This window comes from Neofelis nebulosa, chromosome 8, assembly GCF_028018385.1.
Source record: "Neofelis nebulosa isolate mNeoNeb1 chromosome 8, mNeoNeb1.pri, whole genome shotgun sequence".
NCBI classification, from domain to species: Eukaryota; Metazoa; Chordata; class Mammalia; order Carnivora; family Felidae; genus Neofelis; species Neofelis nebulosa.
Genome location: NC_080789.1, coordinates 136,297,197 through 136,585,554, shown reverse-complemented (window position 1 = coordinate 136,585,554; position 288,358 = coordinate 136,297,197). Strand labels below are relative to the sequence as shown.

Sequence of the window (288,358 nt, the reverse complement as noted above, 5' to 3'; positions counted from 1 at the left end):
GTCACAAGAGGCTTGGGAAATCTAATTTGGCCACTTGTTTGCAAGAATATTGCATGACCGATATCAGAACTCTTCTAGGCCAGGCCAGTGACAGATTGCAAAATTGCAATCCATTCCCTCTGTACGTGAATTCCCTTTGGATTTCCAGCTATACGAAGTGATCTTCGTTCTCAATCCCCAGACTGTATCCTGATACTGCTACACAGCTATGTAAGTGTATATCAGGTCTGGTCACATTGTGAGGTACACGGCACCATTGGTCCCAGTGACCGTGAGAGTGGAGGCTGGTCCATAAATGGGTCTTCTCTAGTGATGCCAGTCAAGGCCAGAGGAATGTCGGGGAGGTTTCCTCAAGCTCTACATAGAAAGACAGAGAAGGGGAGAGTGCATTCATCTGCCTGTTGACTTGTCACATATAAAGGCTCCTATGGTGAAAATCAGACAGCAAATCCAGATCCTTAACAGAATCCCCAGAATAGATTATTACATGCATTTCAGAGATAAGAGCCCATACAGCTTCTACTCGGTAGACCCAGGGTCCCTTCTGTTTCTGTCTGCATTAGAAAGGGTAGCTTTTGGTTTTCCAAACCCAACATGCTAGCTCATGTTCCCAGCAACTTAAATACTGCCTCTAAGGAGGGAAATAAATGGCTGGCTTCTTCCATGTTGCCAAGATCCTCTTACCAATCATACTTCCCAGTTGTCATGGGCTGCCCGTGTTCCAGCAAATCTCCGTGCAGCCAACCCCCACCCCCATGGAAGATAAGACCTAATGTATACTTTGGAAAGAAACAGTCTGACCAAAGTCAATAAGCCAAGTGAATAAAAATATCCTTCCAACACTCTGATTTCCTGGGATGGTAAATTTTATGTCCACTTGGCCAGGCCACAATGCCAAGATTTTTGGGAAAACATCATTTTCTTGGTATGAAACTTATTGTCAAATTGGTTTCCATACAACACCCAGTGCTCATCCCAACAGGTGCCCTCCTCTATACCTATCGCCCCCCCCAACCCCCCATCAACCCTCAGCTTCTTCTCCATTTTTAAGAGTCTCTTATGGTTCAGCTCTCTCCCTCTCTAACTGTTTTTTTCCTTCCCCTCCGCCATGGTCTTAAGTTTCTCAGGATCCACCTAAGAGTGAAAACATATGGCATCTGTCTCTCTCTGTATGGCTTATTTCACTTAGCATCACACTCTCCAGTTCCATCCACGTTGCTACAAAAGGCCAGATTTCATTCTTTCTCATTGCCATGTAGTACTCCATTGTGTATATAAACCACAACTTCTAGGACTTTGCCCAAGGGATACAGGAGTGCTGATGCACAGGGGCACTTGTACCCTGTTTATAGCAGCACTTTCAACAATAGCCAAATTGCAGAAAGAGCCTAAATGTCCATCAACTGATGAACGGATCAAGAAAACATCATTTTGAATGCCTTTATGAGTGTGTTTTTGGGTGAGATTTACATTAACACTGGTGGGCTCTCAGTAAAGCAGATTGCCTTTCCTGATGTGGGTGGGCCTCGTCTAACCAGTTGAAGGCCCCAGTAGAACAAAGACTGACCTTTCCTGAGCAAGAAGGAAGTCTCCAGCTCAAGGCCTTTGGACTTTATCTGCAGCAACAGCTCTTCCTGGAGCTGAAGAATATATATTAGGACTACTGCATTAATTAATTAATTATATGAAAAATAGACAAATATTTTCAATTTAACAATGATTCCATTCTTTCCCCCTCCTAATGGTACTGCTTACATAAAGTTCAAGGTCTACTCTCGGACCCTCTGTGATGTTGTAGAAAGCCAGTTTCAAGTTTACTGGACCAAGTACTTGGAAACCTCCCCCGCTTTTTTTTTTTTTTTAATGGCTTGAGGCTTTTTTTTTCTAGTTTTATTGAAGTATAACTGAAAAGAAAATTGTAAGAGGTAAGTGTGCAACATGACAGTTTGCTACGTATACATGGTCAAAGGACTCCCCCCCGACCCCCCCACCCCCCCCACCCTTCCCCACACCCCCACCCCCCCACCCCCGGCCCCTTGGGTTAATTAACAGGCTCATCACCTCACATCCTGCCCTCCCTTTTATTTCTGGTGAAAACATTTAAGTTCTACTCTCTCAGCAAATTTCAGTTATACACCACAGTGTTATCAACTATGCAAGACTGTTTTAAACGTTAGGGGATTGAAGTATTCAAATAATTGTTTTCAGGAAATCGTTAGGATGACAGGTTAACTTCCACGTTGGCCTGGGGTGAGGGAAGCTTGGGCTTTGCCTTCCCCGGGACTGAGGCTGGAGTCGGCCCCCAGTAGGAACTGACACATTTTCCCTTCCCTTACTCAGAAAGGTTATTGGTCTCAGCCTCGGAAGGGACGGTTCTGTGTTCGTTGGGCCTGAGTGTTGTTACCCCGGGAACTTTTCAGGCACAGATGCTCAGTCCCTTCCCAGTCCTAAGCAACCAGATCCACGGACCAGGGGGTGCCCAGGCCGCGCCTTTGCTGGGAGGTGGGCTGGTAACTGGGGGATTTGGCCTCCTCCCCCACCCTTATACCTTCTCCTCTGTCTCTTTCTCCTCCTACACCCTCCTAGTCCCTCGTGTTCTCAGGGTTTCCTCTGCTCCAGGGCTGTGACAGTTAATTGTATGCATCTCAACTTGACCCATTCGAGGGGATCCCCATAGGGCTGATAAAGCATTATTTCTGGGTGTGGCTTCCAGAAGACATTATCCTTCGAATCTGTAATCTGAATAAAGATCGTGCTCCCCAGTGTGGGTGGGCCCCACCTAATCCATTGAGAGCCTGAATAGGACAAAAAAATGGAGGGAGGGCGATTTGTCCCCTCTGCTGGAGCCTGAACATCCACCTGCTGGCCCCGGACATCACTGCCCCTGGTTCTTGAGCCTTGGGACTTGGACCAAGTGACAGCTTTCCCGGGTCTCCAGCTTGCAGGCGGCAGAGTGCCGTGTGGCTGCTTCTAAGATCCTAAAACAGCAAGAGGAAGGAGACGGGTTCTGCCCACAGGCTAACTCCCGCCCCTCGTATTTCCCTCTGTGTCTGGCCCTTTGCATCTACGCGTAAGCCCACCTCAGAGAGCAAATGCAAAGTCAGCAAATACCCAAATCCCCTTTTCTTTCTAACCGTCAGGCCAGCTTCTTCCAATCCAGTGGGTTGTTTTTTTTTTTCTTCTACCTTTTCTCTCTCTTCCACCATCAAAACCTGTGCGCGGCAAAGCAGCAGAGCTCAGTGCTTGCAACAGCTTGATGGGAATTAACTCATCCAAATAGTAACAGAGAGACTCCATCCTTGCTCTTCGGGAGGGATTCTGGATGTATTTTGTAGCCAGCTGTCATAATAAAGTTGCAGACGCAGAAAGGCCCAAATGAGGCCAGGTTCCAGAGAAGTTAGATAACGAACATGAAGAAATAGCCCATCTCAAGCTCTCACACATCAACGAAGGCTCTGATTCCCCTGGAATTTCCCATTAAAAAGTAAACAGCATTTTTACCGTAAAGACTGATGTCCAGGTGAAGGCTGTACTTATACAGAATGATACTCATTCAAGAGGCTTCCCATCCCTGTGTTTGCTAATTCCCACGGTGCTGTGACATTTAAGTGTGTGGATACATTACCCTTCCTTCCTTTTCATCAGCGAGGTAATAGCATCAGGCAGGGGGGAGGAAATGCCGCACTAGAGATTTTCCAGTCTCCATACGGGACCTGAAAACGGTCTTGTCACAATTCATCAAGACCCTAAGGAATATCCAGGGGACGTCCAGCTGCAGGTGGGTCCTAGGAAAATTCTAGTCGGCACTCGCAGTCCAAAAAAGTGTGAAATGCTCTGGAAAAGGAGGTCACTCTTTTTTTGCTTCGCAAGTCATTGACCTTCACTCTGTGGGTATGGAGATTAAATGCAATTAAGTGGTCCAGTTTTCAGAGGCTTCTGGCCTGACTTCATCACCCGCTTCTCAAAAGGACACAAACAGAACCGGGTCTTGGATACATTTCTCAGGGTGCCAGGAGATTCCACTTAAAGAAGGTTCATCTGGATGCACTTGAAAAAATGGGGAAATAAGGAGAAACATCGTGCGTTGCTTCCAATGTCTTGTCTTTTTTTTCTCGGTTTCTCCCCGCTCTCTGAGTTTTTTGACCAGGTTTTTTGTGTTTCACGGAGCTGACCTAAAGCCAGCCCCCCTGGGATTGCTGGTCACTGCACTCCAGGGGGCAGGCCACTTACGGGCTGTTCTGACTTTGAACTTGAGGAATGAGTCTTGGGGAATCTCTCCAATGAGTGCTGCTTTCCACTGCCACAGAGTGCCTCTGAAGGCCACCGTGGGGTCGCGGGATGCTGAGCAGTGGGGAAGCTCGGCCACCTTCTCTTCCCACCAAGGCCACGCCGAGCTTCACGCAGAAGTGTAAAACGGTCACGCGTATTGGGGTTTCTGATACCTTTTCCTCTGAGTCTAAACGACTTCGAGTCTAAACTCTGAGTCCAAGCAGAGTTTGAACACCACTAGACTACCATCCCTCATCACTGTTCCTCTTGCCACGAGTGCGCATTCACATACTGTTATATTCCGCTTCCGGCTTGTTCCGATGCCATTATCTGGGGTGAACTGGAGGAGAGACTCAAAGGCAGAACTGGCCGATGCTGCGGTTGCATTGCGTCCCCTAAAAAAAAGATGTCGGAGTCGAAGTGAATGAGACCTTGTTTGGAAATAGGGTCTTCACAGAGGTAACCAAGTTAAAATGAAGTCACCTGTTGGGCCCTAATGCCACGTGACTGGTGTCCTCAGGCAAAGGGGACATTTGGACGCAGAGCTGAACACCGGGAGAAATGCCCTGCAAGCGTGAAGGCAGAGGTGATGTATCTCCAAGCCCCAGGACGCCCAAGGTTGCCAGCAAAGCACCAGAAGCAGGAGAGACGCCTGGGGCCGCCCTGCCCGCACGTCTCCGACGTCCAGCCTCCACAGCTATGAGGCAGCAGGTCTCTGCTGTTGAGGACGCCCACGGCATGGGGTTTTGTGATCGCGGCCCTTAGAAAACAGGGACAATGGTCTGAAATATAACGGCATCTACTTATCACAGTGGCACCTCCTGAGCTGGGCTGTGAGGGAAGTAATGCCAACCAAAATGTTGACTTTGAGTATTTCTCTAAAAAAAAAAATTCCTCAAGTGCGATCGGTTTTGCGTCTCTATCACAGCTCCAGATAGTGCGGCCAAGTCCCCAAGAGGCCGGACCGGTGCAGTTCACTTCCGGGCCCGTATCAGGAGACCACTGGGCGGTCACAGCACGTGACATCAGCTTCTTCTTCATCTTCAGACATCAGCTTCTTCTGTCCTAAAAGAGTAATCCAGTCTTCCCCGCTCACGAACTTGAAAAGATTTCCCTCTCCTTAGCCCGTGGCATTAAGGAAACTTTAGGTGGGGACACCGACCTCCTTCTCCCGCTCTTCTTCTCTTCTTTCCATCTGCACCCTACAGGCTTGGGTGCCATTTCCTGTCCGACTCCTTGGCCTTTATACAGGCTGCTCCTCTCTCTGCCAGAGCACCGTTTACACCCTCCCTGCCCCCATCTTGCTAAGCACCGCTTGCCATTCTCCTCTCCAGTAGCCACCCTCTTCTCCAGGGAGCCCCCTCTGACCACCCAAGACTCCGATCTCCCTCCCACCTCCAGCCTGTGCGTGGTTCCAAAGAGCTTCTCAACTCAGGGTATTGAAGGCATCTCTCTCCCCCACTGGACTGTCAGCGCCTTCGTGTAGGACATGAGTGTTGCTCCCCACAGGTCCCCAGTGCTTGGCGCTCGCCCAGCACAGAGAAGCCTCCCTGTGCATTTTGTTGCGCAAGTAAAGAAACGTCATCTGTAGAGTAGGCTATTCCTGCTCTGGCTAGACAGTAATTAGGGTATGAAATAAGATACTGGCGGAGATAATAGCCAGGGATCGATCTGAGGCATGTTTAGGATACAGAATTGTCAATATTGAGTGACAGGATATATGGAAGAATGGAGAACGGAGTTGGCTTTCTGGGTTTTCTGACTCGGGTTAACTTGTGGATAATAAAATACGAATGAATGCGTGAAAAAATGACTGACTGAATGAATGAGTCCTCCTAGTAAGGCGACGTGGTGGGGTAGAGATGTTGGGGGTGGTTAAGCAAGGCTTAGATGTTAGAACATCTACACTCTTAGACCTCTCTCTGACATATACAGGACTTCTGGCCATGGGCAACTCAAGCCTTGGCCCAGTTTCTTTATTTGGGAAACACTGAGGTTTTTGAGTTGATGATATTCCTTTGAGTTTCAGCATCCTGCCTCTGTCTTCCTTGCAGAGGGATTTCAGGTCTCAGTGACCTTCAGTACAATGGAAGAAAAAGCTCTCCTCTAGGTACCTGGGAGTCTCTCAGGATACAGGCATTCTCAGACGTAGTTTGGGGGTCCCATAAATGCATAGGCTGACCTCCACTCTCACAACAAGATACTTTGAGAAACGTGCATCTAAAAGGCAGAGCTGCATTGAGACCCCTCGCCCAGCAACGCAAATCTCCACCTCGGGCTTCCGAAGGAAAAGAGTCAGCCACCACGAATGCTGACAACACAAACCCTGAGTAGTAATTTGTGTTCTCATCTGCTCGTCCTGAAGGGACCTGAGATGTGGGCTCAGGAGATGACACCACACATAGCCAGCATGACCTTTTCTTAGGAGCTGCACAGCTGTAGCACGTTGGGGAAGAAAATTCCACACAGGGTTTGCTGTGAGGGTCTTTTTCAGAGCACGTTCCCACAGAAACCCCTCCTAATGGGCAAAACACGGAGACACGAGCAACAGGCAGGAGGCTCTAGTAGGTGTTAGTGGGCTACAAGGCAAGGCAAGATGGTAGTTTCTAGAAGGAAAAAGATCTAATTTGCAGGGGATGGGAAAAGAGTCTCTTCAATTCAGGAATTGAAAATAAGAGATGTGAAGCCATCCCAGTTCTTGTAGAAATGCAGTTTGGTGAAGTGGATAAGATCAAGGGTTGAGATACTCAAACGAGGTTCAGCCACCATTTAGCTGGGTGACCTTGGACGAGGGACTTAACATCTCCCGACTGCATTTTCTCATCTGTAAAGCGGGGGAAGTAACAATGCCAGTCTCACGGGGATGTCATAGGATCACATGAGATAAAGGTGGTCAAAGTGCTTAGTACAATTATCGACAGCCATAAATCCTCAATCAATGGAAAGGGATTATACTTTATATAATCAGTCCAAGGGTCTAAGCAGGTACAGCATCATCCTTAACCTGAGTCCCTTTTTTAATGAAAAACTATATATACTTTTTTTGGCTTTTGACTGTTGCTCCTGGATCTGCAGAACCCAATATCAAGAAGAATGCTTTCTGAAGTTCAGAGCACTTTGGGGGACAATGGAGCAGAGCATTTTTAAAAATTCAGAACATATGGTGCCATAATGTTTATTCTTGTTGAACTGTCCCTGTAAAGAACATTGAGCACTAAGGATTGAAGAGTAAATGAATTATTCACAATCACATGAAAATCTATAGACCGAGAAACTGTCTTCCGTTGAACACCATCGATGCCTTAAATTTAACCAGCAGGGTCAACCGCTTCTGAACAGACACATTTGCATTTTATTTGTGTTGCCTGTTCGATATTGGGGCAAAGATCCCAGGTACGTAACGTGAGCCACGGATTTATTCTGAAGAAAACAATAACAAAATTACTCCAGAGAGCATGACCCACCATGAGGCAATTCCCAGAACTCAAGGCCACGGCTATCGTTTGGAGAAGAGGCAGACCCTGGCTGCAGCCTGAAGACAGTAAATGCCCCCACCCCCCCGCTTCTGAAGAGAGCCGGCTGTGATTCTCATTCAACGGTTCGTCAAGGGAAAAAAGAAAAATCCATGCTGTACGAATTCATAGACAGTTTTCACTGAGGTCAATATTATTCTAAAACCATCTCAAGGTTTTGTTAAATGTGTGTTTGGGCAGAGTTCCTCTCACTGATGAGTGGGGAGGCTGAGCCCCATGGCCACGTCCGGGGGGGAAGAGAAGGAAAAGGACACTTTGCGGATTTCTGAACACAATAGTACACTGTCAGGTTCTAAATAAATACGGAAACCAATTTCCTGGTTACTTAAGTAAACCAGGATGGGGAAGGAGGTGAGAGGGCCCCATTTCCCAACTTGAGCACGACGCATACAAATCCTCGGGCTTGCCACATGAATGTCCGTGTGGACTGTGTGGCTGGGTTGTTAGCATAGAGAAGACACAACGAGCTATTTCCAAAGAACAGGTACAGCCCCTGTAGCCCAAATCAAGTGGGGAAAAAACCGGGATAGAAAGCAACCTTAGTCGATAATGAGGACCGGCCACTGAAGGCTTCCTCCAGGACAGCCACGTGGCACACAGGAGGAAATCGGGAACATTTTTTGTCATACTTTATCCTGTAGATGGAGTTTCATTCACCAGCTGTGGAATTCTATCAAAAACTAGAGCAGGTCATAGAATTGTTAGCAGAGCACAGGAGCCTCAGGGTTCTAGAACTCGGTGCTTCGGTCTCTTCCTTTGGAAAAGGACCATGCCTTCTTAGCCCCCACCTCGCAGGACTCTGTTGGGATTCGATGCACTCACAACGGTGCCCGGCACACAGCAGGGGCTCTCTGGTCTGCCAGCAGCTGTTCGGGTGATCGCGGCTCCGGACCCCATCCTGGGGTTGGGTCTCAGCCCCTCCAAAGAGCTCACCAGAGCCACGGCCACGGGTCCCCGGACTTCACAATGTCATCAGAGCATAGCAGTTTCCACGTGCAATACTGTCATAGGGTTGCCTGCTTCCTATTTTGGTCAAGTGAAGAATTATGAACAAAACCCCATCATCTCATAGGAGAGAAGCACTTAACCAGGGAGTAAAGAGGAATTTCTTAAACTGAGGGAATGGAGCTTCTTGATAAACTCCTACTTCCCTTCCTTGTTTGGCTGCACACAGTGCAAATCTGGCGTGAGCTTCAAGAGACCCACAGCCCCACACTTCGGATTTATGGGACAGGATCCCACACAAACAGGTTCGGGAAGACACAGGTCATGCGGGTTCTCGGACATGCCCAGATTAAGCCTACGTTTGCCTGTTTGTATTTCATCCTGAGACATGTTTCACATCACACAGGAATCTTATATTCTAGGTTCCCAAAGGGTCATTCACCTCAGAACCCAAGAAAACCAAGAAAGGATGCCCAAAGCAATTAGAAAGGGCAGCTATAAGCACCAAGAATTAACAAGCAGCACATCATCCAAACCTTCTCTGGGTTTGCGTTTGTCTCTTACCTACTTATTTGGACTCTTTGGTTGTTCTTGTGCTGAAGTGAGCCCAGGGTTATAGGGCTTCCGGGGAACATCCTCGGGCCACATCACCCATGCACCTGCTAGGTCCTCTGCCCTATTCCAGGCACGCACAGCCCATGAGGGTCCCGTGCCCAAAGCAAAGCCAACACAACTAACATGAAAGAAAATATGCAAGGGGCAAAAACCCAAAAAGAATGGAAAGAAACAGACCAAGAGGTGGCTGATAGGCACCGGGATGGAGAGTGATTTTTCTTGTACTTTTTTTTAATTTCAAAATTGTTTTCAATGCACAAGGCAGTCTGTACACGTACATGGAAGGAAGCATGTGGGTTTTGTAGTAAGACAGACGGGGGTTGTCACTCGGAGCTCTCCAACCTCGAAGAGATGATTCAGGCTTTTTGAGTCTCCCGTTTCCTTATGCAGAAACTCGAGAACATTAATAATTCCTAGGCTGCCGGGTCTAGAAGGGATTTGGACCAGCATCTGGGCACCTGGCAGCTATCGAATAAATCACACGCCTCTCATAGAAAACACAGTTTAATTCTGTAAAATGGCTACGTTTCTTTTCTTTCTTCAAGGCCAACTTGATGCTGACTCGACTAGCAAGTTTAAGGAAATTAAAAACCACACAGGAAAATTAAGGGTAGATACTTGGTCATAAATTACCAGGTGGTATGGGGGTGCCTCGTATGAGCTCCCGTCACCCACGGGATGTATCCACCATGCACAGGCTGGTAAGGAAAGCTAGCAGTTATCAGGGGAGTCAGGCAGCTTTAGTTAGGCATCCACGTTGGGTCAGATGGACACTGACCAGGGAGCCTCCCACAATGGCTGTGAAATGCTCCTTGCTTTACCCCTCCAATCTCTGCCGTGAAAATCACTGCTCCCCACCATTATTTGTAACACCCGGATGGTCAGCTACTACCATTTCTGAAAATGGGCCCATATTTATCTCGGTTGAGTTGGAAATTTTCTGGATGAGAACCTTATCAGAATTGTCACCAGTTCACCTTATTGCCCTGGAGCAAATCGGGAGACTGAAAGCTCGGGTGGGGTAGGTTCCCAGGAGTCCTGAGAGCAGAGTGTCGGGGGAGGCCGGCCAGCAGGACTGGCCACGCTCTCACCACACACCTTGTCGCAGGGAGCCAGCCATGGTGAGATGGCCCATGGCGGACCTCAATCGCTTCTGTCTGCGCTGAGAGAAACACTTCCACTCGGTGCTGCGATGAATCCTGAATTCAACTCAGGCGATGCCTACTTTCTGTCTTTCCCAACTGTGGATCTGCCTTTGCAATAGAGCAAGAACTTCCTGTGTCCGCCAACTTCCCACATGCAAATAGGGCCAATCGGGCCTTGCCACGGAGACCTCAAGAAAATACAGCAGTGGTACCACTCGAAACCACTCTTCTGGAATCATCTGACATTGACTGTTCAACTGCCTGTCCTGAGAACACTACTGAGGCTGTGAACAAACAAACAAACAAGAAGAATCCTTTTTTTTTTTTTTGGCGGGGGGTGGGGGGTCTCTGAAACTCCTGAGGTGGATGAACCCGACGTGGATCCACTCAGCTGAAAACACGTCACAATTTGTACAATTACAGTTTCCTCTTCTTGGGCTGTGAAGGTGTCCCTAGCTAAGCCACTTCCCCTGACGATAGTTGTAGAGATTCATAAAATCCTCCCCGGTCACAGAGGCGTTGCTGGAAACTCAGTACGGGTCTTAGTGGAGGTGAGGCACAGAGAAAGAATGACCAATCTCCCTTTCTACTCCAGGCATCAGCACCTTGAGAAAAGAGCTCACTAGGAAGACGAGAAGAAAATCCAATTTCCAACTCTCGGTCTTTCAGCCACAAACATGGACAGCGATTTCGGTCATTAGCTTCTTTCAGCAATGCTGGAACCATTACTGTAACAGAGTGGCCAAGGGGGCATCCGGATCTCCCCAGAAGGCGCTGCGGAAGTAGGACTGCTTGCCTTTCAGAACAATTACGGGAGCAGCCGCATTGGCCATGAGAGAAGATGCTGTCTACGAAACATGGTCTTGAACCTGCACCGGGGAAGAGTCTGGTTCTAGTGTTACTTTTTTTTTTTTTTTTCTGTTAGGATGAAAGAATATGGTTCTTCCTGGCTTCTATAACATAAACTCCCCGCTCGATTGTAGGTAAATTATTTGCTCACAAAGAGCGAGAGCGGGGTTGGAGCCAACGACGTTTTGTTTTTCATTTTTGGTTGGCAGTGTCTTCCAGCAGATTTTGCGAGCACCGGAGTGTGCCCGGGAGAGCTGGTACGATGCGGTGATTAAGATGGGGGTTTCGGAGCATCAGTCAGCCCCAGGCGTGTGAGCCCAGGCCTCGCCTCCTAGGAGCTGCCTCTCCCTGGGCAAGTGCTTTAACTCCTCTCCACCTCCCTTCAAGCAACTGTGCGATTAGTGCGGAAGATCCCCATCCCTGCCGCTGTCGGCAAGAGTCCATGAGTTATCCGGGGCCCCTGACGCATGTCAAGCACTCAATAAAGAGCAGCTTTTATTACCGTTATAGTTACAATAGCTTGCGTGTGCATGGTGCAACAGCGGTCTCGCAGCATTCCAGCCCTTGGCAGCCTTCTGCGGTGGGTCTTCTCAGCCAACACCTCTAGAGGGCAGTGATGTGCAGTGCCCTGTGCAGAGGGAAACTGACCATCGAGGATGCTCTTCGAGGAAGCCCTTCCCTGGGAACGCTTCTGGGAGCTTTGATTTGTTCTGTCCGAGGGGTCTAGAGGAACACAGGTTGGCGACACGATTCGTGTCGAATCCTTGGGGAAACAGGTGGTGTTTCAACGAAAAAATGTTCACATTAACAATAATCATAATTGGAGCTACTGTAACTGAAGGCCTTCTCTGCCACAGGGTCTTCCCTACAACAGGTACTGTACCTATGCTGTCGCTAATCCCCACCATAATCTTGCAACGTCGATAACGCTTGTCTTCATTCCACAAGTGTGGAAACAGATCTCTAGAGGTTAAGGAGTTCTCTTTTTTAAGGATGTTGTGGATGCAAATAAGGTTTGAATGCAAGTCTGTCTAAGTTTTTTTTTAATGTTTTCATTTTTATTTTTGAGAGAGTGTGGGCAGGGGAGCAGAGGGGGGCTGGGGACGGAGGATCCAAAGCCGGCTCGGCGCCGACAGCAGGGAGCCCGACGTGGGGCTCGAACGCACGATCCGTGAGATCGTGACTCAAGGCAAAGTCGGACGCCCAAGAGGCGGAGTCCCCCGGGTGTCCTATGTCTGTCTAATTTTAAAGCCACATTCTTTCTGTTCTAAGACATTGGTGGAGGATGTATTACACTGCAGCAGCAATACTCTGTCTCAACGGCTTGCAATCACAAAGGCTTACTCCTCACTCGTGTCATGGTTCTTATGATGGTTCTCAAAGCTTCTGCTCTCCTATGCTCACATGTCATTAGCCAAAGCAAGTCACGTGGCCAACCCTGATATCAACGGACGAGAGAAATGTTAAGGAAGGTCTTGTGGGGATGGGTCTGATGGCGAGAGCAGTAAGTGCTTTAAACAAACAATACAGAGCTGACCCTCCAACAATGCAGGGCTGCACACCCCTATTCCGTGGGAAATCTCCATGCAACTTTGGTTCCCCCAAACTTAATTACTAATAGCCTACTGTTGACCAGAAGCCTTGCCGGTAACATGAGCAGCTAATTAACACATATTCTAAAAATACAATTTATTGTCAGATTGACTAACATACAGTGTGTGCAGTGTGCTCTTGGTTCTGGGGGTAGATTCCCATGATTCATCACTTACATATAACACCCAGTGCTTTTGTATGTTACATGTATTTATACGGTATTCTTATAAGAAAATAGGCTAGAGAAAAGAAAATGTTATTACGAAAATCATAAGGAAAAGAAAATACATTTCCACTACTGTACTATCTTTATAAATATCTGTAAGTACATAGACCCACCCGTTCAAACCCGTGTTGCTCAAGGGGCAACCTTAGTCTACCACAAAGCATCTTCCAGAAGGAAAGATCTGTGTACTCGACTTAAGGGTGATGCAGGTTTTAGGAAGAGTGAGTTCAGTCCAATCTGTCAGGTTTCAAAGGTATATTCTGGAGCTAGAAAAAGTTTGAGAAGGTTTGCTAAACTTGTATTGTAACGAGCTCCAAATGCTTAGCCAAGGAGGGTGCACTTCACTCACCAGGCAACGAGGAACAGCCACGCAGGGGCTTAAAACACCGGGTGCCTCCTGCTTACGATGGCACAGCAAGGTCCCATTGGACACGGTTCCACTCTTCCAAGTGCTGACAAGTAAAATAGAAACACTGCAAATTAAAAAAGGCATAGGGGCACCCGGGTGGCTCAGTCAGTTGAGCGTCCGACTCTGGCTCAAGTCATGATCTCATGGTTCATGAGTTCGAGCCCCGTGTCAGGCTCTGTGCTGACAGCTCAGAGCCTAGAGCCTGCTTCGGATTCTGTGTTTCCCTCTCTCTCTCTCTCTCTCTCTCTGCCCCTCCCCTGCTCATGCCATCTGTGTCTCTCTCAGAAATAAATAAACATTAAAAAAATTTTTTTTAATTTAAAAAGGCATAAATAGGCTTAGAAAAACCTGAATTTCTCTGTGAATTAGAAAAGAAATGGAAACATTAAGCAGTGGGCAGGACATAAGCCGAGGGTTCTTATGGCCCAGGACCCAAGCGGGCACCTCTGCTCCGTCAGAGGGAGGGGTGCCAAACGACACCCTGCTTGACTTGGAGGGAAAAACCACAGCCCCAAGAACCACCTGCAGCTCAAAGCTTAGGAGAAGCTGTCCTCATTTTACGAAAGGAGGAAACTCCCCACCTCAGGAGCTGACGAGCCAACTATTGTCCTGCTACCTTCAGCAATGGCTTGACCGGAATGGAGGGAACAGGAAGATAAAGACACCTTCTCGGGCAAGAAAGTGCTACCCCTGTCCCCTTTGCGATGGGACCTGAAATATCTCTAATATCAATGTCCTTACATAGCATCATAAAATGTAGTTTCTCACCGAGACAATGGCAGACATAGGGAGGAAACCACCAATCTGAAAAACTATGTAATTGCCAGGCAGACACAGATCGAAGCAAAGCAAACCGCTTCTTACAATGAGCACGCAAACCCAAATTCTATCAAAAATTAAGAAGTTCCGTGCGAAAGCATAACGTCCAACAGAAACTGACACTCACCATATATTTTTTCTCCAGATGGATTTAATTTTGTGGAAAATTAAAGTAAGCATGTTTAGGAGGAAATACTATCCTCTAAATAATAATAAGAAGAAGAAGACAAAAACAAGCAGAAATGAAATATAATTAAGCAACCATGGAAAAAAGTAGAAATTTTGTAAATAAAATACACGATTGATTTTTTTTTTTAGAAAAGATATGTATGAGATAAATTCTAGCATGGATACAAAGAGAAAATTATAATTTGGGAGCTAACAACTAAATCAATCACTCAAAAAACAATATAAAAATTTGGAAAATTCAGCTAAAACACGAGAAAGATCAATTGACAGACTCCAATATATATCAAGGAGGTATTCCAAGAGAACAAAATTGAAGAGCAAAGAAAAATGTTTGAAGAGATGATTACGGACCATTTGCCAGAATGGAAGAAGGACAAGATTACAAAAATAAATAATATATTCTATGTACAAAGAATACATTGTAGTAAAAAAAGCACATCAGTGATGAAAAGAACATCTTAAAATCTACTGAGAAAAAAGTGAGGTTACTAACAAAAGCAGTGAAATTAGACTCTATAGCACAGATGACTAGCTAGCCACAAAAATTCATCTCTAACTTTTTATACTGGAGTTGGTGGTGGTGATGATTGATGATGACGTGTGTGTGTCCAGGTGATTATTTCTCACTGATAGAATAAAAAGGATCATTAGGGATCCCATGAATATTAAGACTTCTAAGGAGTAGCTAGGGTTTGTCCAAATGCTTTTTCACCTCAGTAACCTGAATGCAGATTTTGATTCTTAGTTGGAAACAAAAGGTGGAAAGAACCAAGGCCCCTAAATTATTGTATAGAGGAAAATAGCCACCAAATAGCTATGAATCTATGTTGGACTAGGACCAAGAATTAAACATCTATTGTGTTACCACTATCCTGAATAATTCAGATTTCTCATGTGCAGAAATACAAGCTAGAAGCCTTTACGGGAGCTGAGAGAAAATAGTTCAATTTAGAAAATTTGCTCAACTGTCATCTAAAAATGAGGGAAAAGTTCCACTTTCAGTGATGTCCATGCATGAAACCATCACCATCAAGGCCATAGACATATTTGTCTCAAGTTTCCTCCTGCCCTTTTTGAAATATGTTTTTTTAGTTTTTATTTATTTACTTTGAGAGAAAGAGAGATAGACAGCAGAGGAGGAGCAGAGAGAGAGAGAAGGAGAGAGAGAGAATCCCCAGCATGCCCTGCACTATTAACGTGGAGCCAGAACCGGGGCTTGATCTCACAAACCACAAGATCATGACCTGAGCTGAAACCAAGATTTGGACACTTAGCCAAATGAGCCACACAGGCGCCCCTGAGATATTTTTTAAAGTAATTTGTGATTCTATTTTCAGCCAAGATGGATTCATTGGAATTGCCTTCCCATCACCCCAGCACCAAAACCATTTTTAAAAGGTCAAAATATATGAAACAATAGTCTCAACCCAGTGTCTTTCAGGCAGTTAAGGAGAGTAGTTCCTGAAAGACAGGAAACAGAGTGGGTCTCATGACTGCTTCAGCTTTTGACCATGACAGAGCCTCCAAGCCATGGTCATCAAACTCTCTGGGATGAAGAGATGGGGCTGAGAATCCAGGGAGACCGATGCAGCCGGAGTTCAAACTTTGATGAAAATTATATGCCTACAGATCTAAGAAGCAAAAGTAATTCCAAGCCAGAAAGAGAAAGAGTACTGGAGAAGAGAGAGAGCTGCAATGAGGGAGAATTTTGGAGATCTACAGACGGGCTCCTTGAATATTCAGCAGGTCCAAATCAGCACACATATGGCTGGCAGACTTCTAAAGATTGCCCCCTGCATGATACCCATCTCCTGGATATTCAGCAAAACATTAATTTAGGTACTGCTATAAAGGGTTTTTTTTGCAAATGTAATTAAAGTTTCAAAGCAGTTGACCCTTAGATATGAAGAATACCTTTAGGTGGGCCTGATCTAGTCACATGAGGCAATTGTAGTCAGAGAAGTTTCTCCAGCTGGTAGAAGAAGAGGAAGTCAAAGAGGTGTGCTCCTTCTGGCCTCAAAGAAGAAAGTAAATGCTGTGCTGTAAACTGACAGGAGAGATGGGGGTCTGGAGCACTTCCAAATGACCCCTAGTGGAGAGACAGCTAGAAATCAGGAATCCTGGCCTTACGGCCACAAAGAAATGAATTTTACCGACAATCTGTGTGCTTGAAAGAGAATCCAAAATTCAGATGAGGATTATAGCCCCAGCTGACACACTGATTTATATCCGGACTCCTGACATATAGAAATTTTGAGATAATAAATGTGTGCTGTTTTAAGCTTCTACATTTATGGTAATTTGTTATAGCACACTAGAAAAGTAATACAGCATGAATGTGAGGAAATTTCCAAAGAAAGAACCATGTAGAAAGTCAGGAGAGAACAGTGTCTGGTGCTCAGACAGTGCTGGGAATAAAACCTGTAACCACTGGCCAGACTGGAGAAATTCATAATTGGGAAGAGTATTCAGAAGAGTTGCATGTCAATAGAAGAGGATCATTAGCCATAGATGAAACACTGCTCTGATCCTAGCTGACAAATCTTAAAAATCAAGATGAAGAAACTATTTCCTAGTAGCTTCATTGTATCCCAGAACAAAACTCAAGAATATTATTAAATATAAAAATATCCAGCACTCAACAAAGTAAAACTGACAATGACTGGCATCTAAACAAAAATTGCCAGACATGAAAGAACGGAAGACAATACAACCCATATGAAAGAAGTGGGAATAAATAAATGAAAACGAATCCAGAAACGACACAAAAATTAGAATCAGAAGACAACAGCATTAAAACAATTATATAATTGTATTTTATTTGTTCAAAAATGTAACTAAGGATATGCAAGATATCAAAAAGACTCAAATGAAACCACAAGAGATTAAAGCTGTATATCTGAGATGAATGCTAATCTAAATGGGAATTAATATCGGATTAGATATTCCAAAAGAAAAGGTCAATGAACTCAAAGACATAGCAGTAAAAATTATCTAAAATGAAACTCAGAAAGAAATAAGAAAAAAATAAATAAAAGGAGCTTCAGGGAGTTGTAAGACAATTTCAAGTAGAAACTATACATATAATTGGAATTCCCAAAGGGGAGAAGAGAAAGAGAGAATAGGAAAAAAGTATTTGAAGGAATAATTTTTTTCCAAATTTGATGAAAATTATAAATACACAAATCCAAGAAGCTCAAAGAATCCTAAGGGGGAGAGGGGAACATGAAGAAAACTAGATTAAGATACATCACAATCAACTTAATCAAAGCCAGTGATAAACAGAAAAATCTTAAAGTACCAGAGAGAAAAGATAAATTACATTCAAAGGGGAAAAAAGATAAGACAGCATAAATAAAGTTAAAAAGACAAACAATGTACTGTTATTTTGCAAGAAAATACCTGCAAAATAAATAATTGGAAAGGATTAGCATCAAGAATATGTAATGAACTACACAGATCGATAAATAAAAGGACTAATAAGTATTTCAGACCCTCACTAGAAGAAATACAAATGTAGGTATTATTCATGATAGCGATAAAACATATGTTTTAACCCATTCACAGTCTCTCTATTTGATCCTCCTACATATGCACAGGGTTCTGTGGCAGATTAGATTGCTTTCAATCCCTCACTTCCTCCCTGTTATAAAATTATATATTATGGCTTTTTTCATGTGACTCTGTAGCAACTTCCATTGTGGGAGGTGTGTACTTCCCTCCTTTTTGATGTTGGCCTTGGCTCTGGGACTTGCTGTGACTGATACAATGTGGGCATAAAGGACTCTGTGCCACTGCTTTTTTTCATAGTTCATAAACAGTGTTCATTGTTAATTATCAGACAAAGTGGACCTCAAAATCAATTAATCACATTCATAATTATTTTCTGACATGAGCTAAGATTTTCAGTTGACCGAACGTAACTGCTTGTCAAGTCACCAATGACCTCCATGTTGCTGAACCCACTGGTTCCTTATCTTATGTGGCCTGTCAGTAGCATATGACACAGCTGTCACTCCCTCCCCCAAGAAAGGCTTTCTTCACCTGGCTTCCAGGACACCATACTGCCTGGGTTTTACTCCTACCTCACCAGCTGCTCCTTCTGAGTCCTTTGCTGATTGACTTTTCTTCCTTAACTCTCTTCAGTCCTTCCAGACCTCTTCATTGTGACAGGTGGGACTGCACAGGATATGAGCCTCACTGCTACACATTGCTGCCTCTACTTAGCCACTGCTTCCTTTGGACAACCTTGGATCCCCCCCTAGGCCATACTGGCTGTTTCTCCTTGGGGCTCATCTGAATCCGGTACTTGCTCCCCATGTACATGGTCATGACTGTGCCATTTCCAAGCTGAGGTCATAGGAGCAGTGATACTTCTTCTGCTCTCCTATAATCCTATTGTCCATCGAGAGGAAAGCATGATGAGTATCTCCTGCCCCTCAACCAAGGTTCCAATATGTGACACCTGGAAAAGGTCTGGACTCAACATGCAGCCCCAAGCCAAGCCCAGCAGAGATCCCCCTAACTTTAGCCAACCCATAGACCCATAAGGAGGAAAAATATTTGCTTGGGGACTGTTTGTTACATAGCATTATTGCACCAATAGCTATTTAACAAAGCACTGCTTTATAAATGGAGAAAAGCAAATACAGAGGAGAGAACTGTGCACCTAGCTAAAAAAGCTCAGCATCCAAACCTAGGTCTTCTTGCCTCAAGACTACGTTCTTCTCAGTAGACCAATGTAGTCTCAGTTCGGTGGATGGGAAGTTGTTTGAAGGTATGAGATGCCTTATTCGTGAAGTACGAGCGTCCCAAAGATTTTAGTGAAAGACAAATGACATTGGCTTTGGAAGAAGATGCAAGGCTGATCTGGATGAGGAGGAACAAAAGCCACAAACACAATGATGGAGGTGTCATCCTGAACCACAATTATTTTTTTTTTAATTTTTTTAATGTTTATTTATTTCTGAGACAGAGACAGAGCATGAGAGGGGGAGGGGCAGAGACAGAGAGGGAGACACAGAATCGGAAGCAAACTCCAGGCTCTGAGCCATCAGCACAGAGCCTGATGCAGGGCTTGAACCTACGGACTGTGAGGTCATGAACCGAGTCGAAGTCAGTCGCTCACCTGACTGAGCCACCCAGGCGCCCCATGAACCACAATTATTAATAATAAATAGGCATTTGAGGGTCAGGAGGCAATCAGGTTCCAACAAGGGAAGTTGTTTCCAATGTCTTTGTGCCCAAATTATTTGTTCATGGGATCATCTACATCTCTTTAATCCATTGTACTTGGTTTCCTTGGAAAAACGTGTGCTTGGCCAGGTCACATTTATTTTTGCTTCATTCATTCACTGATTCATTCATTCATTCATTCATTCATTTCAACAAATATTTATTAAGCAATTACATGGACTAATCACAAGCTGTCCTCTCATATAACATAGTCTAGTGCAAATAATCGAGTTGCTAAGCCAATCAAGTTGCTGAGCCAACCTGGAAAAGTGCCCTTTGAGCTAAGATCAGAAGGAAGCATAGAGACCAACTATGTAAACAGAGCTAAGAGAGTGAATGTTCCAGACAGAATGGTATGTGCAAAGTCTCTGTGGCAGGAACGTAGTACACTCAAGGAAGTCGTAACAAAGCCAGTATGGCCAGAGTAAAATAAACACACAGGAAATGGGGTGGGGGAAGCCTCACTGGCCGAGACTCTCCATCTCTTCCTACATATATGGGAAGCTATTGAAAGATTTTAAGCAGGGCAGGAAGTCACTTACCAATATTTGATTTTCCAGATGGAGAAAAGTATCATCCACTAAGGCAGCCAAACTTGTAAGAAGTAGTAGGTTATTATTAAAAGCGGGCTGTTACGATGATGCCTGATGGAGACATTTATTCAGGTAGTACTGATATTTTCTCAACACAGGCATCATGAGGTAGTAACCTGTTGAGGTAAGCCTCTATTCCTCACATAGCTTTACAAACAGGCAAGGATTTAACCTTTTTGAGGGGCGCCTGGGTGGCTCAGTTGGTTAAGCGTCTGACACTTGGTCTCAGCTCAGGTCATGATCTCACAGTTCTTGAGATCAATCCCCGCATTAGGCTCTGTGCTGACAGCATAGAGCCTGCTTGGGATTCTCTCTCTCTCTCTCTCTCTCTCTCTCTCTCTCTCTCTCTCTCCTTTCCCCACCCCCCCTCTAAAAATAAGTAAATAAAGTTAAATAAATGAAAGACCTTTTTCAATGGGATTGCAACTTTCATCAGTCACCCGATGGAACACTCCAATCCTTTCCTTTTGCAGCTGGATCACACTGTATATAAAACAACATCCCCGTGAGGGGGTAATGTTTGTAATGGAATCACACACCTGCTGTTCTTTCTAGACAAGCATTTGGCTCCATGAGAAGAGAGAAGAAAAAGATATCTGCTACCAGTTTGATATTGGAAATTCTGCGAAGTATACATGTAAATGTAGGCTTCAAATTCTGCCGCCCTCTAAACACACCCCCGCTATGATCCGTGATTCGATCTGACAAAGATTAGAAAGTTATACAGGAAGATAATTTCATTCTTTCTTCCAAATACCAAGAATGGGACCCTTCCATGAATGGATTGCTTTGTAGGTAAGGTCATCGCTTTCCTCTATCTTTAAAATTAGTCATTCCAGAACATTAATTGCTCTGTCATTGATATGTCTCAAAATGGTACCATTTGACATCAACACACACTTATATTTATTCACTGGGTTAGATTTTTTTTTTAATTTTAATGTTTATTTTTGAGAGAGAGAGACAGAGTGTGAGCAGAGGAGTGGCAGAGAGAGAGGGAGACACAGAATCCGAAGCAGGCTCCAGGCTCCGAGCTGTCAGCCTGGAGTCCAACATGGGGCTGGAACCCATGAACCGTGAGATCATGACCTGAGCCGAAATCGGACGCTCAACCGACTGGGCCACCCAGGCGCCCCTCACTGAGTCAGATTTTATTCCACTTGATACTACCTTGCCACAGGCTCCTCCCCTCTCCATCAGGTGTTTCTTATGCACGAGTGCTAGCCTTTAAGAGCACAGTGGCATCATTACCAACCCCATCTCCATCCGCGCATTATCCTCATCTTGTAGAGAAGACCAAGGATGTGACGGTAACTTAGTCTCTGCTCCAAGCTCCAGTCTCCTCACCATCAACAGCTAAGCAAACGCACATACACACATAGTATCTTGAAAATCAATAACGGAACGACTAATAATCGCATGCGTAAGTTTGCAATCAAGACTCGCTTCCTGCTCAAGCCACCACGTCTTCACTCGGCTCTGCTGGCCGATGACAGAGCAATGTTGAGGGTTTTATGCTATTAGCTGCCAGTATCCCTAGACAGATTCCACAGCCATCTCAAGTTTCCAAATAAACTGGCAGACCCTTCTCTAAATGGATTTTTCATGTTTATTTCTTTCTTTGGATTTGGAACAAGAATGACTTTTCCATGACTTGCTTGGAGAGCTGGTTCAAATTAGACCTCCTCGGGGCTACAGACATTCACTCCTATCAAGTGCATCACCCCTAAAACTTCAGTCGGAGGGCTGAGGGGACTGGAAAACAGATTTTGCTGACTAAGAAAGAAAATGTAGATCTGTATCAGGTTACAGATGGCATCACCACGTCTGAACCTCTGCTCTCGGATCACTTGTCTGAGAGTGACATACATACAAAAGTAGGTGGCAGTTACGAACACTTCACGGGGGTTCAGTGAACATCGAGCTCAGTACTCAAGCAGGAAGCTGAGTACTATGTCGGAAATCCCACACCACGGAGCAATGCTAGAATTGTAATCTGGGAGTTTGGGCACCTAATTCATTCCTCCATGATGATCTTCTCTGAGACTTAGTTTCTTCATCTCTGAAATAAAAGCAGTAACACTGAACCTAATAGTGACTTCACAAGAAATACTGATGTGATTCAATAGAAGCCCCCAGGACAGCGTCTCGTAGGCAATGAATACATGTTAACCCCCCTCCCAGGAGTTAAAAAAACACAAACACACAATACCACCCATCTCTCAGAAGTCAAATTGCGAGATTTCAAGGGGGAAACATTTTTAAAGAGCACCATGTACTTTTGGGACCCCTTGACCAGGTGTTGGTGGGATTAGCTGGTCCAAGTTAGGAAATAAGAACATATTTCAAACGCATTTGATTTCACCACCAATGCCACCGAACCACATTGAAAGGGGAACAGGTATAAATGGGGAGTGCTGGGGTGAGGGCGTGACGAGTCAAACCTTATGAAAGGAATTTCCTGCTCTGGGTATTTATAAATGTACAGAGTATCACAACTAGAACTTACAGAGTTCGGCGGGCTGACTCCAGAGACTGCGTGATTTCCTGGAATCCTAAGTAAAAATATACACACATTCATACCTGCATTTTTCTAGGGACACAACCCATATATTTCACCAGATTCTCAGAGGGACAAAAGACACCCCCAAGTTCAGAATCACTGATTCAGACCCATCTTAACCTTTAGCCCACACCTCTTTGCGATCAGTAACACACATATCACTCTCTTCCCAGCGTCCGATATGCTCTGAAGCCTGAGAGAACTTTTGGGGTCCCACTCTTCATTCTTCTGGTCCTTCTGGAATGTTCCTGACACTGAGAACCCAAGGCAGTGGGAAGAAGAAAGTAAACTAAAGAAATGTCAACGTGGTGGCATTTTACTCTGAAGACCTTTGAGATGAGAGTTAATTGACATAGTAAGTTTGCATGCAGATTTCATAGCCCTTCTCTGACCCTTGGAGGGAATGTTGTTATAAGAAATTAGTCATCAGGAGTTATCATGAAAACGAACACAAAATCCCCAAAGAGCTCACAGGTGGGGCTCAGCAGGGGCTCCCCCAGCACTCATCCCCTTATTCCCTCTTTTCCTCACCTACATGGTTAAATGATGGGTTAGGGGGTCTCTAGTGTGCCCCCTAATGGCCACCGTGGGTTACTGAGGGTCTGTTTTGCCATTCACCAGGCGATCAACATACCCAACCCCATTTCCCCGACCTCAAAGAAATCCCACCAGGTAGTATGGCTCTCCTTCCAAGGCAGCTCCAACCTGAACAACGCAGACCCTCGACTAGGACTCGGATCTCCTGACTTTGTCATCAATATTATTTTCTCTGTACCCATGGTCTCTAAACGTAGGGAAAAAATGTGTCTTATACATGTATATAAAATACATATTTTATATGTATATACATATACATATTTTACTTTTAAATCATATCTACACACATATACAAGTTACTCATAAAATATATGCATATACATGCAGGACTATGTTCATATATATATATATATTACATGTATATTGTCCCATGTAAATACATGTATTGACATGTAAATATCCCATGTTACAAAATACGTACAGATAAGAATTCGAAAGAGGAATTAAAATGTTAATAAGGGGTTATTCGTTGAAGGCACAAAATTGTGTTCCTACTACGAGCAATTATTACTAGTATCTTTGGAAGCCTAATATGATTGAATATATGACACTATTTCTGACGACTTGGGTTAAGCACTTCATGATTTAGCCATTTACAGGTCTGCATCCAAATTCAGCCAATTTCTCAATGGGGTTTGAATGGCCGTTGTAATCCATGTGGAGGAAGTCACTGGCTGTGCCCAGAATCTTTGGTTTTCAGTTCCTTCGAGCACCCAAATGCTGGTTGAAATGCGGCTAATAAACACCTCTCTTTCCAGATGTTTTCCTTTATTAATCAGAATGTGCTGCATTTTTTATATTTTTAACATATGGGTTCAAAGTGCCCTGAAACTCTTTCATTTAAAATTTTTGAGCTGGCTAGAAAATTGTTCCCAAGTTTTTTAAGTATGAAATATGAAAGTCTCTGTAAGCGATTCCTTTAAACTACTTTCCTCGAAAAAGTCACATAATGATAGAAACATTTCCAAGATCCATTTTCAAAATGCTCTCTCCATAGCATTTTGGATTCTTTCAAAAAACCGCTATTTCTCCCCCCACTGCTAAGTTACATTTACCACAAAAGGACAGATTAAGTGCATTTATTACTGCTAGGTGGTACACTTACAGCCACTTTTCATCAAAGGAAGGTCAACAGTTTGAAGCTCTTGTCTTTTTGCAAAAGGGAAAAAAAATGCGCAAGTCACCTTTCTGTTCACAACTGTTTTAACACTTTGCCACAAAGAAGCGATCCTCTGGGTGGTGTAAGAAGTATGCATGGTCCCTCCTTACCTTCTCACAAACGATGTTAAACACGCTACTATTTAAAATGATGAAATCCATTAAAGCCCTTCCCCTTCCCCGGGCACAGATCAGTTGATTATTCCCCAATATGCAAAAAGCAAGCCAAGGTGGGATTGGTGCCTCAGCTGAGCCCGTTTGAAATTCAGCCGCGATGACTCAAGAGACTGTCATGCCATGTGACCGACCACCTGACTTGCACACCAAGTGTAAACTTGTATTACACAGTCCCTTAAGATGAATTTCTTTCCTATCATTTTGGGATAACAGCATTAAACATCTTTATTTCCATACTCTAGTGACTCTCATCCACGTTCCCTCTGTATTGCCCACGGCCTTGGGAGAGACTTCCTCCTCACCTGTCTGTTGGGCCAGCAGCTTGAGTCCCGGGGTCACCCGCTGCCCATCTATGAAATTCCAGGTGCACGTCTATGTTGAAGACCCTAAAGAAGTGGCATGTAGGGGCGCCTGGGTGGCGCAGTTGGCTTGATCTCAGCTCAGGTCATGACCTCACAGTGGGTGGGTTCGAGCCCTGCATTGGGCTCTGTGCTGATGGCTCAGAGTCTGCTTGGGATTCTGTCTCTGTTTCTCTCTGCCCCTCCCCGCTTGTGCTCTTTCTCTCTCACTCTCTCAAAATAAACAAATAAACTTAAAAAACAAAAAAGAAGTGGCATGTAAAGGTGTCATTTAGACAGGAAGGCTTTGAGGACCGCTGGTCCCTGGCTAAGCCAGCATGCCCACGGGACATTAGTGCTGCTGTGTTAACCTCTCCATGTTTTGTTCCTTCCTTACCCAGGCTTCGATGCCACTGAAAGTCCCCCTGACCCCCAGGACCCCAGTCAACATGGATCTCGCCCTTCCTCTGGGCATCACATCTGTACCCTACACTTTGGCATTTGATGATATTATTCTTTCTGTGACAGCCTGAGACCTCTCTAGAATCCAAGGATCATTATTCCTATAGTTAAAATTAGAGCCACAGATGTTCTATGTAGGAGGGGTCTCACTCAGGCTTGTCACCCCCTCTTGCACCGTCCTGTGGAGTAAACACCCTCTGGGTCCTTTCTGCTGGCTTCCCTTGCCTGGCGTGATGCCATCACAGAGGATTTTACTGTCTTTTCTCTTCAAGGTATCGTGTGTGCAGTGTTTATTTATAGCAAATCTCCTTTTAGGGTGTGCATATCTACATATTATAATGAGAACCACTTGATAAATCAAGAAGCAAAAACAGGGTAATAGCTTTTCAGAGACTGTCCAATAAACTTTCGAAATGTCGGTCCCGTTTTCAAAAGGTCAGAGTGTAATTTAAAAGAATGGAAATGTTCCAATAAAGTAGCAGCTGTGTAGAATGAACCCCTTTTTCTACACCTCCCGAACTGGATTCATATAAAAGCAAAGGTCTCTTCGACTAATGAATGGCTGTTAAAGTTAAAGATCTGTGCAGAGGATAATTTGTAGGTGCAGTTCAGAGAGTTCTGGAATTATAGCTACACTATAATTGAGCTCGGGGCTTACAAAAAGAGCTTTTAAGACCGATTATCTCTGTTTACTCTAGAACAATAAAAGTTGGTAAAGACCTATTTCCAATCACTCAGTTTTCCCACTAAAACTAAAATTCCTTCCAATAAATAGCCTAGGATGTGCAGCTCAGAGCACATGTACTCACAGAGCGATGAACCCAGCTTCGACGAGGGGTTTTATGTTTTCAGGGCTAAAGATCGGATTAGAGAGTCAGAAATCCTAACCCCTCCCCCACCCCATTAATCCACTTTGTAGGAAAACGCAAGTCCTTTTTTCATCTGTTTGCTCATCTATGAAACGTAAGTGTACCGTTGCCCTTCGTTTTCACTGCTCAGTCCTTTGATATTGACAAATAAATCTCTGTGCTTCCTGCTGATGGTGCCTGCTCACTCAGTGATTTCCAATCTGTGGTCACCAATATGTTCAAACACGTAGAAGGTAGACCAAATCACGGTGTGCTTTACGCCATTCACTTTCTAACGGATTGCCAAGAACACAGAGCCCCGCGGAAACCAGAACGATTTGCATCTCGATAGTATTTTTGCTAACACTGGTTCTGAAAGTAATGAGAGTGGGGAAAAAAAAAAAAAAGGTAAGGAGTACTGGTTCCAGTGCCCTAGAGACGGTACTTCCTGAAAATCCCCCACCGAAGATTTTCCTCAGGGTAGAGATTGTTCGGTGCACGAGTGCATCCGTGTCTCTAAAGCCACAAAGAATGTAGCACAGTGAGCGTCTGGCCCACCGTATTCAACGTCCAGTCTCCTTCCTCATTTCTTCATCTATCGGATTGCACGTAAATACATCTAGGGAAGAGATCTCGCTTCCTAAAACTACAGTTAAAAGTCAGTAACTTGTAGGCACCTGGGTGGCTCAGTTGGTTAAGCATCTGACTCTTGGGTCGCGATCTCAGCGTTCCTGAGTTTGAGCCCTGCATCAGGCTCTACGCGGACAGTACAGAGCCTGCTTGGGATTCTCTCTCTCTCCCTCTCTTTCTGCCCTCTGCTGTTCATGCTCTCTTTCTTTCTCAAAGTAAATAAATAAGCTTAAAAAACAAGACATATTTTTTTTTAAAAAGCCAGTAACTTACTATTTACTGACCGCCTACACTTCTGTAATACATAGTTAGAGGGTAAAACCCACATACTCTATAGTAGTGTTACAAACACTATTATAAAGAGACATCATACTGAAGGATTTTAGAGCCAGAAGGAGATCATCCGGTTTAAAATCCTCATTCTGGAGAGGGGAGAACTCATACAGAGGGGTGATGAGTCATTCCCAAGGTCAGCCAGTAACGACGGCACCAGGCAGGGGCCCCACCACCTGACTGTACTTGCGCCCTGATCCTCTTGCCACCGCTTCTGGTAGGCTATAAACACACACTCACGTGGTCTCAGTGACTTCCCTGAGGCTTTCTGTCACAAAGTGAGTTCCTACAAAAAAAACATACATATACCAAGGCCTTAGAAAAACTATTCTGTCAAACACGCACACACATACACACACACACACACACACACACACAGAGTATAGAAAGCAAATATCATTCCTGCTATTTATACTCAAGAGTTTGCTCTTATATTTCACAATCTCACAGCACAATTTCTGGCTCCTGGCACCTTTGACATAAATCCTGGAGCATGTGAATGAGAGTGTGCTACAGGGATCAGAGAACTCGGGGGGATAACGGACAACCAGCCCACTAAGGGCCATGTGACTCATACATTTAATCTGCTGAGGAGGCTTAGAGTGGTCCGTTCTGTTAAATCAATTTCTTCTCCTCTTTCAAAGCCCCTTGCGGTGACGGTCCTTCTTGGCAGTGACTTTTCCAACCACATTATTATCTCACTGGGATCCATTTCGTGTCACGTTAACATAACCGGGGGGTGGGAATGGGTCTTTCTTAGTCGCACCCAAATTCTCCTTATTTGTATCTTCTGGGAAGATAGGATATTTCAGGTCACCAGCTACCTACCCACAAGTTCTACACGGTAAAGTGATTTGCGTGTTTTCTGACAGGTGTATCTCTGCGATGCCAGAAAGCTGATGCAGAATGATGGCACGTGATATTCGATCAATAATAAAAGAGCTCCCATGACTGGGGTATCTATCTGTCAGGAAATAATCGTTAAGCACCTACTCGTGCTAGGTTGTGAGGCCACAGCATCGTACACGGTCTCTAGAATTCACTCTCCGTGGGGAGGGAAGCGGAATAAAGTTTCATGCCAGGAGGGAGATGATGAGGTAGGTGTCTGCGGCCAGCTGGGGAAGTCAGTGAAGTCTTCCCCAGGGAAAGCCGATGTTTGAGCTGTTAACCAAAGGCCAGGCAGACAGAAAGCCATGGCAACAACTTGCAGGAAGATACGGAGGGAGCTCTGACCCCGGGGAACTACGATCGGCCGGAGGCTGACACAGGGGCTGCGGATTCCCGGGAAATGAGACACGGCAGGTAAAACGGGGTGAATATTCCTTTTTCCACCAGGCTAGCTCCCAAATCCCAGAGACGACTGCATATGTTTAGTCTGATTGATGAAAGGAGATTTCAGAATTTCTAGACCTCTTCGAAATTCAGCTCACGCTCACGTGGGAAGTTGTACACCCCTCCTAAAGGACACTGGGCAATCTGTGGCTGGTTTCCCGAATACTGCCCTCAGGCTCAAAGCTGCTGAATTCTTAAAGCACAACCAACGAGCACAGGAGGGAACATGAGAGCCATCCTTTCCCCATTAAATGAAGAACTTTGGGGGGTATCATCCAACTCTTCTTAAAGGAAAGCGATTTTCTATTTATTTTTTTAAATTTTTTTAAATGTTTATTTTTGAGACAGAGCATGAATGGGGGAGGAGCAGAGAGAGAGAGGGACACACAGAATCCGAAGCTGGCTCCAGGCTCTGAGCTGTCAGCACAGAGCCGGACGTGGGGCTCGAACTCATGGACCGCGAGATCATGACCTGAGCCGAAGTCGGACGCTTAACCGAGTGAGCCACCCAGGCGCCCTATGATTTCCTATTTCAAAGAAAGGGAAAGAGAGAAAAGCTTTATCTTTTGAGCTGTTCTTTCTTTTTTTTTTTTTTTAAGTTTTTTTTTTTTTTAAGTTTTTGTTTAAATTCCAGTTAGTTAACATCCTGTGTAATGTTTGTTTCCGGTGTACAACATAATGATCCAACGACTCTGTACATCACCCAGTGCCCGTCACAAGTGCCCTCCTTCATCCCCATCACCTTTTGGGCCGCCCCTCCCCCCACCTCCCCTCTGGTTCCCAGCAGTTGGTTCCCTATAGTTAAGAGTCTGTTTCTTGATTTGCCTCTTTCTCTTTTTTCCCCTTTGCTCTTTTGTCTTGTTTCTTAAATTCCACGCAGGAGTGAAATCATATGGCATTTGTCTTCCTCTGGCCGAGTTATTTCACTTAGCTTAACCCTCTAGTGTAGCTGTACCCACCTCATTGCAAATGACACGATTTCATTCTTTCTTACGGCTGCGAAATATTCTACCAGACGACCGTATCTATACACACATCCACACCCCACCTCTCCTTTGCCCGTGCATCCGTCGACGGGCACTTTGGCTGTTTCCGTTATTTATAGCAGCATTCTCTACAGCAGCCAAATTATTAAATTGTTATTTCTTAAGACGGCTAGCAAGGTAACATTATTCATGGGTTTATGTGTTTTGTTTGGGGATTCACCTAAAAATGTAGCGTCTTTTCAACAGTTAAATGGGAGGAGGGGGAGGAGTGCGTGGTCTATGGAATTAAAACTATGTGAACATTCTTCTAATACTACTGGAATTTTTATATCTTGGCCAGGCGCTGTTTAGAAAGAATAGAAAATTCCAGTTTGTTTGTCTTTTTTTTTTTTTTTTTTTTTAGGAGTAAGTCAAAGTCTTACAGTATCTTCTGTATAGTACACTTCCGCTGGATTCAAAGAGGTCAGGTCTCTTTGTGTGGACAATACAGGCCATAGAAAGAATGGATCATATTAGCCATAGAAAGAGCAACGGATGATTTAGATTGGTGTCTTTATAGGACACACAAGAAAGAATGCCACCAACATCATCCTACAAGCCTTTTGTTTGCTATGCAATTATGTCCTTTCTTCCCTCCTCGGCTCGGTACGGCTCAGTGCCTGACTCTGCCTTAAATTTTAAAGGCAGTAATTAAGCCCTAGAAACTTCTGGTGCCAAAGCTGTTCCGTAGTGCTGCTAGTGTGCTGTAAATCACCACGTTCTCCCCTTGGGGCTCCTTCCCAGAAGCTGTCAGAGGCAACTCCATGTTTATGGGAGAGTCTCTCGACGCTTTATACTCATTGAGATAAAATTAAGTCAAAGAGCATTCAGTTAAAATGGCAGGGTAATTAAATGAGCGGTACTGGGTCCCTCTATTTAAACTGTATCAAAGACTTCGAACTACAGGAGCCAGGATGTCAGAGCCGTGTTCTTGTTGAGCAATGCTGGGGTCCTGCAGGCACAGGCTTGCGGTCACGGGAGACTAGAGACTTGCTACCTCTTCTGTGCTGTTCGAAAAATGCGTGAGCGTTTAGAGACTCCCACATCATCCGCAGACTGGACAGGGAGGCTGGCACACCAGGGTGGTTACGCACAGCTCTGACGCCTGGTCCGAGATGCTGAGAGGAGAGAGCAGACCTGGTCTGCGGCCTCTGGGAGTTCACGGGTCAGTAGGGAAACCAATTCAACAAACAAGGGTACGCCGAACAAAAGGGACACATAGGAACGATGCTGGATGCTTGGCCACGAATGGCATTCATTAGGGAAAATTTGCAACAGTGACACTTTGATAGGCAAGAGAGAGACCACAGAGACTGTCAGTCCTGGCTTCGAGGCTTGTCTCAGGCTGTTAGGACTTTCCAATCATGTTCCCCGCCACAGTGGCCGGGAGAAGTGAATATAGGTGGTAGTGGATAGCCATTCCCATGTTACACGGAAACTGTTTTGTTTGTAATCGATCAGTTCCCACTGTCGGCCAAATTGCACCCCCATGCAGCAACACGTACACCATGTGGGGATTTCATTGACGTACTTAGCTGGTAGTGTTACTCTGGGAGTTCACACATCCTCCACTAGTCCTACGAGATGGGCTGGCCTGCAACCCTGAGTCCCCCCCCCATCCTTCACATTCCAACCTCCCACCGGGCTCTGCCTCCTCCAAAGGACCTTCCCTGGCCAGCAGCCTCCCATACACCCCAAAGTGGGTCATCTCCAGCTCTCTTAACCTGGGTCGGTAGTTCTGTTTATCCACTGGCTTTGTCATTAGAACATGCTGGTCTTTGAGAATCGGCATCTTTCACTTTTCATCCAGCGTACAACGGGAGAGTAGATGTTTACCGTGTTGAATTCAAACAAGGAGTCCCTGATAAATGATTTCTGAATTACATTCTCTAGCACCTTTCAGAAGTGCATGCTTTATTCTATTTCAGTTTATTCCCTCTACCCAGTTGCATAAATTTAATTCTGCATAATCCACCAAAAACTTAGCAAAGACTCCCCATCCAGTTAATTGAGCATTCACTTTTATACACCTTGCGTCCACTTGAAGGCACCTGCCCGTTCTCATGCATTTTAAGCATTACAAAGATTGAGAAGAGACGACCTCTATGAAATATCCCGACAGAATTTGCCCTAAGTGAGCTGTTCCTACAAAACTCTGTCATTCTGCTGCCCATTAGTCTTTGCCCATTAGTCTAGCTGGCTCTGCCTGAGTCAGAAGGCACACGACATCTCCTCGGTTGTAAGTCAAGTACTGATGGCATATCCGGGGTCTCTCTGATTCTGGTGCCTTTGTAACTGGGGCTCACACTACTTTTGAAGGATCACTCCTACCTTAGGCACATTTACCTTCCTCCTGGGGAATTAAAGACTTGTTTGCCTACAAGGACAGGGCCACTTGGCTCACCCGGGTCTTTAAGCATCGTTGCCCCCGGTATATAGCACGTCAGTCCCAGTGTCTCGCCTGCCTCCACACTTCAGAAACTTCCCTTGGCCTGACATTTCCATCTCTATAAATATTCTGTGATCCCTTCTCATTAGAAAATGGGTAGCTGAGCAGCAAAAAGTTCCAACTTCAGCTGGAGAGAAGTTAAGACTTACACCAGGCTTTGCAGGAAACAGTAATACGATGGCTTCGGAAGTTGCAAGACAAAAAGAAACGAAGAAAGCTTGTGAGCACCAAATACCCAGTAAACCCGAGACGCACACGCTTGCTCTGAACATGGCGACTCCAGGTTGCTCATGAAGGAAGAGCCTAGAAAGTCATCCACACCCACACGATTCAGACACTTTCCTACAGATCTCTGGTCAGATTTCTCACATCCCTATTGGTGTGAGTCTTCCCTTCTTTGTGTCCTTTCCCTATGACAGAAATTGATGAACAGTGAAATTCATGAGGCCAGGTCTTAGGAGGTGGGAAGATGAGGAAACTTTTTGAATAGTCAGGAGTTGACTAAGGACACTGATCTTACAGCAAGTGTTTGAAGAACGAGAACCAGACGAATGTTCAAAACTCTGATTCTGGCTGCTCCTTAAACAAGCGTCAACCCCCGAAAGGCCGATCTGAGCGCTGGGCTTACTATGTCCCTCACAACACCGAGCTTCCGGTCCTCTAGGTAGAGGGCACTCACCAGAGTGTTGGTGAATAAAACGAAGTAATATTATCGTCACCACCGGGATTGGATTTCCGTATCGTATTCCACAGATAAAACACAAGGAGACACAATCTTATTAAGATAACAACAAGATTGTAAAAATACTTGTGGTAAAGCTACATTTTTTCTATTTCTTTAGGACCAAAGATTAGGCACCTTAATAGGCTGATGACCGATGAGAAAATTTCCCTGACATAAACAAGAGCTGGCATTACCGTACCAAAAAAAAAAAAAAAAAAAAAAAAAAAAAGCCAACAACAACAAAAAAACAGGGTTCAGTAAAGTGCACAAACATTTCAAAAGATTTATGCCACTGGCTGCCAGAGCGTTTTGATATTTCCTGATGGCGCTTTATGTAAAACCTGAACTTTAAAAGTTTTTATAATTCGTTTTAAACCTAATTCTGCGCATTCATTATTAACTGAGAAGTACGCAACTGTGATAAAATAGCCTGCTAACAGCAGCTACCGAGGGATTACACAAACTCTATTGTATTAGGCAGTTAGTCTTTTGCATATTTCATTTACTCAAAGGGAAAATATTATAATTCGTAATTTCCATATTGCCAGATTATTGTGCACTCTCCAATGATTACTCTCTCTATTTGTTTGGAATCTGTCAATTTCTGCACAATTTAATAAGACAATTTGACTTCCCAAACACCAGAAGGATCTCAGAGGGCCGCATTTCAATTGAAAATTGAAAAGACCACAGTCTCTTCCCAGGAACACAAGCTCGGCATTAGCATTTGTTAAACCCCTTCCCGGTCCATTTCTCTCCCCTCCCCTGAAGCTTAACTGTTTGATTTCATCTTGCGACAGTACGGTTTCCAAGAATATAATCTTCAATATTATTTTCATGCCGAAGTAAGAAATGTAGGAGACCGAGTTATTATAAGGTCGTGTTAAGTTGCAATTGCATTACCAATGCACATAGATGGATGTGGAGATTAAAGGCAGGAACTCTCTTGCAAAGGCTCAAAAACAATTTCCCGGGCATTTAATACACCAACTGTCTAAACTGTTTCCGAAATTACGAAGTGGCAGAAATTCCCTTTGGCTTCCCGCCGGCACACTGTCCACACTGAACGATGTTCTCCTCGGCTGCCTTTCAGCCCAGAAACCAAGATGTTCTCAAACCATGGTAGTGCTCTCACATCGGCCCAGTAAATTTTGCTTTCTTCCTCAAGTGGTTCTCCAGATAGGTTTTGCAATTAGTTCCCATGTGGCGTCAGTCGTGACAATCTGTTTCATTCCACCCAGTCAGCAAGGATTTATTGAATGCCTACCTGGAGCTGGGAGCCGAAAATACTCTTTTCTTACAACATGCTGCGCTGTTGGCTTGCTGGACCTTTAAGGATTCTTTCCGGCTTCTTCTTTAGAGTCTCTGTTCTTCCAACCAGAGAACACAGATCGATAGGGCTTTGGTTAACTGCAGTCTTGGCTTTTTTTTTTTTAATTAATCCCAATTTAATTCCAATATCACACAAAAACATTGCTTCTATATGGAGGCAGTGTCCTTTGTGCTGTTATTGTCAAACAAATTACATGTTTATGCCCTGTGTTCCCATTAACAAAGATGTATAATTATTGCTTTAAGCAGTATCTTTTAAATGAGATGCGGGAAACTATTACAAACACAAAACACATTTATACCGCGTTTTGTATCTGCCGATGTAGTTGGATTTACCAGTGCTCTTTATTTCTTCATATGGATTCAAGGTGCTGTTGAATGTTCTCTCCCTTCAGCCTATGTGGACTCCCCTGAATATTTCTCCTTTTTTCAAAATTTATTTATTTAGGAGCGCCTGGGTGGCTCAGTCGGTTACGTGTCCTACTTTGGCTCAGGTCGTGGTCTCACAGTTTGTGAGTTCGAGCTCCGCATCGGGCTCTGTGTGCACAGCTCGGAGCCCAGAGCCCGGAACCCGCTTTGAGTTGTGTGTCCCTCTCTCACTGCCCTTCGCCCGTTCACACTCTGCCTCTCTCTCTCTCTCTCTCTCTCTCTGCCCCTCCCCTGCTCACACCCTGTCTCTCTCTCCCTTAAAAATAAATATTAATAAAATAAAAAAAAAGAATATTTATTTAAATTCAAGTTAGCTCACAGACGGTGTAGCATTGGTTTCCTGAGTAGAACCCAGTGATGCATCCCTTACACAGGCCACCCAGTGCTCATCCCAACAAGCACCCTCCTTAATGCCCATCAGCCACTTAGCCCATCCCCCCACCCACCTCCCCTCCAGCAGCCCTCAGTTTATTCTCTGTATTTAAGAGTCTCTTATGGTTTGCCTCCCTGTCTGTTTTCACCTTATTTTTCCTTCCCTTCCCCTACGTTCATCTGTTTTGTTTCTCAAATTCCACGAGTGAAAGCATGTTACTTGTCTTTCTCTGACTGACTTCTTTCGCTTAGCATAATACCCTCTAATTCCATCCACATTGTTGCAAATGGCAAGATTTCATTCTTTGTGATTGCCGAGTAATACTCCATTGTGTGTGTGTGTATACACCACATCTTCTTTATCCATTCATCTGTCGATGGCCATGTGGGCTCTTTCTCTAATTTGGCTTTTGTTGATAGCGCTGTTATCAACGTTGGAGTGTATGTGCCCCCTTCGGATCAGCATTTTTGTATCCTTTGGATAAATTCTTAGTAGTGCAATTGCTGGGTCATAGGGTAGTTCTAGTTCTAATTTTTCCAGTGGCCTCCACATGGTTCTCCAGAGTGGCCGCCCCAGTTTGCCAGGGAGTTCCCCTTTCTCTACGTCCTCGCCAACATCTGTTGTTGCCTGAGTTGTTAACGTTAGCCGTTCTGACAGCTGTGAAGTGGTATCTCATTGTGGTTTTGACGGTCATTTCCCTGATGATGAGTGATGTTGCCAGCTTCAGTTTTTGTACCCAGTGGAGGTGTGACTGAACCATTTGCATGTGTTCAACACAATGCCAGACCGTGCACCCATGCAGCCTGTGACACAACATATATAAATACACACAAATTTAGAAGCAATTCACCGGATAGAATTTATATGCCAGTAGCATGATTTACTGAAATCCAGTGTATTTTTTTGTTGTTGTTTCTCTGGGGGGGGGGGGGGTTGTTTTGTTTTGTTTTGAAATCCAGTGACTTAAGAGGTAATCTGCATCACAGAGGTCAAGTGTAAGAACATGAACACTCGACTCCGGTCCCTGATCTCCCAGTCCCAGCTGATGGCCGTAAACTAGTTTCTCTAATTTCTGCATGGCTTTGTTTGCTCATCTGTAAAATGAAAATAGTAACAGAGAACATCTCATAAGGCCGTTGGAGGATTAAATGAAATAATCCCTCTAATCCACGGAGGTGATGGCAAATCTGGACGTCCTGGAGGCCTATTTGGATACTTAGCCAGAGGGCTGGCTCGGGGGGTCAGTCAGCTCAGCAGAAGGAGAGCTGATTTAGTTGTTTACCTCTGAAGGCTCCCCTTTCTACAAAAAGGCCATTCCCCCAATCCAGGAAGCATCTACTGTCACACAGTTGCATAGATCTGCTGGATCCCGGAACTATAAACGTGTGGATCCCAATCCAGGAAGTGTCCACCCTCACACAGTCTCCTAGATCTGCTGGATCCCGGAACTCTAAACATGTGGATCATGTTCAGGTAGAGCTTCCTTAAGCATTGACCAGACTAGAGTTGTCCATTTATGCCTGGTCCATATTGTAGGTTAAGAAGTCAAGAGATGGCATGAGCTCTGCTTCCTCTTGGCTTATAGGTCACCCCCTCCCCATGACTCTATTTTATATCTGCACCTCAGCGTGCCAGTGCTGCGTGTCCATCACCTGTGAGCCAACAAGACGTCAGCACAGAGCCTGGTCCGCTGTAAAGGCTGAAGAGACGTTTTGATGATGTCGTTGACGATGGTGACAATAACGTTGTTTGAACGCTGGGTACGGACATCTTAGTTCTGAGCTAGGGGGCTGAGCTGCCATCTATAAGATATATGAAATTCAAACACAGTGAAAATGTAAGCATATTCAATTTTGCTGGAGTTGGCATGAAGGAAGTTAAAATTATTTAAAAAAAACCAAATGATCAGTACTGATCTTTGCAAAGGGAAGATCGTGTCCCATGTTTTTATTGCAATTACATTGGACTAGAAATTTGGAGAATTCTAGTCTCAGATATCCCTCTATCTGATTTTTCTGTGAGAATGTACATGCCTTGAGGTCAAGGATTATGCTAGTTAATGTTTATGCCCAAGAGAGTTTACAATACGTTGTAAGCATTTATAATATACTGAACAAATGAATAAAGAAATGAATCTTCCCATGACTAATCTCAACCCACCACGATCTTTCCATTCTTTGAAGTCTGCTTCTCAGACATTGTATACTGCAAAATCAAGCACTTGACTACAAACTATCTTAGGTTATTTTCCAGTTCTTTCATGTATGTGATGCTCTCATTTCTTAAATTTTTAAACCCTCAAGGTTATCTGAACTCCACTTTCCAAACTGGACAGTCCACCGTAATTCATTCATTTTGTTTTTTTACAGCATTGCTTTTGTGCCAGGAGCTACACTAGCTTCTGGAGATTCGTCTGACAAGGAACAAGATACAATAATTCCGGCCTCCAAGAAATCCCAGCATGGTGAGGAAGACGAGTCAGGAGCCAGGATTTCAAACACTGTGCATAAAGATAAGCCCAGGGTTCTGTGTGAACACAGAGGAGGGAAACGGACCTCAGATTGTGTGTTTCCCAGCGTCATTGTCTGGACTGGACGAAATAATAAATACAAAGCAGCTGGCACATGGTACCCACTCCACAAATGTCAATCCACATAGTGTTCACCTTCCTTTCCACCACTCCTCAGTGCAAATAACTCTATTACTATCACATAAATTAAGCTGCTTTCTTTAAAGATGCTGATTTTCAGAGCGCTAGTGGATGTGACCATTGCAATGTGCTTAGCCTAGAAAGAATCCGTGTTGTGTGAACTTCACTATATGCCTCTCAACACGATGTGATCATTCTGAAAATGGCGTGCAACCATCTCTCTACGAAAGGGTCTGCTTCTTGATTCTGACATAGGCTCTTGTTCCTCTAGCCCAGGACTCCTGAAGGAGTGGATAAGAACATTCCGGACTTGGAGAGACTCAAGTTCTAATCCTGACACTGACACTTCACCTTTCTGGTTGTGGTCAAATTCCTTCCTCAAATGTTCCTCAGCTGTAAGTGGTGGAGGGGGGAAACAATACCACTTCAAGAATTGCTGTGATGATTCAACAGGATAATTCTTATCATACAGAGATCTCAGACCACCTATTTATTCAACAGGTATGAACTGAGCACCGACCGTGTGCCAGATTCTAAAGACACAGAGGAAGAGAAAAAGCAATCAAATTCACCTGCCTTCATGGAGCCACCATCTCAGTGGGGGAGACAGAAGATGGCTAGACTCAGCAAAAACAACGTGGAATGTGCTGGAAAGGGGTAAGAACCAGGAAGGACAAGGAAACAAAGCAGGAAGAAGACTATGAGGGCAGAGGAAGGGGGCTGAGTCCTGAAACCAATACTACTCTTTACTCGAGACTACAAAATGATGACAATCATTTGTCATCTGAAAAGAGGACAATTACATTTCTATTTTGAGAAGACACCCAAGGAACTTGTTAATTCTTCACACACACACACACACACACACACACACACACCCTGGGTAATAATTTCACATATTACCAGTGCTATGCCAGGGCTGACCAGAGTATGGAACCCTAGGAGTGAGTCATCCATGTTGGAATCACTGATGTCATTATTCTCTGGCCACTGGTTACACGTGTTTCCTGTCATGAGTGTTAGCCCCCCCCCCTCGCATCCCGCTCTCTCTGGCCATAAGAGAAGCCTTTGGGGAACTGGTTGTTGGTGTCACCGAGTCCTTCCTGAGCTCACAAAATCCCCCATCGCAGAATCTTATATACCTTCAGGTCAGAAGTCCTCACTCCTGTCTCACGGCCGGACCACGTGGCACTCAGAACACACCCGAGACCGCGTACCTGACCTCCCCACACCAGCCGGCATTGGAGGAACCACGTTGGGGACGTTGAGCGGTCATTGACTAAAGCTGGCAGGGACGTGAACACAAACTTGGGCAGCATTTCTTTAAAATGGAGAAAAGGAGGCAAGAGGAAAGATTAGATCCAATTCGTCCCTGCCTTAGGAACGCCAGGATTTTGTTCAGCTGGACGAGGTGGAAGAGAATCCTTCTTCTTCTCGTCTCCTCGGCCCCCAGGGACACCGGTCTCAACCGAGCCCCAGCCCCCAGATCGCGGGGCAGTGTTACTTCAGCCACCAAATATGCTGACGCTGAGTATTCCTACCTGGACTCTGTTGTCATCCAGAATGCCACCTTCCACCGGCCAGGCCAACAGTCTCTCTTTAAAGCAAGCTGTGCAAATCCCGCATTTGAGCAAGGGGCCCCCGTGCTCCGCTTTGAACGCTACAGCCTCTTGCGTTGGTTGGCATCTGATGAGAAGCACCTGGGGAAACATGGCAGTCCTCTCACAGGACAGGTGCTCATGGAAGGTGCAGAAGCAGATGCTTTCCTGGGTCCTCTGCTGCCAAGATGGCCCCGGGGTGGGGGGTGCTTGTACTACAGAAAGAACCTTGGGCGTGGATGACCGGATCTGCACGAGGAGAGAGGCAGGGAGAAAACCCACCAGCGGCCACTAGCACGGTCACTAATCAGTGTGAATGACGAACAGGTGTGACCACTCCAAGTCTCCATGTCAAGTAGCTTTTCTCCAAGACGCCATGGCCACAGTGGTCTCCAATGTCTTTTTCCTTGGGGAGTTCATACATTTATTTCTTAGGAACTATGCGATTATTGATCATATGAACCTTTTGTTGTAATTCTACAAACATTTTCCCAAAGCTTTCCTTATTGTGTCTTCCAAAGTCACACTTGTTATTTTATTCTCTATTTGGTGTTGTGTAAAGACAACCTGTCACGACAATATGCTTCAATCTTAATATCTATCGGTATAAGTGAAGTGTTCGAAGTATGAAAGTGGATATGGTATCTTGGTAGGTATTTATGGGTGGCTCAGTCAGTTGAGCGTCCAACTCTTGCTATCGGCTCAGGTCACGATCTCACGGTCCTGAGATCAAGAGCCAGGTTGGACTCTGCACTGAGCCTGGAACCGGCTTAGGATTCTCTTTTCCTCTCTCTCTGCCCCTCTCGTTTCTCACGCTTTCTGTCTCAAAATAAATAAATAAACGGCTAAAAAGATTTTAAAACGTAAGCATTTATATATAACATTTTGTGATTTTCAAACATCTGTACATATTATCTCTTAATCCTCACAATGGTTTGATTTAGTTCTGTATCTTCATTTGTAGAAGAAAAAGAAATGAGACTCATAATGGAAAAAAAAAAAAAAGATGAATTTCCCCTTCCAGCCAGGAAGGAGGAAGAGGATGTTGACTCAGGCTCCTGCTGTAAGCAATTAGAAGACAGCACATAGGAAAGGATTAGTTTCAGAAGTAGGAATCACAGAAAACAAGCCATCCTTGTGATCACACACACTTTCTATTGGAGGCATTTGCAGACTGACTTCAGGTGACCAGCCGTCCTGGTTTTCAGCACCTCAAAGTCCTGTGTCCCCAGATGTCCCTCCATCCCTGGAAAACTGGAAAGGTTGGTCCCTCCACCGGAAATGGAACTCAAACTTAAACAATGACCTAAGGGGAGAGTCCAGAGGTCGGAGGTTAGGGAAACTTAGAAGGCTAGGATTTACGGAGCAGAGTAATGGAGAGGTGGGAGCTTTGCAGAGAAGCTTCCAGAAATCTGCAGAGAATCCCCTGGAGTCTTTGACTGATTCCAGTCTCTGCCTGTGTGTAGATCTGTTCAAGTTTCTAGCATCTAGAGTGGAGAGGCATCTTTGCAAATAGGCAGCATTCAGCAGAGACCTCAGAAGTGAGGCCAAGGTGGTCAGAGTCCTCACTCACCTTGCCAGAACTCCCAAACCAGCCTCACAAGCACAAAGAAGGAAAGCACCCAGCAGTCATGAGACCCCTGCTCTGGCTTCCAGAAGTCTGTGTCACTTCCAATCTTTAACCTGGGTGTACCCACAGCCACCCCCCGTAACTTCCCTATGTCCTCGCTCTTCTCTCCACCTTGGGAAGGCTGGTCCCTCATTCCCACAGGCGGATGCTGACACCCGGCCCATCCAAGTGCCTAGAAACCTCCCCAGCCACCCTAGGCTACGTCATTCTTCCTGTCTGGGTAACTCCGACCCCTTCCCCATCGACAGACACAAATTTTATGGCATCAATTCCCTCACTTTTCTCGATAGTTTTGTGCTTAATTATGTATCCGTACAAATATCTGGTTTAATTTTCATGATGGTGCCTGTTTTTGAATTTTGATAGAAGCAGAATCATGAAGCATCTATGTTGTTGACTGTGGCTTGTTTAACTTGATATTGTTCTTTTAAATATTCATTCATGCTTTTGGATACAGCTGTAGATGATCCATTTTCATTGTTCTGCAGTCAGCTGATTCACCCAGCTTACTAATGATGGGTGTTGGGGTGTTGGGGACTATTACGAACAACGCTTCTACGAACATTCGGTATATATACTGATGTTCACCATGATGCGTTTCTGAGGGTGTATTTCTAATAGTCCCATGTACTAATATTTCCATTTACTCTTAACATCCAAATGATCTAGATGCTATTATCCCAAGTTTGCACATGACGAAGGAAAGGCAGACAGATGTTAAGTTACTCACCCAAAGTACAGAATAAGGACTCACATCTGGACAGCTGGACTTCAGAGACCACACTCTTAACCACTGCTCTCTAGCGCCACTGCCCCCCTGCCCCACCCCGTGTTCATCTCCCACTAGACGGAGTCTCTGAAGAGTGACTGTATTGTAGGAATCTTGCTACTTATGTCCCTGCCAGAGTGCCTGGCTCACAGCAACATATTTAACATATGCTAATTGAATGACTGAATGCTGTTCTACACAGGTATAAGAGAATGTAGTAAAAACTTTTTCTTGTCGTTTGGCCTTAAAGAAAATGTATTCCCACCCCCAAAGAAAAAGTATTCTTTGGAATAGAAGCCATTCAGAACTACATTGTTTGCTCTTGTAAGACTTAGAACCACAACAATGCCATGTTTTTACAACTTATTACCAGATACTGTGGTCCAGGCTGCCCTATCATTAGAAAAAAGGTTAACATTTTAATTTTTTTAATGTTTATTTATTACTGAGAGACAGAGAGAGACACAGCGTGAGCAGGGGAAGGGCAGAGAGAGCAGGAGACACAGATTCTGAAGCAGCTCCAGGCTTCCAGCTGTCAGCACAGAGCCCGACACGGGGCTCGAACTCACAAACCATGAGATCATGACCTGAGCCGAAGTCGGACGCTTAACCGACTGAGCCACCCAGGTGCCCCAAAAGGTTAACATTTTAAAATACAAGGAAAACCTTCAGGAGATAAGAGAACAAACAGCTTATGCAAAGCACACTGCCCAAGGAATGCTGGAGCCTTAGAGATTATATCTGAATTCTCCAAGGGTCTGACACAAAGCAAGGATCTCTAAAACTCATTATGTACTCAGAGTCCCTCTAGTTGATTGTCAGTCCCTTGAACACAAGAACACGAGACCCGAGTATTATTCTGTTCTATTTTTCGCAATGCACCTGACACACGGCGGATGGTCCACCAATAAGTGAATCCCATCTCCAGCTTATGGCCGTGTTCCTGTGTTGGTCCCTTTGGAGAAGCTGGTCCATGATCCGATTTGAGTTTGAAAAGCACCTTGGGTTTTGTTCCAGGTGAATTCACATTCACTTTGTGGAGGTTTCAAATCCCAAATCTGTCCTCCAAAAGTGAACGATTTAATATTTGAGCCTCAGCCCTCTCATTTATACAACGGTATCTAATAATGCCTGTAGTCTTCATTGAACTGTAAGGCATAAGTCGGGTAATTTGTGTAGCTCCCAGCACAGAGCTTAGCACACCATAGGTGTGAACCATCACGGCATGTTCATGCCCATTGTACAGATGAAGAAATGGAAAAGTAAAGGGGCTCATCTACCTGACTCAGGTCATACCACTGGAGCACAGCAAGCCTGCAGTTTGGACCTCTTGATAACCAGCCTCTTCTTTCTCCTGGATTGAAATGGAGAAAGCAAGCTAGCACCTGAACCAGGCCCCTGCTCCCAAAGCAAAACCATGCACAAACATAGCCATCCCTACACAGTCAGATAATGCCGTGAGGCCTTTCATTCTCACTTTGGAGAGTTATGAGTAAGCCTTCAATTGAGTAAGAATGAACTCTGATGTTTTAACTACTGTCAGAGTAGATAACAATTTGAGTGCCTTGGGAAAGGTGATTAAAAAAAAAAATCTCCCAGCGAAGTGTCTTCTATTTACTATTGAATGTAGTTCCTAGGTGGCTTCTGTGGTAAGGACCTTGCAGGCTTGAGCAAGGCAGAGCTCCTGACCTGGTGGCTTGGCATCTGGCTGTAGACATCTTCCTCCAGATATCATCATCCTTAAAACGTCTGAACTTCTTGCTGGCATCGAACAATTTGGAAATTTCACAGAAATATCTGGATTTCTGGTCGCCCTTAGAAAATGAGAAGACAAGGCAACCGTTGGCCTCACTGTCCAGGAGGCGTCCGAGTTTTCGATACTGCTGACCAGTAACCTGGGACCTTGTAGAGGGATCTGAGAAGCAATGGAAATGTCACGTCCCTCTTGAGTCCCAGCCTGAACCCCCTCGTACACACATCAGCTCTGTTTTCCTCGGCAGCGATTTCTGTGAATGGTCTGCCTCCTTTCCACATGGCCTTCCGCCCTCTGATGAGCAGCTAGGACAGTGCTGTTTTTCTCCCTAATGGACTCAGCACCGTGCATCGGCTTAATAGGCATGAATCGTTTTTGTCAGATGCCATCAGTGTTCTCTTGGGTTTCTTACCAGAATGATTAGCTGCATGTAAGCTGGAGTGTCTCATAAAACGTTTCCATTTCAGCTCATTTATAGGGATTGTTGGGACAGCACCGATCAGGTCACTTGCATGTTAAGGATGCCCTATTTCAGCTGGGTCAGTTGGTCGGTGACATATAGCACAGGTGTTTGTATTACAACAGGGTCAACAGTCTGTGCCAACAGAGGGGAGAGCATGGGCCACTTTGTTCAAAATGTCGTAGGTCAGCGTGATCAGTGTGAGGCGTAGAACCAAAGAGACTGTTCCCACCTTCCTACCACTCTAACTTCACACCTCTCAGCTACAGGGATTTATGACAAGTCAGAAGGGGTAGCATGCAAAGCAGTTTTTTCAAACCGTTTGCAGAAAAACTGAGGTTTTTTACTAAGACTTAAACTATGCAGAAGAGACATTTAGAAATGTCAACTAACCAAGCGTTTTGGGAATGGAAACTTCGATGAACCCCGTGTTAATATGAATTTTCACATGGGCTAAAAAATCACATTTCTAAATAGCCCGAATAATGCAAAATGTAGTTTTGTCCTCAGAACATGCTCTCATACCACCTGCTATTTGGAATGTTTTGTGTGTTTTTTTAAAGGTAATAATGAAGAGAATTTTAGGCAAAATGACTTTCATGGAGACTGACATCATTACCTTACTGAAGAATTTATTAAAAAAAAAACATGAGTAAGTAAATAATTGCACCATTTTCTGGACAGAAAGGTTCAAAAGGAGGAAAGAGGTCAATGATTTCCAAATGTTCCCATAAATTTAATAGAATTCCAATCAATATCACAACAGAGTATTCTCTGGAGTTCAACAAGTTGAGTCCAAAATTCACGATGAAGAATAAAACTACGAATAGCCGAGACAGCTTTGAGTCAGCATAAGATGGGCAGATTTCCCTTTCTGAGTATCAAGAATTATCATAAAGCCCTAATACTTAGTGTGGCAATGACATTGGGATGGACAAACAGACGAATGAAACACAATATGGGGCCAGACACAGACCCACACGTATACGTAAACGCTAAAAGTGACACAGATCGGAATGGCAGGTCTGTGGGAAAAGGAGAAAATCCTCAGCAGATAGAACAGGGTCATTTGATGGTCTGACTCCTTCCCTGACTGTACCGTTCCCACACTCCTCGGACCGGCAATAACCACAAAGTCTGCCAAGCCCTGGTGAGGACTTGGTGCAGGTGTGATGCTCGTATGGCAGGACTGTGAACTGGTATCACCTCTCTGGATGATACAGGAAACACCAAGATCCACCCCCACCCCAAAATATTCTGGAGGGGCTGGAAACAGTCAAACTTTTAAAAGAAAATAAAAGAGACCATCTGGATGTCTTCCAAGTAGCAACGGGTTCTTCAACAAGAGAATAAGAGCAAGAACCCTAACGGAAAAGAATGCTATATTGAAGTATATTAAAATAAACACCTCTCTGAACGACAAAGGACAAAGTCAAGTGACGAGAGGAAGACAAAGTGGAGAAATTTACAGTGCAGACAACTGATAGGGGATTAACCTCAAGGAGTCATTTTATGAAACGCTTATAAATCAGCAAGAGGAAGAAGCAGGGGAGGGAGAGAGAATGAGAATGTGTGGTTATGAGCAGACGATTCGCAAGAAAGACAGGAATGGCCAAAGACGCTCGAGGTCACTAGTCATTACAGAAGCGCAAATGGAAACTCTCTGGAGTTATCACGTCTATGCTCGTCAGATTAGCAATGACTAGGAGCTCGGCCAAGGACGGGCAGGGGTGTGGGGCCAGGGTGGCTCCCACATCCCCGGCAGGACTGCAGACTGGGATCCCCCTGTGATGCCACTGGTGATATCCAGCAAAGCGGAGAAGAGGCACAGCCCATGACCCACAAGTCCACCTTTAGAGACATCCCAGAGACACTGAAGCACGTGTACATAATAAAAACTGTACAAGAATGTTTGGTACAGCAGAAACACTGAGGTCCAAGAGTAGGAGGATGGAGAAGGAAACTGTCTTACATTCAGTGGAATTTATGCAACAGTGAAAAGAAATGAATCAGAGATACAGTAATATGCGTAACTCTCACAAAGAGGATATTGAGCAAAAACAGCAAACTGCACTCTGATGCGTGCAGCCTGATAACACTCGCTAAAATAGTGAGATCCCATCAAACAGAAGCACGGGTCATTACGATTACATACAAATGCAGTCAGAATATAGAAATACCACCTACAACTGGAGCACGCCAAAGTCAGAACTGTGGTCACCTCTGGGATGCGAGGGAGGGAAACAGAACCAGGGAGGAGATAAAAGGGGTTTCGACTCTACCTATAAGATTTTATAAAATACATAAATCTGAAGCAAATATGGCAAAACAGTCATATTTGTCAAAGCTGAGTGAGTGGCACACAAACATTTGTTATGATGAATCACCTCAATATTTATTGAAGCTTTCTTTTTTAAAATTTTTTTAATGTTTTTATTTTTACTTTTAAGACAGAGAGAGACAGAGCATGAGCGGGGAAGGGGCAGAGAGAGAGAGAGAGACAGAATCTGAAGCGGGCTCCAGGCTCCCGGCTGTCAGCACAGAGCCCGACGCGGGGCTTGAACTCATGAACCGTGAGATCATGACCTGAGCCGAAGCCGGACACTTAACCAATTGAGCCACCCAGGTGCCCTGTACATGTATTGAAGCTTTAGAAAATATTAGAGACATAAAAATATTAACTCCACCCCAGAGAGCATGATTACAAAATAAACTGACGAGCAATTTTTAAGTGACATAAACTTGATTTCAATATTGTGTTATAAATATATATGTGGAAGTGCGGTAACGTGGTAACTAGATGTAGTGAGAGAATAGACTTAACGGCTGCCCTCTACTTTCAATTTTTTCTAAGTTTATTTATTTCAAGAGAGAGAAGAGAGCATGAGCTGGGGTAAGGGGTAGAGAGGGGGCGGGGGGTAGAGAGGGAATCCCAAGCAGGTTCTGCACTGTCAGCACAGAGCCCAACGTAGCGTTCAAACTCACGAACCGTGAGATCATGACCTGGGCCGATATCAAGAGTTGGACGCTTAACTGACTGAGCCACCCATGCATCCCACCTTTCCAAATTTTCTGTAACACACACATATTACTTTAATAACCAGAAAGAACATTTTTAATTTGAACCTCCAACCCATGTCTTAAAGCAATCCAAGAAGGGTTCATGTTACGATGAGCGTTCTCAATGGCACAAGGCTTGTACGTTTCCCCGGCTCCAGATGATGGCCGGATTACACCAGAATATTTCACCACTATTATTTGTAGAGTGCATATACAAATATAATAATAACTGCCTCCTGCCTCCGGCTAGTTACCTGGAAAATAGATAAGTTTATAAGCTGAAGCTTTACTGGTGGACTCCCAGGCTGAGGGGAGGAAGGCACGGAAGGGTGAACGCATCGTAGTGCACTGTGTTGCTGGCCAGGATTTCACGACAAGGCACGAGTGGTTGTTCAGACGTGTGGGAGGTCTCTGGGCAGATGTCCAGACCACCCTACTGGGGAAAGTCCATCTGGGGGAGGACGGCAGAGGAATTTACCTGCTGGTCACCTCCTGTCTCTCATTGATTAACGTTTGCCCATGGGACACGAACCCCTGGCACTTCCAGGATCAGGTTCCGGATTCCAGTTCTGCCACTGGGGAGAAGCCACCTCCACACAGCCCAGTGCTTCGCCTGGGTGCAGAGACGGAAGGCGTGGAAGTCTGGATGGGTCTGCTACAATGGGCTCTGGGAGCCACAGTGCACGCGGCTGCCTGCGTGGCGGTGTGGGCCGGGCCTCAAGGGGCAGAGGAGCAGACGTGACTGCACGTGATGTTGGGGGGGAAGTACTGGCCGCAGAGTCCGGGGCTGTGCATCAAGGAGGCACAGGTCCGGGAGTCAGTGGGGTGCCGAGCCGCCAACCCGTGGTGCCCCTTGTATACTCTCTCCCATGACGACCAACTCTCGCGTGCTCAGAACAAGATGCCCCACTGTCTTTCCAAGACAGAAAGTGCAAGTTCCATGTGCCTGAAAGCTCTATTCTAAAAAAAGCAGGAGCATCCGCCTATCCCTGTTTTACAGAGTGGATCCATCATCTGGCCAGCCTTCTGACTTCTTCCTCAATACTGCAAAGAGAATGCTCTGGCATTTCCATCGTGTTTACTATAGGCCAGCCTCTGGGAACCATCTCACGTTAGCATTAGACTGGCTCCAAGCTGTCCTTACGAGAATGCTAAATCCCAAGTCCCAGGTAAATGCCCAACATCCAGTCTCTTAGCCAGTGTTTGGTCTAGCTTCCTCATCTACTTCTGGCTAAGCACCCCCAGCTTCTGCCGGTACATTAGGCACTTCCCGCAATTCCTGCGGTGCGGGGACAGATCCTTCCAGGATCAGCGTTTGTAATGCCCAGCGTGGGCTGTCCTGAGCCCCATCCGGTTATCATGGAAGTAATGACTCGCAGGGAGATTGTGATACCCATCTCGAGAATACAGTAAAACTTTGGATTGTAACCTGTTCTGCGAGTATCCCACAAGACGAGCAAACACTTCCAATAAATTTTAACTTGTTAAACGAGTGACATCTTGCAATACGAGCAGTACGTGCTGCCAAACATCACTCTATCACAACTGAGCCAACGGTTCTTGAAATTCGCTTTGATATACGAGCACTTTGGATTAGAAGCATGGTTCTGGATCGAATTATGTCCTCAAACCAAGGTTGTACGGTCATTTTGCATTCTGTCCTCAGGCAAGGGGAAGGCCTGCTAGCTAAGAGGCGTCAGGACAACATAGGGTTCAGGATTCTTGGCTTATGTACTCCGTGACCCTATCCCAGCTTTCAGAAGCTCTCTCGTAGACGATCAGAAAAAGTCACCATCTGATTTTGCAGAAGGAAGGCTGTCAAGGTTGCACACTTCATACCCTTGGCAGCAATGCTATCCTTATAATCAGATCCCGGGCCTGATTTTTCGGTAGGTCTTCCCCGTGTCTGTGTCAGATGAGAGTTGTCTCCGAAAGCTGCCTTGGATGCACCCAAGCTGAAAAAATTGCTTTCCTAAGCCTTCCTCTCACTTTCCTTTCCAAGGCCACCACGGCCAAGCGCACTCCACCCCCTCTGTAGTCTTCACTGATATCATTGCCCCTGCCCATAGCCTTGCCTTCCACCTGCGGTTCATCCTCGTCAATAACAGGCCGGAGCTTGAGTGATGTTGAGGCCACTGCTGGGATCTGTTATCCCAGAGGTGTTCCTATTGGCAAAAGGGTTCCTATTGGTTTCAGATGGGTAGCAATCCTATTCTAAATCCCATCTGGAGGGTCTATTTTCTAGAAGATCTGGTCTTTCTAGAAGACTCTGGTCTTTCTAGAAGACCAACTGTCGAATTTGGGCTTCCAAACAGAGTCTGAGGCAAAGCTTCTATGCTAGTGTGTGGTTGTGGGATTAAATAACCCAGCAACAGAAAGGAGGGAAAATGGAAATTAAAGCAGGGGAGGAAGGAGAGAAAATACAAGGTGATGTGCTGAGTTGGCCTCTGCTTAAGAAAGCAACGGTGGTAGGGGGCACCTGGGGGGCTCGGTCGGTTAAGGGTCCAGCTTCGGCTCAGGTCAAGATCTCACGGTTCATGAGTTCGAGCCCCGCGTCGGGCTCTGTGCTGACAGCTCAGAGCCTGGAGCCCGCTTCGGATTCTGTGTCTCCCTCTCTCTGCCCCTGCTCCGCTCACGCTCTGTCTCTCTGTCTCAAAAATAAAGAAACATCTAAAAAAAAAAAAAAGAATAACACAAGAAGACTTTTCTGTGAGTCCACTGAATAGGACACTTCCAGACGGCAAATGAGCTAGTCCAGGGTGGGGCTGACGTCACAAAATGTCCTGAAAAAATTAGTCTCTAGTCAGTCACTGTGGCCCATCTACTATTCTGATGTAGTATTTTCAGCTCGCTGATTAAACAAACGTCCGGTCTTCCCACTGGAGCCACCCAAGGTCACGTCCATGCAAGCAGCTTTTTTTTTTTTTTTTTTTTTTTTTTAATGTGGTCTTTGAACCTCCGGTAAGCATGACGCTGCCCCACAGCCTTGAAATGAAATGGTGGCAGTCCAAATGCCGGAAGGATGGGGAGTAGCTTCTAGGAACGGAAGGTTGTGAACAGCCCTGCCAGAGAACGGAAACATTAAAAATAGAATTGGTTTTTGGTGGCAAGATGGAGAGAAATGTAAGGGTTTTTTTTTTTCCCCTCTTTTTGCCTTAATTCATTCCATTGAGAAGTCCGGAAACGTGTTCAGCTTCCACTTTATCCTGTTATATATTCAGTCTTTACGTGTCTTTGCCATCAAAGATCTTCAGGCACAAATAGAAATGCAATGATCGTATTTACTCAGCCACATAACCTTTGACTTCTTTGCGTCTAGTGTATTTTGAGAAAGTGAACAAAAGCTTCCCACTTTTGTCTGCCACCTTAGGCTTTGTTTTTGGTAGTGGAGAAAAGCTGAGAGAAAACGCTCCCGTGATTCAAAACAGAACACCCATTTTTTTTAATGTTTATTTATTTTTGAGAGAGAGACAGAGCATGGGCAGGAGTGGGGTGGAGAGAGAGGGAGACAGAATCCAAAGCAGGCTCCAGGCTCCCTGCTGTCAGCACAGAGCCCCACGAGGGGCTCGAACTCTCGAGCAGTGAGATCACGACCTGAGCTGAAGTTGGACGCTTAACCGACTGAGCCACCCTGGCACCCCAAAACACACCTTTCTATATACAGAACCTGACTGTCAGTAGGGGCAAAATAGTGCATTTGAAGAGAAGCTGGCTGGTTCAGATGGGCTGGGGTTGGAAGAAAGGGAAGTTGTGTAGGGTTCCTTCACCACCTTCCCCTAAATGCCCTTGTCCCCTTCGCCTGAGCTCTGCCCCTCAGTAATGCTTACTGGCGTGGGCAGTGGCAGAAGGATAGGTTCGTGCTCCACCGGTGACACAGACCGCTCACAGGGCAGGGGCGCAAGGGTACCTCTTTTGTTCCAATGGAGATGCCAGACACACTGGTGACACGTTCACGGGACGGCCACACGTGTAAACACGGTCAAGTACTATTCTCCCAGACACAGTCCTCCCCGTCCTCCTCCGAACGCACCAGATCACGGAGGAACCGCAAAAACTGAAAACGGAAAGACTGCACGTGACTGTGTAGGACGTATTGTAGTATTTTAATAAAAAGGATAAGCACAAGCACGTTGAACAGAAAGTTCCAAAGCTAGCAGGTGAGTCTGAAAGCGATCACGTGGGACTTTCAGAGCCACAGTTATTAAAACCCTATAAACGTATGCTTTCGTGCCAAGCTGGAAAAAAGAAAAAAAAAAAACCCAGAACAAAATGCAAACCCTAAAACTAACATTCAGTAACCTTAAATACAAAGACACCAACACCACTGTAGAACTTATTTGTACTTTATTAACAATGTGGCTTACAATTTTTATTCAAGTAAAAAGGGTCTTTTTTTCATTTAGAATAAAAATTAAAATATAACTCTGATATAGATTTTCATTTATTTACATGAAAACATATATACAGAATTCAATCTTACAGCAAACCAAACAACATGCCCTTTGTCCTGCAAATTTCCAAAGTGAAAACACGAATTTTTCCTTGGGACACACCAGAACGGCACACGAGATATGAATCGAATTTCAGTACAAACTTCTCAAACTGGAATGTAAAACAGCAAAAGAACTTTGGACTTTCACGACTAGGAACAGTTTATGCTTCTAGATAGCATGCTACTTCCCATTCTAAACAACAAATGAGATGATTTTGTTCTCTTCTGTCGTTTCAAAAAAAAAATCGTCTCCAATTCCCCCATCGCGAGCAGATTTTTTGGCAAACGTTGGTCCCAGGACTCTCCTTTTCCTCCGGGGTAGCCCTTAGGTCCACCTGCAGCACTGCCCTGGCTTCCGGGCTGGTTTACAAGAGACCTACGTGCTCGCCGGCGCACTGAGAACAGATCAGTAAGATGGAAAGACTACCCGCCCGGGAAACTGCTTGGGTTCTTTTTATCACCTGAACCACAGGTGGCTTTTAAACGAACACCCAAGCAGCGTCACGTGTCAGCAATGACAATGTCTTGGGTAAATTCTGTGGGTCAGAAATAGCACGATTCGATTCTATCGCATCCATGTGTGGGGATACCTGTAAACCAATTCTAGGGATAAAAGCCAGGAGAACCAGATTAAATATTCAACCGAGTTGGAAGGGGATAAAGCAATTTCCAGAAGACTTTGAAACGGAAAAGAACGGTAGACGATTAAGAGAATCATGACAACATTGGGCTGCAAACAGAACTTTTCCTGGCGATTAGTTATTGCACCAAAAGACACGGGCCGTTATGTACACGTCTTCAACGACTTCTTCCTTAAAAACTACAGACACTTTAATTTATTACGCTTCCCTTCAAATCATTGCACACTCGATCACAGCGTTCTAAAGACAGTAGAGTACGTGGACCCTCGGGTCGCCACCTTCACCAAAAAATGACAATGATGCTCAAACCACAGCAAAGGTTTCAACGCTACTGTTTTTATAGTTCTATGTACAGCAAAGAAACAGAAATGGGCGTTCTACAAAAGAAGTATGCAAACCCCCAGTGCTTGCAAAACGAAAGGAGAACGGCTCTTTAGAAAGGTGTTTGGTGTAAGATAAAAGGCAGATCTCAGAACTTGCCTGATAACAACACTCAAAATTCTGAGAGACAAGTTAGGGCACTCAGACCAAGCTTCAAAGACAGAGCCAAATCAAGTCTCCAGAGATCACAGGAAGGGTCAGAGGGGGCGGCGGCAAAGGCTGGGGTCATCTGAATTTACCGAGGAACCAATCAAAGCAAACACAGGAAACGTTCTTTCAGATACGATCAAATAAGGAAAAGCAACCGTAGTAGCCGTGCAGCTCAAACACTGCGTGCGAGTCAAACTTTGATCAGAGGAACTTACTTTTAAAAGTGACGGGTGAGTTCTCTGTACTATGCAACTTCGTGGTGAAGGAAACTGGTTTCCGGTTTTTTTTTGTTGTTGTTGTTTTTTGGTGGTTTTAATTTTTTTTTTTTTTTTTTTTTTTTGAAAAGCAAAGAGGTTCGTCCACTGCGCCAGCCTGCTCTTTTCAGGTTTATATTGTTGTGGGGGGTGGATAGCTTCCCAACACAGTCCAAATGCAGTCGGCAAGGCGGGGGGGCTGAGCAAACTCCATTCGTCTTTGGATGGGACCGCGTGGTGCCTCTCGCCACGGAAGATGAGGTGGCATCTCTGCTTCTCAAGTGACACACACTGTGCAGACTGCAAAGTGTCCGTGTGGCCGGGAGGGGAACACGCTTCTCGGCCAGCTCCAGGAGGTAATGCAGGACCCCGGTACACAGAGGGCAGGACTTTGGTCCCAAAGTATTACCAAAGAGACAGAGCATCAACTGTAGCATCTGGGGAGGGAGGCGTATCGCCTGTTGGGTGTTTCAACCAAGAAACATTAGGCTTGGGGCTGTGGCAGCACGTGGGGAAGAGGTGTAAAATCAGTATTTCCTGCCGTAAGAGGCACAGTAACGACACGGTATAAAATGTTCCTTGCAAATTGGCCCGAGGTATGAGACGGAAGCTGGTGTGGGTAAATCCTACAGAGAAACGGACGCCTTAGCATTCCGGAGCCAAACCGCTACTGATGTGGGCCACACCCGCTACTGGCAATCCCCAGAGCAGCCAAGTTCAGGAGCACGTGGGTAACGCTCCCGGCAAAAGCATCTTCATGGTCCTAAAATGTTTCCTGGCTCTCGATGGGCCAGCGGGTGGCCCGGACACGACCTTCGTGAAGGTTCCCCCAGGGCTGGGTCTTCTGCCTCTGGCTCCAGCCCCGACATCCTTACGGCTCACTCGCAAAACCGTGGTGGGTGAAGCGACTGATCGCCACACAGAGACTGAGGACGAGGAGCGTGCTGGGCATCTGGCCCCTCGGTGGGGAGCAGGAGGCCCCCCAGCAATGGTGGCCGTGACCTGCCGGGCCACCAGCGGAAGGACCTTCCAGCTCTGGCGGGGGCGGGGAGGAGGCTCCAGAGACGCCCGGAAGGAGCTGCTTGTTCCCATGTCGCCTTTACTTGAAAGGGCACGAGAAGGTCACATTCGTCCGGAAAGTACAAAGACACGTTGCAGCCACTACATGCCTTCGTGGTTCCAAGCGCAATGGGAACAGCTCGGCGTGAAAAGGCCACGGTGAAGGGTCCTAAACGAGTCAGCGCGGCGAAAATGCCAAACCCCTCGCAACGGACACCCTTTCCAGCGGGCGCCCCAGGTTGAGCCACGGTTAAGGCCGCAAGCATGTGGCTGAGAAGGCAGGGGCGGGGGACCGAGAGGAGGGGCACGCTTCAGCTCAGGAGAGAGAAGCCTGGCTGCAGGCCGAGCAACGGTCAGCGCGGACGCTTCCGTCCCGACAACACCGCCAGCAGCACCGGGTTGGGACGCGGGGGGCCCTTCCGTCCCAGGGCCCCGGGCAGAGCCACTTGCCAAATGTTTAAAACTTGGTGGCAAAAATCAGCTACGGGGAGACAGTAAAGAGTCACCTGCAAAATATGTTTCCCATCTGCATCGGTAGCCAGGACAGAATGTTCATAACAAAGGTCGGCATCAGTCGCCACACTCTGCGAAATCCGACAGAAAATCATGCCTTAAAAACGTAGCTGACACATGACGGCTGAGAAGCCCACCGCATGGTGTCACCCCCGCTGCTGAGACTCTCATCAAGGAGAAAAGATGGAGGGTGGACGGTAAAAAGGAGTAACCGAAGGGCGGGCAGCCTCTGCTTTCGGTGTCGGCCTCCGGACACATCTAAAGGTTTAGTTTTCCTCGCGCACGTTCCGAAAGGCATCTGGACACCTGCTGCAGCGTGTGGGGGTGGGGGGGGGAGGGCAGGGGGGAGCAGTCCATTTGGGTTTGAGTGACCATACCGGGTCCCTCACAGGCACACACACAGAGGGGGTGCTGGTCACCAAAACCCAGCCAATTCTCAGAGCCAGAGATCTCTCTTCCAGGGACTGAACCGATTTAACGGAAACTGCCCCAGAAATCAGCAGCCTCCCAGCCAGGGCGGGCTGCAGGGAACACTCCACGTTGTGGAGACCACGCTTCTTTTTCACCTACTGTGTGTGTCTCGTGCTGGCGGATCGGGACTCTCAGCAGGAGCAGGATGGGGACAAGGGGTCCCAGAGTGATCCGGTCATTCTCCAAGATCGCAGTTGGTGGCCAGCCGTGCCAGCAGGAAGAAGAGCGGGGCTGGGCCGGGTCACTGCCGGGCTTCCTGTCGGGAACGCCCGCCTCCTGGGACGTCCCAGGGCCGGGCGCATTGGAGGAGCACTCGAAGCCAGTCTCATCAAGAGATTCAGGACAGGATCCTTCTGAGGGGATGGTTTATTCAAAGCCTCCAGAAGCTTCTTCCCGTTCCTGCCATTAAGCTCTGCCTTCAGTCCACAGCTCAGCATTTCCCAACAGACTAAAGGAGTCACCCCCCAATCTGGTTGCAATTAAATCAGAACGTTAGCAGTACGTGAAGTTCTACAAAAGGCTGCAAACGGAACCCTCTACAGGCTCTGGATGTCCGTCGCTCAGGAAGAACCACTTCATCGCCTCTCCTCCTAAAAGGCACCTCTGCTGGGCGAGGACGGTCTAGCCCATCCTTCTGTAACCACATCCTGAAACAGCGCCTGCAAGTGCGTCTGAGAAATGAGCCGCCACCAAGATCAGACCGCGGTGACATTCATGCCGCGAAAGCCACATGTGCATTGCCGTGGAAGAAGCATCCGTAATGACTGCAGAAAACCTCCCAGCCAGGCGCCCTCCTCGGGCACATCCAAAAAAGACATCAGCTGCGCCTTGGTTTTCAAAGCAAAGCGGGGCCGTGGTTTAGGAAATGCGTCTGCAGGGAGCTGCCTGGACTCGGGCGGGAGAAACGGGAGACGCGGACGTACCAAGAAGCTCTTCGGTGCCCTCCGGCGCCTGACGCTGTCCAGAAGCCACCGCTGTGGTAGCGGGCGGGCCTGAAATCGCGGCAACGTCAAACAGGCTGGGGGGTGAAGAGCTCCGCCACGCTCCTGGCTTTTCGGCCCTGTCTTGTATACGCACCATCGCACGTCGCCCAGCAAAGTAAAGCTTCAGTCTCGAAACCTTCCCAGGACGCCGCATCCCAAGAGAACGGGTCACCTCCCAAGAGGGCAGCGTCAGTTGGCATACTGGGCGTAGAAGGCCACTTTAACTCTCTCGATCTGGTGGCACAGCTTGATGGCGGGCCCCAGCTTCAACTCCATGCATTCTTGCACCGTGGGAAGAGTCAGCAACAGGAGCGCTTGACCGTCGATGTCCTGCCAGGAAACAAAGCCACGTTAGAGCCGAGACACCGGGCGCCAAGGGAAGGTATCTGCCATGGCGGGCTTGGTCCTGGGGGCCAAAGGGCGTGAGGGGTGGCTGGTGGGGGTGAAGAGGCGGAAGAGGGAAACCACTGCAGGATCTCGTCCTTCTCAAGGAGATGGCCCCCTGCTGGGAGAGCACCCCCCCCCCCCCCTGCCCCGGGCCCTCCCGTGTTCTGCCATGACTTGACGTGAGCACTACAAAAGAGCTCTCTCCGAAAAGAAGCAGCTCTCTCTTTCTTACCCAGGTCTGAACTTTCACCATCGGGATGGGCAAGAAGACGCCGTAGAGGTGAGCGGCCCCCCAGAACAGTTTTCCCTTGAGGAAAACTCAGGTACGTAGATGCACACCATGGCACACATCTCCGTCTGCACGCCCACATCCCCCAGAGTGAGGCGTACAAGGCCCCCCTCCCAGCTTTGCGTTAGTTAGCTCTTTACAGCCATACACGGGGTCTACACGAGGAAGGTGTTCATTAGAGTCTGTGAAGTCGCATTCACCGCGGGAGGAGGGGACCGAGGCTCGCCCCAACACTTCACGATCACCCTGACGGACATCTCTGCCCCTACTGTCACAACTGGGTTTATTTATGGAGACGTCGTCTGACTGGGGTACTGAGTTGAAGTGCAGTCCCTTCTTCCTATCCGCCAAGGCAGTCTTCGTGTTCCAGAAGAAGTAAGAGGCTTCTCATGTTCCAGGGGAAGTAAGGCAAGGTAACGACACAGGCCCATGGTAGGAGGAGAGCATAAAATGAACTCAGCGCCAAGACTTCTGCCGTCTGGAGAAGCAAGGAACCCAAGGCGCCACAAGCCGCAGAGACTTAACAGTCATGCGACCGCACACGCGCTTGTGAGGTCTCGGACAGCGTGGATCGTGAGCTACACAGAAGCTTATTTTCTTAAAATGGCGGTGTCTTCAGCGGTCTTAAAAATATCAAAAGCAAAGAAACAGAAAGCGTTGACCTTGGGAAGACCAACATGATCAGTTTCAAAAGCCACCTCCGTGTGCCACTAATCCCTGCTGAGTGTGGAGGCCGTAAAAATTAAGCGTTAATTTTACAAGTATCAATGCGAGTGCAGCTTCCGATGTCTCAATTACACGAGCCTCATCTCAACCAAGACTCAAACTGGACCTTACCGAACCCCGAAGTAAACCTATCAGTCTTGAATTTACGCTGAAAGTAGGAGATGAAGGAAAGTGTCCGTGAGTTTTCGGTGCCCCATTTATACCACTTTCCCCTTTTTCTATCGTCCTCTTGTATGTTACTTTGTCTCTTCGGATGCTACTCTGACCGGAGCGAGAGCAAACTCAAAGTACCAGGAAACAGCGTCTTGCTCAAGGTCATGAACTAAATAAACAGTGGTAGCCGCTGACCTGGGACCGGCATAGCCAACTCCGTTTTCAGAGGCAAAGCCACATATATTCCATCAAAACTCAACAGAGAGGGCGTAGGCCTCGGGATACAAAGTCTCGTGAGTATCACGGGCCTCATAAAAACACACTGTGAGGAGGAACCAGGATGATGTTGCAAAACCACGTGAGGTGGCGTCACCATTACGTTCAATGAAGAACAGAACAGAAACTTGTTTCAGGAGATGGGAAGTTTTTTTAGGTGGAAATTAACGCCAAAAAAGCTGGCTGATCTACCTAAGACCACATTGTTAGAGACCAAATTGGAACTGGGACCCGTGGTTTTCTGATATTAAATTCTGGAGGGAAAACTGTGCTCTAAACACACCCACTTAGTATAATGGCCATCGTTGGACGTACGGATTCAATTATAATTGAAAGTCAGCCCTAAAATGCTTCTGGAACTCTCTACAGACCAAGTCGGTGAAGGTGGCTGCCATATGCACGCACACATTTGAGTGGAGGATGTCACTTATCTATGGACTCAACAAGCAAGTGTTTCCTGAACACCTACTCAGGGCCAGGCACTCTGACGACCTCTGAGATCACCGCATAAACAAAACAAAGACTCCCTTCCAGGAGAGTAGGAATCTCAAGGGAGGCCATTACATTGAACAGACCACCACAATACAGAGAGATTAAAGCGTGGACACAACTATACGCACTAACGGACGGGAACGTGACCAGCCTTATAGGAGTCAGGACATGTTTCAGGGATCAGCGATGCCTGAACTTATACCAAAGGGGCCGAGGAGACGCATGAAAAGGAGGAGGGACCCAAGGAAGACCAGTAGTTCGGGAAAGCATGTATTCAGGGAAGGCGCAGAGACGCGGAAGGTAAAGCTGAGATGGGCCCAGAGAAGAAACTGGGACTTCCTCTAAGGTGTGCGACCAGAAGTCGCCAAAGGGCGTTAGGCAGAGAGGTCACATTGTAGGATTCGAACACCTGCCCGCTGATTTTGGCCACAACGTATTGGCATGGATTAGCAGGTAGGGAAGTTACGAGGGGCTGAAAGGGAGGCCCCACCTCCTAACACCATCAACTTGGAAGACAGGATTTCAACACATGCGTTTGGTGGCGGGGGTGGGGGGTGGGGGGGGAGGGGTTTCAACGTTCAGGCTAAAGCACAGGTGCTGTGAACAGAGCCATGTGGCTCCCATCCCGAGCGACGTGCCGTCCGCCGGGTGAGCCGGGACGCACACTTCCAGCATTTCTGGACGTGCCTCCACCAGGCTGTCCTCAGCTCCCCAAAGACTCCGCATTCTTTTGTGGAGACCTCACGTGGGAAGAAGTAAGGAAGGTGAGGGTCAACTGCATTGAGCCGCAAATATCCTCAAAACGAAAACTCACAGCTAGCGGGGAGGGCGAGCTGAGGTCTGCAATCCCCAAATAGAAACCTCACGATGGCCCCTCACTTCGCCTGTTCTAAACCTAGCAGGGCTTCTGCCGACGGAGGGCGGACCCCAGGAGTGAATGCAGTGCTTACATTAGAGGCCACACTCCAGATTCCTTCCGATACGGCCGAAGCGTTTATCCTGGAGGAGCTACAGTGCCTTTCACCCGCCAGTTCCGTTCTGGAGAGTCGCATCCGCCTCAATAAACTATTTCTCGAACACCACCCACCTGCCTGTTGGGATAACCGTGCTCGATCCTGAGATCCTAGAATGAACTGTGCCACCACCGTCAGGGTGATCGCCACCGGTCAAACTCGAAGGTCACTGGAAGGATGAACAAGGACACAAGGCGTCTGCTACAGCATTCAGCACGCGATCCACACGCGAATATTTCCTGCGCGAACAGGCGTCACAGAATATGCCTGACGTGAAGGTCAGGCCTGGAGATTAGGGCTGACCCTGCCCAATTATTTTACAGAGCTGGACAGAGGACGTGGTCTCTTTCCTGGGACATCTCGTGGGAAAATCTGCCGGTGGTATCATTTACCAGCCACCAGGCACGCCCACGCCTGCTCTCTCGGGCCCCCATGAGACCCCCGCACCCACCAGCTGCTACAGGGCCGCGGCCCGAACCGTGTCGCTCCCTGTCCTGCCCTTGTGAGTGCTCTTCTTTGGCTGAACAAACCTCAGGAGCACCCTGTATACATCCCCCGTCTCCTTCCGGAGACGTCGGATCACCTGGTGCTGTGCAATCCCTCCCCCAGCCTCCCTGCTCTGACCACACCAGTCCCTGCTCTTACTGCTGCTGACGACTGCTGATGAGCCCATCGGCCCCAGGAGACTGGAAGCCTCCAGAATCGGGGGCCGTATCGCCTGTTCTCCTGCCCCGGCCGGCAGGCCTCCGGGGCCCATGCAGCAAGGGGAAGTTGCACAGAGCTGCTCCGGCAGAAAAAAACCAAACGAGAATGATGGGCAAGTTCATAATGATGGCCTCTGGACCTTCATCAGAGCCCGGCCCCTTCCACCCTCACCCCAACACACATTCACTCGTCCCGCCGATGGGCAGAGCCCATGGGAGAGTGCTTTGCAGGCCCTCATTCCTTCTGCCCCGTGTCGTGCCTGAGGAGAAGGAGGAGTTGGTTTGGAGCACCTGGGTGGCTCAGCTGGTTCAGCATCCGGCTCCTGATTTCAGCTGAGTCATCATCTCACGGTTTGTGAGATCGAGCCCCGAGGGGGGCTCTGTGCTGACAGCGTGGAGCCTGCCTGGGATTCTGTCTCACTCTCTCTCTCCCTCTGCTCCTCCCCTGCTCGCACTTTCACTCTCCCTCAAGTTAAATGAATTAAACTTAAAAAAAGTAATAAATAAAGAGATCTCAGCTTTGAGGCCGCAGTTGAGGGGTGGAGAGTTCACACTCTGAGTGTGAGCTTCGTAAGCGTGGGCAGCTGGACTGGACGGACCCTCCTACAGGCCGGTGCGCTTGACTCGTGTTCTCTGGTGCCCCGCGCACAGCCCCGGTGCACTGGGCACCGCGGAGCGAGGAGAAACACCCGGCCGAATGCGTCTGCACACACGTGAGTGTGCAGGAGGACCAACGTCGCGGGAGGGCTGGGGTGAGGCGGTCTGACTGATCGCAGAGACCTTGCGCCCTGAGTGTCACCTGGAAGCCGGCTGGTATCTCCGGCAGGGCGGGCGTTCTGTGCAGCCTGTTTGCTCCGAGCCGCCTCGGGGCCTCTGGCTGTCGTCCTCGGTTCTCGTTTTCCATCCTCCCTGACGCTGTGCGACCCATCTCCTGCCCTGCATGTTCTCATCTTCAGACGGATGCGTGACCAAGCATTAAAAGGCGCCCCGGCTTTCTGAACACCAAAGCGACCGGCTGCAAGGGGCTGGATTTAGCCACCCGACCATCAGCCGGTCGCGGGGTGGGGGGGGGGGGAGGGGAAGAGGCCGCAGTGGCGGCTCAGGGGCGTCGAAGCTGCGGGTGCCCCCCCTCCCGACGCTCTCCCGTGCGCAGATGGCCCCACGGCTCGGGGGACAGCGGGGGGACGGAAGCCAGCCCGGGCCCGAGGCTCACCGACCTGGTGTGAGCTCCGGGGAAGGAAGCCCACCCCGCATCCCGAGGGCGGCTTCCTGTGTTTTCGTTTGAAAGAAGTGAGCTCTTCCTCGCTGATCGTGTAGTTACAGACCCCGCCGCGGATTTCATTTTTATAGCTCTGCTCTTGCATACTTCCGGGCTGCAGGCAAATCACTCGTATGTGAAACACGGAAAAGGACCCTAAACAGACTATTGATTTTTGACAAAGGAGCCCTGGTAAAACACTCAACGGGAAAGAGAAGACCCAGCACACACAAAATTAAATTTATTAGGGTACGGAGCAGGTCCTCAGCAGGGACATTCATTCAGGTCTACGGACCCAGAGAGCAGACAGCACAGTCCATAAGCTGTCAACGACCCCGAGTTTCTTTCATCAAAGTGAATCACTCGTTGGGGGAGTCTGCTTATTATAGGTGTCTCTGCTTCATAAGAGGTGTATAAAGAGGCAATATTTTATTTAAGAGTTTTGTGGGGGGTTTTTTTCTCTCAGTTATAGACGTGTGGAGTTTTACTGTGTAATGTACATGTTCGCGGCACGAAATTACAGAGCGTAGATGTTTTAAGCTGTTGCCGTAACATTTCAGAATTAAAGGTGGGCCTTCCAGTAATGGGAAGTTTATACTTTGTGTCAGCGGGTTGTGACGGCTTCTGAATGTAGCGATCACCATTCCGCCCTGTGATTTTTCTCCCACGCTGCTGAAGAGCCGCCTGCTGGCTCCTTGGGGCCGCCTAAAAGCTCGTGGATGGCCACGAGGCCTTGGCTGGCCTGACCCACTGGAGGCCTCACCGAATCATGACCATGGCACTTGGGCTCAAAGATGATAGAACAAACACACAAAAATTCGTAATTACGGGCCTGATCGAATGGAAAAGGACTCGAATCCCACACACTTCAGATAGCACAAAGGGCAACAGCGTAATATGGTGATGGGGGTGGGGGTGGAAGGCCTAATGAGAAATTTGAAATAAGAGCAAGGCTATTATCAATTAAAAGCTTACCTATTTTTCTGCCTATAAGAGTTAAATAAGTAGGTACGTACGACCAAGCTTTTAACCAACATAAGAAGAGAAATGGGAGACAGGCCCCTGCCCACTGCCTGGTTCTAGAAGTGCTAACATACCAGACATGCTTCATTTCTTAGACATGCTAGCTTGGGAAGACTGGAAACTTCCTGAGATAACCGTAATAAGCTGGGCTCAGAAGGACAATTAAGGATAACTCAGCTTCTGTACTATTTGAGCCTTTTCCCCAAGTCAGCTTTGTTTTCACTTTCTTGCTTAGTATTAGAAAGCTGTAGGGATGCCTGGGTGGCTCAGTCGGGTAAGCGTCTGACTCTTGGTTTCAGCTCAGGTCATGATCCAACGGTTCGCGAGATCGAGCCCTGTATCAGGCTCTTCACGGACAATGTGGAACCTGCTTGGGATTCTCTCTCTCTCTCTCTCTCTCTCTCTGCCCCTCCTCTGCTTGTTCCCTGTCTTAAAACAAAAACTTAAAAAAAAAAAGAAACCTGTAAAAACAATCCCACTCGAGCCTGGTGGCCTCTCACAGTGCTGCTCAGCCATAACTGAGCAGGGGAGCTCTGTGCTCTGTTCTGCCCAGAGCCCAGGGGAAAAGCGTTTCTCAGTCAAAACTGGGCATTTGGGTCTACAGATGAAATAAAGCAAACAAAACAAAACAAAACAGAAAACACAACTGCAGATAATCTAGAATACCACCTTCTACGCCTACCTTTTGAATATCTTAAAACCCATAAACAGATGCCCTGTCAATGTACATGGGATGAACACACGAGCAAAGAGATCCACACGTTAAACTTTGGGTCATCAGCACGCGGCACGCACTCGAATGCAATGCCTTGTTCGCGGTGTCACTACGGGCCAACACCAGCCTGGGAAAACGCTGCATTAGGCAACGCTCTTAGCCGGGGTTCAACCCACTGCTCTATTCTTGTTTTCAGGACTGAGATGCTCCAAATCGTGCCAGCCCTCATGGTGGCTGTAACTGTCCCCCCGTTTGTGTGTTTTGAACCAAGGGACACACTCATGGCCCAGTTCTCTACATGCGATGCAGCTTTTCCCTCTTTTCTGCTTTTCTGGTCCCTCAGAGAGGAAGTGCTGATAATGTCACACAGCAAGGTGACCCTCCCCTGTGGCCGCCGCTCGCTCCTTCACATGCACTTGCTGGGTGTCTACAAGGAGACTCTGGTGGTCGACCGGTCGGCAACCTTTGAATGTTTGAAGTGCTACCCTCTCCCAGGAGGAGCTGGGAACCACATTAATTTGCTTTTTACACAGCGGGCCTGGAAGAAAATCTGGGGGATACACTGGGTGCAGGCCTTTCTTTTCTCTTCCTGATTTCATGCCTGAGTTACTTTCTTTCCAGAGTATCGGTCTGCATAATCTAAAAAAGCACTGGATAGACACATCTTTAATTGATTAGATGGCAAACAGCTATTTTTTTTTTTTTAATGCCAGGTCCTGAAAGACGGATATTTATACATGGCGAGACAACGTGAGACATGGAGGGAACACGGCGGCACAAGTCACGGGCTCCGCCTGGCGCTTCCGTGGGAGGCCAGGGGGCAGCCTGGTGGCACAGGTCCAGAGGGGCAACCTGTTTCCATACCCATTTAAGGAGCAATGGAACCCAATCCCTCTTTTCCCGCGGCTCATAGCATGTCTTATGTTTCGGCTAATTACGATCATCTCACCTGCAGAGTCAAAACACCATTAAAGGATAGATGTTATCCGGGGCGCCTGGGTGGCTCAGTTGGTTTAGCATCCAATTTCGGCTCAGGTCATGATCTCGCGGGTCATGAGTTCGAGCCCTGTGTGAAGCTCTGTGCTGACAGCTCAGAGTCTAGAGCCTGCTTCAGATTCTGTGTCTCCTTCTCTCTCTGTCCCCTCCCCCTCGCCCCGCTCATGTCCTCTCTCTCTCTCTCTCTCTCTCTCTCTCTCTCTCTCAAAAATAAACATTAAAAAAATTAAAACTAAAAAAAAGGATTGATGCTATCCATCGTCTTGCAATCATCCATCATCCTTTGGCACAGCACCTAACATACCCTGGGTTGTTGACATTTTTACAAATGCAAGAGTGAAAAAAACATGAAAACATCACGCGAAACACAGCAGGACAAGGGCTCCCACCTCTGGGAAGATGAGCACACATCCTTTCCCTGTTTCTCCTACTAAATGTAACAAAAGCCCTGAATGTTATGAATCAAACGCATGGCAGAGAGAAGGTGGCAGACCGGCAAGGACCTGGGGACCTGAGTTGGGGCACAGTGGGGCGTGCCCTCGTTGTGCGTCTGCCTTCTGCAGCCAAGACCGATTGCTAAAGAAGCTTGCAACCCACGAAATGCCAATGTGCAGGAGGAAAAGGGGCCCCACGGAAGCCTGCTCTTTTCAGCCAAAGGACTGAGGAAAAGGGAGCCTCGGCAGACAGAAACCTTTTAGACAAGAATGGCCTTCCTGGAGGACAGAGAACCCCCGCCTCCAAGAGCAGCAAAGGCCGGGCGAGGGGCCCTGATGTCCAGTCTGCCCAGATGACCCCAGGCCCCCAGCACCCCCACAAGGGATTATCTGGGAAAACCAAGTGGGGACTTCCTCGACAGCAAGGAGCCCCCCGCAGAGGTGTCAGGGGGGATCACGTGTGCACCTGGGTTGCCACCCACCTCTTCCCCCACAGTAACAGGGAGGCACCCTCTCCCCTGCCAGAGCCGGGTCCCAGAAAGCCAGCTCAATCAGAAGAGCAAACAAAACGTCACGAATGCAGCAGGAGGGCAAGCGCACCTGTTCCTGAAAGATCTTGGCCAGGGGGGCGCAGTCCGTCAGCTTGATGAACCTCACCACGTCGGTCACCGTCCACTCCAGAGGGTTGCTCTCCAGAACCAGCCTGTCCTCCTCCTCTTGCTTTGTTTCCTGATGGGGGAAGGGGTAAGGAGGTCCTTTCATCCCTGCACGGACGCTCAGGAAACCCCGTGGGCCCGAGCCGGACTTTCCTCCTCCCTCTGGCCTCTCCCCGGGCACCTGGACGGCCCACAGAAACTGCCGGTCTCTAGGGACTTTCTTAGCAATTCATCTGGGTTGTGACTTTGTCTCCAATGACTTGTGTGCCTTTAGAGGTTAAACAAACAAACAAAGGCACAGTGGGAGCAGTTGCTGAAAACCAAGTTCATCGGGACATCTTGGGCCTGCTTAGCCAGGATGCGTCTCCGACTGAGGAGAGATGGTGTGGGGCGTATGAGAACGCACAGGAGACAGCCAGGTTTTCCCCATTTCTTTTGGGGACAATGGTGCGGATGGCCCTCCAGCTGAGCAGGTGTGGGGAAGACCGGATACACTGATTTCACATTTTACAGCATCACAGAGGCCCCTCCGTGAAGGGAAAGCCTGCTGTTCAGGGGACCTTGAGGACTTATTATGTCTGTCCTCCTGACGAGAATCCTTCGAGGCCGTGAAACCTTCCAGAGAAAAAGGTGCCATGACTTCCCTCTGAACTCCACTCCAGACGTCACCAGGCCTTGTGCCCGGATGTGGGAACCACGCTGGAGCTGCTGCCACTGCTTTTAGTATTTTAGTTTAAAAATTTCTTTAATGTTTATTTGTTTACTTAGAGAGACACGTGAGCAGGGAAGGGCTAGAGAGAGAGGAGGAGAGAGAATCCCAAGCAGGCTCTGCACATCCCGCGAGGGGCCCGATGCGGGGCTTGAACTCAGGACTCGTGAGCCGTGAGATCACGACCTGAGCCGAAGTCGGACACTTAACCGACTGAATCATCCAGGTGCCCCAATTTTGGTATTTTCACAGGGACCCCCGAATCAAGGTCTTGACCTTCAACATGTTGTGGCAGCCCCCCACCCCCCAACAAGCCGGCCGGGGGCCCGTGGGCCTCACCTCTGCAGGGTCCTGGCCGCCGGCCGCGCCCTGCTCCCCGCCCTCGGCACAGGAGGTAGCCTGCACCCTCCGGCCCCTTCTCGGCCTCTCCACGGGCGGCCGGCGCTCGGGCTCCGAGTTGCTCCTCAGGGTGACGGCTCTCCGGGGCCGCGTGGAGGGGACGTCGGCGGAAGAGGTGTCTGTCTGGTCGTCGCGGAGCTCGGAGCCGGTTTCCTCGCTCCCCGTGTCCTCATCCATGGCGTCTGCGTCCTCCTCCTCGCTCTCCTGGGGCCAAGGGCAGGCGCTGAAGGGAGGCTTCTCCCCCCATCCCCCGGCTGACCCACCCCGCCATCCCCGCCTCGGTCCCCGTCGCAGCCCCCTCCCAGGCCACGTGGCTGAGTGGCTGCACCTGCTTTCCGCGAGGAAGAGTCAGGGCTCCCGGTAAACTCGGAGCCACGGCCTTGGCCGTGAGCAGCCACAGGGGCCGGTCGGGGCCGTGAGCTCTGTCAAACGCAGGGAGGTGCTTTGAGCAGGACGTACCTCCCCCGAGCCGGCGGCAAAGTCCACGGCAGAAGACCTGCGCTTCTTCTGCACAAAGATGGATTTTCGCCGTTTCCTGCGTCTGGCTGGCTTTGGGGGTCCGCTCTCGACACTGGCTTCCCCAATGGGGGGTTTCACGATCTTCTTCCTCTTTCCGTAATAATAGGCTGCAAGGGGTCAGAGGATCAAAAACATTTTTTAAAGGTCCCGCACGCGTACGAATGTGGACAGAGAAAGACAGTAGAGAGACAAGAGAAAGATGGGGAGGAGAGAAAGAAGAGAAGAGAAGGATCATTCTTTCATTGGGAACAATAAAATCCGACATCTCACGTACACCTCAGGTTTCCCTGTTTCCTCCACAGGAGGAACGTTCCTCCAATGCCCTCATATCCTGAGGGTGTTACTGACAGTCTTGAAAATTCAAACGTTAGAGCCCTAACCCCCCATGTGACTGTATTTGGAGAGGAGACCTTTAAGGAGGAGATTAAGGTAAATGAGGTCAGAAGAACGGGGCCTTAATCCACAGGACCAGTGTGCTTACAAGAAGAGGAACAGACACTCAGAATGTGCACACGGAGGGAAGGCCACGTGGGGACAGAGAAGACAGCCACTGGCAAGCCCAAAGAGAGAGGCCGCAGCAGAAACTGACCCCGGTCTTGGTGTGTGTCTGCATTAACACTTAGAGCACCCATTAGAAAATTATCTACCAACTTTCAATAATGATTGATAAATTTTATAAATTAAATGTGTGATCAACTCATTAAGATTAGTTAAGGATCCAGTTTTCAATTACAATCCCAATCAAGACTCACCGCTGAAAATCTCACATGTCCCACAAGATAGCCCCCCATTATTCCATAAAGAACCAAACGCAGACAGGCACCTGCGGGGGGGCTCAATCGGTTAAGCGTCCGACTCTTGATTTCGGCTCAGGTCACGATCTCATGGATCATGGGGTCGAGCCCTATGACGGGTTCTGTGCTGACAGGGTGGAGCCTGCTTGGGATTCTCTCTCCTCTCTCTCTCTCTCTCTCTCTCTCTCTCTCTGCCCCTCCCCCTTTGCTCAAAATTAATACATAAGCATTTAAAAAAAAAACAAATGCAGAAAAGGAACTTTTATCTATGGTTGGAAGGAGCTAAGAAGAACACCAAAACACACAGCTCCTGGGGTTACGGTGAAGCACGTGATCTTTGACGGAGCTGTGGTTTCCATACGTTTCCACGCTGCTGTATTCCTACGGAAAAGTCTGGCCCCGGACCTCAGTTTCCTCACATGCAACACCAGACCAGTGGGACCAAGCAGCGAGATCACTGCCTCATGGTTACTCCTAGATACCGGTTACAAGTGGGTAAGCATTTGTTCACGCATGCGGGCAAGACAAGTCTGGTGCAGTCTGGCTTTCTAGAAGCCAGATGCTAGGAATCAGAGCAGTTTTGCCAGACATAAACCAAGTGTGGCACACTTGGGGAGCCGTGAGATCACACTGGGTGACCACAGACCTTTCTGCTCTCAGTTCTCCCTGAGCCTCGGTTTATCACTTCCGCCTGGAGCATCGGTTCAGCCTGTAGCAGGCTTTACTCTAAGTTGCCCCAGCGATCTTAGAATTTCGACGTCCTATCATACCAGACCCAGAAAAATCTGTAAGTCGTTTTGGTCGTGCTTAATTTGAGCTGTAGTAACCCGCTTCTTCCCTCTTGTTCCCCTGATCCGGAAGTGTACAGAAGCCCATTTTTTAAGGTCAACATTCAAGGCCAGGTTTAGCTCTCAGTCAGGTCCTTTCTGATCTGGAAGCTTCTGCTAATGAGAAGCCTGCTTCAGGGAGTCCCTCCTCCCGCCAAAGGTAACATGAGGCGTCTCCGGACAGGACGGTGACCTCACCAGGCCCTACAAACATGCCTTCGCCTCCCCATGCACGAGGGTGGAGGCTGTGTGCTCCAAGCTGACGGAGGAGGGCGCTGACTTATAGCAGGGATGGAGTGGACAACAGGATTCAGAATATACACGCACATACAGAGAGAACACTACAAGGAAATTCACACTCAGAGCGGTGTCTCAAGGATGTGCAAATTCCTGGTTTGGACACACAAGCCGATCAGTCCCAACTGGCTGGGGCTCCCGGAGCACTGACCACACTCCAGAGGGCCTGGTGTGGGATCCTGGCAGCTGGAACGTGGGCTGGCGGTGGAACAGAGCTCCAGGCCACCGTGATGGGGATGCAGCCACTCCCAGGTCAGAGATAACCCAGGGGAGACGTTGCAAGAGCAGAAGCGGGGATGGGGGAGTCAGCAGAGCTCGAGATAATCCGAGGTGCAGGTGTCTGGAGACAGCTACAGGGCATGCAGACAAAGGCCAGAGCTGAGGCCTTTCTCCAGCCCTCCTTCCAGCCAGAGCATTTCCAAACCCAGCCAATCGCCTGAAAGTCACGGCACACGCACTCTCACTTCTTCCTGGGCAATGCCTGCCGCTGCGAATTCGTACTGGGGTCAATCAGCCCGTCCCTGCCTTCCCCTGGGCTGGAGACACGTGAGCACGTACCACGGCGAATCTTAATTCTTCCGTGGCAATTCCCGTGGAAAAGCACTCCTCAGTGTGTTGTTGTTAAAAAAAAAAAAAAACAAAAAAGACCAAGTCCCTTACCCCACGGTTTAAGCCCAGACACCCGTGTCGTTTTCGTAGTTTGTACTTACTGTACTTGGTTTTGGTGTGAATGGAGCAGTTCTCTGGGCAGTTTTCGGAAACCAGCACGGGACTGAACAAATTTGGGCAGCACTCCAGCTTGGCACAGACCCGCCGGCAGAAATCCGCTACTTGGTCGGACGTCCGCACGATCTTGGCCACGGCCCTGTAGGTTTTGCCTCTGTATCTAGAAGGAAGAAAGGAAAAGCAACGATGAGGCCACACAGTTACTCAGACCTGTTCTGTACGGCGGATTCCAAAAGCAGCCCCTTTATTTCCTAACAACAAATCGCACAGCGTGTGGGACTTGCGGGCTATTTGTTTTTATCTTGCCTTCCGAGCTCACCACGGCATTTTTAAGGAAGCCCAGCATCGTGCCCAGCGCCCGTGACTGAGGGCTGTAACAGAATCCCCTCCACAAAGATGTCTGCTTAGCACCTTCTCTCTGTGGGATACGTGATGGAACGTTCCAGAATGCTTCCGGAATCCAGACATGGTCTCGTGTTGCTCATCGCTTTTGAGGAAAAAGAACTTTATCCTGCCCAAGGAAAACCACAGGCGGTGAAGCCACTGACAAAAGAATAGAGACCGTTTCTTCTAGAAAGCAGGGTGGATGGATTGTTCTTCAAAAATGGGCCCCAAAGCCCTGGTCCAAATATTTACGGCAGTGATGACGTAAGTAATGCCTGGCTCTTCCGAGCACTTGGATGAATCACCTGTCAGCACATTTTTTAAAATATCCCTGGTACAAAACAATTATAAACTTCTCAGCTGGCAGCGTCTTAGCTGACGTATCGCGGAACTCAAGAGTCCACCTACACGAAGAAGTCATCAAAACCGTGGGGCCTCTTCAACCGTGCCCTTCATGCACACCCTATTTCAAGCTGAAATCTCACACAACAATTTCTTTTCCAGGAGAACAGCAGGCTCCCTGGCAGGTGACACTCGCGTTAGTCTTTGGAAACTAGGCCAAAATCCAGAGGCATGAACCACCGAGTAGGCCAATGCTGCCCTTGCACTTGAGATGGGCCAAACCTCCCAAACCTGCAGAGCCCATTTGTGTTTCGGGGTTTCCAAAAGTCTGCCACAAAACAGTGGGAATACCACGCAGTTCGTGCAAGCAGCGTAACGTAAGGAGAGCATCGCTTTTGTAATTTGCAAATAAAATACTGTGTTCGGTGGGCACCCGGGGGCTCAGTCGGTTGAGCGTCCGACTTCAGCTCATGTCACCATCTCGCGGTTCGTGAGTTCGAGCCCCGCATCGGGCTCTGTGCTGACAGCTCGGAGCCTGGAGCCTGCTGCGGATTCCGTGTCTCCCTCTCTCTGCCCCTCCCCCACTCACACTCTTTCAAAATTAAATAAATGTGAAAAAAAATTTTTTTTTAAATATTACACTCAAAACCTAGATCTGGTTCCCTGAGAATAATGCAGTGATAGAAATAAACAGGATAAACTGATTCTGGGTTTATTTCAGCTTGGTTTTCTTTCTATGCTTCTGAAGGCCGGGAGAATACTACCCCCTCGCGATATCATTTCTTGTACAGTATCCATAGCCAAAAAAATTAAATTCTAACTTGAAAAATCTGGCCTTTGTGTTCATTCTCTGGTCTTCCTAATCCCAGCCCTTCTATACTGATTGCTGTTATATTTCTCTGAAGTGCCAAGCATGGCTTTCCGTGTAGGAAGAACTAAAAAGCAATTCTTTGTAGATAAGATCATGCTTTAAATCACACAGCCCTGAACAACTGTTGATCCTTCTAGGCCCTCCCTTGACCCCCGATGTAGGAAGGCAGCCCCAGCCCTGAGGAGGGCTCTGTGATTCACCTGTGGCTAGTTTTTGCTCATGGCTTTCGTCACGCTTCATAATAAAGCCAGCACAATTCTGCGGACACAGCATACCGCTAAGGCTCTGGGGGAGGCAGAATAAAAATATGCCACGGATGTGACGTCCCTGGAAGTTTTTTCCCACTACGATTTTTAACACTTCTTTAATGTTTATTTATTTTTGAGAGAGAGAGAGCCAGCGCACGAGCAGGTTCCAGGCTCTGAGCTGTTAGCACAGAGCTCAACGTGGGGCTCGAACCCACAAACTTCGAGATCGTGATCTGAGCCGAAGTCGGATGCTTAACCGACTGAGTCCCCCGGCACCCCTCCCACCACAATTTTGGTAGCCCTAGGGTGCCCACCTTTAAAGAGCTCAATATCAAGATTCTTGAAGTCTCTTAAAAAAAATAATAAAATGATACATTGGGGCACCTGCTTGGGATCCTCTCCATCCACCCCCTCTGCCCCTCCCCTGTGCCCGTGCACACACTGTCTCTCTCTCAAAAATAAGTAAATAAACTTCAAAAAAGCAAAAAAAAAAGTGAAAATAAGTAAAATGATTTTTTTTAACGTTTATTTATTTTTGAGACAGAGAGAGACAGAGCATGAACAGGGGAGGGGCAGAGAGAGGGAGACACAGAATCTGAAACAGGCTCCAGCCATCAGCACGGAGCCTGACGAGGGGCTTGAACTCACGAACCGCGAGATCATGACCTGAGCCGAAGTCGGATGCTTAACCGACTGAGCCACCCAGGCACCCCATAAAATGATTTTAAAGTAAAAAAAAGCAGGACAAATGTGAAAACTGGGGTCCGATTTCAAACCATGTAAGTAGGGCCCAAAGACAGATGTTCCCAGGCCTCCAAATTCCAAAGCAAAGGCTTCCAGAAACACGTTAGAGGGATGTTAAGGGGACAAGAACAAGCGTCCATGGGAAATGGCGAAGGGGCGGCTTTTTCTTCCCTTCTAGTTCGGGACGACTCCGGGGAAGCAGGCGTGTCTGCAAACCTTTCGCGGTTAGGAAACGCGAATTTAAATTTGCGAAAACAGGGGCGCCTGGGTGGCGCAGTCGGTTGGGCGTCCGACTTCAGCCAGGTCACGATCTCGCGGTCCGTGAGTTCGAGCCCCGCGTCAGGCTCTGGGCTGATGGCTCAGAGCCTGGAGCCTGTTTCCGATTCTGTGTCTCCCTCTCTCTCTCTGCGCCTCCCCCGTTCATGCTCTGTCTCTCTCTGTCCCAAAAATAAATAAACGTTGAAAAAAAAAAATTTAAAAAATAAAAAAATAAAAAAAATAAATTTGCGAAAACAGAATTACAGGATGGTTTGCCAGCGAAGGAATGCTCTCCCCTCCCTGCCCTTCTGGAACAGCTCTATTGAAAAGCCACGACGGGGGGGGGGGGGGGAGGATGGGGAGCCGGTGGGGGGAAGGTGCGCGGGCTGGGGAGGCCTGGTGGGGGCCACCGTGTCCTGGCACAGGGCGGATGCCGCGATGCCCCCGTCGCTGGCAGAGCTGCTCACAGCTGGCCCGCACCGCTGGCCCCCAGAGGGTCCCCCCAGCTGCAGGAGCTGCGGCCCCCTCCGCTCCCGGGGAGTGACTGCAGTGGGGCAGAAGCGTCCATCCACTCGGGCCCGATGCGGAACCACCACGGGGGCCATTCTGACTCCGGAGACACCGGGGGCCATGGTCCCTCCCCGGCCCCATCCTGCTCCCTCTCTTTCCCTCAGCCGTGGTCTCGAGGGTTGTCCTTCTTTAAAGGATCCCGGTCTGTGGCAGGTGGAGAAGGAGAGGCAGGGCGGAGGCAGCCCTGTGCTGGCGGCTGCTGAGCTCTGAGCAGGACGCAGAGGACGTGCACGGGGGGGGGGGGGGGGACTGGTTCCGTAGCGGGGCCTGAAGGCCGTGAGGGCCAGCTGTGCCCGCTGTGTGTTGGCCGGCGTGCAAATACGGGAAAGCAAAAGGCGAGAGCGGGCCCTGCAGAGCGGGGCGCGAACTCACGAGCTGTGAGACCACGACCTGAGCAGAAGCCAAGAGTCGGACACTTAACCGGCTGAGCCGCCCAGGCGCCCCGCCCGGTGGGATTTTTGGGGTGATGTGGAAAACAAGCTGTTTGGACCTCACAGCCCCAGCCCGGACCAAGATCCTGGCTTGTCTGGAGTCGGTCCACACGTGAGGGCGATTGTTCACACGACTCTTCTCTCACAAGGACGCACCGAACATGCGGAGATACTGGCCTACCGAAAACAGAGGCAGAAGGCGGCCCTAAGATTTGACGCAATGGCTGGGGTCTAGTGGGACACCTGCGTTTCTGGGGTGCTGTCGTTTCTATTTCCTCCGAGACTCTGCCCCTCGTGACCATCCCTCTGATCCTTAGGGCCTCCAGGGACAGACAGACAGGTGTCAGTAGGTCCGACGGATGTGGAGAGGCAGGAGGGCAGCACGCAGGGCACCGGGGGGGCTCCACCGCCACGTCCTGGCCCCCTCACTAGTCTTGACCGCAGGAGAAAGCGGAGTCCGCTTTGAAGCTCTCCCCGCCACGAAAGGTGTAAGAACAGTAGGCCAACGACATGCCTTCGTGGGGAGACGTGTGAGGAGAGCAGCTCAAGGGCACAGGAGGAAGCTCTCTGCTATAGCCTGGCAGTGCGTGTCTGGAGGGAAGGACACTCGGCCACATAATTTATTAAATGGCCCAGCAGACCTGTCCTAAACACAACACAAGGTAAGGTTTTTAAAGCACAGAGTACAAGTACTGTGAAGAAACAGAGGAGAATACTGAAAGAGACCATCAGGCTAGTACACAGAACTCCTGGCATTATGATCAGTCTTGGAAGGAAGAAGGGAGGGAGGGAGGCAGGAGGGAGGGAGGGGAGGAAGGGAGGAAGGAGAAAGGGAGGGCGGAAGGGAGGAAGGAGGAAAAGGAGGAAAAGGAAGGAAGGAAGGAAGGAAGGAAGGAAGGAAGGAAGGAGGAAAAGGAGGAAGGGAGGAAGGAGGAAAAGGAGGAGGGAGGGAGGAAAAGGAGGAAGGGAGGATGGAAGGGAGGAAGGAGGAAAAGAATGAAGGGAGAGAGGAAGGGAGGAAGGAGGAAAAGGAGGACGGGAGGGCGGAAGGGAGGAAGGAGGAAAAGAAGGAAGGGAGGGAGGAAGGGAGGAAGGAGGAAAAGGAGGAAAGGAGGAAGGAAGGAAGGAGGAAAAGGAGGAAAAAGAGGAAGGAAGGAAGGAAGGAAGGAAGGAAGGAAGGAAGGAAGGAAGAAAAGGAGGAAGGGAGGAAGGAGGAAAAGGAGGAGGGAGGGAGGGAGGAAGGAGGGAGGAAAAGGAGGAAGGGAGGATGGAAGGGAGGAAGGAGGAAAAGAATGAAGGGAGAGAGGAAGGGAGGAAGGAGGAAAAGGAGGAAGGGAGGGCAGAAGGGAGGAAGGAGGAAAAGAAGGAAGGGAGGGAGGAAGGGAGGAAGGAGGAAAAGGAGGAAAGGAGGAAGGAAGGAAGGAGGAAAAGGAGGAAGGGAAGAAGGAGGAAAAGGAGGAGGGAGGGAGGGAGGGAGGAAGGAGGGAGGGGAGGAAGGAAGGAAGGAGAAAAAGGAGGAAGGGAGGGAGGAAGGAGGAAAAGGAGGAAAAGGAGGAAGGAAGGAAGGAAGGAGGAAAAGGAGGAAGGGAGGAAGGAGGAAAAGGAGGAAAGAAGGAAGGAAGGAAGGAGGAAAAGGAGGAGGGAGGGAGGGAGGAAGGGAGGAAGGAGGAAAAGGAGGAAGGGAGGGCGGAAGGGAGGAAGGAGGAAAAGGAGGAGGGAGGGAGGAAGGAGGGAGGGGAGGAAGGAAGGAAGGAGAAAAAGGAGGAAGGGAGGGAGGGAGGAAGAAAGGAGGAAGGGAGGGAGAGAGGGAGGGAGGGAGGGAGGACGGAAGGAAGGAAGGAAGGAAGGAAGGAAGGAAGGAAGGAAGGGAGAAAAGCAGGGAGGGAGGGAGGGAGGCAGGAAGGAAAAAAGAAGTAGAAGATCAGCGGGTCGGAAGTGACGAAGATAAGAAAGGTGGGGAAGGAGGGAGCCACAGGAAGATCTGCGGTGAGGAACAGTCCACGGAGGAGCTTCGACTCCGTCATTTTTTTTTTAAACATTTATTTATTTGAGACAGAGAGAGACAGAGCATGAACAGGGGAGGGGCACAGAGAGAGGGAGACACAGAATCTGAAACAGGCTCCAGGCTCTGAGCGGTCAGCACAGAGCCCGACGCGGGGCTCGAACTCACGGACCGCGAGATCATGACCTGAGCTGAAGTCGGACGCTTAACTGACCGAGCCACCCAGGCACCCCTTGACTCTGTCATTTTTAAGGCTCCTTCACCCCGTTCCCTTAGCACCTCTGCATTACTGGAGGGACACGTGAGGGACACACTTCCTGGCCGTCACCATGGGGACGCACTCAGAAGCCCGGAGTCCAGAGATTATTTTTAGGTAAAGATGTTTGAGATTCAACGGACGCAGAAAGCAGCTTTCTCACAGCTCCCGTTACCTGACTAAAAGCAGAAACTTCTGAGAAATGAGGACTACCATTAAATTTCCTCTTTGGAGTGGCTTCTAACCCCAGGGGAGAGACCAGAGTAAACCTACCGTAAATCCCTTCTTAGGAGTTTCATGACCACGAAGAAGACACAAAGACTGCTTTATGCCTGTGTAAGGCAACATTTTCACAAACTTTCTTTTCCCCCATTCGCTCTCCTAAAAACTCATTTGTCTTTCATAAAGAAACCTATTTGTTCTAACTGCCCCTTCAAGTTACTCATCCCGAAGTACCTTGCCTGCTGTGTGTTCACTGCTCCTTAAGTAAATGGTCTTTCCTCTTGATAATCTGTCTTTTGTCAGTTTAATTTGCAGGCTCCCAGGGACTGAACATAACAGGGTAGAGAAAATGTTCTTCCTCCTTGACATCAATAAGGAAGTATGAACGGCCTTCTGATATCTTCCTACCCATTAGAGCAGGGATTCATTTCCACATGGGAGTGCAATATAGTAAGGCCCAGAAAGACAGAAACCCAAGGGTACTAGAAAAAGTAGTCTCTTTCAATAGTCAGGAGTTGAGGAAAACCAAAATGGATTTTGAGTCAACAGGAAATACAGACTGAAAACAACCCACAATCCTGTAATGATCCATGTAAAAATATCAGTACGGTCCAAGGAGGATGACTTCAATTTGATATGAGTTCTAGTATTCACTTTCAAACGGACCCAGAGCGGGACCTTTTAGCAAACTCTTGGGAGGGAGCGACAGGAGTGTGAGAATGGAAAACGAGGTTCTACTCTGTCAAGCTGAATTCACATCCTCGAGTACTGAAGGGAGAATTTAACTCCGCAGAAACAGAAAAGCTTCAGATGTTGTGGGGAAATCACTCTTGTCATTAGCACCAATAAGATACGATCCTGATCTCCTCCAGAAGACAGCCTCTCCTTCACGGTCACATCTCGATCGTCAAAACTATGGTCGACACACCGGGTCACTGGTTTTCGGTCTTATGAAACTCAACCCCTCAGACACCTCTCCCTTCTTTCTCGATTCCTGCATTTCAATTAATGAGAACTCTAATCATTACGAGCAACACACTGGGGAGAGGGGTGATTATTTTCAGAAACACCGATCCAATTCCGAACATCCTCAACTGATCTGTGTTTGAACCAGAAACACCACGCCCATAACCTCATGAACTTAATTAGGCACACGCAGAACTCCAGGCTTACGCTCCACAAACCGGTTCAGCCACCTGCTTCCTGTACCGTTTACGGTATACATTTTCAGGACAGCAAGTGCCCAACGTAAAAACGAACGAATGAGCGAGCTGAATTTTTTATTCAGTGAGAAGTTTCTGTTTTGGGAATCCTTTTTCACACAAATCACTTTATAGCCAAATAGTACATCTTGCTATTCACAAAATATGAGCATGAGTAGAAGACAAAAAAAAAAGGTGAAATCAAAACATATAAAAATTAGTAATTGCTGATGGAAAAGAAACAAAAATATCAATTCCAGGGAGCCAACCATGACTCACCTCAAAGATGTGACTTTCTTTGCTTCTGCCTAAGCGATAAGGAAGTCTAACTCGCTCCAAATTAAAGAGGACATTTCCTCTTTAAATATTCTGAATAACTGTAACAGAAGACTGGGAAAATCTATGAAGCCTTCCCCTGGATTTTATGAAGATTATCACAAAAGCCACTCAAAGCAGAGTTAACGGTCTTTTCTCCCCAAGAAGATTCTATAACGCGTTGGAAAACATTGAAGTGTCTCTAGATGCACGGAGTGGGAACTTTTTTTAATCCCCCTAAGGCAGAGCCTAAATTCCTCCTCCTGAAATTCAAAATAATGTAGGTCAATTCAGTACACCCGAGTTCATCGGAAAGAGAATTCTCTCTTCCAGAACTGCCGACATGAACGATGTTAGAAGCTACTATTCCTCTGGCACCTCTCAATACGTGCTGCAGACTCATGACAGCACCCCTTATGCGGTGTTCAATACTGCGATATTTTGTTTCAGTAGGAAAGGTACCGCGGTTGGACAAATAGGAAAAAAATCACTAAGGGGCAATGTTCCTTTTCCTCCCCCGTACAGGTCAAACCTTTTCAATGGAACCTCCATCTGGTCAAGTAAGTGGGTTTTTTACTCTTCACAAGAGAAAAAACCCAGAAAGCCCAGGGGTGCCTGGGTGGCTCAGCCGGGTAAGCATCCGGCCTTGGCTCGGGTCATGATCTCGCCGTTCGTGGGTTCGAGCCCCACATCGGGCTCTGTGCTGACAGCTCGGGGCCTGGAGCCTGCTTCGGATTCTGGGTCTCGCTCGCTCTCTTCCCCTCCCCCGCTCGTGCTCGGTCTCTCCCTCAAAAATAAATAAACTTTAAAAAAAGAGAAAGAAAGCCCAGATGCTAGCAGGCAGCACTCGCAAGCCCCATGCCTGGACGATCTCACGTCCTCTCTTCCTGAAACCTCTCCTTGTAATACTGTCCTTCAAGGACCACAAGAAGACAACCCAGAGCCTGAAATGCGGGTCCCCCCTCCACTGGGTTAATTTATTTGTGGCAGAATGCAAAACGGGAAGACGCCAGCACCCTCTCCTCTCATTTGTACCGAAGGAAACAGCAAAGTTGTCAAGATCTGAAAAGTTGTCGTTTTACGTCAGAAGCAGCAGAAGCAACACGGAGCGTCATGACGGAACGTTCCCCCGCACCCCCCTCCGCCCCCCTGTAAACCTGTCATCATTAGCAGCTGCTCTGAGATGCTGCCGTGATCCCGCACGCCTGGAACCCGGCACAGACAGACACTTTCTCATTCTAAGTTGCTATGTAAGATCCGGCTAAGGAAGTCACTGTCGTATCTGATAGAACAGGAACACGCTGCCTTTCCAATCCAGCCGGGCTGACTGTTTTGATTGTATCGGGGCTGGACTTAATAAAAGCTCTGAACACCGGCGAAAACACCGCAAAATTAACGCCCCCTGTCATTTTGGTACCTGGGGCAAGTTTCTGGCTTATTTAGGGACAGGGGAGATTTTAATAGGATTTAAGATTTTTGTATTTTTCCTATTTTCTTATCCATCAGGTATATCTGGGATGCACTGAATTTTACAGAAGAGTGTCTCGGGAAAAACACTCGTTCGGGTTTTTGGCCACCACTGTTCCTATGAATTAGCCTTACAAGAAAATGTTCTATCTTAGATGGTGTCTCCCTTAGATAAAGCAGAAAGCTATGGAATGTTACACTGGAAAAAAAACTCGATTTTCTTCTGCACTACAGGGGAAGTTCATTTAAATATTTCTCGGGAAGGACGAGATATGTACCTCTTCGTATAAATAAACGTTCTCCCTGTTGACATGTACTTCCTCTAACTTCTGTGAGTTGGCAGAATGTCATCAGATCCCAGATGACTTGCACCGAATCTGAAATTGCAGACATGCTCTGGGTGCCTGGGGGGCTCAGTCGGTTGAGCGTCAGACTCTTGACTTCGGCTCAGGTCATGATCTCCCAGTTCGGGAGTTCAAGCCCCACGTCGGGCTCTGTGCTGGCAGCACAGAGCCTGCTTGGGATTCTCTCTCTCTGCCCCTCCCCTGCTTGCACTGTCTGTGTCTCTCTCAAATAGATAAGTAAAACTTAAAAAAGTATCATTTCCCAAACGTCGCACATCTAAAAGCTATTTTATTTAGGACACCGTTAGACAAGAAGTCGATCAGGAAGATCTACTCTACTGCAAAGCTAAATGAATATGAAGTCAAAACAATTATTAAACAAAATTATCTTGACAAACGGATCTTCTTCCGTCTGCCTCCTAAACGGACAACCGTGTTCAACCCTATCTATCCCGCGGGTGCCATCCATTTCAGAGTTCGGGAAACCTAAAGCAAAGCCAAAATATCACCTTTCCCATTAGTCTATCTGCAAATAAAGGAAGTGCCCAACCACATGTCAACCCACAGGCCACTGGCCAAACCAATGGTTACCTTTTAACACGGCCAGCAACCAGAGCGAAGAGCACGTGTGTCTGGCACTAACTCCCCACGGCATCAAACAGGAAGTCCTGTGAGTGAATCATGTATGATAATGGCAAGGGACAGTCTCTCTTTTACAGTTCTTCCCCTTCTGATCAAATCATCTACTGGCCTTAAAACATAGTAAGTTCCGATTCGGAATGCTTAACACGATAAAGTATTAGCTAAACAAATCTCTCCTTTGTTTCTGGAGTCCCCAGGCTTAAGGCGGCTCTGGGCCACAAAAACGCCAATGAGTCTGTACGTAGCGCAACGACCACGTACAAGATGACAGCCTTCCATCCGTTCCCACTTCTTTGGGCCGGGTCACAAGGAACAGGGGCAACGCTTCCAAGCGGCAGGCTAACCGTCGCCAAGAGCACGGTTTTGCAGAACTGAAAACACATACTTTGCCTTCAGTGTCTCCTCCTGGAAATTCCAGTGTGGATCTTCCACCAGCTGTAGTTCTCGCAATACCCTTCCGGGCTTGTAAGCTGCATTGATTATCATGCTGAGAACCTGTCGGGGGGGGGAAAAAAAAAAAAAAAACAGAACCACAATGAACTTCAGTGGTATCACTGCTGAAACAAGAGCACCGTGAAGACCGCCCACCCGAGGAGGAGATGCGGCTGCAGACACGTCCGTTAAGTTGGGTGGAATGTTCTCTGTGGGCTGACACGGATTCAGCTCCGCACCAACGGGATGAAAAGGGTGGTAAAATCCGTCCCTCGGGGGGCATGTGAACTGCCTGCCAGAGAGGACGGTTGACTGTCCTTAGCATTTCTGGTTGTAGAAACACAGCTCTATTCCCTCCAAAGAGCCGCCAGTTAGCATCAACGGGATTACCCTTCAGAAAGATCAGCTACCGAAAACTTCATCTGATTTTTGAAAATAAGTTTCAAAGGGAACCAATAAGAGAGAGGCAGCCGATTCGTGCCAACAACTCTGAACAGACTTCAGGTGTCTGTGAGGAGGTTAGCCGAGCATTTGAAACTCACCTGGTGCTGGCTCGATTTACGGACATTTCATACGAGGACGACGCTCTCAGAGACGCGAGCGTTTGAAAAGACAGTCTGGGGTATCTAGTACCATCCGATGGCGTGTTTCCTCAAACCTCCCCCTTATTCCCAATTCCCAAGTCCACGAAAATACACATGTGGCCGCTGCCTCCCGTGGCACCCCAGAAAGACCGGACGCCGCCCTCTGTGAGCCCCAGCTCTGGGAAGGTAACATGCTCCTGTTTAACCTTGAGTGCCAAGAGCAAGGAATTCGGATCCCTTGGGGGCATTCCCCTCTCCATAAGCAGATCCTGGTTAACCATGAACGTTTATGAGTTCCGGCACGTTCAACGGCTGCTGTCACCTGGTCAGGCTGCTTACCGGATGTGAAGGTGCAGCACGGCCTATAAGGGACCACGAGACCCACGGGGTTTAGTTCCACAACATGCACCTGGGTGACGACCTGCCGGGTGCCAGCCCCAGGAGCACAGGTAGGTACGGGACGGTCCCCTCCCTCCCCGCCCCCCATCCAGGGAAGGAACAAGGCAGGCACTGGGCTCACATTGCACGTAGCAGAGCGAAACACCTCTGAGAGGGGGAGGAAAACACCCTCCTGAGATGAGACTCTGGCACCATTGCCAAAGTGCCCAGTGTTTACAGAGGAGACAGCACGGTACGCATGACAGGATAGAGACAAAGGTATGTCGCTGGGCTTTGCATGATCATGGCGTTCGCGTATGTGACGTGTTCCCGAACACAACTGGCACGGCGGGCACCCTGATTTCATTCCGGGAAACAACGATGCTCTCTCATATGGTAACAGAAGAGTCGATCTTCAAAATGTGCATTTTTTAAAGTTTATTTTGAGACAGAGAGAGAGAGAGAGTGCAAGCAGGCAAGGAGCAGAGAGAGAGGGGGACAGAGGATCAGATGCGGGTTTCTGTGCTGGCAGCACAGAGCCTGATGCGGGGCTCGAACTCATGAACCGTGAGATCATGATCTGAGCTGAAGTCAGACGCTTCACCGACTGAGCCACCCAGGTGTCCCTCAAGATATTTTATACCATGCAGTCCGCGTGGCAAGCGTCTTTTCTTAGCCGGGGTCATGCTCTACTCCGAGGGCCCCCTAAGTCCCCATCAAGAGCACCTGGTTCAGCCAAGGCATTAAAGGGCCAGGACGAGGCCGTACGAGCAGTTTTGGTGTGCTTATGTTTTCGGTATTAGAATAACTGCCTGATTTTACTGTTTGCTGTCAGTACAATTTACAGAGATTGAGTTTAAAAAATAAATCCAATTAGAACTGACTGAAATAATGCACAGAGTATTTATCAACAGACAATAAAATTTAAACCGATTCTTTCCATTGTGTTTGGTGAGGAAGGCCCAGAGCTACATGTTATTTGCTGCAGAGTGAAATGCATTTTGAGACAGTGAAAAGAAAATGCCTTCCAGAATTCAATTCAGCCTGGGAACGGGCAGCCATTAAATTGTCAAAAGCGTCCAATATTGAATAATTTTCCCACGGCATCTCCAATGCCGCATCATGCCCTGCCACATTCAACAGGCTCTCCATAAAACTTTGGGACTGTGAGCGGAATAATTCTGGTGCACATGACATCTTAGGGCATCACAGTTACCTCCCAGAAAATAACTGAGTTGGCGGCTGGTAACACCACGCAGAGTCAGACTGAATTACTGTTCCTTGCAAAACATCGGAACTCAGTGTGCCGTATTGTGCCCTTGATCAGGAAGGGTCGTGTGCAAGCTGCCCCCAATTAACTAAGAGCATGTGAGGTGTGAAGTTAATAAACAGTATGCCCAATAAACAGGCAGAAAGGAGTCTGAGTAACTCCAGGAACGCCTCCCGGGATCTCCTGCAGTTCATGAAGTGTCTGTGCAGAACCTACTTTACACACAAGTCTCGGTCGATGTGCGATCAAATCCCAGCTCCATCCCGTAGAAGCCATGAGTCCTTTACGGTCACTACTCCTTTTGCTGTTAGTTACAAAAATCTGAACGACTGAAGTAATAACCAGACATATTTTACCAAGTGGAGAACTCTGTTGCTTTGGCCGAAACCGACCTCTCGCTTTATGCAGATCCTCTACGGAAGGCTGGCCCCTCCTGGCTGCCCACCACCCTGGAGGGGAGGTGCCCCCTTCGTCCCAGCAGCAAGGCCAGGGAGCCTCCATGCTCTCCTGGTGGGCAGTCTCTCCCCCAACTCAACCCCCCAACAATGAACCCCAGGCTTGGTCGCTTCAACTTGACAGAAGACCACTCCCCAAAAGAGGCTGTAATTTTCCAGAATTTCCTACCTCCCCCTGGAAGACCGAAAGGAGAATCCCACCATACCCTGAATTTTCGTTCATCTCAGTCACCAGAAACTCAACACTTCCAGAACATTCCTTGCCCCTGGAATCCGACTCCCAAATGGCTCTGCATTTTCCCCTTGTCTGATCCAATCTCAAGTTCCTCCGTGCACCCCGAACCCACCCCTTCTGCCCTCTGGGTTCATGGTCCACCATCAGCAATGTATCTTACAGCCCACAACACTTTCTAGAATATTCTTGTTCACCGTGTGGTGCTCTGGACTGAATTGTGTCCCTCACCCTCACTCCCATTTGTGTGTTGAAACGCTAACCTCTGTGGGATGGCTTTAGGGATGGAGCCTTTGGGAGGAGAGTAAGGTGTTCCATGAGGCCATGCAATGTGGGCCCTCATGATGGAGTGTACCCTTGTGAGAGCTCTTGCTCGCTCTCCCTCTCTCCCCCTCCGTGTGAGGACACAGTGAGGGGGCAGCCATGGGCAAAGCTGGCAGAGAGTCCCTGTGAGCACCCTCCTCTGCAGGCACCTGGTTCCAGCCTCCAGACCCATGAGGCGCACACGTCCGCGGTCTGAGCAGAACCCGGTCGGCAGGCCCATCCTGTAAGACGACAACTCTCTCTTCATCTGTCATCCACCTGCAGCCCCCTCATTCGTTCTCTGTTCTCTTGTTACGGTGGAAGCCTCTGGAGCTGTCTGCACTTGCCGGCTCCCCTGTCCCCCGCAGGGCTCTCTGGGGCCCACCCAGGGGCCCTTCCAAGCCCACAACTTGCCCGCATCACCAAAGAACGGCAATCCTTGGTTGTCTTCTTGGCCCACCCTGTCTGTGGCTCCACACAGCAGGGATGCTTTCTCCTCTACCTCCAAGACTCCGGCCTGTCCAGGCCCTCGTGCATCCCAGCTCGCTTTTCCTGGGTCCCTCTGTGCGTCTCCCGCAAACGACGGTGAGGCTCAGCACTCAAGTTCTCAGACTGGCTACGTTCGCTCCACGGCGCACCTGGCTTTAAACGCTCTCCGCGAATCAGCAAACTCGCGGTTCCCAAATTTGCATTTCCACCCTAGACCTTTCCCCAACTCCAGACACATATAACCGTCTCCACGTGGATGTTTCACGGGCATTGTGTTCGAATCAGACAGATTTCATCTGCCCTATAGCTTTTTCTTCTCGGCAACTTTCCTCTTCTGACGGTGACTTTCCAGGCCTCCGTGAGCTCTGCTATTCTCACAGTCCACAACTGTTCACCAAGAAACCCTCCCTGTATCCAGAGTGCGTGGCTTATTGGTTTACTGTCCACCCCACCAGATCACGAGCACCAAGAAATCAGCGGCTTCATTTTGTCTGCTGCTGTATCCGTAGCAGCTACAATTACACCCGGCAATAGCAGGGGTTCAATCAATCATTTTTGGCACTTGTTCAATGAATTTCAACACGAGCACTGAAATTAGTTAAAATTCTTCCATGCATCTAGAAATTAAGGACTAATTCACAGCAAGAATTTACTTGGGGCCGTAAAATATATAAAATATATGTGGATGGAGGCTTAGGAAGTAACATTTGCTGCTGAGGCCCTTTCCTAGAAAATCCTATTCTACAGCGTGATAAGAAAGTTCCAGAGAGGTATCTTACCTTCTTTACAGGCAAGTGATACTGAACAACAAAAAGTGCCTCACTTCTCCTCTGCCAACCTTCCCAGACGTTGCCCGGCAATCTGCTAAGTCTTGCTTCACAGGTTATGATTGTGTTATGGCCCACAAGCCCGGTGCATTGTTCTTTATGGGCTGGTGTTCAGCATAAGCATAAAACAATAGCAACGAGGGGGGCCTGGGTGGCTCAGTCGGTTAAGCGGCCGGCTTCGGCTCAGGTCATGATCTCACAGTCTGTGAGTTTGAGCCCCGCGTCGGGCTCTGTGCTGACGGCTCAGAGCCTGGAGCCTGCTTCAGATTCTGTGTCTCCCTCTCTCTGACCCTCCCCCGTTCATGCTCTGTCTCTCTCTGTCTCAAAAATAAATAAACGTTAAAAAAATTTTTAAAAAAAACAATAGCAACGAAACACCAGAGAGTATCGGGAGAGGCCTGTCCCCATCTTAGACTATGTTGACTGACTTGACTAGATGTCACCTAGGCAAGATGCCACCCCCCCCCCACACACACACACCCCATCTTCTCAACTCAATTATACCGATAAACACACGGCTGCTGTGGAGAAGTTACCTTCGTGCACCGTATGGCATCATTATGTCAACAGTTAAGGCTGCTTCGGATTTCTTATTTTCTGGGTTCCTACATGAAGCCTTTAGAGTTTGTAAGTAGAAGTCTGTCATGACAGGTAGCCAAGAAGAAATGCCCAAAGATCTATAACGACGGGCAAATTCAAAGAAGTCATCACAGAGCCCCCCGAATGTGGAAAATAAACACTGTAATCAAAACCCAGAGGCTGAGGGAAATAGCCTAACGGGTCGACCACGTGGCGGAAATATGAACTGCAAGCAACAAGTGAAGCCAAATTCCAAACTGCCAGGCCCCACTGGAAACTTCGGAGTTCGTTTGCAAAGGGGGTATGGGGGGGGCGGGTAGGGGCGCTCACGTTGCTATTTGCAGGCCAGCCTCGCTGGCAGGGCCGCGGAGGACGGGCCGGTGCAGTGTGGGGACTGAAGAACTATAGGATTCTTCGGGATCCTCTTGCTCGAACCCATTCCGTATGTCGGGGAAGCAGAGTGTAGGCAGCACGCGGCCCAGATCCCTCAGTCACGGTGTGTCTCCAAACAGGCCTTCTGCTTTAGACGCAACGTTCGGTGTTTCCTTTCTTTTAATGCTTATTGATTTATTTTGAGAGAGAGAGAGAACACGAGCAGGGGAGGGGCAGAGAGAGAGGGATCTGACTTGACCTGACTGGCTTACATTTGGTGCACTTCCCGGAAGTCTCAAAGTCAGAGACGGCTGTTAGGAAGACAGCCATTCCTGCCGGCCAGGGAGAAGGGGTTTGGGATATCAGGTCCTGAGCCAGACCACGGGAAGCACAGTGAAAGCGAGACCAGGAGGGACACCCAGGGGGACTCAGAAAAGGGGGACTCGAGGGAAGGAGTCTCTTCCTGTCCTCTTACCGCCCAAGCAACACACAGCACTGCTTCCGGATTGAAACAGCGCACACCCACTACTCCTACTGCCCTAGAGAACACAGAGCTGGGGTGTGATTCTCCCGGCACCAGGCACAGACTTCTGCAGCGTGTCTGCCCCTGGGTAGGTCTGTTAGGGTGAGACAGGCCGAGGCGGGGGAGGGGAAGACAAGGCCCCTCCTCCGTCTCCAGGGAGACTGTCGCCTCACTGAGAAAGGGGCCACGTCTCTTGCTCATCACGACCCCCAGCTCCAAGGACAGTGCCCACCTGGCACACGGGGATGACTCCCGAGTTCTCGGGGCCCGAAGGAATGGACGAGGATGGCTCCCAGCGCTGGGAGGGTTATCTGGTGTAGCACATGCTCGGTAAGTATCTGGTGCGTGTTGCACGACCGAACACCCCTGTACCCGAGAGACCCCGGAAGGGCTGAGGGTAGGTGAAAAGAAATACACACGGACCATGACAGCACCCTGCTGTCCCCCGGTCGCTCTCTTCCGCACGTTCTGAAGCCAGCGAGCAAGGCCACAGAAGCAGACGGAAGGGAAGAGAAATCTCATTCAGTGCAGGTGGATGCCGCAATCTCCTCTGTGACTCTTCTGCAGCCTGGTGGCCGGCCAGCTAGCTGCCCCAGACTCCGGCATCACCGGGTCAGCACTCACGGCCCCCAATCATTTCCGCGGTCACTTTCTGCAGCGTTAAACTTGTCACAACCTAGTCTCCTAAAAATCCAAGAAGGCTTGACTGATCGTACCTACACCTCTGCATCCCCTGACCGGTTGTCATGAAGAGCACCAAAGTGACTGTTTTAGATAGACAGTAGACGAACAGACTAGAAAATGATAAATAGGGGCACCTGGGTGGCTCAGTGGGTTAAGCGTCCGACTTCGGCTCGGGTCGTGATCTCACGGCTTATGAGTTCGAGCCCCGCGTCGGGCTCCGCGCTGACAGCTCAGAGCCTGGAGCCTCTTCAGATTCTGTGTCTTTCTCTCTCTTTCTCTGCCCCTCCCCTGCTCACATTCTGTCTCTCTCTGTCTCTCAAAAATAAAAACATTAAAAAATTAAAAAAGAAAAGAAGATGATAAATAGATGATAGATGACATTGATGGATGGATAGATGAAAATGATGGACAGGTGGGTGAATGGATGGATAGGTACATGACAGAGATGATGATGGACAGATACAGGATAGAAAGATGGATGGATGGGTGGGTGGATGGGTGGATAGATGGGTGGGTGGTTGGATGGTTGGATGGTTGGATGGGTGGATAGATGGGTGGGTGGTTGGATGGTTGGATGGGTGGGTGGACGGACAAACAGGCAGGCGGGTGGGGGGTCTGTGTGCACACATGTGCGTCTCTACCCCACTCATCAGGAACACCTTCCCTGCCTTGGTAGAGCTCAGTCTTACGTATTTTATCTTACAAGCGTACCCCACTGCATTCTGCCTGATCTCGATGTCAGATCCAGGTCGGGACGAGCACACAGCTTGCAAGGAAAGAAAAAGCCACGGAAGCTTATCACTTTGGAAAGTCTCCTTAGTGTCCAGCATTCTGGATGCTTTCTCCTCAGCCTTCTATTAAGCACGAGGAAGAAGAAAAAAGGGAAGAGAGAGTCAAGGGCCACATATATACCTTTTCATAAGAAGCGCACTGATAAATGTTCATCGCTCTTTTTTTTATGTTTATTTTTGAGAGACAGAGAGAGAGAGAGAGAGAGAGAGAGAGAGCATGAGTGGGGGAGGAGCAGAGAGAGAGGGAGACACAGAATCCGAAGCAGCTCCTAGGGTTTAAGCTGTCAGCACAGAGCCTGACGTGGGGCTCAGACCCACAAACCGTGAGATCATGACCTGAGCCCAAGTCAGACACTTAACTGAGTCCCCCAAGCGTCCCTACATGTTCACTAAAGGACTGAACGCACGCACACTGCCAAAACGCAGCACGTGAAGTGTTTTTACGCTGCTGGGCCAACACACATCCCAAAGTTATGTGGAAAACATAAAAAAAGATTCCTTGAGATTCCCCACTGGACGGACGTTTCTATCCTTTATTGCTAAAAACAGAGGTTACACGTGGGCAAGTAATTTAAGCCAAATAACGTTTCAGAAAACCACACGTGCTCCCGAAATGTCTGTAAGCCACCCTGGGATGGCACCTCTACACCCGTGCGTGTGACAGTCACCAAAGAAGCAAGAGAATCTAACTTGTGAGCCTGTGTTCTCAGAGTCACTTCTGCCGGCAGGGCCTGGTCGGTGTCGTCCCGTGTCATCACTTGTCCGTTTCAGAAGCCGTGCTTGTCATCGCTGGACACACGGACACGAGTAAATGCACCAGGTGGCCCTCTCTCCTCCTCCTCGTGTGCTCGTGCGGGCTCTCTCCTTCACACACGGACACAAGCACACAGCACCCCCCTTACTACACTGCCCTGCACAGGCCTGGCCACTCAGGAAGGAGATGGCATTTAAAGAAGGAGCGAGCAGAACTTTCCCCAGCACCTTTGCAGCATGCTCGGAGGAGAGGGAGCATGGCGACGCACAACCTCGTAAACCGACCAAGGGCACACAGACCTGCAGCGGATGGGTCTTGGGGACACCCTGGGGTACTTCGGCAGGCGTGGGGGAGGAAGCAACCGGACAGGAAAGGATGACCCTGGGTGACAACGATCACACTGAGCATGAAGGTTTGATTTATGATAAACACAGCCCCCCGGGGGAGGGCTCGTACTTATAGGTCCCACCCCCCACGGGTCTGGGCCCAGGGCTCCCACAAGATGGCCCAGGCTGAGGGGCCATCCACAGGCTCGACCCGTCCCCTCCCTGCAAGACCTGCTCTCCTGGGTCCCTCATGCGGAGGACGGACCTGGCTGGGCCGCTCACCGGCTGTGGCTCCAGCTTCTCGGAGGTCAGCTACCCACTCTGCTGCTGCCTTTCTGGAATCGAGGCCGGGGCCTGCGCTGAGTCCTCAAAGCCTCACTCGAGTCTGATGTGCGGGAGGCTCCCTGCCCAGGAGGTGAGCGGACAGGTGCCGACCCTCCCCCCTCTGGCGGTCCGTGCTCCGGGAGCTGCCTCGTGCCATGTCCACGGCCCCTCCGTCCACACCCGCACGCGTCTGCTCTCTCTGAGCAGCGTGGACGAGGAGAACGGCCACGGCCCGGCCAATTCCCAAAGACGAAAACGCCTGCGACCGCTCACACCGCCGATGGCCCGAAAAGCAAACGCGCTCCGTCTCTGCTCCAGTGACCTCGTTCTCTTTAAGTAAAACGGAATCTGAAACCACGGACGTTCTGGTGCTAGGACGAAGCACATCAGCATGAATATTGGCTTGCTGGAACTTGACAATTTTTCTGGAGCTCACAGAACTGAAGAGCTGGCTTTTTCCCCTTCTTCTTCTCTTCCTGACTCATGCGGTTTCTGAACATCAGCGAAAAACTGGTTCCGTCATCAGAAAACTGCTCGGCCCGGCTTTCACGTTTGGCTGCTGGCACCTGTCGCAGAACTGATCAGGGGGAACCGCCGTGGACTCCGAAACCTCGTGCAGGACAAACGGCCAGCCCCCCGAGGAGGCCACCGCGTCTGCTAACGGAGCCGGCAGGCGAGCTGGGACCTCGTGTTCATCGCGGGAACGTTCCGTGACAAACGGTTTTGCCGGCAGCTTCAAAGGCTCCCGCCGGGTCTCCGTTACTTTTGCCGGCCTCCCTGTTCCTTTCTGATCTGTCCTGAAAAAAACAGGCCCAGACACAGGCAGGCCCCACCGTACCAACACCCCGTCCCGGGCTGGACGGCAGAGGATCAATGCTTGGCCAAGCGTGTGATTTGCATCGTGACAGAGATCCTGACACGGAATCCCGCTTCGGTGTCTCCTTCGATCCAGTCCAGCATCTGGAGGGATCCGAGGTCAGTGCCACCTAACACACGGCTGACCGGTGGTCCTTCCGTTCATGCACCACCACGGCCTTTCAGGGGTGTCCCCTCCGCCTCAGCACCGTCTTTCTGTAGCGACAAACGTCTCATCTGTGAGACAGGCCCACCTGCCAGGCAGGCTGGGCCCGACCTGCACCGGTCTCTCTCGGGACGCGGCGCCTGCCTGCTGGAGGGGAGCTGCTTCCCACGAAAGCGGGTCCAAACTGCTGAGGACAGCAGGGCCCACGGGGACTCTCAATACAGGTCTGTGCCCAGTGTCTGTCCCCCGAGGTCCTTACACCTGTGCCGGAAGCCCGCTTTCCCGATCTTGCCTGCCTCCGTCCCAGGGCACCACCCCCCAGCGCTTCTGGGTGCAGGCTGCCCACCCCTCTGTCCCCACAGACTGCGGGGACATCTGTGTGACCTGCAAGCACCTGTCCCAGCCCCGTCACGGCACCCGAGACGCCCCCCCACTCTGCCGGCTTCACTCGCCCGCTTGTCTCTCCCACTTGACTGGAAGCACATTCAAGGACAGGAACCCCCTTCCAAACATTTTCTCTGTGACACGCTTCTGAATAAATGACCACGACGGCGGCCTGATCGGAGTTTCTTCATAGCGTTTCTGCTCAGCCACAACCTCCATCTTCCCTCTACAATGGATTTCTGTTTTCTAAACGTATAAAGTCTCTCGCTGCTGGTTCCGCGGGCGGCCTGGAGAAGCAGACACGCGCTGACTCCACGAAAACTAGCTCGTTCTCTTGAAGCGGAAGGGAGTCCGAAACCACACGGAGGTTCTTGCAGTGAGGAGGCCGGCTCTGGCACAGTGTCACCTGGGGGGATGGGGGGGGCGGGATCCCGTCCTCCGGAGTGGGAAGTCTACATCCCTCGGGACGCCAGAGAAGGTCTCCATGTGCGGACCGCCAGCTACTCCGTCCCGCCTCACGCTTCAGGCCCGCCAGATTTCTCTCTTTCGTTCTTTTCAAAATGGGACGTCCTCTTGTACACCTACGGGTTGTCCCCAGCCTGAGGGTCCACGCTCCCGCCACGCGGGACCACCTGCCTTTCCTGGACGCCGCCCCGAACATCCACCAGTGCATCCGAGGCTCCACTCACTCTGCCCAAGCCACATCATGTGTCACTTGGCATTTCCTTGTCACTCCCTCCCCTGTGCTCCCGGAGCGCCCCGCTCCCGCCTTGACCGAGCACCCCCTTAACTGCAACTCTAGACTCACACCATCCCCCCATCAGGGCCACGAAGCCCAAACAGGCCGAGGGCAGACAGTGCTGCTGTGCTCCCCAGGGCCTCGTGCGGTGCCTGGCTCCAAGAGGCTGCCTAACACACTCGGATGGAAACACATTCTTCGTGCTACAGTAGCAATAACGAAGATAAGTGTGGGGTCCTCTTTCTTAAGACGAAGCACTGATATGCACGAAAAAAGCAGAGATGGCGTTCCAAGAACGGCTCAGAAATGCTTCCAAAATTCCAACCCCTCTCCGCACCGGGTCCACGGTGAGGCCGTAAACACAGACCAGAGAGGAAACCCTCCATCGACGTAATTAGGATGCACCTCTTTATCTGCAGGTGGATCCCCAGAGGCAGGAAGAGAAATGGGAAACAATACCGTCAAGATGATGCGTGGCCAGGGCTCCGCCCGGGACACAAACGTCACGCGAACGCCTGGAGCCCACGGTGCATTCAGCAGGCACCTCTTACATGCAGGCGCCCCGCTAGGTACGGCCGAGGGAGGGGAGAGACGTCACCACTCCCGGCTCGGCTGGGGAGTGTCCGTCCTCACGGCACTTCCTTCCGTCCACCAAAGTTTACTCACCTCTCCAGAGAACCCCCGGTCTGCACTCCCAGGCCCTCCCCGCCCCCCAACACAGCCCATCTCCCCTGAGTTCCCGAAGCTCTTGATTCAAACCCTCCGCAACATTCCCCGGCACTCAGGGGAGGAAGGCCTATCCCTCCCGCCGGCCTGTGAGTCTTTGACGGGCCGGACCGCCATCCCCCTTCCTCGTCTGACCAGCTTGGGCCCAAGGACTCCAGAGCCGGGGCTTGGAAAATGTCACCTCAACGGATTCACATTTCCGTTCTCTCCTTCAGAGAGTCCACCCACGCCTTCGACACCCCGTGGAAATAAGGCCACTCTGACCACTGTCGAACATGCTTTACCTCTTTAAGAACCAGCACGCATTTGCCGGGTCCCACGGACTGAGGTAGCTCTGCGATTCTCCCTTTGTTCAGGTAAGGGCCCGAGAAACACCGGTGGTTGATAAAAAGCTGAGGACAGCAGTATTTCCCGTTAACGGTACCTGCAGGGAAGAGAAACACAGCGGATGCCTTAGGATCCAACAAAAAACCGGCTTCCTCCACTTATTGTCAAAATTACCAGAGGCACGTGGTGTCTTGACATCGGAATGTTTTATACCCACACCAGCTTGGAAGTTCTGGTTGTTTTTTTCCTACCACATACGTGAACTTTTCTGTGTATTATGCAGGACTCGAGACACAGCAAAAGGTGCTACAACCAACACAGTGACAACTAACGTATCACTAGGCAGCTAAGAAAAAAAACAATACCGGCTACACAGCTAAGTTTCCCTGGGCTTTCCACCCCAGAAGCGCCCCCCCGCCAACCTTGTGCTCCCCTTCCCCGAGTCTGGTGTGTATCATTCCCATGCACGTCTGTAAACTTTACCACACATACAGGTGTTTGTGTGTCAACACACAATGGATATTTTTAAAATGCAGTAAAATCTTGTTTGCGAACATAATTCGTTCTGGAAACATGCTTGTAATCCAAAGCACTTGTATATCAAAACGAATTTCCAGAACCACTGGCTCAGTTGTGATCATGTGACGTTCGGCATCACATACGACTCGTACGGCAAGACATCACTCCTTTATCAAGTTAAAATTTATTAGGAATCTTGGCTGGTCTTGCCCGTCACTCGCAATCCAAGGTTTTACTGTATTCCATAAGTGGTTTTCTGCAGCATTTGGTTTGTTTAATGTGAAGGTTCTAAGATCCATCCAAGTTGGTAAACGTTTATCCAGAAGGTTCATCCGTTTTCCACTTCTGTGCGTGATTCCATTACATCAATACAGCACAAGCGAGTTTTCCATTCTCTTACTGATGGACGTTGAATCATTTCCACTCTCTCGGTATTACCGACAGGGCTTCAGTGAACATGGCTGTGAAAATCTGCTCCTGCTTATGGGCAAGAGAGTTTTCCAAGTAGGTAACAAGGAGGGGAACTGTTCGGCCCTGGGGTCTGCAGTCTTCCGTTTTATTACACATGGTCAAATTGATCTCCACGCGGACTATCCCAACTTACACTCCTCTCAGCGCTGTGTAGGAGTTCCTGCTGTCCCACGTCCAAGCCCACACTAGATATGGCTGCCTCAGTCCCACGTCCAAGCCCACACTAGATATGGCTGCCTCAGTCCCACGTCCAAGCCCACACTAGGTATGGCTGCCTCAGTCCCACGTCCAAGCCCACACTAGGTATGGCTGCCTCAGTCCCACGTCCAAGCCCACACTAGGTATGGCTGCCTCAGTCCCACGTCCAAGCCCACACTAGGTATGGCTGCCTCAGTCCCACGTCCAAGCCCACACTAGGTATGGCTGCCTCAGTCCCACGTCCAAGCCCACACTAGGTATGGCTGCCTCATTCTGCCGCTCAGATGGATGTGAAATGTACCTCCCAGAGGATTAAATCTGCGTTTCCTTCATTATGCTTTTGATTTAGCCAAGTTGTTGGTCTAGTTGTGTCTCCAAGGGCCACGGGGAAAAGTGGAATAACTACACAGTAAGGTATTACCCTACAGCCTCCTGATGTCTGGAAACACAGAAAGGGGGTTCGCTGTCAGCCAAGACGCGCCCTCCCCCACACCGCTCCAAGCTAAACCACGCTAACAGTGGTATTTCTGCCTAACAACGGTTCTGAGTTTGGGATGGTAACTGAATGGTCCAGGAAGGTCTGTCTTAACAGGACTTCAACTAAGAACCAACAGGGAAAGAGCATGAAGTGTTATTTTTGTGAGTAAAAGACAAAAGGAGTAAAATAACAATTACAGATGCTGAAGGAAGAGCTGACATTTTAAAACCATTCTGAAGTTTGAATTCTATACAACAAAATTAGACCAAAAAAAATTATGCCCACAGCTGCACACACGTGGAAGTTTCTTGGTAGGATTACCCTACCCAGACCTCGAGAAAAAAAGTTTTAGTGAGTCTACTCATAAAAATGCTCTCCTCACTACACCCTGGACAGATAGGGTTCCTTCACGGCGTATAGCTTTTAATCCTGGAAGAACTCAGAGTGGGTTTCGTTCTGGCTACAAAACAGGATTCTTAATCAGATATATTATTCAATGTACAAACATGTCTATAATCAGCTTTGTTTGTCAAAGGGGAATTCCCATGTGTGTTTGCAAAGGTTATTTAGAAGATGTACGACTTTACACATTAAAAGACACGTACTATTCGTGCTCAGGTTTCAAACACAGAGGGTTTTAAGGAACAACTCAAGAGCCCACGGGGACTTAAGTATTAACCGCTAGTAGAAAATGCAGGTGGGATGGCATAAAATGTCAAAAGAAGGAGTGCGTGCTGAGGATATTTTCAACGCTTTTTCTTTCCACGTGACCACTCACAGCATACGACCTTAACTGGCTCCTCATTTCCAAGTAGCACTTGGACTCTTCTCCTGCAGACCGAAAGAATTATCTAGAGCTACTGACCAAGAAACAGAAGAGGCACAGAGAACTTGGTTTAGAAATTGTTTTTTAAAGGTGCGCCTGGGGGGCTCGGTCAGTTATGCACCCAACTTCGGCTCAGATCACGATCTCACAGTTTGTGAGTTTGAGCCCTGCGTCGGGGTCCGTGCTGACAGCTCGGAGCCTGGAACCTGCTTCGGATTCTGTGTCTCCCTCTCTCTCTGCCCCTCCCCCACTCACGCTCTGTGTGTGTCTCTCTCTCAAAAATAAACATTAAAGAAAAATCAGAAAATAAAAGAAAAATGTTTTAAAGTAGCTGTATGTGAATAAGTAGCAATGGAGATAAGGAAAAAGAACCCAGAGTTGAGGCATTCTTATATTGACCTGGAAAATACGTGAATGTCCCCCTCACAGACTGGGAAGGGTCAGACAGCCGCAAAGGGACTCACTTACCTGTGGTGTCCAAGGGAGAGAATAAACAAAGGTCATGAGGTATTTTCTCAACAGGCACTGTGGATGGCAATCTGCAGATCAAGAAAACGAAATGATCATGGGTCGCACCCTTTGGAAGACACTAGTCCATTCCAAAGTCCTTTCACAACTGAAAGGGGCTGTTCCAGAAACCCTAGGACACATGCATGTAGCGGCAACACCAATACCCACGGGGAATATCATTTCACACAAGTCGCTCCCCAGTTCTTCCCATAACCCTAAGAAGCCAGTGGAACATCTCCCCCTCGAGTGGACCTCACTAGTCAGTGATGTCCTTCTAGGTCGTTCCAGGCTTTGCCTCTTGCTACAGAATTATAATAACATCCTTAATTACGTTCTTAGACCCGAAGAAGTATTAGCTTGCAGAGACTTGAATGCGAATCAGACTTGTCTTCAATGCCTAACTGGGAACTACCGCTGTCTGGTGGCCTTTGATCTCTGGCAGCTGGGCCGGTGTGGGTCACGGCTACACGAAAAGGATCTTCACAGAAAGCCTGTGAACGGATGGGTCTTGAAATGTCAGGTGGGCCTAGCCTACGACAGAGCTTTGTGGTATGGTTCAGGAACCGCTTGCTGAATAAATATTTTCTAAAAAATGTAGCTGGGGGGAAAAAGAGGTGTGTCGGGTCTCACAGGGTATCCACGCTGGTTGTGCAGAAGAAACCACACCGTCGAAGAGTGACATGAGCTCAAAGTAAACCACGACGAGACCTCAGTTGGGGCAGCTACAGCACCGGTTCTCAAAGGGGGGGTCCCCGGAACCAGCAGACCGGCATCACCTGGGAACTTGTGAGACGTACAGACGGTCAGGCCCCACCGAAGACCCGCTCAGCCGGAAAGTTTGGACATGGGGGTCCGGCAGTGTGTGTGTTTTATCGAGCTGCCCCGGTGACCACGGGTCCACGGACCGCAAACCGGGGAGTTAACGAATTCAGATTTGGGTTCCGTGGTGGGACGGTTGATTATTACTTCCTCTCTGTTTCAGCCTCCTCCAGACACACCTGGAGTCGCATTAACCTGATACACTGCGTTTCGAAACGAAGGTACGAAAAATGCCCCCCAAACTGTTACTTGCATTCAAGTGACAATACTGCTATTATTACATTTCATTTTATTTCGACGTGAGCCTGGGGAGATGCAAAAATGCTGGTCTTAAATTCCTTTCCCTCAGTGTATTTTTATGAAGGAAACGGAGCCAGCTGGCAAAGGCAGAGAAGAAACTCGGCTTCCTTGAGGGCACCCTGCTGGGACCCGGCAGAGCTGGCATCAGGCCGAGGGCCGCCTGGCAGGCCGGCCGCGACCAGGGACGCCCGCGTGCTGTGTGCGGGGCAGGGGCAGCTGTGCGTGACCGTGGGGGCATCGTACATTGCTGTCACCTTTAGGGCACCAAGTGCTAGCTAAGTCCCTAAGGAAAACAGCGACGCCTCCTGCCCTCCATAAAGACAACGCTGTATAGTTGATCGCACAGTTCGGGGGAAAACAGAAACAAAAACTTACTGTTTTTCCGGTTGCACGACTGCGATCTTTCTCTTTTTTTGTGCTGGAAAACAGGCAAGACAGGGCAAAAGGACAATCAGCTTTGCTCACTACTTGGGCAAAAGCTTTTTTTAAAAAATGCCTTCAAGTAAAAACTGTGTCAGTTTTAAAGTAACGGTTTAAACACTGAAAAGTTATTCTATTCATGCCACAATTTTACCTTAGTTTCTTCTAGCATTAGTCTGTGACTCATCAGAAATGAAGTCTAAACAGAATTTAGTGCATTTAATCTTACCACTACACTAGCTACATTATTCTAAAATGTGCTTTTAATAAGAAAGAAAGAGCACACATATCATTACTCACCTAATCCACCTAGTAGGACAAATTGCTGCGAGCAAGATTATCCAGAAGGATTGTTTTTTTTTCCCCACAGAAAGCGTGGGAAGTCAAATAATATTACCATACGGCATACTCCCAAATTAGGATTAGAGGTATGTTTTTGCACTAAAGTATTATTACTGGAAGAAGGATTAGTACCCTGTAAATATGTCTGACGAATATCGACATAACCCAGCCAATAACTATTTTTCAGACAAGAAGATTTACAGTTTATATAACGTATTCGGAGCACCTTACCAAAGATAGACCTAAGACCATGGCATCACTTAATGCTGGCACAGACGATCCCACATCTTCCAGCATATGCGTAATTTCAAGAAAAAAGTTTTAAGTTTATTTTTTGAGAGTGAGAGAGAGAGAGAGAGAGAGCCAGAATCCCAAGCAGGCTCTGAGCTGTCAACGCAGAGCCTAACGTGGGGCTTGATCCCATGAACCTCGAGATCATGATCTGAGCCAAAATCAAGAGTCAGACGCTTCACCACCTGAGCCACTCAGGCACCCCTGAACAGAATTTCTAAAGCTACCGGAGTTTAGAGGATTTAGATTTATAGTTTGTCTCTTCAGAACAAATGCGTGACTGAATCCGGTCATGCCTGGCTCTCTGGCCAGTGGAGTCAAGAGTCTGTGGCACTTTAAGTGAGAAGAAAAAATCAGAATGCCTTTGATAATGAAAAAGTTATTCTATGTTCAAAATTTTAGGACTAGCTTAAAGTGAGGGCCAAGATACTACTCTCATTGGATGATTCGTCGAGCAATACTGTGTATGGGAGAGAATAATCCCTTAAAATCCACCTGTGTGTAATCTGGGCTACTTACTTTGTGGCACACAGGTAATGTATCATCCTACTTTTTTTGAGTGAGTGAGGAGGGGGAGCACGAGTGGGGTAGGGGCAGAGAGAGGAGACACAGAATCTGAAGCAGGTCCAGGCTCTGAGCTGTCAGCACAGAGCCCCACGTGGGGTTCGAACTCACAAACTGCAAAGTCAGATGCTCAATGGACTGAGCCACCCAGGCGCCCCCACTGTCCCACTCTTAATGAATATCGACTAGGACTCAAGTAGCCTTCAAAATCTGACATCAGGGAACAGAACTGATACAGGATGGAAGCTTCCTTTCTAGCAATACTCTGAGCATCTACATACGGCAACCATGTCATAGGAAGTTAGAAAGTAAAGCTAGCATATAAATTAATAAAGGAAATACTAGCAATATCTATTTCACAAAAATTAAAACCCCTTATCTTTAAGGGCTCATCATTTTAAATAATACTCTTGATAAACATTAGGGTGGAATAAAAATGCCTTGATTTATTAGTTTTGAAGATTTTTAAAGGTCCCATTTCAGGATAATGATCTACAACAGCATATGTTAAAACACACACTGCTATATATATTCAAGAGACAGAACTGTTATATTTAAGAACACAGAGTTAGTTCTGGGTTAACTATTAATATTGTTTTAATTCGGCATTTTTGTGATCAGAAGGACATTATACACTTCAAACCACAGTTGAAATCTCACTGGTTGGTTAGTGCTAAGAGTAGCTGTTTGTATGTTATGCCAGTAAATTATTACGGTCAATTATGATTCTTTCAGGGTAAATCTCATGAGAAAAACTAGTTCTTTCTCAGACATGATGATACAAAAACACAGTATTTAGCTTAAATGTTCTCTAATCAAAATAACGAATTGTATACCAAACTGGGAGTCAAGATTTCTTTCATATTTTATTTATTCTATATATGTTATATATTATTTTATACAACATACATATATTATCGTATTTATTTTGAATTTTATCTCTGCCACTCTGTGACCTTCAACCGCCTTAGCATTCTGACTTCGTGTGTCAACCTGTGAGATGCTTACAAATATTCATCTCACAAAGACATTGAAAGCATACATGAGGCAAAAATATCGGCACTCCACAGAACATCTAACAGCAGCTCTGTGTTTTACAACTTAGCTACACTATTTACCAAACTGTCTATTGATAAAAATAAATAAATAAATAAATAAATAAATAAATAAATAAATAAAAAATTTTAAAAAGGGGATGCCTGGGTGGCTCAGTCGGTTCAGTGCCCAACTCTTGATCTCAGCCCAGGTCATGATCCCAGGGTCATGGGATAGAGCCTAGCACTAGAGCTTAAGATTCTCTCTTTCTCTCTCTTCCTCTGCCCCTCTCCCCTGCTCGTGTACTCTCTCTCTAAAAAAAAAACAAAACAAAAAAAAACAGGGAGACCTGGGTAGCTCAGTCGGTTGAGCGACCGACTTCAGCTCAGGTCATGATCTCACGGTTTGTGAGTTCGAGCCCCGCGTCGGGCTCTGTGCTGACAGCTCAGAGCCTGGAGCCTGCTTCAGATTCTGTGTCTCCCTCTCTCTCTGCCCCGTCCCCACTCGCACTCTGTCTCAAAAATAAAAACTGAAGAGTCTCATAAATATGGAGAACAAACTGAGGGTTGCTGGAGGGGGGATGGGTGACGTGGGTCAGGGGCACTAAGGAATCGACTCCTGAAATCATTGTTGCACTAGATGCTAACTAACTGGGATGTAAATTTCAAATAAATAAATAAATAAATAAATAAATAAAAATAAAAAATAAAAAAATGAAATAAAAATTAAAAAAACTTTTAAAGAAAATAAAATAAACAAAAGAGACACAAAAAAAATGGTCTATTGACTCCCCCAAGCTGCAGATGCCGTCCACACTGGACGATACTTACAGACTGTTTTGTGCGGTGTGGTCAAAGGGTACGAATTCGCCTCACACCAGCCCACCGGGAAGATGTCCATGGATTCTACATCAACAATAAACTCCGGAGCAGGAGTCTGTAGGCCTGCATTGGACAAGTCAAGACAACAGGTACAGATTTTACCAAAAAGAGCCAGAAGAAGAAAGGAAAATACAAGCATCCCTGAGATGAGGAAAACATCTCCCGGAACATGGAACAGAAAACTTGGAACAGTCTTAACGACAGATGCCGATACCTGGAACAGAGTACAAGGGGTTCAAGTAAAGTGGAGACTCCAAAAGTCTAAGACTCTTCCTACTGCCAATGGCGGAGGGAAGGGCGGAGAAAGGAGTCTGGGAACAACGGGCACTGGGGCCTGAAAGCACCTTTAAACCTAAGGGAATGCACCTGAGCTCGCGGTCGGGGCCACAGCACACGTTTAAGCCAGCAGACACACTTCCTGCTCAGCCAAGGTCAACCTTCAGCCAAGGGAAGTTTGCATCACGGTTAAAAGGAAGTAGTGAGGCACAGCAAGCCGGGTTTTGAGCAGTGAAGACAGACGATACAATTTCTCTAGGGAACTCATTCACTGATCAGTTTGACTGGGGTTGCTAGTTTCGAGCTCCTTGGGGGACCGCGGACTGCCGCCACGTTGCACAAAACTGTTTACGCCGGAGTGTGTTTTCCAGTGGGGTCGGCCTGTCACCCCGTTTCACGGTCCTACGAATGCCTCGTGACAAATCAGCACCACAGCTATGAGACTGGGAAAGACGGAACACATCTGCATGTAACATGAGCCAAGGTTTCACGGAGCTCTGGCTATAGGGGTCAGTATGGAACCCAGCAAGCTAGTGAGAAGAAGAAACTTCTACACAGACTCAGCAATTCTTTGGGAAAGAAAAAGAAAACACTGAAGGAAGACAGTTGTGAACTAAGAATCAAAAGCGAAGAACTCTTAATAGACACGGGCTCACCGGCTCTGAGCACCTACCCTTGCTTTGCTCTGGTTTCTTCACTGAGAATCAAGGCGAAAACCACACAGTAGAACCCCCTCACACATCCGCGTCGCCACACCACATCTGATGAAATTTTAAGTCGGATCCCCCCCAAAACTTAGCTTCATGAAGCGTGATTCCGGCAGACGTAGGACGGTCCCACCCACTGTAACTCTGACATTCGCTGCACTGGCTCCTACCCCTTACTTCTCATCATAAAGTAGATACTGCAGTAAAGGAGCATGTTATTTGATACACGTGGGGTCCTGATTCAGCGCTAACCCAGTGAACACTCTGACAGCACATTCTCACACACACACACACACACACACACACACACACACACGATCATCGCCATTAGTCACGTTCGACCCCTTCTCAAAAAAAGCAGTACTACGATTACCGATCCCAAATGCCCTTTTGCCTAATTCTCCCATAACGTGAAGGATATATGAGTTAAAGGAAGGCAAACAGGTTGACAGAGATTATTTCTCGACACAGTCGAGTGAATGGAAATCATTTCTGCCTCGTAGGATGACTCAACCCTACTTACCCTACTTGCCAAAGAGACCCTCAAATAAACACGACCACATGCAAGACAGAGAAGTAAAGAAACTTGCCAGGGAGCTTCCAACGTGGAAGTTATCGTCCCTGTCCCGAAGGGCACACGAGTCTCAGGAGGGTCGAACGAAGAGGGTCACTGAGCTGTTCCCTCATTAACTACAGGGCACGTTCTCACGCTCAGATTCCCTAAAATAGCACGGGTTTCTGAGCTACTCAACAACTGTGCTAAGGGGATGAATTCATCTACGATAGACATTTGTATTTCTGGACTTAACGTTTAGATGCAAACCTGATTTTCGAGGTCAAAGGAGTGCTTCCAAAAGAAGCAGAAGGTGAATTTTATAGCCTATTCCTTCCTGAACTGTGACCTTCATCTTCCAATATTCTGCTGGTTCAAACGTCTCTTGGTATTAATGCTTTAATATATACACTTCTGTAACAGTGTTTACATTAATATATTGATATGGCTGTCTTTACCATACCTTAGAATTCTTTGATCATGTTCTCCATTCAAAACAAATATTTCTAAGCTACAATGTGTCAGCTACTATGCCTTCCAGGAAGTTACAGCCCTGTCTTCCTCGTACTTTGAAATCTAACCCACTAAGGCATCTATTAAATATGAACTGGTGGAAAAGTGGGTTATTTATCACCCAGAGACGTTTTCCTGACCCTGAAACTTTTCCAACCCTCCTCTGAACGATGGACACCAATTCCTTATTTCTCTTTATCAATCTTATGCAATATCTAGATATATCTGGCTGGACTCGGAATAATCTTTTTAAAAAATAACGTACTATTTTTCAAGAGCAGGGACCCACGAGCTTTTATAAAAAGCAATCCATTAAAAACATTAGGCGATTCTCCTTACTCTGGAGTCTCCAAACCTGCCAATGCAAAAGCTTAGTGGCTCACTTCAGTAGTCTGACCATTTCCTAGGAAAGCCTCTTGTGAACAACACAAGGTCAGGTTCAACCCCGGACCTCACTGCAGCTGTATCAGTCAATATGGAGTCCGCTCATTCATTCTTCCCCAGAACTTTCATCCGAAAAACCATCGGGAAGCCTCGATCTCTATCTGCCTAAATAAATTATGGTATATCGTATGATGGGATATTCTGCCATTTGTAAGAAAAGATCGAGAAACCACTTCATACACTTACACGTAGAGACGTGTCCGTGTTTTGTTGAATAAAAGAAAAGCAGAGGGCAGAACACAACGTGTGTGTATAGTAGGTTATCATCTGTTTAAAAGGGGGAGATAACATATATTTATACGTGCATACGACAGACCTGGAAGGAAGTACAAAACACTAACAGTGGCTGTTTTGCTGGGAAAGGAGCTTAGACACTGAGGAATGGGGAAGGAGGGGGAGAGAAACTTTTACGCATTTTGGCCCTTGCGAATGAATCGCCTAATTCACAATCACAACCTCACTTTCACCACAATAACAACGCAACACAAAACGCTCTGAGAAGAAAGGAGTCACGTGCCTGAAGAGTACTGCCACAGAGGCCAGAGTCATGAAGGACAAGTGACCTTCACAGAAAATAAAACCAGACCGCGATGAATCATCTCGCTGCTAAGCGGGGAAAGACGTTCCACGCTCACAAAGCAAACGTGAGGCGGATAAACTTCTCAGAGCCACTTTGGAGCCTGCGAAGACTTCTGCGATTCGCTACACCCCACGACCGTGACGTCGGATCCGTGGATGGCCGCCCCTTCCACGAAGTCCCACTGTCCTTCCTAACGCACGGGCTTCAAGAAGAACGAGCCCCACACCTCAGTTCAAAGGCAGGAAGGGAAGAAAGGCACGAGGTGTTTAAGGAAGGAAGTCAACCTTGCTCAGAACTCTCAGGAAGAGAGGCCGCAGCAAATCGTGACAGGCTCACGTGTGCGATGGAAAGACGGGGCGTCAGAGGGAAGAAAGCTGCTTGGCGATGTGGGAGCCGGCAAGACCGGGGGCCGGAAACCCCGTGTGCCGGCCGCCAGCCTCCTCTGGTCTGAGGGGGCCCCTCTACGAAGCCAGACTGCCACGGCCCCCCGCCAGCTGTGGAGCCAAATTCCTACAGGCAATGCTGTGGATGGCAAGACCGGGACAGGAAGCAGGCCACCTGGAGGAAAGTGACAGAAAGGGGATCCGGGGTGTGTGTGTGTGTGGAGAGGGACACTCACGGGTCCGCAAACGCTCGCCGCACAGCCCGCAGGCCCAACACTTGCCAGGTGTGCGATCTTCACCAACAACCCGAAGCGACGGGGACTGGGTCCGTCCCCGTTTTCCAGATGGGTAAACCGAGGCACAGAAAAAGGCCAGAGAGGAGAATCTGACCGTAAACAATAGAACGCTGGGGAAAAAGCATTAGGAGAAGGCATTTCGGGTGGGCGCTTTTCTTCCTTTGTCCCATGTTTGTTTCTGGGTTTGGGTTTGGTTTAGTTTGGTCGGTTTAGCGCCTGTCCCATTCCTATTTGGGCCCCCATATCCCTCCTGCACGGTCCCCACGATGAGGTGGCCCCGGCCGCCCCCCACAGAAGGGGAAGGAGGCTTGCCCCCTCCCCACGGGCAGACGACGACAGGCTGGGGCCTCTGAAACAGGAAGGCGGCCCGACAGCAGTCCCGTCCATGCTCACGGCAGCTCAAAAGCCCAAGTTAGGTGTGGGTCCTGTAAGCAAAGCCCCTGGAGAGGCGATCCGCCAGCCGCCCGCCAAAAGCCTTCCCCCCAGCTACACATTTCGCCCAAGACTTTGCCTAAAACAGGCAGTTCTGTCGCCGGCCACCAAGGCCCTGTCTCATTGAGCATCAGCTTTAGGGACAGAACAGACCGGGGAGGATGCAAAGCCTGTGCCCACAGACCGTACCCACTGTCCGACCGGCCTCTTTAACTTTCGGGAAACCCTGTTCCGAACCCCTGATCTGCCGACACAGCTTCTCCCAAAATTGTCTCAAGCAGGCCGTCCCTCCTTTTCAAGATTTTAAAACCACCCACGCTGGCTTGAAATATAATTACTTTCACATTTGCAATTTCCCTTGTTTGGTTTTTGCAAGCCTCGGCGAAATGCTTATTAACCACCTGGCTCTTCCACAAATTACAGAAAGGCTTAAGGGGCACTTTCCTGCACCTGCTCTCCTATATATGAGAGGTGGCCTCGACGGGAGCTCCTTTAGACCATGCCACACCTTGCCCGTTAGATCTCAGCGTCCTTCACAAACCCTAGCACCCAGAACAACCATCTGGGGAGGGTGCCTTTATTTACTTTTTTAAATGTTTATTTACGTTTGAGAGAAAGAGAAAGTGAGAGAGCGCAAGGAGGAGAGAGAAAGAGGAAGACAGGGGAACAGAAGTGGGCTCTGTGCTGATGGCAGAGAGCCCCATGTGGGGCTTGAACCCACAAACTGTGAGATCGCGACCTGAGCTGAAGTCAGACACTTAACCAACTGAGCCACCCAGGTGCCCCTGGGGAGGGGGATTTTAAAATGCAGATTCCTGGGCCCTGCTTCGGATTCAGATGCACTAGGTCTGTGGTGGCCCCAGGAATCTGCATTTTAAACTTCTTTTTAATGTTTATTTTATTTATTTCTTAAAGAGAGACACACAGAGCAAGCTGGGGAGGGGCAGAGAGATAGAGAGAGAGAGACAGAGAGAGACAGAGAGGGAGGGAGAATCCCAAGCAGGCTGTCAGCACAGAGCCCGATGCGGGGCTCGAACCCACAAACTGTGAGATCATGACCTGAGCCGAAATCACGGACTGAGCCACCCGGGCGCCCCAGGGATCTGCACTTTAACAGACTCCTCCCGTAGATTGGGAGATGGAGGGAATTTACTGGAACTGAACCGAGCATAGGGAAACACTGACCAAAGAGCTCTTGAATGTTGGTTTTATCCCACTGGCTCAAAATTCAGTCGGCAAGATAGAAGTTGTTAAGGGACCGCTGTATCTTAGATCACTTTCTCGTTCAGAAACACGGGTTTTACTGATTCCTCCTTACGTACGCAGCGAGCATTTAGCGAGCCAAGTGCACACGAACTCTTGTGCGGACACTGTGCTCTGTGACAGGCAGAGACAGTATGGCCCTGTGTCACAGAGCGCCAGCGACAGCGTTAAGGTGTGCACAGACACGGGAGTTCTCTGTTCTGATGGACCTCAGGCTCTGTGCAGGGAGGCGGGGCCGAAGAGAGAAGGGGCCGCCTGTCTTACTGCTCACCGGCCACCCCTCTTCCTGAGCCGTCACTGTCAGGTGCAAACACGACGAGGAGCACTTCACTCCACCAATCTCCACAACCATCCTACGAGGTACAAACCCCCATTCTACACATTTTATGCAGCTGCACCAATAAGAAAGGGGGTTTTAAACTCAGGAAGCACCCGAGGTCACACATCTAGGAGGCGGATGTGCCGTGGGGAGGCGTGCAGACGCACAGGGTATCAGGAGGAAGGCGATGGCTGTTACGGCGCAAAGCCAAGTCTCAGGGCCCCATGAAGGCAGCAGGGCCCAGGGAACAACGGCAGGAGTAGGGGACGAAGATCCGGACCAAGGAGTGGCAGTGAGCCGCAAAGATGGAGACTCACGGGGACACGGGGCACTGAGGGGACTCCTTGGGCATGGGGGTGGGCACACAGATGTGAGTTACCCTACGCCTGCTGGCTTGGATGGTTTTCTAGTTTCTAACGTGGGTCAGAGGGGAAACTCGAGGAGAAGAGCCAACGGGAGGGGGGACGACAGTGATGCCCGACTGGGGAATACGAGCATCCACATGGGGGACACTGTGCAGGCGGGTAAACAGGGCACCAGGGGAAAAGACTGTGATGAGCTCTGACCTTTATGTGTGAAGGCAGATGAACGAAGCAATGCCTAGAACACTCATCTAAGGAGGAGTCCATGGGGAAGAGAAAGCTGCCTGGCCTGGGGTTCTGGAAAAGATGCAGGGGAAGGAAGGGTCAACGTAGGTCAAATACTGCAAACAGGAAAAGGGACAGAAACAACCTAGAGATGGAGAATCCTAAGTGACTGCAGGGAACTTCTGTAAACAAACAAAGAAACAAAAAACACAATCAAAGCAGGAGACAGAGAGCATATCTCAACCTTCTGATCAAGAAAGAGATAAAACTGAGCGTGAGGACAACTGGAGGCAGGAAAGGTGATTACTGGTAACAGGAAAGGGCATGATACCTGCCACAGGAGGGGGGAAAATGCACCCGGTCTCCCCACAGATGCTGGGGTGCTGGCCCAAATGCGAGCAGAGTGAACTAGACATGTCTTGTAGTGCTGCTTTCTTATTTTATCTTTTTAGGTGTTTATTTATTTATTTTGGGTTGAGAGAGCACAAGCAGGGGAGGGGCAGAGAGAGAGAGAGAGGGAGACAGAGAATCCAAAGCAGGCTCTAGGCTCCGAACTGTCAGCACAGAGCCTGACGTGGGGCTCAAACTCACGAACCGTGAGATCGTGACCTGAGCAGAAGTCGGACACGGCGCTACTTTGCTTAAAAGCGATGAACTGTTGACCAGCTACCTCCACGAAAAGAATACGCTTTCACCATTTCATTAGGTGATCTAAGATCTTGCATGTTCTATTTGCCACACAGCCAGGTTTTCTTTGGTGATGAGGTAGAGAAAGGGAATGCCGGTTACCGCTAACCGGACCTGCGCACCAATTCCCACCTTCCTGTCTTCAGGGGATACAGAGCTGGGAAACAAACTCCCAGGCTCCCCTGCACGATGATCCTGAGGACAGAGCACGCTCCACCGATGGTTATCTACTCATGGGAGGTGCGGAGGGCAGCGTGAGGCCGGGGCGGTCCTCCTGCCAGCAAGCAAAGGCCACGAAGGCTGCAGCAGCCGGCTCCACACTTCTGTTTCTGCTCATGAACTTCAACAGTCCCTGGAGACACTGCAGGGGTGCCACTGTGTCCTCACACGCTTTGCAGCTGAAGCCAGTGGCAGGCCAGCGATTGAGGCTTCCTGCCCTTGGGACTCCAAAGTGCTCTTGAAATGAAGAGTCCCCCAGTGGCCTCCTGACTGCAGCTCTCTCAGTGATCGTAGAGGTACCTTGTTTCCAGGCACAATCCCGTCTTGCTTGAAACACTGACTCTCAGGGGCGCCTGGGTGGCTTAGTCGGTTAAGCCTCCGACTTTGACTCAGGTCATGATCTCACAGTTCGTGGGTTCAAGCCCCGCATTGGGCTCTGTGCTGACAGCTCAGAGCCTGGAGCCTGCTTCTGATTCTGTGTCTCCCTGTCTGTCTCTGCCCCTCCCCCACTTGCACTTTCTCTCTCTCTCTCTCTCTCTTTCTAAGAATATATAAACACTTTAAAAATTAAAAAAAAATAAAAGAAAAAAAGAAACACTGACTCTGTTTCTTGACTGACATCAGGGCGCACAGACTGTCCCTCCAGTGTCTAAGCTCCCGAGTCCGGAAACCTTATTTCCCCTTGGTAATAAGTGACGTGTTTAGCCTGCCACTGAGCTACTTAACAGGGTGGATTGCGCTTTACTGCCCCCCACTTCTAGAAAATCTGAGTTCTGGGCCTTGACAGGCCCGAGAGGCTCACTTTTTACTGGAGTGGAGCATCTAGAACCGTGCTGTCCCAGAGAGTCTCCTGCAAGGATGCAGACTTCTAGATCCGTGCTGTCCAAATCAGCAGCCGCCAGCCTCCCGTGACCACTGAGCACTTGATTGCAGGTAGTGCTACTGAGGAGCTGAAATTATAACTTGCTTTCACTGAAAACAAAGCAGCCACCTGTGTCTAGAAGCCACGCGGGGGACAACACAGAACCAACATCTATTCGCAGCTCCTGAGACGGTCTCCTGCGGGAATTCTCATCTGGGATCCATGAATTCCAAGGAGGTCCATCCGAGAGCTGTTCTGAGAGGGTCCATGGATCGTCTGAAATGGTACCCAAAATTGTGTATGTGTGCAAGTGTATCTTCCAGAGTGGCAACAGCTTTCAGGAGAATCTCAAAGGGGTCTGTCCCATCCCAAATGTAAAAATCTGCTCTGGGATGGGGGCCATCCTGGGGATGTCAGCACATTCTCGGTTCCAGTAATGTGACTTGATTCAAGATAGAGTGAATTTTCCAGGACTCTGATATAGGAACAACCTAAACCCTCCATTAAATACTTCTTCACTCCCCCCTGGTCTGAGCCCTCACCCCTATGCCGCATGGAATCAATTTTGCCATGAGGGGCTCAAGTGGGAAACTCCATTACCCTTGCTTAGTATGTTATCCCATTCATTCATTCATTCATTCATTCATCAGATTTGAAAGTGAACAAAGTAAGAAGGCAAGGAAGGCAAGAAGCAAGCCAAGTCAGCCTCTGGGCCGCATGCAGATGAGGAGAGGACAGCCTAGGAGCCTTTGAGAGGCTGGGACTGAGGAGAGGCGCCTGGTTCCAAGTCTAGGAATCAGTCAGGCCTCGAATCCCCTTGTCGATTCCACACAGTCAGGTAGATGCCTCCGCCAGGCAGGCGACTGGAGGTTCACATGCTAGAAAACGTGCACCAGAGCGTTCTGACTTAGAGTCAGAAGCACCAGGTCAGGGAAACGACCAGGCCAGGAAATGGCGTTATGTGAGAGTCCGTGCACTGAGCGTGAAAGGTCTGCCCCTTCCTGCTGTCACCCCCAACAACCCAGGTGACCCGACTCAGGACACTGGCCGTAGCGGGTGTCAGAGTGAGGACCCCGCAAGCCTGGCCCGGTCAGGGACATGCCCTGTGCCAACTCTGAAGGGTGCGTGACACTTAGAGCCAGTGGCGGAAAGGAAACCAGCAGAGGCAGGCCTAGGTCGCTCACCGCAGCCAAGAAGCCAAGAGAAGATCAGACTGATCAGGGAGTGTCACTGGACGGTTCCAAAGTGCATGCATTTGTCAAGAGGGGAAAAGGAGACCTCACGTCCGTCCCTGAACCGTCAGAGTGTCTTACGTTTAACTCCCTCCGCTGAAATCCTACACGAGACTCAGACTTCAAGAGTCCGCCGGCTGTTCCTGAGGGCGCTCGTCTGCAGAAATCGGGGACCACGGACACGCAGCCCTGCGTGTTCGGTGCTTGCTGATGGGGGATGTGAAGCTCGCGGTGACAGGATGGGAGTCCTGAACGCCAGGAAGCTACTGCCCGAAGCTATACCCGGCGAAGACTTCACAGACTGACACTCACACAGTACGTTCTCCAGGACTGAGTGTGGAAAAATTTAATTTTCTCTAGGTTTCCTTTCAGAGGGCAGCAAAAAATAAAGATTAGGAGATGTCGGTAATACCCAAGCTCCCTGTTCTTAAGATTTTCATACGTCTCCGCAGACCTGAAGACTCTAGGTCGTCTTCGTGTTTCTGTCCTTGTGTGTTTGTTTTTATGACAGATCAGAACCAAAAGCAGCGGGCACCAACTCCCCCAGGACGTCATTCCCTCCCTGCGCTCAAAGCACAACGAACACCAGCCGAGAGAGTCCCCCTGCCTGTTTTTCACGTGCAACAGCACTCCCCAGGTCAAAACCGGGTTTCAGTGTCCCCTTCCAGAGCTCTCTTCAAAAATTTCTGTAGTGGAGGCAACAAAAAGGGCCACATAACTTTGCAGAAGTGAAGCCTGCTGGTGGCCATACCTTTTATGGCATCAAAGGAATGTTAGCGCAAAGGCTAAAAGTCATGTATTCAGGAACATGGAGCTTCCCACATCTCTTCTAAACCGGAGGACAGGATGAATAACGAGGGGGTAAGAAAAGCCAAGGAAGGCATTGCAAAGCTGTAAGCCCTCTCAGGGAGCTAAAGCATCATGAGGACGGGTGAAGACCCTCCTCGTCCCCGAGGACAAGCATCTGGAACGCAAGTAGAAGGACCTGGTGTGGGGCGGGGACAGACGCGTGAATGCAGGGCCGTGACGCTAAAACATCACCACGGACAGCAACCTCTACTATATGGGTAATGCTTATAACTGTCGATCTGACCGCCTCGAGCAGAGTACTGACTCAGGAGAAACACTGCAACGTCCTCTCTAAATCAAAGAAACCCCATCATCCTTGCGCTCACCGTCCACGGTTCCGGAGAGCTCCCAATTCTTTCCAAATGTGCACCCAAAGCAATACTACCTTCATCTCCCATATCTCATCCATGGCCCCCCCCCTCTTCAACATCGGCTCTTTTATAGACACTTGAACCGACCTCCAGAGACGTCACGTATTAAGTAGAAAATGATCATTTTAATTACCTAAAAGTGGTCGATTAGCCATGTGCTGAAAATACTTCAAATCAACTGAATGCATAAAAATAACTAATGAATTGTTATGAAGTATTTGATCTGTTTCAAGTGTCAAGTAAGCGGTCAAGTGTCAAGTAACCAGAATCACCATCATCATAAAAATAACTTAACGGCCACAAAGTGACCATAGCGAATCTCTAGCATGCGTTCCCAGGACAAAGGAAAGAGAACAGTATATACATAAAACTGAGGAATAACAAGAAATAAATGCCATTAAGTTCACTGGCACTTTAAAAGGTAATATTCAGGGGCGCCTGGGTGGCGCAGTCGGTTAAGTGTCCGACTTCAGCCAGGTCACGATCTCGCGGTCCGTGAGTTCGAGCCCCGCGTCAGGCTCTGGGCTGATGGCTCGGAGCCTGGAGCCTGTTTCCGATTCTGTGTCTCCCTCTCTCTCTGCCCCTCCCCCGTTCATGCTCTGTCTCTCTCTGTCCCAAAAATAAACAAAAAACGTTGGAAAAAAAAATTTTGATAAAAAAAGGTAATATTCAGTGGGGGCCCAAAACAAACCCCCCCCAAAAAAACCCAAAATACAATCGAGAGCCAAGAGACAAAATGGGATTTTACTTTATTCGATCCAACAAACACAGGATTTTGATCAAGAATTCCACGTGGATAATATGCAACAAACTGTTCCTAAAAAATTTTTTTTCTTAATGAGTAAGGGCTGGGAAAAAATGGACGATCTACTTATTTTCTGCTCTGCTTCCTAACGCTAACTGATCTCGCTGCTACAGGATAAAAAAGCACTCTGGAGAATAACAGCTGACATGAGCTGCCTCACATTTCTTTGCTATAAAAATGGAAATTTATATCCCAGTGAAAAACAATATTAAGGAGAAAAGCCTGTCAGAAATGTTAACTCTACCCTGTTGCCGCTCACCCCTGTTTTTAAGAATTGGGAATCCGTAGGGTTGGGTGAATTAAGCGACGAAGATGACAAGGAGAAGGAAACTGACCCCAGGCATATCGTAACGTTCCTCCAACTATAAAAATCAGGACATGCTTTGCCTGCGTGTCTGTGTTAGGTAATTAACAGCTGTAGAGCACTCTGGAACTACAAACCACTAAATAAATAATGACTGCCAAAGAATTTTAACGATGATGTGCTAAATAATGATGAAACATGGGCTTTGAACTTTACCGCGTCTGCTTTCGAATGAATCACGCAAGCAAGGTCCCGATCTCGCAACGTGGCTTAGCCCAGTATGAGGTGGCAAGTCTGATGGAGCGATGGGAAGTCACGGAAGGGATCCTGTGTTTCCAACAGCAGGTGACTCAACTTTACACGTAGTGATGGAAGTAAGGTCGCGTTCTCTTCCCGCGGCTGCAGAAAGAGCCCCGTACTGCCTGTGTCTGCCTGCACTGTGGCTGATTCCTACCAGAGGCCATTTTACTCGAAGAGCCACCAAGCAATCCACCTTTTGAGATTTTCTTTTAGTTCAAGTTGATTTTGAAATCCTAAACCACGGTAACATTTTAAACTGTTTTCCTGGGAATTGAGGACACCGGCGACGCTCACCTACCATCACTGTTCTCTCCCCTTTTCACTCCCTTGGACTCTACTATTTAGGAGACCGTCAGCCTCAGAACTTCTGGTGCTTTTTAGATGTGCTCTTCCTAAAGAGATAGGAGGAAGATACGAGCACCACTTCCGTGGCCTTCCAAACTTTCCATTCCAGTGGCGGTAGGGGATGCCATGACAGTTAAAATATGGGCCGAGACAGCTACCATGATTTTCTCATTCGCGACTAGTCTTGTTTTTCCATATACGTTTAAAATAATTAATGTCACGAGACTGAGATACAAATAAACCCAAAGAATTCAGATCACGGAAAAATGGGAAAAACCTTACAGATCAGACTCATCTGAATTCTTCGTCACTGGAAACAAAACATACAAAATGTAGTCTTTCCAAATCTAAAATCTGATCAAGGTTCCTCTTATAAAGTAGAATGTTCTGTGAATTATCTGCACAACTATAAACAAGCTATAGCTATAAACAACAGTTTAAACATCATTAAACACATAAGGCTAAATCTTGTGTATTACATATTTAGGCAGAAAGTCATCTCTAGTTACTATTTTGAGGTACAACTAAAGATCCATGGAAGAAACCAACGTACAGAGTGTTATTCACAGTAAATTGCAAATATATAATTTTATCCTAATAACCAAGACCTCAAATACCAGTTTTAGTGGTTCATATTAATTTAATTGTGACACTAGCTTTTATAATCACAGATGCAAAAGGACCACTGTGTTCCAAACATAATTATCACACCAGTGTCTCCTTTCATGAAATCATGAGTCAAGACGAGAGACTCTGAACAAATTTGTGTTTGATGAGTTTGACTCATTTAAGAACACTGAATAATTTAAGATCTGTTTAAGGAAAAGGAAGGCAAAAGGCGTTGTTTCTGAGAAGTACTACGCGCACCCTGCCACTTCCAGACGCGCCCTAAGTTCCCCAGAACGACCGCCAATGGTGCGTACCTTCCAGGTGAAGCCACATCAGCCGCCCCTTCACGCTGACCACAGAGGCCACGCAGAGCTCTCCCGGGTTCCTGGGGTTGACGGCTTCCAGTTTCATGTTCTTTGTGAAACCCCGACTGAATGATGTCTGAAAGAGAAAAGAGCGGACACTGAGCCAGAGGGCACCACAGCAGGGGATCGCGCAGCAACAGAGGGGCCCGCCGGGGACGCGAGCACGCAGGCACGCACGCACGCACACGCACGCGATGCACGCGGATCTCCTCCGTAAGACAAAGGTTTCTCCTGCCATTCGCGAGAAAAGAACCCTGCCCTGTTTTCATCCCAGAGCTAGAACTCCGCGGGCAAACAGCAGGCGCCTAATAATATCTGTCCAGTGAGAGGGTGGATATGGTCTCTTTCTAGACCCACGCATGCCCTTATTTCCACGCGACCACGGACATGCAAATCATTTCTTTTCCTTCCCTATGCTTCTCACTCACATCACGCCTGGGCATATTCGAGGGTGTGAGGAGACAGCCTGAGTCTCCATGCGGCCTGAAGAACACCCACTAGCGTTGTTTATAGAGGTCTACTGGTGACGAATCCCCGTGGTTTTATCTGAAATGGTCTTTGTGTTACATGTATGCCTTGGGCTTACTTTTATTTACGTTCTAAATTCACTTCTTTTTAAAAGGTTGCACACAGGAGGGGCGCATGGGTGGTTCAGTCGGTTGAGTGTCCCATTCTTAGTTTCAGCTCAGGTCGTGATCTCACAGTGGTGGGATCAAGCCCCGCATCGGGCTCTGAGCTTGGGAGTCTCTCTCTCCCTCCCCCTCTCTCTCTCCAAATAAATAAACATTAAAAAATAAAAATAAAAATAAAAATTTACACGTAGGAAAATTCGCTCTTTTCAGTGCCCTGTTCCTGAGGCTCCCGTACAGTCGTATGGTCATTAACGTCAATCAACAGGCAGAGGAGTCCCTTCACCTCCAAAATGCTTTTGCACTGGCCCTTCGGTGATCAATCCCTCCCAGACTCCCAATTCCTGCACCACGGGCCCGTCTTCTGTTCCCAGAGTTGTGCCTTTTCCATAATATCACAGAAACGGAACCATACATGGTGCAGTCCGGCTTCTTCCACTTAAGCAAAACGCATTTGACATTCATCCATGCTACCGCACGAACGGAAAGTTCATTCTGTTGTACTGCTGAGTGGTTTCTGTAGATGTGCCACGGTCCACCCCTTAACCACCTGAAGGACATCCGAGCTGTGTCCAATTGCTGGTGGTCGTGAATAAAGCCGCTGTAAACAGTCAAGCCCAAGTTTCTGTGTGAACAGGGTGTATCAGTCTGCTTGCGATGCCCGAACGCAATACCACAGACTGGGTGGCTTTACCGACAGAAATTCACCTCTCAGTTCCAGAGCCTGCAAGTCGGAGATGAATGTTGTCGGTAGGGCCGCTTTCTTCTGAGGACTCTCTCTGGCTTGTAGACAGCCACCTTCTCCCTGTATCTCCGAACGTTCCTTCCTCCCCGCATGCTGTCTGCATCCTAATTTCCACTTCTTGTATGGACACCACTCATTTTGGATTAAGGTCTACCCGTAGGGTTTCATGCTCCCTTAATTGTGTCTTCAGAAACTCTAACTCCAGGGGCGCCGGGGTGGCTCAGTCAGTTAAGCGTCCAACTTCGAATCTTGCAGTTCATGGGTTTGAGCCCCACATCGGGCTCTGTGCTGACAGCTTGGAGCCTGAAGCCTGCTTCTTCTGGGTCTCTTTCTCTCTCTCTCTCTGCCCCTCCCCGTGCTCATACTCTGTCTCTGTCTCTCTCTCTCTCTCAAAAATAAACAAACATTAAAAAACATTCTAACTCCACATACTTCTCACGTTCTAAGGTACTACGGGTTAGGACTTCATCATATGAATTTTGGGGAATACAACGTAGCCTATGACATAGTTTCGTTTCTCTAGAAATGGAATTGCTGGACCACATGGGAAATGTACGTTTAACATTCTAAGAAACCACCAAACTAACCGCCAAATGTTGCGTTCCCATCAGCAGTGTGTGGTGTTCCCGCTGCTAAACATCTTCACCAGCACTTGGTATCGGCACTTTTGCAAATTTTAACCCAGTAGGTGTCCAGTGCCAGCTGATCATGGCTGGAACTTGCATTTTCCCTACGACGAATGATGTTGAGCATTTTTTCACATGTTTCTTCGTCATTTGTGTATCTTCCTTGGTGAAGTGTCAGGTTTTTTTTAAAAACGTTTATTTATTTATGGGGGGGGGGAGGGTAGTGTGAGCAGGGGAAGGGCAGAGAGAGGGGGGGCGAGAGAGAATCCCAAGCAGGCTCTGCACTGTCAGTGCAGAGTCCGATGCAGGGCTTGATCTCACGAACCACAAGATCATGACCTGAGCTGAAACCAAGAGTCAGACACTTAACTAAGCCACCAGGTGCCCCGAACTGTCTGTTACCTTCATTCAGGAAATGTTACCTTTGGTGCATGTAGAATTGTGGGTTTTTTCTTTTAGTACTCCACAAACATTGGTTCACTGTCTTCTGGCACCCCTTGTCTCTGATGAGAAGTTCGCTACGTACGTTGTTGTTCCTCTATTTGAAACGTATCATTTTTTTCTCTGGATGCTTCCAAGATTTTTCTCTTTACATTTGGTTGTCAGCAGTTCGACTATGTTGGGTGTCTTTGTATTTATGTTGCTTGGGTCCCACAGAGATTCCAGAACTTTTTCATTTATAATTTCAGCTGCTTTGGTACATTCTGGCCTTTGTTTCGTCAACACAGAGGAGCTCTCCTGCTCTCATTCCCAACATTGAGGAAAATTCTGAGTCACGTGTAGAATGTCAAGTAGCAAAGACCTTTCTTGTTAAGAGTCTACACAAATACTGACCAAGGTTTTTTTTCTTTTTTAATATTTTTTTAATGTTTGTTTATTTTTGAAAGAGAGAGTGTGAGCTGGGGAAGGACGGAGGGGGGAGACACAGAACCCTAACTTACTTTCTCATTCATATTTTCCTTCTCAAACTTTAGCGGGCATCTGAATCATCTGGAGAACCTTTAAAAAAAAAACAAAGACTGCTGGGCCTTAGCCCAAAGTTCACGATTCATGTGATCTGCAGTGAGGCTACAGATTTTGTATTTCCAACAGGTTCCCAGGTGGTGCTGGAGGCTGGCCTCAGGACTGCACTTTGGGAACCACTACTTTATGCCTCTGAGCGGAGTTTTAACGGGAGTTTTCGAACACACGTCTGCTAATTCCAACACCTGGATCATGCTGGGTTTGGCCTCTACCGATTAGCCTTTCTACAGAAAGTGAGTCCGATTTTTCTGCAGCTTCGTGTGCTGACCAATTCTGAAGTCTGGACGTTTTCCATGTCGTTGTCGCATAGACTCTGGATTGTGTTATGTTCTTCCCGAGAGTGCTGGTTTTCTGTGTTCGCAAGCAGTTAACTTGTTTGGACTCAAACTACACGCTCTGTCTCTTGAGAAGGAGCTCAGATCCCAGCTCAGTCTTTTGTCTTTAGCTAGGCTGCCTGGAGTTTGCCTGGAAAAGACACGCTCTGCGGATCAGCCAAAGATTTAGGCAGAGTGTATACACAGAATGTGCGGTTCCCTCTCCTGACTCTTCCCTATCTGAGACTCCTCTCACTTTCCAACAGGTGTGGTTGCTCACATTCTGTTATCTGCTTCATCAGGCCAGAAAGACCGTGAGTTTTATATCACTGTTTTTGTCGTCTCCTACGTCGTCCACTGCGGCTGACCTCAGGCCAGAAGTCTGAAAAGAATCACACGGTCACCCCACAGTGTTCCTTCCTTCCAAGCACCTGCTCCCCTCCAGATCTGCACGTTTTGTCCACTCTCCACATCCCTCAGCTAGTTGCACAGGAGCCGCAGTTGCTACCTGCCGGAGGGTCAATTCAGCAGGAGCTCAGCCGACGCTCCAAGCAAAACTCCCTTCTCGCACTATTTTAAAATAAGCGTAAGATTTTCCCAAAGCATCCACTGCTATAAATTTTAATCAGATATTACAATACTGCATGTTATCTATTTTGAAATACATAAACTGAAGTAAACGGGCTCCTGTAAGTACCAAGAGATTACATCCTTACTTGACCCGTGGGAGGAGGCCAAGCTAATTTGCATTCGCGTATCTATTTATATACCTTAAGTTGCAAGTCAATTATATCTTTATGTAACCAGAACAAAATGACCCAGCATATGCGATAAGAAAGCGATTTGTTCTTCTCCTTTATGTCTCTTTAGAAATAGGAACCAAGGAAAATTCTAGGCAGGCTGTTTTCCTACAAGTCATCCTGCCTATCCGTGCATATTATGTATTGAGCTTTTTGATAATATGACTCGATAGGCTGCCTGAAAAGCCTCTAAGTAAGTTAAAATGCATTTGATCCTCCTTAATAAGGGAAAGCTACAACCGCATAACCTATTTTCGTTTCAACTCGCTGCTTGAGGGTAATTTATAAAGATCAATGGCAAACCTGTTACCCGTGAGTTTATTTTACTAAGCATTTCGCTGTGTCAATCCATCTCAGAACCGTCTCTGATTGTTAAACATCCCCGGGGAAATGTCTCCCATAGCAGCCACTTCCACACCCCCTCTCCTCTAGTGCACACAAGATGCGTGATTAAAAAATGAATTCATGATAAGCATCCCCTTAAAGAGCACTCGAGGCAAGCTAACAAAATTCAGCAGAGCACCAGGAATGCAACACCTATGCCAACAGGCAGATGACAATCCTGTCGATTACATAAACGCGGAGCCGGGAACAAAGCGGGCATATTTGTGACAAGTGCATTCCTAATGAATACGCCAGCACAGTCATTAAAACAGATTTCGTCCTGGTAGCTAAAGCCTGGGAGCTCAGGGGCCACCTGGGGATGTGGCTACTTCCTCTATTAAATCCCATTTGGCCAGCTGCTGGCTGAACGGGAGCAGAGGACAGTGGAACCGTATTGTCGCAGAAGAAACGCCTCCTTACGCACGAAACTAGGGGACACGTCAGGATCTTCCTCCCAAGGCTGGAGAGGTAGGGAACGAATATGTCTTTGGTCGGGTAGAAAGCACAACTTCGAAGGGGTCTGGGGACGTGCTAAGTGTCTCCAGGATCCTAACTGCAAGGCAACGAGGCCAGGGCTCTGCGACAAGCACTATCACTGTAAAAGGGCTAGTAAGACTGCACTGGACTTGATAAGCCCCGGGAGCTAACCAGCGGCTACCCTCTCGGTGGCACCTCCGAGCGCGTACACGTACGGGGGAGGGTCCCCACCACACATACCGCCGCACCTCACCACGCAGATCTTTCCGTGCACCGCAGAAGAACCAGCTTTGTGCAAAAGCAGCATCAGCCGGCAGAAAGTCCCTTTGTTGGTTTCAGGAGCCCCGATTTCCGACTCTGCCACGGATGCGTTCTGCATTTATGGGGTCGAGCTGACCCAGTGACTGACCTACTTAATTCTTCAAAATCCACCTTGGACTTACGCTCGGTACTGAGCTTCTCGAATGAGCCAGCCCCTTCCGCCTCTCAGCTGTCATGTGCCGTGATCCCCGTAGTACAAGTTATCGGTGGGGTAGCAAGGAATCAGCGGCTGGAGGAGGACGCGTCCAGAAGAGGTCTCTGATTTGGAAGCACTCTGCACTGTGATGCCTGCCGTCCCCAACTGGAGGACTGAGTCTTTTTCTTTAGTATAAAGAATTAACTTTCATAACTAAATGCATGTTCAACACACTAGGCTGTATACATCGGTACCTCACTCTGAATACAGACGTAATAATCCATGTGCCTTTTCATAGTTCCCAGGGTTGATCCAGTCTAAATGAATACTTGATAAGCCACCTGATACAACCAACTCCTATAACAAGTATACCCGTGTGAACACACACACACACACACACACACACACACCACTGCTATTTGATCTGCTCACTAGACTCAGGGGATGAAGCCAGAGCCTCTCCTGAGGCCCAGGCTCACCGTAGTAAGAAGCCTGTGCTAATCTAGAACACACCGGACCCTTCCATAAGTGAGACATGAACTTATACCGAGCCACCATACACGTAGCAGCGGCTGTGCTCCAACACCCCAGAGTCACCCTAACACACAACCTGAAGGAGGCCTTTGCAAAAACTACAAAAGCTTAGTAAGGATCCTGTGGTCCATGGCAGCACACTCGTCTTGCTCACGAACGGGAAGCAACTTACAAAGTTCACGGTGAACAACATCTAGGAACAAAGCAGTAGCAAGCACCAAGCTCCTTACATTCCTGAAGCCGAAGGGAGGCGCTTCCTCGGTCCCATGCTGCTTGTGATAATCTGCCCAGTCGAAGTCCTGGCCAGAGTAACCTGCACGGGGCGAAAACACAGACAGAACAGCGTTAAATTAACCAAATAAATAGCTTCAGAGGGTGTCACTAGTTAAATCAGTAAGCGGTGAAAATACAGGACCCCAGAGGGTGAAGTCCCTTCTCGTGCCTGATGGCACGTCAGACTTCACGGGGAACGCGTGGAAAAACACAAAGTATGAAATACAGGGTGGGTGTTCCATCGTGACCGCGATGTGGGGTCTGAAACCGCGTGAAGGGTGGCGCTGACCCACATCGGCACCCGCCGGTGGACGGACGTGCTCTGGGGCAGCAGCATCGAGACAGGATGTTATACACAACCCATTCGCACAGTGCGTTTTGCGGAAAAACACAGTGATACCTCCCTCCACGTGAAGCCTGAGAGTTCCTGTGAACTTCTCGATATCTTCGTGGAAAACCATGAGACTTTATTGGAAAACACTATCTCGGGGGAGGGTTTTTAAAGAGTAACAGACAGTAAAACAAACGGCAAACAAGGAGTTGAGGTGTTCGTGAGAAAGAGAGCCTCCAGAGGCCGGGGGATGCGGGCGAGCAGCCCGTCCTCGGACAGCACCCAGGGAGAGGAAGGAAGCGAGCATCGGGAAAGGTGGCCCCCTCTGGGGGCCCCGCTGGGTGGGGGGCACCTCTGAGACATGGTGGGGGCGGGGGGTGTTTGGAGAAACAGCTCTTCACTCGTGCTAATAAGCGTAATGGAATAGCGATGTTGCCAAAGTGGGTTCTTCTCTTTCTTCATTTCATTTGGCAGGAGGGGACGCAATTCAAGTACATCCATCATGCCCACCATGACAAGCCATGGGAGAAGGTCTTGGGAAGGTCGTGGGAAGAGGAAACAGTTCTAAATCAGAACATAAGCACAGCATTGGGTGTGCGCTCTAACCCAGATAGGGGGACGGCTCTTCATACGGGTGTTATTTGTGCTTCTTGTGAACCAAGGACGGCGATGAGGACGAACAGCGTTCTACCAATCAGGATTCGTCAGAACGGCGGACAACGTCGCCCTAACCCTCACCTGGGCGTTCTCCCTTGATGGGTTTGAAGTGCATGGAAAATAAACCCACGAGGGATTTCTTAACTATGTTTTCGAGCCAAGACCTGCCAAGTCCTGCCAAGTCCTCATTTTCTCTTCCCCGTATCATCGTAAATTCCACACCTGCGAATTCACATCACATGGGGACCTGTAGTTACTAAACCCCACGGCTACAAGGAGAGTACAGAAGATCCTCATTGAAGAAAGAAAGTCAAGGGACTGTTGCCTCCTACCTCCGTCTGTACCTCCGAGTACAAGATAGTATTCTTTTCATTGAGGAAGCTCAATTTACACAGTTTTCATTAGAAGACGGGATGGGGTGAGCAAAGAAGGACTGGTACTCCTCTGGCCCAGGGGCTGATCCTTGAACCCCCCTACCCTGCTGACCATCCATGGCCGAAGCACCCCTTTTCTTCCTACGACCTCCCTGTCATTCTACAAAGGCTGACAAGGCCTCATTTCTTACCAACAAGGGGGCAAAACATCTTACAGCTCTGAGATGCTGTTACTCCTGGTAGTTAGTTTCAAAGAGATTCTGAAAGTTTTCCTACCTGCCCTTGTCCCCAACACCTCTCTCCAGAGCCAGACGGCTCTTGCATCAGAGGTTTCTGGAAGGAACCAAACCAACTTTTTTTTTTTTCTCAACGCTTACCCACAAAACAGAATAAAACAAAATATGCTTTAAATAAGGTACTGCAAGTTTCTTTACAATGAACAGAACCTTGCATTTTGAGAATAGTTCGTCTGGAGCTATTCTGGATCAAATCCTCGCCTTAAACGTGTAAGAACAGAAGAGTTTGCCAAAAGACAACTCAAACTGCCGAGAAGCTACCCGACCGTATGAAAGGAGAGCATCTGGGTTTTTAGAGCCGGCTCTACTAGGAACTGGATGAAACCAGGAAGAAGCAAAAAATCTTCCGTGTCTGACGTTCCATATTCACAAAATAAAGAGGTGACCTTCAAGGCCCCTCCAGCTGTTGCGTTCCATAATTCAGAGCCATCGTTAGGGATTAAGTAACTGCTGCTGCTTAGGAACTGTGCCCGTCCTTTTGTGTGGTTAATTCCTTCCTCTTCTCCTCCGAGAAAAGTGTGGCAGGGTTGATGAAGAGAGGTTATGTGACAGGACGCTCCCCAGAGGAGCTCGCCATAGACTAGCTGAAGACAAGATGGTTCCCGAGGCACAAGGACCCCATTTCTCAGGGTTGTGGCAGACCGACTTCACTAAAGCCAAGATCGCACTGTGTCGCAATGTCTCTTCCCCTCGACCTCTGCTGATTCCTTAGTTCATTTGGTGAGCTGAGGAAAATCTCATCAAGATCACGGGGGCAAAGAAGAAATGGTGGGGCAGGGGGGAACTACATAAATGAAAAACAAGCCATCTTCTGATAGAACATGGAAATCTGGATATTCTTTAAGGTCAATATCTGTTCAGATAAAACCTTCCAACTTACAAGCCACCTCTACTCCCCCCAGAGGCATTTAGCTGGGATTTCTATAATCGTGTTCGTAACCGTGAACTTCCCATAGGCTGCAACCCACTCCATCCAATGTCATGCTCTATGGTTTCTCAGACCTACATTCCATGCTTCTGTATCAGTCTTCAAGACTGTCTCTATGGGGAGCCATTTTTAATCTAACAATTTCAAGATCTAACCAAGTCTGGCCCGGTACCTAAGCAACAATGGATTATTTTGCCCCCACTGTTCCTTGAACATCCGAATAGCCTAGACTTCTCCTCCTCCTTCTCATAGGGACCTTTATTCACTTCATCACTTAAAATTCCTTTCTTTCAGGCAGATAATGAGCTCTCTCTTTGTAAGGCAGTTTTGTGACAGCTCAGAAAATACCTGCTACATAAAAACAAATTGCTGTGGCTTGTATAATAGAGACAACAGGGGTCAATTATACTCATTAATCAACAAAGACAGAACAAGAAGTACTAAGGCTTAAATGTAGCTACGAAAACATGTTTTAAACCCAGGAGGGAGGAAAATAGCAGAGGGGAAAAGAAAATAAAAGGAAATCAAAACCCCTTGGGCTGTTAAAATCCTCAACAAGCTGCCACAGGGGACTGTTGAACCATGGCCACTGGAGTTATTTAAGCTTTTATTAGTGTTTATTCTGAACGAAGTTCCAACTGCTACAGGTCCAAAAGAGAACAGGTCGATGACCCATTTCCTTATGATACAAATTAATTGGCACAAAACACCCCCACTTGCAAGCATTACTATTGGGACTGCAAGTGGGTAATTCTTTGGGAAAACAATTTGGCAGTAAAATGTTCATGAACTTTGACACAACAATTTCACAACGGTCCTAAAAGCTGAAAAAGTGTTACACATTAAGGTACAATGGCATTATTATCAGTGGGACAACCTTACATCCCAAAATAGGAAATGATATATGACTTATCTAAGGTCCACGGAAAATCACACAGGCACGAAACTGCATAGTTTGTGAAAAAAAAAAATTATGAGAACATTATTGCTATAGGTCTAGATGGAAAGACTTCCTGGCACAAGCATATACAGAATTAACAGATTTTTATGAAAGTATGCAAAGAAAAAGACCAGAGGAAATGCAAGGAAAATGTCGTAGTGGTAACTATCCACGTAGTTATCTGGATGGTGGGACTCGTGGATGTGTTTTTCTTCTATCTCTTTGTATTTTCCAAGTTTTCAATAATGATCATATATTATTTTAATAAAAATTACTTGAGGGGCTCTTGGGGGCTCAGTCGGTTGAGCGTCCGACTTTGGCTCAGGTCATGATCTCGCAGTCCGTGAGTTGGAGCCCCGCGTCAGGCTCTGTGCTGACAGCTCAGAGCCCGGAGCCTGCTTTGGATTCTGTGTGTGTGTCTCTCTCTCTGCCCCTCCCCAGCTCATGCTCTATCTCTCTCTCTGTCAAAAATAAAAAAACATTAAAAAAAATTATTTGAAAGTGCAGACCTTTGCCCTATTTTAAAGGATAGTCAGTCAAGGCACTAGTCAATCAATCAAGAGCTAATTCAGCATGTGGAATACGCCATGACTGCCTCCCAAGAGCCAACGTCCAGCTTTTCATCTGCTAACAGAATCCTGATTTTAGCCAGTTCCTGTTGGAACTGGAGAAGTTGGGACTCTCCTCAGCACCAGGAAGTGAATCAGGACAACCTCAGAAAATCATGGTGGTCTATTTGCCTCTGCAGCAGGAAGTGAATCGTGACACCCTCCCACCCCGATAACCACGGTGTTCTCATGCCTTTTGCACCAGGAAGCGAACCACGACATGCCAGAGACCATCATGGGAGGATGGAGGGAAGGGAAGGAGGTAAAAAAAGACACACTTCTGTAATAAAATAGACACAGAGTAAGAGCTGCCCTTCTACGCCGGGTGAATATGGAAAACATACAAACAAGCAAACTTGTACAACCTTCAAAAACAATGTCAGCAAAAGAGTTTCACCTCTGCCATCTACGTGACTGTCAAAATGAAAAACAAGAATAAAAATCCACCGCTGCAAAGATTGTTGGGAAACAGGTGCTTTTATGCATTTCTGGTTGGCATATAATCTCAAAAATCCACCACAGATGCCAATTTGGCAATGTGTCAAAATCTTTAAGAAGGGGTCTCCTCTCCACTCTACCCACTTGTTCATTCACATATGGTATCATTGAAAGCATTTATTAGGTGCATGCTACATGCCGGGCATGGTTCTAGTTCTAAGCATACAGAAAGGACCAAAGACAAAAACCTTTACGCAGGCAAGCTTACGCTGCAGTGGGAGGAGACACATAATACACAAATAGAAAAAAAATCAGACAATCAGTGCTATAGGCAAAGGGAGGGCTGAAGTCTTGACAAAAGGCTGAAAAACCTAGGAACTGAGGAAGCAAGTCCTGCGGCCACCTAGGGGAAGGGGGTGCCAGTGGAAGGGGCCAACAACTGCAAAAGGCCAGAAGCAGGTCCAGAATGTTCTAGAAAGAACAAGGGGGATTGTGGGGTGGACAGAGTGAGCTGGGGTGTGAACAGAGCAGGAACTCCATTATGAAGTATCCTACAGAAATAACAGGATGCCGTGCAAACATTTTATGCATAAAAGCAGACGAGAACAATACAAACAACAGGGGCGTGTTTCAATCAATTATTTCAAGTTTATCTATTTATTTTGAGGGTGGGCAGGGAAGGACAAACAGAGAGGGAGAGAGAGAATCCCAAGCACGGATTGATGTGGGGTCCCAAAATCATAACCCAACTGAAATCAGAATCAGATGCTTAACCAACTGAGCCATCCAGGTGTCCCTAAATCAATTATTTACCTGCCTATCATGGAACTTTCCAGTCATTTAAAGTAGAAGACATTTTGGCATGTAGGTGGCAAATTCGTGTGTGTAAAATAATTAAACCGATATACAAAGTTACATATTCTAGGAAACAGAAATCTGAGAGAATATATACCAAACGTTGTTTCTTCAGGATAGGAAACTTCTCTCCTTTTGTTTTCAAAATTTTAAAGAATGGATACGTATTAAAACTATAATTAAAAAATAGTCTTTAACCCCATAAATTGAAGTTCTAATAAGTTAGTAACACTTTCCCCAACAGGGAAATGCATTTCATTCAATGATTTGTCCCTCAGTCTCCAGGTTGCTGGACTCAGGTTCGCCGCTGTTAAGATGTGAATGAGACAGGGACCGGTTCCGTGTCACCTGCTCCAGCAGGTCCTGAGGGACACACGCCGTGCGGGAACTGTGACTCCAGGATGGAGGCTGACATGGAGAAGCAGGAAAGAAAGTTCTGGACATGCCCCCCCCCCCCCCAATGACTGAAGAACACACAGCCCCATAAGGAAATCTCCACCTCGGAGCACCTTTACAGCACTGAGGTGCTCGACATCTGGTGTGAAGAGAGGACTCATTTAGCTTTCAGTCCAACGTCTCTTTGAAAGGGAAAACGACGTGATCATCGCCAAAGATCAGCACGTACCAGACCTGAGATATAAGAATGCAAGAGGACACAAAAGAAGCCACGTTGTAAGAACAGGTTCCTCATCCTTCCTCAGAAAATCTCATGGACTGTTGGGACAGCTTTACTGGACTCTTGCTCACGGCACCGGTCTTCCTGAAAGGTGGTCTCCCTCCAGGCTTCCACTGAGTTCCTGGGACTCACTAAGGCTAAGCGCGTGATGGCCTCCCCTCAGGTGACCTTCGCCGCCACCTTGTCGGGGAAGCAGGATGAACGGGTGAGGAAGCAAGGCCACATTCCTCAGGGGGCACACGCAGCCCCCGGAACCAGTCCATCTCTTCCTGGGCAAGATTTCTCAATAGTCTCTCCACTCGGTTCCTGGAGGAGTCTTCGTACAGGCTCCCAGGCAAGAAGGCTGACTTCTGGCACACCAGTAACTATGCAAGTACTTCTTTTCCCCTGTGCTGTTCGCTAAAGGGCATGTGCCCTCCCTTGAAGCCTGCCATGTTAGGAGATGTGGACGTGTCCCCAGGAGAGAGTCTGACGTCACATAAATATCGGCTGTCAATGGCAAAGCCATGGTAAGAATCCTCAACCACAGAGTAAACTGAGGAGTAAGTAAGCCAGAGAGATGTAAGTTCCCAACAATCGGAAATATTTTCAGATATAAAAAATTACCCAAAGGGTTTTACTCCCCCAGCTCTTTTCAATCAAAAGCAGGTTTTTGCTCAAGAATCAATCAGAAAGCTAGAAACGAGAATAAACTTCCAAATCCAGTAACAAGAGGGACCCTCTCAGGTGCCAGATGAACTACGGTAGTAATAAAAAGAATGACACAGCCAAACCCGAAAGAGAAGAGAATCTCCAGATGCCAAAACACCAAGAGGCCCACAAAGGCAGAGCCGACCAGTCCGGGAACGTCTGGAGCTCACACGGGGCAGAAGATGACCACGGGCCTGAGAGAGGAGGCAGCAGGAGCAGAGACCATCATAAAACGCCCGGCCCCGGTCAGCTGCCCAGTCTGTGAAAACGGGACCAGATAACGTCAGCTCACCGAAAGGGACAAGGAGCAGACACGGCCGCTCCCTGCCCAGGGCTCTGCTTAAGGGGGGAGAGAGAGGAGTCCCGAGCTCCTCCAAGCCAGGGGCATCTGTGGGGAGGCTGGGCAAATTTACAATCTGTATCGTACAGGCTGACAAATGCACGTGACATTCGTCCATTCGTTCCTCCCTCCAATAACCAGGGACACGGGCACGTACCAGGCACTGTTTCAGGTGCCGGGGATGCGGAAGTGAGTAACACCGATTTTAAAAATCAGAGGAGGGGCGCCTGGGTGGCGCAGTCGGTTAAGCGTCCAACTTCAGCCAGGTCACGATCTCGCGGTCCGTGAGTTCGAGCCCCGCGTCGGGCTCTGGGCTGATGGCTCGGAGCCTGGAGCCTGTTTCCGATTCCGTGTCTCCCTCTCTCTCTGCCCCTCCCCCGTTCATGCTCTGTCTCTCTCTGTCCAAAAATAAATTTAAAAATTTAAAAAAAAATCGGAGGAGATAAAGACGGTAATAAATAAATACTCTAGGACTTGCAAAATTCTTAGAACACTAGGCAGACTCTAATGCAAAACCAGATGGAAGGAATTACTTCACTCTAAGGATGAGGGAACTTGCACAGAAATAACAAGCACCACTGAAACTCAGTTCACCACGAGAAATCACAACCCACAGAAAGAAACAGAAGAGGCTGTAAAACAAAATGAATGACTAGGGATACAGAGAACCAACACAAGCAAGCTCTAGCGGTCCTGAACCTGAATGCTTCACACACACACACACACACACACACACACACACACAAGCGGACAGATCTTCAGTCTCACGATATTTTGATGCACTTTCTAGAAAATCATAGAACAAACAAAAATACAGAATATGTAACGGTTGAACAGTTCAATTAATAAGGTTGGCCAAACGGAACACTCTGACGGTAAATGGGAAAGCACGGCTAAAACAGATACTATATAATTATACGAATATCTAAATATGTATTATATGAACATATAATATTCGTCTGCAAATATACAGACATTACCAAAACTGTCTCCAACAGAAGTGGTAACCATGGCTAAACTTCACAACCTTTCACGGAAATAAATTCATACACAACACAACACAAACCTAAACAGCACCGGCTCCAGATGGTTTTACAAGGTAGTGTTACCAAACCTTCAACAATCGGCTTACCCGTTATCTTACTTACACTAACTGTTCTGGAGCCACACTGCCTAGGAGAGCGGCTGGATAAGAAACAAACAAAAACCAGGGGTATATTCCATTAGACTGGCCACAGCCGATAAAAAAAATCAAAAGAATAAAAAAAAAAAAAACCACCCATTCACAACAGCAAGCGAACAGGAAGTATCTAGGAAAATTACTAGCAAAAAAAATTGTAAAAAGATAACACAATAAAACGTCCATTTTTCTAAATTAATTAAGTCCAACACACTGTCAGTCAAAATCCAATGGGTTTTTTTCACAGTGTCTTACAAACTAAAATTCACATACGATAACCTGCAAAAAACAACTACGACAGTTTTGAAAAGGAAGAAAAGGTCGAGGGAGTCACTGGATGGATATCGAGACATAAAGTAAAATCAGTTTTTAAAAGTGAGGTATTTATGCAGAGACGGACAAACAGCAATGAAGCAGAAGAACTAAGAACAGATAAGGTTCTCAGCCCTCGAAGGGACCGGATGCGTGTTAGTGGGGGCATCACCCATCAGCGAGGAAACTGCACACTATTCAGTGAATGATGCTGAGGCAATGGCTGAATCTGAAACTCCAATTCAACCTAAGTGAGAAAATAAAAGCAACCTCTTTTCATCCCTCGTGCCGTGCAAAACTTAACTCCTAGAGTACACTAAAAAGCTAACTACAGAAAATGAAACCGCAGGATTGTCAAAGGAAACATAGAACATCAATAAAACAAAGTTTATCTAAAGCCATAGACAAATCATAATGGAAAAGGCTGGTTTGACCACATTATCGTTTCGTATTCCAATATAACATAAAATACCATTAGAAAGTGAAGCAACGAGCCACAGGCTAGACTATTACATATTGTGACGCGCATGGCGAGAGAAGAAATTCATCCTCAAACATATAAATACTTCTACGATCCAAAGAAAAAGGAGAACAATATAATAAGCAAAGCAAAGGCAACACAAATTGTGAACAAGCGTATGATGAACTGCTCCACGGCACTAGCAGATTAGGGACACCAAAATGAAACCGGAGACCCATTTCCCAGGCGTCAGGATGGCACTTGTGCACGCCCCAGCGTATCACAGAATGGTGAGGAAGACGCCAAATAGGATCTCCAGCAACTCCACTCTCTGGGTATATCCCCGGAGAGATCTCTCACTTTGGGCACATGTACAAAGATGCTCTGAGTACCATTCCCAACGCAAAAAAGAGTTAATGCCTCAAATGTCTTTAAACGGGAAATGGATTTCAAGAATTAACGTATATTCATAAAACAGGCAAAATGAGTAAGGAATCTATACGCATCAACACGGAGGAAAATCTGCAAAATGTTACAGGAGGAAAGTTACATAAGGGTGGGCATAGCGGGATACTCTTTACATGCCTATCAAAAAGATCTGCTGCAGGGGCGCCTGAGGGGGCTCAGGCGGTTGAGCGTCCAACTTCCGCGCAGGGCATGACCTCACGGTTCGTAGGTTCGAGCCCCGCGTCCGGTTCTGTGCTCAGAGCCTGGAGTGTGCTTTGGATGAGGAAGGTGGTTATGGGGGGGGTGGGGGGAGACGGGTGGGGCGGTTGGAGACCCGGCAGAGAGGCAGGGGAGGGAAGGGGAGGAATACAGGCAGAACTGCAACATTCAACGCTTAACAAATACGGACCGAGAGCCACACTGCTTTAGCCACTGACGATAAGCAGAGAACGAGACAAAAATCCCTGCTGTCGGTGAACTTTCACTTCGCTGGAGAGACACATAAAAACCAGGGCAAAGAAGGAAAATATACAGCAATTGTATCTCCCATGATAATAAATTCTGTGCAGCAAAGCCATGCAGGGAAGGAGATAAAAACGTTGAGGGTAGAGATTTGTAATTGACACTAAACAGGACAGAGAAGAAAGACCGCCCCAGCCAGGCGGCACCTCAGTCAGATGGAAGAAGGACAGACAACCTAAGCAGGGGTGGATGAGGGCCAGGTCTCGGGAATGGCAAGGAGGAAGGCAGGACTGGACAGACTGGAGTGGGGGGCATCTTAGGAGATGAGGCCAGACAGGGAACTAGTGGGCACTGTAGGCTGGGACCATGAGCTGGAATTTCCACTGACTTGATACTTGAGTTATCAAGGCCTCGGACAGTCTGAACAGAGGAGGGACGTGTGCGATTTCCATCTTAGCACAACCAGCCTGAGCATCTCATTGAAGAACACGTGCAATGCCAGAGGCCACTGCAGTAACCCAGGAGACGTCTGACGGTGGCCTGGACCAGGGTGGTCGTGATGACACATGGTCAGATCCTGAAAACACTGACGGGATTCACCGATGCAGTAATTAGGTGAGAAACACACGGTCAGCGGTGACTCGGTCTTCTATTATATTCTATGATGCTTTATTTCATTTTTTAAAAATCTGACTCCAATGTGGCCAAATGCCAGCATCTGTTCCCTCAAGGCAGGGGGTCCAGGAGATCATGTGCATTTATTATTTTCTGTACCCTGTGGTACGTCCGAAACATAACAGATTACCGAATGGGGTACGTTCATCGGTCAGTGTCTGAGGTTTGTCTTCAGGAAAAGAGGACACCAGTTAGGGTTCACTACTCTGAGTCTTGATAATAATAAAACCACACCTTCACTTCTTAAATCGTCTTAACGGTTCACGTGCCTACTATTAAGATGGCCAAACAGCGGGGACAGAGAGCTAAAGGAAGTGATTCACTTTTAGCCTCTGCACACCCATTTTACAACCGATTTACAATAAATGCAAAAGCTTAATATTTTCTACCAAGATCCCCCCCCCCCGGGTAGGATGTTCACTCCTCTTTTTCTACGACTAATCCTTGATGTTACACGCCAAGGAGGTTAATGAAATAGTCTAAAAATCGTAAGTCATGGTTGATAACCTATATACACCCTTTTGCTTCACAGGTTTATTTACTTGTTTCATCACTTTTTATAGCGTCTATAATTGTGAATGGCTGTTTGCTAGTTTTAAACTAATGGAACAAAACTTCCAAGGATCTGTCCTTTGCTTACCAGGAAAGCACTTTCTCTCCCAGACATCCTGAAACCTTCCTATCCATTCTAGCTTACACACTACTTGTCTCTAAAGTCTGGAGACAGATTTTTTTTTCTTTAACGTTTTATTTTATTTTTTGAGACAGAGAGGGACAGGGCACAAACAGGGGAGGGGCAGAGAGAGAGGGAGACACAGAATCCGAAGCAGGCTCCAGGCTCTGAGCTGTCAGCACAGAGTCCGATGTGGGGCTCGAACCCATGAATACGAGACCATGACCTGAGCCGAAGTTGGATCCTCAACCGAATGAGCCACCCAGGCGCCCCATGGAGACAAATTTTTTTTTAACTTAAGAAACAGATTCAAAACAATGTAAGTATGGGTCTCTGTTCTCTGCAGATCTCCCATACCATCAGATATCTTTTGTTTCATCAGTTCCTTCCCACTGGGGAATGAGTGGGGATAATATCTTTTGTTTAGGGATCAGGCAGCATGTAATTTTAAGTGGTGTTTACCGTTCTAACGGAAATCTAAACGACGTAACACATTCGTGAAAGCATATACACAAGAAACCATCTAAAGTCACTTCCCAAACGTGAGTAATAAATCCGACGTACTGTACGTACAAAGTTCAGAACTTGAGTTAAAAGCAACTTTTATAAGAAGAGCACATACGTTCATAGGTTAATAAAGAGTGGTGTTTGAAAAAATTCTATGGCATGATCCCCGTCCTCGCTGTTGACATTTAAGACCCGTAACAAATTAGCTCACAAGCAAACCATAAAATCACATCTACCAAAAACCCTACCACCACCCTCTCAATTTTAATGCACTTTAATTACAAAAATAGGTTTTACTATGTGCGTAACATATACTCAACATATTCTCCCAAAATGGTGAGAGCTCAGCAGATAAATTAGCCAAGACTTTGTTATAATCACAGGCCCCAGGACAATTATTCCCTAGAATTCTAATTCTCCAACTGTATTTCTCCAAACATCATGAAATGCAATTCTCCAAAGAGGCACACCCAGTTTCCAAATAAATACCCAAATTATGCCAACAGTCTCTTTTCTAAAATGCATTTCTAACAGTGTAATCAGTTCATAAGAAATATATTTTAAAAAATCTAGAGATAGTGTTAAACATGAAAACCCTGCTTAATGGAATAATCCAGCAGCCAAAATGCATACCCAGATATTTTCCCTTTTTTCACCATGTGAGGAAATACCCGAGTAATTTTGTTTCTTTAAATTCTTCAACAGATCTTATTACTACCTAGGAATTTTATAATTTCCAACCAAGCAGCATTTTAGATATCCAGGAGGAAGTCTTTCTTCGACGACCTGGACCCATCCGCACAAATGCTCAGATCACAGAAGTCAGGAAGGAGTAGAGATCGTGTGTGGGACTGACTGTGAGATTCAACAAGTGACCTGTTGCTAAATGTCACGCAGGAAAGGACTGCAACCTTTCTCTGATCTGCTACCGCTCGATCGTTCGTGATAAGAAACGTATCATGCTAGAGGATTACAAAGATATCCAGCCTTGTGTCACTGGTTTGACGCGGCAGAACGCCCGTGGAATCCGGCAAGGCGTCCCATCTGATTGACAGTCACGATCTGGCCAGGGTCCCCTGCGAGGACCCTCGGGAACTGGCGTCCTCTCCGCCGCGGAGCACAGAATCGGGGAGGGCGCCTCTCCCCGTTAGTCACCACCCACGTGGCCTTGGACGGGTCACACGGGCTCTGTGACTCCGCCTCATGCCAGGGCAAGGCTCATTTCGAGGACGCTGTTGACCCAGGCACTCGGAACGGTTCGGAGAGTGGTCTGCACCAGCCTACCGTGCTCTAACGAGACCACATTCCGCTGCTGCACGACTTTAAGGAGAAGAACCGGCAGCTGACGTGGGGGTACCTTCGCCCGGTGGGGATGAGCACGGGGAGCATGGGCGGGGGGGGGCGGTGAGCGGCCAGCGGAGCACGGCACAGACGGGCCAGGCAGGTACAGCAGGGGCAAAGGCTGCCTCTGGGGCACGACGACCCCCAGGCATCTGGAACTTAACCTGTGGGTATTCATTAACCTCCCAGCGTGAGGAACACTAGAAATAATCCAGGCCCTGGGGATCTGGAAAGGGCAGCACAGAACCCCTGCATTTTTTGTGATCTGTTAAAATCCTGCAGGAAGTTTATTCGTCTCATCTCTTCCTGCAATTATTCTATCACCCCCTCTGTTTTCCCTCCCACCCCCTCTCCCTCCATCTGGCTGCTCCCTTCCCTGCAGGAGCGTCAGATCTGCAAGGGGCAGCAAACCACACGTCACCCCACGACACGCGAGGTACTTACCAAGAATGTGGTTCGTGGGTTCCAGTTTGACATGGTTTTAGTGCGACCCGGCTCCCGACTTAATTATTTTAATGTGTTACGGCATCACACTGTTGGCTACCAGACCGTGAGCTTGGGGGAAAATTAACTTCATGGAAATAAAAACGGAGAGAAATGTTTCTTCCGCATGATGCTGCGTTTCTAACGCCACTTCTCGAACACCTTCAAGCGTTCAGCCTCGATCGCTTAGCTGTGCCCTCGATGGCTTAGCTGTGCCCTCTGTCACCACACCCCAGCACCCCCGCACACCACGGCGGATGGGGAGCCACGGCGGACAGAGTGGACTTCTCCAGAAGCCCGAAGTCACGCACCTCGCCACGGGAAGGAGCTGTGACAGAGTCCCGTGTCAAGCCACCTGTGAGACGTGCCGTTTTCCCACAATCGAAATCGTTTACAACATAAACTTCTCGAGATCATCGGAGGCACACTTCGGTGACGCCACCTTCCTCAGCCACCCAAACCCTGCACGTTTTCACGGAATACAGACCTTTGGGAGGTGTGAGATTGACTCCATTTTTAAGGCACCATTGTACTGGTAAAATCCCCAAAGAATCCGCATGGCACAGCATTGAGAGTTTACTAGGTTCTGGTCTTAGGTCGTCAATAGTCACTTGGAAGAAATGGTTGTTAAAAACCTGAAAGAGAAAACAAACACAGAGCCAAGGGTTAATTCCTCGGGATTATCACACGATGCCGGTATGAAACGCTGGCACAGCTTCCAAATGCAACAATTAGGTTTCATCGAAAGGATTCCAACACAGCCTGGCACCTCAGTGGATAGCGCCAAAATGATCCAGTTCGAGAGTCGATCACTGTGGCCGCTTTAATGGAAAGATAAGCGGGTGAGTTGTGTACATATGAAAGCACAAAACGACGTCAGTGATTTTAGAGAAGTCAAGGGACAGTCAGTGCTGGAAGAAAAACACTCATGAAGGAAGACAAACCCAAAAGCCAGGATGGGCCCTGGAAGGTCAGTGGTTTCTCCACGTCCACGGCAGGGACCCACGGCCTCACAGCAGATCATTTAAGAACCCCACTGTCTGGCTTGGCACACTCTTCCTAAGCTAGGATTCCTGGCTCCCTCATGTACAGAATATTTTTCTGGAGGCAGCCTAATTAAAATCAAAGCAGGAACGCACACTCAGTCTTGTTCTTCTTCAAGTTACTTCTGGTAAATAGCCCTAATTCTGCTGCCTGAGATCTGCCTCTGAAAGGAGACTTTATGGAGCAAAGGATCAAACTTTGCCCTCCCGGTAAGCTCTTCCTTCTGTAGCCCGATTCAAAACCACACCTTCCCTCCCACACTCTGGCCTTCCAGCCTCCTCTGGTCCCTTCCCTGCTGTGTCTTTCTCCTTAGCATTTGACATGTAACTTTCTATTGATTTACTTCCTTATTCTCTACCATCACCCATTAAAATATAAGCTCTGTAAAAGCAGGGACTTTTGTCCACCTTCCCACTGTCCAGAATAGTGCCTACATTAAATGCCAGTGGGATCTAATCTCACATGCACGTGCACACACCACACACACACACACACACACACACACGTATATATTAAAAACCTGGAATTCTGATGGCAGAATTTGTTAGCACCACTAGACCCTGTGAGCATGGGCACTGAGGAATCTCCAAAACCTATTAAAACACATATTCGTGTGCACATACTTCAGAAGAAAAGCTGAATCAGTTTCCTCAACTCCATCAGGGTTCATGTCCCACGTGGTATAGAAACACTGAGCAATCTGGTCCAAAACCTGTAGGTCTCAGAAATAAAACCTAGAGCAGTTAACCTGCTGGCCCAAGGCTGTGCAGCTCAGAGCCAGCCTTGAAAGAAATAGAACCAAGATTCTTTATCTAAACAATACAATATAATTCACAGACACAGATGACAGTCATTGTCATCAGTGGATCCCCAAACACACAATCTGTAATCTCACCGTCCTGCTAAAGGTTGGGCATTTAAAACACAGTTACTTGCTTTATCTGTTGGCTTTAATGTTATTTATTTATGTCTTTAATAGTTGTGCCATGAAGGAAAGCCCCGAGGAAAATGAAAATGAAGTTTTCATTATCATGAGTAGTAACAGCACAGCGTTATGTTCTCAAACATAATATTCTAAAGCCTTCTCCGACGTCAAGACAATTATGTCTAATTATAAATACCTACCACCTTAGAACATCCTGAAATCTCACTACATGCGGGGGGACCTTGAACCTGCCCATCTAAGTCCTAAGAGGCCAAAGCATACAGTCCAATCCACGTGTGTTCTACACCACAGGGCCAAAAAGGGTTCGTGCGGAACAGAAAGACTGAGCGTTTTATCCTTCGTAGAAAGGGTAAGAAGAAACAAAATGAAAAAGAAACTGTAGCTTAAAAAAAAAATCAGAGAAAATATCCTCCCTACCCCCACCCCCAATAAGACTTATTTATTGTGAAACCAAGCTACTGTCACTGGAAATCTATCCCACAAGACACCAGTATCTGGGCTGAGACTATCCGTAATTAGTATGTCACATTCTAACGGTACAGATTACGATTATTTGCAGGCATAAAAATGTGAGTCCTCTGTGGAGACACTGAGCACATCGGCATCTCTCTTTCGTTTACTGTATAAATACCAGGGGAAGGGGACACTGTTGCCTCTTAGAATGAGGACAGGGTAACATTTATGCAGATAAATGGGCAGCTGGCATTACCACATCAGCTGCTGCTGGGACAAAGGGAAATTCTGGCCAGCATGCAGCAAGGTAACACTTATCAGTTTTGGGAAAATGTGCAATTACCAGAATGCACGAGGAAAACCCCCAAAGGTCAACTTAAATAAAAAAGGTTTTTAACGGATGGTGTTATAACGGGGAACATAAATCGCAACCCTAGAAACCACCATGGAAAGCATCACTCCGTATTTTTTTTTCTCACGGGCCAGTTGTTCTCCAAATAAATCAGCAGTGATGTAAAAGTAATTTACGTTCTAAAGAAAACCTATGTAGAAGAAAAGAAACACAGCGATCACAACCGTCTTCCATATTGTGACGTACATCTTACCAAATCGTGAATTAAAAAAAGACCACGCCGAATGACTCTGCAACGCCCACCCCTGTATTAACAAATCCAGGCTTCCTTACTGAAAGAAATGAAAATGGAATTGAGTTTTGAACCGTTAATTAAGTTCCCTCACAAAAGGCCATTAACTAAAACATACACTGGGCAAGCATGTGACTTTGGTCTCTCCCGCCATCTGTAAGAGGACACTCAAGGTAGAAACACATGCTTCAGGTGTGACTTCCACAGGTGACTTCCTCGACGGGGAAGGGACATTACAATCTGAAAAGCCCATCGGGCCGTAATGACAGTGACTTTACATTAAAAGGCAATTTCGTCTTAAATTCGCAAATCGGAGAAGCAGGCTCCTCCCTTCGTGGATGAAAGCCAGTGACAAAACGCAAGCGGACAGGGTGGGGGGACACACTGGAGATGGGAATCGGCTTTCCGCCTTTTTCTCGGGTGTTCGAACTATAAACACATCACTCTAACACCTGCCAGCGGGAGAGGACCAGGCTGCCATTGCAACACTGACGATGCGTGACTCACGAGCATGTTGTGTCAAAGATAACGGGAACCAACAGGGACACTGAGGTGGACACGGCCAACAGCGCAAGGTGGATCAGAGTCGCGGCAGAGGTCGCTGCTGCAGACCCAGCGGGCGTCTGGACCTTCTTCCCAGCCACTCGGGGACACCAGCGTCTACAGTCTGCCCTCCCCGAATCTCTGCTGCAACAGGAGACAGGTGACCGGCCTTGTTCTCTACGACCAGTGACAGCGGGGCTGGCGAGAAGGTGCCTTCCGCCGGGCGCAGGGGTGCCACAGCACGCCCCTGCAACCGCGTATTTCATCCGGTCGGCTGTGAGCAGCAACATGGGGGCTGAGGTGGAAAGCAAAGCGGGAGGCTCACCTTGGTCACTGATGCGGGACAGATATGGAAGGGCTCGCTCAAATTCACTGTTTCTAGCTTCATCCCGACCGTGAAGAAATGGCTTCTCAGATCTGCATGATCCTGTAGGGGAAGCGACAGAAAGGTTGAAAAAGCGGCCGTGTTGTGCATGAACTCGGGCACTGTCTGGACGCCCTCCTTAGACATTTTATTGGGTAACTAAAATCGGATTGAAACAATTAACCCTCCCCCATTGCAAATTTCTCATTATTGCAGGATTTAATTATTTTCTGTGGGCTAAATTGCTTTTCCGAGGGAAGGAAACAAGCCTTTGTGGCCATGCTTGAATTTACACTAAGCCCAAAAAAAAAAAAAAGAAAAAAAGAAAAACAAGAAGAAAAAGAAAAAAAATCACACGGCACTGCTTTGATCTTCCCAGGCGCTAGAACGGAAGCTCGGCCGAGTAATGGGGGCCATCAGTCATCTGAAACACACAGCAGGCACATCTTCAGCAAACGTGGCCTCGTGCTTCTGGAGGTAACTGCCCAGGGCTTCGAGGAGACCCTGTGGGTGACACGGCCTGTCCCCGCGTCCTGTGCCTGAGAGCTCACAGCTTATCAGTTCCTGGTGGTCAGCCGCCCATCTGGGGAATGTGTGCCTGTAGAGGTCCAAACAGCTCTGCCCGCGATCGGAACCCGACTCCGGCTCCATCAGGATGAGCCACAGCCCCTGTTTAATAGGTGTCTGGCAGTTTTAAAACCCGCTCACGGCAGCCTTCTGTGTGCGAGACGGAGCTCCCCTGCCTTCTCGAGCAAAGAAATGTCAGTGCCCGCTTTCCCTCCACGGCAACAGAGGATGCTGGCTGGACTCGGGATGCCAGGATTTATCTGGCCGAGACGGAGGTCACCTCCTAACTCACAGTCCGTGCAAATGGTAGCAGATAAAGAAACGTATCCGCAGCCCGTCCCTGGGGGAAATAATAGCTACAAATAAATCCTACCATTTCTACATTCATCACCTGGGTGAGAGGCACCAAACCTATCTAGGGATCTACTACTTGCTTCTATCTGCAGACCTCCAGGGGGTTTTTAATTAATTCAGAGGTGTCATTCCTCGTGCAGCCCTGAGGATCGGGCAGAGCCCCGCAGGGCTGGGGCTGCTCCCCCTGCAAAAGCTGGTCAGTGCCGTCGGTGGAGCGCACGAGACCAGAGAACCGCTTACAAACCCCCCGCCAAGCCACTGCTCTACCAACGAAGGTGCAGGCTTTGAACACCCAGAGACCACAAGGACCCCGTCTCCTGTCGTCACCGCAGTCTGCAAAGGTATCCGTACCCGGTGGGTGCTCAAGAAATGCTAGGTCTGGAGGAAGCAAGCAGTGTCACATCCGGCGGCGGCAGGGGTGAGGGGTTGATCCACAGGCAGGGATGTGTCCAAAGTGCAACGGCGTATGACAAAAACTCAATGGAAGAACTAGCCCGTTCCCAGCCTTTATCAATTCTTCCAGAACTCAACGATCAACACTGTACAGAGATTAGATGCATATAAGGAAAAACACAAGGAAACACCCCTCACATGCAGGAGATGATTTTTATGTTGAAAATATGGCGTTTATTTTTAATGGTGGCTGGGAAACTGGCTCAGGGGGGAAAAAAACCTCAAAAGACAACGTATAGAGAGTTAATGCATATTAACACATAATAATGCAGATCGACCACAGTGCCAGGGCAAAGCCAGAAAGCACGGGGGATGACAGAAAAGCAGTAACCCTGAACCACAAAGGACGCGCTGACACCTGAATATTAGAAGATTAAAAGTTAACGTTCCTGTCGGACATCCATATCACCCCCACACCCAGCATCTCACTACCAGTGGGAACGCACGCACATTAGTGAACTGTGCAGATAAACACTTTTCCCCTTTTAAGTTCAAAAACCCTTTCCCCTTTTGAAAAAAAAGAATTATTCAAAACCGTAATATAACACAACTTTACCTGAATATAGTCAACAAGTTGAAGCAGTCATTCTTACACGGCTTGACGATACGGAACTTTCCTCAGGAACTAATGACACATTGGTACCTTGAACAATGCGGGGGGACAGGGGAGACAACGTCCTGAACACTTGAGAACGGGCGCGTAACTTCTGACTCCCCACCAAAACTTAACTAAGAGCCTCACGTCGACCAGGAGAACCCTTACCAATCCCATAAACAGTCGATGGGCACATATTTTGTACGTTGTGTGCATGACGTACGGTATTCTCACAACAGAGTAAGCTAGAGAAAAGAAAATGTTAGGAAGAAAATCTTCAGAGAAAATACATTTACGGCACTCTCCTGTATCTATCGAAAAAAAAAATCTGCAGGTAGATGGAGTTCAGGTCAATGCTGTTCAAGGGTCGACTGTTTAATAAATGGCCCAGACGAATATAGTATTTTCACAGACATTCTGCTTCTCTCTGCTATCAGATGTCCCTCCCTGTTGCACCGTTCCCTCTCATTACTAGAGATGCGACTCACCAATAATAGAACATTTATAACTTCTGGCAGCCTCCACCACCAGATCTGCTCTCTTTGCAATTTCCCTCTATCACCTGTTTTCGCTTCCCCTCTGTTTCCGCTGAGAGGTTCCTGACGACATTCTGGGCGTCTGGTCTACCTGCCATCTTCAGCCTTTCTTGACTTCAGCTGTGTGCCCACATACACTTCTGTCCCTGCCTCTGCTCTGAGTGGAGGCAGCTTTCTCAGGCAGGGTTGACACGGGACTGCCAGAACCCTTCGACATCCCAGGCTCTCCGTTTGACCTTGACCACGGACTTGAAGTCTTTAGCCAAGTTTACACTCACCCTATATCTACCGGAAGGTCTCTCCATCACAACTCCTGATGCTGAAAAGTCTATGGGACCAGTCACCCTACACTGCTAGATGTCCCTTAACAGGTGCCTTATGTTACACACAGTTGTCGGGTGGGACCAGGCAATGGCCGCTTTTCCTTAGAAATAAAGCATCAAGGCTTAGGGCAAGAATTTGCTCCTCAGATAACCTTCTCCTTTGGCACCTGCGGCTGGTGTTATAAATGTTCGTCGTTCATGATTTCTGCGTCTACCTCATCCAACCGTATCTGCAGGTAAAGAGGGGATCATTTTGTGCAGATATCACACACTCTGTTCCCTCTTTCCTGGAGTCGCCAAGCGCCGGTCAACCACCGAGTGGTGTCATCCGTAAAAAATACCATTCAGGTCACAATCACACATGGCCAAACGGGGGACAAAAATAAAATGTTAATGACATTAGTATTTTTTAAAATAATTAAAATGGTGTTCTGTCTCAATGATAGGAAAATATTTCTTTAAATGTTTATTTGTTTTTGGAAAAGAGAGAGTGAGCAGGGGAGGGGCAGAAAAAAAGAGGGGGACAGAGGATCCAAAACCCACTGTGAGGCTGGAACTCACAAACTCTAAGTGAGACCATGACCTGAGCTGAAGTCGGATGCTCAACTGACTGAGCCACACAGGCACCCTGCCATTAAAATATTTTTAAACGGGGCGCCTGGGTGGCGCAGTCGGTTAAGCGTCCGACTTCAGCCAGGTCACGATCTCGCGGTCCGTGAGTTCGAGCCCCGCGTCAGGCTCTGGGCTGATGGCTCGGAGCCTGGAGCCTGTTTCCGATTCTGTGTCTCCCTCTCTCTCTGCCCCTCCCCCGTTCATGCTCTGTCTCTCTCTGTCCCAAAAATAAATAAAAAAAAAAAAAAAAAAAAAACGTTGAAAAAAAAAATATTTTTAAACAATTTAAAAATGATGCTTAGTGAGCAAAGGTTTACAAAGAAGTCTTTCATGGTCATCTAGGGCTTGGATTTCCTACATCGTAAACTATTTTGACTAGCTTTCAATTACATGCAAGCACACAAAATTCTTACTTGTGAAATGCATCTGTTTTTGTCCCAAACTATGTGAAAATCCTTCAACCCTCTCATTTAATATACTGAAAAAGGAACCCAGATATTGTGATGGGTACCTGTATTCGAACACAGATGTTTATATTCTGGTCTCGAATATCCACATCTATCCAGAATAGCCTCTTAAACTTGAAGTCTAAATTTCAGAAACAAGCCCAGAAATTATACAACACATTTCTGTAGCCACCGCCCTACCCTTCACTTTCTTAAAGTCACTTTTAATCAGTAGTTAATCAGTATTAAAAAACAAAAAAACAAAAAAAAAACAAAAAAAGAGGGATGCCTGGGTGGCTCAGTTGGTTAAGCCTCCAACTTCGGCTCAGGTCATGACCTCACAGTTTGTGAATTCGAGGCCCACATCAGGCTCTGTGCTGACAGCTCAGGGCCCAGAGCCTGCTTTGGATTCTGTGTCTTCCTCTCTTTCTGCCCCTCCCCTGCGCGCTCTCTCTCTCTCTCTCTCTCTCTCAAAACTGAATAAATGTTCAAAAAAAATTTTTTAAAGGAAAGACAAATCTTCCAATGTATAAAATCCCACCCATTTCAAAGGTAAGTCAACACAACAAAGTCTTTTACATCCAGAAGCAAAGACACATAAGGATTATGAGTTTGATTAGGACCATATACACACTGCTCTAATGTTTATGTTCTTCATGAACCATGATGTCATAAACTTTATACTACAAGAGGCAGAACAGTGTCTTCTCAAAGACTGAAACCTCCCACGGGCCCCTGGAGACCTTGAAACGAACATGACACGAGGCCATGTGTTACGTGCAATACTTCCCCGTCAATGCATAACTCTCTCATTTATGTTCTGCGGTTCACCCAGTTAGGACCCCAACAAGCATTTATTGAATTAAGCTGAGGAAATGTCCAAAACTAGATGACTTTTTGATATTCATTCCAAGTTCAGAGTGTAGCATTTGCTCAATAAGCGTGCATAAGACATTGCCAAAGTACCACACATGCAGAGATGCAAAGAACACACACACACACACACACACACACACACACACACACGCACACACATTATGAGAGGGAGAAGGAAAAAGACAAAGAACAGCTATGGAATATCCAGGCTTAGAAGAAATTCCAGAATAAACATTTTTTCCTGCAGCATATAAAAATCACTACTGCTATGATGATGATGGCAATCTGAGGGTTTCCAGGAGTGAATCTTAATTTGGAGTATGAATATGACTCGGGAGAGTAAAGAAAAAATTATGGGAAAGTGGCTTGGTAAATTTAGCTCAGGAGCCTGGACCTTAAAATACCAGATTTAGGCATGTCAGTTTGATCCAAAAAGGCAAAAGAGTCATTGATACTCCTAAAAAATACTGAGTTATTTTTAAGATAATTAAAGAATTCAACGGCAGTAAATTTCCAAAATAAGACAACACACAGACCTTCCGAGCTCTGTGTGTGTGTGCATATATAGGTACATTCATATTGGTATATGAGGAAAGGTACTGATACTCTCATTGAAAACCAAATTTAATCGCCCCCAGACCATTTACTTGAGGCTGCTAATGCAGTCAGAGTACATGCATTCATTTTCGCAAACACAAGCTAATCATTCTCGGTGTTAAAAAGAGGGAGAGCTCCTGGCCCCTGAAGATGATTCACAAAACCGATTATCTACCGAGAGATAATGGAAAATTCACTATGGTTTGAGAGATGCATTCTGGCCTCTGCAAAGCTCTAGAGAATCATTCACACCTCACAATTATTGGATCAAGAATGATGTTATTCCTGAAATCAGGAGGGATTACTAAATGCTCAGTACATTCACAAATATGCCTGTCACAGTCAAGAAATACTGTTTATTTAAATGTACTGGAGTCCACTGAAATTGCTTACAGAAAAACTTTCATTCGAAGAAATGCTGGTAATGTCATTCCCATTTACACTCATCGCTACACATTTTATTCTCGCCCTAAAGTAGTTTTCTATTGATCAGAGATAAAATGCCATTCATTTCATTGGAGGACTGTCTTACCAGCCTACCTTAACAATCGCTCTTCAGGGAACCTTATTTTCAGCCGCACGACAATGTAACAGAGATTATATCTACATCAACTTCTGTTCCCCATCAGTTTCCTTGTCTCTAGAACCCAAGAGCTTCATGCTTTCCTACTAAAGATGCAAGGACTCTACACCGAAAATCATGGTTTGGCACATAATATCAATCACGGAAACAGGAACGAGGCAATATATTGTAAATGCCCCTAAGCACCTCCTTGTATTATCATTTCCCCCCTCACAAGAGATGATGGGGTAGTAGCCATCTTACAGGGAGGAAATTAAGACACAGAGAGGTTAGTTACATCGGCAAGGGCACGGAGCTAACAAGAGAAGCCAGATTCAAATTCAAATGGTCTGACTACATCCACGATTAACTTCAGGTGATACAACGGATGGGGAAGCAAAGGCCAAACAGGATCTTTTATTTTCTTTATTGTTAATTAAGTAAACAAATAAAAAAAAATCCGTTAGAGCCTAGAGGCTCCTAAAATTTTATCTCAAAGACAGATATTGCCAGGTTTTATTTCTGTTCTTCATTTTTTTTTAATCTTTATTTTTGAGAGAGGCGGAGCACAAGCAGGGGAGGGGCAGAGAGAGAGGGAGACACAGAATCCCAAGCAGGCTCCAGGCTCTGAGCTGTCGGCACAGAGCCCGATGTGGGGCTCGAAGAACCTTGAGATCATGACCTGAGCTGAAGTCGGACGCTTAACCACCCAGGCGCCCCTTTTTTTGGTTTTAAAGTTTAGTTATGTATTTTGAGAAAGGGACAGAGAGAGAGGGAGAAAGAAAATCCCAAACAGGCTTTGCTCTGTCAGCGCAGAGTCCGATGTGGGGCTTGATCCCACAAACTGTGAGATCATGACCTAAGCCAAAATCAACAGTCTGACGCTTAAACCGCTTAACCCGCTGAGCCATCCAGGAGCCCCAGACATCTTGCCAGGTTACAAAGTAACAGCTCTTAATATCGATCATTTCCTTAACCTCCAATTTTCACTGTTAATTCATCACACTCTTTCAGCGGCTTATGAAAAACGTGTGTCAGAGGCTTCGGACACTAAAAATTACCCTCGAAATGTTTATATACACTCAGCCTTCATCCAAAATTGGCAAATGATTTTTACTAACTGCTTTCGTGTGTGCTTTAAGCAATGAGGATTGAAGAAGCGTGTGCTGCAAAATGCCTGTGGTGCTTTCCAAGGAAGCCATCCTTCATCGATGCCTATTTTATCACAACATTATCGTTAACCCAGACAGGTTGGTCTGATAAACGCGGTTAACCCGGCAATCGTTCCTGGCTGATGAATCTCAATCGGTCAGTAGTATTTTAAATACTACGCGTTACGGGTGGGTGAATCTATACAGAATGAAGAGACAGCGGATGAGGTGGTTCCTGACAAAGTGGAACGCTGGGGGTGGGGGTGGGGGTGGGGGGCGCCTGGGTGGCTCGGTCGGTTAAGCGTCCAACTTCGGCTCAGGTCACCATCTCGCGATCCATGAGTTCGAGCCCCGCATCGGGCTCTGGGCTGACGGCTCGGAGCCTGGAGCCTGTTTCGGATTCTGTGTCTCCCTCTCTCTCTGCCCCTCCCCCGTTCATGCTCTGTCTCTCTCTGTCTCAAAAATAAATAAACGTTAAAAAAAATTTTTTTTTTTTTTTTTAAAAGTGTAACGCTGGGAAAAAAAGAGTGGAAAAAACCACCAGTGCATTTGGTTGTTTGGCTTTATGGTTCGGGCTTATGTCTCATGTTTTTCACCCGACACACTGAGGTCAGAGCATCCCGACCTCGAGCCAGCTCAGAGCCTTCCCCGAGGGGCGGCAGGTCCACGCCGGCCAGCCACCTCTTCCGACGTCAGCCTCTGACACAGTCCCTGCCTGGGAATGATCGCTATGCCTGGAGAAAGGCACGACCTTCTCCCGAAGAATCAAACACAGCTAGTAAAGAAACACCACCGCACGGAGCGGTCTTAGTATTAGCCATCCGTGAGTAAGCACCAGCCCAAACTTCTCTGGCACAGCGATAAAGCTTCAGGGCGAACCCCGGCGCTCTTTATAAAACAGACAAACGATTCTAAGTATTGATCTATGCAAGGAGACGGAGCATACGGGAAGCAGGAGACAGAGGAAAGAGAAGACTCGAAAGACAGAAACTGCCACCCTTTCAGGTCCCACTCGTGGGCCACATTCCTGCTTGAACCTGACTCCTCTCTCTGCAGTTATGTTAGGGGCCTGAAGAGCTGCAGGTTATGTGGGGACCACAGACTCCCTAAAATAGCCGATGCTTCCCCCCCCACCCCTGCTTCGTTAGATAAATACACCACCCGCGAGACAACAATATGAAGAATGCGGCAGCGGGGAGAGCGAGTTCAAACTAATTAACACAATGCAATTAAAATGCACTTGGTGAGGATCTCCACGCAAGAAAAGCGGTGAACTGCTCCTGGTGCGGAAACCAAACTCCTAACCCAAGTCCCGCGGTCAAACGCCACGGGAAATTTTCCAGTGGCGGCAACGTGGGCCTCAATCGTTAATTCTACGGTGCTTCCTTTTTCGCTTACGTTGGATAGGACATAAAATGGACAAAAAGCAGCCCTGCAGTATGGCCCTGCCACATTTTTTTAGCATCCACATCTCTTAGTGTATATCGTACCTACACAAAAAACACCGCACGGCGTCATTTTCCCGGGGCCAACATGCCAGCATTTGGGGTCCTCGGGGGACTCAAACATTGCATGTGCCCGTTTTCAAAGGCCTCGGTTAATTTACATAATTTCTAAAAATAGGCTTCAGTGAAGTCAAAAGAAGGTTTTAATTAGTATTACATTCAAATTGATATATAATGAACTACGCTTTAATTCCTTTCCTCGTATCAGCATGATATGCCATGCCGGAAGAAAAAAAAAAGATCCAGTCCAATTTATCATACTGTTCCCCCTTTTTGTTTTACCGGTGATCCGGTGCTCGTGTGTTCATTAGGAAATTACTCTCATTATATTAGTTTCATCTAAAAATGGACAGGAGAATGCCAACGTTTATTAAATCAACAGCATTATTACATTTTAATTCCACTGCACTGAATTAAATTTGGCCAATGAAATATTTATAACAAAAATGTAATAAAAAATCTGGGCGCGGAACACTAATAAGCATTTCCATTCTTTACTTACAGCTGTAAGCAGCAGCTTTATCTACTATCCACGCAGTAAATCAAGCTGAAAAATAGTAGTGATGAAATGCAGTATTATATACTTCAACCTGAACCACAAGATTTACACCACGTAACTAGGGCAGACCTAGCTTCTCACGAAGTCCAAAAACTGGCACACTATGTTGTTTAAAACAAACAAACAAGCAAGCAAACAAAAAAACCAGAGCATTAAGAATGCCTTTCACTGGGGCGCCTGGGTGGCTCAGTCGGTTAAGCGGCCGACTTCGGCTCAGGTCATGATCTCGTGGTTCGTGAGTTCGAGCCCCGCGTCGGGCTCTGTGCCGACAGCTCAGAGCCTGGAGCCTGCTTCGGATTCTGTGTCTCTTTCTCTCTCTCTGCCCCTCCCCTGCTCATGCTGTCTCTCTCCGTCTCTCAAAAAAATAAATAAATGTAAAAAAAAAAAAAAAAAAAAAAAAAAAAAAAAAGAATGCTTTCACTGATTAACATTTAGCACCAGAAGAGCATCTGCAAGAAATTCAACCTCACTTAACAGCAAACCGTGGCTGATTCTGGGTGAAGGTCACCAGTGACGACAGCGTCTCTTCTCACACAGAGTTCATCCTCTCCTGGTAAGCAGGGGCGTCTCTTCCCGTTTCCACAGCAACGCCCGGGATAACCTTAGTGCCCTGGACGGAGGAAGAGTGTGATGGCCACTCTGGGCGGGGCCCAAGCTTGGCACCCCACTGACGGAATGTGGCTGACAAAAACACTGTGGGAAGCCCCCACATGCAACCAAACCATTGTCATGGAAATACGACCCTGGCCCTCGATGGTCCCCACTCCGGTAGGCACCACCCTTTAGAGAGAGGAAAGACAGCCAGTCACGAGCAAAACTTTCCCTCAAGGAGGGCTGACTTTGTGTCCCGACTCTTCTAGACCCTGAGAGCAGCTCCTGGAACACGGGGAGAGGGGAGGACCCCCAAATTTAAAAAAAAAATTTTTTAACGTTTATTTATTTTTGAGACAGAGAGAGACAGAGAGTGAGTGGGGGAGGGGCAGAGAGAGAGGGAGACACAGAACCTGAAACAGGCTCCAGGCTCTGAGCCGTCAGCACAGAGCCCGACGCGGGGCTCGAACTCACGGACTGCAAGATCGTGACCTGAGTTGAAGTCGGACGCTTAACTGACTGAGCCACCCAGGCGCCCCGACCCCCAAATTTTTACGTGCTCGTTTGCCAGGCAGCCTGGCACAGGCCTCATAACAGTTAAAGTCTCAAGTACCCTCCTCAAATACCAACTGTTCTCGACTTCTGCTGGTCAACCTGTTTCCCAAAAGTATCCGTTCTCTAGGCTAGGGCTTCTCCACCTCAGCACTGTTGCCATTCGGGGACCAGATAGTTCTTTATTGGGGGTGCCGTCCTGTGCACCACAGGCTGTTGACCTTCATCTCCGACCTCTACCCTCTGGACGCCGGCAGCGCCCTCCCAGATGTGACCATCAAGATGCCTCCGGACCCTGCCAAGTGCCCCCTGGCGGGCGAATTCTCCCCGGTCGAGAACCACCAGTTCAGACACAGTCGCGAGAGAAGCCAGGTATGGGGGAGGGGACACCTGCATGTGTGGGCTCCTCCCTCTTCACCTTCCATGAGCCCCCCCAAAGCCCCTTGGTTCTCTTTGCCCCTGTCTCCAACATTAAGCCATCCCGGGAGCTCTTCAGTCTCTCGGTCTGATGAGCCATACAGACCATCCTTCTTGGTTCGGATTCACTCGATGCTGGAAATCCCAACGTGGCACCTATACCAATCTACACGGCAAATCCAGCATCATTACTTACCCTCCCAAGGCCACCACTCTTAACCTGCCTCCCTTCCTCCACGGCAACACCCGGTTTGTTACTTTTAAGGAGCACACTATCATCTCACACCCACAGACAAGCGGACCAAGTTACCCAGCGGGTGCTGTTCCCTGAGGAAAGCTTTACCCACTCGGCTGCCTTGACACGCAAAGACCAGGAAGCCCTACTTAAGATGAAATGAACCGTAAGGAAACCCATCCTGTCCCTAGTTAGGGAGCTCCTGGGGACCGGCCACTCGGCCTGGGTTAAGGGAGCAGCAACACCATCCTACGGGGCCGAGGTTCCTTCCGTCCCTCTCAACACTCTGTGTTGAGTCCCAGGACTCTCGGCCAGAGGGGATAAAGTGCAGGGGAAGAAGAGAGAGCCACCTCCTCCCCACCTCTCTTCTAGAAACCACGCGGCTGGCTTCCCCGTGGATTGTTGACCCAAACTGGCCATGTGCCTCCTCCCAAGCCAATCACTGTCAAGAAAAATGGGGCCACTCCTCCTGGTCCACACCAGCGGTGGTTCTTCCACACGGGGAGCACCGCCGCACTCTGGAGTACCAACATCTGAAAGACGTGGGGGCACTTGCTAATCGTGACAATAAAGAATCATCCTGCCCTAAGAGCCTCCGTCCAAGGTGACGAGTCACTCGACGCATTCCAGTTCACCTAGGATACTTGACAGGCAATCCTCAATGCCCTCGGGATTTATCTTCTCGTTCTCTGCTGCAATAATACTCATTGGGCTCAGCCTGTAAATACCCTTGTTTACTTCTTAAAGACTGTCCGAAAGCAAAAGGAAAAAATACCTTGGCCCCAGGATTCAGACAGGTCTGTGTTTGCGTCCTGGAGGCACCACGGGGTCCCGGCCCAGGGTAGGACGAGAGATCAACGTGTCTGAGCCTGGAGTCTGCCCGAGTGCATGGACCAAAGGTGCCCGCCAGCGAGCTGCAAAGACACTGAGTGGGCACGTGGAGAGTGGCCAGTATTGTCCCTCCCACCCTGTGGGGCTCCGTAACCAGAAGCCACCATCGACATGGCAGCCAGCTGTCACAGGAGAATGACAGCACAGTTCCTGACAAGTATCCACAGTCTCACTTGCGTTTTCTACCCTGTGCTGTCCGTACCCCACCCTGCCGGGTCTGAAAGGAGTACCGTGTATTCCAGAGATGCTCCAGAGGTGTGCGCGTCCCCACCCAAGACCAAGGGTTTGTAACGCTTGGGCTTTCCTCGTTCAGCAGCCCCCCGCCCCCCACCAATGGCCCTGCGGCCGGCTCAGAAACAACGGAGGCCCAGGGAACGGACCCATCTGTACAAAATCACAACCGGAATGACTAAATTTTCTGAACTCCTTTGCAGACTGGAGTTGACTATGCATGAATTTTCCTTTAGGAACACAGAGATGCTAGGGGCAAGAATCAGTCCTGCTGGGACCCAGAAATCGCACTAGCAACTACACGCGGGACATGCCGATCGATGTTAAGAAGCTTTAAGTCGGGCTTCTACTCTTCCAAACTTATTTGTTCCTTTTTTTTAAAAGAATTTTTTTTAATGTTTATTTTATTTCTGAGAGAGAGACAGAGTGTGAGCAGGGGAGAGGCAGAGAGAGAGGGAGACACAGCATCCGAAGCAGGCTCCAGGCTCTGAGCTGTCAGCACAGAGCCCGACGCGGGGCTTGAACCCGCACACCGCGAGATCATGACCTCGAGCCGAAGTCGGACGCTTACCCGACCGAGCCACCCAGGCACCCCATTCGTTCCTATTTTTAAATGTGAAACACAACATGACCTATTCTGGAAAAGTGAATCTGATTTGTTTATCCTACTGGTTCTAAGTGGGGCTGGAGACAACACTGGAGGCAGGTTTTCATCTCACCCTTGACTTCGTGCCATCCAGACAAGGAAACTCGGAGTCCGACGGCTGTCCCAGGAAACAAAAGGAAGCCGAAAGATCCCCACACTTTTATTTACACCCACAATACACACGAACCCCTCAGGGCAGGTGTTCAACTGATTGAAAGTTGGGGCTCCGAAGCACGGTGTGCTGGGGCCCTCCTGTTCCAGGGACTGTAAACCCCTGACTTCAAGGACGCCTCCTTCTATCCGACTCCCTTTCTTGAGACACTGCGATTCATAAGTGCCTGTTCGCAAAAGGCACGTGGAGATGAAAAGTCCAACCTAACCTACAAAGGATCTCTGTGTATATTTAGAGGGGAAAAAAAACAAGCCATACGATCTGATTGTGGCTGATTACCAAATCGTCTGCAGAACCAAAACGTAGAAACCACTTCTTACTGATTCTTGACGGGGAGCGGCACGGAACATCTGAAGAAATGAAACTAGGACATGACAGTCGCTTTGAAATGCTTCTGTTTTAGAGATGCATGCGCCACCCCCACCCCGTATCCCGCCACCGATTCCCAGAGTCCGTGCTAATATTACCCTGCCCTGCCCGAAAGTGCCGTTAACCGGCGAGAGCGCGCATCATCGGTGGCGAACAGAAGCCATTTGGGAATGACAACTCACGGAGCAGAGAACGGAAAGTTGACTCGATTCTTAAGTTCTTCTTGTTTCGAATTAAAAGCGAGCCACTATCTAGCAGACTGCAGGCAGCAGCTCTGGGGCCCTGGGGATGGAGCAATCGTTAGAGCGAACTCTCTCTGTCCCGGCCTTGCGATTTTTCCGGTTACAATATTGTTTGACCCAAGTTGCCTTCCTTACGGCATCTCTCCCAAGACTTTCTCTGACGCTCAGTGGAGCGAGATGGCCCCCATCATCCTTTCCCCGTTGTGTAAGTCGTGGGCTGCGGTTCACGAGCCTGGGGCGCAGGAGGAACGACAGAGAGCAGGCCCTCCTTCCTGTTTCTATACGTCAGACAGAACCGCACTTCTCTGCCATCTAGCACCCCAGAGAGGCTCTGTTTCCAGAATCCCTCTAAGTCTTTAAAGAAATGAGAACGGCAAAGGAGGGATACTGCGCAAGGGTTGCAGAAGCCTGTGCCTTCACGCCCAGGGGTGCGGCAAGGGAGCCCCAAGGTAGGACAGCCTGGAACAGGGCGCCCAGCTACGCCCTCGAAAGCGGAGTCAACCACACTGACAGGATCCCAGGGGGCAAGCCATCAGTCTGATAACAAAATGACCCTGCGTCTAAGACAGCCCTTCTTTAAAAGGGACATTTGGGCTTAAGTGGATGAGAACACGTTCGGTATCACGACACTCACTCTGCAGTGTGGGACAAGGGACGTCATGCCAAAGGAATTAGTGCTGGCCCTACACAGGGGGCTTAAAGCAGATTCTGGGAGAATAAAAGTAACCCACCTGAAAGGCAAACTCAGCCATGAGATTTTGGTTTGTTTTATTGTTGGTGGGTTTTTTTGTTTTTTTGTTTTTTTTTGGTTATTGCTGCATTTAGCTGCCGAACAAGAGAAAAAGAAATCAGTCACCATAGAAACCACAACATCACAATCCAACCTAACAGAACAGCTCACTTCCTTTCTTACCCTTTCGGCTGTAGCCGATGGAACGAGAAAGAGAAGCTCTTCTCTCTTTGCCACACTTCATCTTCTCTCTCCAGCCTTTAACCTGGGTCTCAGACGCTAAAATACAGAAAGAGATGCCCTCTGACGGGTTAAATCTACAAGCACACCGACAGGTACATAATTCAAAGCCGAGAAGAGCTCAAGAAGTAACAGGCTGTGGGGACTTCAGTGTATTATGAGCACGGCCTGAACCCTCTTTACAGAGAAGAAATACGTGCGTGGAATGTCTACCTGTCGTCGTTAGTGCGCTTGTGCTGAAAAACAATAATAATCCTTAGGGATCTTCTTTTACCAACTAGCTTTCCCTCAGCGGCTCCTTCCCCTTGTTTGTGAAACACCACGCTCTGGAGAGAGTGAGCCTCACTACAGACACAAGGACAGGCATAGCTTGGGACCGGACCCAACAACACCTAGCTTATTGCTTGGCCGTTACGAAAGCCCTTTATCTACAGATTTCAAGAGCACCCTTGAACCCGAATCAGTTTTGTAAACAGTTTGGGATTCTTCTAACACACACTTATGTCGAAGAAGACCAAAACATGAGTTGTATGAGGGGCACCAAGAGACTGAGTATTTCCTCCAAGTACTCAACCAAGTATTCTCTTTTGATGCACCGTGAGTCCTGAGGACGTAAAAGCACGGGTCCCATTAACCTCATTAGCCACAGATACAGATCAAGAATTGGCCAGGATGGAATGGATCGTGGCTAGAGTGTCTGGGTGTGTATATCCCATCGAAAAACACATCTCTCCTCAGCTTCCAATAAAATGGGAATAACCTGCAAACATCAGCTGTCACCAACCAAACGCCTCTCATCTACGCAGCTACTGTGCGTATTCGAGGAACGTGGGTGTGACGCTAGAGAAGGGAAGGCAACAGACTAGAAATCCAGATGCCCAGAAGGCAGAAGCCACTCACTCAGAGCCAGCCACTGCCCGACACAAGTGTCCTCTCCAGGACATTCCTCAAGCTCCTTGTATGTCCACGGATCGGTTTCGTGAGTCAATGACACATCAGCCACAGCACCTTACGATGCATTACTGGAAACATCTGGACAGCTAATGAGCACCCCACACTGAAAAGGAAACTAACCCACACAACACTGGCGAGGCAATATTAAGTTGACTCCGATCATTTTCTTTTTTTGTTGTTGTTTTGACATTTATTTATTTTTGAGAGAGAGAGACAGAGCATGAACAGGGGAGGGGCTGAGGAGGCAGAGTGGCAGGGGAGGGGAGACACAGAATCCAAAGCAGGCTCCAGGCTCTGAGCTGTCAGCACAGAGCCCGACACGGGGCTCAGACTCATGAACTGTGAGGTCATGACCCGAGCCGAAGTCGGATGCTTAAGCGACTGAGCCACCCAGGCACCACGACTCTGATCATTTTCAACGAGAAGGCACAGGGACAATGCAACTTCACCAGCAACGGAATTTCACAGAACGTGGATTTTTTTTTTTTTATGCTGAGACGTTTCCTCAATTTCAATCCATCCCTAGTGTCCTTCCCAGGGCCCTCAACTGCCTCCTCTTACCCTCAAACTGACAGGGCATCGTTTCAGCTGCTCACGGAAACACCAGCTCAGCCGCCAATCCACCCCCGCAACAGAGCCCCCGGTCCCCTCTCTATACGTGGTCACCGTGTCATTTAGAACCACTCCCAGGAGATTCGCCTCCCTGACCCAACACTTAACGACCTCTCCTGAGTTTTCATTCCTCTGAGTTGATTCTTGTACTGAACTTCTTCACCAATCCGTTCAAGGATTTTTATGGCACGCTTCCAAAGTGCCAGGCGCTGCTCCAGGCACCGGGAATGGAGCCGCTATCTTCTCTATGGAGTTTATTACGTTCTAGCGAGGGGAAACGGATCAGATGCAGAAAAAGCAAATTAACAGAGACCATGTGTGGGGATCAGTGCTACGATGGGCAAGAGGAGGAGAAGGTTGGTGCTGGAGAGTATGGCTCCTTCTTGTAAGCAAAGACCTGAATAAAGCGAAGGAAGGTGCCATGCAGGCCTCGGTGGGGGGGGGGGGGGGGGTCACTTTCCAGGGCGCCAGGGCATTACTGCAAAGGCCTGAGCAGGGGTATCTCAGGTCTGGAGGGACAGCAGGTCTCCATGGCGTGGGGAGGGACCGGCGAGGGCCTCAGGCCGCAGATGGGCTCAGAGAGCCCGCAGGGAGCTGGACCATGCAGGAGCCTGGACGGCCCTCCCTCAGCACGAGATGCCACTGGGGGGTTACAAGCAACAGAGTGACAGGATCTGGATCTTGTTTCAAAAGAATCGCTGGGTGGCTCGGTCGGCTGAGCTTCCGACTTCGGCTCAGGTCATGATCTCGAGGTGTGTGAGTTCCAGCCCCACATCAGGCTCGCCGCTGATGGCACAGAACCCGTTTTTGGATCTTCCCTCCCCCGCACGCTCTCTCCCCAAAATAAATAAATATTTTCTAAAACATCGCTCTGGCCGCCCTCTGAAGGACAGACCGCAGGGAAGCAATGATTAGCAGCTGGGAATATAGTTCTGTAACTAACACAGTGGTCCAGGAGAGAAGGAGGGCAGACCCAGTCTTGGGGCCGTGGTGGTGGACCAAGAGAAAAGTGACGGACGCTGGGACAAGACTGTGAGGACAGAGCCCGGTTCTGTCGATAGATGGGACAGAGGTGCCCAGAAGAGGATTACTATGCACAGCAGGCCAGAGACCGCAGTCCTTGGAAAGGGCCCGCTTGCGGGGTTTAGCCCTGGGCTGTCGCCTGGAAATACATCACCAACAGCACCCGACACGGATACAAAGCTCCCCCTACACAGAAGAGTGGACTGCCAAGATTATTTGTACAAACGGTACGATTTAAGTTGCCTTCTGGGAGTTGAAGATGGGGCCACACGCTAGGCATGGGATACCCACGGTGGCCAGCCCCCCATTAAGCCCCTGGACCCTGGGCCTCTAATGAGCCCCCCTGGAAGACAAAAGCACGTGCTGTCACAGTTAAGAGTGTCCGGGAGCCACTCCGGAGAGGGCCCTCGGAGGCTTGGGCGTGAGTTTCCAGAGTCCACACCATGTTCTTCTTCCCACTACCGATGTTGCTTTACACGCTTTTGCTCTCTCTAATTAACAACCCGCGAGCGTATCCACAGCTGAGTCCCGCCATCCTGGTGTTCCCCAAACCCGGGGGACCCGACACAGGCATGAGAAAGAGCAAGCCTTCGGGGCCGACGCCAAGGTTCTGGCCTCAAGTCTCAGTGGCTTGCACCTGCTTTCGCTCTCCCGACGATCTCTAAACGGCGCACTTGGAATTTCAACCACACTGAGATTTTGAGCGTTTTTTTAATGTTTTCAGGGCGATGAAAAACAATATTCAAACAAGTTCACTTGTTTAAGGGATAAAAATGGATAAAGGGTTTCAGTGACATTTCGAAGAACACTACTTCCTTACAATTACGAGGCGTGGTCGTGAGTGAAGCAAGGAGGACAGTGTGCATTCCCTGGGCCACACATCTGTATTCCTCTAAAAAAGAAATGCGTTACTTCAATTAACTGGAAAATTAGGAACTCGGCTTCCTACTTGTAGATCTCTTTGATGTATGTAGGAGTTGTCACTGAAGTGTCCACAGCTTAACATTCTCAGATAAGTGGGGTCACAAATGTAGATTACAACTTACGAGCATTGCAGAGAATGAAAAGCAGCAGTAATTAGAGAAGGCTTATGAACGTCTGACACATGAAATATCATGTTAATTATAGCTACTCTTATTTTCGCATCTCCCTTCACCCTTTTCTTAAAATTCAGCTGAATTTCCCCAAATCCATGCCTTGGGTACTTAGGAAAATTGAAAACTTAAACGGTACAGAAAGGGGCCACCCAGGCTCAGTCGTTTAGGTGTCCGACTTCAGCTCAGGTTAAGATCTCATAGTTCACAGGTTCAGGCCCCACACTGGGCTCTGTGCTGCCACGGTGGAGCCTGGAGCTTGCTTCAGATTCTGTGTTTCCCTCTCTCTCTCTGCCCTTCCCCTGCTCACGCGCTCTCTCTTTTTGTCTCTCTCAAAAATAAACACTGAATTTTTAAAAATGGTGCAGAACACGCTGGCCATTTTCTTCTATTCTCATCACTTTGATCATGGGACTTGTCATAGGTCAATCAGATGATGGGTTGAAAAGTTTGCCTAATAAGTAAAACGGAAAGCCATGAGGCACCAGTCTGACATGCAGGGCAATCACCTCCATATACTTACCATTTTTCAAGAGTTATATTGGTAGTAATATATAGACTACTTTGGTAAATCTATTAAGTCTTTCAATAGTGAGTCTAGCTTTCAGGGAAAAAAAATGTTTTTCCTTATTTATCTTTCAATGTAACGCATTTTTTATCCCCTTCCCTTCGGTACCCAAATCATTAGGTACTTAAATTTCAAATGAATGTACCTGTTTGCGGATCACCTGTGTTTTCTAAATAAGGGATATCAGAATTGCCACTAAAATATGGCACCCAAAAGCCATTCTAAGCGTTCCTTCAAATCAAGGGTAAATGACAGCAGGAAGACTAATTCTGTGCTCGTTTTTTACGACGTTGCTGTCCATACTGATATTCGTACGAGATGGGGAATTCTGTACGTTAACACTAGCGGACTGAACTTATAGACATAGGCACACAGATACCAAGGCACGTATGTGAACACATCCCCAGAATGACAATCACCGCTGCATAATGAGAGTCATTCCGTCAAAATACCCATTTTGTCTCAAGTGTAACGGCGGTAATGAAAAAAAGAACTGCTTTGAAACACTGCTCGTTTCCAGCCATTAAATGTGCATTGCTTTGACTTCTGTCTCTTAACAGTGGAACACGATGGCAATTTTCCTCCACAACAGGCATCTAAGATGACTCATGACTGAATCCAAACATATACACCTTTTACCATAATGAAAAGAATAGAAGTAAGTTTGCCTGCTGAGAAAGTGATGATCAAACAGCGGTAACAGGGGGAAAAAACACAAAGTTCTCTTTTTACACCTGCAGGAGAATACTGCTCAAGTATTCTTAAGTCCAAAAACTTAAGAGACCAAAAAACAAAACAAAACAAAAACAAAAAAACTCTCCTGTTTTTGTTAAGGCGAAGCAATGATTAAGACAGTCTGAACCTCAGGCGCCTGGGTGGCTCAGTCAGTTAAGCGTCCGACTTTGGCTCAGGTCACGGTCTCACGGTTCGTGGGTTCGAGCCCTGCATCCGGCTCCATGATGCTGGTGTGGAGCCTGCTTGGGAGTCTCTCTCTCTCTCTCTCTCTCTCTCTCTCTCTCTCCCTCTCTCTCTCTCTCTCTTTCTCTCTCTCTCCCCCATCTCTCTTCCCCTCCCCCCACTTGCTCTGTCTCTCTCTCTAAATAAACCTTAAAACTGTTTTTTAACAAAAGAACACATAATTTCAATTTAACCCATTTTTATTTATGAAACGCCCATTCCGTATGTCCTGCCTGATGGGAGGCCCTGTGAAAAATGGGAAATATTCAGTCTCTACTCTTAAAGTCACTATTCATTATGAACAAGACATTTAGTGCATACAATAACAACTCTCAAGGAGTCCATCAAAATAGTCTGAATTCTCAGCGAAAAACATGAAAGTGACAGAAGAAGGTCACTGTATTTTGAAAAACGTAGAAAAATTATGAAACCCTGGGATCAGGTCAATAGCATTTTTCAGAGAGTAGCTCCTCCAATAAAAGTTTAATGAATTAAAAAACATACTAGGATAATTAATGTTTCTACCTTTTGAGTCTTAGTATTCATAGTCCTGAATAAGAAGTCTGCATATCCAATTAACCAACAACAGTATTAACTCAAAATATTTTAATTTTTTTAAAAACTTTATTTATTTTTGAGAGAGAAAGACAGCAACCAGGGAAGGGCAAAGAGAGAGAGAGACAGAGTCAAAGAATCTGGAGCAGGCTCGAGGGTCCGAGCTGTCAGCACAGAGCCCGACGCGGGGCTCAAACCCACAAACTATGAGATCATGACCTGAGTCGAAGTCGGGTACTTAACTGACTGAGCCACCCAGGCGCCCCAGCTCAAAATATTTTATTTTTTTTTATTTTTTTTATTTACACTTATTTATTTTTGATAGAGAGACAGAGCACAAGTGGGGGAGGGACAGAGATAGAAGGAGACACAGAATCCAAAGCAGGCTCCAGGCTCCGAGCTGTCAGCACAGAGCCCAACACAGGGCTCGAACCCACAAACCGCAAGATCGTGACCTGAGGCAAAGTTGGACGCTTAACCGACTGAGCCACCCAGGCGCCCCTTTTTTCTTTTTTAATTTTTTTTATTTACTCAACTCAAAATATTTTAAATCCGTGAGTTAAATACATCTGTCTCTTCAAGAATTTGTTCATCCATTTGACAGTATTTACTGAGTCTGCCTACAGTCTGGCTGAATGGATTCGACACTGAACAAGAAAGACGTGGTCCTTGCCTTCCGGAAGCTTCAGTTAAGCAAAAAGACATGGGTGTTACACCAAGAACCACACAAATGACCAAGTCTAATTGTGAGCTGGGCAACAAGGCAGAAGAGAGGGCACGGAATGTAGGGCAAGGACAGAAGCCAAGGGCCCAGGCAGGACTTCTTTAAGAGGATTCATATTTGCAGCTGAACCCTTCTGCAGCATCTAACAGACAAAGGGTATGTGAAGAACAGAGAAGAGGCCGGTGGCGGGCACACAGGGGAGGCCCCGCACATGAGCCATGGAGGGAAGCATGACAGAGTCACCAGCAGGCTCAGCACCATCTTGGAGGGCTGTCAGGGAGCTTTACCTACAGCCCAAGCCACAAGATGGTTTGTGTGGGAGTGTCAGATTCTGATGGCGGACTAAAACTCCCATTAATTTCCCTAAACCAAAATTCCGGTGAAGAATTCTTAAGACCCAAATCCACTCAGTAGCAGCAAGGTTTTGGAAGGTAACAACACAGATGAGTAAAAAGTGACTGATTTAACACAATCAACAGAACCAATCTCAAGCCTTCAGCAGCAAAGCTGAGAACCAATGCAGGGCAGACAGCAGAATCTTCGAGAGACTCAGCAAATGGTCACACCACATATGCCTAAAACTGGGGGTGGATGGGAACCGATGAGGGAAGAAGCTCCCTCCTCCACTCCCAAAGACCAACCGTGCTCCCCACTCACCTCTGAAGCGGATGATACAGCTGGCCGCGGGGCTGTGAGTGCAGTGCCAAAACGCCGGCCCCCCTCTCCCCACTCACCCAACAGCACCGACGGCCGGCCTTTGAGCCCTGGGCTGGAAGTCGAAGAACCCTCTGGAAAATCAGCTGAAGAGGAAAAACCACTGCACAAAGAAGTAGCCTTCCAGGGTCACCCACACCCACACGGCTCTCCCTCAGCTTTCTAACCCCCTTCTTACTCAAGAGCAGAAGGTCAAGGATTTGCAGCTATCTTTGTAAAGCCTCCAACAAGAAGACATGAAACAATCCAAAAGCAACATGGAGGAACTAAATTATTCAGGGAGGAAAAACAAAAAAAAACAAACTTCCAGAAGTCAGTAATTCCAACATGATAAACTCATGCGTCCATGCTGTAAGAACAGGAGGCTATAAACACAGCGAAAACACACCAAACAAGTGCTCGTAGAAACAGGACGGCAAAAGCAAGTTTCAGGAAACTTCTCACAGTGGAGCAAACAGACAAGGAAATGAAAAATAGAACTGAAAGGAAAAGAAGCGGGGGGTGGAGGGTAGAGGGAGAAAGAGAGGAGGAGGCAGGAGAAAGAGAAGGAAGAGAAGGAAGGGGTGGAGGAGGAGGGGGAGGAGGAGGAGGGGGAGGAAGGGGAGGAGGCGGAGGGGGAGGAGGGGGAGGAGGAGGAGGAGGAAAAAAACCAGTCCAGGAGAACCACATCCACGTGCTCACAGATCAAGGGAGCAAAAGAGAGGTGGGAGACACCATTTTAAAAAAGAAACAGCCCCCAATTAAAGGCCTGAGTTCCAGCCAGCATACTGGAAGGAAACAGATGCCCACCAAGGCATTCCTCTGTGAAATGGCAGAAAAGTGGAGGAAAATAGAAGATTCCAGAGAAGGGAGGAAAAAAACGGAGGAAGACGTCCAAATTCTTGAGAAGACTGATAGTGAGGAGCCTAGAATTCTCTACCCGAACAGACCGCCGGTGAAGCATGAGGACAGAACAAAGACATTCTCACTCACTCAGGGAGAAGGGTCCTGTCGGCTGCCATCACGATGACGGCTGCCATATTGCACCCACCTTCAGAATCCGAGGAGAGAACGTCAGAGCAAGCCACACCAAGACCGCTGACAGTATCTGGCTCGTGCCGACTGCATACGAAACACGCTCCCAGTGCCTGCTCTAGGCCCAGGTGCCTGCGGCCGATGAGACCATTCCATTGACTTCCCAGAGAAGCACTGTTTGGGCTTCCTCCTGGAACAGCAGTAAGCTACAACGGCAGAAACTACAAACCCACTGGGTCCCGTCCATGTTTCTAAAGGATGTCCGGCACGTGAAGTTCATGCTACAGCCCTGGAAGATGACCCGGCTGAGAGGAACCCTAATTCTCTGACGATCAGCTCGTGCCTTTGCTGACTCAACTCTCTTGTAAACCGAGGAAAAGCAAAGCCAACTTACTAACCAAACGCCATCCAGCTATTTCCCCCCAGGAAAGGGCCTCTTCTAAAACAGGGAGGCTTAGACCTGCTTCTGACTTTGTCAAGGCAAATCACTTAACAGTTAGGAAAACAGACAGAGGCAGTAACACTGCAAAGAGAAAGCGAGGAAGCGATCCCCACAAAACGAGGCAGAGCCCCAAGAGTGCGTGGGGGAGGGACGCGCACAAGGGCTCCCGGTGGCGACTTCTCGTATTCTGCGTTCACCCCTGACTCTGAGCTCCTCACAGATGTGTGATGTATTTCAAAACAAAATCTAGTTTGAACACAACCCAATTTATACATTTAAAACATTCCTAAGGCCACCGCGGAGACAGTGGACATCACCTGCACGGGTCGACAGAGGGCTGCAAAGAGACCGTGGAGCCAGAAAGGAAAGGGAAAAGCTGTTCTTCTTTACTGTCATTATCTTTTCCAGGGGAGAATGTTATCAGGAAAGCAAGAAAGGAAGGAAAGAAGGAAGGGAGGGAGGGAGGGAGGCAGAGGTGAGGAAAGAAGTATTTGATCAGTTAAAAAAAAAAAAAAGAATGCCCAAGATATTGCTTCGTTGCCAACAATCACTACTGCTAACAACCAATTCTTTTTTTTTAATTAATTAATAAATTTATTTTGAGAGACAGAGAGCAAGCAGGGGAGGGGCCGAGAGGGAGAGGGAGAATCCCAAGCAGGCTCCACACTGTTGGCACAGAGCCCGACGCGGGGCTCAAACTCACAAACCACAAGATCACGACCTGAGCCGAAATCAAGAGTCGGACGCTCCAGTGACTGAGCCCCCCAGGCGCAACCCCCCAACATCCTGTTCTATTTACGCGGTTCATCTAGCGCAACAGGATCAAAATGCTGTAAAAGTCATCGCTCAATTAAACTGAGGAACGTAATTTTATCCCTGGTTTCAAAAGCGGTCTTTTTAAGTGAAACCGGTGTTACAAACCAGGAAAAGCGCGGCTCGAGAAGGCACGTGATCTGCTGTGACGGGTTAAAATCCTGAGCCAGGACTTGGGCGTACATAAAATTCAGGAAGCCGATGCCCGCGTCCAGGCCCTAAACTCCTCCTGCCCCTGGCACCTAAACGTCATCCTGGAAGTGATGTTTCAGATGTCATCCAGAAAGCCAGTTTCTGCCAGCCGGCTGCGACCACGTTTAGAACCGCCCAAGACTCAGGGTCCGCATAAAAACAGCCGTTGGAGGCCTTCCTCTGGCCCGAATGGGTCATCCCTGCCCACGGCTTCATATCAAGTGTTGGGCATGATTTCAAAGCGTTAAGAACCCGGCGATCCTTTCCCGCTATGATGTCATTCCCCTTCCGTTAGCACCTACGAGGCCTCGCGCCCAGCAGGTACTCGCACAAATTTCTCGGGCCATCCAGAAAACCGAACCACCAAGAGGCACATCACTGTCGATTCGTTTTCCCCAACAAATACCCAACGAGGCCTGCTACGTCTTCTTCAGTCCCTTTGGTAAAGGGCGAAGGAGGGCAAAGGAGGTGACGTGACTCCATACCAGCCCATTATGGAGAAAAACAGTAAAGCCACGGCAGTTCCACGAGTGTTTCGTTAAGACGAGAATTTGTGAGGATTACAAAGCGTGGTCAAAGCACACAGATAAACACTTGGAACGTTTCGAATGCAGAGCGGCCGAGCTTTTCGAAACTAGCTTTTGCAACCGCGGGGAGCGCTTCGACGTTAAGGAACCTTTCACTCCAGAACTCACACGGTCTGAGAAAGAATAAACAAGTCGCTACGAACCGACATCTTACCTTAAACACTTCCATCGGCAGAGGAAACTTTGTGGCGTCAATAAGGGATTTTTCCAGAGCACACTTCCACTCAGAGGCCATCTTCAAAGGATAGATTTCTGTATCAACAGCAAACCACAGAAGCGTGTAAGGACTCACATATTCTACTGGGCGGTTCTTCCTGGAATTTTACTTTCCAGGTTTTCAGAGTCACTGGCACACTCAGCAACCGTGAGCACTCACACCCTGCCCCCATAAAAGGCCACCTGCCGAGGGGATTTTCTGCCGTTCAAGCTCAACTTGAGCCGCTTCGATCAGACATGAAGAATAAACTTAATAGGGCCCTTCAGGGGACACAGGCGGGCATTCTGTAAGTGATTTAATGGCATAAATCACCCCAGCACCACCTTCAATCACCTGCTGCCCCAAATTCCATGTAACACCTGGGAAGTCACATCCGCTGACGAAGAACTTAGGACCCGATAAATTTCTAAACTAGACACGACGCTCGTCTGGCATTTTCGGTTATTACGGCCCATTTTTCACTAAACCTCTAAGCCTGCATCTGCTAAAAACAGCCCACGTGAGCCAGGAAATTATTAAAAGGTGAATTAAAATTTACCAACCAAGTTTAATATTTACACTTGAAATGTTGCTAACACACCCCACGTGGCCCATATTCCCCCCCGCCCCAGGGGGTGGGGGTGGGGGACAGAGGGATTTACGAATGGAGGTTACTCTGGCTGAATGCAAAACTGAAAGAAAAAAAAAAATGTGTTGAGCCCTGTTTCCACCGATTGCTGAAACTGCAGGGGAATTTTATGATCTGATCTCCACGGATTTAAGACCTTATCAAAATAGGATTTGCAGAAGCACTCACTTGAAGGAGATATGTTTATACCTTCCCTATATCAACCCGGGCTACTCCAGACAGACCGTTAGGACATGAATATGAATTTAAGCACAGTTAAAAGGCAACATTAAACCTTTGGGCTATATTTTTAATTTCTTGCATGTCTGCTTTTCAGCATGCAGCCATATATTTTGGCACCCACAGCTTCTGAACTCACCTTGAGCCTGAGTGCCTGTGTTTTAGCAGTTTATCGAGTCTTTTCAGGCTACCAGAATTACGAGAGGAGAAAGATGCTGCCGGAAGGAGTCAAGTTATCAAGGTTCAGCCCACCGTCATTCACTGTCCGTTACGCAAAGTCACGTCAAGGGTTATGAGTGAGCAGACAGGCTCTGCTGTGCACACTGTATAATCCTCCTTAACATTTTATTTATACTCTTCTACCTCTAGGGAATCTTTTTCCCCCAATTTGGCATTTCTATAGCGGAACACAAAAAGAAAGTGATTCTCCTTCACACTATCTGACATACTTGGGCGGACACAGTGGGGCCCCAGAAAATGAACCAACGGTCCCTCCACCATGCACAGGTGAGGAGGGGGTCACAGGGTCCCACAAAGGACAAAAAAAATCGCTGGTCACAGGGTCCCACAAAGGAGGAAGAGGGACCAGTTCACAGCCTTATAAACTGCCCCATGAGGAGAAGGATTCCCTGAAATGCACCAATGGTTCAGCTCAGGGGCACTGCATTAAAACCTCGGTGAAAGGGAGACAATTGCTCCAGGAAGCAAAGCCTGAGGACACCAAGTGCAGCAGGTCAAGAGCCTCAGGAGGGAAAGAACACACAGGAGCCCAGATTTCCTGAGCAGACAGGAACAAATTCACTGTCCCAGGGATCTGGATGCTGGTCAATAGGGAGTTCAACCTTGGCACGGTAGTAAAAAGAGAGCCAAGGTCACGAAAAAGGACGGTGCTGGTCAAAGACAAGACACAAAGGGTGAGAAAGGGCAAGAGAAGGTCCCCTGTGCTGGTGCCTGAACCCCTGCAGTCTGCAACTGAGGCGTCTGGGGGCTGGGGAGCCCCAGAGATAGAGAAGAGGGGAAGAGAAGAGCGGTTCATGAAAACTATGCAAGACCAGAGCAAAAGCCCCACCTGGCCAGGGCTGGATCCAGACCACCAGAACAGAGCACAGTGATGTGCAGACCCCAGCAGGGATGCTCACAGCCCTTCCCGGCCCCGGCAGGTGTCCCCACACACTGGCAGGGCACCACTCTGCCCACCACGCCATCTCAGAAGGTGTCCCCCCAAAAAGTCATGTTGAAATCCTTCCCCAAAAGTGATGGGTAGGAGGTGGGGCCTTTGGGAGGTCACAAGGGGGAGAGTCCCCACGAACGGGATTAGTGCCCTTATAAAAGAGACCCCAGAGAGCCTCCTCGCCCCTCCCACCATGTGAGGATGCTGAAGGACGGCTGCCCGTGACCCAGGAAGCGGACACCAAACCTGCGGGTGCCCTGATCTCAGACCTGCAGCCTCCAGAACTGGGAGAAATAATAAATGCCCAGTCTGTGGTATTTATTCTCCTAGAGCAGCCTGGAAGGACTAAGAAACCCAGGCTCCATGCAATTTTTGTCTTCTTTCTTACGATCCTTTGTCTTCTTTCTGAGGATATTAAGCCTTGATATGGAATTTAACCCCATGGCAAGGCACACTTCTCTTAGAAGGTGAAAATCAAATGTGGTTTTTTTCAGAATGCTCGACCACCTGCAAAAGCTAAACACCTCACGGTTCCAATAAACAGAGAACAATATTCCGTGTGTGTGTTTCATTAGGACAGAGAGGCGCTTGGTTACACCAGCAAGTTTATGGACGATAAATAGCGCCATTAAAAGAACATAAACCATTTTCTTAAAATGATTGTGTTGCAGGTAATTTAATAGAGTGTATCATGTCGATTTCTGTTTGCCGGGAAGTAATAAGCGATTAAAATCTGGCCTGACCCATCTTTAACTAGAAGCCTAAGTGGAAATGAGGCGCTCGCCCTCTAAGCGTTTGGCCGGCTCTTGCGAGGCGAGGGCTAGAGAAAACAGGAGGGGAGCAGAGGACCACCAGCTCACAACCTCCGACTGAAGGAAAGCCTGGAGGGGTGACCCCCCCTTTTCATGCACCCTGCAACGACCACCCCTTCCTGTCTCACCAGTGAGCAAAGACTGGTCTATGCTTGTTTCCAGACACTGGGAAGCTGCAGACACAATGTTGGTGTCTCCCCAAAATTAATACGCTGAAGTTCTAACCCCCAATGGGATGGTGTTTGGAGATGGGGCCTTCAGGAGGTAATCAGGGTTAGATGCGGCCATGAAGGTAGGGTCCCCATGACGGGAGGAGCACCGAGCTCTCTGTCTCTCTCTCTTTCCCTGTGCACATAAAGAAGAGGGTATCCACAGAGGAGGAAGTGGGCTGTCCCCAGAACTCAACCCTACCAACACCCGCATCTCGCACTCACATCCTCCAACACCACGAGAAAATCATCTGTGTCATTTAAGCCCTCCGCGCGTTTTGCGTGGCCGCCTGGGCTAACTAATACAGAAAGCGACAACCATCTTTGGACAGAGAAATAGTTCAGAAATTTCCAGACTCAGGAAGACCAAGAAAAAAAAAAATGGCTACCATAAAGGTGGCGAAGGCAAAAAAAAAAAAAAAAAAAAAAAAAAACGGAAAAACATCGAGAGACAGAGATGAAAAAGGCCTCAGAAGGTTTCTTGTCCTTAGTTTTTGCAACAACACGTAAGACTCTACCTCGCTCTCCAAACATCTAGAAACACGAGAGCGGGGGGGGGGGGGCCTCTAAGAGACCACTGATCTCAACAACCTTCTCAAATTTCCTAGAAACCCGAATAGAACCACACAACTCTGATCACGGAACGAGTATCTCGAAAACGCCCACCACTTGCGGTATCTTGTCAACGCTCCATAGCACGGCAAATGTACAATGACCCCCATTTTGCAGAGGAGGAAAGTAGAGGGGCTGCCCAGGGCTCTGCAGCGAGGGACAGAAGTGCAAGAAGAAGCTGGAACTCAGACCCTGGCTCCAAGTCCATGTTCTTCCAGCTCCGCCCGCTTCTTCGAGCTGGAGCCACACGTGAACTCTTCTAGAGGAATGAAAATCACCGTGAACCCCACGGAGCCATATTCCTGCCCATGGAGTGGGTCCTGGAGCCATGCCGGGTGCTCAACAACAGATCCCATCAACAAAGAGCATCTCCCTCATCAGGGAAGTACAAATCAAAACCACACTCGGATATCACCTCACGCCAGTCAGAGTGGCCAAAATGAACAAATCAGGAGACTATAGATGCTGGAGAGGATGTGGAGAGACGGGAACCCTCTTGCACTGTTGGTGGGAATGCAAATTGGTGCAGCCACTCTGGAAAGCAGTGTGGAGGTTCCTCAGAAAATTAAAAATAGACCTACCCTATGACCAACAATAGCACTGCTAGGAATTCACCCAAGGGATACAGGAGTGCTGATGCACAGGGGCACTTGTACCCCAATGTTTATAGCAGCACTCTCAACAACAGCCAAATTGTGGAAAGAGCCGAAATGTCCATCCACTGATGAATGGATAAAGAAATTGTGGTTTACATACACAATGGAGTACTACGTGGCAATGAGAAAGAATGAAATCTGGCCCTTTGTAGCAACGTGGATGGAACTGGAGAGCGTGATGCTAAGTGAAATAAGTCATACAGAGAAAGACAGATACCATATGTTTTCACTCTTAGGTGGATCCTGAGAAACTTAACAGAAACCCATGGGGGAGGGGAGGGGAAAAAAAAAAGAGGTTCCAGTGGGAGAGAGCCAAAGCATAAGAGACTCTTCAAAACTGAGAACAAACTGAGGGTTGATGGGGGGTGGGAGGGAGGGGAGGGTGGCTGATGGGTATTGAGGAGGGCACCTTTTGGGATGAGCACTGGTGTTGTATGGAAACCAACTTGACAATAAATTTCAAAAACAACAACAACAACAACAACAAAGAGCATCTCTGCTTGATCCGACCCTGTTTTCAAACGCTCCCCTTACTCATCAGGGGCAAAAAGGCTAGCACAGCTCTTGCCACTCTGGGGGAGGTCTCCCCCTCCAGATTGGCGTCCGCAGCCCCAATAATGATTTGGCTCTTGAAAGCTGGACTCGGCTGGTTCCCTCCCTCCCTAGAGACATCCCCGGCTTTTTATTCAGTCAGTTCACCGGACAAATATTCACTGAGCACCCACGATGCGCCAGGCACCGGGGACGCAGCACAGATCAGACACAGATGTTCGGTTAGAGGGGTACTGAAATGCCCTCACGACGGGACCGTCTGAACGAAGCGAGGGGACGGTCAATGCCACATCCGGAAGAATGGCCCCCCGAGGATAGGACGTGCCTAGCAAGCCTGTGGAACACAGAGGAAGCGGAGGTGCAGGGAGAGCACTCAGAGTGCAGGGCTCCAGGGCTGCGTGGCTGGAGAAGGAGCTCGGGTCTGATCGCAGGCTGCCTTCCGTTCAGCACAGAAGGGAAGCCGCTACTGGCAGGATTTCCGGTCCTCTCCCGATAAAGCCTGAACCGCTAAGGACTTCAGGAAGTGGCTGCCCTCTTCCTCGACCCCCTGGCGTTTCATCATTTTCCGCTCCCTCACCCAGTCTTCACCGAAGCTGGATTCAACCTCCTCCGTCAGCACCCATGTGCCCCCCGGACTGCCCTGGGTGTGACACGGGGGGTGGGGGGGCTTCTTCCCCTCTTTCTGTCCTCCCCCGACCTGTCTTCTCCAGTTTGAGCCAGAGATGGAAAGACACAGGGAATGTAGCTTTCTCTCTGCTAGACGGTTTACGAGCAGCCCCCTTTCCTAGCGTTTTTGAAAACTATCCAGCCACTTTCTACTACTCCTTACTTCTGCCTTGATTTGTACTGAACGGTTGAGAAATCTCATGCCCTTTAACAAGTAAAAAGAGTTAAACTGAAGGATGAGCCATGCTTCTTGTTAGCGAAGGTGGCAGTTAGGACACAGCAAGGCAGGCGTGGAGGGGTGGGTCCGCAGGGCTTACTCTCAGGTGCACCCTGAGCATCTCTCCTCTCCCCTCCGCCCCACACCTCCAAATCCCCTTCTTATTGAGCAGTCAACACTTTTCATCTAGCTAAGGGTGTCTGGCGATAAGAACCATAGCTAATATTTTTATGCAAGCCGGAAATTTTCTTCCCACCTATATTTCCGTTAAGGAAAGAGCACTACCGTGTAAGTTTTAAGTCCCTCTGGGTCTCGAGATTGATTTCCACAAGCCCAAAGTACTGGGTTCTGTTCGCGTGTATAAGACACGGGTGCCCTACATTTATAGCAGCATTATCCACAACGGCCAAATGATGGAGGCAACCCAAGTGTCCATCAATAGGTGAAGGGATAAAGAAGATGTGGTTTCTATATGCAATGGAGTCTTACTCAGCCGTAAAAAAAGGATGAGACCTTGACATTTGCAACAACATGGATGGAGCTGGACAGTATTATCCTCAGTGAAATAAGCCAGTCAGAGAAAGGCAAACACCATACGATCTCACTCATATGTGGGATTTAAGAAACAAAACAAGTGAGCGGGGGTGGGGGGGGAAGGGGAGAGGCAGGGGAAGCCAAGGAACAGACTCTTAACTATAGAGAACACACTGCTGGTCACCAGAGGGGAGGCGGGTGGGGGATGGGGGAACTAGGTGATGGGGATTAAGGACGCACTTGTGATGAGCACTGGGTGATGTAGGGAATGGATGGATCACGAAACCGTACACCTGAAACTAATATTATGCTGTATGCTAACTAACTGGAATTTAAGTAAAAACTTTAAAAAAATAAAATAAAACTCAGCTACTATAATCGCCACCTCGCGTGTTGTTCTGCCGAATGAGGCAAGGGAACCCAGCTTTCATCTTGCGTGAAGAACCTCATCTGAAGAACTAAAAGCCACACTTGAGTGTCCTTTTGCCTTTTATTTTCCTCTCCCCATACAAAACCTCTCTCGCCAACAATTTAAATGTCGAGAAAATAAACTTCTTCACGACGAAGGCCTCCTCCAAAGTCTTTAAGGACACCCACGAACTCTTCGGTGGAATGGACAATTCGTGTCCAGAAATTCACTAAGACCAGTAAACACAATTTATTCTTGTCTTATAAAGACATTAAATTATCTAAAAGAGACAGAAAGAGAGAGAGAGAGAGAGAGAGAGAGAGAGAGAGAGAGAGAGAGCTCTCCTGTGCAAGTATCTCCTAAGTTTCTATGGTGACACTTTCCATTATTCTTGCTTTGGAGTATGAGTCCCCAGACTTCACAGCAAAGAACACTGCACAGAACCTAAGAAGCAAGTAATAATCCTTTGCTATAAATGTTCACACTGGCAAATATAGGGATCTCCTAAAATTTATAAAGCAATTAGATACTAAGCTAAGATTTATACACCCGACTTCCCACACAAAGTAAATTTCTCCTGCCAGGTTATGAATCCCAAGGCAAATGTGAGCTTAGATCTTTTCTCAACACTGACAGGCCCTTTGTTTGTCATCAGAGTCCAAAATTACTCAGGGTATAAATGGATTTCCTGGCTGCTTCTCAAAACGTTGACAACAATAATACTAATAAAATACCATGTTATGTGTCTATATGCCTGTCAAACTCAACATAAATGCAAATACATGACATACAGAACCAGGAACTTTTTTTTTTTTCAATTAAAGCCCTTGAGCGACAGAAGGGAGGAATGTTAACTCCTTCGCTTCACGGACTCAAGACGGGCACTGGCACCTAATATGGCAGGAAAAAAGATCTCTGGCAATTTTAATAAAATACTTGGCTCTCTGCTTCCAGTATATCTGGTGAAACGGACCAGGAGGAAAAACAGAAATTTCTGGAAGACAATAATATTTCTACCTTGTCATCTTTAATTCCATATCCAACATTTTTTTGTTCTGAGGATACCCACTAAAAAAACTGGTAAGGGGGGCGCCTGGGTGGCTCAGTCGGTTGGGCAGCCGACTTCAGCTCGGGTCATGATCTCGCGGTCCGTGAGTTCAAGCCCCGCGTCGGGCACTGTGCTGACAGCTCAGAGCCTGGAGCTGTTTCAGATTCTGTGTCTCCCTCTCTCTGACCCTCCCCCGTTCATGCTCTGTCTTTCTCTGTCTCAAAAATAAATAAACGTTAAAAAAAAAATTAAAAAAAAAACTGGTAAGGCCAGTATGGGCAGTAGGGGGAACGGGAAGAAATGGGGGGCAAGGGGCCATCGCCCTTCAAACTAGATGGCCTTGGACAAGTAGCTTACTCTCAGTCTCAAATTTTCTCTGCTGGAAAAGGAAATATTCACACCAAACATGCAGCACTTTTTTGCAATCAAAACAAATACCACACCAGATGTAAAATCACCTGGCACACACTGAACGTTCAAGAATGGTCAGTTTGTGAACAGTGAGATTCTCACCCGGTGAGGTACGTATGGAAGCATAATGCACTATTTTGTCCCATTAAGTCTGCGTAAAGTCATTTGACGGTGCTTTTGAAGCGAATTAATATCCCTGATGTTCCAGGAAAAAACGTATGACGATTTTCTCTTTGCCATTTCCAGGTCGGGACACATTATATAAACAAGCATTTGGTTTGGATATTTGGATGGATGGATGGATGGATGGATGGACGTGGGTAGATGGATGGATGGCAAATGGGTGGGAGGCTGGGAGGGTGAAGGGATGGGTGAATGGATGGATAGGTAGGTAAGTGGATGGACAGGTAGATGGACCAATGGATGGAGGGGTATGGATGAGGGGCAGGGTACAGACGAACAGAGGTGGATGAATAAACGAACGGATGAGAGGGTGAATGGGTGGGTGGGTGGGTGGATGGATGGATGGATGGATGGATGAAGGATGGGTGGACAGAGATTTTGGAACTTACTTCCAAGACCGTCAAAATTCCTAAAGAAAAAGGGAGAATGTGACCAAGCCCCAGTCCACTGGGCCTTTCATTTGCAAACCAGGGATTCCAAAGGAACTAGATTAAACTTCACCGCAGCCTCTGCTGCTTTCCCCTCGTAAAGTATTATTACCTGAGGCCTTGAGTTCCGTTTTCTACAGAAAGTATTCTTAAGTTAAAAGGCCCAAGATGCACGTACACGGACCCGAACAAAGTCTCCAGAGGCGTATCCAGGAAAATACCACACGTTTTTCCCAAGTACTTCCCAGCAGCCTTAGCCTCGGCCCTTACCTGAAGGTGGGTCCATTCTGTACTTATTCTCTTGACACCAACCAACTGGTCGAAGTCTGTAATCCAAGTAAAACAACCACTGGTCATAGGATTCAGTGTCCTCCAATCCCACATAGCGAAGGCGTAATCTTCCTCCAACATTTTCAATCACACTAACTATCCAGTACTGAAAAGGGTTGTGAGAGTCCTGAAGTTCTATTAAGGAATCAACTGTAATGAGGTCTATAGGGCCTTTCCCTCGCAGAGGCTGTTTAAACAGAAGCAAAACTCCTTATTTTAAACTTTATGTTGAGGTTCTCATGGAAACAGATGACAGCAGAAGATAATATTTTCTCACACCATCATCCAAGCTACTGGCAGACAGTCTGGTGTTTCCCTCCTCCCCCCTCCTTTCCGCGCCCACGGCCCCGCCCCTGCCCGCTTCCCCACCACCCCCCCCCCACACACACTTGCACATCTCACCCAGCCCTCTGCCCGAAGACACTCGCAAGTAAACAGAACGTAACAGTTTGCGCTCTCGTTCTCACCAAACAAATCACCCTTCCCGGATAAAGCCGGGTTTGCTCGAAATAAGCATGCTTTTAAGGAGAGTTGCACCCAATTTGCCTCGAGCTGGAAAACATGTGGTAGTGAAATGTCTACTTTTCCCATAGACAGATGTATCCGCTATGGGGCTATCACTTCGTACTGTGACCCAACAGACATTTATCTTAAACTGGCTACCACTCTAAGGATTAAGACTCTCTCATACTTGTGTGAAGAGGTGTAGATGGCATGTTTATTCCACGTTTAACGATCGGCTACATTCGACAATAATGTGAAGTTATTTCTACACCTGACCCGACAGTTAGTTTAGAGACGATATATAATTACGGCCCCGTATAAGCGACCCTCTCAGCGTTAAGTTAGGACGTGAAAAGGGTGTTTGTTCAGTCAGCCGTGAGGGCAAATACATTAAAAAAAAAAAAAAAAGAATGAACAGAGAAAGACAATTTGTCCTTCTGAAAGGGTGAAGAACCATCATTTTGATTTGTTAACCAAACAGTTGAATTAAGAGCCATTAAGATAAGCAAACACATTAGGCAAAATCTTCACAAAACAACACCGGATAACTATATATCACACAGCAGTGCTCCAAAAGTCAATGTCATTGATGAGAAGAGGGAAATTTACGGTTAACGTTAAGAGAATAATGAGTGTCAAAATCCACACCGTATTCCTTGTTATTTACTATGTGTTTCCCCTTTTGGGGTGGGGGGGGGGCATTTTTCAAACAGATTTGGTAACTCAGTAATTATTTTTGACAGTGCACTGTTCCTCCTATTATATATGGTAAATATTTAAATGCTTTATCACGAAATTATTGTTAAATGAACCATCAAGGTTGCAGATTAAACTATTTTTTTCCTTAGTACCTTAAAAATACCTTAACTGCACTGAAATATTAGCCAGTCCTCCCCTTGTTTTCATAAGGGGAAGCTAATTCAATTATTATGTAACACCTGTGTGTTATCATCATGAGGGTATACATCCAAGAATGGAGTAGTCAATGGAACCACTTATCGGTATACCCCAAGACTACACCAGAGCACGTATATTTAGTGGTCACCTCCATAAGACCAGTTATTCCACGGGACTTTATATTCACTAATATAGGATGGAAACTTAAATGTACAGGAGAGTGGAAAGATATCCTAACGTTATTATTGAAAGACGTGAGGCAAATTTTCCACTTATTGACTGGAACACAGGTGAAGTGTCTTGAGTGCCGTAAGATTAACCAAAGCAACTCATGAAACAAACAGGAAGTGAGGCCATTTGGGTGGAGACATCCGCACATACACATGCACCTGCCGAAGGATATATGCAAAGGCACTCATGTAACTGTCATGCTTCAGACACAGAATAGCTGAATAACAACAATACATACACCTTCCAGGAGGCTGGCGGGGGCCGTCCGGGAACCAGTCAAATCACGAATGAGGAATTCTGTCCAGTCTGTGTACTTCTCTTTGATTGCTGGCAAGACAAAAGAAGAAAAAAAAAACAACAACAACACTTCAACACAGCAGGGGAGTGTCCGAGAAGTGTCACATCACAGCACTTCCCAGGACACGCGTGTGGTTTTTGATACTTTTCTTAATTTTAAGCACCAGGCTTCAGTTCTAAAATGAAGACAAGAAATCTGTCATCAGCGGGTGACTTCATGCCTCCGGTGGGCCTCGATTTTGCTGGGTATCCAGGGGGCTGAAGAATACGGGGCCCTGTTGTCTTAGCATCTATTCAGAAACTTCCGTGGGCAAAAAGAAGATACTGTCAAGCACAAAATTGGGGAGGTCCCAAGAAGAAAGGGATCCGTGAGGGGCAGAAGAGTCAGGTGGAAAAACAGCCACAGGCTCTGAAGGACAGGAAAGGTTTTACAGGTGGAGAAGAGGAAGAAGGGATTTTTGGACTGAGAGAAGCAGCTGAGGGGAGGCACAGGGAGGGAGACGTGGAGGAGGAGGCAGCGTCCAGTCCGGGGGAGGGAACGGTGACACACGCCACGCGGCCGCCCAGAAAGCCAGCATGAACACTGAATAAACGGGAAGTCGCTGCATAAACTGAATCTGCAAACAGCATAAAGGCTCGGATGGAAACACAAGAGGCTAATGGCAGAGAAACCCAAGCGGAAGCTAGTGCAGGTCTCTAAGTACCAAAGTGACGGCGCCCCAAGCAGCGGGGACCACACCCAGGACAAGGAAGGACTTGGCCGAGACATCTCTGAACAAAGGAATAGCAGACGCGGAAGTCAACAGTCAACAAGCGCCTAGAACCCAAGGCTTGAGGAACACGGCACTCCTGGCCTAGCTCCCAAATCGCAGATGTCCAAAGGCTTCGCCAGGTTACGTCCACACCCAGGAGAGGCCCCGGACCTTCCCCGGGGCATCCCAGGATTCACAACGCCAGGAACAGAGGGCAGCGAGCCTCAGATCCCCATCCGGCCACTCTGTGGATCCCACGGAGAGCCGGCCGGCCCCGGAGCCCGGCCGACGATACATTCGCTACTTAGCTTTCGTGAGTTGCTTGTGCTCTGCAAAGGCATGAGACAACCATTTCTTGCTCAAGGGGCGCATGGGCGGCTCAGTGGGTTGAGCGTCCGCCTTCGGCTCAGGTCATGATCTCCGCGGTCTGTGAGTTCGAGCCCCACGTCGGGCTCTGTGCTGACAGCTCGGAGCCTGGAGCCTGCTTCGGATTCTGTGTCTCCCTCTCTCTCTATCTGCCCCTCCCCAGCTCATGCTCTGTCTCTCAAAAATAAATAAACATTAAAAAAAAGTTTAACAGTTTCTTGCTCAAACTGAAACGAACAGAGTCATAACAGAAGGCAACTAGGACGTAAAGGTATGGAGGGAAAAGGTTACGTCATGGCCTGAGGGGGCCTCTGGACTCCGTGGCTGGCTCTGCCATCACTGGCTGTAACTTTGAGTAAGTTACCCAATGTATCTCATGGTCTGTCCTCGTCAGTATAACGGTGCTAACGACATTTCTGCTCAGGGGATGCTATAAGGAGTAATGGAGAAACATATGTCAACAAAACATAACCTTACCAGGCACGTACCAGGCAATTAATAAATCATAGCTATTGTTTCGTTGTGAGTATATATGAAATTATTAAGCACGCTCACCAAATATTTATTGCTTATCCCACAAATTTCAGATCAAAACCATGAGTATGCTTTGCATGGCTACCATCAGGAGGGGAAAATGGCAGCGCCTGCCACTTCAGTCTCTAACCTGCATCTCGGCCAGGATCCCCCACCTGCACCTGTTCATGATCGTGAGACCAAGAGAACAATCAAAGTGGAAGAATCCAGGCAAAATCAAATGGATCCAGACAAGGCTGAAAAGCCCAGCTTTAAGCCATACAGTGTCCTAACCCTGGCCCTGATTAAACAAACAACAACTCACCCGTTCATCAACTTTCGCCACTAGATTTTTATCTCTAATAAAACACCATCTTCCTTATTTTATACATACACACTCGTAAGGAAATGCATCCGTTTGGGGCAAAACCTGTACTGTGCTCTTCTCCATCACTGGAAAGTGCAGCAATCGGGGCGGGGCGCCTGGGTGGCTCAGTCAGTTAAGCATCCGACTTCAGCTCAGGTCACGATCTCACAGTTCGTGGGTTTGAGCCCCACGTTGGGCTCTGTGCTGACAGCTTAGAGCCTGGAGCCTGCTTCACACTCTGTGTCTCCCTCTCTTTCTCTCTCCACCCCTCCCCTGCTCAGACGCTGTCTCTCTCTCCCTCAAAAATAAATAAATGTTAAAAAAAAAAAGTGCAACCATCATTTTTCAATGCTATACCCATTTCTAACTTAGCCCCTTGCTATATACAAAATGGGTTGTGTCCCCCCAAATTCATATTGAATCCCAACACCCACGATGACTGTGTTAGAAGGTAGGACCCTCAGGAGGTAACTGGGTTTAGAATAGGATTAGTGCCCTTATAAATGAGAACCCAGAGAGTTTCCTGGCCCCTCCCACCACGTGAAATCACTACAAAAGACACCAACTATGAACCAAGAAGTAGAATCTGTTGCCGGCTTATCTGGATCTTCCAGCGTCCAGAACTGTGAGAAATACATTTCTGTTGTCTATAAGCCACCCACTGGGTGGTATTTTTGTTACAGCAGCCTGCATGGATGGAGACAGCCCTCCTACACGCCTGCAGTTACTGACAAGACCAACGAGCAGTGGCGTACGAGACAAACGGATTAAAAATTGTATTCACCTTATGCTTTACAAAGCCCTTTAACTTACTCCGTATCTTTCGATCATCATAACAAGGCTCTGAGGAGGATGTTCTTAAACTAACTTTTTCCCAAGTTCACAGAAAGAACAAACGTCAGAGTCAACCTCAAACTCAGGCACGCAGATGCCAATCTTACTAGGAATCTTTCCGTGAGACTCTGTGATGCTCAAAGCTTGTGCACAGGGATAGGTCAGTACTCTAAATTGCAGGCATGATAAGAGATAATATGCAAATGACTGTCTAAACAAAAGTTTCGAGATCAGGACAATATACAAACGCACGCGGTCAAGATGTATTTCGTATTTCCTTACAAAAGAAGGACAAGCAGCGTAGTTGAGTGAAAAATGGTCCTGTACTTGACAGAATTTATGTCCGTATCCACTACGAGAAGAAAGTGCAGTTTTTCATGTAAGGGTTGATTCTGACTTCCACACAATCAAAGTTAACATTTCAGTTAAAATGTTTTAAATATGCCATCACTCTATGAAGACATCATAAGAGGCTGAAATTTAAGGGGGCTGAGTCACCACAAGAGAACACTAGGGACGGCTCTGAAATTTACACCTTGTGAACCGTCTACTCCAGAAGCCCTACGACTAGCCATTAATGTTTCTACACGAGACTCCGAAGCAATCTTTTATGCGCCACGGAACATCCGGACAAATTACTCTCCATGAAAAATGTATCTTAGCTGTAAAGATACGCCGACAATTTTTTATTAAAAAGCAGTAAGGAAACAGTTCTCAGGAATATCGTTACTTTTCAAAGAAAACCTGTTTCGGTCAACATTTAGTTCTCCAAATTCTAAATGCTCCAATGGAAAATCTATTCCAGAAAATACTGCCATATATAAAAACACTATGCATACCCGGCTACAATTCTCAGTCAATAGATTTATTTTAAGTAATCTTCAAGTCCGTTAAATTCTAGTACAATAAAAACGGCCCAGAAATTTGTTAGAATTCATTGCAATAGAAATTGATCTGTATTTTCCTATGTGTCCATGTAAGTTTCTAATTAGAAATTTTAAGACTGTAAAAGACTTGCATATTTTCATTTCCTACAGAACATCTCTCTGCAAAGACTCAAAATCAACTAGCATGGACGTAAGAACAATCTTTCTCAAACGGAATAACGAATTTCTGGCCCCATGGTCATTACCTTTTCCTTCAGATGCCCTACACCTTAAAGTTCACAAAACCTAAAACCTGCCCCACACCCAATGACATCAAATGTGGACTCTACAGAGAGAAAGAAATGATTAATAAAGTAGGTGGATCAAAGTCTGTCCACAACACTGGAATCATTTCCCCACGTTTTTTAACTTACACAGAGACACTCCTAAAAGTTCATAAGACGACGCTTTATTCATTAGAAGACTAAAATCAGGATCTTTTGACAACCTTCTCATGAACGTGTATTCAAGATTCTATTCAGTTTTAATATTATATAAACTTAGTATATATAAAATATATATATGTATATGTATATACGTGTGTGTATATACACACACATATATATTACCCAACACTGCTTTTTTAAAAATCCAAGTTACACCTCATGTTAACACCTCACTTTGGGGAAGAACCCACATCTTACTGAAGGAAACAACCATGAACATGAGTTTCAGAAAAAGAAAACACGTACGCACACGCACACGGACATCTTTTGTGAAGACATTTAGAGACCGCCCCAGATCCCAAAACGGCGAGTTCCAAATAGGGACATCTGGCCAGCTCAGTCAGTAGACCATATGACTCTTGATCTCTGGGTCGTGAGTTCAAGCTCCACATTGGGTGTAGAGACGTTAAAAAAAAGAAGGTTCCAAATAAAAGGCAGAAGATTACCATCATTTTTTTCCCCCAGGATTTGGGAAAACACCACACGTGTTGGACTCTCAGGCCCATCAAGCACATGTAAACAGAGAGAATTCAATGATCCATGACTCCTCGAAGAAGCTGCCTGTTGTGGACACTGGCTTGTGGGTACAAGCTGCCCATTCAGGCAGATGCTGTGCACTGAGACCCAGGCGGAAGTCAGATGGACACGCCTCACCTTTTCGTCCGTGTCACCAGCTTCAACACACAGGTCCACGGAGAAGGCAGACCGGCTACTGTCCTACCTTTCCGCTCCCCGGAAAGATGAGAATAACTACCAAGGAGCAGCAGGGCCGCATTCACTCAAATATACTCCTTTGTCTTAGGGTTTAAACACACACTGGCTTCTTTTGTTCTTTCTGGCAATTTTCTCAGTTCGCTTTTAACCAAAGCTTCTTTGGATTTCTTTTGTCGGCCATACTTATAACTTGCAATGGCTCTGTCCTGCTCTTTGACCGTTCCCTTCTTGCAGAGCTTTTCTTGGTTTTTGCCCTTTTCAAACCCTCTCGATACCTCCTCTCGAGGAGAGGATTTTCTCCTCCTGTATACCCTGCAACCTCTGATGTGGGGGTGTTCTGTTGTTTCCTTTTCTCCCTCCTTCTATCAGAGGTTCTCCTGGAGGGCCTGCTGGCCCCTGGTCACGCATCACCCTTACACCGTAGACCACACAAAACCCTGCAGGTGAGATTTTGTCCCAGAGCAGGGGCTTCTGACTCCGAGTGGGTGTTGCGTATCTCCCGTCGTTGAAGCAAACCCCCAAACTAGCCTCTCTGGTTCCCCCCAGACACTTCCGTCCGTTTCTCCAGAGATGAGCCTGGGGGACAGACACGGATTCTGGTCCTCGGTTGTCCCACCAGGGTGGGGACATAGAGCCTGGGAAGTGTTCTGACTGCAGACACCCCATTACACCTGGTGAGTGTACTGGGGGACTCCGAGTGAGTCCTGGTGAGTGCACTGCAGGGACTCCGAGGGCCCCCCCGCCAAGGATGTCCAGGGTGGTGGCAGCCCCCACCGAGTTTTGGCCGTCACCAAGCCTTCATCACCTTTCGAGCTGCTAGGAACATTCTGAAATTTCTTTTCTGCACCGGTCTCTCTTCCAATCCTTTCTGTTGTGGGTTTATGCATTTTTTATTCCTTTACTATCATTTTAATGGGGTCTCTGGAGGAAGGAGAAATAAGGGTGTTCAATCCACAGAAACTCCAGGCTCACAACAGAACTGGGGCTTCACAATAAGATGTCAGACGCCGCCTTGGACTTATCAGGAAACTGTTCTTTAATGTTGACTTCACTAAGGCAAGGAGGCAACAGCGGATCTTGAATTATGAATGGAAGCGCCTCTACTTACTATTAAGAGTAAAAGACTATAAAGTTCTTTCCCTTGGAGGTTTTTAAAGGGAAGAATCCACATTAATTTTGCATAAAGGGTTAAATTAAATTGTTCCCACAACCAGAAGATAAATTAAAATGACTCCACAGGTCAACAGGATTGATCGGCTCCTACCGTGTTCAACGGACCACATTACATACACCTGGGCTTCGAACATGTGGATAAAAGTATTCCTGTCTTCAGAAATAAACACGATGTAGATGAAGACATAACTCGTGAAAAATATCGAAATGTTACCTTTACACACACACACACACACACACACACACACACACACACATTCTTTGGTACTCGCCATCTATGGGTAGGAGGAAAAGTTTCGATTCAACCTTCCAGGGCTCTTTCAGTTGTATAAATATAGTTGAACAATTACAAAATGGAATATCCTTATTTTGCTCTGAAGATCAGGATTTCACAAAGACATAATCTAAGAGCTGTTGGAAGAAACCAACAAGAGAGTCATGACTGTAGGTCGAAATAGAAACCACGAGTGGTACAAGGCTCAGAATATTCTACATAATTAAAACATGGAACATTTAGGCCATGAAAATCATTAAAGCCTTGGTCAGTATTGGGGCGCCTGGATGATTCAGCCAGGTAAGCGTCTGACTTGGGCTCAGGTCATGACCTCACGATTCGTGGTTCGAGCCCCGCGTCGGGCTCCGTGCTGACAGCTTCGAGCCTGGAGCCTGCTTCGGGTTCTGTGTCTCCCTCTCTCTCTCTCTCTGTCCTTCCCCAGCTCGCACTCTCTCTCTCAAAAATAAACATTAAAAAAATATTAAAAAAAAAAAAAAACCTTGGCCAGTATTTATGCAGACTCTTAACAAGAAAGGTCTTTGCTACTTAACATTCTACACGTTGCTCAGAATTTTCCTCAATATTGGGAATGAGAGCAGGAGAGCTCCTCTGTGTTGAAATTAGCTTATTACGGGGTCATATGTGACTTCATGGGAGCTACTCCACTGGGCGGCTGTAAGCATTTAATGAGAAAAAGCTTCCTTGCAGTTACGACTCTGGTGGCACAGTATCAGCTCTGGGGAAAAGGGAAGTATTCTTTGATAATGCTGTCCATCATTCCCTCTTTAATGCATTAAAATGTTTATATAACATACTATGTTTTCCTCTAGAAAAACGTATATGAAACATCTCAAAATGGTGGGGTTTTTGTTTTGTTTTGTTTTTTGAGCTAGAAGGGGGGTGCAAATGGGGGAGGGGCAGAGGGAGAGAGGAGAGAGAAAGAGAGAGAGAGAGAGAGAGAGAGAGAGAGAGAGAGAGAGAGAGAGAATATCCCATGTGTGGGGCCCAATCCCACAACCCTGGGATCATGACCTGAGCCAAAATCAAGAGTCGATGCTCCACTGACTGAGCCACACAGGCGCCCCTCCAAATGATGTTTTAATTATACATGAACAGATTTCTGGCAATCCAAATTTAACTTTTAATAAACCTGCACATCAGATCATGGATATAAAATGACAACCATGGGGAAAAAAAAAAAAAGACACATGGTTGCTATTTTATTAATTTCAAACATTATCATTAGAACAAAATCTTTCTTCCAGAGCGTGATGATACTTTTTAGCCTTCTCATCCCTTAATTGCCTCTCCCCACGTTGGATATTAACGCTAATTCATGCTAACGATCGCATCTTCCAACACTGACAAAGTGGTACCGGAGAAGAGAATCAAAATCTGCCTTATGGAAAGTAATTCCTAATGTAAACCGTGACGGGAATCCGGTTCACTTTTAGCTTCTGCTCCTGCTTCCTTCCTCACATTATTATAAAACCGATCACCTGCTCCCTAGCGGTAACATGCAATCTCTCTAGTTACACTCTGCAGTCACAGCCTTAACACAATAGGATACGTCACGCGCGAAGACAGGCACTGGCTCAAGTTTGAGAACAAGACCAACAGTGAATAGGTTACACGATGCTTCCGTCATGAATGCGGACGCACAGCTACTTAATTTTTAGTGGACGCCACCGAGAGGGCGACCGATCCCGTGGTCTGCGTGTCGTCCACACCCAAACCAAACCTCTGCTCTCCGTGGCATGCACGAAGGCACATACACGCAAGAAGTCGAGCACGCGTGAGATAATCCTAACACCCAGAATTCCAGCCAGATCTCTTCCCGTCGACACTACAATCCAGCTTAAGCAACAGCTCTGCAACCTCACTTCCCTTGTAGTGACGTTACTCCTACGATTCACGCCGGTCACAGCTCCCTGGAAAATGAATGCATTCTGATCAGCTCTTACGGTATTTTATTCCCCTGTTTCAATGAGGCGAGGACTTCAGGACGTCTCGATGTGCAGCAATGCACTGTTGAGGGGGTGGGGGGAACTGCACAATACTCGAGGACAGGCCGTGCCATCCAGGGCAGGGGCAGCAGGGAGCGCCTCGAACCGGCGACACGCAGAGGGAAGGGACGCCTGTCCGAAGGGGCCACCGCCGCCGTCATGTTTGTTCCCCTTACTTAACAACCACCCACTTCCAATCCTGTCACCCACGTCGTTCACCTACCCCACCGTCCCCATCCCTGCCTCCCTCTGACTCCCTGTCTGTGCCCCTCTGAAACCAAAGCAGGAAGACTCAGCTCTGCAGCATAAAGAAAACCACTGAGCTCAGCAGCCACCTACAAGTTCTCGAATGACCCATCCCACAAAAACCGCCCTTGAACTCTAACCAGTCAATACCCTAATTCCTCTGCTCCCTTCCAAAACCAAACCTCGGCAAAGACCTGACTCTTCATTCACCATTCCATCCATTCAATTTCCGCCCCCACGACGACCAAGCCGCCCATTGGACCGCACGGCTGACAACGTCTTCTGTTAAACAAAGTCCTCTCTGGGCTTCTAAGTCATCACTTGGATTTTGTTTTTCTTGCTTCCTTCTCCAGCCACGCCTTCTCAGTCCCCTTTCACTTCCAACGATTCAGGATTACTCAGAATCTGGTCCTGGGCTGGCTCACTTTTCTTCTCACTCGGTGGTCCTTCCGTGGACAATTTTTATCCACCCACGTGACTTCAATCACAGCCGTGCCCCAAACCGCCAAATTTATCTCCACAAACCACACCTCTTTTCTTCTTATTAGAGTTTATTTATTTTGAGAGAGAGAGAAAGCACGAGTAGGGAAGGGGCAGAGAGAGAGGGAGACGCAGAGTCCAAAGCAGGCTCCAGGCTCCGAGCTGTCAGCACAGAGACCAACATAGGGCTCGAACCCACGAACCGTGAGATCATGACCTGAACCGAAATCGAGTCGGACCCTTAACTGACTGAGCCACCCAGGCGCCCCCAGACGTCTTTTCTGAGCCTTAGAATCTCAGATTCCACTGCCTGCTTCACAGATTTCCATGGGTTTCTGGAAGGCATCTCATACCTGTCATCCATCAAATCAAGCTTTGATCTTTTAGAGAAATATATTGATTTGTAAGAGCTCTTTATTTATGTCAGATATTAATTCTTTGTTAGATATGGCAAAGCTTTTGACTTTGAATATTATGTTCAACATGAGCCTTTTAAAACAAGGCATGAGATCCTTTCATGCAGCCACTAAATCTTAGAGTAAATTTCAAACTCCCAGACCTGGCCCGATGTCCTGCCTGACTGGCTCTCTCTTCCCCTCGCTCTCCACACTGGTATCCTCTCAACTCTTCCCTTCCAGTGGCCTCATTACTGGCCTCAACACCCTCCTCCGTTGGTGCAAAAACGCCTTCCCCCTCATGTGTCCCCAGCAAACTCCTGCCCTCAACCATAACTCCCTCATGGGTCCTCCCTAACTTCCAGGATCAGCTGTCCTGCCTCCTGGAGTCCCAGAGCCTTTCCATTCACAGCCTGAACACAATGTACAATGACACGTCTGTACTCATTTGCCTAATGACAGTCCCTATCTGCCTGCCCACTCCATCCGCGCTCAACACACCCAGTAACAAATGCATACAGCAGGTGTTTCATAAAGTCCGTCATGGGAAGTAAGGGCGGACAGATCCGATGGCTTCGGAAACCGTGTCTGTTTTCCTAATCTCGTGTTGAAATACAACTTGTCGGATTCCAACGAAGAACCACCGTTTCCATGGATATTACACAGACCTTTCAATAAAATACGACTTAACACCATAGCACGCCACAAGCGTGCACAAATGAGCTGCCGTTTCCTTCATTTGCCTGGCTTGCAACGGCTCACATGTGATATTAAGTAATCATTTTAGTTTTCAGTTGTGGCACATACAACCCAGAAAGCCAGAGATCCATCCTTTTAATTAAGCTGGCATCATAAACATCTGAGGAGGTAGGGCAGACATTCGGCATTTCTCTGGAGTTCTCCTTCTCAAGGAGCACACACTACAGCCCCATCAGGCAGCCCTGAACCTGCTCATTTCAGGCAAAGGCATCACCCAGAAGTCAAAAAAATACAAGGCAGCGCTTATCCAGGCCTCAACTGCTTCCCTGAAGTTCCCAACAACCTCCCAGCGCCACAGACAACCAAGATTTCCAAAGCAAAAGCCAGACAGATAAGAATCATTTATGACATTCTCAAGGTAGAACTCAAATTACTCCACACCGTATCTTTAAGAGCCTAGAAGGCAAAGACATTTCAAACGCAATCACCGTCCCCTGCTTAGAGACTTTTTATCCAATAAAACGTGGAATTTCTCCGATTCTAGCACATTCTCTCCAATTCTTCTCTAGCTGCCAATATCTCACTCTACAGGCATTTCTGCGATCGCTTCAAACGCGTTCCTGCTTTTAAAGAATATTCCTCCAAAGAGTCACTTTTTTTTTTCTCTCCACTAAGAAAAAACTTCCTACACATCTTTTATTAGTTCATGCTGCAGAGAAAGTGTCGGGACTGAATTGACATATCACAAAGGGCCAGGGCTCCAAGTTCAATGGAATAAGACACTTTTTTGTTAAAGACTTTTTTTCACAGGTATCTCTCTCCCACACATACTTGACTTATTTCTTTCTGTAAAGTTACTTTCTTTGCTGCAGCCAAATAGCTTCCGTTCAAAATTTTCCCAAAGCTTCCCTTAGGTGTAAGCTTTTAAAAGAAAGGAAAAAAAAACAAGCTTGCATAAAATTTACATTAACGTGCCCTCTGCATATATCTCATTACATGAGCCGGGGAATCTTTAGACGATTTGCACAATTGCTATCTGTAATGGTTTTATTTCACGTGTGAACGTGCCTGGGACACAAGTGCCCAGACACCTGGTCAAACATTAGCCTGGATTTTTCTGTGAGGATGATGTGGGATGAGATTTACACTGAAATCGATGGACTCTGAGTGAAACAGACTGCTCTCCCTCATGTGGGTGGGCTTCACCAAATCAGGTGAAGGTTTGAATAGCACAAAAGACTGACCTCTCCAGAGCACGAAAGAATCATGATGAACCGAAAGAATTGAATAAAGAGATAGTTCATGTTCATGGATAGGAAGACTGGATACTGTCAAGATGTCAGTTCTTCTGGAGTTCCTGGGTGGCTCAGTCAGTTGAGCATCCGACTTCAGCTCAGGGCATGATCTTGCAGTTCGTGAGTTCGAGCCCCGCATTGGGCTCTGTGCTGACAGCTGGGAGCCTGGAGCCTGCTTTGGATTGTGTGTGTGTGTGTCTCTCTCTCTGACCCTCCCCGACTTGTGTGCGTATGCACATGCGCATCCTCTCTCTCTCTCTCTCTCTCTCTGTCTCTCTCTCTCAAAAATAAAGAGGTAAACATTAAAAAAAAAAAAAAAAAGATGTGGGGAGCCTGGGTGGCTCAGTCAGTTGAGCATCCAACTTTGGCTCAGGTCCTGGTCTCACGGCTCAGTTCGTGAGTTCGAGCTCCGTGTCGGGCTGTGTGCTGACAGCTCAGAGCCTGGAACCTGCTTCAGAGTTTGTGTCTCCCTCTCTCTCTGCCCCTCCCCTGCTCAGGCTCTGTCTCTCTCTCAAAAAGTAAACATTAAAATTTTTTTTTTTAAAGATGTCAGTTCTTTCAAGATTGGCTCTAGAGATCCCATACCACCCATATGTTGGACTGCTAGGAACGTCTCTTAACCAAGACCCCAACAGTGAGGTCAGTTTCCTCATCCCAGACAGGCCCGTTACTACAGTTCCAATTTGACCAGTTACTATATCCCCTAAAGCAAAGATTCTTAAGCTGTGCCCATACAATTGAAAACACAACTGTTCCTTTCAAAGGAATCAACGTGGCATCTTTCCCCAACCCAGCAGATAGGAGACCCTACAACTCTGATTACAAAACAGCTACAGAGAGTTCGCTGTGTACCAAACACTAAGCCAAACGCTTTTGCACGCAGCGCCTCAGTGAGTGCTCCCCAAAAATCCAATGGACGAGCTACTCTAGTCCCCGTTCAACCAGTGAGACTCAAAGAGATGAGGCAGGCCTATGATCGGTCACAAATATACCAAAGAATGCATTTCCAACAGACAGACGTCTCTTAATTTACATGCTACGTATAAAACGTCAATCTTAGAATAACCCCTCCAAACATACGTATTGTGTAATCATGAGAATAAAACAGATGCGCAACACAAATTATTTCAGGAATCTAGGAAATAAAGACAATTACTCAACAAAACTTTAGATTCTGGGTCAGATTCCTCAAAACTCCTTTTGTGGGTCCACTTTAAAAGATTCATAAGGCCGGGTGAGTCAATTTTAAATGATTTAAAACAGAAGTTCCTGGGGCACCTAGGTGGCTCAGTCGGCTAAGCATCTGACTTCGGCTCAGGTCGTGATCTCGTGGTCCGTGATTTCGAGCCCCACATCGGGCTCTGTGCTGACAGCTCAGAGCCTGGAGCCTGCTTTGGATTTTGTGTCTCTGTCTCTCTCTAGGAGTTAGTATTTTTTCATTAGTATTTTTCAATAGTATTTTTCTGAATACTAATGAAACTCAAACTCTCCTCTACCGACAAGTCCTAGGAAAACACTGAGATACTCTGAATTATCCCAAAGCAGAACATCTTGCAAAAGAGTCCTTGGAAAACATGCATTTAAACAACAGGATTGGGGCACCCGGGTGGCTCAGTCCGTTAAGCGTCCAGCCCTTGATTTCAGCTCAGGTCACGATCTCACAGTTCATCAGTTCAAGCCCCACATCGGGTTCTGAGCCGACAGGACAGAGCCTGCTTGGGACTCTCTCTCTCCCCCTCTCTTCCACTAGCACTCTGTCTCTCTCTGTCTCAAAAATAAATAAGTATTTAAAAAAAAGATACTTAAAGAAAGCTAAAACTAAAACAGAAGTTCCTGTTTACCCCAACCACCACACCTCATGAAATGTTATTTCCGTTAGAATGAAATATTTAAAAAGAGTGATACTTCGTGAAAACACCTCACTGAAGATTACTTTCTTAATGTACAGATCTGATTAACATGCTAATTACAATAATTAAAGGCATCTTTAATTACCCCTCACTGACAGTGTGTCAGCGCTGAATGTGAACCGTAACACGAGAAAAGCAACGCAACGATTCTATCTGTAAGCATCTGACTTGAGATCTGACATACTTACGATACGAAACGAAATCCCTCTCACTACAGCAAAGGTGAAGAAGATTCAGAGTATGCTCTTCAAGAGAAGAGGCATGATTCATACCTAATCAGTTAGGTCCAAACGTAAGCGCCAATAGCTTGCAGGCATTCTGTCAGCTGACCCAGCAGTCATGCCTCACTGTAAAACATGGCCCCAGTTGTGGGTCAATTCTTTCAATCTGCCATTTTTCTGAATACTAATGAAACTCAAACTCTCCTCTACCGACAAATCCTATGAAAACATTTGAGATACTCTGAATTATCCCAAAACAGAACGTCTTGGCAAAACGGAGACCGTAGAAAACATGCCCTTAACAACAGGATTGGGGCGCCTGGGTGGCTCAGTCGGTTCAGCGTCCAACCCATGATTGCAGCTCAGGTCATGATCTCACAGTTGGTGAGTTCAAGCCCCGTAATCAGGCTCTTTGCCAAGAAGGCAGAGCCTGCTTGGGATTCTCTCTCTCCCTCTCTCTCTCTACCCCTCCCCGGCTCTCAGTCGTGCTCTCTCTCTCAAAATAAATAAGCTTTAAAAAATAGGATTTATTATCCAGTTACCATAGAATGAAATGCTTTCCATTACTACATTACATGAGAACGTTTTTTTTTTTTTTTTTTTTTTTTTTTTTTTTTTTTTTTTTAATGTTTATTTATTTTTGAGACAGAGAGAGACAGAGCATGAATGGGGGGGGGGCAGAGAGAGGGAGACACAGAATTGAAACAGGCTCCGGGCTCTGAGCTGTCAGCACAGGGGCCCGATGCGGGGCTCGAACTCACGGACCGCGAGATCGTGACCTGAGCCGAAGTCGGCGCTCAACCGACTGAGCCACCCAGGCGCCCACATGAGAACGTTTTTACTGAAGGTACATTTCTTAAGCACACTAGTGAAAAAATATTAGTGACATAGTTGTTTTTTTTTTCTCAAAAACTCAAAACACATTTTGTATGTCTACACTGCAATAGCCATTAGCGATCCAAAATTACGGGATGGAATACTGTCTACATTACAGGTCTGCAAACTGGAGAACAGTCCCAACATAACCTCACTCTTTTACGTGTTTCTTCTCTTAGGAAATTTGTGCTCCGACAACTCCATATGGCAAAATTCGCAGATCGATTTCTCACCTGGCGAAACCAAGGGCAGAGGCCACAACAGGTGCCAGGGTCCAACTATCGGGAAGCAACCTAGCCGAGCACCATGAACCAGGTGGGGCCAGCCCCGCAGAGCACAGCGCAGAATGGGAAAGACTGAGTAGGCAGAAGGGTAAGCTCACCAAGGACTTCCGGATTGCCAGAGGCAGCGGTCGGTTCTCAGTCTTACGCTTACTTGACATTGTGGACAGCGTCCCAAATGTCTCATCACTCCCTCCTCCTTACAAAACATTCCTCTGTTAGTGGAGTACATGTTTGTGTGCCTCCCCAAACTTCTTAGGTTGAAGTCCCAACCCCCAAGGTGACAGGATCTGACCCCCTTTGGGAGGCGATGAGGTCACAAAGGGACAGCCCTTATGAATGAGATTAGTGCCCTTACGGAGGAGGCCCCGAGGGCTCCCCCACCCGTCTACCCAGCAAGGAGGCCACGAGGGGAAGCTGGCAGTCTGCGGCCCGCAAGACGGCCCTCCCCAGAACCACCCACACCGGCCCCCTCGTCTCAGAAGTCCAGCCCCCGGAACTGGGAGGAAGCAAGCCCCGTCCGTCGCCTCTAAGCCAGTCTGCGGTGCTTTGCTGCAGCCGCCCCAGCTGACCAGGACACCTGGCTTCCGGGCCATCAAGCCCTCTCGGTGCACCTCGCTGGGCATCACACCTCAGTCTCCCCTGCCACCTCCCCTCCTCGGCCAACCTCCAAACACTGGCGTGTCCCAGAGCACAGTCCTAGGACGTCCCCTCTCCCTCCACCCGCCCCCCGACTGCTCTCATCCAGTCTCACGGCTTCCAACACCATGCGCCGACAGCACCCGGCTCCAGCACCCAACAGCACCGCCCTCTGCGCCCTGGACCCACACGGACACCTTCCTCCGTGACATCTCCACCGACACCTCGCCTCGACACGGCCAAGCACAAGCGGCTGGTTCCCACCCCCGGCACGCTCTCCCCACACGACGTCCGGACCCCGCGACGAGCGAGCTTCCCCAGGTGCTCAGACCAAAGGCCCTGGAGCCAGCCCTGGCTCTAATGCTCTCTCTCCCGCCTTCCCACCACACCCCCCAGCCCCCAGACGCAAGCACCCTGACACGAGCCACCAGCATTTCTCACCTGGATTATTCCTGCTGCCTCCCCAGAGCAGCCAGAATGATCCGCCTAGGACACAGGCCGTGACCGAGCTCCCGGCTGTTCAAAACCCGCTGATGGGAGAAAGGCCGGTCTTTACCACGGCCCACTGGGCCCTGCCGGCCCCGGTTCCGATCCTCCCCCGATGCTCTCCCCAGCGCGCACTCCCGCCCCGCTCCGCTGGCCTCCCGGGTGCTCCTCTTACACATCAAGGATGCTCCCGCCTCAGGACGCTTACGCTTACTGTTCCCTCTGCCCAGAACACTCTTCCCCCAGATACGTCCCAGGCTTGGTCCCGCACTTCACACAGCTCTCTGCTCAGATGTCATTCTATTCGGGAGAACTGAATAAATATGTTATAGTTCATCGCTTCCGAACAGGGAGCCTGGGTGGTCACTCAAACATCCGACCGAGGCTCATGTCTTGATCTCACAGTTCATGAGTTCTAGCCCCACGTCAGGCTCTGCTCGGAGAGCACGGAGCCTGCTTGGGATTCTCTCTCTTTCCCTCTCTCTCTCTCTCAAAATAAATAAATACATTTTAAAAAAAGTAACTGTTACTAGTAAAGCTTCATTTTTAGGATCATCATTTGATCTCACATAACTGAAAGCAGAGAATTCAGGCAGTTTGTCCAAGCTCCCTCAAAGGTAACTCAGGGCGCGTGGGGGGCTCAGTTGGTTAAGCGTCTGATTCTTGATGGCAACTCAGGTCATGATCTCATATTCGTGAGATCAAGCCACAGAGAGCCTGCTTGCGATTCTCCCTCCCTCTCTGCCCCTCCCCCACTCTCGTTTATTTATTAAATAGATAAACTTAAAAAAAAAAAGTTGGCGTCTCCGTCACGCCTCCCTCCTTCAAGGGTCCTCACCCCTGCTTCTTTCCGAGGCCGCCCACTGACAGGGGAATCTATCTCAACAGCCCTACACTACCAAAGAGGCAAAAACACTGGTTCCAAATTGCTTTCAGAATCTGGCCCAGGGTGGAGTTTTCAAGAACCAATCTGGTATGGTTATGTGGACTAGAACTTCCACTGAGCACAGGGACTCGGGGGACGGAACACGGGTCGGGGAAGCAGGGGAGAGTCTGGTCCCAGAGAGACAGCTCCAACTGAGACAAGAGATGGTCTACCCCCAAAATAAGGACTCCAGACACCCTCCCTCTTCTACTCATGCGGGAGAAACACTTCAGCAATGAGCTCAGTTTGTATCAGTCTTGACTCACTAGGCATGCCGTGGGAACTGATTACTATTCATTAGCTTAACCACAGCTAGTAAGAGCTCACAGCTCCAAAGCGGGCAGTGACGTGGAACCCTGACCCTTGGTGTCACCCGGGTGAAGTTCCCGCACATGACAAACAGGAGTTGCAATGACTATTCCAAAAACAGAGATACCCAGGCAATTAGCTGGCTCGATTTTTGTCGCTATGACCAAAAAAAAGTCTAATGAAAGTGATTAATTGCAAGGAACATTCCATAATGCTAGAATCGTGAATCAAAACCATAAATCAGCTCATAATTAAAAGGAAACTGTCTGGAAAGAACCAAAATTATGGCACGGCTCTCCCTCCCCAGTGAAGAAAGAGCTGAGCAGTTTCGGTACCTGAAACAATAGCCGTGCTGGTCTGCAGGCAGTAGCCGCCCTAAAAGTAGGAATATTTTAGCATCTATTTCTCCCCTCTCTCTGGCAAGACCTTCAGTAACTGAACAGGAAATTTCAAATAAGCCCCTAAGGTTTTGTCTTCTGTGATTTTTAAAACAAACCAACTACCCAAAAATGCTATGATAGCATATTGCAAAATATTTCAATTTTGCATAAGGATCAGAATAGGTAAAAAAAAAAAAAAAAAAAAAAACGCTGCTTCTGTAACTGTCGGTAATTCATTCTGAGAGCTCACTATAAACTCTGCCCTCTTTATTACACAAACAGAATTCGTTTGGATCACTGCATGTGGCAGTTTTTGAAAAAATCAGCTGTAAACAGAGCCTGGACAGGTTCCCCAAATTTTCTTCTATCAATTATGCGAGATCAAATTATGTTTGTAAAAATGGAGTTTTACCAGTAACAATTATTTTTAAGCAATGAAATATAACAGATATTAACCTACAGTTTTCTTCCTGTTATCACGGAGACCGTATTAGATGAGATTTATAGCTGTTTAACAACACAAAAACTATCACATCAGCCTTGGAAGCAGTAATTCTTCAACGTATGTGGGGCAAACAATTTATGCCAGATGAGTAGAGAGGAATAAATTTCCTGCTCATTTTGCAACCATTATTCCTTCCACGGGGAGAAGATCGGATAATTTGAGATTTGAAAAGAAGGGAGTAGATAATGCAACAGGACCTTATTTAAACATTTACTCTCACGACAGCCTGGAATTGACTTGTCAAAAACTCAAAAGCTCTTGCTGATTTTTTGTCACTTTACCCAGTATTTCAATAGCCCTGACACAGTGAAACGCTGAGATTTAAAACCAGCCCCAAATGGCATTCGTCTGGAAATGCGTGTGCCTCTCTGAGTAACCTTTCCTAGTTACAACTCTTCCAGTTTTAGACTATTTCTTCACGGATACAAAGAGAAATGGAATCTTTTCACTGCCATCATCTCAGGGTGATTTTTACGAGTGGTGATATAAGCACAGGCCCGGGAAAGAGCTGGACAGGAACCCGTCTCGTCTGGCCACGGGAGGAGTAAGACGGCATGGGAATGCAGAAAGTCAGTACCGTTCCATTCTTCCCTCATCGCTGTTCCTTCTGCCCGTTCGTGACGATCCTGCCTGGACTGACAGAAAGTGCCAGGGTATCACAGACCCAAGAGCATCAGCGATATCTGCTGTCACAGAGGAGCGGGGGCCACAGAGAGGCTCTCTGCCGCTGTGGTCCAAGAGCAGGGGCAGGAACAAATCACTCGTTAGATGACTTGGTTTTCTTGTGACAGTTACAGGGAGCCCCCAACTTACAGACCAGGTTTTTAATGTTTATTTGTTTTTGAGAGAGAGAGACAGAGTGTGAGCAGGGGAGGGGCAGAGAGAGAGAGGGAGACACAGAATCTGAAGCAGGCTCCAGGCTCTGAGCTGTCAGCGCAGTCGGATGTGGGGCTTGAACTCACGAACTGCGAGAACATGACCTGAGCTGAAGGCAGGCACTTAACCACAGGTGTCCCACAAACCGGTTTTGCATCAAGGGTCTATTAATAAATCGCTAACGTGTTCTGAGTAATAGCAAAGTCGCCAAGAGGCCTGGCTTGCCAGGGCAACATAAAAGCCTATGTATATAAAATACACTGAAGAGCTTTTGAACTATGCCTAAATACCATAGAAGTGCCATCTACCATTAAGAACATTTCAATTTAAAGTTTATTTATTTTTAAGAGACAGAGAGAGAGAGAGAGAGAGAGAGAGAAAGACGGAGCAGGGGAGGGGTGCGGAGTGAGGGAGAGAGAGAATTCCAAACAGGCTCCGTGCTCTCAGCACAGAGCCTGACACGGGGCTCGATCTCACCAACCATGAGATCATGATCTGAGCTGAGATCAAGAGTCAGACACTTAACCAACTGAGCCACCCAGGTGCCCCCAAGAACATTTTAATTCCATTTATCTATGTCGAAAAGAAATTCCGGAAAGGAGAGAGTATGGAGAAACCAAAGGCAACAGTTGCTAAGGGCTGCCCAGTTACCAACACACATGATTCTGAGTAGGGTGTGAAAGAAAATAGCCTTCGCTATTATTTACATTTGACATATTTCATTTGTTTACTCGTCTGTATGTATCGCAGATAAGTTACAACTGATGCATTTCCCAACTGACTTAGAAAGCCCGTGTACTTTGATTAAAAATTGGTATTTCATGATGGGTTCTAGAACGTTTATCGAAACATACCTGTATCTTAACGTTATGAAGATGCAAAGTGACCAATAGGGTCAAAAAGAAGCCACTGAAAGGACCTGAGCCGCCGACAATGTCACAGAGCACGTCTAAGGTGACAGGTAGATAGGGCTCCGGGTCACATCCTTCCCACCACCCGTGTTTTTACCACCCACAAGCCAAGAATGATTTTTATACCTTTAAATGGCTGGAAGAATCAGCAGCGCTTGACATGAAAATTATGTGAAATTCAAACGTGCGTGTCCCATCAATAAGGCGCAGTGTGCTGGACAGGGCCGCGCTCGTTTGGACGGCCTCTGGCTGTTCTCAGGGCGTGACAGTGAGCAGCGTGACGCAGACCAGATGCCCACGGAGCCTAACTACTGCCTGTAACAGAGACCTCGGGCTGGTTCCTGCGGCGGAGCCCCGGGGGAAGCAGGTAGCAGAGGGGTGGGCGAGCGCCGGTCCAAAAAACCTTGTGCTTCATTACATTAAGAAATGCTTTAAAGCAAGTATTATCAAAATGAACGATAACCCTCCACTCGTACAGGCCAACAGTCATGACAAACAGAAAAAAAATCCGTAAGAAAAGGTCCAAAAAGTGAAGCAGGGAGGGAAAAAGAAAAGGAGGAGGAAGAGAAAATAATGGAAAATTAATGACAGGGAGCCTGGGTGGCTCAGTCGGTTAAGCATCGATCGGACTCTTGGTTTCGGCTCAGGTCACGATCTCACGGTTGGTGAGTCCGAGCCCCACGTGGGCTCTGCACTGGCAGTGCAGAGCCTGCTTGAGATTCTGTCTCTCCCTCTCTGCCCCTCCCCTACTCATGAGCATGCACGTGAGCGCTCTTTCTCTCTCACTCTCAAAATAAATAAACTTTCATGAGCACGACACGTGAGCTCTCTCTCTCAAAATAAATTAAAAAAATAAATAAAAACAATGACAAAGAAGGGAAAAAGAGAACAACGTGACCACTTGGGGACATCGTGCGCAATGTTCTCAACTGGCAGATCATCATGGAGAGTGTTGTTAGTTCCAGCTAAAGGAGCCCACCTTTTTTATTGGAAGGTGGGGGGCGGGGTGAGGGGCCACCAACAGAAATCACCAGCCCTGTCTCCTCATCCAGAAGCCCCCTCCCACTGAGTAGTAAAGACAGCACACTCCAGGGCGACAATTTCCTTGTGCTCTCGCGAGTTCTACTCAAAATATCCAAGGAAACCTCACTTGCTACTTCGCCACAGATGTATCTGCTTTAACACAACATAAAAATAATGCTTTACGTTATTTATCATCCTTCAAAGCAAAGCTCCAAAAGATGCACCACATCCATAGCACGGCTTTGGGCATGACTGTCACCCAGGTCTGCCCAGTGAGAGGAAATCGGCAACATAAAAAGAGCCAGCTGCCCTCAGTTAAAGACGAGTCACACATTCAAAAAATAGTCCTAAACATCTATCTGCAGTGGTTTGGGGAAGATAACCCAAATCCTGCATGGAAAATAACTAACAAATGTTTGTTTTTTAAAGTGTGAGTCAAATGGATTAATGAGCTGGCAAAAGGTAAGGAACGCTCAGAACCCAAACGTCCGCTGAAAGCAAAAATCTAGATGAAAGCTTGCAGCGGGGAGACCATCACTTCCTGGCAGGGCATTTGCCCGACTCACTGCAACAGCTTTGTGGTGGAACCAGACAGCCGACAGGCACCAAGGCCCTTGCGCTGCACAGCGTCCACAGCCGACTCTCCCCCGGAAGCCAAGCCCCAAGGCGCACACCTCCAGGGGCTACATCCTGGGCTGGAGGAGGAACCGGAAATGACCAGAAATAACCACCTCGCGCCAGGGGCCTGCGGGAAGCCATCTTGGGCAAAACCTTGGCGCTGACTTTGATGGCGGGTGTGAGTGGGAGGAAAAGGAAACATCCCCTGAGAATTCATAACCACAAACCAGCCCGTGCAACCCAGTCGTCCAAAACACCGGCAAGCCGAACATTTAATTAAAGTGGGTTATTGTCTGACAGAAGTAAAAACAAATCTGTTCCGTCTGCAGCCCAACATTTGAAGACATCTCAAAGTGTAAGAAGATATGAGCTCACCATCAATCATCACTCAACAGTAACGATCGTTGCTATTATGAGCACTATTGTTACATTGGGTAACATCTCTTAAGAGCTCACTAGGAACCACTCCGCAGAATTTAGGACACGTATTTATCTGGTGAGTCCTGACAATAATATTATAAGGAAGTACCCCTCATTGCTTCTATTTGACCAATCAGAAAAGGGCCAAAACATACAATGTTCATTAACAAGATAAAAAAGAAAAAAATCAGACCTTAAAGATTTCAGACATTGGTATTACAGCTGACTCCCAAACAACACAGGTTCAAGATGCACAAGCTCGCTTACACACAGGTATTTTTTTCCAGCATATAATGCATAAAACATACAAAATATGTGTTTGTCAACTTTATGTTTATCAGTAAGACTTCTGGCCAACCCTAGGCTATCAGTAGTTAGGCTCTGGGGAGCCTGTATGTATTTTCAACTACATGGGAAGTCAGTGCCCCTAACCGGGGGTTGGTGCCCCGAACTCCTGTGTCATTCAAGAGTGACCTGTCCTTAATGTATTTAAGGAAATAAAAGAAGAAATTCAAATCTGTAAGGAACAAGAGCAACAACAAAAGGACCCTATAAAAATGACCCAAGAACATCTGCAGCAGAGGCTGATGAAAATATGGGAGAAAAATTAACCAATGTGGAGGATATGGTCTATGAAAAATCGTCTGGAATGCTAAGAAGAAAAGAAAAAGAGGGAATGGGGAAGAGGCAATATCTGAAGATAAAGTAACGGAGAATTTTTCAGAACTGATAACAAGTAAGAATCCACAACATCAGTAAACCCAATTAAGCCCAACAAAAATAAATAATACATTTAATAAAAAGTAATAAAAAGAAAACTTTGAGAAACATTAGAGTGGAACCACAAAACACCAGAAATAAGGAGAATTTTATAAGGAGCTAGAGGGGAAAAGATTGCTTGTCATGAAAAGAATGATAATTAGTCTGACAACCGATGTCTCAGCAACCATTAAAAAGCCAAAGAGAACAGAATCACACGTCAATGTGCTACTAGAAAATACCTGTCCATTCGGCACTATATACACAGCAGAAATACTTCTTGGTGGTATGAGAGAAATGAAAACATTTTGCGACAAAGAAATACGGAGTTTATCAACAACGGCCCCGCCCCCACCAACTGCAGGAAATTCTGAAGAACATACCTTTTCCAAAGGAAAGGGATCCCAGAAGGAAGATCTAAGATGTAAAACTGAATTACAAGAAAATAAAGTGGTAAACATCGGAATAAATCTAAATGAACATTGACTACACACACAACAATCACACCAAAAATTAAAAAATATCTAGAATGTCAGGATAAGGAATAGAACTCTCATATTAAAATGTGAGAAATTAAAGGAAATTTTATAACCTGAAAGCAGTTATGTAAAAAGATATGGTTGAAAATTAATGAGCTAAGACTCAATTTTAGAAATCAGAAAAATAAGAAATAGATTAAACCACCCCAAAACAAAACAAAACAGGAACCACAGAGAGCATTCACAAGGCTAAAACTGGTTTTTGAAAGCTAATAAAATTGACAAATGCCTGCAAAGATTGCTTTTTAAAAAACGAAGAATGTCAAGAATAAAAAATGTTACATCTACAAATGACAAAGAACTTAAATAAGGTAATACGACAACATGAGCAACTTTTGCCAACATTCTTAAAATACAGATGAAATGCACAGATTCCTAAAAAACCAATGTGTGCGCAAAACTGACTCAAGAAGAAATAGAAAACCAGAACACTTCTGTATTCTCTAAAGAAGCTGAGTACCTGAAGAAAATTACCCCTTTATACTTACTATGTTTCCTCCTTCATTAATCCTGATTTTTGTACACAAAATAATAAATAATAATAGAAAATTTCGTCATCCTATATCTTACTCTAGGAATAAATAAAGCCATCAGCTCAACATTTAATGACACTCTTTTTCACAAAGGGAAAAAAAAAACAAAGGCGTTTTAAAAGTATTTGGAAGAAGCAACTGTATGCGATCCATCGAAAAATTTAAAGAGACTTCATAAATAATCGTTGACCGATCAACACCTATTATTAACGTATTGCAGGTCCGGTCCTGTTCTAGAGAATCATGATCTCATCAGCTGCCTAATATTCGATACACACTTAACTGCAACAGAATTCGGTTCCCCGGGGAATCCAGGAACCTGGATGCAATGTGACCCAGATGCCTGCATGCAATGTGCAGCCACCACTGTTCCCTGAGGTCCACGGCTAGTCCTCAGCAGCTCTGCCCCTCTTCTTAGTGGGTCCCCTGCATCTGGAGGGTTGCATGACTCATTTTAATCGACATAAAGTGAGGCTGTGCCTCCCCTAGGCTCTTTCTTTCCCATCTGCCCACAGAATGCAGCGAGGACATGACCTTATGAAAACAGCAGGGCCACCTGACGGAAAATGCCTGGGTCCATGAAGGAAGCACACAGCAAAGGCTGCCTGCCAACCCACACTGGACTGTGAGGAGAGAAATACAATTACACTGGATCATATCAAGCTTCTGAGACTGCATCTTATCTGCCATACCTGTCACAGCAGCTCACACCCAATAGGTTTACCCTGATTTCCCTAATATATTTTATAAAAGAAAATAGATTCTCACTTTATTCTTAGATTAAAAGAATAATTCCTTAAACTTCCTGCAGCCTCGTCCATCCATAGTCATCATTTCAACAAAGGGGACAGGTCTGTAACAATGAAGAACCAATGGTAATTCAGCTAGTAAAATTAGTAAACGCCCAAAGGCCTAAATATGCTGTTGGTAAGAGGAGAGATATTGATAGTTTACACCAGGGTTTCTCAACTTCAGGGATAATGACATTTGGGAACAGATCATTCTTTGTCGTGGGGAACCGTTCTACACAATGTGGGATATTCAGCAGTATCCCTGGACCTTACCAACGAATGCCAATAATACCCAAGAGGTACTGGGTTGTGGCAACAAAAAATTTATGTACCGCCATTGTGACAATAAAAATTTTCTCCAGGTATTGCCAAATGTTCCCAAGGGGGGGAATCTTCCCCAGTTAAGAATCATTGGTTTAGACAAAGCAACTGGTAAATAGTTTCAATCAAATTTATTTAACGATGTCATTGCTGTCTAGCCAAATACCAGAGGTTCATTTGAGGCATGGAAAGCACATCGTGCTATTCCAGACCAGAGAGAAATTCCCAAGGAGGGACAAGTTCAAGATCTGCTACAAATGCCAGGAGGTGTTGGGGTGCCTGGGTGGCTCAGTCGGTTAAGCGTCCGACTTCGGCTCAGGTCACGATCTCACGGTCCGTGGGTTCGAGCCCCGCATCGGGCTCTGTGCTGACAGCTCAGAGCCTGGAGCCTGTTTCCGATTCTGTGTCACCCTCTCTCTGACCCTCCCTCGTTCATGCTTTGTCTCTGTCTCAAAAATAAATAAACGTTAAAAAAAAAATTTTTTTTAAATAATAAATAAAATAAATTAAAAATAAATTTAAAAAAAAATGCCAGGAGGTGAGAACTCAAATGCCACAAGATGCCTACTCCAACTGCTGGCCATCCTGCGCCCACACTGACGGCGTGCCATTTTGCAGCGCGCCTTACCTTTCCAACTGGAAAGGAGAATATCCTCACTGTCCAATTTCCCCAAGCAACAAATGGGGTAGAAAGTTACAAAGGGTCATTTACTGGCATAACATCTTACGCGCTCGATGCTGTAATGAGGTAACCCGCTCGCAATCTGTCCTCATGAAGAAAAAGTGGTGCAAAGGATGGAAAGGAAGGATAATCCAGGAATCACTGGCATTTAACCTGGGCAGACTCAGTCTTATTTTTTTTTCATAAATGCACCTTCCTTGGATTTATTAAGTTGCTGTGCACTTCCTGACGACATACTGCTAACCCTGGAGAGGAAAACGGTAGGCCACAGGCAGCTTTGGTGTAAGAAGGATGTCAGCCTGGGTTACAAAGTGCTCCGTGGCGGGGGAGCAAAAGGTAAACTCCCCTGACACTATCCGTGGGGTTCCACGCAGGGTGACCATCTCCTTCCTGGCCTACCAAACACCTGAATCACCAAGAATTACATAACCGCCCTCTTTGCCCTTCACAAGAGGAATCCCGAGCTAAACCCTTCCAGCCGCTATTACTGTGATATCAAGACGGGCCATTTATGGTGACATTTCAGCCGGCTACACTCGACTTTGCAAACTCACAGACTCTCTCATCGACGGTGACTCGAAATGTTTCTATTTGCAAATCCACCTGCTGAGAATGGGAAGTGATTTTTAAAAGAGAGCTCGACTAATAAATCCATCACATCGTCCGCCGTCATCCAAGAGTGACTAACCCACCTGGGTTTATCCTGATTGACTCACAGCTCTGCCAGCAGTCGCTCAGCCACACAGAGCAATAAACGATCGCTCCGCAAGCTGTTATGATTAATCACCACCCTTCAGTTAAAGCCAATATCCCACTCACGTCATGTTGACAACAAGAAAAATCTGGTAATAAGAAATGGCTGTGCTTTATCTGGGCTGAAGATATATAAATTACAATCAGATTATGTAGATAAAATACGGGAGCTAAATTTATCCACAGTAACTACACTTGTCATAGCACTTTTTAATGTCTTTAAAAAAGGATTTATGTTAAGTGCTGGAGTGAGCGGACAGTCCAAGAAAGGCTTTAGCGGCTTACCCATTCAAATTACTTCTTTTCACTGTAGAAATCGTTCGCAAAAATCTTTTCATTTCCCTGGCCCAGAATTGGTTTATGGAATCACTTAACAAAAGTTGGACTATCCTGAAGGCATAAACCGTGAAGCACAACTATACTCTTTCCTTCAGGCCGCCGACACATTCACCACAAACATGGGGCGCTGGTCATCTAAAGGAGCTGTGACCACTTTCCAAAGCAGCCAGTCTGCTCCTGGAGCTGAATACAAGTCCTTGAGGAACTCAGGAGACCGTGGCCCACTTTGTTGTAAGATACAAAGGACAATGGAGCAGCAAAGATTGGGATGAACGGGAGTGTTCAAGCTGGAAGTGAAACAGATCAAATAAAGGAAAGAAGAATGTGGGAACCTGGGAATTCTGCCCTAGGTCTTATATCCTGGACAAGAGGCCAAAAATAGCCTCACGCTTCAGCTGTATAGCCTTACATAAATACCCATCGATAATTAGCAAATGAGTACAGAGGAATTGCTGTGATACTTCTGTTCGAAGCTTAATGGTCTGTTGAGTTTATAGCTGGTAGCTGTCTCCACATGGGGCTGTCAGCATATCAAAATGATATTTACTGAACCTCACAGAGTAGAAAGTTAGACTGGGGTTATTTTTTTCCCCATGGTTAATCATAAAGCCCTGAAACTGAGATTTTAATTACTTACCAGGTAAACGTGCTACATAACCTAATTTCAGAAGGAGAAAGACAGCATTAAAAGGATTGGAGAGCAAACGGCATAGACACGCCAAAATTCTGGGGTTGGTTCCGTGTTGGCCACATCGAATGGCGGAAAATGGGACGATGAAGAGCGTTCAGTCCACCCTGGAGAACTAACCTACACAGAACAGTGCATTCTGTCCCCAAACATAACCTGAAGCCAGTAAACCTGAGAGAATCACCCTCCAATCAACCATTCACACCACAACCCTGCCAAGTGCAGAAATTTGCGTCTTAGAAGTCATCAAGAAAATGAAATTTTACGATACAGGGAGGATAATACAGCTGTTCTCACTGAAGCACCGTGGACGATACAGACAGACTCAGAGGAGATACTACATGCTCACTAAATAAATTAGGCCACCCACCCACAAGGAGCTCGATCTGCAAGGCGTGAAGGTGGCCACGATTCAGCGGAATGAAACAAGTCTCAGAACGGTGTGTATGGTAAAACCACAGTGCTGTGACTTTGGTTTCTACCTTAAAATATCTCCAGAAGCATAGCTGAATCAAAACAGAGCAATATTTAGAAAAATGTACATGTCTCAGCAGCTATTTCTGACAAGTGAGTTCTAAAGCAGAAGAAGAACATTAATTTTTCCTCTATGTATTTATCGATTGTCTTAATTTTTAGTATTTTGTTATTAAAAAAAAAATGAGGGGCACCTGGGTGGCTCAGTCAGTTAAGTGTCCGACTCTTGGTTTCAGCTCAGGTCATGATCTCATGGTTCATGGGATCAAGCCCCAAGCTGGGCTCTGTGCTGACAGTGCAGAGCCTGCTTGGGATTCTCTCTCTCTCTCTCTCTCTCTCTCTCTCTCTCTCTCTCTCTCTCCCTCTCCCTCTCCCTCTCCCTCTCCCTCCGCCCCTCCCCCACTCTCTCTCAGTCTCTCTCAAAAATAAATACATAAACTTTAAAAAATAGGGATGCCCGGGGCGCCTGGGTGGCGCAGTCGGTTAAGCGTCCGACTTCAGCCAGGTCACGATCTCGCGGTCCGTGAGTTCGAGCCCCGCGTCAGGCTCTGGGCTGATGGCTCGGAGCCTGGAGCCTGTTTCCGATTCTGTGTCTCCCTCTCTCTCTGCCCCTCCCCCGTTCATGCTCTGTCTCTCTCTGTCCCAAAAATAAATAAAAAATGTTAAAAAAAAAAAAAAAAAAAATCAAAATCGGGATGCCCGGTGGCTCAGTCGGTTAAGCGGCCAACTTCAGCTCAGGTCATGATCTCGCAGTCCGTGAGTTGGAGCCCCGCATCGGGCTCTGTGCTGACAGCTCAGAGCCTGGACCCTGTTTCAGATTCTGCATCTCCTTCTCTCTGACCCTCCCCCATTCATTCTCTGTCTTTCTCTGTCTCAAAAATAAATAAACATTAAAAAAATTAAAAAAAATAAATAAAAAAAAGAAAAATTCCCCTGACCCCATTAAAATTACTATGGGATTCAAACAGACATATGACAGAACATTTAGTAAAAGCCTAATGCAGAATCACTGCCTATCCATTAGGTTTTACTCTTTATTCCAAACTAGCATTGACCTTCAACAGAAAAAAAAAACCAGAGATAGGTCCTTAAGCGAAAGGTAGATACACAGAACTACCCAAATATACTAACATAGAGCAATTTCTAGCAGTTTTCACTTGCCCAGTTGCAGAGTAACTTTAGCTGCCAGCCTGTGTATGGCTAAAGAAAAATCTGCCAAACGCTAACAGCCACAAGTCTGCCCCACTGCATTATCGCCACGTAGTGCAAACGCATGAAACTTACGCTCCAGGCAACTATACAAACAAAACGAGAGATCCTTCTTTAAAATGTGCACGCCCTACCCGCTGATTTCTTAATGATTATAGGATCTCAGGGATTTATGTCTCAAGGACACTTGCCGTAAGATGTGAGTTTATTGTCCCAGCCTTCCTGTGACGAGAGCTCTTTGAAAAGGCAGGGGCATTTTACCTAAATAATGCATAAAGAACTAGACCCAATTCTCCGGCACAGAAGAGTAAAATGTCACGATACATTGTGATGGTTCATCTGACTGGGCCCAGGGTGCCCGTTTGAGCAAACATTATTCTGGGTGTATCTGTGAGGCTGTTTCTACATGAGATTAATGTAAAGCTTTTTTTTTTTTAAGTTTATTTATGTTGAGAGAGACACAGAGAAAGAGAGAGAGACTGTACTAACGGGGTAGGGGCAGAGAGAGAGGGAGAGAATCTCCAGCAGGCTCTGAGCCATCAGCACAGAGCCCGACTTGGGGCTCGATCCCACGAACCACGAGATCATGACCTGAGCCAAAATCAAGAGTCGGATGCTTAACCAACTGAGCTCCGCAGGTGCCCCTACACGAGGTTCACGTTTAAATCAGTGCTTTAGGAACAAAGCAGATTGCCCTCCCCAGTGTGTGGTGGGCTTCATCCAATCAATTAAAGATCTTAATGGAATGAAAGGGCTGAGTAAGAGGAAACCCCCTCTGCCTGGCAGCCAGAAGTGGGATAGACTTGAATTGAAACACCTTCTCTTGAGCTCTTGAGATAATGCAATGAACTATTTGTGTTGTGAAATATTTGTGTTGTGAGCGAGTGACTGAGTGAGGGTGGCTGTGTGCCGAGTCTCAGTCAAAAAAGTCTAACAGTCATCAATCTTCTAGATTAGCCATCCATTTGACATTGACTTCTGATAACCCAATGTCCGTCTCAACAATCGGAGTAACTGGAAATTTACTGCTCTTATTCCCCTAACCACTAAAAAGCTCTTACTTACATTGTCCCCAAAGTAACTTCTACTCATTGGTCCAAACTGTAGCCTTTAAGGTCATATAGATGCCCAGGCAGTTACAACACCTTCACCTAATCTTTGCATCCTCACACGATTAGATATCCACATTCTGATTATTATGACCTGGCTGTGTGTATTTCGGGGGGGGGGGGGGGGGGTTGCTGTTGTTTGGGGTATCTTTGAGGCAACCGCCATCTGGAAGGGAGTATGTCTCATACATGATTCTAAAACCCTCCCGCCCTTCCTCGAAGACTGCTGCCTTAGGACCTATCGCTCCTACTGCTAAGAGTACGTAGTGTTTCAACCTTTGTCCTTAATACACAGCCATTCAGCAGAGCTCTGCCGATTCTTCGGAATATGAATGCTGCTCTTCCAGAGAAGTTAGCCATTTCAAACTCCAAGGGGATGAGAACCTGAACACGACTGAATAGCAGTTCCTGGAAGCCTTGTCACCACAAAGCAGCCTCACGCTGCTTAAAGTGGAAGAAACGGCATTCGCTCCCCAGTAATCTGGAAGCACAAGAAATTCCAGAGCCTACGTACTGTGCCTGTGCAGAGTCTGGGCTGGGCGAGAGGAACCCGGCTGACGGAGCCGGGCAGTCCCAGAGCGGTGTTGTCACCACAGAACATCAGGGCAGAGTTGAAACAAACGTGTGTACGGGGACGGTCTCGTGACCCCATCGCCGGAAACCAAAATAAAAATGTACGGATCAGCAATCCACTATCAACGGGGGGGACAATGTAAAAGATCAGAGTCAGATCCTTGTGGAAACTAACCTGCGTAAGAAAAATACTTAATTTACAAATCAAAACTACGCCAAATATTAAGTTCCAAATGCTGTTAAATTCACAAGAAGATGCATGAAGGACCCTGGTGAGAATGAAGCAGAAGACAAAAATGTATCTGTGGCCGAAAAGATACTTGATTTTGGTATAAAATCCCTGAGGATCAACAACTAAGTCAAAGGACACCACAGTGCGATATTATCTTCGTAGAATTTTTAAACAAGCACACTACAGATCTATTTAGGTATTTATAAGTGTTATCTGTGCTTCCCACAATGTTGAAAAGTCTTTTTTTTTTTCGCCCACTTAGAAATGTCTGAATCCTCTCCCACCAAAAAAAAAAAAAAAAAAAAAAAAAGAAATGCCTGAATCCTCAACAGCCAAATCATCAGATTTTAGGCAGGTACTCTGGCTCAGGCATGAATTTTAGGACTTGAATGAGCTAAATATTTACTTTCCATTAGCAAAAGTTTAACACAAAGACTCCGTTAAACATGGTCTTGAACCATAATACGACACACCAATCGGAGAATGTCTAGTCAATCTTCCTTCTAGTAAATACACAGCGTAGACGTTGAGAGAATCACAGCGAGCAAACCAGCGAATGCTCTCGTTCTCACACTCTCGCATTCTGGGCTGGGCGAGAGGAACTTCAGCTGGCAAATATGCTGTGTGTCAGGCAGTGATAAATGCTAAAAATCTGCCGGGGCGGGCCAGGTTATACTTGTCCACTGTGAGGAAGGGCCCGCCGAAGAGAGTGACATTTCAGCAGAGCCTTAAAGGCAGTGAGAGTGAGCAATCATCCGGGGGAAGAGTGTTCCAGGCAGAAGGCACAGGCCGTGCGAACGCTCTGGAACGTAAATGAAAACCTGGCGCATTTACAGGATGGTGAGGAAGCCCAATCAACCAAAGCGGAGTCATAAAGATGTGTGGTTAGAAGACAAAATCGGAGGAGGCCGGAAGAAGAGTGCCCCTTGCGGACTCATGAACCGCGTGCACAGAAGACATTTTTAAATCCCACACGTCACTGAAATCTACAGATGGCTTTGGGTAACACAGACATTTTAACAATATCATTCTCCCAATCCATAAACATGGGGTAGCTTTCCATTTGTGTCTCTTTGGTTTCTTCCATCAAGGTCTTGCAGCTGTCGGGGTACAAGGTCGTTCACCTCCTTCGTCAGAGTCATTCCTGAGTGTCTTGTTTTGGACACTATTGTGAATGGGATGGTTTTATTTATTTTTTTTCAGACGTTTGCTTGGCGGTGTATAGAAACACAACTGATCTGGGTGTGCTGGTTTCATATCCTGAAACTTTACTGAATCCACAGATTATGTGCAGCAGCTTTTGGGGGGAGTTTTTCGGGTCTTCTATGGATATAATCATATTCTCTATAAACAACAACAGCGTCACTTCTTCTTTTCATATCTGGATGCTTTTTATTTCTTTTTCCTTGCCTGACTGCTCTGGCTAGGACTTCCAATGCCTTTCCTAATCTTAAAAGAAGATTCCATCCTCGCGCTGTTGAGTACAATGTTGGCCGTGGGCTTGTCCTCTGTGGCCTTTAATTCAGGTTGAGGTGCATTCCTTCTCCGCCCAATTTGCCGAGTATTTAGGAAGCTCTCTTCTGCATCTACTGAGATAATTACATGATATTTATCTTTCAACCTATGAATGTGGCATATCATCCATTGATTCGCATAAGTTGAACCATCCTGGTAACTGTGTGCCACAGAATTTTGAGACAAAGTAATCAACATGTGAATGAAAAATATAAGTCGGCTTGTAAAAAAAAGGTACTAAGCCAAAATCATCAATTTCAGTAGCCCCGAAATAAGAACGCAGAACTAAGAACCGTCCAAATAATCGTTCATCAAAATCTAGCAGCAACTATGTCCTCCGTGTCTGCAAATGCGTTCTCTTTGCTCGTTCGCGGGGGCTAAATACAAAACGCAAAACTCAATGCCGTTACAATTTGCCAACAGGGGGGTCCCAGAGAGAACTTGCACGGAAGCACGGCTGTTCTTTAGTCGACCTTGACCTTGGGGAAAAGAACACTCTCAATGAAGGGAAACTTGTGCCTGGATGTCTTAAGAAATCCTAAGAGTGACAAGTATCTGGCTAAGGTATGTCCTGAAATTCTGTGTTGTTTATCGTTGGTGGTGTATTTTTTGTAATATATGAAGCGTAGGAATTAGACGAGGTGCCGAGAGAGACAGAGAGAGAGACTAAAGCTTGACAACTCCAAGTTGGCAAGATGAATTGCCCTCATTACTTTAATATGCTATCATACATGTCAGGCAATTTCAACTCACTGAATTTGTTTTCCTTTCCTATCAAACCAGATGCCTAAGTGTACAGCTGCTGACTCTTAACAATTAATTAATGGCTCACTTTTTTTTTTTTATACTTCTTCCTCAAAGGACTTGAAATACTTTCCGTAAATATTCTCTGGTGTCTTGCCCCGTGGTATAAATGAAACACACTGATGAGCCAGAGGGCTAAAGACACTTGTTCCCCAATTCAGACCACACATCAAGAGAGAACTAGTCTTCAATGATGGAAGAGAAGAGCTTACCCTCTGAAACCTTCTTTGCTTGGATTTTTTTTTCCAGGACAATCTCTCAAAGGAACCATCTCGTTACCAGAAGTCAGAGAAACGATCCCAGAGAAAAGGAGAGGCCGTGACTGCTGGAGCCAGGCCCATCATAATGCGGGGATTTCTTTTCATTGTCACCACCAGATTCTGAAGTGTAAATATCAGCCCCGGTTTTTTGGATGAGGAAACTGAAGCTTCAAGAGTCTGTCCTGAAGTCCACTCGGTCTGGGGTGAGGGGCTGAGGCAGGGTCCAAATCGACATTCTTTACTATGTCATGCTAGTTCCAAATGCCGGTCTTCATCGGGAGGCGACAATCGTGGACTTCGTAAACACAAACTGCCCTGTAATTCGAGTCTGCCATCCCCATTTGTGGGCATAACAGACCCGCCAGGCGCCCACATCCTCTACTGGCTGCAACAGTCCAGAGGACGGGTAAGTTGCCCAAAAGACACTCCTGTTCAAAACTTCACAATACACTCTTCTCCATCAAACTGATTTCCCTCGGGACCCAGCATGTGTTCTTTTTAATTAATGATATGACAAGTCTTATTACAGGATTACTCGTATATAAAACAAATTAACAATCTCTCCGGAAGGAAAGGGAAGGGAAGCTCTCGTCTGAAAAGGAAAATGTGTTCTCTCCCCTGTTAAAACCCGAAGTTTTCGTTACAGCGTTTGGAGGCAACACAATAGTGACCGAGGGTAAAACAACGTCTGGCACAAAACCTGTGATCATAAGGGGTGCAGTGGCCATACGGTCTCTTCTCCCCTTGAGTTCTTTGTTTAACCCAAGGGTCTGTCTATCCCTTGGGATAATCACAGTATTCTACCTTCCATATTTTGTTGCCCTGTTCTGTCCACTTCCAAAGATGTCAGCCGCTTGAGGGTAGGGTTTTACCACTCATCTGGACGCTCTGTGACGCTTGGGACCAAGTCTTCGTCAACTAAAAGAAAAGTGCTTACACTGGCAATGCATTTGTTTGGAAAACGCAAACTGAACTCACTCCCTCAACGAACACTGAACTCTGCGCCACTCCGATCAAAATTCCAATAAGAGTTTTCAGAGAACTTGACAAACACAACCTCTAAACTGAGGTGCAATGTCGAAGAACTACGGACAGCGAGGACTAGTACTTCCCACACATTTTCGCCTCATGGGCCACGTGGAAGAAGGTCCGACTTGTGCTCACAATGTGCTACAGGCCGCAAGCAAACCGCCCCGCACGCTGACTGCCCTATATGCCCTCAGCGTTCGCAACAGCTGAGTGGATCATCAGCTTGCTTGCAACAAGACTGAGCAGGTGCCTGCTGAGACGGCTACGAAGAGGAAAAGGTCGGGGGCACGTTGGGAAGGACTCTGTCCATAAAGCAGCAGTACTTACGACGGGGGGATGGGTGCAGGGAAAGGAAAACAGACCAATGGAACAGAAGAGGCCTCCTAAAGCCACCTCCATGCATACAGGGAAACTATGACAGAAAGCACTGCACACCCCTGGGGAAAGGAGTATGAAATAGTGTATGGTCCCGAGAACACTTGTTACCATCACACAAAGAAGTAACAGAATACCACCTCCCACCTTACCCAGGCATCAATTCTAAACAGACAGACCCTTCACAGTTAAGAAATTCTACAAAAAAACATACAAGAACCATTTAGAATGAAGAAAGAAGGCTTACAGAAGACACACACAAAAAAACATAAACAACAAAGGAAATGCCTGGCGCATAGACCGTTAAAATGGTGGAGAGGGGTCAGTGTTAAATGGTGGAAAGAAGCCCTAATGGCCAATGTATGTATGAAGAGACACAAAACCTTTCTAGTAATCAGGGAAATACAGACAAAAACCACAAAAATATAGCATTTCACATCTACCGGACGAGCAAAAATTAAAACTGGGGGGAAACCTGGAATTTTCGCGTGCTGCTATTACCACGTAACCACAATGGTAATCTTTTCATTATCATCAGAGAAATTCTCACATGGGAACCCGAACACCCGGCCAAGACTATCCTTTGCAGGACTGTTGTTCATCATAGTGAAAATTTGGGGGAAACGGAATGTCTGCCATGAAGAAAACTGATAGGTTGTGGTAGAAGGCATGAAAAGCAAATTGAAGGACTATCTGTATTGACGCCATTTGGTCAAGTCTGAAAACACGTAAGAACATTGTACGTTACTGATGGAGAAATACACATGCAATATAAAACACGTGTGGAAAAATGAGCACCAAATTCAGGAGAGTGGTTATCAGTGAAGAGAAAGGGAATGTATATATGGGGGGCGGGGGGCACCATTTTTCCATTCTTTTTTCCATCCGAAGTACGTCAAATGTGAGAATCTGACAGAGCTATCTCGGGACTGTGTGGGTCTTTTTTATTTTAATCTCTGTACTTTTTCTGTACCTTCAGTGTGGCCCAAAAACAGTTTTTTAAAAGGAAAGCACAGATTGATGAAAAGATCCCCAAAAAAGAGACAGAGATGTGTACCAAGAACTCTGCATGGGAATGCTATTTCTTTTTAGCGAAAGTATATGCATTGTATTTGGAGATATACATATATCCTGAAAGTCCATCAGGTAGGGACCAGTTACATCCATCATAATGCAGACATACAATGAAATTCTATGCAGCTATTTAAAATGTTATATATCCATCCATATTTACTGCCAAAGACATCCATGAAAAACGATTAAAAAGCAATTTACAGAGCAGCAGATTGGCAGGCCCCCGAAAGTGTAAAATTATATGCCCGTGTAAATATGGCATGCATGGGTAGGTGGTCTGGGGATTCACAGATAACCCCAAATGTTATGGCAAGATAACCCCAAAATGTTAATAGTGGCTATCCTTCTATAGTGGTATTTCATGAACGTTTTCGTTTCTTTTCGTCCTTTCCTAAACCGACTGAACGTTTCACGGTTACGTATGAATTATTATTACAGTCACACACACAAAAATATAAAGCTGGTTTTTGGGTGTTTGTGGGGAAAATTCTCTCTACAGCATACTCAGTTGATAAGAAGGTGAAGGTTTGTGGGGTGTCTGGGTGGCTCAGTGGTTGGGCGTCCGAACTTCAGCTCAGGTCATGATCTCACGGTTTGTGAGTTCGAGCCCTGCAAACTCAACAGAGTCTGTTGTTGGTGCAGAGCCCGCTTCTGATCCTCTGTCTCCCTCTCTCTCACCCCTCCCCGCTCCCCCTCTCAAAAATAAATATCTTTCTTTTAAAGTGAAGCTTCGCCAAGCACTGCAGTTCAGTTATCAATGCTATGTTGACAAGCAGCGGGACAGTAAGAGGCGATGGTGGAGAGGCAGCCAGGGGTGGAACAGAGGAGCCCATGCAGGAAGAAACTCCTGTACCCAACAGGCTGAGCTCAGACCTCTGGTCTGGATTCTCATGGTCCTGGGTTCCTTCTCTCACATTCAATGCCGAGAGCACCCAGAGGCAGGTAACGGCCACGCTCGCTGTCACTAACACCCCCGGAAGTGCCGATTTGTACCAGCTAGAAGACAGCCAGACTGTGTGATTCTGTTCAGGCTGCCCTGGCAAAATACTAGACTGAGCGGCGAAACCCACGTTCATTTATTTCTCCTACTTTCGGAGGCTGGCCATCCAGGATCGAGGTGCCCACCGAGGGGTCTCACTGGGCCTCGTCTCTTGGCTTGTAGGAGCCCCCTTGCCGTTGTGTGCTCACACCATCTCTTTGAGTAAGAAGAGAGAGCCAGCACGCTCTCCGTTGTCTCTTCCCGTAGGGACAGGAATGCTATCGGATCAGGGCCCACACTTATGACCTCACTTAACCTCAATCCCTTCCTTAGAGGCCCCATCTCCAAATGCACCCCTACAAGGGGGTTAGGGCTTCAACCTATGAATTGGGGGGGAACACGAACATCCCGCCGATCACGTATATTAAAACATAGGGAGTGAATGAAAGAATAAAGTGACACTTGGAGAAGTACAAAGACTCACATTAATTATCTCAAGGTATCAGTGCTTAAACATTGGCTCTATAATACAGAACTCCCTTCATATAAACATCTGCAACACTCCTTTTACTATCCTGAAATGAGGTCCATAGATAACAAATATATTCACGTATAATATTTTTTTTTTTAATTTTAAAAAGCCCTAATTTTGACATAAAATAAATGCAAAGCAACTTGCACTAAAATGAAGTATGTTTCAGTGTGTAAGCACTCAGGTACAATACTCCCAGGAGGTAGAATGTGGCAGTCAAAGCTTTCACCTACTTGCAATAAATCAGCCGGGAGTGAAAAGAACATGGCATTAAATGGAGTACTCCTGGCACTCCTTTCTAGGTGATACCCTGGACGAAGGACAGGTATATTCCTCTGTGTTCTCGTATGCAGAACCACCTGAACGCAACCAGCACAAATGTGCACTGATTCCTGTGTGTTGTATGTCATTCAAGCATCACCAGGGCCACCGTAGCCAGGGAAGACGGCTTCCTGAGGGCAAACAACTCTTGTTAAGGTTCCAGACGACACAACTATAAATGTGCCCCAAGATACGTGCCTGAAACCTTCAGGCTATTTCAAAACTGTACAAAGCATACAGAAACAACTGGGGACCTGAAATCAGGTTCCAGGCTCTGTGAATTACAGACAGGTTTTTCCCCTTCACTGGCTAGCAGGACATTCTATGACTGGCTGCGGGCTGGCATCCTTAGCCCCGCCCCCTCCCTAAGGGCCCCGCTGATTCCCAAAGGTCCCCAAGCTGTAAGGCAGCACTCCTGGGAATCACTGATCCCTCTCGTTCAGGAACTTCAGCTCCGAATTCTTATCTGAAATCAGCTTCGGCAGCTATGTACAGAACACTTCTGACATCCCACGTTAAGTATCATTAGCAGTATAAATACCAATGATAAGTCTTCACGCTGTCTGGAGATAAATCTTTCTGCAAATCACACAAGAATATCAAGTTTACGCTTTAATTTTCTAAGCAGGGCATACTAACTTAATTAGCCCCAATTTTGAATCCTGCGGTGAAATCTCTGCCCAGCGCGCTGAAATCCGAAAATTTCAAGTCTCTGGTACTCCATCATCACTTTAAGTCAAGTCTTTGTTTCCTGGTCCCAAAGCAATTTCTCTTTCCCTTCCAAATTTGCTCTTGAAACCAAATCAAATTCCATTTTTTATGCCTGTGGAGGCGGGGACATTCTAATTTCTCCGTGCATTTTTTTTGGATAATATTTCAGGAGACAAGCTTGGGATGTCACCATGCCCTGGCGACTACCATAAACAGAAGTGTCTCCTTGCTGGGACCCTTTACACCAGTTCTTTTCCTCACCTCTTTCACTTGGGCCACCAGCTGCCACAGAAACTAGGTTTTCCTTGCAGGGAGCTGTTCGCATGCCTCTCTCGCATCAACAAAAGAAGTTAGAGGACTTGTTTCTTTCACTTTCTTTTTTTTTTTTTTTTTCAATCATCTGGACCAACTTTGACCTAGGAATTTTAGCACAGGAATAGATTCACCTTACCACCACCACAATCAGGATACAGGGCAGTTCCATCATCCGCCCCCAAAAGTTCATTCCTTTATCCCTTTACATCACACCTCCCCTTCGCCCTGACCCCCTGGCATATACCGACGCTCTCTGTCACTGTAGTTTTGCCTTTTAAAGAATGTCATGTAAATGGAAATCAAACAGAACATACCCTTTGAGACCTACTATTTTCCACCAAGCCGAACGCCTCTGAGATCGTTCCAAGTGACTGCGTGGGTCAATCTATAGTCCTTTCCATTTACTGCTGAACAATATTCCATCACATGGGTGTACCGGTCCGTTTACTCATTCACTTCCTAAGAGACATCCGGGCTGTTTCCAGCCTGGGCCACCACGAACGGAGCAGCCATGAACACGCATACACACGTGTCATGCGAACAGGGGTTTTCACTTCTGCAGGGTAAATACCCACGAGCAGGATTGCCGGGTCATTATGGTTCGCGTACGTTTACATTTATTTTATTTTTTCAAACTGCCAACCTGTTTCCGGAATGGCTTTCCCATTTCCCAATCCCACCAACCACGGACGAGAGTTCCAGTGACTCCACATCCTTGCCAATGCTCAGCCCCGTCGGTAATGTTTCCAGTTTAGTAAGTCCAACAGGAGGGCTGCGGCGGCTCAGCTTGCGGTTTTAATGTGCATTTTCTTACTGACTGCGGGTGCTGCACATCTTCTTCCATCTCGGCACGTGCTTGCCCGCCGTCCATGTCTCTTCGGCGAAATGTCTTCTTACGTCTTTTGCCCGCTTTCTAACTGGGTTATTCTCCATGTTGAACTGGGACAGTCCTTGTGATTCCGAACACAAATCCGTCGCCAGATAGGTGATTTGCAACTATCTTCTCTGCAGGTCGCCCCTTGTCTCTGTATTCTTCCAACAGTGCCATTCGCCCGTTACCTTTCGTGAACCCAAATTCTCTCATCTGTTTTCCAGGTCTCGCGTCTACACACTCTTTGCCTAACCTCAGGTTGTGAAGATTTCCTCTCGTGTTTTTATCTAGAAGCTTTACAGTGTTACATCTCACATCTAGACCTATAATGTGTTTTGAGGGACTTTTACACAATTTTTGTGTGTGGTTTACACCCACTTTCAAAGCTTTGCCTATGGCTGTCCTATTGTCTTTTCTTTTTTAAGTTTACTTATTTATTTTGAGAGAGAACGAGAGTGCAAGCAGGGGAGAGGCAGAGAGAGAGAGGAAGAGAGAATCCCAAGCAGGTTCCACGCTGTCAGCACGGAGCCGGACTCGGGGCTCAAACTCACGACGAATCGTGAGGTCACGACCTGAGCCGAAATCAAGAGTCGGACGCTCAACCGACTGAGCCACCCCGGCGCCCCTGTTGTTGGATTCTGAACAAAACAACTTCCTCTTTGGTAAAGTGAAATCCTAAGACAGAAGTCGCTTCCAGAAGTCTTTCTTTCATGCTTACGAGACAAAAGCTTCTCCTTGTACAAAGACATGTGTATCTTTAAAAGAAGGTTTGTTTATCAGAGCAAGAGGACTGTGACCAGTTCAGACGTGCAGCCCTCAAATCTTGTAACCGTTTTTGCTAAAGAGGAGCCCAAGGTTACCTTCTCCGATGGTCTGAACCCAGGAATCACCTCTCCTTGTTGATTTATAACCTATCACGCCGTTTCTTTCCAAGTCTACGATGGCACGTACCACCCTTCTGGATGATTTCCCAAGTATCTCTACCGTCAGGCACATCTGCCTGTTTGGGAAACACCCGTGGGCCTTGGAACCCTGGCCTCACCCTTCCTGTCTCTCCCAAACTCAGCCTTCCCGGGAACACACAAGAGGCTAACGGACCTCTCACATTCACTGCCCTTCTGTGAACGCGTGGCTCTTCGTATCAGCAACATTCGCATTTCGTCCTGGGTCCCCACGTCACATGGCAAAGTCATAAAGTCCATGAGGCCACCTCAAACGCTAGAGCCATCAGAGCTGCCTCCCACCGACCAGCAAGCGTAACGGCTGAGGTCGAAATGGCGGCGGACGGACGTCGGGCCGTCGTGTTGCGCTCCCACCCGAGTCCGCGTACAGAAAGAGGAGCCTCTGCTCTGATCCCAGGTGTCCCGGCTGCGGGGTGCCTCCCGTGAGTCGTCCTGTGCGGCCACCGCACAGAAGGGGCGGAGAGGGAGCTGGAGGGCGTGCGTGGGGGGGGTCTCAGTGAGCGCGACCCCGAGAAGCACTCGGGGAGGCACCGCTACAGCTGCGCGGCGTAACAAACGAGCCTGGCGCCCGGTGGCCTCAAACACGGTTGCTGGCGCTCACGGATTCTGCGGCCAGGAATTCGGACAGGCACAGAGGGCTGGTTGGCCTCTGCTCCACAAACACCAGGGCCTCGGCTGGGAGACTCCGAGGCTGGGGTGACCACCCCCCGCCCCGGGCTGACATCCTCACAGCAAGGGGGGACCCGGTCCACGGTGGCTCAGGCTTCCAAGGGCTCGTGTTCCAGCCAATACGGTGGTGGCCGCGTTAGCCTTTTATGACTCGGCCCTGGAAGAGGAGACCAGACCCCACCCTCAAAGGGAAGGACGCCAATGAAACATGAAATTACTGTATATTTCAAACCACCGTAGCTGCCAAACCCTCGGGGGTCTGAGAAGCCCCTGACGACACACTTCTCAGGGCTTCTGGGAAACGAGGCAGGCTCCCTAAGACTGTCTTGGCCCCAGGGACCACCCTGAACATCTAGAAATCGCTTCTTTTTCTGCCCAAGGGACGGGTGGTGAAGGCTTTTTAATGAGGGAAGCTCTCTCTATTATCTCCCTTACAACCCATCACAGCCTACTTCTCCAGATTCTGCTTTTGAAAGGTAGATCAATACCCTTAGCTAGCTGTACAGCAGTGCTCCCTGCTTTCAAGAGTAACCGGGCCAGACGGTTCCCAGGCTGCTATTTCGAGACTCCCACTGAATCGCCCATGTGGGCCTCCCCTCGCTTCAGCTTGCCCCATAATTCATCTGAATCACATCATCTGATCAAACGTCATTAATCTCTTTTGTCGCGTACGGAGGAAGCATGTCAGCAGAGGAAATCGGCACCCAGCGGCCTCAGGGACGGAGGGCGCCCACCCTTTCGTTGGTTCCTCCAGCAGCCACAGCCAGGCTCCCCCCCAGGAGGTGTGTCAGCTACAAGGAGGCCTTAATAATTGATAATCAGCGTAATTACCTAATCAAGAAAAACCCCATCAAGCTACACCACCTCCGTCAAAGTACCTCTATCTCTCCGGCTCCCTTTCTCTCCCCTCCTCTCTCCCTTCCTCTCTCCCTCCCTCCTCTCCTTCTCTCTCTCCTTTCCCATACAGCGTGCTCTTTCCCGCATTCAGACATGCTTCTTTAATTTTTGCTGTTCCACAAAACCAGTCTCTGATCGACACGTCTTTTTTTTTTTTTTTTGGCTGCAGGAAACAGAGGAAAAGAGACTTCTGATGCCTCTTTCCTCTCTCTGATTCATTTTGGTGGAGGGTGACTGTCAGCAGTTTGACATCATTTTCAAACCCAGCGGCATCCGACTGGGGTGCAGCGAGCCCTGGAGACAGCAGAGCACATCCCTCCTTCCCTCGCCACACCCGGGCTCAGCACAAGGGGAAGTGTCTTTTTAAAAAAAAAAAAAAAGAAAGAAACCACGTCAGTGGATATTCTGCCGTGTCACATCTTCCTTCTCCACCACGTTGCCGTAGAGAAATAAGAATTATATCATGAGTGGTATCTACTAACCACCCCCCATGCTAAGATTCTCACCGTCCCTTCTATCACTCCACAGCACATGTAACTTGTCCTGACACCGTCTAACCATGAGCCTGTAAGTTTCCTTCAAAAGGAAAAGAACCGGGGCGCCTGCGTGGCTCGGTGGGTTGAGCGCCGACTCTTGATTTCGGCTCAGGTCGTGCTCCCCGCGTCGTGCGACAGAGCCCTGCGTCGAGCTCCACGCCCAGTGCAGAGGCTTAAGATTCTTTCTCTCTTGGTCTCTCCTGTCTATCTCTCTGCCCCTCTCCCCCGCTGGCGCCTTATCTCTCTCCAGTTAAAAACTAAACAAAACGGGCGCCTGGGTGGCGCAGTCGGTTAAGCGTCCGACTTCAGCCAGGTCACGATCTCGCGGTCCGTGAGTTCGAGCCCCGCGTCAGGCTCTGGGCTGATAGCTCGGAGCCTGGAGCCTGTTTCCGATTCTGTGTCTCCCTCTCTCTCTGCCCCTCCCCCGTTCATGCTCTGTCTCTCTCTCTGTCCCAAAAATTAAAAAAAAAAAAAAAAAAAAAGTTGAAAAAAAAACTAAACAAAACAAACCAAAAACAGAAGGAAAAGAATTCTCATCCTGCATTTGGACAAGGAAACCAGGTCAAAATGGACGGTTACAATAATCTTGAGTAACAACCTTTACAGGGACGTAGCCAAGTACGCTCCTGAATTGAACGGTCGTCGCCTTATAAACACAGAATGTCATCTTCCCAGGAGACAAGGCGACTCGAGTGAGTTCCCACGTGGAGAGTGTTTCTAGAACAGCACCTGTCTCTCACACCCACCCTCCTGTGCTCCATCTACTTCGGGAGTATGTGTCTAAAAGGTCACCCATCTGTCCCCAGCCCCCATCGTGCAGCCAACACAGAGAGCTCTCGATCCAGCCGATGCTCCCACTTGGCAGAGGAAGTGACCAAAGACCCAGAGAAGCATGGCTTCTGCACCACGTCCAGCCCCCACACATTCTTGACCAATAAGAACACAGAATAGTTACAGCCCCTCCGGGAACTACAGGCTGATACTTTAGCCCGTGTCTTTCAAGTTTTTCCAATGAATGCCCTTCACTAAGGGCAAACACGAGGCAAATACGAGGAGCCAAGAAGGCATCCTCAGGTGAGAAGGTGCTACAAATATTCCTGCCAGTGAGACAACAGGGGTGTTAACTTCCCTCCGCGAAGGGACACCAGCCAGCCGCAAAACACAGCTTCTGGGTGTGTGCGAGCCGGTTTCCAGAAGAGATCGGCACCGGACTCGACTCGGAACGGAGTAAAGAAAATCCCTTCACGAGTGTGGGTGGGCGGACATCATCCCATCCACTTAGGGCCTGAACAGAACAAAACCGCAGAGGGAGAGCAAATCTCCCTGCATGAGCGGAAACACCCACCGTCTTCTCTGCCCTCTGACATCAGCACGTCCAGTCCCTGGACCTCCAGACTCAGGGCCAGGGCTTACATCATCAGTCCCCGGTTCTCAGGCCTCTGGGCTGGGGCTGAACCACACCGCGGGCTCTCCTGGTCTCCGGCCTGCACACGCGGGTCATGGGACTTCTCAGCCGCTATTACCCTGTGAGTCGATCTCCAAAGGAAATCCACTTTTCAAGCTCTCTCTCCATCTACATCCGTCCTATCGGCTTGGCTCTCCAGAGAACCCCAGAGTTCACCCAATGGCGTGACAAGATTAAAAAATGTAGAACAGCACTATTCGCATTAACAGCAAATAAGAGAACAACCATGTGTGTTTATTCTTTAACAGTGTATTTTAACTGGGGAAGAAAGGTATGGAAAAAGCTAGGAATCCTTCGGTAAGTCCCTTTCTGAAATTAAACTGACATATTTATTTGTTCTCATACATGAACAAGCGTTTGATAAATTTTAGCAACTTTCACTTCCCTCCACTCATAAAATGCTTTATGAAAAGCCCAACCAAAAACAAGTCTACTGGGCCATTTGCTTGAATTCCCTTCAGGGGTGAAAAAAAAAAAAAAAGGGTGTTTCATTAAAACGCGGACATTTCCAGGGCACCTGGGTGGCTCAGTCGGTTAAGCGTCCGACTTTGGCTCAGGTCATGATCTCACGGTTCGTGAGTTCAAGCCCCACATCAGGCTCTGTGCTGATGGCCTGGAGCCTGGAGCCTGCTTTGGATTCTGTGTCGCCCTCTCTCTGGCCCTCTCTGCACCCCCCACAAATATAAAATAAAACATTTAAAAAAAACCCACGGACATTTCCATGAAGGTATGTCCTACAAATGCAGAAACAAACACACAAATGGGGAACCGAGGGTCCCTGGTGTCACCACTCACAACTCTGCATCCTACGTTGGCCCCTCGGAAGCCTCAGTAAAGCGTCAGCCCAGAACAGGCCAGAGAGAAAAGCAGGCAGTTACTCTGAGAGGAATAACTTTGGCAGTACATTAGCTTTGTGATAATGTTATCCACTTGCGACAGGGAAAAATGGAAGCCAGGTACAATCAGACTCTGGAGAGAACAAACCAAGTGTCTTTCAAGCCTAAAAACTGCTCCAGAGAAAGCTTACAGGGCTTACTGTGAGGCCCAGCTCACGGCTGCACCCAGCCAGTCACCTGCCAGATGAAGAGAACTGTGGAGGGGTTCCAAGTTCCCTGGGGCTGTCCCTAGAGGCTTGTGGAACATTCTGAACCTCTCTGCCAAGGGGGACACTGACAAACTGGATGCCACGTGAGTATCGCATACAGCCCCTTCCGCTTCTAGAAACTTCTCCACAGGAACTTAATTTCCCCTGCGATGCAGCAGGAGAAAAGGATATGTCCTCTCCCTTCCCCTGACCTTCTTTCCTTCTTTCTTTCCCTCCAGTCTTTTTTTTTTTTTTTCTTTGTCTCTTTTGCTTTAACCTCATCTTTCTTTAAGACTGACAATATAAGGCACCGGTCAGGGAAACACATGGAGAAGAGAAAATAGAAAAAGCTGTAGAACAAATAAGGAAGTAAAATCTGGGAAAGCACTGACCTACAGGACTCTGCACGCTTCACAGATTATTTGGGAAAACCTCCTATCTAAACTGCATTTTGCAGGGCACCTGGGTGGCTGAGTCGGTTGAGCGTCTGACTTCGGCTCAGGTCATGATCTCCCAGTTTGTGGGTTTGAGCCCCGCGTCGGGCTCTGTGCTGACAGCTGGGAGCCTGGAGCCCGCTTCAGATTCTGTGTCTCCCTCTCTCTCTCTCTGCCGCTCCCCCACTCTCTCTCTCCCTCTGAAAAATGAATATTAAAAAAAAATTTTTTTTAAATCAAAAACTAAAGTACATGTTGCTGGGTGGTCCGGACAAAGGAGAAACTCTCAGTGCATCCTACCACTTTGTCCCCAGAGCCCGAGGGCATGTGGTTCACTTCTGGCGACAATACCTTTACAATTGCCCAGATGCCATCGAATAATGACCTATAAGGAGAGAAAAGTCAAGTGCATCTCCACCACTCAATGCAGCTCAATGTCACATCCGCTAAGCCAGATGACGGAGGACGGCAAACTCCACGTGACCTCTCAGGGCCTCCCCGCGACCCGAAACAAAGACAAAACCGGACCACGGCCAGAAACCGGACCCTTGGTCACACCCCAGGGCTCGCTAGGGGCTGCCTCACATTTCGAGAGTAGCTGCAGTTTTCCTCAGCTCCTTCCCATCCCCCAAAATAACTTCTGTTTGGAATTACTGCCCTATCTTCACTGCGCCAAAGCGGAATCAGAGAATGACACCAAAGTGCCACTAAAACGACATGCCCGGGAGTGGCAGTGCGTCCCTAAGGGTCCCCAACCATGCGCAGACCATAAAATCGCACTGCTAAGGATACCAACTCCAAGTTAAAGCATTGCTCTGCGGGGGGCAGGATAAAAGGATTTCCACGGCTCTTCATGAATACAGCCATCCCGATCCAGCCAGGCCTAAAAAGTACTGTCCTTTCTCCTCACCGCTTTCCAGCAACCGAAATCCTCAGGCAGGCGCTTCTGGGCTGACCCGCGAAAATTCAGTTTCATTTGCAGACCGCCCCACTGAGCCCCGCGCCGCGTGCCGGGAAAGCAGAAGCAGGATCTAGAACCTGCCGTCAAGGCATCTGCCGGCGGAAAGAAGCAGCGCACAGATATCCCCTGAATCGTGTACCAGTCTTACTCTGAGCTATGGCGGTCACGGGGTTGGGGGCGGAAAAGGGGACCTGGGGTTGAATGGGGACAGAGCTCCATTCCGGGAAGACGAAAACGTTCTGGAGGCAGATGGTGGTGACGGCTGCACAGCAGCGTAAATGTACTGGATGCCAGCAAATTGGACACTTAAGAGGGCTCGAAGCGGTAACTTTTATGTTGCGGGTATTTTCCGATGAAAAAAACTCAGGAAAAATAAAAACATGACCCAGTGTCTTGCAACCCCGTCACGTAAAACCTCGGATCGCGAGCGTTCTTCAAGATGAGCAAACACTTCTAATAAAATTTAACTTGATAAACGAGCGACGTCTTGCAATCCGGGTATTACGTGCCGCCGAACGTCACACGATCACAACTGAGCCAACGGTTCTTGAAATTCGCTTTGATATACGAGCGCTCTGGACGACAAGCATGTTTCCGGAACGAATTATGCTTGCAAACCAAGGTTTTACGGTGTATTACTGTTGCCTCGGGACGCATGAAAGTACAACCTAGCTCAGGGATGAAACCTGTGGCACTACCTGTGACCCCAACTGCCTCGTGCTTCTGGAGTAAGCGTGAGCGCCTGGGTGCTACGAAGAATCTGCGGCCCACTCCGCTAACCCTTCAGACAAACACCTTCTCTGTCTCAAAAAAGGAACAGCCTTGAAAGCATATTCAGGAATATACAGATATATATAAACCGCACAGAACAGTTCACAATAGCTGAGAAAGGGAATCCATCCACTCTGCTGTGTGGGAGTCGTGGGATCCTACAAATGAGCTAAATTTTGATCCAAATCACAAGTGACACTTGTGGCGTATGAGGCAAAAGATACTACATTCTTCCTACTAGAAAGTAACAAAAGGATTAAACCTGAAAGCAACTGGCCAGCGATTCTGTGCTTACAACCCTCTAACATGATTATTTTAGTTACTATATCTGTACTCAAAACATTTTCGGCTATAATGCCTTATGGCATGAGGCATAACCAAGGCTTTTTTCCAAAAGGCTCTCAGCTACTAAAAAGAAAACAAAGAAAACACCTCACAGGGAAAACAAACACTTCCTTAAAGAGTAATGCACCTGCTGGTGTGAACCATCAGGCAAACATATAGAAAAACTGAAGTATTTAACTCAACCCATCTTAATCCATTCAGTTCCAACAGTTTTAAAAAATCCTACATCACTCACAAATGAAATATTGCCTTGAAATAATAAAAGTGTAAAATATGTTCACGGAGTCATTAAGGCCTATTTTCCCACATAATTAGGTTTCGCTTTTCTGCTCGCTAATTTCTCCACGCTGGAATTAGCCAGAATTCTATTTGAATACAACAGCAGTTCCTGGCTCATTACAAGAGTTTTACAAACAGTAAAAGCCCAGAGCTGAACATAAGCGTAGCCAGCCTGGCCAAGGCAAGAAAAATCGACGCTTGTGGGCCATCAAGGCAGAGCCGCATTCCCAGTCTTCACAGCTACTTTGGGAGAGTGTTGTGTTTTATTCTATCTTACGTGACACCGACAAATTAAAATGGTGGTGTCATCAGGCAGGCAAGGGAGGAGTAACTGGAAATGGACGTAAAGAACGGACAGGAGAGTGACGACTGGGTGAGGGCGGGCAGTCGGGAAGAGAAAGAGCCACAGAAGGGCAAATGGCAATCATTCATGAGAAGGCTCAAGAAGAGACCACTGAATTAGGGGCTAAGAGGCTTTCCGGCGACCCCAAAGTGCACCGTTACAAGGGACAGAAGACTGAGCCTCAGGATAGAACGGGTAAAGAGGACACGGAGACAGAGAATATCAGAGGAGAAAACCTCCAGGCATTAAGACAGACTGCACACAGTTGGCTCCAACTGTTTGCAGTACAATCTGCTAGGGTGCTTTCTCTAACCGGTTAGATGAACCCAACGAAGGAAGTAGGGGTTCATTTCCTTTCCCTGCGAAGATGCACCACGACAATACATGTGATGATGTAATATGTGCCTTGATTTAGAGATGAAGCTTCTGTTTTTCATTAACATCGTGTTTATTGGAAAGCGTGTACATCTGCAAAATGACACGTTACTCAAAAGTCCTTTCGTGTGGGTATCTGTTCAAAACTGCAATTAAGATAGAAAACGTGGACTGCTGGGTTTCAGGAGAAAAGGCTTCTTTTCCAGGGCACCTTTTCTTCCATTTCAATTTCAAGGTCCACGCTCCGGGGCCATCAGAACCCCACCACCCCTTCCAGCATGTCTGGGGTCCCGTGTCTATCCTGAGGACACTGGAGGACAAGGGATGGTGACTCCAGACTTTCACACCGAGGATCCCAATTACTAGGGTTTTCAGTTCACTCAAGGTCTATCTTGTAATACTTTCTTTTTTTTTCTAATTTATTTTTTAATCTTTATTTTTGAGAGAGAGAGACAGAGTGTGAGGGGGGAGAAGCAGGGAGAGAGGGAGACACAGAATCTGAGGCAGATTCCAGCCTCTGAGCTGTCGGCACAGAGCCTGACGCGGGGCTCGAACTCACAGACCACGAGATCATGACCTGAGCCGAAGTCGGACACTTAACCGACTGAGCCACCCAGGCGCCCCGTAATACTCTCTATAATACAAATCTTTGCCAGCCTGGAACCCCGCACCATGGCTATTCCTCATAACACGGGTTTAAGACCACAGCAAAGTCTGCTGCGCTGTCCCCTGCTTACTCCCGAGTTTTCCACCGATTTTTTGATACGTTCCTGTTTCTGTCACCTTGCCAGCCCGAGTCCCCCACACATACACAGTCCTAAACCAATCCAGGTCTTCCCATGGTCTCCCGCAGCCTGGCAGTGATAACAGCTAATAAAAAAAATGGCAGCAATAAAAATTTGAAAAAATAAAATAAAATTTTTAAAACCTGGCTTATCCTGCTCAGGACTAACCAGTGAGGAAATCTACCAAGTGGGAAAATTAACTCACAAAGATGACACTTACCACAAAAGGGTCATTTGGGGAGTACTGCAAAAATGATCAAGGCGTACATGAATTTCACTGGAATTACCTGTTCTTAGGATATTGACATTTTCTGACTTTCTACTCTATGGCAATCTCCCAGCTGACACATCTTCCCTGTGAATTCTTCACCGGTTACCCTGTCCCTCGGTAATACAAGCAAGGGGACAGTCAGGGTTTTGTTTGATTTCTGTTCAAGTTTAGGGACATTTGCACAATTTAAAATTTTCTGTAGGGGTGCCCTCAAGGGGCTGGCTCAGGCAGTAGAACGTGTGACTCTTGATCGCAGGGTCGTGAGTTTGAGCCCCACACTGGACACAGAGATTACTTAAACAAAAAGATTAAAATAAAATAAAATAAAATAAAATAAAATAAAATAAAAACCTCAATACTAACACATAATCAGTTCATTCTAGGCATTGGAAGTTCATCCCAAGGCAATGACCGAACTTCTTCAGGGTTCTGCTACCCCCGCTCACTCCAGGAAGAGCTAAAAGGCTCCCATCATATGCACTAGGATTAGTGTTAACTTGCTTGGACATTTGAAAATACAAAACATGGAAAAACTCCACAGCTGTGCCAGGAAGGCAAAGCCATTTTCACCACAAAAGCCTAACCCAGAGCCACCACATGAATCTGACTTTCATTCTGGGGTCTACCAGTGCAAGAAAAATGCAAATTCTCTGTTCTGAACTCTTCATTTACAATACAATAAAACCAGTGTTCCTTTTGTTTTTAGTTTTTTGTTTTTATTTTGATGGGAGGAGGTGATGAGCTGATTTTAATTTTTATTAATTCAGAAAACTGCAAGGAGATACGCTCCATTTCACTTCCAACAGAGGAATAGCGTTTAAATCAATGTTTGGCTCTCCTTTGTAAAAACCGTTTCGGAAACAAACGAAGACGTCTTTAAATCCTACAGCTTCTCAATTATTCTGTACAAGCTTGAACAGAATTACCCTTTAGAGACACTTACTTAAGTAGTCACAGATGACAATATGAAGTCTAGGGAAATGGGTGGGAGTGCTGATTATGTAAGGTTGGCCTTGAGTTGATCACGATCAAAGTCAAGTAACAGGCAGATGGGGGTCACCATACATTCCGTCTACTTTGGGATATGATGAAATCTCCCATAATAAAGGAGTTTTAAAAGCAGAATAGGAGGGGCATTTTGCACTCATTAGGAAAAAGGAAAGCTGCAAACCATGGCAAGTAACAACCAAGGCTCCAGATTTGAGCCAAATGTGCCAACAAAGAGTTGAGAAATTGAAGGGCACCTGGTTGGTTCAGCGTCCAACTTCGGCTCAGGTCATGATCTCGCCGTTTGTGGGTTCAAGCCCCGCGTCGGGCTCAGTGCTGACAGCTCAGAGTCTGGTGGCTGCTTCGGATTCTGTGTCTCCCTCTCTCTCTGCCCCTTCCCCACTCACATGCTGTCTGTCTGTCTGTCTCTCTCTCTCTCTCAGAAATAAACATTAAAGAGTTGAGAAGTTGATTAGTTGCGGCCTTCATTCTCTTTGTCTTCTTAAACCCTACCTGGTCGGCAACTCGCTGCCTCATTAAAATGGATTTGCCATGTGTTCACTGAGGGGGCACCGAGGCCTCCCAGCAGAAGAACCTCAGAAACTAACAGCCAATTGGTACTAATCTAAAGGGGACTCCCGTGCAGATCAGTTTATGACAAGAAAACTGTGAAATCATGTGCTCGGATCACTATGATGGGCACACACTTAAACGTGCACGCCTGAGCAAATTTCATCTGCCTACTGAGTGGAATGGGGAAATCAGAAGAATACCCTTCTAGAATATTCCGAATGGGAATGAGAGTCCACAAGATTAAGTTATCAGACAGGAACGAGTCTTTTGTGATGAATAATTCTTTCAATGTATGGTTGGTTCCAGTTTGCTAATATCTTGTTGAGAATTTCTGCATCTATGTCCATCAGGGAAACTGGTCTGTCGTTCTCCTTTTTAGCGGGGGTCTCTGTCTGGTTTTGGAATCAAGGTAATGCTGGCCTCATAGAATGAGTTTGGAAGTTTTCCTTCCACTTCTATTTTTTGTAATAGCTAGGGATGAGTCTTCCGATCAAAAAAAAAAAAAAATAGAAATGCATGTGCCTAACTTCAATTAAAAAAAAAAAGTAATCACCACAGTCCTATTTCCCTTGTTTTATCCCAAACTATGATGAAACAATTGCTTAAAAGACTCAAAACAAACTGCTTTGACACAGATTAAAAAAAAAAACCAATATTACTACTAATAAAACGTCTTCTGAAGAATTATACTAGCTTTGTTGGGGAAAAGGAGGAGACACCTGGGTCAGAGGGGTAGAAAAAGAACACAGTGCCAGGAACCTTCCTGTACAAACAAACCAACACTGATTTAGGCAGAATGAGCTGATAATTCTGACTTAGGAACATACCGCTAAGGCCACGGGGACATGAAGGGGGCGGAAAATGTGACTTTACCTCCACAACTCCTCCAAGTTCCTGGCAGGGTTTGTCAGAATCTCCCGAAAATTCAGCAGGATTAAAGGAGACAATGTTCACTCTTAATGTTAGTCTCATCCACTGACCCAGGGATCGTCCACCAATTCACAACTATTCACGCGCTTCTGACAAGAAGCCAGGCTGTGCTTTCATTTGACCCAGTTCGTCCGGGGCTCCTGGTGAAACCCCCATGCTGTCGGTAAACGCACGGATCTGCGGCATGCGCGAGAGGAGGGGAGGGGAAACGTTTTGTCACCTTACCTCCCTACTGCTCGAGTCTTAGGCGTCTTTGCCTTTTAGGGGTCAGGAGCATGAGATCGATGTGTGGGTGTGATATCTCGAAAGAAAAGAGGGAACAAAGAAAGGTTTTAGTGGCTGTTTCATCTGTAATTCATAATTTTTTATGAGCACATGGAGAAAGACGATGAAAGGATGTGGAGGGATCTCAGGCAATGAGTAGCAAAAGGGGACCCACAGGGAAGGAGAAGGAAGACAGGAGAGGGCTGGACAGAGAGGCACAGCCAGGAGGCTACCAGGGAACAAAACCGCACGAGCGAGAGCCGGAAAGCGGGCAGTCCCACTTCTCAGTCCACGAAGACTGGGCCACCTTACAAAAGGCAAATCCCAGATGCCACAGTTTCCAGGCTCAAAAGACCTTTCTTAAGTCGCGGAGTCCCTTCAGGACCACTCCTAAATAGACAAAGGTAAGAAACTCAAAGTTGAACGTAATAATTCCAACACCCTTCATTCTGCGGCCAAGTCCACACCCACAAAATGAATGAATTATCAACAGGGACCTGGTAATGAATCCCAAAGACACGGGGGTCCGCGTGCGCCCTCTCCCCTCGTCCACGATGCGCACCATCCCAACGTGGTGTTTGGTCGCGGCGGAAAGGACACTCACGCTCGCTCAGTTTCTTACCAGGAAACACATACAGCTGGAACGTAAACCCGACCGGGGTGGAGGCTTCATCTACACAGTTTCCCATTCTGCTTCTAGGACCAAGAAATGGTATCATTAGAACTATTGACACTATTGAAAACGGAATGAATCACCACTACCTACCTGAGCGTTAAACTCCTACCATGTTCAAGGCGAGAGTAAAGGCATCAGACACCTGACCCCTGCCGTCTTCACATCCCAAATGCCCTCATCCTTACTTCAACACCAAGGTCCAAAATGGCAAGAACTACTAGCCTGATTCTGAGCCTCACGTTTGACTGTAAATGTCACAGAACACGCATCGTATAACCCTTGCTTTTATCTCTTTGTACAAAGTCATTGGATCAAAATATTGTAATCAACGGTCTGTATATAACCTGGGTGTTTTCTGTTTTTGTTTTTTGTCTCTCAAGACCCGTGCAGGACTTTTCTGCCCGTGGTATATTCTAAAATTGTACAATGCAAATAAAACTTTAAAAAAAAATTTTTTTTTAATTGGGGGGGGACACCTGGGTGGCTCAGCTGGTTGAGCTTCCGCCTTCAGCCTATGTCATGATCTCATTGTTCCAAAACTCGAGCTCCGCGTCGGGCTCTGGACTGACAGCTCAGAGCCTGAAGCCTGTTTCAGATTCTGTGTGTGCGTGTGCATGTGTGTGTGTGTACGTGTGTGTGTGTGTCCGCCCCTCCCCCACTCATGCTCGCTCGCTCTCTCAAAAATAAATAAAACATGAAACAAAATTAAAATCGCACAATGCTATGCTTGGGGTGGGGAGGCTTCTTTTCTCCTGTACACTCATCGCAAACAGTTAAAAACAATGACCTTGAGAGAGAGGGTGTTTTGTAGGACATAATAAGACACCACTAATTCAAAAAACAAGCCTTGAGAGCTGCGGGTCTCTTGAAAATATCGTACACATATTAACTGACAAGTGCAAGCCTAAGAAAAATGGGATCTGAAAATTTAAAACAAAAAATGAATCTAGGCCCAATACGGTATGTTTAAGCACACAGAAATGCGAAAGTAGTAAATAATTTTATGCACCATTCCCGCTGTGCTCCACCTTACGAGCACCGGGAGAGCGTGGCTGGTGCCCCCCAACTATGAGAAAGGCAATACTGCTGGGCCATGAAGCTCTTTAAAGGCTAATACAGGGGGAGAGTACAGATCACACTAACTCAAGAGCAAACGCCACCAGCTAGAAACTTAAAGGTGCTTCATCAACTACAGAGAATAAATTTTGACTCCCAAATGAAAAAAAAAAAAAAGTAGTCTGGTCCCAGGTTTTTGTATTTCAAGCACTCCTACGTTTTCCTCGAGATGTTTGGAAAGATGAAGTAGCCGTCCTAAGGACAAAAACGTTTGTTAGCTGAATGAGCTGTAGCAGACACTGCTAACGGTCCCTACGGACCACTTCTTTTAGTAAGAGAATCTCCCACACCCCGGGAGTTTAGGCGACGCAGTGGGGCCCTACAGCTACGCGGCGTTATTTCGCTCCCTCATGTGCAATGAGAGACGGCCGGGTGCTAAGTTTTGGGCCATGGAAAGTGGGCGGCTGGCCCTTGACTCCCTCCCTCTCCCTCCTTCTTGCTGGGAATGCAAAGCAGAATCAAGCTTCCACCAGCCAGCGGTGAGAGCGGAACGGAGAGAACCCAGTGCCACAAGGACCCAAGAGAACAGAGGTCTGCCATCCCGAACCACTCCCCACTGGCCTGTTGCAGGAAAGGGCAGCGAACTTCTGAATGACTGCGAGCCCCAGTGTTTGAGGGGTCTTTTTGTAACAGAAGTTTACGTTGTACCCTAATACATACACCATGCGATCAAGGACCTTGGATGAACTGTAAGGTAAGAATCTCCAGACGAGAAACATTTTGGAAAAGAAAGAGGGAAGGAGGGTCTAGAAAAAAAAAAAAAAAGAAGAAAGGGTACCATAGAAATCGGAAGAGAAAATAATGACCAAATCTCTGTACTTCTAAAACCCCCCCTAAAAATCTTTATAATACAGTTGAGTCTTGCACAACGCGGAGGTTAGGCGGCTATGCATGCTGAGGACCGCAGTGCAGTCAAAATCCACATATAACTTCTGACTCCCCCGAACTTAAATACTAACAGCCTACTGTTGACCGGAAGCCTTACCGATAACATCAACAGTCAATCAACCCATCCTTTGTATATGTACGTATGTTATACGTATTGCATGCCGTCTTCTTAAAAGGAAGCCATTAAGAAAATCAGCGGGAAAATACAGCTACAGTACCATACTGTATTTATTGAAAACACCCTGCACAGAAGTGGACGGTCACAGTTCAAACCCATCAAGTTCAAGGGTCAAGTGTACTTTAGCAAACAGAATCAAACATTCTTCTGATACCAGTAGGATGAGCTAAATTGGGAAACTAAGTAGGCAAGCATTTCCAAGAAAAATCAAATGTAATCTAATATACTGCACTTAAATATTTGTTAAGAAACTGCTGCCAACTACGTTAATAGAATGTTTAATGGACATTTATTTGCCAGTGGTTATTTATGTGAACATCCTCCCTGCATAAATGCTTTGCAGAAATCCAGCCTACAAGGGCACATAAATACAGAGGCTTTACTGAAAGAACCATTAACAGGACTTATAAATCCAGAGCTCCATGTACATTAGGGATCTAAAATTAATTTCGATGGGCTAACAAATTACACATTAGATGTACAGATGAAGAATGTAAAAAACGTTGCTTTCTTCGTTTCAAAAAACAAACGTGTGATTGACTATCACTCCAAATAACACTAAGCAAGGCATATAAATCATCCCTTAATCTCTAAAGGACGATAAAACATTTAAACCAGAAAGTAGGTTTTAAATAAATTGTATTCTCTTTGGAGATGTTTCAAAGAGTTTTGTTTTGGTGATGCTTGAGAGTGGTGGGAAGCTGGTGGGGGCTGGCACGTTAATATGCCTTATGACAGTCTCAGAAGATATTCATCATATAACTTTCTAAGAAATAAGCTGAGAAGATACTGATGACTTGACCTAACTGTCTAGTGTGAAAAAAATAAGTAAAGATGATTTTAATGGCGATAACGCCTTTCTATAACCCACAATGGGCTTTGGGGGGCTATTAGTCACTACTGTATAAATATATCAAATGGGCTTTTAAAAAAAAAAATTGCATGGTTTGACCAACAATGCCAAACAGCTCTGTCAATCAGTAAGAGATAACCAGAAAAATAATAATTATGAAAAGCCCTAAAATCGTATTTCTTTTCAATTCAATAGCACTTCCTGCTGGTTACATCTTTTCAGAAATACGAAATTTCTAGCAGCTGACTACTGTGAATTCTTGCTACAATCCCCCTGGAACTTTTTAGAAGATGAACAGCTGGGCCTCGTTTTGTGCAATCTTTCTGTCCTCAAAGCTGTTGGACCTAACTAGATTCGGGCTCATCTTTGACAATTAAGCATCTGACTTCGGCTCAGGTCATGAGCGCACCGTTCGTGAGTTCGAGTCCCACATCGGGTGAGCACGAGCCCTGCTTCAGGTACAACATGAGTCCCCAGGTGAGCCCCACTTCCCTCTCTCTCTGTCTCTCTCTCGCCCCTTGTGGGATCCTCTCTCGCTCTCAAAAACACAAAACACAAAAAACAAAAAAAAAAAAACACCTCTTTGGGTCCAGGATCTAAAGCAGACAGAATGAAGGGCAGGCCGGCACAGGACGCCGTGTGGGGGCTCACTGGTTTCAGGCCTGCCACCTCTATGCACCTGTGCTTTTCCCAGACCCTCAGGCTGCGTGTGCAGATTGCCACCCTGCCTATCACCGATCTTAGACACGACACTTGGAGGATGAGGTGCTGTGGAAGCAGAAATCAGTTTCTAGGATGCCCCTATGTGGAGGCACTTCTCCAACAGGCGGGAGGGCTCGGGCTCAGAAGCCCTCTCTCATGGGGACATCCCAAAATTAACCTGCCACTCGGCCAGGGGGCCGCTGGGAGCCCAGCCACCCTCCTAGAACACACACACAGCCCCATCCAACCTTCCTTCACTCAAGGCATCCACGCAGGGCCCCAGAGGGGTCACCTACGGCTCCATCCCGCAGCTCCCTCCCCCTGCCTCCGTCTACCCTGTTGATGAGGTCGGGCCAGCCCTGATCCCTCCGTGAGTTTCCCAGCCCAGCGCCCAATCCTGCTGTAGGTTCTAGATTTTTCCCATGGGGCCCGTCCTACTGATAGGGGGGCTTGCTCTGTTCTGGCCAGTCCTCGTCCCCGGGCCCAGACCACGTGACCTGGACTTCCCACCTGGATTCACCACGCCTCCCAATACAAAAATCATTAAAATCTATTATTTGTGTACCAGGTCAGTGCCCCCAGGGTGCTGTCTTAGGGCTTTATCATGTTAAAGGAGACAGACTAGGGACTGTTTTACACTGTAGATGTGACTCTGGCAGAATTCTAAGGTAGTGAGGACCCACTCAACTCATAAAGCACCTGTCTATCACAGTAGCAATTCTTTTTTTCTTAAATAAATGCTTATTTATTTATCCTGAGAAAGAGAGAGAGCAAGTGTGCATGAGCGGGGAAGGGGCAGAGAGGAGAAAAAGAATCCCAAGCAGACCACACGGTCAGCACAAACCATGAGATCACGACCTGAGCCAAATCCAAGAGTCAGACGCTCAACCAACTGAGCCGCCCGGGTGCCCCAAAGAGTAGCCATTCTTTACAGCCTTTACTTCTCCACGCCATATCCCCTCTGTTGCCACCTGTTTGGTAGATACAGAATAACAAAAGCTTTTTCGAGGCTTGAGAGTCCTATAAATCAGTTATTCGCCTTTCCCTTAGAATGGCTGACACCTGGCTGTACAGAAGCCCATACCCTCCAGTCCCGCCGACAGGGCTATTTGCTCCTACAATAAATGGCGTTAGATTGCTCTGCCATCGACACCCACTTTGCCCAGATTTCCCTTCTCCTCCCCTGCAGTCGGGCTGTCTGTCGTCATTCATCTTCAATACAAGCGTCCACGACTAACGCTCTCCTCCCTGCTTCTAAGCACCGTGTCCAACATGCACCGGGCTTCTGCGCCCAGGAGCGGGGACTGGTGTGTGTGGGGGCGGTAAGATTTAAGAGGCCCTTCGGTAAATAATGTGCATACGCCACTACCAATTACTTCTTGCCGGTGGCTGCTGTGATGTTTAATTAGTGCAGAGGCTCTGTTCCTTATCCACTTAACCAAATACTGAGCTTTAACTACGGGCAAGGCATAACAAATAAAAGTGTTATAATTCCAACTATACGGCCGTGATGGAAAAAGAAAACCATGGAGACAGTAACAGATAGACGGTTGCCTGGGGCGGGGCAGGGAGGAAGGATGGACACGTGGAGCACAGGGGACTTTTAGGGCTCTGAAACGACTCTGCGTGACAGTATAATGGTGGCACATGTCATTATACATCTGTCCAAACCACAGACTGTGCAACACCTAATGTAAACCATGGACTCGGTGATGCTGAGGAGTCAACGTAGCTTCATCAACGGTAACAAATGTACCATCTGGTGGGGGATGCTGATGGGGGGAGGCCGTGTATGTGGGGGGCAGGAGGCTTAAGAGAAGTCTCTGTACCTTCCCCCCCAGTTCTGCTGTGAACCTAAAACCGCTCTAAATAGTAAAGCCTTTAAACTAATCAATCTCGATAAATAAGTAAAATTTAAAAGTGAATACAATACCACCCTTAGCCAGAGGATAAAGGAAGAAAAAGAGAGTATTTCTAGATTTCCTCCTACATTCTTAGCACAGGCTCTAAGGAGTTTATACAAATCCCACGTTAGATGCCAGGACTTCCTCACGGATGCCTCCCTAGAAGGGGGACCATTAGGGCCTCTGACATTTATTTATTTTTTTTTATTTAAAAATTTTTTTTAACGTTTATTTATTTTTGAGACAGAGAGAGACAGAGCATGAACGGGGGAGGGTCAGAGAGAGAGGGAGACACAGAATCGGAAGCAGGCTCCAGGTTCCGAGCCATCAGCCCAGAGCCCGACGTGGGGCTCAAACTCACGGACCACGAGATCGTGACCTGAGCCGAAGTCGGACGCTTCACTGACTGAGCCACCCAGGCGCCCCGGGCCTCTGACATTTAAAAAAAAGAAGGAGGTGGGCACCTGGGTGGCTCAGTCGGTGAAGCGTCCCACTCTTGATTTCGGCTCAGGTCACGATCTCAGCGTTCTTGCGATCAAAACCCACGTCGGGGTCTGCACTTACAGCACGGAGCCTGCTTGGGATGCTCTCTCTATCTCTCTCCCTCTCTCTCTGCCCTTCCCCTGTGCACACGCTCTCTCTCTCTCTCAAAATAAACATTAAAAAAAAAAAAAAAAAAAAAGAAGGAATACCATGACACTACATGTTCTTCCCACTTTACTATCAGGTTCCAGAGAGCTTCTATATCTTCCATCAACAGAGATGCAGAAAGTATGATGAAAACAGGTTAAGTGACTTTGTTCCAAGGTAACGACCAGCGAGAGGCAGAGCTGAGCCACCAGCCAGACCACCAGACTCAGGCCAGCACCCCCTCCTCCATAGGGTGGGAGGCACACTCTTCAATGCACAAGAAGCCGCTTCAAAAACACCCATTTATTTGATGTAAGTACCAACAGGATCCAGTGCAGACAGACCTTTCCCGTCGGCCTTTGGCAGACCACCAGAGAAGTCAGGGGTCACACTTCCGTGCCCAATCAGGTCAACCTCCGGCTCTTGTAAATGTCCATTAGAGCTAACCACCCTCTAAAAAGGCTTAGTATAAACAAAGACAAATTTTTAAAACACAAGAAGAGTGCAGTCTCAGAGAAGTTACCACCCAGACAAAAAGGAAGATGCAACCCAAGTTTCCAGAGATCAGAATTTCAAATTAATTTCCAGTACATGTTAGCAAGACAAGAGTGAGGTTTTCGAGAAGGAATGGCCAAAGCAGGAAACACCACAAATAAATCCATACACTGGCAGGTGTCATATAAAACATCGACTTCCGAAAGCAAGCCCATCACCTGTGTACCTGTCCTTGGCCAAAAGTTGACTACAGTACAAATGAGCTTCATATAAAACGCTTCATAATAAGCCTATCATATATTCCCACCAAAAAAGCCACTGGGCAAAGAGTAGAATCTCAATAAATAACCCTTGGTAGATTGGTGTAAAATTGTTTCCACTTCCATAGCAATAGTAACACAGCTTGTGGACCAAGAGAGCGGCCGGGAGGCAATGTCAGGGCTCTTCACCATCAAGCCAAGGTCCTCTCTCTACCAGTTCTGGTGCTCCCATCAGCAAAGGACCCCAGAGGGAGACTTGAAAGGAACCCATGACTGAATATAAATTCTACAAAAGCCCAATGATGAGAAATACTTCCAGAGCCCTAAAAGGCTTCTAAACCCTTGAATTACAAGTCTAGGATGGACATGGGAGGACATTCAGAATACTGAGACACCTGCCAGGTAAGGCTCAGGCAGTCACCCCTTGGGATAAAAGTACACCTTCCAGATCGTAAGGGCCAAATATGTGCCCAGGAAAGCAGGAGGGACTAGTCGGCTTTTTGGGATGGCCTTTTTTTTATTTAAACTTTTTTCTTTTTTAGCGTTTATTTATTTTTGAGAGACAGAGACAGACAGAGCACAAGCAGGGGAGGGGCAGAGAGAGCGGGAGATACAGAATATGAAGCAGGCTCCAGACTGTGAGCGGTCAGCACAGAGTCCAACACGGAGCTTGAACCCACAAACTGTGAGATCGTGACCTAAGCCAACGTTGGACGCTTAACTGACTGAGCCACCCAGGCGCCCCAAGAATGGCCTTTTTTCTGACACAGGTATGGATGATGGCTCTTCAAACTCTACTACTCACATACCCCCTCCAAAGAATTCTGAAAAAACTAATGTTTCCCCCTCGTGTATTTTGTCTTTTTAAATTTTTTTTAATGTTTATTTATTTTTGAGAGAGAGACAGAGATAGAGACAGAACATGAGTGGGGGAGGGGCAGAGAGAGAGACACAGAATCCGAAGCAGGCTCCAGGCTCTGAGTTGTCAGCACAGAGCCTGACGTGGGGCTCGAACTCACAAACGGTGACATCATGACCGTTGTCGGATGCTTAACCAACTGAACCACCCAGGCACTCCTTCCTTGCATATTTTCCATTAGGCACTCTAAAATCTTTCATTCATTTCAGTAGTTACAAAGGATGTCATTTCCTATAACTGCATTTTTGACACTTTGAATAAAATGCTGTATCGCTCCCATAACTATATCCGATAGAATGATCTGACCCTCTCCACCATGCATTTTTTTAATTTTTAAAAAATTTTTCTAAAGTCCATTTATTTTGAGAGAGAGAGAGAGAGAGAGAGAGAGAGAGAAAGAGAGAGAGAGAATCCCAAGCAGACTCCACACTGTCAGTGTGGAGCCCGACGTGGGGCTCAAACTCACAAACCATGAGATCATGACCGGAGTGGAAACCAAGAGTTGGACACTTAACCAACTGAGCCGCCCGGGCGCCCCCACAACCATGCATTTTTAAATGCATGTAATTAAGTGCAACTTCAACCGTTTGCATGGAACTCCTCTTTGTCCTGAATTCAAGCCCACCCCACACCCCTCCGACTCCTACTACACGTAATATCTTCCCCTTGTTTTCATTCCCATTTCATTTCATTCTTTTATTGCTCACCCTACCTGACTCCTCTGAGACCACAACAAAAAATGTAACATATAATTTTAAAAATTACCCTTTTAAAAATCCCTCCAACCGTAAAATGAAAATTTTCTTCAGGCTCAGGGTACTAAAATTACTTCTGGTCCAGATCAAAACATAAGTAACATTACAAAATTTGATGATTAACCGTAAAAGTGTTGTACCTTGATATGATGCCTTGAGTAAAGAAGGCTTCACGTAACACACCGAGATTTTGTGTTCGGGGCCCCAAAGGCTATGCGTGAGATGACATTCTTCTCTGGCTGGCTGGGGAGGCGGGAACAGACACTTCAGTGGTCTTCCCAGGCAGATGGGTGTCACGAAAGATACAGAACGCAAGGGTCCGGAAATTGGCTCCCAAAATGGACCCATACCAAGCAACCCCCGCCCAGGTCACAGGGGCCGTGAGAAACCCAGGGTGGAAAGTTTGAACAGGCCACCCTTCCCTGTACAGGGCCCAGCAGAGCTCAAATGTGAGCCCACATACCACACTGGAAATAGTCTCAAGTCATTAATCAAGCAAACAGGCTGTGAAGTAAAGTATGCCCCATCTTCCTACGTGGACAAATACATCTTCATAATAACAGTCACATAGTATGTAAAAAGCTATGGTATATAGGCAACTGCAAGTTGGTCAAATGCCAAAGATAAATAAATTTAATAACGACGGTGTATCCGGCTGTTGATGGCCTAGCAATGTTTGAATGAGTAATAAATTAAAGACTTACATAATTCATAAATCATTCTGTATCTATTCCATAAAAAATTATCTTCCTTATATTTTTTCCAGCAAAATCATTAGCCATCTAGTTAAAAAAAAAAGCAAGATTTTCACATAATTTGTATTCTATTCACAGAAATCATTCAAGGCATTAAAAGATAAAATATAATTATCTCCAGTCTGTACAATTTTAATATTTTCGATGAAAACAATGTAAATCAAAATGCAAACATCACAATTTTAAGTGTATCTTATTATATGTCTTCAAAAAAAAGCTACTTTCCTGCTAAATATTCTAAATCATCTACTGAAATTAATAGGAAAATTACAGGGGCGCCTGGCTGGCTCAGTCAGTTAAGCGTCCAACTTCGACTTGGGTCATGAGCTCACGGTTCGTGGGCTCGAGCCCCGCGTCGGGCTCTGTGCGGTCTTCATGGAGCCTGCTTGGGATTCTCTCTCTCCCTCTCTTTCTGCCTCTCCCTGACTAGTGCTTTCTCTCTCTCTCAAAATAAATACATAAATAAACTTTAGAAAAAAAAAAAAAAACTAAAGCCACGATGAAGTCACATTAGCTACTGTCTTTCTAAACACGTCGTAGACCCTTGTACCCAGACGTATATCAGCATTAGCCATATGTCTTGGAGGTAAGCCCAGGGGCAGGTACTCTCAGAGAGCAGCACACAGCTGAGGAAGAGATACTCCCATGGCTGGGTCCTGTCAACCTCTCAGATAAATGCAGAGGGCATGACCCTGGAACAGAGGCATGCTTGGAACAGAGGCATGCTTGGAATGGCTCTGGAATGGAGGCGTGGTCCTGGAACGGAGGCAAGACCCTGGAAACTTGAGCCTGGATGGGGAACTTAACCAGAAGCAGCAGGAAGTCAGAGTCTTGTTCAGGAGCCCAGAGCAGGAAAAGGGGTGGGAGAAACTCACCAGTCCAACAGGCTAGAAGGCTAGTCGGAGGCATGAAGGAGGGGACCAGATGACGCTAGGGCTCCTGGCTCTGGGCGGGAAAACAAAGGTATGTTGGGCTGGGGACAGTCAGAGGTCCCAGGAGGCCGTGCTGTGCTGCGAGAGCCCTGTCTGCTCAAAGGTGACTAGAAGGTTCTCTCAGCACTACCTGGGCCCCGCTGAGAGCAGCCCACGGCCAGGACCCTCAACAGGGGAGAGGGGACCAAGAAGACAGGCCCTGACAGGGAGACAAAGGACCAAAAATAGCCAACAAGAGGCCACAGGGACCCACAGAACTAGCCCACCCATATCCCACACAGAATCAGACACGAGCCTGACTTAAAGTATATGCTGCTGGATTAAGCAGCACGAGAAAGTAAATTCATTTACGACTAACACCGAGACGGAAAATCTTACGGTGCCGCTTTGTGCTTACAGTTTTCACGTTGCAGAAAAACCCAAATAGCATCTGATACAATTTACATAACTTTACATAATCTCATGATTACCATTTGGCAAGGAAGTTCCAGACCGAATCGCTTCCATTTATTTGCCTCCAAAAATGACAAGATGGAAAACATTCTGGACAAGTTAGCGTTCTACCTTCTTCTTAAAAATCACAAGAAGCCAATTCTACCACTTTTCTTAGTAGTACGTTTCCAAGATTTTGAGTCTAAAGATTCAACAGTCTGACTGACACAGCTTAATCAATAAACAAATATTTACTAACCTCCTCCTATTTTCAAAGCACCAATTTCGGACGTGGAGGGTGGGGGTGGGTAATCCTTACCTTAAACTCTACCTCAAACTGTCTGACCTGGGGATACCACTTACCAAGCCATGATTTTCAAACGTAATATAAGAATTATACCATCCAGGGGGCACCTGGGTGGCTCCGTCGGTTAAGCGTCTGACTTTTGATTTCGGCTCAGGTCATGATCTCACAGTTCGTGAGATCGGGCCCCACATCGAGCTCTGTGCTGATAATACGGAGACTGCTTGGGATTCTGTGTCTCCCTCTCTCTCTTTCCCTCCCCTCTTCTTTCTCTCTCTCGAAATAAATAAATAAACATTAAAAAAAAAAATCATACCAGCCAGTTTACAAAGGCATTCTTCAGATCGGGTTAGATTTAGTTAGCTGGTGCACAGCAGGCACCAAATAAAATTATTTTGTGGGTGAAAGTGTTTTTAATTGAAAAGCCATGATGCAAACAGAATAAAATTCGTGATCACATTTCGAGAAACCAAAGACGGGGATGTGTGATGCACAGTGAGTTTCAAAGGACAAGTACAGGGGCGCCTGGGTGGCTCAGTCGGTTAAGCGTCCGACTTCAGCTCAGGTCACGATGTCGCGGTCCGCGAGTTCGAGCCCCGCGTCGGGCTCTGGGCTGATGGCTCAGAGCCTGGAGCCTGCTTCCGATTCTGTGTCTCCCTCTCTCTCTGACCCTCCCCCGTTCATGCTCTGTCTCTCTCTGTCTCAAAAATAAATAAACTTAAAAAAAAAAAATTAAAAAAAAAAAACAAAAAACAAAGGACAAGTACGAACATCAAGCAGGAATTATAGGAGAAGAGACTACTGTTCTACTCATAAGCTAACAGTTGTTCACCACTATCTATGCAAAGGGTTTTAATTTATAGGACAGGACCACCATTCGGTCTGCCTTCCTTGGTTTCGGTCTTTGCTTTTCCTTCCACAGGCTAAAACGAACAGTTTCATCGGTATCTAATCATGGGGCCTATTTATTGACTTCAGAGCCCCTTTATAAATCTCATTCATTGCTCTTTGAATTCTCACGTTCAGAACATTTTTGAGCTGAAGGAAACCTGAGCAACCATCTAGGCCAATGCAGTGTGTTGTAAGACGGAGCCTCAGAAACGTGAGGTCACACGCTCAGAGGCCGCACGAGGCCACGTGTGGCTGTCCTGTCCTGTGCCCGACACTCGGGGCCCAGCTGCCTACAGGACCCAAGCAAATGAGAACCAACAAGCAGGGGCCAGAAGATGTGAAGAGCCGACACAGGACCGCCTGAAGAGGCAGGTACTCCCAGGATACCGAAGGCGGCCAGTGAAAACCACGTGACTGTGTACGATCCATTCGTGTTACGAAAATGTCGTTCAGGCCATCAACATCAACACCGTCGCATTCTGCTTCTCAGAGTCCGCGGTGACATAACTGGAAGGCCCGTGGTCCCGCGATTTCACAGCCCTACACACCAACTGCCCCCCTCACCTCTTACGTTATAACCAACTACGGGGAAAAACAAAATTCCCCCAAACAGTCCTAAGACCAGGCTTCAGAACCTGGCTGCCTCTACGTGCGGAACATAAGGCCATATTCACACTTGCTGCTAACGCTTCATGAATAAACATCCCTTTATTCAAATAAGTTATATATTAACTAACTCCCAGTAATTTTCCTTCAACTTTGAATGGTAAATAGAGTCATTCTGGCAAGACTGCAGAGTTTGCAATTCAAATTACAGAAATGTTAATAACGGGGAAAATAAAAATTAGAGGCATGATTCCTAAGGCACCGTAATTCCAATACTTTTACTGCAACAGTAGAAAGTGCGCATAAATATTTCTCAATTTATAAGCCGAGGGGTCTCATTCGGGCAGGCTTCGTACTCACCTGCAATCTCACAGGAGCATTTCTTTCAGGCACTCGGTAGGCGCCTGCTAGAAAGTCAAAGCTCCCCGACCCCACGCGTTAGGAGGTAGTTGCTACTTCTCAATAAATAACAGTGAAACAGTCACTGGATTAAATGATTTCCTTACATTATCACCATAAACAATAATTATTTGGCAGTTGCCCTTTGCGAGCTTTGCGTGTGCTTATGAATAAATCAAGCTTTGTTGATTTAGTAAGCTAAAACGTTTTCCATCTAGCTCCTCTAATAAGGGCTCTAATCCTCCACTGCACTTACCGATGCTTTAATGTAGTATGTTTGTTAATACTTTTAATATGAGAGATTAGCACCGATGAGCTCACGAGCAGGAACACTGCTCTTTGGACGGCCAATTGGCCACTACGCCCAGGTCTCTCTAAACACGTCCTTATTAGTGGAGTTCTCTGCCTGCGGATTGGAATCACATCTTACTGAAATGGGGAGAGCAGCCACCATGCTGTTTCCTTCTTTGTAACGTTTAGTGTAATAATGACGGCTCGTGGTGATTCAGGTATCACGTCCATTTCAGATGGCAAGGCGAGAAAAATACGGGACTGTAAAAAATATGGGACTGTGCTCGGTGGTTGGTAAAACTATCATCTAAAATCAGGGGGCGCCTGGGTGGCTCAGTCGGTTAAGTGTCCAACTTCGGCTCAGGTCGTGATCTCAGTTTCGTCAGTTCGAGCCCCACATTGGGCTCTGTGCTCACAGCTCGGAGCCTGGAGCCTGCTTCGGATTCTGTGTCTCCCGCTCTCTCTCTGCCCTTCACCAGCTCACACTCCTTCTCTCTCTCCTTCCCTCTCTCTCTCTCTCTCTCTCTCTCTCTCTCTCAAAACTACACATTAAAATAAATAAAAATATAAAATAAAATCATAAAATGAGTGTCTTAATGCGGTGACCTCAGAAGATGAAAAGCTACTTGGGGCAACCCCAGAATGTCCTCCCAGGCATTGAGCGCTATTAACCCCAGTCTGAGCAGGAAAGGCAGCCCTCTCCTTCCTCCTTCCCGGGGGGGGGGGGGGGGGGGGGGGGGGGGGATGGGGAGGGGCACAATCGCCCACACCCTCACCCCCTTGCTTCCCCCACCTGTATTCTGGAGCTCTCCTGCACACAGTGATGGACTCAACTCCACTTCCGCTGTCCCTCGGGGGGAATGATTCCCGGTTCTCTGGGCTCCAACAGGGAACCGGCATCTTTGATTCTTTGGATTCTTTATCGAGCAAAATTCTGTCCCTTGCAGGCGACAAAGGACCCAGGCACTCACAAGAATTTCCCAGCCCCGTCTGTCCCCCAATCCACTGAAACGTGATCACCCCCACAGTGACACAGAAACTTCTGTGCTTCGTACACACTTCCACAGATCTCAGCTCCAAAACAAAGTCCACTCCTCACGTATACGGTGGGCAAACCAGCACCCTTCTTCCTCCTCTCCTTCACGAGGACCACAAACCGAGGCACGTCAGGCTGGAACGGCCTTTAGGGACGATACAACCTCCTCTCAAAGATGAGAAAATGGAGAGGAATCTCACCCAGGTAGCTAAATTCACGGCAGAGGCAAAGTGAGAACCAGACCCCCAGGCTCCAGCCGCGATGTTCCTCCCGTCAAAACACCCCCTGACTCCCTCTAAAACATCCCGACTCCTGAGATCGGTAAGAAGATCCATCACACTGGAGCATCTCAAACAAAAGCGTCACGTGTTGCCGACTTTAACTTGTGTTAACACCCTGCGACGCCTTTCAAGTTGAGCCGCGACGCAGACCCGACCAGGTACAGTTCCAGAATTTACAATGATATTAGCTCTCTACGGCAGAAAACCACACAAACAAGAATCCTTGTTCGAAAATAGATTCCCCCCCGATTCCCTGCGGGGCACCCGCCGCCTCTGGCTACAAAGCAGTAATTATCCTGTACTACAGCAATCAATAAAACCTTTTGCCCCCCTGAACCTGCTATTCCCTGACTTTGTTCTCCGCGCGGAAGATTTCCAAGTCATATTGATCACCTACTAAATTTTTTCTCAAGTTATTTAAAAGGAGCCACGAAGACATTCTCAAATTAGCATAACTTGTTATTGTTTGAGCGGGCTTCGGATCACTCAGGCACATTAATGCTTCCCCCCCTTGACTGGGTGTTCCCATTTTTCATCGGGAATTTGTCATTTTAAGTGTCTCTCTGTCTTGCCTAATAGCGCAAAGTCAGTAGGATACAAATTTGATGGTGTTTCCGAAACTGTGGCTGCTGCCACATTTTTCAGCCAAGCGAGGAGGAAGAATTGATTGATAAACTATGCCCTCTCTCTCTCTCTCTCTCTCTCTCTCTCGAGCAACAGCATGCATTTCTACCAAATGAACCCATTAGCTCCAAGAGTGTTAAAATTCAGCACCCTGGAACTTGTCTCCAGAACGATTCACTAGAGAATCTATTATATAAAGTGAAACCATCGTAGTACAGCCTTTCCAAGGGCATTTAACTGCTAACGTGTCAAACTTTAAGAGCGAGTCATAAAGGAGATGAGAAAGGACGGCGAGGGGGCGAGGGAAGCACCCTCCCGAGGGTGTGTGGGCACGACCACGGGGCCTCTGTGTGCAGAGCGGGGCGGGCAGAAAGACCTCTCGTCCCCTAAACAGCACTGACGCCTTCCCAACATTCCATCAGCGCGAAGCATCCATCGCGACTGGTTTGCTTCATGAGCCGACAGAGACCACGGGGAAATGAAATAATCTTGCATTACACCGTTATCTTTTCACCTCGGCAGCTGTCTTAATTCAAAGCAAAGGGAATAGTATTCGGTCTTAAAAAAGAAGGAACCTATCTTACACCACTCACAAAAATTCACTCGAAATGAGCTACAGACCTAAATGTAAGACCAAAAACCATACTCCTAGAAGAAAACAGAGGGGTACAGGGGGTGGGGGGAGTACCTGGACATCAATCTTGGCAGGGTTTTTTTTTTTTTTTTGGATAGGATGCCTAAAGCACAAGCACTAAAACAAAAAATAAACAAGTGAGACTACATGAAGCTACAAAGCTTCTGCGCAGCAAAAGAAACCATCATCAAAATGAAAAGATAACTTGGGGCGCCTGGGTGGCTCAATGGGTTAAGCGTCCGACTCAGGTCGTGAACATGTAGTTTGTGAGTTCAAGCCCCACGTCGGGCTCTGCGCTGATGGTGCGGAGCGTGCTTGGGATTCTCTCTCTCCCTGTCTTTCTGCCCCTTCCCCGCTCTCTCTCTCTCTCTCTCGGTCTCTCTCTCAAAAATAAATAAATAAACTTAAAAAACTTTTTTAAAAAAATGAAAAGATAACCTATGGAACGGGGAAAAATATTTGCAGCCACATACTGATAAGGGGTTAATATCCAAAATACATATAGAACCCATACAAGTCAATAGCCGAAAACAATCCAATTTAAACATGGGCAGAAGCGTCATTCGTTTCCCTTCATGTGTTTGGCGAAGGGGACTGGAGGTACGAGCTTCCAGTTATGACGTGAATACACTGTGGGGATGAAAAATACAGCCAATGAGACCGTCACAGCGTTGCATGGGGACAGAAGTTAGCCACACTTGTGGGGAGCAGAGCACAAGATACAGAGAAGGTGAATTACTTTGTTGCACACCCGAAACCGCTGTAACATCGCGTGTCCACTGTATTCAATTTAACGAGAAAGCAAGAAAAAGTGGGAAGCTCTGAACAGACATTTTCCCAAAGAGCGCATCCAGGTACACGAAAAGACGCTCGCCATCACTCATCATCAGGAAAATGCAAATCCAGACCACAGGGAGGTGTCGCTTCACACGTGCAGGATGGTTATCGTCACAGCGACCAGAGAGAACATGCGGGCGAGGATGTGGAGAAGCGGGAGCCCCCGAGCACTGCTGGTGGGAATGCCAACCGGTGCAGCCGCGGTGGAAAACGGTACAGAAGTTGGTCAAAAACTTAGAACTAGAACTACCCTGTGACCCAGCAATTCCATGACTGGGAGTCTATCCAAAGGAAACAAAAACACTACGCCAAAGAGAGCTCTGCGCCCCATGTTCATCGCAGCATTATTTACAACAGCCAAGACATTAAAGCCACCTACGTGTTTACGGGCAGATGAACAGATAAAGAAAATGTGGGGGGCGCCTGGGTGGCCCAGTCGGTGAAGCGTCTGACTTCGGCTCACGTCATGATCTCACGGTTCATGGGTTCAAGTTCCACATCAGGCTCTGTGCTGATGGCTCAGAGCCTGGAGCCTGCTTCCGATTCTGTGTCTCCCTCTCTCTCTGCCCCTCCCCTGTTCATTCTCCCTCTCTCTCCTCTCTCTCTTTCTCTTTCTCTCTCTCTCTCTCTCTCTCTCTCTCTCTCAAAAATAAACAAAACATTTAAAAAAAGGCAATGACAGTGGTTGCACAGCCTTGTGACCACATCAAAAATCAGTGAACCGCACACTTAAAGGGATGAATCTTACAGTATGTGGATCGTGACTCAGGTTTTTTTCAACTATCGATGTGGGGGAGAGGCACACTCACAAATGTCATCGCCTCTAAGGGCGCCAGGGGCTTTTTGAGCAAAGACGGGGTTTGACCCTGGTTGCCTGAGGAAGTGACCGGTGAGCTAACCGCCGGGGGAGGAAGGGGTAACGCGGGCAGAGGAGCAGAAAGAGGTCCACGGGGGAGAAGAGACGCAAAGGGCCCGTCTCTCTTTCTTCCGAAGCAATAAGGAGCCCCGAGTCAGCTGAGGCCCGGGCAGTGCAGTCGGTCCTTACAAATGTCACAGAAATGCAACTCAAACTCCACGTGTCTACGATGACTGCCTCTTAGCAGGCTCTCAATTAGGCACAATCCAGACCATTCCCACCAATCGGAAGAATGATCTATCGGAACTCAGAACAGAAGACAGAATCGAAACGTTCCGGGAAAAAGCCACCGCCCATAACGGTGGACAAGAAGAAGCTCGGAATTCAGCTCTGACACGTTACGTGTCGGTTCGAAATGAAAACATCGAGTCGGAATTGAAACAGGCAGGCAGTCCTACGGACACGTTCCAGGCGCCTGAGGATCAGCGCGGAAAGTCTTCAAGCATCACCCTGTCACCAAACACGGAAAACAAGGTGTTGAGGTTCAAGTATTTGGTAACACAGCTTTTCTCACGTACATGATCGCATGGGCTCCTTCCGTGCCTGCGTGACACGTGGGGTTTTCTCCAAGTCCGCGCCACGGCCAGTTTGAGCCCGCGATTCCCTGTGTGGGGACCGTCCTGTCCAAGCAAGGGTGTCTGTCTGCCAGCACCCGGCCCTCCCGCCCGATGTCAGCAGCATCCCCTACCCACTGTCATAACCAAAACAGGCGTGGCCAAAAGTCCCCCGGGGGGGTACAGTCACCCCAGTGGAGTACCACCGTCTTCCAGCAACGAAATGGATCTTAACTACACAAGCTCTGACCATTGCCTCGAGAGTAATGCCATTTCTCCACATGAGTTTGGTTTTCTACGTGCCTCACACCCTGACGGTCTCCCTGCAAGAAGGCAGGTTAAACCTTCTAGAGAAGCCTGTTCCAGATGCTCGATGCCACTGTTCAAAACGCCCAGCCTCTAAGGCAGAAGAAAAGCCACACAACCCAAAGAGGAAATAAGACGTCAGTCATGGGCGTCCCTCAGCCCCCCTTTCCCACCCCCAACACCCGTGTGACGATCAGGCTCCAAAGCTTTAAGTCTGCGGAAGGCCACGGTCGGCTGGGCGGACGTCCAAAAACGCACCCAGGTCCCCCCTCACTCTGGAGCCCCTCCAGCCACTGAAACTCAAGGCACGTCGCGTCAAGCACCAGACCTCCCTCCTACGTCGGTTTTCGAATCTCTGCCAGGTTTGTCTACAAGCGTCACGGACGGCGATCGCTCGGGGACCAAAAGGCTTCGGGACGCGGGCCAGCTTGCCGTCCGGATGCCGGAGCTTACCATCCGGGGGCATCAAGGCCTTGTTATTCTGCGTGCACCACCCCACGGGGTGGAGGTCTGCTATCACCACATCACACCAGAAGTCGGCCCGGCGGTCCTCGCCGTAGCCGCAGTAGCGCAGAAGCAGCAGCTGGCCGCAGGTGGTGATGACGGTGGCCACCCAGTACGTGTCCGGGTTGTTCTTATTGGCCACTTCTAATTTCATCCCCGGCTGGAAGTTGCTCTGAAGGCTGATCTCCACCTGCAGGAAGGAGAAGCACAGGGACAACGTCACCATGCCTGACACATCCAGAAGATCACAAGAGCTACTAAGACTATGGCACGTAAGGGGCACCCGGGTGGCTCAGTCGGTTAAGCGTCTGAATCTGGATTTCAGCTCAGGTCAGGATCTCACGGTTTGTGGGTTCAAGCCCCGCACTGGGCTCTGTGCTGATGGTTCAGAGCCTGCTTGGGACTCTCTCTCTCTCCCTCTCTCTCTGTTCCTCCGCAACTTGTGCTCTCTCTCTCTCTCTTTCTCTCTCCCCACCCCAAATAAATAACTTAAAAAAAAACACACAGCACTTAAAAACAACATTCCTGGGGTGCCTGGGTGGTTCAGTCGGTTAAGTGTCCAACTTCAGCTCAGGTCATGATCTCGCGATTCACGAGTTCGAGCCCCGCGTCGGGCTCTGTGCTGACAGCTCGGAGCCTGGAGCCTGCTTCGGATTCTGTGTCTCCCTCTCTCTCTGCCCCTCCCCCGCTTGTGCTCTGTCTCTCTCTGTCTCTCTCAAAAATAAAAATAAAAACAACATTCCTATTGGCTTAGAACAGCGCTAAGAGGAATAGAACCGGACATTATGCTTTCTAGTAACCATGTTAAAAAAGCAAGATAAAACAGATGAAATTAATTTTAATAATGGATTTTACTTGACCCAGCATATCCCAAACATCATCATTTCAAGACGGTCTTCATAATCCACAGAAGACCTGTTGATGACTTGTTCTACGTTCTTCCTTCCCAAGGAAGCTTGCGAAATCTGGTGTGCGTTCTACCTCGACAGCATCTGTCTGGATGGTACACGTCTCAAGTGCTCAGGAGCTCCGTGTGGCTAACGGCCACTGCGGGGATAGCACGGCCTTAGAGAATGGGTCTCCTTTTTTTTCTTTTAATTAACGGTTACAGTCCATTAGGATCTACCAGCCCTCCCCTGAAAAGAAAGCTTTGGAGCCTTATGTTGGTGGGCCGTATGTTCGAAAGCTAACAAACACATCTGATATCCGTGAGTAGCAGCTGCTTAAGCGATGATGGAATTATCCATAGCTTGTCCACGGGTCCACACCACTTTTCCTTTAAACCCTGCACACGTGCATCCAAGAGAGTACACGGGGGTTAAAGGGGAGGTGGGAGAAATGACAGGATTAAAGAGAACAGAGTGGCTCCGCGTGGGGGGATATTGGTAACTTCCTGGTCCAGAAAGGAAGGAAAAAAGTTTGTGGGTCAGTACCTCTTTCCTACACCACCTGAAGGGATCTAGCCGAGTCATTCCAGAATCTGAAGGGGCAAAACAGCCAAAAGCAAAAACAGGCTGGAAATATGCCCCCAGTTTGCTTACCACACTCGGGCTAAGAATCTTTGCCCTGGAGAGCCCAGTGAGAAGGAAAAAAAAAATGTTTCTTGGAATTAAATTTTCATTTCCAGCAAAGAAACTGTAATGCCTCAGAACTCCAGTCCTGAAAATTCAGTCTTTCCCTTGCTAATGGCATATTACCAAAAATCTCACCCATAAGCAAAAATCTGGTAAAACCTCGATCTTTTACTTCCTGGGACTTCCCCTCGGCTGGGCACACTATTTGCATTGCTCAAAGAATATTACTGCGAAAATGATTTTTTGGTTTGATACAAATGTGCCCTGAATATTTACGGGGGATTTCCTCTAATTTCACTCCTCTGCCCCCAAATGGCTAGAAGACTTTTAGGTGTCCTGTCAAAATAAAAATATCATTTCCAACTAAGAGAATACACAGCCATTACATCTCCTGAGATACTATTACTTATCACGTGTACTTGCCTAGTTTGCTGGCTCTTTATTCGCATCAATCAATCTTTCCTGTCTCGGGCCATGTCTACTCGGGCTGTTTAGGGTACAGAACAAGGATAAGGTACACGCTGAGCTCCCCCTCCCCAGGCCCAGCCCCCCGTTATCAGAAGAGATAACGTACAAGGATAAGGCCCATCTTCCCCGCAGCTCTCTGCGAAAAGCAAACAGACATGTGTCCGTATCTCCTCCTGATTTCTAAGAAATCCTGGCTCAATTTCCCTTTCCTTCCCCAAGGTTCAGCATCTTCCTGCAGATGCCCCTCCCACCCTCCAAATGCAGAAAGAGAAGGCGTGTTACATACATGTTTGAACGACGTGTGAGGAGCCGCACTGGCTCCCGTTTCTTCCAGATACTCTCCCCAGTTAAAACCAATTTCCTCCAGGCTTGAACCTTCTTCTGTTGAAAAGACAAAAAAATAAATAAATACATAAAGTCAGAATATCAATACCAGAGCGAAGAATGGAACGGCACCGGCCGGCCCTCAGTGAAAAGCAGGAAATCCGTGATGCAGGAGACAAGCAAATTCAATGGGTTAGGAGAACACTATTACATGCACGGCATCGTGTGCTGACTGCAGAATGTTGGCTAAGAAAAGGAAACACTGGAGAAATTCTACGTGAGCTACCCCGGCAAAATCCAGGGTAAAATTAAGTGTGCTCTCAGGCAAACGAAATGAGATTTGTTTCGGGGCACAGTTGCCGCGTGTTAGCGTATTCACTTGGAATTAGCCACTGTCACTGTGGGCACTTCATGCTTCCGGGAGGTCGGAGGACCAGGTAAAGGAAACCACTGGGCATTGAGGAGGCACCTTAATGTACAGATGAACACCTGTGACCACTGGTCACTTACCACAGCTAGAGGTTATAAAACGACAGCACAGACTGTTGGTGTTGTAAGGGACCTTATTAGGAAGCACGAGCCCTGACGTGATTCCAAGGAAAAAACTATTTGAGGTCCAGAAGGATCGCTCCAGGATGTGAGGTCACCTAGCAAGTTAGTGACAGAAGCCGACCAGCTGTCAATCAAACAATTCTCCAGGCATTGAAGACTGTGCGTAAGATACAATCTCTATCATCAAAAGGCACCAGATCACTCCTCTTGAAGCACAGGTAACGACATTATGGCGTAGTTTCAAATGGAAAGAACTAATAAGCTGTAAACGTTACTTTCACCTATCTGCAGGGCTATCACAAGGAACACAGAGCAGTCGGGGGTACCCACACATGCAGATAAGCAAGAGCTTCAAAAGTTTAGATTCTCTTTTCTTGCAATACCGAGCAACGGGTGTGGATGTTCAGCCTGTGTGTCTTCTACAGGCAAGAAGCCTATGTCACTGGCCAAGAATAAACACTGCTTTTGGTCACGTCGCTGATGGAGAAGTGGTATATCCTGGCAGGTAGGCCACCCGGATCGACAACAAGGGACTCTAAGAAAGGAAGCCTTGTTCTTGCAGGCTATCGCTGCCTTTTTTTCCACGAGAGGTTTCTTTCGTTATCAGTAGGAAAAGTCATTTCCCTGGGAGGCTCCGCCGCGTCTCAGAAATCAACAGAAGATAATTTTTGTAAAGCCGGATGATGCGAGGCTAAACGCAGTTACCTTGCGTTTTGTCTTCTAAATCAAAGTTGCTTAAGCACGGCCTCCGCAGATCCTACCCCCGTCAAGTGGCTTGCAATTAAACGTCCGAGAAAACAAAAGCCATCTGAAGAGCAAACCTTTTTCCCTTGTCGTTCTCCCAACATCCTGCTGCATCCAGGGACTTAAGTCCTTCCACTGGAAACATGCTCCCCGAAAAAAGTCAGTGGGTCCTCTAGCCGCCAGCCAACGAGAGACACTGCTGAGACACAGTTATGTTCTGGAAAGTACCTCGGGGCGGGGGGTGGCGGGGGTCACCCAGTGGGTGGTCTGACCCACCGTTCTTCTCTCCAAAGGGCCGCAAGCATCGATTACCAAGTCTGTTTCCTGAGGCACCAGCCAGAGGCATCCCCGCTCGGCACGTACATGCTCAGGGGGGCTGGCGAGGTGCCTGTTTGGCGGCTAACTTGTCGCAAAGCAGGTCTGGAATTGCTGCACCCCCTTCTTGTCCAGCTCAGCTCAGCCCGCTCCAGCTGTGGGTCACGCACGGAGCCCCACAGAGACACCACACGGTCACGGCAGTGTCCTAAGAGCCATGCCGTCCTGGGCTGGCGGCTCTCTGCTCATTGCTCTGCGGGCATCACCGCGTCTCGTCCTTTCAAGAAACCCTGACAGACTTACTACCATCCCCACCTCACAGAAGAGAAGTCGGGAGCCACGCAAGGCGAGGGAGCCACCGGGGCCACGCAACTGTCTGGCCGCAGAGGCCGGAGTCCGGCCCAGGCTGTCTGCCTTCGAGCCGGAACGCCTCCCGGGTGCCTTCCTGGTCACCCTTCCGCCCGATCTCACGTGGGGCACGTCCACTCCACCACCACGACCCGTTCTTCCTCCGGGAGGGTCCAAGGCGGACTCCAGGGCCGGCTTCTGTGTTGGCGAGCATTAGAACATTCCAGAGCGAAGCCAGGAGGCGGGAAGACGCAGGCGATGCGGCAAGGCGGGAGGCAGCAGCCAGGCTCGGCGAGAACAGAGGGCGCAGAGCCCCTGGAGTCCTTCTGCAGGAGGACACAGCGAGGGGAAGACGTGGGCATAAAACTCAGTCTCGGGCCTTCAGATCCAGAAGGTCCTGGCAGAGCCCCTGGGTGAATGAACAGCTCCCGAAGGTGGAGGGGCCCTCCTGGGGGGTGATTGCTTCTGTGACATCAGAAACATCTGCCTGGAGATGGGGCCCCCAGGAGCTGCCCGCAGCAGCCGGTGCCTGGGCCTACAGAGCTCCGATGGGCCCCATCACCGCGCCTGGAAGGATCTGGGGACTGGGTCACTTGGAATCAGCCGTGAGGGCGAGACCGTGGGTCACATTTCTCAGCTTTGGGGCGGCTCCCCGCAATGCTTCCTGCTTCAGACAGCTCCCACCTAGGCTGCGAACACCCTACCCCACATTTTGTTCTCGCCGAACCTTAATTCATCACAAACCGTGTTTCTCTTCCCGCGATACACAGGCCGTAGATGCTTTCATGCTCCCTCGGGTGCTCGTTCAAGTTCCCAAGAGACGGAGAGGTCCCCCCTGTGACTCCCAAGTGAGCCCCTGAGAAACATGCTTCAGGGGCGTCTGGGTGGCTCAGCCGGCTGGGCGTCCAACTCACCGCTCGTGAGTTCAAGCCCCACAGCGGGTTTTGGGCTGATAGTGCAGAGCCTGCTTCAGATCCTCTGTCCCATCTCTCTCTCTCTCTCTGCCCCTCCCCCCATTCTCTCTCCCTCTCTCTCTCTCTCTCTCTCTCTCAAAAATAATACACTTGGGGGAAAGAAAAAAAAAAAAAGAACACCACTTCGGAGAGTTGTTGCCCCCTGCAGTCCAGAGAAAATACTTTAAATTTTTAAAAAATTTTTTTAACGTTTATTCATTTTTGGTAGAGAGAGACAGAGCATGAGCGGGGGAGGGGCAGAGAGAGAGGGAGACACAGAATCGGAAGCAGGCTCCAGGCTCCGAGCTGTCAGCTCAGAGCTCAACGCGGGGCTGGAACCCACGAACTGTGAGATCATGTCCTGAGCTGAAGTCAAACACTCAACCGACTGAACCACCCAGGCACCCCCCAGAGAAAATACTTTTAAAAAGAACCCAGAAGTCAGATCTGGAATGGGATTTTAAAAAATAAGGCTTTTATGTCCCGCACTGGTAGTTTTGACAATAAAATCACACAGCAAAGTTAGGGTCCCCTACAAGAAGTCTTTCCCAGTCTGTAACTCCTGGCACATCCCCCCGGCACACACATCCCGAACAGCCGATTCTCTAAAGACGTTTCAATGAGCAACAGATAAACACACACGCTGTTTATGAGCGGAGGTCTCATAAACCCAGAGCAAATATTTACAGCTGATTCATAAACCTCTTAAGCCCGTAAACATTTTTTTATCAGGGAAACCCTGACAACCTCCCTCCTCTGCGAAGGCACCAGTGGGAAGCATTTTTCCCCACGATGTCATGAAAACAGACCATGAAACGCCACCAAGAAAATTTCACAACTTAAAAGAAAACAGGCATATGCTCATTAGCGGCCATCCAGTTCTGCAAAACAGAAGGCTACTTACGCGACCAACACATTTATTTCATAACAGAAAAGGAACACTAATCGTTGAGGTGCAAGCCACTTGACGGTGAAAAATGGAATGAACGAACGGCTCACACACCTTTTTTGAGGTAATCAAGTCCTGGGTTTTGATTTCACTGTCTGAAATAAGGCTGCCTTTGCAAGGCTGACTATTAAAAGTCCCTGACTGCTAACTACCCAAATAAAGGAGAATCGGCAGATTTGAAGTGAATAAAATCTTAACAGAACACGTTCTCATGTGCTAGGTGTTCTTCATAAATAAGGGAAGAGAAAGGAAGGCATTAAGTCTTTGCTATTTCACCTGTTGATAGTCTGGTCACACCATCACAAGGTATAAAAAATAGTTCCACAGAGTACATTAAATAGACACACAGGACGAATGAAACTCAGCTGGCCAACACCAATCCGAGGGCTGTGTTCACGGCTGCAGGACGACCCCAGGGAAGCAGGGACAGTCACTGAGCACAGAGGTCCTCACCCCCGTCTGACCACCCAGGCGGCCAGAGAGATTTTTTTCAGAAGAAAGAAAACACATAAAAATTATCCAATCACCCAGCTTGGTTGGGAAGGACAGTAACTATTCTAGAGAGAGGGGTTTTTTGGTCTTTTCTTTGTTTTAATTTTTTTAATATTTATTCATTTTTGAGAAAGAGAGAGAGAGAGACAGAGTGTGAGTGGGGGAGGAGCAGAGAGAGAGGGAGACACAGAATCCAAAGCAGGCTCCAGGCTCTCAGCTGTCAGCACAGAGCCCGACGCGGGGCTCAAACTCACAAACCGTGAGATCATGACCTGAGCCGAAGTCGGACGCTTCACCGACTGAGCCACGCAGGCACCCCGCTTTTTTGTTGTTGTTTTTTTTTTTTTAACAGGGAACATTATTGAGTCACACAGCACCTGTTCCCAGCACCCAGCGTAAGAGAGCTCTATTTTTCTAATAAGAATGTTGAAAAGCCTGTGGGACTCCACTCAATGTATTCCTAACACCAAAATAAAAAAAAAAAAAAAAAAAAAGCCAGCCCACATTTCCAGCCTAATTCTCTTTACTCTGAGGCCTGCCTGTTCTAAATGCACAACACACCGCTTTACCTACAGACCTCATCAGGAAATTACATTTGGCCAGCCTGGAAAACTAACGTCAAGGGGTCTATTTATCACCACGCCAGCATGCTGTTCTGCTTGCTTTTATCACGGCAGAAGCCTGGAGTTCCAGAAATCCAATTCTGGTCCACGACCTTCTCTATGCAGCCCGTGCCGATGCCGTCCGTTCCGTCCGCTGGCGAGGCCCTTCGGTTCACCTCCCTGCGCTCATCCCGCTGACGTCCTCAGTGTTCCTGCAAGGAGGAGGACTTTTACACTGTGCCTGTTTCATTTACAGGACTCGAGTGCCAGTCGGAGTATTGTTTGGAGCTTTCCTTAGGAAAAGAGGCAACGTGGAAGATGACAAAGCTGTTCGTGAGATTCAGAGTCCACTGGTTGGCGCTCGAGTTCTCAGTTCAGAGGGATGGACGGTCCGGACGAGGAATGGCATCCACTCGGCGTCGGGCGTGCAAACACGAAATCAAAACCCCCGGGAGCAGCCGGCGGACGCTTCTGTGGTTCGGCCCCGCCGCGCGGGCAGAGAGGAGCTGTGGGCACCTACGGGTAGTCACGTGCTGGGGAGGTACAGGCATGTGTCACATCACATGTGGGGAGAGGGGCCAGCAGACAAGAAGCTGGGTGGTGCCGGCGCCCCAGAAAGTGTGTGCGCGTGGAGAGGGGGTACGCACGTCACATTTATGTACCAAGGGTGACTTCCCCCTGCACGGAAGCGCAGGGACAGCCCAGTGTCACCGAGCACCGTATCTGGAGCCTCAGGATGCCTGCGGTGAAATCCTGGCTCCAACACAAGGGCCAAGTGACTTCTCCCTGTGGTCCAGTGGCCTCTCTAAAACGGGGATACTGAAAGCAGCTCTTTCGCTGGGTCATGGAAGGGTAAACTGAGTCAACGTACAGAAGGACCCGAAGTGAGTGCCTGCCATACAGTTCGAACTCAGGATCACGTCCCCAGCTGTCCCAGGTCAACGTAGAACCAGCTGAGGAGCACTGAACGAGCCTTCTCCTGTTCTTCTGATCCGCAAGTCTCGTCTGTAACGCCTCTGGGCAAAAGAGCCTTGTCACCAAAATGATGTGCTACCCCCAGCGTGTCACGCCCAAACCAGATACCCTCCAACGAGGCCACCACCGAAACTGTCTTAGGTATCAACAGCTCAGAGGGGCCCCGCTTGAGAAAATCCACTTCCTGACGACTCACACCGGAGTAGGTTCTGAGCAGTCGAAGTCGTGAGTTTCTTCCCCAAGTTGGCCTCTACTCGCCACAGAGAGTTCTATTAGACCATGCTTTAAACTGATTTCTCCCCCCCCAAAAAAAAGAATCAACACATGCAAAAAATAAAAAAAAATAAATACATAAACTGATTTCTCCTTTAGGGGTCCACCTTTGTGGCACCACCTGTAAGTCTCCCCCGTGCATAAGAGCTTATGGGAACCCCAAGGAGAAAGGACAGATCGGCCAGATACGAGGGGGAAAAAAAACCTCTGGGACCACAATCTGCAAATGCTAACATAATTCAGAGCCACTCAGAACTCTTACTTCTTTTTTTTTTTAAGTTTAGGTATTTATTTTGAGAGGGAGAGAGTGTGCATGAGCAGGGGAGGGGCAGAGAGAGAGACAGAGGAGGAGAGAGAAGCCCAAGCAGGCTTCACGCTGTCAGCGCACAGCCCGACGTGGGGCTTGAACTCACGAAACCGTGAGATCATGACCTGAGCCAAGGTCAAGAGTCGGGACGCTTAACCGAATGCACCACCCAGGCGCCCCAGAGCTACTGTTCGTTTTAAACATCTTGACGTCTTATACAATTCAGGCCGCGTATGGCACACGAGCAAGGAAGCCCCCATGCAGTGAGTGCCGTGTGATGGGCTCGGCCCAAGCACACCGCGGCCAATGACAGAATGAATCTCGCGCTTCCCTTTCATGGAATCACCCCAAAGGAAACGTAGGACGAATGATTTTCCTGACACTGTATTATTATTATCGCTGGGTTTCAAAATCTACTTCAGCTAGAGAGATCTACTGCAGCTACAAGAAAATGAAAAGCCAACACACGGTTGGTTTTTAAACAGGTTTGAAAACACACCTTTAGAAATGACGTGGGAACAGACATCAGATGTGCATCCAACGAAGTCACGGTGAAAGCCCAGGGAACCGTAAGTGGAAAAGTAACCCCTTTCAGGAAACGTAAGACAGACTTTTCTAAAAAGCGTATTTGTACTTAAAGAACATCAAGTCTGGGGCGCCTGGGTGGCTCAGTCGGTTGAGCGTCCGACTTCAGCTCAGGTCATGATCTCGCGGTCTGTGAGTTCGAGCCCCGAGTCAGGCTCTGGGCTGATGGCTCAGAGCCTGGAGCCTGTTTCCGATTCTGTGTCTCCCTCTCTCTCTGACCCTCCCCCATTCATGCTCTGTCTCTCTCTGTCTCAAAAATAAATAAACATTAAAAAAAAAAAAAAAAGAACATCAAGCCTATAGGATGGAGTTTCCTCAGGAAGGAATTTCCATACTTCCGCTGTGGGACAAGGACTCAACTATGCCTCTGGAAGTTTCCTCACTCTGGCTTTCATACAGAAAAACCACAAGGGGTGGGGGTGGAGGACTGGGCTGATTCTGAAGGAGACGCTAACATCTTTCAACATATTTAGGCAATAATTTCAGGGGGGTTCCAGGTTTTTGGAGATAAAGATACAACTTGAGAAATGTAAGGTAATCAATTCGATGATACCAAGCAATCTGTAATTCTGTCATTGACCGCGGTCATCAAAATATGGAGACGAACTTCGTGACTTTTATGGATAACGGTCAAATCTCCCACTGAATTCAGGATCAACATTTTGTACATGAATTCACCACAGCAAACGTTCGGGATCCAGACAGCTGAGTTGCCCTTATTTAATCTGCTGTAATGCAAATACAGCAATCCTTTGAAAAAAAACAAAAATAAAAAAACCACTAGTGTCTTTTTAAAACGGATTCCTGTGTAAGTATTTAGAAAAACATGCTTTCTAATAAATTCACTGATTAAATATTAAAATTCAATCAAAGACTGGCTTGGTGTGCTTTGGTTTTAGTTTCCTTTTTTTTTTTTAATTTTATTTTTTTAATTTTTAAAATTTACATCCATGGGGCACCCGGGTGGCTCAGTCGGTGAAGCGCCCGACTTTGGCTCAGTTCATGATCTCACGGTTCATGGGTTCGAGCCCCACATCGGGTTCTGTGCTGACAGCTCAGAGCCTGGAGGCTGTTTCAGATTCTGTGTCTCCCTGTCTCTCTGCCCCTCCCCCACTCACACTCTGTCTCCCTCTGTCTCAAAAATAAACATTAAAAAAAATTTTTTTTTTAAATTTACATCCAAATTAGTTAGCATCTAGTGCAACAGTGATTTCAGGAGTAGATTCCCTGGTGCCCCTTACCCATGTAGCCCATTCCCCCTCCCCCAACCCCCTCCGGTAACCCTCAGTTTGTTCTCCGTATTTATGAGTCTCCTCTGTTTTGTCCCCCTGGTTTTAGTTTCCTTAGAGGGAGACAGACCTCACCACGCACTCACATGACCTAAGTTTCTTTCCCGTTAGGGAGTCCTCGGAGAGACGTGCTGAGGTTCTGGAGAGGGGAGAGAAGGCGGGGACACCCAGAGCTGGGGCGGACCCGCTCTCCTGCCTCTCTGGGCACGTGGGAGACAAGGATGGTTTTCTCACCTCCCTTGCAGTGGTGCCCACACGTGACAGGTTCCGGTCCAGAGGTTCTGAGCCAAAGTGAGCTGCCTCTTCTGAGTCGGAGCATTTCACTGTTGACTGGGGAGCCCCCAGCCCCGCCTCCCCCGGAACAAAAACCACCACCCACACGTGGCACACCGTAAGACCGTGTGCAATGAGTCAGCGGAGGGAAGGCCTGCTACCTCGTCTGAAATGGCATGAACGTAACGTCGACATTTACGGGGTTACCCACTGAGATTCTGAAGGGATCCGTCACTCCGGTGTCACCTGCCCCTCTCTGTCCAGCATCGGGAATACTGATTTCGCACTAACTTTCAAGAGGCCGCAGGCTGACGAACAGGACAGCAAATCCTAGCAGCGGGCAACGTGAGAGACCTAGGAACGTCTGCCCCGCTGTTCCCCGAACATCTTCGGGGAGACACGGGTCACTAAATCAAAGGGGTCAGACAGATCCAGAAAAGAAACTCCTACCTGAGTCGAGCCCTCCATTACCGTTCGCTGAGCTCTGCTGTCTCTCCAAGGGTGAAGACAGTGGGTCTGGCATGTTGGAAACTGACAAACCGCTCTCCATGCCTAACGAGTAAGGGTCCCTCTTCTCTTAACGCATCCTGCAGGAAGGATCACCTAAGGGCAACCAACAAAGGAAGAAAAAAAATCAGAGCCCCTTGATTATCCTCGGTTTATAAAGGCTCCAAAAATAACAGTATCTGATCAGCGCTGTTGCCCTGTCATTATAACACGCAGGCTGCAACGGAATGTTGATGATAGAAAATACCAGAAATAAAGACTGAGGAGCACGCGTCTACACGCAGTCCACACACAGGTCCCAGCTTAGTGAAACCCACCAGTTTTCCGTAGGGCACGATCGTCACTGAGACGAACACACTTCTCACCAACACCATCTACGCTGGGAGCCCCAATCTACCTCGGCACGGCTGGCAAGACGGTCCGCCACCCACCCCTGTGCTCCCCTCTCGCGATGCCGTGAAACGGCAAACCTCCGAGACGTCTGCTGTGTCCCAAGCACGGAACTTCCAAACCCACTTAAAGTGCCAACATTCGCAAACGCGCTTTTTGACCGATTAGACTTTTCCTCCAAGAGTACGGCTCGCCTTCACTTACTTGCATGCCCCGACGACAGGTGGGAAAACAGGGAGAACTACAGGCGCCTCTCGAAGAAGCTACAACTGAGCTCATTTCCGTTACACTCCATGGAAGAGCCAGACACGACACCCCTCAGGGTTGGCCGCCGACCCCGCTGACGGTTAGACACAGCCGTATGGGCCTTCTAAATCTTTCACTCACTCAGCATCTGCTTTTATCTCACGGCTAGATGGAAGTTCAAATCGGCAAAAGGGCAAGGATGGATGAAGAAAAGGATAGCGCCCCTATACCTATAAGCAGACTATTTTGTCACTCCCATACAGTAAAATACCTTTTAAGGATATCACACGCACACACACACACACACACACGCACACATGAATAGACGCATCCCTTTTGGTGCTCTTCGGTTTACCTTCCTGGAACATTATTTTGAGGTTTTGTCAAAATTACAGGTCCAGGAAAGGGTACCAGCCATCTGTGCAAAGGCGGGGAAAAGGCAGAAAGCTCTCACAGGAGGAGATGGGAAACGCACCAGGTACGTGCTGCTAAAATTTAATCCCGCTGTATTTTATTATCCACCTGTTTATATAAAATACTACACCAGACACTGTGAGGGGAGGGGACTCCAGAGCCACCTCTCAATCAAAATACAAAGAAAAGAAAATACGTAGCGTAGAGTAGGAACCTAAAAACTGTCTAGACTGGGTCTCAAGTGGCAATCTGTGCATCTTGCTAGTGCAAAGGTAAGGACACGAATAGGAAATGAAATGACAAATTACCAGGCAAATGTAAACCACTAGGAGATTATCTCTTACTCGTTCCACACTCTCCGAGCAAGGGTGCTTATCATATTTTCTGGAGCAAAATAAGAGGGGACGTGGTCTGAGGGGTAGACGTCAGGACCAGCGATACAATGCAAGCCGGGCCTGTCCGGGAAAACAGGAGAGCCCTGGTCAAAAGGCGGGGTACCAGACCCAAAATGGTTTCTTTGGTTTGTTTACAAATCACATAAAGGACAGGTAAATAGCACGCCTTCACTGTAGCACTGTGTGGGGCAGAGAACACAAGGCAAAGCAGTCTTAATCCTGCCCTCCAGCACAGACTAAGACAGACGGTGCAAGAAACTTGGGTGCATACGGGAACAGCTTAAACCTAAGTAGAAACTGGATGTGTTTTTCTTTAAATAATCTTTTTAAATGAAGGATTAAATAAAGGAATCCGTTCAACAGATAGATGGGTGCCAAGATTATTTAAAATGGAGGGCATTGGCAAAGCCAGCACTTTAACATTGAGGCTGGTTAATTTTACCCCACCGACATCAGGTTGCTAAAATAACCTCACGATGAGAGGCAGAACTGCATTCTCCTAGGAGAGTTCTTTCCCAATCGCCATTACAACACAGATTCACGAATTTATGGGGAGCCACAGTCCTGGGTATTTCGTCCCCCTCACGCTGCACCCAACAGACCAGAGAGTGGAAGCAGAGGCCACCAGGCGACTCACAAGCTCTCGTGCCTGGATCTTACAGTGGATGGCAGTAGTCACCAGTCTATCTCTAATGTCACTGGAATGAAGGAGCAATCGCCGGTGCAATCTGCAGAAAATTCAGGTGTTGAAAAGAAAGCGCGGCCATCCCACCAGGTGCCCAACTGCCAACGACGTCAACAAGCAAGCACGGCCATCCCACCGGGTGCCCAAGTGCCAACGATGACGTCAACAAGCAAGCGCGGCCATCCCACCGGGTGCCCAAGTGCCAACGATGACGTCAACAAGCAAGCGCGGCCATCCCACCGGGTGCCCAAGTGCCAACGATGACGTCAACAAGCAAGCGTGGCCATCCCACCGGGTGCCCAACTGCCAACAACATCAACAAGCAAGCGCGGCCATCCCACCGGGTGCCCAACTGCCAACGATGACGTCAACAAGCAAGCGCGGCCATCCCACCGTGCGCCCAACTGCCAATGACATCAACAAGCAAGCGCGGCCATCCCACTGGGTGCCCAACTGCCAACAACATCAACAAGCAAGCGCGGCCATCCCACCACGCGCCCAACTGTCAACGACGTCAACAAGCAAGCACGGCCATCCAACCATGCACCCAACTGCCAATGACGTCAACAAGCAAGCGCGGCCATCCCACCGGGTGCCCAAGTGCCAACGATGACGTCAACAAGCAAGCGCGGCCATCCCACCGGGTGCCCAAGTGCCAACGACGTCAACAAGCAAGCGCGGCCATCCCACCGGGTGCCCAAGTGCCAACGATGACGTCAACAAGCAAGCGTGGCCATCCCACCATGCGCCCAACTGCCAACAACATCAACAAGCAAGCGCGGCCATCCCACCACGCGCCCAACTGTCAACGACGTCAACAAGCAAGCGCGGCCATCCCACCATGCGCCCAACTGTCAACGACATCAACAAGCAAGCGTGGCCATCCCACCGGGTGCCCAACTGCCAACAACATCAACAAGCAAGCGCGGCCATCCCACCGGGTGCCCAAGTGCCAACGATGACGTCAACAAGCAAGCGCAGCCATCCCACCATGCGCCCAACTGCCAACAACATCAACAAGCAAGCGCGGCCATCCCACCACGCGCCCAACTGTCAACGACGTCAACAAGCAAGCGCGGCCATCCCACCACGCGCCCAACTGTCAACGACGTCAACAAGCAAGCGTGGCCATCCCACCGGGTGCCCAAGTGCCAACGATGACGTCAAAAAGCAAGCACGGCCATCCCACCGGGTGCCCAAGTGCCAACGACGTCAACAAGCAAGCACGGCCATCCCACCGGGTGCCCAAGTGCCAACGATGACGTCAACAAGCAAGCACGGCCATCCCACCGGGTGCCCAAGTGCCAACGATGACGTCAACAAGCAAGCACGGCCATCCCACCGGGTGCCCAAGTGCCAACGACATCAACAAGCAAGCACGGCCATCCCACCGGGTGCCCAAGTGCCAACGATGACATCAACAAGCAAGCACGGCCATCCCACCGGGTGCCCAAGTGCCAACGATGACATCAACAAGCAAGCACGGCCATCCCACCGGGTGCCCAACTGCCAACGATGTCAACAAGCAAGCGCGGCCATCCCACCGGGTGCCCAAGTGCCAACGATGACGTCAACAAGCAAGCGTGGCCATCCCACCGGGTGCCCAAGTGCCAACGACGTCAACAAGCAAGCACGGCCATCCCACCGGTGCCCAACTGCCAACAACATCAACAAGCAAGCGTGGCCATCCCACCGGGTGCCCAACTGCCAACAACGTCAACAAGCAAGCGCGGCCATCCCACCGGGTGTCCAACTGCCAACAACGTCAACAAGCAAGCGCGGCCATCCCACCGGGTGTCCAACTGCCAACAACGTCAACAAGCAAGCGCGGCCATCCCACCGGGTGTCCAACTGCCAACAACGTCAACAAGCAAGCGCGGCCATCCCACCAGGTGCCCAAGTGCCAACGACGTCAACAAGCAAGCGCGGCCATCCCACCACGTGCCCAACTGCCAACGATGACGTCAACAAGCAAGCGCGGCCATCCCACCAGGTGCCCAACTGCCAACACGCCCCCACTTCAAGAACACATGCAGGGAGCCCACAGGGTTAAAACACACACCCGCTAGCAACGATGGAAGTTTGTGTGTGAGTTTACAGACCACCGGATCACCTACACAGGGACACAATGCCCACTGACTCCAGGGGCATCCAGACAGCACAAAGAGAGGGGCAGATGGGGCACACTCTGGAAAACACTGCCTCCCTCACAGCAGTCCACTGGAGTCCGTCAGGGGACCACCAAGAACTGGGAAGGCAGAAGGATGAGCCCCTGAAGTATCGGGGGTGGGACACTTGGAGCAAACAGAGTACCACAAACCACCCGCACAGAGCGCACCGCCATGGTAAGCTGGTAAGTGACAGGAAACCCCACGGACGCAGAGAAGCACAGGCGAGCAAGACGTGGGAGCCGGGATTACCGAGATGATGGTCAGGCAGGACCTGAGCAGGTGCTGCCTGAACAGACTCAGGGCCGCACCCCAGCGAGAGGAGAAGGTTCTGCCTGAGCGAGGACCCGAACCCCTGTGCTCCACTCTGTGGTCAGGATTTCATTCCAGGGGGTGAAAAGATCAGATCTGTTCCAGGAAAGTCGCTCTGGCAGCTGGATGCCAGGCAGACGGACAGACAGGGACAGGACTGAAAAAAAAAAACAACGCGGGCGCAGGTCTGAACTAAGACAGCAAGGGAGAAGAAAAGGAAGGAAGCTCAGGGTGTATCTGACAGATGCAGCCCAGGAAGCCCCGACATTAACAAAACACAATCTTGTCACAGCTGGAAGGCAGGTTCTTAGAAGAAATCACTTCATTTGCCACAGCCAGTCCTCCACAACTAATGGGACCTAGGCAGTGCCCATGGAAATAAAAATTGGGGGGGAAAATACGCTGACTATGAGAATGACAGACCATTTCACAGAAATTTACTTCCAGTGGAGTCTGTCGGGGGAGCAAATCTTACTGGTGACAGCTGGCCCAGAAGATCTGCCAAATGAAAACAGGATTGTGAAAAGCAAATCCTTTTCCTGACTACAACACCCGAACCCCCCCAAAAGGCTATTTTTAAAAGGAAGTATATTTCATTCTGATCTTAAAATACATATAACTTCAAGACCAAAGGTAAAACTTTCTATTAATGAAAGAACTTTTTTTTTTTTAGATGTGAAAAGAAGGCTGAGAAAACCAGGTTTTTAAAGGGTAACTTCCTGTTTTTATAATACACCTGTGATCCAGTGCAAAGCTATTAATCCTATCATAATTGGCTCTTCTTGTCTCTAAAGTTGTTGAACGACAGAATTATAGTAACGGGAGCATCTCACAAAAGTTGTCTTGGCTCAGTGATAAGAACAGTGAACTTGGAGAGGAATAAGGTCACTATTGAGCTGTGTGACCTACGCAAATTACTTAACCTCTCTGTTCCTCAAACTTCTCATGAAGGCATAATTAGATTAAATCAATGGCCCTTTGAAACCTAAAGTTCTGGGGTGCCTGGGTGACTCTGTCGGTTAAGCGTCCAACTCTGGATTATCAGCTCAGGTTGTGATCTCGTGGTTCATGAGATCGAGCCCCAAGTCGGGCTCTGTGCTGACAGAGTAGAGCCTGCTTGGGATTCTGTCTCCCCTCTCTCTGCCCCTCCCCTACACATGTGAGGATTTCATTCCAGGGAATTCACTCCTTCTCTCCCCAAAATTAATTAATTGAACTTCAAATCTAAAGTTCTATGAATCCATCAAGGCTTTTTATTTTAAGTGGTAATGGTTTATTTGCTGCATTCATATTACCCGTTTATCTGAAACAAATTTAATATAATCAGCATCCTCCCCCTGTAAATTCTTTTCTGCCTCCTCCAATCATTTGGAGTATTCAGAGAAGGTTAACTAATTTTAGCATAAGGCAAGCAAAGTCTTGTTAGGACGAAGATGGGCAGGGAAGGACACTCACTAGATACTATCCTAAAGCTAACCAGGAATTTATTAGGGGCTTTTACCTAATTTGAATTAGTTGCAGACACCAGCAAGATCCAATAGAATTTTCCATACCTTGCATGGTCCAACACAGTAACCACCAGCCACACGTGGATCTCAATTTTAATTTTAATTAATTTATAAGTCCTATTGGCTGTCGTCTTACAGAGTACAGCTAGCCCACAGCACAGACAGGCCAAAGTTGACTATATCTGAATTTGGAGCATGTCCTATATACCCATCAACTCTTGGCTCCCTTAAAAAAGTTTTTTTGTTTTTTTTAGTTTTATTTATTTTTGAGAGAGAGAGAGAAAGAGGGAGGGAGGGAGTGCCAGCAGGGGAGGAGCAAAGAGAGAGGGAGACACAGAATCGGAAGCAGGTTCCAGGCTCCCAGCTGTCAGCACAGAGCCCGACACGGGGCTCGAACTCACGAGCTGCGAGATCATGACTTGAGCCGAAGTAGGATGGTCAACCGACTGAGCCACCCTGGCGCCCCTGTCTTAAAAACATTTTAATTTAACGCCAGCAAGCTAGTTAAAAGAGAACACAGGAATTTTAAAACCTAGGGAATTTCACAAAGAGACTTAACAGCTTCCCCATGAGCCTGCACAAATACTTTATAACAAACGCTGTGATGTAGCAGGTTTGTATAGAACGTGCTGCATTTCTGTATCGATCTAATTTCAAAGAAGAAGCGATCTAATAAGCTAAGTTATGTGCATCGCACTAAAATCACTTCCTGTTTTCTTTCATCTATACATTCAGGGAAATCATTCCAACTCAAAAAGGTGGTCAGACATAAAGTGTTTCTGGGAAGGGAAGAGGAAAAAAGTCCACAAAACTGACTGTTAACACATGAGTCAAGTATCAATGGCTTATCTGATACTTATTAAAGGGGGAAAAGTTTGCTAAAGTTTTTTATGACTTCGTGGGGATTTAGCTCCATGCATTCTCCCAACCAGCCACTATCAAAAGGTCACCGAGGACTGTCAAATAAGACATCGATTTAAATGCACTGAATCCATCACTTCAAATAGAACTCAAGGGTAACATTATAAATATCAAAAAGAAAGCCACCTGGATGAGTGGCAGATTTAAACCTTACTTTACAAAGACAGGTAACAAGCCTTTTTTACCAGGCGACTACAAAACGTATTTATTTTGGCGAATGACACATCCCATTTGCCCTTTTCCAACAACGTTTACTTTTTCCTTCCCACAAATGGTACACGCACACTCTGCAGAAATCTAGGAAAATAAAATTATAAAGGAAGAAATTAGAATCACTCGTAATTCTAACACCCAGGCACAACCATTTTTGGGTGTATAGTATCCCCTCCTGACGGCTTCTCTGTGGCGTTTGAGTGCAGGCAGAATTTAGAAACTCAAGTTTCGTTTACCATTCTGCAGAAAGCATATGTCCCCACGTCATTAAACTTCTTTGAAAACATGACTTGAAATGGTTGTACAGTCTTTACTGTAACAATCTATTTACCATTCCCCTCCTACTGACCGTTAAGCTGTTTTTTATTTTTCCCCATCATCAACGGCACTGTGCTAATCATCCTGGGCCCTAAACCCTACTGCGTCTCTGAGCAGTAGGGTTTCAGAGAATCCCAGAAGTTAGATCAGGGGCCAAACTCAAGAACACACCTAAGCCTCACGATCCACGCTGCTAAAACACCATCCAGCCTGCCAGGCCCCCTTCTTCGCTTACAGAGAGCCTCACAGTGACGACAGAATGAATCTGAGATGAGGCGTCTGGCAGCCTCAGGAATTCGAGCGTGCGACTCTTGATCTTGGGTCGTGAGTTTGAGCCCCCTGTTGGGTACAGAGATTCCCAAAAAAATTAAATGAACTTTGAAAAAAAAATAATCACTTAAGAAACAAAACGGAATATATCTGAACGCAACCTCCTCCGGGTCCATCAGGGGTGTTTTCTTTCCCCTTTTTCAATGTAACATCAACCAACAGCATCATGCCATTGCAACATACGGTCCTCATGTGAAAACACTGTTCATATCCTTCCACATTTCAATTCTGTTGGTATTTCATATAATTTTTAAAAATTTTTTTAATGTGTATTTATTTTTGAGAGAGAGAGAGAGAGCGTGAGCAGGGGAAGGACAGAGAGAGAGGGAGACACAGAATCGGAAGGAGGCTCCAGGCTCCCAGCTGTCAGCACAGAGGGCAACGTGGGGATCGAACTCTCGAGCCGTGAGATCATGACCTGAGCTGAAGTCGCATGCTCAACCGACTGAGCCACCCAGGCGCCCCTAGAGCACCCACTCTTTTTTTTTTTTTTTTTTTTTAATTTTTTTTTTCAACATTTTTTATTTATTTTTGGGACAGAGAGAGACAGAGCATGAACGGGGGAGGGGCAGAGAGAGAGGGAGACACAGAATCGGAAACAGGCTCCAGGCTCCGAGCCATCGGCCCAGAGCCTGACGCGGGGCTCGAACTCACGGACCGCGAGATCGTGACCTGGCTGAAGTCGGACGCTTAACCGACTGCGCCACCCAGGCGCCCCTAGAGCACCCACTCTTGATCTCAGCGTCATGAGTTCAAGCCCCACACTGGACGTGGAGCCTATTTAAGAAAAAAAGAAGAGGAAAAGGAAGAAGAAGAAGAGGAAATCGTCTTGCATTATAAGTAGTGTTCCTTAAAGAATTCCAGTTATCTCAATTTCATTTTACAAAGTCAAGCTTTGCTACACCCTCTGCCTAAGTCAGGCCAGGCTGTTCTCCATAAAAGTGTAGCAAGAGTGACGATTTTGTGAAGAACTCATCCCGTTGACTCTTCCTAGGGGAGCCATTCTCCTAACGGACCTATGTATCTGGACACCCCTTTTTTCCCAGGTCTCTTTTCTCAAATAGCAAGAGCGGAATGGATCGTGCAAGCTCCAGGGACTCTTCCCATGATGTCCCTCATTCCTAGCAACGCCCTTGTCCTTCAAATCCCTCGGGTGACCGCTTTGGTGTTCATCTCCGAGCCTCTGATAACACCTCGCTTATTAACGTCTCAGTTTCCATCATTATCGGGTAAGGTGCTGGCACTCAGCCCGCTCTCCCTCCCTCCCGCCTGCCCTTCCCCTCCTGACAGGCGTGATTCAGAGCAGCAAGGCTCTAAGCAGATGCCCCAGCCGACCCCACAGCACCTTAGGATGCCTCTCCTTCCTCAGACAGCTCTGCCTCTGCTCTGCCCCAATCCAGACTAACTGCCTTCTCTGCCGGGCTGGCAGGTGCCATCCTGAGACCTGGCCTCTGTCTCTTTTGTAGCACATCCTGCCTTCTGGGTCCCACACCTTCCCCGTTATCGGTTTTCTTTCTTGGGATGAGGCACGTTCCCCACCACGTTCCTAGGAAAGGATTTAGGTGGGAAACACTGAGGTCTTGCGTGGTTGAAAATGTCCTTACCTACCCTCCCATTTTAACCAACAGCGTAGGCGGGTAAAAAAAAATCCCAAGCTGGAAAAGCATCCTCTCTCAGAGTTTCGAGGGCTTCCTTCCACATCCTGAAGCTTCTAGGGGAGAAGTCGGGCAGCAGCCCAGTTGCCAGGGCTTCTGAGGTTCTGAGATTTCACAGTGGCATGTCTATGGCAATCCACTTGTGGTTTCGGGGCACACAGGCTTCTTTCGAGTTTGAAATTCATGTATTTCGGTGCTAGGAAATTTTCCTGAATTACTGCTAAGTGCTTCCTCTCTGTTTTCTGTTCTTTCGTTCAAAGTCATTCAAACGTCGGACCTCCTCGATCTCAATTTTCTCTTTTATGCTCTCTTTCCTTTTTTATTTTTTTTAATATTTTAGAGAGAGAGAGAGAGAGAGAGAGACAGACTGCGAGCGGGGGAGGGGCAAGAGAGAGGGAGACACAGAATCCGAAGCAGCCTCCAGGCTCCGAGCGGTCAGCACAGAGCCCGACGCGGGGCTCGAACCCACAGACCGCGAGATCGTGACCTGAGCCGAAGTCGGACGCTCAACCGACTGAGCCACGCAGGCGCCCCGTCTTTTATGTTCTTCGAATGTACCACCCCGACTAGAATGTACCACCAGCTACTCCTTCCTGCTGTTCTGTGGAGCTTCACAGTTTCATTTCAGAATGGTCTTTTGAGGGGCGCCTGGGTGGCTCAGTCGGCTGAGATTCTGACTTCAGCTCGGGCCACGATCATACGGGCTCGTGAGTTCGAGCCCCACCTCGAGCTGTCTGCCGTCAGCACAGAGCCTGCTTCGGATCCCCTGTCCCCTGACCCACGCACCCTCGGTCTCCAATAAATAAACATGAAAAACACAGATAAACAGACTCCTTTTAAATCCTCGTAATCCTCCCCATTCCCATCCTGTCCCGGTTCTGTTGCCTCTATTCCATCCCTGTGCTGATCAATGATCTTTCTTTAAAGACCTCTCTTCTCGCCTCCGTGAGAGAAGTTCTTTTTCTCTCCGTTGGTTCCTGGTCTCTGCATTTGCCTGTTAGGCGCCTTGCTCAGAAGGGACGTGACACTTCGGGGTTCCTCCCGTTCAAGAGGCAAACCGGAGGGGCTGGCTGGTGCCTCTGGGCGCAGGTGAGGGTGGGACCCGGGAACCCGTCTGGAGGCCTGCGGGGGTCGTTCCCGGAGGAAACCCCCGCGTCTCCACTCGCAGGTTGGCCGACACACTGGAACGAGTCTCCCGTATTCCGCTACGGCGGGGCTGGGCTCTCTGCCTGCTGTCGCTGCTGGGCAACGGAGCCTCCCACACCCGCTGTCTCCCTTCCCTGTGAGGAGGCAGGTGTGGGCTCCACGAAAGCTCAGCCTCCTAAATCCGAAGTCACAGAGGCATCCGGCCCCAGCTTTAGATTTCCGCCGATGAGAGCCCGTTGATCCCTGTCCTCCCTTCCTCGCCCACGACTGACCCATACACCTGTTGTTCGTCTTGATTTTGTTTTCTTAGACACGATCGGTGTCACACTCTCGCCGTGCCCCGATGGAAACCATAATTATCCAAACGCAGGTGAAAACGTGAAGCTGTTCTCTGGCGTCACGGGGCTGCCTTAGCATCCACCACCCTTTGCGTCTCCTTCGCCCACGGGCAGGGTCCAAAGGCTCGCTGCTCCCATGGGCTCGCTTTCGAGAACCGCATCGTGTTAACAATAAAAGAAACGGTGCGTTTCTTTTCAAGTTACCCGCTTATCCACAGACCTTTCGAACCGACCCGCCCTGGAGTAGAGTTCAAGAAACTCGCGGTGTCCCCAGCTGGCAGACTCAGAATGTCAAGCTTGCTACTCTGAAATGGGAAAAGGTTTGCGGTTGCTTGTTCTCGTCTCGTGACTCAGAAAAGAGAACCTCCGCCTGATAGGAAAGAACATGTGAAGGTCTAAACTCAAAGCCTACGAAATTCCAGCCCCACGCTAGCTGCCCGTGCATATGTAGCACGGCGAAATCACAGCAGAAAACGGCCTCATTTCACACTCCGGGAACCTGCAGATGAGCTCAGGATAACTCACCTAAGCTTAAGATCTTTCCAAATATTTCCATAAGAAATTCCAGGGCTGACGGCAGCCAACGGTTCCCACAGTAACATCCCGTGTCTTCTAAGCCACGGTTGTGACCGTCACCTCTGAACCTCCCGATCCAACAGCACGCGTCACTCGAGGGCAGAAGAGCGAATGCAATCTGGGGTTACAAACGGGCTGGGGCAACGCAGAAACGCAGCAGCCTTCCGGGCTACCTGCTCAAGAGAGGAGAAAACCCAACGAAAGGGCACACGAGCCGTGCACCATCTCAGGGGTTCACTTACTGGCTGTTTACCTACAAATTATTTCAGTAGCGTTAGCCACTAATTTACCATAAAGAAGGACGAGGCCTCGAAATACGCAACAGAATCCACGATGCAACAACACGTCTTTGCATCAAGGTAGCGACGAAGGGTTTTGTGCACCACAAATCTGCCTCCACGCCACGAAGGTGCAACACCGTCCTGGGGTTGGCATACGACTGACACCAAATACTTCACACAGAAGAGCCTGATAGAGGCCTTCCTGAAAAAGCAGGCCTCTTAGAACGAGCACAGATATCATCCCACTCAGCCCCGACCTCTTCAACAAACCCTGGGGTTTCCCTGTCACCTGCGAAGACTGGAATGAATGAGAGCATCAACCCGAGTTTCTAACAAAGCCGAGCAGCCTCCTACTTTACAGGAGATTTGTATCTCACGGCATACATCCACGCATAGAAGGCATTTTCGGTAAATTAGCCCATGCGTTGTACGCATGATCCTTAAGAACTCAAAAAGTAAAGAACTCTGACAAGGGATCCTTGTGTCGGCTAGACATGCATAGATAATGTCTGATAATCAGTACCTAATCTTCTGAGGGGGTTTTATGTATTCATTACTCCAAGCCGCACAGATGTATGGCAACAATGCTTGAGAGATACCGCACACTTGTAAACGTGTAGAGAAGCACCTCCTGGAAGGCAGCCTGGAGAGCTGTGCAAGCTCCCTGGGGATACACAAAGCAACTAAAGAGCATTTCAGGTGTTTACTTGAAGCCATGGATATAACCATAAAATTGGGCATAAATCAAATTTTATAAATCACATCATCTAAATGCATGAAGGAGGTTTCCTCCAGTGGAGGAATATCATTATGCAAAGCCAGTAAAAACACCCTAATTTACCTTGATTAGGACACAACATGGGAAATGTAACGAACCCTGCAGGGATCGCAGGAGACCTGGGCTTTACACCGTGATGCACCCGAGTGTATGCCTGGCCTGCAAAACACAGCCAGCAACCCTGTTCTCATCTGCAAAACGCAGGGACAATTTCAAAAAGTGTCCTCTCCCAGGCAAACATTTCAGGCAATCTGGGCCTTCACCCACCTTCCTTATTAAAACTAAGAGTACGTGGGAGGAGAAAATAATACAGCATCCCCTTCAAGGGAACAGAGACTCCAAAAAGGAAACACTACACCCATGGTCTGAGCTGGATCCCAAAAGCTTTCATAAAAAGAGAGGAGTCAGGACCTAAATGCCCAACTGGCTACTCAAGAGACTTAACCTGATAAACTGCCGAGAAGCACTGAAGTTCGTAGCAACACAGGGATGAACGGGAAAGGTGTCCTGTGTTCTGCAGCTAGCCGGGAAGAGAAAAGCATACTTAGTTCAAGGGTTTTTTTTTAAATGTTTGTTTATTTTTGAGAGAGACAGAGACGGCACGAGATGGGGAGGGGCAGAGAGACAGAGAGGGAGACAGAGAATCCGAAGCAGGCTCCCGGCTCCGAGCCGTCAGCACAGAGCCTGACGCGGGGCTCGAACTCACGAGCCGTGAGATCATGACCTGAGCCGAAGTCGGACGCTTCGCCTACTGAGCCCCCCCGGCGCCCCGGACTTTCAAAGCCCCTTCTTAACTAGACCACATGGCAAATGAAGGCTGAGAAGTACAAGTGACAGGAATAAAGACAAACGTGTGGGATGACAGTGCAGCGCTGAGTGACCACGGGTCGACACGTCCGTGCCAATCGTGGCAAATCAGGGTGAGCAAAACAGGATCCACCTCCAGCGATCAACACGCAGCCAGAGGCTAGAGTGGCGATTTCACATCTGGTGTTCGTCCGTGTGCAAATAAAAGAGTACGTGTGATGAAAGCAGAGGAAGTCTAACTTTGTGAGTTGGGATCAAGAAGGATATTAATGCATAAACAAGTGGGCTGCCTGGAAAAGCACATGCTTGCACTCAGGGCCTCCTGTCACGCTGATGACGTCTGTCCTCCCGTTCAGACTGTACGGGCTACCTACCTCCAAACCCTCATCCTCCTCCCCAGGGGCCTCCATCCTCAGGCTCCTCCTTCCCTCTTTCCCACTTCTCCACCCTTCGAAAGGCAAATCCGGTCTCCCCCCGGCAGGAGTGAGGGCAAACCCCACACTGATCCAAGCGAAATGTTGGCAGCGTGCTTGGTCCTCCAACCCCCTGGACTTTTTCTGTCTTTTATCCCCACTTGTCTTATGCAGCGTTTCTGCAAGGTCTCCACAGGGCCGGAGAGCGGCGTATCTCCTTCAGAAAGAGCCCCCACGGAAGCCTGTTTGGAACAGTCTCTTAGGGATCTCTAACCTACGTCCTGCACCACTGGCCACTTATCAAATGCTAGATCCCCTCTTCTCCTGCTGCCCAGGGAGCGTCTGTGCTTAGCACACACCCAAGACGATTATGACTGGATACTCAAGATGACCTCTACTGAATAGTGTTTGTTTTTTTCTAACCCACCCAAAGGGAAGCATCCTTTCCAACGTGGAGGTGAGAACAGAACGATGGCTACAAGGGCCAACCCGTCCTTTGCAAGGGTGAGCTATGCGTATGCACCTTAGGAAAGAGTCAGAGACGTGTTGTCTTCTCTAACAAAAAGATAGGGCATTTGTCACAAAACCATAAAAGTAAACGTGGCTTTTACTTGTTTTTTTAAGTTTTGCTTATTTAACTAATCTCTACACCCTACACGGGGCTTGAACTCACAGCCCCGGAATCAAGAGTCGCATGCTCTTCGGATTCTCTGTCTCCCTCTCTCTCTGCCCCACCCCAGTTGCGCTCTGTCTCTCTCTCTCTCTCTCTCTCTGTCTTTCTCTCTCTCTCAAAAATAAAGACATTAAAAAAATAATAAAAAATAAAAGAGTTGCATTCTCTTCTGACTGAGCCAGCCAGGTGCCCCACATGGCCTTTACCTTTTTTTTTTTAAGTTTATTTTATTTTTGAGAGACAGAGAGAGATAGAGCACGAGCCGGGGAGGGGCAGAGAGAGAGGGAGACACAGAACCTGAGGCAGGCTCCAGGCTCTGAGCTGTCGGGACAGAGCCGGACGCGGGGTGAGAACCCACGAACTGTGAGATCATGACCTGAGCCGAAGTTGGATGCTCAACCCACTGAGCCGCCCAGGTGCCCCCAGTACTTAAATATTTAAAAGTGTAACAGAACCATAAACATTTTCGTAATTAACTCTTAAATTAAAAAAAAATTTTTTAAATGTTTACTTATTTCTGAGAGAGACAGAGACAGAGGGAGCGGGGGAAAGGCAGAGAAAGAGGGAGACACAGAATCGGAAGCAGGCTCCAGGTTCCGAGCTGTCAGCACAGAGCCCGACGTGGGGCTCGAACCCACAGACCGCGAGATCATGACCTGAGCCGAAGTTGGACGCTTAACCGACTGAGCCACCCAGGAGCCCCAGCCTTTACCTTTTAAAGCCGGTTGTACCTAGCAAGAAAATTCTATCTGCCATCCACTACAGGAAAAAAAATCAAAAATCCAAAATGGAGGATTAAAGGAAAGTGACTTAGCCAAGGTCACACACAAAAAACTCTGAGCCAGATCAAGGGTTCTGAATTCCCTAGACTGGTTCACTGTACCCATCAGACTGTAGGCTATCTACATTTAGTGCACTTCCTAAAAACTATATATACATATACATACATGCCAAGAGCCAATTTCCATTAAAATCCTGCTACTTTGATTTGGTGCAAAACTTGACTTTTTCTCCTGAGCTTTAGAGGAAGCGAAATTAGTTTCTACTGGTAAACAGTAAAGAAGCTTTGATGGCCAGCTTCAAGCCTGAGGTCAAGCTCACCGTGTGACGTGCACATCAGCTGACCTGGCCAGAGTGAGCACAGTGCTTCCCAGGCCTCACACAAAGAGCCGCTCTGAATTCAGCGTTCTGTGGCAGAAAACAGGAACGTCCTAAAAGACCAAAATGCTAAGGTGCATGCAGAAGATGATGCTCATTGGTGGCCAGCACTACTCAGAAAGGAAAATTCTAGCTCTCTTCCCCGGCTTCCAATTTATTCTCGCTTACGTTAGAGCGGGAAGGTCTTTCAGAAAGGAGAGAGAAAAAGGAAACCGGTGGATATGAAAGCCAATTATTTTTTGAATTAAGCTGAAATTTCGGAAGTGCAGCACCTTCCCAAACTTTTAGTGGTTGATTGACATGTCAGGGAGCCGCACGCTATCCCAACCCAGAAACACTGAGTAGTTTCACTTCTCCTTTTTAAAGACGGGGATTCAGCTTCGTTTAAAGGCTTTCCTCTTTCACGACGATCCAAAATAAATACAAACAGAAATGCTCTAGTCTTAACGGCATTTCAAATCAAGCACATTAAAAACAAAAACCTATTTATATGATCCTGTATAACCTTTCCAAAGACTCGATCTCCGTATCGGTAAAATAAAGATAAGAGCACTCCCCTATAAAGATTAAGGAGGCTAAAGCATTTAAAGTGCTAGGCACAGCGTGTCACAGGGAGTCAACAATCAATATACAGTAATTTCAGTTTCAAGACAACGTAATACCAGGATTCAATTCCTCAGTCTCTCTCACTCCACCTTGCTAGCAAGTTACTCAAGCTCCCTAAAGCCTCAGTCTCATCTGTAAAGTGGGGTGATATTTCCATAATCTAGATGAAATAGAAACACAAAATTGAGAAGCACAGTGGCCGGAAAACAGTTCAGGCTTACAAAGGCAAGTACTTTTATTTTCAACATTATCTGGAATAAACTGCTAATTCCAAATCTTATTAATTCCTCCATCCTTCCATCATTAGTCCCTGGACCTACAGATCCACATGTCCAGTTTTTAAACGAGCACCTACTGAAATTATACTTAAAATGACACTTTGTGAGAACTTGCACTCGGCATTTCAGACTCCTGTATTATACCTTACAGTGATGCGGGATTCATACTTCACTTTTAACTGAAATGGAATGGAAAAAAAAAACTTGCCGAATTTAGGAGAAAGTAGACAAGGTACACCTTAATAATTTTTTTTAAGATCATTTTTTTCAGGGGCGCTTGGGTGGCTCAGTCGGTTGGGCGTCCGACTTCGGCTCAGGTCATGATCTCACGGTTTGTGAGTTCGAGCCCCGCATCAGGCTCTGTGCAATCTGAAGCTTGCTTCGGACTCTGTGTCTCGTTTTCTCTCTGCCCGTCCCCCACTTGTGCTCTGTCTCTGTCTCTCAAAAATAAATAAATGTAAAAAAAAAAATTAAAAAAAAAAAGATTATTTTTTTCAGGGCACCTGGCTGACTCAGTTGGTGGAGAACATGTGACCCTTGATGTCAGTCAGGGTCATGAGTATGAGTCCCCGGCCGGATGCAGAGATTACTTTGAACACAAATTTTTTTTACTAATAAGAAAAAAGATGATTTTTTTTTTCTCAGCCAATAAAACTTCAGGGGGAAAAAACAAAAATCCCAGGATAAAAATCTCTTCCACCTCTCCCAGTCCCACCAGCTCCAAACGAGTCTTGTCCAGTCACAGCTGCTAACATTATTTGCCCTACAGAATTCACCCTATGCTTTAACAAGCGCCGTATCTACCGAAATGTGTCATTTTTGTTTTTAAGGAAATCAAAAAGAATGAAACAGAAAAGCACAATGGATTCTTCGCTTGTTCAGTGTCAAAGACATCTATCTTATCACAAGAATGGAAACCTACGTGACAGAAAGTAAAACTTTTTGATTAGTGAATGTCATTTTGTCAAAACACAAGGGGCCCTAACTATCAGTACATGGTGAAATATAATCACGTTCTGAAATTCACTAGGGGCGCCTGGGTGGCTCAGTGTGTTAAGCATCTGACTTTGGCCCAGGTCACGATCTCAACGCTTGAGTTCAAGCCCCGAGTTGGGCTCTGTGCTGACGGCTCAGAGCCTCGAGCCTGTTTCGGATTCTGTGTCTCCCTCTCTCTGCCCCTCCCCCCCCCAAAAATAAACAGTAAAAAATAAAATAAAATAGATAAAATTCACTAGGGTGCTAACCAGATGGGGAGTGTGATGCTCGCATCTTTTAATCAGAATACCACTGAAATGATCATGCAAAACCGATCCTTAAGAATTTTATTTGAGGGCCACTTGGGTGGCTCAATGGGTTGTGTCCAACTCTTGATTTTGTCTCATGTCATGATCCCAGGGTCATGGGATCGAGCCACATGTCAGGCTCTGCAATGACGGCTCGGAGTCTGCTTGGGATTCTCCCTCTTCCTCCCTCTCTCTCTCTGTCCCTCTTCCCCTCTCCCCCGAACTCTAAAATTAAAAAAAAAAAAAAAAATTATTTTAAAGAATTTCATTTGGGGGCACCTGGGTGGCTCAGTAGGTTAAGCTTCCAACTTTGGCTCAGGTCATGATCTCACGGTTCATGGGTTCAAGCCCCTCATCAGGCTCTGTGCTGACAGCTCAGAGCCTGGAGCCTGCTTTGAATTCTGTGTCTCCCTCTCTCTCTCTGCCCCTCTTCTACTCGTTCTCTCTCTCTCTCCCTCCCTCCCTCTCAAAAATAAAACAAAACATTAAAAAAAAGAATTTTATTTGGTAACTTTATATCCTTGTTAAGCAAGTTCTAAATTGAATACCTTCCCTTATTTATAATATACAGTCCTGTCTTGTTTACACTAACTTCAGCCAATGTTTGCTTTAGCCAATAAGATCATTTGTCTTCTGAGTTGTCCATGACACTTCTGGTTTTACATAGAGAGGAAATACAGTTGACTCTTAAATACTGTAGCTAAGACCAGAGTTTTCATTTCTTTTTTTGTGTGTGTGTTTATTTATCTTTGAAAGAAAGGGAGAGAGCCTAAGCAGAGGAGGGCCAAAGAGAAAGGGAGACAGAGAATCTAAAGCAGGCTCCGAGCTGTGAGCACAAAGCCCGACGTGAGGCTTGAACCCGCGAACCTTGGGCTCATAACCGGGGGCCAAAGTCAGAGGCTCAAGCGACTGAGCCACTCAGGCGCCCAGAGAGGAAGTACAGTTGACTCTTGAACAGCACAGGTTTGAGCTGTAGGTCCACTGACACGCAGATTTTTTTTTTTTTTTTATAAGACATACCACTCTAAATGTATTTTCTCTGGGGCACCTGGGTGGCTGAGTCAGTTAAGCCTCCGACTTCGGCTCACGTCATGATCCCGTGGTTTACGGGTTTGAGCCCCGCATTGGAGTCTGTGCTGACAACTCAGAGCCTGGAGCTTGCTTTGGATTCTTTGTTTCCCTCTCTCTCTGCTCCCCTCCCACACTCACGCTCTGTCTCTCTCTCCTTCAAAAATAAATAAGCATCAAAAAAAATTTTTAATGTATCTTCTCTGCCTTATGATTTTCTTAATAACTATTTTCTTTTCCCCAGCTTTCTGTATTGTGAGAATACAGTGTATAACACAGATAGAAAATACATATTCATCAACCGTTCATGTTACTGGTAAGGCTTCTTCTGGTCAACGGCAGGCTTTTAGTACTTAAGTTTTTGAGGCGTCCAGTTACCCAAGGCTTTTCAACTGGGACTGGGGGGAGTTGTTGCCCCTAACCCCCACGTTGTTCAGGGCTAATCGTACTGCCTAGTGGCCCAACGTAAAGAGCAGGGATGGAAGATGCAGCATCGGATTGGGTTCCTCCACTCACTAGGCTACCAGCAGGCTGCCGTCACCCACCCACGCTATAAAGACTACTGGATGAGGTCCCTGTACTCACTCTGTCTGCAATGGCGGGGTACAGAGGGCTATCTGAGACGGCCCCTCAGAGTCCGAGGAATTACTAAAACATACTCGAACCAGGTACTTCTTTGTGACTTCTATTCAAAACCACAATGACCCAGCCCAGCCCATGCTATCATAGGGATTATATGCAAAGGCCGCACTGGCGTGTTCCTCGATCTCTACACCACACCTTCTCCAGGGCATGAATGAGACGTGCCCCCACGTGGAGCCTGTGTCACTCAACAGTGACAGCACTTTAACCCTGAACAGTGAACTACAACCCAACTACCTCCACAGACCTCTTCTGGAGCCACCGTCACCAAGGCCAGGGTAACGTTTTCACCATACTTCGCGGACATGGGTCTGACAGATGAATCGCTTGGGCATGCCTACAGAGATGTGCTGAATCACCAATTTCCCCCCCAAACAGAAGCATGGAGATCTCTGAGTGAAACGCAAGTCCAAAGCACTTATTTCATCAACAAGGAAGATGAGGCTCAGAAAAATACAGTAAGTGGTCCAAGGTCACACAGCTAGGCAGAAACATCTCTGAAATAGATCCCGGCCTCCTGGTTCTGTGTTCTCCTCAACGCAATCAGGCGGTTAGATCCTGGGTCACCAATGAATGCACAGCTTGGTTTGTTATGACAAGTATAACTCCCCTAATTTTTTTTCCTAATTGTAGAATGGGGACAACAAGTTGTTATTGGGGCAATATAGACAAGGACAAGAACGGCTAAAACAAAACAAAACAAATAAACACAAAATGAGTCTTGAATTACACATGTTAATTTCGTTTGGAAACGGGGACCTTTCACAAGTTCTTATGACCACTCTACTGTTAAGTGAACTCCAAAAGTTCCAAATAGTGACATTCTAACAGAGAAATATCCAAACCTAGAATAATAGAACTGGAAGTAATTCAAATCCCAAAGTAGACCATTTTTGTTCAAATCACTAATAAGAAGAAAGAGGAGGAGGGGACCTTTTACTTCCATATCCCGACAAAAACTTTTAGGCAGAAGTACAGACCCGGGAGAGCCCCGCACTTCCCCTGCACGGGCTTCTTAAACTCCAAAAGCAGCCCGTACCAATGAAGGGGAACCCTCATTCACTTACTGTTCAGAGCAATGTTTCCATCACTCAGCACTTCTCAGATTTGGCAAGCCCTTTGTGGGCACTGGCTGTAAAGGAAGGTGAAAAATGCCACCTCAGCTAGAACAGGCAGAAATGGGATTTGATAAACATTCAACACTCCCAGGACAGCAAAGGAAGGTCTTAGGATAAAAAGGGACTAGAGAGGCCAATCCTCTCTAGCCAATCCTCCCAAGCCTCTCACCAAGGCTCTCCCTTTTCTTCAAGAACCTATTCTGGTGGGTTGGATTTTTTTTTTTTTTTTTTTTTGCTTTTATTAAAGCAAGAATCATGAATCTAGGCATTTATACCTAGCTAGAGCAGGATTAAAAAAAAAAAAAAAAGTCCATGATTTTTGCCAAAAAAAAACCAAAAAAAACAAAAACATGAGTTGAAAAGCTCTCACACATCAATTACTCCCATCATTAGTGAAATTCAGGTCCCAGCGGGATGGCCTGTTTGAGACTCAAGTGCCCGTACCCAAATGGGAAACAGTCAGTTCTCACCCCTGAAGGTCTAGGCTGGCACATCAGAACAGCAGGGGGTGGGGGGCACTCTTCTCCAGGGGAGGGGCCGCTGAACCACCCAGCCACCGGGCAGTGGTTTACACGGCCAGGGGAATGGGTCCTTGGCACAGTAAGAACTTTGATAGGGGAGTGGAGGGTTTCTGGGGTACATGGGTGTACCCTCTCAGGCAGGCTTGATCCCAGCGCAGAGCGAAGATAAGGACTGGAGACAACATTTATTTATGGAAGGGAGGAAGCACGGGGTGTGCCAGTTTAAGGCGTGCTAGGGAGAAAGTAGCAGATCTCCTACCTCAAAGGAGAGCCTGGCAACAATTCCTCTGGCCACCAAGGCCTCTCCCCTCCCCCCTCCGTACCCGCTCAATCGCCCTCCCCACCCCCACTTGCCTCCCCAGCATCTGGGGCCGAATTTAAGCCTGTTTTTGCGTTTTCTCCGACCTGGTGAAACCTGGATCCACTTGCTCGGTGCAGACACGCCAATCGGCCCCCCGGGTCCCCTGGCCTCGGCGGGAGGGTGGCGGGGCGACGGAAAGCGGAGGGCAGCGGCGATGGATCCCGATTCGGGCAGGGTCTGCCCTGGTCGAAAGCGGTTTCCCACCGGTGGGCTCGGAGCCGCCGCGGCCGCGCCGCTGGAGCCGACCGAACGCCGTGCCGGGCGGAAGCTCTCCGGAGCGGGGGCTGCGCGCGGCGTGGGAGCCCTGGCCCCTCGAGCGCGCCCGCGGGGTCCGGGGGCGCGAAGGACGGGACGCCGGGGTGGTGAGAAGTCGGACTACTGCGCCGAAAGGGGCGCGAGCATCCGCACGACCAGCCCGTGGCGCCGGGCTCTTCCCGGAATCCCACCCCACTCTGCAAACCCAAAGATCCCGAAAATTCCGAAAGCGAAACTGCAAGCGGGTCTCCAGAAGTTTGGGAACGGTCTCGCAGGCTTGCCGGCGTCGTCTCCGCACTCGGACACCAGAGTTGCCGTCAAGGCCGAGCGCCCCAGGCGGTGGCGATCGCTCCGCACGGCCACCAGCCGCGTCCCCGGGCCACCTCCCTCGGTTTTTTACGCGGAAAGGGCCCCAGCCCGGAGCCGCAGCCCTGGCCCCGGTTCCGGGGCGGTGGTCGGCCGGGCTCTCGCCGCGCGACTCGGTTCCTCCCTCCTCCCGCTGCTTCCCCCAAGAAAGGGAAACTTGGGCCCTGCGAGAATCCTGAGGAATGTTCTTTGTAATCGGTTGTGTATTGGCGTCCACGGCACAGCTCGGTGCAAAATCGCGGGTTTCGGGGCGTTAGAGTGAATTGTGCGCTTGTCAGCGGCGACGTCAGGAGGACGAGGGGAGGGGTTCCCGGCTGAAACTGCAGTTTACAAGCACAGAGCCATTTTAGGCTGGTTTCCACCCCAGCGAAGCCCACGGGAGAGCTGTCCCCGGAGGACGCGCTGCCAGCGCACGCTGCAAGGGCCGGGGACGCGCCGCGCTCTCAGCCCCGGGGGGGGGGCCGAACGAGTCTCCGCCCGAGTGTCGCCGATCTCTCAGCCCCGCCGACCAGGTGGGAGGGAATATCTGCCGCGGGGTCCCCACCCACGGGGCACTGCGAGGGACGGGCCTCTCCGAAGCGCGGCGTCCGTCTAAGTGGGGAGCACGAGCTGACCCTATGGATCCCCCCTCTAGGCCCCTGCAAATGCCCAGAAACCGCGGTACTGCGCTAACTGCAGACCTAGCCACCACTATCTTTTTAACCCCAAGATTTAAACACGTCTCGGCACACGTGGCCAATGCACCATCAGGTCCGCTGGCCTAGATAAGGTCCCCAGGACCTGCCCTCGCCAGGCCCCGGGGACGCGCACAGCCGCCTCAGAGCCCCCCACCCCCCGGGTCCCTCGCGCGCGACCTCCGCTCGGCAGCCGCGTCCTGGCCACTGGCGACCCCTGTTGGAGATCTGGTCCCTAGCTTAGCGAGCTCCGGTTTGCTTGCTTCCCCCTCGGACTCCCCTTACAGCCTCCGACTTTGCCCCCAAACTCCAGTCTCAGACCCTCCCGGCCCCAGAAGCCGGCCTTTCCAGGGCGCCGCTCAAACCCCAAAGCGACAGCGCCGCCCGCTGGCCTGCCACGGCCCAGGACGCCCCTCTCAGATCCAGCCTTCTCGCGCAGGACCTGAGCAAGGGACACTTTCATCCGAGAACACTGCTCCCATCCCCCACCTTCCCTAGAGCTCAACTCCGAAAGCAACTCCTCGCTTCGACCCTACACACTTCTCCGCCGAGATCCGCGCGCGGACACCTCTCTGCGCCGCCATTTCCATCCTCCCCGCGCCTCGGTCGTGGGGCCCCCCGCCGCCAAGTGCGGCGTGCCCCCAGCACACACAAAACCCCACAGGCGTCTGCAGCCAGACTGCACCCAATACCCTGGACAGTTAGTCCTTTGAATGAGCACCTCCTCACTCCGCCTACCCCCGTAGGGCTTCACACGCGCAGAATCCAGCAACAGGGAGAGCTCGTCTCGAAGAAAGCCGAAATAAATCATTGCCTCTGCCCTCATGTATTTTGCACCACGTGTCAGCAGTTTGTCACGTCAAATCATGGCAGGGTCTGGCTCCAAGACGCACACACACGTTGGGGGCGTATGTCTTTGACACCCCCCCCCCTCCAACTGCACACACCGGTATGCCCACTGATCCAAAGGCACACACTGCAGTCGTGCTTGGATACCCTGGTCTGGACCAGCGGCACCCATCCCCCCCCCCCCAACAGCAATGGACTGGACACGCACACTCTTAACACGGAAAAAACTAGGGCAGCTCATTCTGGCTCTTTTTTCCCACTTAATTCGCTAAAACAGCTCCCGGAGTAGCCAAAGAGAGTCGAAACTAAGGGATGGCAACTCCGGTTGGGTTTTTTCCCACCTCAAAACCTTTATTTTCAGTTTTTAAAAGCCACCTTAGCCCGCCATATTGAAACTGGCACGGTTTCTAAATACTCCTTCTCCGCAGTCGCTGCGCTTTTGCAAGAAAACACAAGTACAAATCCGGCTCTGGACGTGCGTCCGGCCGCCGCGAACCGACCACTTCCCACCCCCACGGTTCCCCCGTCCCCGGTGCACCCTCTCCCGCTGCCCCGGCTCAAAATCAATAAATACATCTAGCAGTTCCTACAGTTGTTTCTTTTCTTTCTTTCTCTTTCTTTCTTTCTTTCTTTTTTTGGCGGATTTTTACCAACACACACATTTTAAAAATACACTTCAAAGCCAGATCAGATTAGCAATTTTGAAAGGAGGTCATATGAGAGCAGACAACAGGAAAGCCCCAAGTGACAGGATATTACTTTAAAGCAACAAAAAAAAAAAAAAAAAAAAAAAAAGAGCATCCATGCCGGAGCACGCTCCGAAAACTACTACTACTGACAATCTCATTTCAAGCTACACAGGCAAATGTTTCCAAGAGGGCGACTCCGAATGTGTAAACGATTTTTAACACCCTTGACGGCTGGTCTCCAGTCCTCACCCTACGGTTTTCCCCCTCCCCGCCCCCAACACACACACACACACACCAAAAAAAAAAAAAGAAAAAAAAAGAAAAAAAAGAAAAAAAAAAAGAAGAAGAAGACGAAGAAAGAGACCCCCAGCAAGGAAGCGACCGGGGAGCGCGGGGCAGCAAGGGCGGCTGCGTCGCTAAAATGAGCGCACGAATGAGGAAGGTGGGCGGCGGGAGGGGACAGCTTGCACCCGGGGAGGAGGACGCTTTGCAACTACAGACGGCCTCCCGCAAGGCCGGGCTTTTCAAAGCCCAGGGACGAGGTTGGAGGGGGGGACGGGAAAAGCCAAAAAATGACAACCCGGAGCGCAGAGCGGAGTTTGGGGCTCTGCTCCCGTGCTGTCGCTCTCCCCTCCGGCTCTCCTCTTTTGCTTCTCTCCCGCAGCACCCCCTTCCCCAAGCCTCCCACGCCCGGGCTTGCTCGAGCTTCCCTTTCCCCGCCCCCCCCCCCAACCCCCCGAAGCTGGAAAAAAAGAAGAAGAAGCTGAGCGGCTCACACTCAACCTGCGGGCCGGAGGTCTGCTGGCGGGGCGGGCTGGGCGCGGGGACGGCGGCCGGCGCGGCGTCCTACCTGGTGAAGTTCGTCCTCCCCTCGGAGTGGTCCCAGGCCCCGGGCGCCGCCGGGGGGACGCCCGCCTCGCCCGCTCGCTCCGCCTCGCCCCTGCTCGTCGCGCCTGGCTCGCGCCCCGCCCGCCGCCTCCCTCGCGCGCCCGCTCGGGTCCTCCGACTCCCACTACAGCCTCATTCCAATATGGCATCCTCTCTGTGCGCATGCCCGGCACTCTTTTTTAAGATGATTATTTTGTGTGTGTGCAGCGAACTCCTTCAACGACCTTTCCCAGCGCTCGCAGAACGCCTCGCACCCGTTAGCCTGCGGGGCGCCCCCGACTCCCTCCCCGGCCCCGCAGTGCCGCCCCCGCCCCCGGGCACACAACGACCCCCCCCCCAACACACTCACACGGGCACACTTCACGCTCACGCTGCGCCCTCCCCGCCCCGCTCCCCTTCCTCCTTTCCTTTAGCTCACTCCGTACACGATCTGCAGAAAGTTCACATCACAGGCGTTTCCGCAAAGCCACCCGCAGGGAAATCTGGGCAAACTCCGCATCTCCCTGGACACTTTTGTCTTCTGGGTTTGCAATCCTTCGGTCGACCAAGTGCACAAACTTGCGCTTTATCCGCCGAGGGCCGGTTAGGAGCGGAGAGAAATTCAATCCTCTCCGCCACCTCTGCCCCGCCCACTGCGCCCCCCCCCCCCTCCCCAGGGCACTCACAGGGAGCCTTTTCTATGGAGATTCGGACTTTTCCCGGTCCCTTGGGGAAGGCGGGAGGGAGCGGCGGAGAGGTTTTTTTCAGGGAAACATGCCCCTAGGGGGAGGAAATTAAGTTGGGGCCGCTGCTCGGGCCAGCTTGCAGTTGCTCTCTGCCGGGCCGGGGCCGGACGCAGGTAACCGGGGTCGCCACGGCGTCTCCTGGATCAGCACCCGGGCCCGAAGACGGCACCTGGCCCGGGCCGACTGGTGTAGGGCGGGAAAAGAATCCGGGGCGGGGGGGGGGGGGGGGGGAAACGTGGCCCTCGGCGACTGCTGGAGCGCAAGGGAGGCGGCGCAGCCGGGTGCAAAGCGGAGTTACCAGCCGGCGGGTGCGGGTACCTCGGCGCTGTGCCCAGGGCGTGGGGGGTGGGGGGAAGGACGGAGAGGACCTGCCGGGGCCTAAGGCGCAATGGCTTCGCAGGGACTGAACGTCCCCACTTCGGAAAAGCTGGCGACGCCCTATTGGGAAAGACCGAGAACTCACGAAGGTGGACCTCGCTGTACTGAAGAGCGAGGAGAAGCTGGTTGGGGACAGCAATTTATTTCCCAGGAAATCAGAGATAGGGACACGTTTGGTCCGGGGTGGGGGGGGGTTGTTCTACGGCCGCAGGGGGTAAAATTCTCCAATGTCTCCCAATTTTGTGTCCATCTCTTAACTAGGAAACCCTCTTGCCCTCCCCCAACGCTGGCTCAGGGGGTCAGAAGGACCCCGGGGTCTCGAGCGTCCTGCGCGCTCGCAACTCCACCCACCTTCCCTTGGCCTGCTGCCCCCCGTGCGTCCTCCAGGCCCGGGGAGCTCTGGTGAGTGAGTTACCCGAAGGAGGGTGGACGCTTTGAAGGGCTGGGGACAGTGCAGGGACCCGGGGATGGAGTCCGGGGGTCAGAGACTGGTCGCGCGCCCGATCGGCGGGGTCCTGCCCAGCTGGGTCCTCCCCCGACGGCGGGCCCCGAGCTTGCCTAGAAGAGCCGGAGGAGGGACGTGCCGGGAAAAGGCTCTCTCCAAGCCACGAGGTAGGGAATGCCTTCCAGGGACGCGGTCCCAGAGCTCGGAGGTGCTGGGCGGGCGTTGGCCCCAGTGAGACCCCGCGCACGTCTAGTCTGGGGAAGCGGGACCGCCTTACATCTTGGGGAGCGCTTTGCGAGGCATAAAACGACTTCCTCAGTCCCGTCACACCTCTTTAAGGTGCCACCTGAGACCGAGAAAGGTCAAACGACTCACACGGTTCAAACTCCAGCCGGAGTCGGCATCCCCTTCGGTCCCCTCCTCTTGGGGACACCATGCTGGAGCCCCTAGCTTTTTCGGCTGCGTGTCGCTGGAGGCAGAGACACCTCAATGTGCACCCCGTTCCTGCACATTAACCCTTTCACCCGCACCCCGGACTGCCTCCCTCTGTGCCCTGAAACAGCTCCACTGGGAGTCGGACGGACGCACTGCGGCTCGGAGGAATCCACAATGTGGACTCCACAGTCTCCTGGGCCCCACCCTAAGTGTCGTGCACCCAAGTCACCTGGCTCCTTCAACACAGTCTGGACGGGAAGGAAGCGAGGGAGGCCGCGGACCGTCCCAGGCAGCGCTGGAGACCCAACCCGCGCGCCCTTCCCCTGGACGGGGTCACCAGGCTGGGCACTGCCCAAACGCTGAGCGCGCCACAGCAGAAGGGCCCCGGGAATGGGCGATCCCTTCCCACAGCCAGCCCGGCTGCTGCGGGGGGCGGGCGGCTGCGCCCCTCCCCTGAGCCTCCCAGACCCCGCGGCCTCGCTCGGTCCCGTGGAGCCCGCGGAGATCGCTCGCTACGCAGGACTTCCGGACCGCCCCTGTTTACGCGGAGAAAGCGGGTTCCCTCTCCACGAGCAGTGGCGACCGGAGCTGCAGCCAGCCGTTGGCGTCTCCAGGCTTGTTTACCAGTTTGAAGTCATTATCATGCTCCGAACGTTGTTTCATCAAAACAAAAAGCAAATGCAAAAGAACCCTTAGCCCCTAAGTCGATGGCCTGTGCGTGCATTATCCCACGATTCCTCTGGAATGGTCGAGTCTCTATGTCTTTGATGCTCACACCCCCGGGTAGCTTGGCCTTGCTGACTGGTAAACAGTGCGGGAGGGCCATTGTCTGTACCTACCGCGACCAAGAAGTAAAATCATGAAGCCGGAGTACACAATGGTTACCACGTTGTTATCACAGACACAACGTGGTCTTTGGTGGCGTTGCTTCAAGTTCGGTGCCCTCCGTTCCTACTGCTTTTTCCAGGGACTTCTTGAACATTCCTTGGCTTCCTACTCTGCATCCAGCCTCCATTCTCCTTTCTCCAAGGACACCACGGAGGCAAAGGAAAACTGGTTAGAAGACCCCTTGAGGCAATTAAAGTGGCCCCTTCGTCCAGTGCCCTCCAGCTTCCGTTTTTATTTCAGATCCAGACACTTCAGGTATGTGGGCATCCAGATGTAGAGCCACTCTAGATCAAGCGAAGATTTTGGCGGGGGGGGGGGGGGGGGGGGAGGGGGGATCCAGCGTCCTTAGCCGAGGATAAAACCTGGCAAGAATTGTGAATGTTTCAAAGTCAAGAAGGCAAGCCATGATGGTTTCCGGCTCGGAGAAATGTAGCCATGTAAAACCTCATGATTAACACCACAAGCTGTCTCTATATATTGTTAACGTTTTCGAAAAACCTTGGCAAAAAGAAACCTTCGATCACACCAACTGACTATAATTATTATTTCATTCGTAAGCAATGGCTCAACCGTGAATTACATCACTTTTATTTTTATTAAGATTTTATTTTTAATGTTTCTAATGCTTCTTTATTTTGAGAGAGAGAGAGTTGGGGAGGGGCAGAGAGAGAGGGGACAGAGAATCCCAAGCAGGTGGCTACTAGCATGGAGCCAGATGCGGGGCTCAAATCCTCCAACCCTTGAGATCATGTCCTGAGCCGAAATTGAGTCAGAAGCGTAACCAACTGAGCCACCCAGGTGCCCCAAGATTTTGTTTTTAAGCAATGTCTACATCCTGCCTGGGGCTCAAACCCACAACCCCAGAGATCAAGAGTCCTTGGGATTCTTTCATATGAATGAGGCTTATATTATGTAAAATATTAAAATTACATTTGTTCGTTAGAAATATATATAGATGTTATTTCCACTTGCTTGATGATCCGGCACAAATTAGGAATGAAAAATAACAGTTGAAAAGTTTCATTCTCCTATACGGTATGTTCCTAAGTATTACCTCACAAAAATGATTGCTGAGGAGTTAAAAGTTACATGCATATTTTTAAATTTTATGGGGCGCCTGGGTGGCTCAGTCGGTTAAGCGTCGGACTTTGGCTTAGGCCGTGATATCACAGTTGGTGGGTTCAAGCCCTGCGTCGGGCTCTGTGCTGTCAGCTCAGAGCCTGGCGTCTGCTTCGGATTCTGTGTCTCCCTCTCTCTCTGCTCCTCTCCTGCTTGCACTCTGTCTCTCTCTCTCAAAAATAAATAAGCATTAAACAAATTATTTATGCTATCTATAATTACTGGAATCTCGCTTCAGTCTTCCCACCAAAAAAAAAGTTGGTCAATTTTCTCATAATTATTTCATGATTAAGTTATCATTTCCCCCGAGAAAAGGAAATGCCCTAAAAAAGACAGCCATCATGCTTTCTTAATATAGTGAATCTCTAATGAGATAATAGACTTACCATCTACTTACTCCACACTGCCACCCTGGACCCGGACGCAGGGCTCGAACACGCGAACCATGAGATCATGACCAGAACCGAAACCTAGAGTCAGATGCCTAACCAACTGAGCCACCCAGTGGACCCAAGATTTTATATTTTTTTAACAGGAGGGGGAAAAGGTCTCTCAAAAATCCCCTAAAATAATCAAATATTTGGAGAATTTGCACAGTCTTCCCTTTCCTGGAGGCTTACAAGCTAAATGTGTAAGATAGTGTTTTCCATCACTTTCCTAACAGTCACGAAGTGTGAAATCCAAAGACACTGGTGCCCTTACGTTTTCACCTTTTTCTTTTTGCCTAGTTCAAGCACTGAGCTCCTATATCAGGATTCAAATGACCTCATCGCTAATTTCCTGAGTTTCCTTTATAAGTCGAGTGACCTCTCTGAGCCATCTCATGGGTAATGTAAGGGATTGGACTAGATGTTCTATAAGGTCCTTTCAAACTCTAAAGAGTGCTTGTCAGTCTCCCCCAGGCCAAAGCCACAAATTACTTTCTATAATATACTAACAGCATCTCTGGCAATTTGAAATTGCCAAGGTGCATATTCCGGGGTCACAAAGAGGGGGAAACAAATGAAGAAAACATATAGGAGAAGGGAGAAAGGGCCTTCTTGGCTTCACTGCCCTGAAGTAAAAGTACTCTTTGGTCCAATTCTGCCTCATTTAGATTGCTGTCATGCTTTATATTTGCTGTGTGGGTTTTTTTTCGGTGGCCCATGATAGTGACAAGGCCGACGTAAACGTACCTATGAGAGTCATTCTGGGGAAAGTGGGGTGATGGAGATCACTATTTAAATTGGTGGGGGCGCCTGGGTGGCTCAGTCGGTTAAGCCTAAGACGCCGGCTCAGGTCATGATGTCAGGGTTCCGGGAGTTCGAGCCCCGCGTCAGGCTCCGCGGTGTGAGCACTGAGGCTGCTTCCGGATCCCCTGTCTCCCTCTTTCTCGGCCCCTCCCCTGCTCGCATGCGCTCTCTCTCTCGGAAATCAATAAACGTTTAAAAAATACTTTCAAATAGTAAAAGACTTAAAAACAATTTTTCTTTTTTACGTAAGTGGGTGAAGAGTACTAAATGTATGGTGATGAGTAGTGGTCCACACAGATACCGCCCACCGAGCACTTTCTCGTAAGTCTCTAGGGAGTTCAGAAACCCGGTATTGCCTCTCCTGTGGTTTGAAGGAGTTTCGGGCTTTCTTGGCAATAAACGAAGAAACTTTTAGTAGGCAGTCCATATTGCACGCTGCATGATGTCTGAATTCTCCTATGACATTTATTTAAGGAGCAGACACGGCTTATTTGTAGGGGTGCCAGTTTGGACTGGCGGCTTCTTTCTCCACCGAGTAAGAGCAGCCTGGCAAAAGTCACACCCAACTGGTGAGGCTGCTTGTGTAGTGGGGTGCCTGGTATCACACACTTCACTTTGGGGATCTTATTTTATATTGGGTAGAACGTTCTACATCCCGCAGCCTGGCTTCCAGCCGTTTCCGGAAGCAGCCAGGAAGCGGGGGAGTCCGGAGAGGCAAGGTCTGATACATAGTTGCACAGCAGGGCCTGACTCTCCATAAAAGGCTAAGGCCTTTTCTGCCTCTATCGCAAGAGAAAGGGGAAGAAGGGATTTATCTAGTACCTACTTTGTGCCAGATGCTGTTCGAGGTGTTCTTACATACCTGACAGCATTTAATATGGTCTAGTCTTTAAATGGATTTAGAATATGTTTTAAACATGTATTTCTTTACATACAAAG

At 47.9% G+C, this 288,358-nt stretch overlaps 1 protein-coding gene across 10 annotated transcripts; it reads right to left on the bottom strand.

The window, feature by feature from the left end:
• Positions 1–51,435: 51,435 nt before the first annotated feature.
• On the bottom strand, positions 51,436–282,758 carry SFMBT2 (Scm like with four mbt domains 2). 10 transcript variants are annotated; one of them, XM_058681954.1, is made up of 21 exons: positions 282,616–282,758; positions 256,812–256,970; positions 247,673–247,764; positions 245,294–245,534; positions 173,023–173,111; positions 171,093–171,339; positions 162,005–162,102; positions 137,111–137,212; positions 133,643–133,790; positions 119,440–119,522; positions 113,170–113,296; positions 99,869–99,982; positions 96,762–96,804; positions 95,226–95,296; positions 92,223–92,362; positions 80,131–80,240; positions 69,432–69,607; positions 66,744–66,910; positions 66,225–66,488; positions 65,121–65,249; positions 51,436–56,384 (listed from the first exon to the last, which is right to left on the bottom strand). In XM_058681954.1, exons 2-21 carry the CDS (start codon positions 256,915–256,917, stop codon positions 56,244–56,246), a joined length of 2,688 nt encoding a protein of 895 aa, XP_058537937.1. In that variant the 5' UTR covers positions 256,918–256,970; positions 282,616–282,758; the 3' UTR covers positions 51,436–56,243. The 10 variants fall into 10 exon arrangements, with proteins under 10 accessions (XP_058537937.1, XP_058537936.1, XP_058537939.1 ...); XM_058681953.1 differs by having other exon boundaries at positions 282,623–282,758; XM_058681956.1 differs by lacking the exon at positions 282,616–282,758 and adding an exon at positions 282,160–282,441 and having other exon boundaries at positions 66,225–66,485.
• Positions 282,759–288,358: the final 5,600 nt, after the last annotated feature.

Excerpts from the sequence above, each read along its gene's own strand:
- SFMBT2 (XM_058681954.1), bottom strand. The coding sequence starts at position 256,917 with ATGGAGAGCGGTTTGTCAGTTTCCAACATGCCAGACCCACTGTCTTCA. Across the intron at positions 133,791-137,110 it reads GTCCCGCATCAGTGACCAAG|GTTTTTAACAACCATTTCTT; the intron begins GTGAGCCTCCCG and ends TTTCTCTTTCAG. Across the intron at positions 99,983-113,169 it reads GATGTGGCTTCACCTGGAAG|GCCTACAGACTCCTGCTCCG; the intron begins GTACGCACCATT and ends TGTCCAATGCAG.